We start from the raw sequence: 288,358 nt of genomic DNA on the forward strand, positions 1-288,358 counted from the left end.
AGGTTCCATCTATTTAGGCCATAATCTTCTCAAGTGATAGTTGGAATTTACCCGATGATGCACGCTTATCGTTAGAACGTTCGAGTTAGTCTTTCGACTTCTTTCCATTTACCGGGGTAACATAAACATTTTCAAGCGGGTGAATAGTGATTTTTTACGGGCAACGTAAAAATAGTAGCAATATGCGCCGAGAAGTGTCAACGTGCAGAATGCGCAATAGGAATAATTGTTTTGAAAACGATTCATAGTTGTGTTATAATCTGTTTCTTGATTGCAATCTGAATTATGCTCCAAGTATAGCTGGAACTGCATACAAAACAAATAATATATGTAGTGGGTTGTTCACGAAGTGGCGTGGCACATTGTGATATAACCGCGAAAAGCAAACACAGCGAAATTCGAGTGAGAAAAACAGCTTTATTTGACCTCAGGTATTGAACTAAATTCGCTACCGTCAAGAATTTTTGTATCTTTTGGGGTGTAGCCCGCAGTGTCGTAAAACTGTTTTGTGCAAATGGAACAAGTAAAATCAAAATTAGCTTACTGAGCAAGAAGAAAGAAGAAATTTCGGAGTTCCCGAGGTATGTGCATCAAGATGGCGCACAACCTGAAATCTCACCTGGAACACATACAATATTCAGGTTGTGCGCCATCTTGGTGCACATACTTCTGGAGGTCCGAAATTTCTATACCCGGTTTGATTGTATAAAATTGCCATATTATTCTAATTAGAATAAAAAAAGGTGACGTGTTGAAAATAAATGATGATGGATGAACCTGACAGTCATTATTAAACTGCCACAAAACACCGTAAATACCAGACTATAAATTCCTGTAAAACCATAATAAAGAAAATTGCACGATTACAATGACTCTTAGCGAAAGTTTACACAGTTATTTAGCAAGACGAAGCGCGTACTTTTTTGACAAAATTTACAAAGATCATGCGAACTTTTGATAAATACCATGTAACTGTATTCCCAAAATATGAGATTACATATACGAATTGTTCATCACATTGAAAAGTAGAGCTACTGATTTGCAATTTTCTTCTGTCTAATATACAGGCTTTTTCATGGGAATGGGACAGCACACATTTGGGTGTTTCTGAAGTATGTGCACCAAGATGTCGCAAAACCTGAACCCTAACCTGGTCCACATACTAAGTTCAGATTGAGCGCCATCTTAGTGCACTCCAGAAGGTCCCACATTTGTATCTTCGACGGGACTATAGCCATGTCATACCAACTTAATTACCGAATTCCCAAACATTAGATTATTGGAAATATGAACCCCGCTTTCCATTGCTAAATTCCATTGTTTTGACAATATCAGTGTCATCGACAGAAGTAGAGCGCATATTTAGTGCGCCAGATAGTCGTTAAGTAAGTTACGAAAGCGGACGGTACCTACTCTTGTTATAAACTCTGTGTACATCAGATTTGCATGTAACATAATAATTGACAAAATTGAAGTTCAGGAATTACCCGAATCAACTGACTTATTAGAAACTGTCCATAAGCGGAAACTGATTATTTGTTAAATGATCAGAGTGGCTCAAAAATAGAATAAGAGCGCCAGAATAATACTGAATTATCATAGTTGACAATACTTCTGAATTTTAAATTTAACAAAGTCAATAAATTTGTCGTTTTGCATGTCGCTTTGTACATGTAGACACTAGACATAAATTCTCATAAATTTAATAATCTTTATTGAATTGTATTCCAATGGAAATGCTATGGGGTGGTATGAGATGGAAAAGAAAGTATTTATCATGGACAGCCTGCTAATAATATATCATCATATTATTCCGTCAGAAGTCCTTCATAAGATGTACTATAACAGTCGAATTTTTAGAAAAGAATGCCTCAATATTATGATTAAGTTTTTGAACTAATTCACAGTAAATTCTAGTTTACATATTATCACGTAATTCCTTCTTCATGGCGGTAAACCAACTGACAAGTGGTAAAAGTTCACGTCTTAATAACAAAAAAGCGAAATAACAGAATATTCAAGCTACAAATACTTTAAAAAATAAAATCATGTTGTTTAAGGTAAACAATAACAAAACGTGGGCGATAACAGATTAAGAAGAACAACAAAATGTGCCTTCAATCAACTGATTAGTGATAATAAGAGAAAGCGAAAATGCAAAAAAGACTACTACTTCTTGCACCTACTCTAATGACGCACGGATTTTTGTGCACACTGGTGATTTCGAGTTCGAGAGACCAAAATATTCTAAAAGATAATTCCGATGTTACGAAGTATAAGATAAGTTGTATTTTGGTACGTTAGACGTAACAGCATACCGCTCATTTTTCATATACAGTGATAGAGATACTAGACAAATTTGAAAAATTGCTTTTTATAATTCCTCGTTTGCGTCTGTGATTGTATGTTGTCAACAGGCTAGAGATGGACAAGAAATATGTCTTACAAAAATAAATAGATTGATTTTAACACCTAATGCGTCAAATCTATGAACACGGAAATGTAAAGTTAATACCTGTGACACGGTAAGCGGATTTAGTATTTTGATAGAAGACGTCAACGTGCAAATGATCTTCTAATAATAACTTATATGCCCTTGAATAATTCATTTGATTATTTACTTTTGCCGTCAAAGTTGTATTTGCAGCTGGTTAAATCATGCACAAACGCTGCTACTAGAAGTGTGATTCATATCTTATTCATATATTTTTTTGTTCAAAACCGTATTTGGTCGACTTAAAATAGAATAGGGTCACTGATCAAGCCTGCATATGGACGTCTTGCTTGGAACTACCAGTATAAGGTATATTTAATCATTCTGTTGAATAGGTCAAAGTTGTAAAGATTCGGCATTGCGAAAATTTGTAGATGTTATCTGGACACTTATAAATGGCACTTTATTAACGAGTTTATGAAAAGCATTCCGTGGTGTTGCATCAAAAATAATAAAGAGCAAATTCATGCGGCAAATAAATTATTTCCAGTAAAATAATATCATGTTTATTTTAAATGAACATTGTCTATGAAGAATATGTACAAGGAACTTGCTTATCTATACGTGTTTCTTGTGGTCATTAAAATTATTCGATAAACAACAAGAAAGAATATTTTATGTTAATTTGACAAGTTACTTCATTTCATCTACAAAATATAAAATCACATCATAAGATATTTTTAAAGATAAGTTCAATTATAAATACCTACATAGCACGAAAAACCGAAATAATATGTTTGACACGCTATATCGAAAAACTAATAAGTAACCACACACTGTTTGAAGATGCATCAAACCTTTCAAAAGTTAGTGTATATAATCTATATACATTATCAACAAGTATTTCACACCCTGGTTGGTTTCGTTCGTAATGCAATCCATCAAGTTTATCCCAAATCGCGCTGTTTATGTTTATCTATTGGGTCCGAAGTTGAACCCTAAAAAGCACGAATTCCTCCCAATCGTTGGTATTGCTCTTTTATCTGGTATATTATGCTTCCGATCCCAAGAAACCATAAAAGTAGGACACAAAATTGGTTGACAAACTCTATACTATTATGCGATGTGTTGTTGTCATCATTCTAACTTTTGTCTTATCGTTTGTTTTGCAGCTAGAGCACATCCAAACTAGCTGCATATATATATGTGAAATGTAAATGTCTCATATTCAGTCACGCTTACATAGACGACGTTGTTTGGATTAAAATAAAGTTTGTTCAATAATAAGTGACAGTGACATTCCGTTGCATAATAAACTACATTTGAACCAGTTTTAAACTTGTATGATATTTTGTGTCACGTGGTTCATATCGGATTAGTCACGCAGACCTATAAGATTTTAATTTTAATCTGTCGATAATAACTTAATCTAGTCTGTGTGTACCCATCCCATTAGGAGGCATTCAGAACTCATCATTTTTCTTGTAATATTTGTCGATAAACAAGCAAGGAAGAAATTGTGTGTAATTTATGGCTGACCACAGTGTTCTTATTTGAGAAAGACTTGAGCCCAATTCGGAAGTTATGTTTTTGTTAAATTACAATGCGACTAAATGGTACGAATTTATTTTTACCATTCATAGTATTATTGAATATATATTTTAAATCTATAAGCAGGTGGTATAAGCCATTGTGTTTTGAAATACTCACAATATGAGATAATAAAAAAAGGTTCAACAGTCTACATATAGAAGTTTTAAGCAATTCTATTGCTTTTGCACCTTGAAGTCGGCAAAAAAATTATCAAAACGTGACGTCGCGTAGAAGAAGGATTTGAACCAATGAAATATTTAAAAAATCAAATAAACTTTTGACAGATTTTGAATATCGATAAACTAATCTTTAAACGTACCTAATAACATTTATTAGTCCTTGTGGTGCTACGAGTGGTTTTTAGGACATGGGCAATGTGAACGTAGACACCACATCACAAGACGCAAATTTTTGTTACTCTTACGTTATATACTATATGTAGTATAATTATAATGAAGGGACTATTAAGATAAGAAGTGCCAAGCAACGCTTAAATAATTGCAAAAGTCAAAGTTGACTCATATGTAGAAATCCAACCGCACCTATACGTGACTGACTTAAAAGAAAACACGACACTTAACACGAATGCAAATCTACAAAAATGCCTTTTGAACGAGATGTCGCTATCTTGACCACGGGAAATAAATGTCTGGACAAGAAAATAACTTCAGGACGAATTTCCCAAACTGTTGTCCACTGCTGTTGTAAAACAACCACGTAACGTAAACTACTGAATCAAGAATCAGATGAATTCACATCCTTAAATCCAACATACAGACTGATCGTGATAACATCATTTGTACAGATAGATAACTATCGTGACAGACAGAATAGTTGTATTTCCTCCTGCATACCACATTTCGAGAGTTCGTTTATTGAATCTGTTGTTGGTGATTATGCTTCAGATATTGAAGATATTTCATAACCATATATTTTGCCTATTCTGTTTTTGGACTTTGATAATTGTGGATTTGAGAGTTACATAACAACGAATACAATGAACTCACCATTCCATCGCGTAAAAAGTCTCTAAATGCCCTGCGCATCCAGGAACATTTGTTTCTAGCTTGTTATTGCCCTGAATGCTATTTTCTACAGAAGGAAATGTAAACACGTGTGACCTAAATAATGTGGATTTTTTTAATCCAATTTTTCTTATTTTTTGCAATTTTATGTAATTAACGTCTTAACATCCGGAATTGATAATTCGATTTAAAAAAAACTCGCTTCATAAATCAGAATAAAATATTGGCATAGACATGCAGCTGTGCAACTTCATGACCTAATATTTGTTCTTGCTTGCAAACATTTCACTGAAATAAATTAATAGGCAATTATTATCAATTTATTTAATATGGAATTTATAGGGATTAAAGGTGTGTTGTATGTAAGTAATATGTTGGATCAAAAAGCGTTTTTTTTTTATCTTCACTGCTTTTAGTGCACCTTTTCCCGACAATTCTCATCTATTTTTAATATTTGACCGCTTTGGTGGTGTCGATTTCACATCCATCTGTAAGCGAACAAGGAGAATTGTAAAAGAACAATTTCGTTCCACATTAACGCGTGATCTTTATGTAGGATTATAGATAATTTTCCCAATTTGCGTGAGATGTGACAGAAATAAATAATATTTATGAGTTATGGCAATACCTTGAATAATTTTATTTCAATCGAACTTCATTTTTGTTCAAGATATTTATTGGAAATCCCTCCAAGGCGTTTTAAACATAGATTAGTATATACAAATAAAAACAAAAAACATGTGGGTTCCATTAAAATCCAGTTTCAAACTAAATTTGATGTGAATCGAACTAGACTTGAAAGTTTGAAATAAAAAAAAAACTATTCAAAAGTGATTGGACCTCTGTAGATCAGAACAGACGATAAGTGCAGTTTATTATATTGTGTTACTTAAACGTAAGAGCGTATATTCTGGTGTTTGAGTAATATACTTGGTTGAGCCTCGAGGATACAGCATTGCCAACATGATTCAGCTATCTATAGCTGCAAGTCCATCATATTAACTAAAACTGACATTTATCGACAATGTGTTATAAATTATTGATTCGATCTGTTATTTATTTACATCTAGTCATCGACAAAATTGGCGGTTGATGCTCGATTAATTTTTTTCCAAACCGAATTGGTGTTCACAAATACGCTTTTGTATATCTAAAGCTATAACTATTTAACTGTCAGATGTCTACCTAAATATTTTTACGTCTGATGATGTTTTTTGTCGCAATGTGCACAGCTGCTTTCTGGGTTAAATTTTGCTACACTAATAAATTTGCTTAGTAGTTTAATCCTCGAACATCGACTTCCTTTTCTGGGTCAAGGGTCGGGGAAACATACACACAGTCGTTTCAAGTCATAAACTGGTGTTTCCGCTTGAGCTGCAACACCTGAGGACGTGCCTCAACAACTAGCGACGCCGGCCAACTGCGGTTTTAGGTTGGGTCATTGTCATTGTGAAAGAACGTTAGCCAGGTAGGCAAAATAGAGATTATTTTCTAAAATAGTCTAATAACATGTCACCTTTGGAATTCATCGTAGTAAGGTTAATGTAACGTTATAAAAGACTTTTCTCATTCATTAGAATATGAAACTGTGATGTATTTCACCAAATAGTCACGTTACAGATTCTAAACTAGTATTTTCAGGTAGTCTCCATAGAAATCTCCCAATAAAGCTGTAGTTTGCTCACAGTTCGAAGAAAACCAAAGTGAATGTTTCAATACAATGTTATATAGATCATAAAATCTGAAAGCAGACCAATGTTTATTGTGGAAGCCAACTTGAGCTGAGGTGAGCTACAGCTCCACTAAACTTCAGATCGCATTTTCAATAATAACAAATTACGCGACATACTAAAGGACTGCCAATCACTAAATATACATTATACTTAGTAATTATAGAATAAACTATCTCATATGCTTGAATCGTTGGATACAATCAATTCCAAATTATGATTGGTGCGAATTTTACATGTATCAAAAGTAGTCTACTATTTTGAATTTGCAAAATAAAACATTTGGCAAAATGTGTAACAAAAGTTTCCATCATCTTTTCTTTTGTATTATTTCGCTTTTGGAGTTGTGTACGTGAACACTTTTATGCTATCAAAGGAAAATACCAACCCATGGGCAATATCTTTTTAATTTTATTTTAGATGACTCAAAAAGTTGTTACCAATTTCTCGTTTGAGTTCTTTTTTCTTCTATTTTAATACATTTTTATGAAGCAAGGTCATAATTTACCTTTACTGTGAAGTGGCAAAATACCTATTCATATACATTGTTTGAAATAGCCGAAAATGAACGTACTTAATTTCATTGTTTTGAGGCTTTCCAGCGTGAACCGCATCCATTTTTGGCAACACAAAGGGGAAAATGTACTAACATTCAAGAAACAACCGTATGACCAGGACTATTGGCTTCGATTGAAAATAAATGATGTTCACGATCAATGTGATGAAATCAAAAATATTGAAAATTTAGCAAGCAATCATTTGAGTCTGTGGTTCAAAGAGAGAAAAAAAAAGATTCAATGTCATCTTGCGATGGTAATAACGACATTTTACTGAAGTTCATGTTAGGGCATTGACAAAGTTTAAATTGAAATAGCTAACAACTGCTTAGGTAATAAAAGTACAACAAATTGAGAAGAATACCTAGTATGAAAAACTATTTTCACTTTTTTCAACTCATGGTATAATATGCCCTAAGCAACACATAGTCAGTAAAACCACCGAATCAAATGACTGCAAACAAACATTCTGCTGATTTATTTTAATTAAACGGGTTTCCAATTGCATCCTGCATATCTGAATTATATTATTATGTTTTTTTTTTTAAATAATATATATATAATGAAACATTAAACCGGCAGGTTTTGCCAGAATGATTCATATATATCAATGCCTCATCCGCCATAAAACATGAATTTAGAACAAAATAAATACAGCTTGTTTTCTTAATGTTTAGACGAGTATTCAATGAAGCGTGCCCATGAGTGCATTTTTTCTATATGGCCCAAGATCGGCATAAGCAACACCTAATTCGTAGTCCTAAACATTAAAACCATGCCAATCATGTCACTTTTCAAACCACAAGGTTTACTTAAAATATGAAAATGAGTTTCTGATTTAGAGCAAAAGTGTAACTAAATTAACATATGATTCAAATTATAAGAATGTTACTTAGTTCAATCTCATATCCGACGAAAAAGACTTTTCTCATCGAAGTTCCGTCATTGTTAATTCATAAAACGTGGGCGTAACATTTTGCGGTGTAGGAATTTTTGCGTCATCACCTGGAATGCAATCCTAATAAATCTGATTAGCTGGTATGTTAAAATCATCTTTACCAATATACGAAGAATTCGATAAGTCCTCAGAGTCAAATAAGATAAAGGTCTGTCTCAGCTATATCACGCCAAATAGTGTATAGCGCATAGAACGAAGTTCCATAATTTTTAATCTTCAGATACCTTTCTATGGTCGGAGTACATATTATTCACGAGGTTTTGCATTGTGCATTCTTGCCGTTGAAATAAAACTTGACGGACTGCATGTTCCAAATATCTTATCCAATCAACGATGTGATTCGTTTTTGAACTAACAGGTCAAGCCTTTCAGCATAGGCTTTTGACCTGACGAGCATCCATTGATGATATATCATCGCAGGCAAATTCTCCCTTTCGTTCATTCGAATATTTATGTAAATAATTTAACAAACGTCGGAAACGTTAATCAACCTCTCAGTGGGATCATCAATGATCAATGGGAACAGACAATGGGACTTGAGGCCTTACCGTGTTCATTTTTGATGAAGAAAAAAACTTTAACATAGCAAAAAAATTTCATTGGTACATCTTTTTGATAAAATAAAGTTGCAGGTCTTCTACTTCTATTTTTCAGAATAATTCTTAATCTTCGCAAATTGGATCATATAAACGATAAATGCAGGTATGTTTTTAACATGCCTTTTCTAGCACACCGCGGCAAGTGTATTTGATGCCTAATAACGGAAAGTTCAAGATGATCATCTCATCATTGAAAGCATCTCTAGACACACGAATATCTGCGATAAGCGTGTCATACTTCGAATTTTCGGTTGACGCTTTTAGATATATTTTTAAGCTGACACATGAGTCATTTGAAATTTCATTTGCGCAAAAATATCGGTTCTTCAAAATCCATTTTATTATATATACAATATATGTATGAAATCAAATATTTCACAATTGTCTTCGTTTCAGTTTATCAAGGAAATAGAGAAAGGATAATTGGAACAAACATTAACAAATTTCCTTTATCATTGTCCTCTTTCAATCAGTTATCGCATGCAATGTGGTAGACTTATTGTTTCGTTCAGTTTTGACACGAGGCCAACATTGGAGTTGAAAGCGGATATAATTGCCCTGAAAAAGAACTGACCTATGACACCATATTATTACATCGGCCATTCGCATAAATGATTTAAGCTGTGATGAAATGACTCAAATAGACTTCCGATTTAAAACTGAAGACAATTTAAACATCAGAAATTCCCACCCTAGAAGTAAATTTTACGTGTTTTATTTTGATTCGTGAGAACTTTAGGCATTCTGTGAACTCGCGGAATATCTATATATATATTATGATAAATTTACAATATATTTATATTTCAGAAGATCTAAAATATTCAAAAATATGTATGGCAAATTTGAACTTCAGTACCCTTTTTATCATTTGAATCAACATCTGAGAAATGATTTTTTTCTTCTTGGTATATTCATATATATATAAATAACGTGTAGGCCTACATCATTTACATATATATTTTTTTTTATAAATTTTGTAACACTTTTTTTATTAATTTTTTTATTGAAACTGAGTTGCTCGAAAATCGAACCGAATAAACGAAAAAGATATTATTGTAGGGTTGAAGTATAAACAATACGATAGGATATGTGATCATAGATTCCAATCAACTCAATGAGACATATACACGATTTTACCTCAGGAAATAACCCCAGTACTCCTTACCCCACTAATTTATGCCAGGCAACCCTAATTTTGTGGTTAACCTGCTGTACACTGTTTAGAAGCAACCGCAATGCCAATACGATGTGTGTAAAGACCTTATGCAATTTTCGCATCCATGGCACACAGTTGATCAGCACAATTGTAGAGAAATCTATGGTTTCAAGGTAGTCTTTTTTAATTATGAGGAAACCACAATAGATGTGAAGCCGGTTTATTGCGCTAATGCAAATCCTATTAGGGATTATCGTTATCATTAGTTTTCACCCCGAGTTTTTGTTGCAAAATATTTTTTGTTGTTGGCATCTACATTATGCTTTAGCACTCTAATATTTAATGCATTCTATGCTCGCATATATACACAGTATGTAATCCCACAAACATATCTTACGCTGCTTAATTACTAAAAAGATCTGCCTGGTACAGAAACTCAACAAGCAATCTTTTAATATCCCAACATTCCTGTTTGATAGAGTATAACTATTGTAACCAAAGCTGCTTTCGAGAGTAATTTGTGCAAAATAATGTTTCGGATTTATTTTGAAACTAAAACTATAAGAAGACAGTTGACAGACATGTTCAATGTTTAAGAACAACAAATTGGGGATGCGGATGCTTTGCTTGGAATCTTTTGAAAATTGTATCTCTAAGAATTTTATGCTTGATTTATTGCATAGTTTAATGTACCGTGTTCGCCATAGATTTTTAGAATAGGTAACCTATTCGTTATAAAGAATGAATACATAGACATGTATTGAATCATTTAAATTGTAAATCATAAGCATTCTCACAGCTATGTATGAAATTTTTAATTCATATTTTCAATCATGTCATAAAGATATGTATTGTTTTCGTTATCATATGCATTATTTGTCTATTTTTTGCATTTTCAATTATAAAAATAAAATATTCATGGCGAGATTGGAAGATATTATAAAAACCACACTGTCTCTTGAAATTCGCATTTTTTTTGCAAAGAACGGATATATGCACTTGAAGTCGAGCTAGGTTTTGAGTCATCTTTCAAAATCGAGATAAAAACAAATGAAAATAAATAAAATAATTTCAACTCGCTCAATCCCGTGTCCAACTCGAAGTAATTAATTTGAGACTGTCGGATGCAACGATTTGATATCACGCATATTCAACTGAGTACATATGAAATTATACATAGAAAATGATTTTCTTATAACTAGACTTACTGTATTACAGTTTTCAATATTTAAAAGATAGAATTACGTTAAAGTTTTATATTATTTTATGATGCTATAGCGTCCCGGTTACAACAAGAAACGAAAACATACGTACAATTTTTTTTTTATTGTGGGAGTAGTTTATATCCAATACTAGTTACGTTATCCTGAAATTTCAGCAATTGCATGTACAGGGAAAGAGTAATATTTAAAAAAAGTATAACCATTGGTCAATTTTAAATTCCAGAAATTCTAAACGTTCCGTATGATTATTTCAGGTATTAGAACGCACCACTTAACATTCATTGTTACTAACGCAGCAGGTAACAAAATACGTTACGTCTTTTTGAAATGCGGCGGGATAGAGAAAGTTCTTTTAACTACTGAGGTAAAAGGCAATGACATTTAAATGACCCGCTAACCATCTGGATTAAGAAGGACAATTGAACTACACATTGTTGGATTACAAATTCGATAAATAAGTAAAAGCTCTTTAATATTAAATTTGACGTAATGACGTACTGCTGGAAAAACTAAATGAAAAAAAAATTACTTTCGAGAAAAACAAAGTTATTCTTAAAACTGTGTTTTGTGCGCAATTTAACGCAATGGTAATGGGCTGATCCGTTGGTCATAGATATAATGGCCAGTGACGAAACGCAAAATTTCAAGATTACCGGCTTTATCTTTACACGCCAAAAAGCGTGCCGTGATGTACATGATTGGCAGTAGCTCATCACTCGGATTTGTGGGTCAATCCAGTATACTAGGCACTGGGAACCCTTAAATGCCATAATTGAGATTTTCTTTGTTTCGAAGGTAGAGGTTTGCATGCCAAGGATAATAAGGTTATTTTTTGGAAGCCGACAGATATTTTAATGCTAGATAAAATCGTGTAAGGTTCTTGTCGGAAATTGTCATATTTCAAAATAATAACAAAATGATATTGATGCATAATATAACTTCGTTGCAATGAAATTACGCTAATAAGTTGAATGAAATATTCATAATAATAAATTTGTGCCTGAAACTTAGACAGAATATTTGCTTTGGTAATTCATCCATCCAGGATTAAAGAACTGCCCTGGCCTCAAATGCGTTTACATTCTGTACAAAGAGTTTTTTCAATGGTTTCCATTGCCTATTGAAAATAAAATGTGAAAATCTTCAATCATATCAATTTATCTCCATAAACGTTATTGCCAGTACCTTTAAAATGTCACGAATAAAGAAATGGAGGTCGGAGCTCGGAGGTATTAAAGTAACCGATCGTTTATATCAAAGATATCAATTTTAACAACAGGCACTTCATAAAATGTGGGTTTTATGAAGTTTTCGGTAGGGTTTCAACAAAGGTTCGAATTATAATAAATGCAATAGCGGACTTCGGAGATACTGCAACGAGATTAGCGAAAAAATTGCGGCCAAGCAAATATTCCAATAATGAAAATGTAGATTGACGGATCATAGGTTCATGAGTTTGTTGCACGTTTAAGGGTTATCAGATGTAAGATGAAGTATGGTGGCTCCAAAGTGGCATTTCGACACAAATTTGCACTCAATTGGACATGAATACATCACATCACACTTGTTCCATGAGTTTTATTATACACTAGTTTGTCATTCTAGTTTTTGATAAAACATATGTCAAAAACATTCAAATTAAAAATTGTATGTAAATTTGTGGCATATAAAACCTGTCGCTCAGAAATTTGTGGTTTTTTTATCATTACAAATTTATGACGTAGGTACAAAGTCACTATGATATGCTAACAACATAGTTATTTATCCAGTTCATCAACAAAAATTGTCATGACTACATTTTCAGTTTACGTCGGTAGATTTTGGTTTTGGGGGTCACATCTTAGTTAACGCGGTACGACAAATATGTCTACGCCTCATACCAGTGCATGACTTGTACACTTTCAGAGGAATTAAGCTACAACCTAAGGTGAAACAAGTAACTTCACCTTTGGTATGTAGCGGATATAATCGGTTAAGCCAACCATGCGCAAACAAGGGCGTTAATACGCCCCCTAATAGACGAGTTTATCCGGATTTCATAATCCTTTTGTGGTTTGTTAATTTATTGCCCATTTTTGTTCTTCTAAAGTCAACTAATAGGCCTGAATGCAGTTTAACACTCGCGATTGGCGCCTATATACATTGAGACATCTGTATGATAATAAAAAAAATTTGGAACTAATTTTTGTAGATTCTTCAAAGCAGAACTGATATTACCGATCCTATTGTGGTATTTGTATATTGCATGTCACATTTATGCTATTCGAAGATACCTGAAAGTAAGAAAGTCATAAAAAATTTCAACGTTTTTTTTTTCATTTATCTGTATTACATCAAGTTGCTGTCATTTATTTTGTTGAAAAGGGGATAGTTGCTTCTTCCAGTCACGTTTCCCCAGCGGCATAAACTACCTCAGATATCCATCCAGTCTGAAACCACATCTCTTAATAAGCTATGCACCATTGTTCCTTACGTAGTTATATCACCGAAAGCCAAGGTCACTGGCACATGTCTGAACCCGTCGCACAAGTTCACTTTAAGTCACGGAAACTCTGAACCACATTAATCAACACGAAACAAGCAAGAATACATCACATGCCTGATCTGGCCATAACTTGTAGTTTCTTATATTACAAACAGTGTTGTATTTTTTTAAAGATTTATTTCGCAAATTAACAGTACATCGCAATTACAAGCAACAAGCAAGGTGTTTCTAACGAAGTAAAAAAACGAGTGATATCTGAATTAATTTTATAGATCATTGTTTATACGTGGCTCATATTTGAATCACTTATTTAAGTTTATTGAAGGGGAGCCAACGCAACTAAATATTAAAACCAATTACTCTTTCGTTTATGAGGACTAATTTCCAATGTTCCCTAATTGTATGTTTCTTCAAAAATGTACATTGCCCGATATTCGTCGTCGGTTAACAGCATTGGATTGGCGTAGAATACCAGTCAATTGTATACAGTTATATAAAATAAATCCTGAAGCATGAGCAATATGAATGAAGCCAACAATAAATGAAATGCAATAATATATATATAATTCTACTACACAGCAAAATAGTAAATTGATGAATGATGGATGCATAGGCGCATATACAACAGAGTCGAAGTTGAAATATACAATAATATATTGTCAATAATAACATATTTTCGTTTCTGAAGTATTAGTCTTCGTATATATTTGAATAATACCTATATCTCAGTAACAAAGGTGCAATTTATGATAAGATTGACCATATTGTTCGTTTTTCTTCGTGATATCAATTCAGTACATCTAGTAGTCTTTGCACACACCACACGAACATCGCTCAGCAGACTGGATGGTTTCTATTCGAGGAACTCCGCCGCAGTTGATCTTGAAATGCACCTAAACATAATGAAAAAGAAAATTAGAATGTTCAATTCACCATAAGAACTTCTATTCAAAATTCAAATGTACGAGGCGTCGTTCCTAATAATTGCCCATATTAGGCAAAATTTTCGGAAAGAAATTAAGCAGGTTTGTCTCATCCTCGAGAAACAACAGTATGAGAAGGTAATGTTGTGAACTTTGGCCTACAGACTCGTTTTGGCACCCCCTTTACAATTTGTAAAGGTATGTAAGTGTTTTACAACGTCTTGTATGACTTTTTTCATTGGTATTTGACTGTTTTATTTTTGCTCCGCATTATTAAGCAGTCCATGTATCACGGACTTCTCCGTTTCGCGAGATAAATACAATTTCGCTTTCTATCCCATGAAATATTTCTAAATACTTCAATCAACTGCGGTATATCAATGGGAAATTTGAAAAATGTGATCAGACAAGTAATCCAGGTACCGGAAACATTATCATCAAACGGCACACGAATCGCCACATAATGGCGCCGTTTCTGTATGGGAAACATCATTATCTGTATGTCATCAATTAATTTCTGATTTTCTGGTGTATTATGTGCTTCTATTTGATACATTTTTGAGATAAATTAAAGTTTATACACATATGTATATATTGTAACAAGGTGATTAAAGCATATTGCACTCTATAAATCATTGGTGTATTTATCTTCATCTTGCAGTAATGAATATTAATTTTAGTTCACATTGTTCATTGAGTTGTAACAATATAAACTTTTGAAAGACACAGAAAGATAATGAAGGAACAATGCCGATATAAATCGTTAAATGTCCAAAATGCGTGTGTTGTACCGGCGTTGAAAGTTTACAAACGATGTCAATGGGCTTAAAAGGTCATTCATTAAAACTAATGATCTCAATGCGAATCTTAGATAAAATCATTTAGATCTTATCATGTCATAACAATCAACAAATTATGCAGTCACGTGGTATATTGACGTCAAAAGTTGTGGAGAAATTATTACTTTCATCAGCTAAAAAATTAATATCAGTAAACAAAAATGTTGGAACAAAGTTCCCAAATAGCAAAATTGAAGACAACGTATGAGTATGTTGAAACTATTTCATTTTGCAAGTTTCACGAGAACCAGCTATTATAGAGAACGAATCCTTCCGGACATGCATGTATTGCTCTTTTCTTAAATCTTAGGACCGCATTTGTGAGAACATATCATTTTGATGTCAACAAGGTACATAACATATTGCAAAAAGATATTATTGTAAAAATCAGTAGATAACGTCACGCCAGAGCAATAGGTCGATATATATATAGCAAATTGACGAAAACGACACTTTTAACGCGAACCGTATCAATTTCCAATAATGCGATTTTCACGCTATGGGTAAAGGAATAAGTATAACTACATAGTATTTTGATGTCTAATCTGTCAAAATTATGTCAATTGTACAATATCGCTGTTGGAGTCATATTACATATTATAATAAAATAGATATTACCCATTTGCGCACATAATCATTCAAACATCAAATTCTGAATGGTATAAACATCACGATATTAAGAATTTGACATTCATTTTTTCTGAAATTGAGAAGTAAATTTCAACGATTATTTTTATGTATTCGCAACAATGAAACTGCTATCACGATCATTCAACAGACGACTCCTATTCGAAAATTGTCAATATTAAAGTAAAATACAACCTATTGTTTAACCTTATTTCCACTTTTATCATCACAACAATTCAATAATAATTTCATTTGGTCATATAGGGGCAAGTTGCAGTCAAAAAGAGCATGTAATGGCAAAAATGTCAATGTTTGCTTTTACGACGCGTTAAGTTTATTTCCTAAACACAATGGCTTTCATTTGTTTTAGTCAATAACAGCCTCCAATCTCCACTTGAGCGAGGTAGTGCCAGCACCTGGTAAAGTTGAATCTTGAATGAAAAGATTAATATTAGTCATCGAACTGCGTTTGAATTTGTAGTTATTTACTATGACTTGTTGCCTTGCTCGAACTGATTACCTTGGTGGCAAATGTATACAAATACAGCCAATGGACAACAATAACAAGGTAAATTCTTGAAATACTTTCTATTAGGTTTTCAGAAATTAAATTGTAAATAATTATTCAGCAAATATGTCTGTAAACAAGAAAAAATGAGTTATGTGTTTCGTATCATCTAGGCCAGGGAAACAAATAGCTTGATCTTTCTCTGTTGAGTTTAAATTTTGCAAACGTTTACCAGATGCAAACTTGTAAAAAAAACCTATGGAGATAAACATAACCGTTTAATAGGTTGAATAAGAGTTGTATTCAAGTTCACAATATGCAACAAAATCTATCATCAATCTTTCCTTATTTATACACAATACTAGAACTCATGCTCAACCGGAAGCGATTGTGTACATAAATTAACGGGCGCTGCTTGCAATTGATCTATAATATGTTGAAAAATTTGTCCAATTATCTGGAATTACACTCAAGTTAAACCAATAGAAATGCATTCACCCATGATTATCTGAGACCATCAGACAAAAGTCAATCAGTAGGGTGGGATTTAGATCAAAATATTTGGAGGGTTCCCTTCGAGCTTTCGAAAGTTTATATGGTGACAGTTTCTGTCTGCCGAAACTCAACGTGGTATTGAAACGTGATTTTTAGGAAAGATTGTTCCAATAGACCAGGGTCGTCCAAACCGTGGCCCGCCGGTCATATGTGGGCCCGCGCTGTATTTTTCGGAATTGAATAAAAAATAATTGAGTATTGATGTCCGGAAATAAAAGAGGCGTTTGCAAATACAAGCCTGTCAAGACAGACGATTCTCGTCGTGTTGAAGAGTTTGGGAATTCTATAGCAGGAGCTTCAATTGCAAAAGCGGGAAAGTTTTCATCGTATTCCTTGGTGCTTCACGAAAATACTGGCAATAAGTCTACTGCTCCTCATGCGTGGAGTTAATGATGATTTTGAAATTACCGAAGAGCTCACAGCCATTGTCCCAATTATAGGCACGACTATGGCCATTGATTTGTTAGGAGCTGTGAGGGAAATGATCAAGCGTCTTGGCTTGTTTTTCGCGAAACTTTTGGGAATAACCACTGATGGCGCCTCATCAATGGTTGGGAAACAACAGTTTTATTGTTCTAATAATTGTGAAAGTTTGGCGTGAGGGTATTGTTTTTTTTTTCATTAACCTGCAGTCGGTGAGCAAAACTAGAACATAACTACAATGTTAAGTGGCCCGCGCACTTATTAGTAAATTACATGTGGCCCTTCGGCCAAAAAGGTTGGACAACCTCGCAATAGACAGAGGACATGCAAAGATTCTGATACGAAGTTCACCTGAAATAATCTCAAAGATTTGTTTTATTTTAACACAGCAATAAACACGTGTTTCACATCTGGAACATCGTGGTCCCACGAGTTACTACTGGTCATTCATGAAACTTAATTGTGAGTCACTGAGTTCTGTCATTTAAAAGTATGTTGGCCTTTTGCACTAATGCCAAATCATGTTTTTACCACAATGTTTACAGTATGTGCTTTCAAGTGACAGGATACATCGGTAGCCACTAAATTTTAATCAGTCGATCATTTGTTTGACAGCAAAATTGATGTTGTTTTCATATCTGACTGGTTGCTATGTCAAACTGTTATCACGTTTCAGAGATTTAACCTGATTTTAGACATATGTGGTAGTATCAATAATACTGATAGTGCCAGATGTGCCTTTCACAAACCCTATATGGAGGGATAGTTTGAAGACAACTGAAAAACGACTGAGGTTTTATACACGATGTATATTTTTACGGCGTAATACACTTTGCTACATTTGGCATTTTTTTGACAATTTTATCAGCGTATTGTCAGTGAGTTCGTTTACGCTTTACATAAGCATGTCAGTGGCTGTCGTCCACATTGTCGGTAATCTAATAGATGAAAGGCGCGGACAATTTCGTGATTTTGCCAGTCTCAGGTATTCGTGATGTTTTTCTGAGATTGTTATCTTTTATTGATTGTGATCTCTGATGGCATTGATATGACGGAATTGCCAGTTGTGATTGATGGAAATGCAGTGTCAGGAAGATTTCGTGATGCATGGCACGGAATATATTGGAACGAATTATAATTCGTCACGACAAAGAATTTCAATATGGTCATGATGAAATGTTTTCGGAATTCATGCTCTATTGTTTTGTTTTACCTCAACTATGAAGTAAAAAATAATCATTAAACTTTAGCATTTATATCAAACATCGCCAGAAAAAAGATCACTTATAGTTGGAGTCATATTTACGTAGAACGAAATAATTATTTAAAGGCTAATAAAACTCAATATTAAAAAAAAATGGGAACTGTTGTTTTTGTTTTGCACAAAGACAAATTTAGATTGGAAAAATAAAAAAAGAGGGAGCTGACTTTCATTTTTAAAAACTCTTTTACGTAAATTAGGATCTAAATGACGCTCGATCGAAGGTCAAGACCTTTGTTCGATTCCCACAGATAATTCTGATAACTTAATAAAGGAGCAATTATTCTAAGATTGGTGAGACAGAAGAAGACGATGACATGCGATCCATACTAAAATAGTTCTTTTCAATAAGGCGTCGCCAGTAAACAAGAGTCCTGCCACCACAAATTGCAACTGATGGGTCCGATACTGGGCTCATAGACAGGTGAGAAAAACAAAAAAATATATAATTAGATATTTTCTAAGGGCTCAATAAGGGTTATTTATCCTTTGAAATTCGTCAATTTGACATTTTGATTTGATATGTTTGATTTAAACTTTTATAATGAGTAAAAGATTTTATCTGAGATGCATTCATCCAAATTACGAAAAACATGAGACAATTTCCGAGAGTTCTCAGTGTGTTACAAAATTGTGTGTTCTGATTTTTTTTTTCAAAGGCTCCTGCCAATATCAAACGCATCGAACCCTTGCAATAGTATACGCAATTCTTGTTGCAATAAAGACGACATTTTGTTTTTACTGCCAGTATTCTGAATAATGTTATTGTGTAATTCAAATGTGATATTTTCATATTAATATTATCTCCATTTATGCGAAATTTATGTTTTTATACTGTTATATTTTTCCATGATTAATAATGTGGCCATGAGTAAATAGTCACTAAGAATCGTCACAAAAACTAGAAAAGGTTTTTTAAATATTTTTATATATATAATTTTTAATCTTTAAAAATATATTGTGAAAAATAATGATCGGACGTCTATCAAGTAGGAAGTATGACACAACTATACCTATTTCTCCTGATTTACGATTACAAATAGGTGTAATAAGACATAAGTTTGACGAAAGATCTTAGGAGAAAAAAAACGAAAGATAATGGGGGGAATTTTAAAACATCATAACACGGTCTCTTGTGTGCGCTAGATTAATCATTCTAAAAGACGGAAACATTTATGAAGAAGATTTTCGAATTTCATTTCACCCTACCGTTTTTGTTATTTTTGGCATGCTAATACGTAAACATTAATATGACGTCGGTAAGCGCGAAATCAGACAAATAATTTATTAATTTTTGTTTATTAAATTCTAAATGATCCATGAAATACTAATTTCGTAAACGAATCACTTCTGACGCAAAAATATTTCTATTCTTAACATTTCTGCCTGAAAAAATATTTTTGCTTTGTTTTTTGTATTTTTAAAGTAACAAAAATTGCTTCCGACATTCAAAGACTAATAAAGTGGGATGCTCCGACCCGATCAAATAATTTTCAAGATAAACAAGTGTCAGCTCATCTTTTGCCAATAACAAAAACAAGAAGGACCCCCCAAACATCTTATTTTGCTGTCCATTCGAAACGCAAACGTCAAATCCTTTCATAGAATAAATTTTTCTGATCCTTTATCGCATTATTCTGAAACTTTGATAAGTTTGATGAAGAACTATACAGAGCGAAGTGAAAAATAATAAATAGACACATTTCCAAAATTTAGGGTTTCAGTGGACCGGGATTCGATAAATTGAAAAAGAAATCAGTATACTTTATTTTAAATAGATTCGAACAGTGAGTAAATTGGTTGAATTATGTCCCGCATGCGAGGCTATACTTCGAAGATTCATCGAGTTTTACAACTACCCCTAGTTTTTTAGGGGCTTGACAAATGACAAGATTTGCATCAAACAGGGCGTTGCTATGATGGTACAACAACAACAAAATTTTGGTGGCTTTATCCGTAAATTGTCGAAATTACGTTTGCAGTTGTTGCATATTTTAGTTATGCAGGTTGAGGAAACACAGACCTTGGTCAACACTTATTACTCAGTACTCAAACTAGTTTCAAGGATTATACCCATTGAATGCTTTTTGACTTAGTTTCAAAGAAATTTAAAACTTCACACAAAAAGTTTTCTTTCTTTAAAAACTGTTTTAACGAATACAAGATCAAGTAGAGTAAATTGATCATTTAGCGTTGGAAATTGTGAAATGACAATATGGAATTTGGAATAGACATCATTTTGAAGAGCATGGTACCGCAACAGTTGACCTAAACAATCATACCGGCATAAAGATGAGATCAGATTATCTGGTATGACAGTAAATTTAAAGATGTATACAATTGCTTTGAACCGTGAATCTGTGTCTGTTATTACGTACATCTTCAGCAAATACTATTTGGAAACAATAACAAGACATTTAGTTAGAAAATATTTGTGTATTGATAATACTGCCATAAGTGTCATGGTGAAATGTTTCTAAAAATATAATGTTGATACAGCATGGTATTTTCATCTGGGCGAGGCATTTACCCACGGTTAGTTCCTTGTAGACGTTGAATTTGTTGACGACTTGTTTTTGATATAATATTATCATATATATGATCCGTTATTTTTAACTTTGTTAATACATTGGAATTTCTATTTCGGGAACCCTATCCAATTGTACGAACATGTATTTTTTAAAAAGGGTATGTCGTAATAACTCGAGTGATCGTTTTCATAACCTAATTGCTGAATATTTAAAGTAGATAATATAATATTCGTATGCTAGCATATTCGATAACCCATTCATATGTTTTGATAAACAGTATTCAAAAGCTCCTAGAATTTCTATAAACGACAATATCATAATGTTTGAAACTGTTAGGTAAAAGGAGAACAGATAGCCCAAGGTCAATTTAAAAGTCGAAGTATCAACATTGCGAAAGTCCCAATTTTGAAACAAAAGTGCAGCGGGATAGAATAATTTTGCGTGGATAGATCTGTTGATTCCATTTCTGTAGCCGCACGGAAAATATTTGAAGTTTATGCATGATTAAAACCATTGCTGCGAGAAAAGAGAAATAAAGCAACGCAACTAGCGATGCACCGTCCAATTAGTATATTTCCAACTACGCAAACCTTTCAAAATCAAGTTCAATCGTATAAAGTTCGCTTTATAGAATGAAAAAATTGTCGCATTTGAGCCATTCGACCCAGTTCAAAATAATAATACAAGCAATAACTCAGTTGTTGTCTATTCACTATTGCATGATTGTTGAACAAATACATTACGGGTTTTGATTCTCTACTGGCAATTTAGAGCTAATTCTTTTCATTTTAAAACCGGACATTTATCCACAATCACGTTAAATTCTATCGGTATAAATACATACTATTGCAGACGAAAAATACCACATATTATGCTGTTTTAATATAGTTACGCATCGATGATAGAGCGTATCAGAATGTTAATTCACAAAAAATAGCGGTCATTCTGCTGATTCGTATTTGCAATTGTTCAGATAAGTTCACACAAAACATCACCAAAACCGCGACACCTCAACGAATCGCTTGTATTAAAAAAAATGTATTCTAACGCTAGATGTGAGAATTAATATAAAAGATCAAGCTCGTACCTTTTGGTGCAGGGTAACGGGAACTCATGAAGTTAAACCGTGAATAGTTTTAATTACTATGGCTTATAAGCAAGTTAAGACAATTTCATGCCACTCCCAAAATATTCAATGCCATTTATAGATTACGCAACCTAATTAACCGTGTTGCTTCATTTCAATAATAGGTTCTTGGCATTTTTCAATTTCACATCAGTTCAAGGTCAAAAGTTTAACTGATAAATTGGATGAAAAGCCATTGTGTCTAACTTTACATTATTAAGTGGTTTTCACAATTGCCGTAGTCAAAATGGCGGATTTCGGAAACTTCTAGACTCGCCCAAGCAGTTAACCAAATAAATTTTGTAGTACTATATTTTCTTACAGCAATTCCATTCAACCTAGTATTGAGCGGCAACATTACAATTTTGCGTTGAGTTGGTTTCTTCGGGGTGTTTACAGTAATTTACGCCTTTCAGAGAGGATTAAAAATCAAACTGGGCGCTTTGTTTTTCAAGCACCAAAAAATGTATAAACTAGTTTGAAGCAGATTTCTTAAGAGTAAATAATATATGTTTACAGTCCTCAAACGTCAAGCGAAAGACTAAATAATATTACCCAACGTTGTTTTGAATTTCAATAATTAGGCGTTTACTGTTGCACTCATGCGCTTATGATTCAGTTCAATGAGATAATACTTCACGGAATGAGTTAACGCTGCAACTGCTGCAAAAAGTGGTTCCCTGGATTATTACTTGGGTCCAAACTTCAAACAATGGGACCATATTGCATATAAACAAAAAAAAGCGTCAATTGTATTCTGTTGAACTGTACCAGTAATCCTAATCATAATACAAATGTTTGTCAAAAACTTTTGAACTTTGCGTAATACAAGAAAGCAAAATATAACAAAAATATACGCAATTCTTATTATATTTTCCTCTTTTTTTCTTGCGGCAAAGGCAAGGTCACGAGTTACTTTTATCGGGCATTAATTTGTAATCGAATCTGCGAGTTGTTCTGATAATCTAGTTCGTCTCAATAAACTTGATGGTGTGTGTCTTTATGTGACCAATAAAATATCAGTGATCACAACAGTCAAGACAGAACGAAACTGGTACACAATATACCTAACCGATTAAATTGAACATAGTAGAGGGAGATGATATCAATTTTCATAAAACAATAAAATATTTCAAAATTTTATTACATGTCCGTTAACATCGATCTTTTAACCTCAATTTTTCACTAATTCAATTTGCGTCAGTACGTGATTAAAAAGCCTCGGAGTTCGAATAGTTAAGTTTCAAGAATGTTTGCACTAAACACCACGACTAGGATGACACATGCTAATCCATTAAAGTAAAATAGGTAACATTCTCCAGAAAACAGCTTGCGATTATACTATTTAATAATTTTTCCTTTATGGCCTATGGGATATAGGAGGCCATGCCTGGAAATGGAAGTATTAAGTCATATTTTCTATAATCAAGAACTTGAATTTCTTGCAAATCTAAGCAAGTTTACGAACTTGCTAATGATGTATAACATGTAAATCCGTTGTCATGTTGCTTGAATTCCGGTTTAACACTAACGTGAAAAATAAATATTAAATATATATACGATGTTAATACCAACTTGAGCTTAACTGTGTATATTCGAAAGAGAAAATTACACCACGGATGAACTACGTTTATTAACATACACCACATATAAAACCTGAACTTCCCATATGGCCCAACCCTTCCGTTGCTATATTCAATTTAGCACTGTAGACAATATTTACCAATTCATCAACACCACATTTCACCAGTGTTCCGGTAACATCATGCGTTGCGAGTTAAGCTTCGAATGAGTCACGAATTACCTTGTGATCATTTTGAGCGTAATTAGTCAAACATAACACATTTAAAAAAAATTGTCATCACAATTTTTTCAGCCTAGAAATAATTTATCAGTGCAAATCAAATGACAGTACGTGCGAGTTCTGAAAGAAAAAGCGGGAACAAACAACCGGTATCAGATATTGTATAATCGCATTTTCAGCGTTATGTTTTAATTAACGGGTATAAGTTTGTTTTCTATTTATTGTTAAAAAGCTAAAATACAAAACAATTTGGGAAGGATAAAAAGATTCCATGTTATTTGACTAATCCAATGCTTGTTTGGCAGTGTAATGAAATTTGGGGAAACGTTGGACATGCTTCATATTTTATCTTTTAACCTTGAAGTCAGAAAATGATAAATAACCAGTATAATGGAAAACAAATGCCAAAGCAGTGAAACATTCTCCATCGAACTAAGTCGTTCCTCAAACAATAGATGAGTTCACAGGATCAAGTTGTGCAAATGTTGACTCTGCCGGATCATTATTAGCTGCCTATTATCTCGCCAGACAAGTTTGCAGTACAAGTTCGGTAGCTGGGCAATTAATCATGACTAGACAAGGGGGATTATTCATACATGCGGTGCATAGTTCATAAGGCTTTGTGGTTTTTTGTCGTGGTAAGAATTTTCATATTGAACATACTGAATCGAGATTAAAGTATTACATATTTTTTTCAAATGTCAATTTCACGTGGATAGACGGGGTTCTGTGCATATATTGAGGAATTAGTTCGTGTGACCTGAGCATGCATACTTGCTTGTTTGGTTATTTAAATATAAATTTTCCTTATAAAAATTTCATTTAATTTCTCTTTTCCATTTCGTTTTCGAAAAAATGATAGACAGCTCGATAAAAGCTGGAGATTATAGACTGAACATGAAACTAACCGAGGATGATAATAATTAACAAATAGAACAAGAAATGTCAATCAACAGAGTTGAAGAGAGTTTTACACAATTACTCAAGAGATCTCAAACACATTAAAAACATGCCCATTCATTTAGACCTATTTGAGCTGCACATGAGGCTAGGGGCACCATTAACCGCCATGGTAAAATATTCACTACGTACGGGTCGATTAGAAACGGCGGTTAGTTGCTAACTCAATTATATACAGAACGGAAAGGTAGCAAACAACTGCGGGTACAGCTCGTGCTGATCATTTATGACCCTCAAGTTAACCCGAATTTCATGCGTATAGTATATTGCCCAATGGGTAAGCTGTTCCGAAATTAATTACTCAACCGTTATCAGTGAATAGCAGATGCCTAGCGCCATTTTATTTAAAACTAAGAAACACCTTAAAATATGATTATCAAATTCACAGGCATCGCGCGTTGCCCGAAAAAAAAAACGAATCGAAAAAATAGTTGTGCTTTGTTTATGTGTATATAATTCTTCATATCTTGCTTTCATAAAGGTTTCGTAGCTGATTATCAACCAGCATACCAATATGAGTGATGTTACGAAGTTTAAAAAACAAAATTGATTGTGGTTGTCGCACAAGAATTTCATGATGATGCTTGTACTTGTATATACAAACCAACTTAACTTGGCAACAACCGCCGCACGGAATGTAAATTTAGTAAACTTCAGATGCAAAGCAGTGATATCGTTCATGGAAAGAGTATTTGAATATAAACAAAGAAATGCGTTGAATAAAAGGGAAAAATTTTCTACATTTTTTTGTAAATCTGAGTTAACAACTTAGCGTGATTCATCTAATCTTATAAAACTTGATGATGAAATTTATAGAAATCAATCACCTAAACCGCAATATTGCCATCAGAAGTTTCGTAAGCTCAAGTTTGGGTCGGCATGCTAGGGGGCGTTTGTGGAGCTGATTACTAATGACCTGACGACTTCTGTCAATTGGTGATTGTTTGACATGATAGAAATAGATTAATTAACGTTCTGGAAATTTTTCAATCGGGGTATATTGCTTACCATAATAACAATCTATTGGCGTATGTTTTTATACTATTAGAACCTGGCAAAACAGAAGCATTGTTTTTTCGGGATCGAATAGTTGTGTCGCATTTCGAATTTCACATTATTTTCAGTTTTTATAAAAATTGAATCGCGGATTCTTAGTAATCAATGATACACAATATAAATCATTTGGCATTGTTGCACTGAATGAAAACTCGAAAAATTTGAAATAATTCTTGTGGATGATTATGCGATGACAGGTGAAAACGTCTACGCTATGAAGTTTATAATCCTGGTCGCAGCAAAGCCGTAAAGTTCAATTGCAAACATTTCGTACGAAACCTGATCGGATCATCTAAGAATAGCACCGTAATCGCAGACTGTTTATTGCAACTGAGTTTACTAATCTGAAGTTTATTTACTGGGATAATAATCCTAATTGAGTAATGTAACTCAGTGTCGGTTCTTTTGTCGCGCGGGCTAATTTTTCGAAGCTAAAGAATTGTTTATATATTTACATTTTGAGACTCCCCATTTAAACCATGTTTTGATGTATCATGACAATTTTGTTTTCATTGATTCTGTATGTGCTGCACGAGCAACATAGGAACTAGTGTATGTAATGAAGTGGTGATTATAATAATGCCTCTACGATAAGCATCTTATAGTCTATAACATTTCCGAAATTCAAAAGAACTATGCAAATATATCCATTAAAAACTAATAGAACATTGAGGTATGATTAAATTTGCGTTAACGCTAGAGATTAAAAGTTGATACAGGTAAAATACGTGCACGACATGGAAATGCCAAGTCCGTTGAAACGAATCTGAAATCCCAACTATAAAGCGTAATCGCGATTGCTTTATATTCATAGTTTTTAAAAGTAGCCATAGGTTATGAGCACGGCTAAAATTTGTTACAGAATCGCCATTAACGTGTAATGCAGCTACATTACGCTCCGCGGTGGCGCAATACATGCGAAAAACGTGCAGACCCATATGATGGAATAAAACTTTTAAAATGAAAGAAAATGAAAAAGCCAAACGTCATTATTCTTTACCTACTATGTTTTGGAGTTCCTACGTAACATATCAGAGTATATTAGAGTAAAATGGCGAAGAACAAGAACGTTGTTTTCACTAAGTATAATGATAACGGGAGTGAGTGATTAAGGAAGAGAGGCACTCAGTTGACATAGAAAATTCACGGTCTTATGGATGATATGCACTTACCACTTGAGCTTTGGCAATGGAGCAACATGATGCACGAGAAGTGAAATTGTGTCTTCCATGTGACAGCATGACGGTTTCATAAGAAGATGGATAGGAAAGGGATGCACAGCAGCCTCTGCAAGCGTTGATATGTACAACGGTTTTCTGACAATTTTCTTTCTTGACCACCAGGCTGAAACCTAAATAATTTTTTTGTTTGTAACGCCTTCACGTGCGAGATTATTTTTAACATATCGACGGCGCTACATGAGATAAAAATACCCTAATTCCTTTCGACTGATTGGTAGGGAGTTTAAATTATCTGTACACTACAGTCACGATCTTGTAATATCTGTTGCAATAAATAGTAATTGGAAATCTTATATAGTTACTGCCCTTCTCCGAATTGGTGGGCAGTAACCTCGCTCGTTAAAATGAAATCATACAATTGGTTAAAACAAGTGCCAATTACTGGTAAACAGAATTACGTTGGGGAATTTAAATTTTGTTTTTCTTCCAGAAAATTACGAGACTGTAAACATCTAGTTCTGACTAACTGGGCATATTTCTCCCATGATAGCTGGGTGTGTACATAGAATAATTTTACCCACCAGTAAGATGACATCCCGGTTTTTCCCATGGATTCCCAAGCAATGAAATCGGCAGAACAACGAACAATAGTAAGCTGGTAAAGAAACTGAGTGATGCCATTTGACAAGATTTGTCTTGAAATAGTTAAAATTTTATACCCAATATAGAATCTGCGAAACTAAATTACAAAACAAGGGGATTTCATTTAAAAATTGATTATGTAACTATCAAAAATCTTAAAATATGTGAACTTTGCGTAACGAATATGCTCGAGGCAGGGAATCGTAATTATTCTCCTAAAACGAATGAAATTCTAAAATGCAACTTTGGAAAATTTGGTAAACATTCTATTTGAACTTATTTTTTGTTTTTAACTTTTTTATTTTTTATTTGCTATCATCTTGAGTTAAACCTTGAACAAATAAACAGTCGGTTGAAGATCGTTGCAATCTAATAACTCACTTTAAATTTCATCTGAATTACTAATAGCATCGATAATTTGATCAAAGTGTTGATAAAGCCATCTATATCAACTCAAGCTAACTAATTTCCGGCAAAACTTACAACAACAAAACCACAACTGAGACCGTAATTATACAAGGTTGTCTGTCGTTATGGCAAAAAAGGAGGATGTCGAGTGATGGGATATTTGTTGATGTGGGTTAGTTACACAACTTGTAATCAATAATACATCAACTAAGTCAAATGAGAAGTATACTTGTGTGGGGTTCAATATTGTTTTGATCTGCCATAAACACCATCGTCAAAATAAATGACTCCTAGTACATGTTCAATCAACCATAACGCCTTTTTCTCGAAATTGTTTTTTCTCACAATCACTAGCAACGAGAGTCCGAGAGATCTCGTTTTCGTTTTGTTCTGAAACTTAGCTGACGATTACTTCGAATACCATTCTAATTCTCGATCAACTAGACTAAAAAAATTAGCTCACTTGCGCTACGACTTCTTTCTGACTCGGTATTGCTCTTTTATATGACGACTATCGCGATAAAGGTCAAATTTATTGGTTATTTACGTCTCATTCAGCATTCCGTAGAATATGACTAAGTAAGGCATCGTGTCGACGCCACCGCCGGCAAATAAGATGTGCTGATAAAAAGAAGTGATAGCGAAGGGCTCAACTGCCTTAAATGCGTTTCGGCGAGAAAAAATACCGCTCCCGAAATGTCGGAGATGGAAATTGAGATCTGACGAGCCGAGTTGATTATAACAAATACTGAAATACCAGCATTAGGAAAAGAATTTTTTAATAATTCACGAAAGTCTAATATGTTTAATTGAACTGAATTAGATCGTGTTTATTGTACACCTATTTTCCTAATTCCAAATAATATAAAAAAAAATGATCTATAAAAATAATCAGAGAGGCTAATATTCAAGTAGAAGTCCTTTGAATCATAGCTATCGACATTATTATTTTATGGTGGCAACAAAAAGTCAAATGAGTCACATGCACTTTCATTATAGGTATTTCCTATGCCCAAGTTTCGAAAGATGCATATTTGAACAGAGTAATTCAATTTTGCGCATTACATATTAACATGAATTCTAATGCATGTAACGTTTCTTGAAAAAATAAATAAATTGACGGACAATGACCAACTTGTAAAAGGATATCTTATGTACCGAAACCCGTTATCGTTTCATCGCGAACCAAGTATTTATTGTTTTTGGAGAAGTAAATGAAAATGTCCTCGACACAAGGGGTTAAAAATGATCAATCTTCACTTGATCTTTTTGCAACATGCCCGCGTTGTCTTGTGCATAAGCGATAAGGCAGGAAATGCGACCGATATCTGTGAATTTCAACGTAAATATTCAATATTGTTTACGCTAGAATGGCACATTGCAAAAAAAAGCAATTGATTAGAAATTTTGCTTTCGCGATTTAATGTTTTCAAATTCAAGATTCAAGACCGAAGAGGAAATTATTTGAATTTGCGAAATCACTCTAGATGCAACATATTTTGAGTAGAATCATTTGGGTAGTTGAATCGAATGACAAATTGTTTAAATTGGAAATAAATTATGTGGACCATTTCTTTGGAAAAATAGGGAATAGACTTTTCATTCAATCGTCAACGCATTTCATAGCTACAAACCAGAAGAAGTTTATTCCATATAATTCAGCATGCTTTTTTCTGAAATATAATTTCGTGGCATATGGTATACCTGTCCAGATTTGTTCCAAAACCAACAAAGTCCATTGTAAAATAAAACGGTTTATCCTTAAAGTCAATACAGTGGTGTTTACATCGGCGTAACACGAGGATGCATTAGTTGCAGATTGAAAGTAGGTAGAACTCTTCGATCCAGCTACGATCTTCAAAGTTTGTCTGTTTAAAGCATTTTTGATATTCAACTAAAAAAGAAAAAAATACCACAGTGAGATAATGTTTTGTGCGGGTCGTCGGATTTGAATATGTATCCCGCGTTTTGAAATAATACGTTATTGATATTTTAAATACATAGAATCTTAGAATTACGAACATATGAGCCAAGTGATAAATAGCACATATATTTTAAATTCCGGTCATTTTTAGAGCAGTCGTAATGACCTAATATAATATTATTCAATTTCACTGCTACTAATATGCATTTCTTGAATGTTTTGGCTTGTGTTTCTATACTTAACATGTTCTTCTAATGAGAATAGGTATCGCATAACATGAATATTTACAGGGTTTTTCATTTTTCCTGTGATTCATTTATGTCTGGTGACTCTTTACCGTCCGATAGTTAATGGTGTTTATTTTAAGTAATGTGACTTCTTACTTTCGTACTGAGCTCTGCTCCCCAAAACCAGATCCTTAAATCAGAAACAAATTTGAAAACGAAACTTATATCTCTTGATCATTTTTCTCCTTATTCATTTTACGGAAAACGTCGACATAAATATTACGTACCCAATGACTCGGAATCTATTGCCTAATTTTGAGACCCGTAGTCGCTGATTAAAACATCGAAACGGCTAGAGGGAAAATCTTTTTTTAAGCAATTTCGTGTCGTTATATTCAAAGGCAATATAGTTGTCAAGATTACATAGCGAAAAATATATTATAAACGAAAACGGTGTTTGGAGGAAATATGTTTGAAACGGAAAAAATAATTTTAGAAAATGACTTCATCAAAACATAGAATTCGTAATTGATTAAGATTTTGAAAAAAAACTCGGTTTATGGAACCTTACACAAAGTTACTCATTGCAATTAGGAAATGGGAGCGCTGCACACCTTAGCTGTGATCTTTGTTAGGCGAAATATTTTTATTTCGATGTACAGTACGGTTAACTTTACTTCTATGAACAGTCTGATACCATTAAAGTGGAACAACTTTTAAAAAGAATTCGGAATTGTTAATCACTTTAAATCAATTGTTTAATAACAATAATGATTTATTGCATTTTTTCATTATAGGTAAATTCAAACAAAAACTGCTTGGACGTTATTTAATTCCTAGTTCGAATATATATGTATACCTCATCCCAGAGTCCTTATGTTTTATTCAATTCAATAGTTTGAAGTTGTTTCTTGCGGATATAATTCATGCGCCCTAGACTAGACGAAAGATATTGATAGCTATCAAAAGTAGCTCCGGTACGCCACACAGCGATCAGCTATAGAAATGAAAAAATGGAGATTCAAAGTCAATCACATCAATTAAGTACAGTAATCAATCCCAAACGGTAAGTTTCAATTCCAATGTTAACCATTCAACGTCAGCACTCCAACATATGATATTGTGATTCAGAAGTACGAATGAAGATATAACGCTCTTGAACCGTAATAACACAATAATGAAAGTACTCTGACCTCAAAAGTCAAGAAAAAAACACATAGCTATAATGTAACAAATCAACTATGATTTTCGGACAATGTAATTAAACTTTTCTATGTTTTGGCAATTTAGAACTATCTCATATATCCACAAATGCTTGATTTGTTTATCCTCAACGCATACTGAAAAAACATGCAATGGCAATCTTACACGCAATAATATATATATAACATAAAAATAGTAACTTCGAAATCGAAACTGTACAATTTATTTTTATTGTTCGTAAACTACTTAATAAAGTATACAACTGATTATGTAAAGGTAGGGTGATTCCGTTAAATCAGAAACGACATCTACCAATGGTTGAAATTTGTAGTTTATTGTATCCTCCATATAGCGATATTTACACAATGACAAACCTGCTATTTACTCGAATTTTAAAAATAAAAAAATTAGTACATTTATCAAAAATTATTTACAGTTGCAGATAGCTTCAAACTCAGATCAAATATGCATAATGTCATAATTCGTTTTATGTAATGACGTCACGTCAAGACCTAAAATTGATAAATCGTCAAATTCCGATTCGATATTTTAGGAATATGCAGCTTACTGAATTGTGATGAAACACTGTCGAAACACATGGAGTACTCTGTCGAGTTTTCACTTTCTGACCAAACGGACAGTATTCAATATAATATAGTGGCTATATACTTACATGTGGCTGGATAAGGTGTTAACGAGCGTTTTCAGCCACGATTTGCAATATACGTACACACAAAGTTTGGATTCGATCATTCATTTTTTTTACTTGTTGACCAATGTGCACAGGCTAAAATTCTAACAATATATCCTGATTTGAATCAAGATAAAAGTAGAAAAAAACATGCGGTTTGATCAATATCTGTTTAAAGCTTTGAAGGTCAAAATATTATTAATGGATTTTTCACGCATTAAACGTTAATGGCGTTATGTTAGCATTAGGATGTATCGACTATGCCCATAAAATACCAAAAAGTTTGAAAATTATTAGTTCCAAAGTACATAATGCGATTTCAACTCAACTAACCTATTGCCATACTACTTTTGCGATATATGCCACATTTGAAACAAAATTTAACACCCATGACACCTATGTTCTGTTTACCACTATAATAAATGAGGAAATAGAAATAAAAAAAAACGCGACAAAAAATAGAATAAATATAGAGGGCTGTTACCAATACCATGATAATAATTCCAGCTATTTATTTTCGGCATTAAGTAGCACGTCTGATATATTTCGTAATCAGCAATCTTAGAAGTGTTTTAATGAGTTAAATCCCGCAAATGGATCTTGCGTGAGATTTTGTGAGATTCCAGATGAGAGACGGAGAGAAGTGATCAAATTCTAAGAAATGTAACATTATAGATGTGCGGAGATCACTCTAGATCAAACCAAACCAATCGGTACACGTTTTCTTAATGTTCTGGAATGATTCATTAACCTATCACGGTTTACCGCAAGTTCAAGAAAACTGATCCGAAGTTAGATTTTATTAACCGCTTGAACCCGGCAAGCCGGTTTACCGGCTTGTTTGAGTACGCTCTGTGCCCCGGCAAGCCGGTTTACCGGCTTGTTTTTCGTGTCGGAGGGAATCAACTTTATGATCTCGTATCTCAAGAACCACAATGAGTATTTAAATAAATTTTATATTGCATGAAAGTTTGTTATTGGGACTAATTATATTGTGATGATCGGTGCTCTAATATACGATGTTTCAGTAAAATTGGCAATTTGAAAGTGCGTATGAAATTATTGTATGATAACAAATATTTAATATAAAGAATTTCGACTTCTTGCCTAAATAGCCACATATTCAATCGGCAATATATGTGGAGAATTTGAATAGCTTTTTATATACGTATCCAAAACGATTTTACGATGAGCCATTCAAATTTTATGACCAAATATATTAGATTATCTGTAGATTTAACATCGACGCTGCGTCAAATTGATGTTCTCATTGAAGAGAGGCAACGTCTCGTCACGCACAACTTTACGCATATTACGCAAATGCAACTAAACGTGACGATATCCGCAATAACGTTACGTCGAGATGTTATTATTTAAATGTCCGCAGGAAGTAATTAATTAACCCGATACTACGCATTCAAAATTCGCACTACGATTTGACTTTGACTGCCCGCTCGAGCCCCATTAAGTTGTGGTTACGTATACGCAATATGAACAAGATTGTGATTTTATTAGCGGATAACGGAACAATAAAGACCATGAAAAATGTATGTACATAAAAGACTGCTTGCTAAAAATTTTAAATTGAATATTGCACTTTGTTGTGCCCGGAACAATGAAGAACATGAAAATATTAGGCAGACTAAATCCAATATTGCACTTTGTTGTGCCAGTTATACCAATGGTTGTTGGTTACGTTACCTATACATAGGTATTACAGTATTTGTACTTATATACTGTCTCGCATCGTTTCAGCAACGCTTTGTCTTTAGCAGCTGGATTGGTTTTTTGGCAATAATGTAAATTTTGCTGCATACGACGCATCTATTTTTAGAACTGGCGTTTTGCGGTAGGGTATCTAGTTCTGGCGACGCATATGATCTTGTTGGAATAAGAGTTGCTCTTTCTGCAATATTAGTTCTCTCAGATATTATTCCATCCACTTGCTTCGCCTAACATTCGTAAAATCAGATATTTTGATCTGCAGAGCAGGCAAGTACTTATTTTGGTTGATATTTGAACAAATACTCATGGGCGAATAAAACATTTTCCACGTGAAATTTTATATGACGATATTAACTTCACTTCGCTATTACTGCACGCATTACTCGACGTCGGTACTTCAATCCATACAGGGTTATTATCATATCGAAACTCGGCGACCGATGTCCCGCTGAGAACGTCGTCGTGAAAGTTATCTTGCGCATTTTGCCACGCAATACGTTTCGAACGTACTTATCAACATCTTCATGACGGTAGTCACGTGATCGGCTTTTGCGTAGCTGCGTAATCAGTGCGTCATGGCCGCTTATCGATGTTGTTCACCCGACACAATGTTACACAATTAAATATTTAAATATAAAATTGGTTATATGGCAGCCACAATAGTAATTCGAATATCAACAAAAAGCTTATAAAAAACTCTTTATGAACATCAAATATTGGCAGTATATTTTGTACCAAACTAACAAAATTTCAAGCCAAAACTTACATACATGCAGAAAAATGACTGTTAGATTAGGGTCAATTTTATTAATTTTGACAAAATGTATTTCAAAATGGAAAATACATTCTGAATGCACGATAAAATTTCCTTTCGATTGAAATGTCTCACAACGTGCTACCTATAATTGGTAAAAAGTTACAAGCGTGCCACATAGCCAGTATTTAGACTTATTTTATTGTTCTACCAATACGGCGCCGCGAACCTTCAGGGTGAGCGGGTAACTTCGCTCAGAGTCGTCAGAGTTCAAAGAGTTAAGTATATAAATATACATAAATCGAGTCTATCAATCAATCAACAACTCTTCGGCTTTTATTCAAGATTGCTCAATAGATTAACGTGTGATACAAGAAAGAACGCACGATTACTTTTGAATATATTGTTTACATTCAAACGGGGTTACGTCACGAACGTACGTACCTTGGGATCTCCTGTCACGCTGAATAGGAACTTTATTTTTACCCCACATTGACTACGATGTTGGGAGAAACTCTTCACGACATTGAAAATGGAAATTAGTGACTGAAATATTCAAGATGTTACGCACGGGCGTGGAAAATAAACGTGACTACTCGTAGGGTGGAGTTTACAGATGTTTTCGGATTCCCCTAGTTTTGAGACTAACAGTCATGTGCGATGCCAAGTTGTGAGGAAGTCACGCATTTTCAGGGGTTTGGATCATGGAAGTTAATTACATCATAATTTCCTCTGTTGTCATATTCGTACAAATGATTGTTATGACGTTCTTCTGCGGTAGTCCAAAAGTGCTTGTCAAATAATTTAAACTCTGATCATTGGCGGGATCCGACGAGTTTACCCTAAAAGAGTTGAGATTGTCTGTGCGTATGTTGGGTTGCCAGTGTCAAAGTTAATTAACGCCAAATCGAATTATTCAAAAGGATCGTCGTCATTAACCATCACATTGCTGAAGTCCATCAATGAATAAAAATTGTACCAGATAAATACTATTTTATTTTCATTTTCAGCGGCGGCGGTGTTTTTGGCGGTGGCTTTCTAAAGAAGATCCTGAGATCAATAGTGATAAAATAGTAGGGCACGAGGTAAAACGTGGCAATTGTTTTATAGAGGCACATATTTGTAACCACATATTTGCGAAACCGAAGATGTTCAAATGTTTATCATTAAATTACCAGCTAATTTGCCTTAGATTATTGATTTTCTTCTGTAACATCAGGCCTGCAGTTCTAAAAAAATTTCAACATTGATTTGGTTGTTCTCGGCTGTTGTTGGGTATTGATCAAATTAGCCTTAATATATAAGTATATCTTATCTTTGATGCAATAGCTATTTCAACGACCCTGTAATCTGCTGTACTAATTGTAGTACATACAAATAATACTTTCAGGTATTGACAAATCAAACGTACTATAATTATGTTGTTATGAGCTATAATATAACAAAGCTATGGCGAAAATTTTCGATGTACATAAACGATTGTTTCCTCATTACATATCATTGTTATTATCGAAAAGTCCTCTGAAACATCAGCGAAGAGTCGTGTTGGAGAAAAATGAATTGGACTGATTCAACTTCCTATGGCGAAACGTATTATATGATTTTAAACGGAAAGGGCCTGAAAGTTTGGGCAATCACGCTCATACTCCCTGCTATATTTTTTATAGCAACGACATATATCATGGTTATGTTAATTATTGAAATGTGCTCTACTGGGATTGGATTGCGTGAAGCTAAAAGTGTAGGAGAACGATTTGGTGCCTGGATGAAAATAATGAGACTCTTGCTAGCTACCGTCTCAAACATTTCGTACCTAGATTGCTGGCTGATCCGACTTTTGGTCGATCTTTACTATCCTGAGTATTGTCAAGTTTATAAACTATACCGCATTGGATCATTCAGCATCACTATTGTTCTAAGTTACTTAGCGATGTGGTTGAGACATCGCGTAATCTACAGTAATCCTTCAATGTCTCATTTAACAAACCCCATTACACGCACCATAAGTGTGATTGTAGTTGTCTTGAGCGTGTTGTTACCAACTTCCAACGCCGTTCTTTCTATAGCTACATTTCATAGTGAAGTGACTGAAGGTGGTTGTATGGTAGTATCTTCCACAATACCAACCAAAACTCCCTGGATTATCATTAGCATGTCTTCAACAATATTACAGTTAATGATTTTAGGTCTGTTCATACACCCATTGAGACAACATCAAATTGTTATCGGACGCGCTGCTGACAACTTGACACCGGTGTTGAAAAAAGCATTCTATACATCTTTGGTTTGCTGCTTGAGTGATACTGCTGCTTCTGTCGTAGCAGCAACGATTGGAGGGACGTTTCTGCCTTTGGCTGTGACAATGAGTTCATTTGCGAACCTTACGATGATAGTAGTGAGTTTTGCCGAATGGCAAAAAACTATTTTTCCGTGTATACGATCTGGCAACATTTCTTGAACATAACAGCATCATGCTACTATGGAATGGAAGTTGGTGACTAAAATATTCAAGGCGTTACGCACGGGTGTGGACAATCAACGTTACTACTCACTGAGTGAGGTTCACGGATGGTTTTAAAAAATGCCCTATAATTTCAAGGGAAACAGTCACACCTTCTCATTCGTGTTGAATAATTCAGTTTGCTAGTGTTGGCGGTGAACTACTAACTTGTATATATGCACAGTATATAAAGACCGTTTGCATATTCAATACATACTTATTTTGATATCAAGCATTTCTATTCAACAAATATCATTTCTTGCTTCCATTTTAATCAGCTATTTCTGGATGTGCCGGCCATGTGTAAGAGTTTGTAGAATAATCGACAAAGTGATGTATTGATGTGTGGACGCGCCCTTTTCAAAAATACTAGTGCGTCTCAATTGTTTTTCTCTATTTAGTTTTTTATTTTCATAAATATATATATATATATTGGCTAACTAATTTCAAACCCGACATGGATTGGCAACAGGATAAAAGACCGTGGAGACCTAATGTTGATCACATGTAATTTGTATTGCAGCAAGTTGCTGAAACTTGCTAATGTTTATTTAGATACTTGAACCTTGGGTGTCGCTGCTTGATAACCAGCTTTGGTTCCCCGCGGCTTCCCCTCCCCATTGAAATGTGTATTCAATATTAGGTGCTCCCGAAGTATGCGAACCAAGATGGCGGACATCGGAACGTAACATGGGTAACAGGTTAGGGTTAGGCGATAATTTCTTTCCAATTTTCCTTATTTTAGTCCTATTATCAGTTCGAAGACTAGCCAAGAGCCTCCCGTAGTATTTATACCTAAACTTATGGTCTAACCCTAACCTAGTACACATATTACATTCCGATGTCCGCCATCTTGGTTCGCATACTTCGGGAGCCCCCAATATTATTTATTCCTCTTAATTTTGCATGTTAACTTTTTTTTACTGGATGGAAAAAATAAACTTGACTATGACTATGGTTGTCCAAATTATTAACCCGACTTAGGCATAGCAAGTATTTGTGTCAAGATAATCAATTTCGCAAATCAAGCATTAAAATAATTTGTAAATTATATTTGTTGCTTTCAATACGAGACTTTTTTTGCCGCCTTGACTGTTTGCTTTGCTCATTTTAATTCGCCGCAGAGAACTGCGATTTTTCCTCTCCATTCGGCCTTTTGTTAACTATACCTAGGTTGATAAACCGCTGTAACACATTTTTGATGCGTCAGACTTTCCGCCTATAGCGAATAATTGATCACAAGAGATGTAATGTTTAATGAATGATGTCGCTTATTAGAGATTACATTAAAGCGTGATAAAATTCGTGTGAGAATAAATATATAATAGATATTCATTCGGGTAAAATCTCGGATAACATAACCAAAGCAAAACTGGAAAAGCAGGATGACATGTATTCAAACATTATGAATTTTATGCCAAAACTGTTTGGAATGTGATTTTTGATTTTTCCTAGTCCTAAATTCCAAGTGGAACACGATGCGAACAGAATCACCGCAAGGGTAGTGGGGTGATAACTCGATTGTTAACGTTTTGGGGAAAATCGGGATCCAATCGACGAGGCGATGATTTAGGGATTTATAAGAATAGCATAAGAATAAGAGATGGAAAAGGAGTCATTCTGAACGAATAATTAGAAAAGGTAGTGATGTGATAACTCGTTTATTAACGTTCCCTTAAGCTTTTTTGAAAAATCGGGATCAATCGATGAGGCAACGGTTTAGGGTTACAAGAATGGCGAATTGGAGAAGTAGGCATTTTAAACTAAAATTTTGAAAAAAAGTTCCGAATGTGTTTCCCAGTCGCACATATTTCAGTTGAATCTAGCAGTTTTATAATTAACTTTTTCTTGGACTTTTTTTGGGCCTGCCCTCATTGTCAATTCCGTTTATTGAATTAACTACCGGCGCTCCCTGCCGCTGACCTTGCGGTTTTCTCTTTACACTCACTCCATTTTTATGCTGTTAACTTTGACAAAAGGATAAACGAAAGAGGTTAGAAACAACCACGCCATCAAAATGAGACAACCGAAGCCAGTTTAATTGCATATTTCCTTATCATTATTAATTCGTTAATATGATTAATGAAAAGTGTAGGCGAACTCAGAAGTTCCAACGGAAACAAAACAACAATTTTAAGGTAATCTCCACTTTCTTTAATCACAATTACGAAATACTTTACTTTCAATGAAGAAATATTCAATCGTGGCGATGGTGCCCAGCGCATTGCTGATAAACGTTTCTCCGCATATGAGCCTGCGTGGGTCCAAGCGTCTGTAAGCTCTTCCAGATTTCTCGATAGGTGGTCCAATCAATCCACCATGAAGATGGTGGAAACCAAATTCAGGGTGTGAACAGATCAGTAATCGGTAAGTTTATTTTCCAATCATACTAAAAGCACACCTAATGTACAAATTGCAATAAATAACAGAATCCTCTTCAAAGTTTTGTAGACTGCGTCGGATAGGTTTTTGAACCTTCAAGTATTAAGCGCCAGTATAAATTTACACATTTCAATCCAGAAATACATTTATTACCTAATTACAAAGTGAGACGCCGAGTAATACCCCCACCGTCAGTAACAATGCATGTTAGTTCAGGTTTGTCGATTGATCCGTTCTTTCCTTTCGGTTGGCGAATGCTTTTATAAACTAGTTTAAGTTTTGTTCACTTCCCAGATTGTTTGACTTATTCTTGTTGCGATTTTTTTTTTATACATCCACAAAAAGTCGATCTATCTATGCTTAAAAATTGTAAAAAAAACCTTCCTGACTGGGCAGAATAGTAGTAGTATTTGGAAGAGGCGAATCACCTGGCAAAAGTGAATATCACAACAACAACTACTCTTTTCCCAAAAGGAGTTATCACTACTAACTGCATTGACGGACTTCAGAATATAACCAAGACATTTTATTTGAATGGAGAGGTTTAGACACCATTGAACAGAGCATTGGCAAAAAATAAATCTGAAAACTCAACATCACTATAGGACATTGAGTTCACTTGTCACTCCGCGTGGACTGAAATGCCGTACATATTAACCATTGTAAGTGATTGACATATATTGATGATCACTACAATTTATTTAAGAAAATCATTTCTTCGAAATTTTCTTGACTTCTTCAATTGCGCTGGTCGTTTTTTTGACTGGTAAACTCAATTGCCCTGTTTTTGTCAAGTATTTCCCTGGAAAAAGATTGTATATCTAAAAATCGGCTATATTATGCGACTGATAATATCGAATTTCAGAATTAAAACTAGTCAAAGCAAATATATGTTTGGTACAGAGTTCAGTTTTAGTACGTTAGCTGATAAGGGTTTGTGTGACCCTGTTTCCATGCACTCATAGTGTATAGAAAAAAAATTCAACTGTTGGATCGGGAATACAGAAAGTTGAACCAAATTTGTGTAAGTGGCCAATCGAATTTTAATACAATCCGCAAATCTGTTATTCATGGTTATTCAATTTCAGAACAGACCATATCAAGCTGCAACTTACCTGAAAATTGCTTTGGGAATATTGGTTTTTTTAGTAACGACTGCAGTTGCTTTTGTTTCTGTTTCAATATCACACTTGATTCATCATCATCATCTTCCATCAACATATCATCATCTAATTCAATATCCATTTCTGCTGCTGCTTTTGTAAACCAATCATTATTGAGTCGAATCTGAGAAAAAAAACTTTTCACTTAAATCATGTAATATTGATACACCATATGATACAGTAAGCTATCTTTATTATCTCACAGGTGGGAAAGCAGAAGAGTCGATTTTATCATCTACCTCGTCTAAAATGTATGAATCAGCATAGCCGCAAAAATTATCAAGAACCAACCAGCGGCTAGAGTAGCTAGAAGTTTGTTGGCAAACTATGAGTCCTCAGGTGTAGCAAATGTATAAGTGTGTATGTAGGTCATGAACCACCTTGATCCTAAACTCCCCAAAATTTTACAAGATGGGTGGAGTTGTCCATATGCAAATACTTTGGTATATTAGAAATATACCCCGAATAAAAACTTGCAATTCCTTTTTACTCGGAATATTCTGAATTTATTTATTTTGTGGCGGCAAAATCATGATATACTCACCGAATTTTTACTTCGAAAAGCTAACATGAATCATAATTTTTAGTCTGAAAATAGTGAATCGAAATATCTACTCTTCAAGTAGCATTAAATTTGAATTTAAAATTTCTACAAAAAATTTAAAAATAAATTTCTGTCTGATATAGTATGACAATTACATGCTCATTGCTTATGACTGTTTCTTTATAGCTAATGAAGAATGAAATTACCTTTTTCTTACTGTGACCAAGAGCATCTATTTCTTTAGCCAGTTTTACAATTTTCTTAGAAGATGCTAAAGATGCCTGATCATAAGGGAATTGAGGAATGCCATTCTCTAATTGCATAGAATTACAAAGTCTCTTGTAAAATGACAATTCTTCGGGACTTACAATCAAAAGACTCAGCCCCTCATTACCTAAAACAATAAATATATGGAAATTGTCCAATAGTTTACAGATGATACAATATTGTAGATTTCATTGCAGAAACAAACCCTGGCACACATATAGAACAGACTTTTTCACTAGCATTATGAGCATATCTTAACAGAATTCCAATAGGATTGAGTCCTCAAATCATATGATAGGGTTTCCATAAACGTTGATAATAAGATTTAAACATACAAGAAATCACCAAGGTCAGGCAAGGGAATAGAAACCAATTTATTTGTTGTCGAAGGACTTTATCGCCCGGGGAAACTGTAACCCTGTAATGGCGAGAAGCACAGGAATCCGTTTTCCGCGATGCAATATTAAAACATATTCCTAATGCTCATCAAAGTGCGCCAACCAATTTGATGGATGGTTATGGATTCTACTTTCATTTGAGCTATTTACTATTCATTACTCAAATCAAATAAGTCAAGTCAAAAACTAATGCCAGATCAGAAGTCATATACAAAATGATTCTCTCTAAGACAAGCGAGAAAACATGCAAAAAGACCTTCAATTTACATCAAATTTCAACAATGACTCCTGTTGAGCCATGACTAAAAAGTCTGCCGCCACCCATACTTGGTAAGACTACAGATATTTCATGTACAATGCGTGTGACCTATTTAATTAAAGAATAAAATGGTATACCTGTTCTAGCGCATCTTCCACTCCTGTGAATGTAGGTCTCACATGTTCTTGGAACTTGATAGTGAATAACATGTTGTACGTCAGGAATATCAAGACCTATGTGAAAATGGTATAGTATTTTTTTCGAGTCACAGCATGATAAATTTAAAGTGATTCAAGAGTCTTGCTGCACACTAACACAAATATATTTCTGTAACGTTTCGTCTGACCAAGGTCAGACTTCTTCAGACATACATAGTTCAACTCAATATATTTGTGTTAGTGTGCAGCAAGACTCTTGAATCACTTAGGATTGTTATCTCTACTCTTGCTACAGCATCCGTGCAATATATGCATACGGATCCACCGGCACAAAAGCATAGAAGAAGGATAAGTAGTAGTCTCGCAGAAACCAAATAATCAGCACATGATAAATTTAGTTGGAAACAGGGCTGTGTTATAGGAGTCAAAGTTAGCATATACTGCTAGTCAGAGCAGTCACTGTCATATTTTTTCAGTTGAGAGCTGAGTCAGAATCCAAATTCTGGTTGAGCCAAAGTTGTTTTTTGAATGGCTTGAAGCCGACTTCACAGACCTAGTCAAATTCTTCAAGTGTTTATAAAATACACTACCTCTTGCAGCAACATCACTGGCAATTAAAATTGAATCAGGATTTGCTCGAAACCTCTCGAGATGTTTCAAACGATGCCTTTGCTGCATTTTAGCATGTAGATGGAAAGGAGTGATAGATAATGCTTGCAATACTCCAGTTATATGAAATATACAATCAATGCTGTTTGTGAACACCTGCATATAAAGTAAGTTTTTTTTAACAACGCAACTGTTACAAATCATCAATCATATCAAATATATGTTAAAATTGTCTGCCTGAAACACTTTTTCTAAAGATAAAGACTTCATGTCAGACTGTCAGGAACTCAATAAAAATGAATATCAACTTTTCTAATGAAGTCAAAACAAAAGTTGAAAGTATAATTGAGTAAAGTCACTAATTAAAGCATACCAATGTTCTTCCAGGGTGAGATCTGATAAAATAATACATGAAAAGATCTTTTTCATCCGTACTACATATTATTTTAGCTTCATACAGCTTTTCAGCAGTTCCCTTTTTCTGCAAAATATATTTAACAATATTTGGTTACTTCAAACATGATGCCACAACTGTTAATCATAATTATATTGAATTTTGGGACAAAACCAAAATTGACGGTTAGTGCGAAAAAGTCCAAATGGCATACATTATTTACCGTATTTTCTCGAAATTACGCCTACCTAGCAAATAGGCTGACTCCCTAAAACGGCCTTAAAACGGCGATTTTATAAAAAATCGCACATAAGCCAGTCCTACGAATCGTTGCACGCCGGACGCCTCAAGAAAAACGTAGAAAGAGAACAAAATTACTGTAACGCAAACATTTCTCATGTTTATCATTTCTGTTTGTTAGCGACGGTCGTAGATTCTTACTCGTAACTCTTGCTTGTATATTCATGTTAATAAAGTCTATATTGCTTTTCATGCGTCGTGATTTGTATTAATGGAAGGGATTGTTGTTGGGAGTTTAAGAGAGTCCCTGAGTCAGCATAAAACAATTTCCTTTGATCGTCCACAACACGGTTAATTTCGATAAGAGTTCTTATCACCGTCCCTTAACGGATAACATATCGTCAAGGTGATTAAAAGTCACGCGCCGTTAATTGCCTCTACGGAGATAGCGCACCGATTAATAACGTTTTCACCACGAAACAACTGGCCGTAAATCGACACTGTTGCACAAGCGAGCGAAAACAAACCAATCACAGACTGTACAAGCGTCACATGTTAAACAACCAATCACAGACTGTACAAGCCATCAGCTGTATGATAAGACAATCCACCTTCACAAGCTATTGTGTGCTTTTTATCGTGAGAACTTGGTATGGTTTGAAGCTTTTGGAATTACCGGCAAGTCAGCATAATATAATCTCGTTGCATGATCGAATTCTGATGCGAGTGAGCCGATTTTTTGGTGCAATCTGAGTTATGCTCGAATAAGAGGGTTCCTTAGTTTGGCAACTTTTTTTTTGAGTTTTAAACTCGGCCTATTCGCGAGAATATACGGTACATCTTATGTACTACAACATAACATAGTTTCACCTTGACGTCTTTAAAAAAACCGCCTGAAAATAACCATTATAATCCATTACTTATCAAATAAAAAAAGATTGTTGATTTTACCGTTGTTATATCAACGACATGTTTTTTCTCTTTTATTCCAATTTTTTTCATTAGTGTTTCAAGTTTAATATTTTTTGTTAAAACTTTTCCTTTCGTCTTCAATCTGTTTGGAACATGATGAACTGTTGTGAGAGTTGCAGAAAACATGTATGTTTGGCGCTTCTCCTGCAATATCAATATATAAATGAGCAACATGAGTTATAAATTGAATTTCATACTTCAGATTCTGTCAGCAAAGAATAAAAAACTTACTCAAGCAACCAACCGAATAAATAGAAAACTCTTTCATCCACTGAACGGAATAATACATCCATATGATGACAATATCTGACTAAAGGATGCATCTTAACCACTATCATACTAAACTCGGATTGGTGTAGGTGTAAGCCCGTTTGTTGCGATACTATTTAAATACATCCCATCAGCTTTTTTTTCATTAGGGATAAATCGGTTATTGATTCTATGTTATTGGTTGTTGGAGTTTGTAAAAGTTTAGTGACTTGTTGTAATTGTAAAACTATAGAAAGTGTGAACAGAACTAAATTCGAGCACTAAAACTGAAATCGTAATTACATTTTTATAATTCTTTTTATTAATAGCATCGAGGATTTTTACAAGTTCTTCGAAATGACCTCGTTCCAACATTCTGTCTGCTTCATCAATAATGAGATATCGAATACGGTGTAAATTCAGTAAATATTGATGACCTGGAAAATATAACAAAGCAAAATTTCCAACTATTGAGTCGATTAAATCTATTCCCACTCATAAATTAATGCGAGGCAATACTTGCAATAATTATTAGACAATTACGATACTTACTAGAACTCACAAGTCTATTATAATTAGTGAAAAAAATTAGCAGTTATTCAAAGTTATACATTCAATACAAATATCTGGAAAGCCGCTGTTTTAAATTTGTTTTTCCTGGAAGGGATGTTTGAACAATTTAGAATTATCAATTTAAAGTGTACAGATAATCAAAATTAATATTCCTAAATATTCAATTCGATAATTATTATTATTCGAATTCGCAATTATTGAAGATAAACAATGAACAAAGTAACTTTGGTACATATCATGATTATGTTGATGATCAAGTTAGATCTTTTTAAATAAAAACAACTTGCTATAGATAGTTCTATAATACCAAATACTCAATAAAGCATTGTTTGCTATGGAAGACGAAACAAATTTCACCTCGCTCGATGAACTCCCACAAACGTCCTGGTGTCGCTATAATAATATCTGGTTCATTTCCTAGCAATCGTTCTTGTTTCTGTGAAGACATGCCTCCAACAATAACAGTCATCTTGAAACCTGTATACTTCCCAACTTTAGATAGATGATCTTTTACCTGTAATATACAAGTACAAATTTGCAATTATCAAAATCATTATGAAACCAAAAATAGTAACTTGTGCTTTGATTATGATTCATGAAATGCAAGAAATAGTAAATATAAAGAAGACCCTCACACCTATTACTCACACTCATAATTGTATCTAAAATATTTATTTCATTCAAAGATATTATTCTTATTAACAATTGGACATAACTTGACAAAATATATTCTTTACAAAATTATACAGTGAACCAAATAAATATTCCAACCAACAGTCTTCCTGGAGAAAAATTGAAGTAAGTCTCACAAAGATTTTGAAAAGCATGAAGTTAAAAAAGGTAATAGTTTTAATGGATTACCTGTATTGCCAGCTCTCTCGTTGGAGCTAATATTAAAGCAGGAAGATTCTTTTTGAATTTGTCATTTTGAAGGCTGTTTCCAATATTAATGTCATCAACCAAGTCAGAAGGATCACATTCCTATCAGAGAAAAATATTATGACATAATATTTGCTGTTTGGGCTGAAGAGTAATGTTTTTAGAATGTAGTCTACTATGTGAAAAAAAAGGAAAATAATACAGCAAATGAATTTCATTAACATTGATCTGTGTAAATAGGTGCATGCTTCCCCTGTGCAAAAATGTCTGTTTTCGTTAAGAATATACTAAAATCTACAATAGAGAAGCAATAAATTCTTGTTACCGAAAATAGATTTTTTCAACATAACAAATTAGTCATGATAATATATAATATGAAAGACTTTGACGAATAACTTTAAAATCAAGTAAATAAAAACCTCATCTTCCTGCAAAACTATCTCCTCTCCTTCATCTTGAACACATCCATCAAATCCTCTTGCCTTATCTTCCAACATATGATACAAGAGAGGGATCCCAAATGCTAGTGTCTTACCACTCCCGGTTTCTGCAGCAGCGACAATATCCACCCTCTCTTGAATAGCAATCTTAATCACCTGAAACGATTTAATGTTAATAATACAAACTTCCTGAGGGAGCCATACTCCACCATTGGATAGGATTTACATATTTATCCCGGGAAAACCGATAATACGGCTTAATCATATGGCAAAACGCGCCCTCTCGTCCGGTTACCAGTCCATGTCGGGTGGGAGATTAGTCAGCCAGTTATTTGTTTTCGGAGACATGGACTTAATGGTGGAGAAAGCCATAACCGACCACCGGTTACTTGAACCACCCTACGGCGGCAGGGATTCCAGCAATCCGCTCGCACATAACAATCTTCGCATGAGATTCGAACCTGCGAACCCAAGCAGTGTAATCAGAGTTGCGATGGCGAGCGTATTCCTAACGCTTAGCACGATGCGCCACACTGCTATGGGTTTGATTTAAATAGTTACCAAAAACCTTTATACAGCATATGAGCTTGCTTTGTGTGGCCTTCAGAATGGCTTATTCACACCTAACATTATTAAACCACATTTTCCACACATCGACTTTTGTATTTTGATCAGTATAATATTGCTATTTCATCTATGAATGAATGCAATAGTAAAAAACAGATAATAGAAACGTATGTTAAAATGTAACAAAAATTTTTGCCACTTGGAAATTTGATTTACTCTATTGCCTTCAAAGAATAAACCAGAATATTGAATCGGTAATCATGTTGATCATGCTCTGGTAATAAGCTTAATCCTTGTACAATACTATGATTATTTTAATTAGGTACTTACTTCTTGTTGAATTTTAGTTGGTTTTGAAAATGACATTTCCTTTAACGCTTCCTTAATTTCATTGGGAACAAGAAGTTTATCCCATTCAGTCATATCAATATCACAATCATTTTCCACAACTCCAGAAACTTTATCCTCAGTTTGTAATGCATTTTCATGATTTGTATTTTTTCCTTTTTGTTTATTTCTTTTATTCTTTTTTCTCGTAGTTGAAGTTTTTTTAGAATTCTTATTGTTGGTTTTTGTCAAGTTATTTACTCCATTATAACAAGTATTGTTTGTGTTTCTTTCATTGCCATCTGTGAGTCGACGCTTTTTAGCTGCAATGTCATTCAATCGTTTCTGTTTTCTTTTCTGCTTCTTGCTCAATGGTTTGCTTACAACCGGAACTGGGGTCTGTATCTGCAAATGAGATGTATACTGATAAATGTTGAATAATCTCACTGCAAATTTGATCTTTATTAAATTTAGGTTTTATTCCATGTTGACTAGGAGATGGGGAAAATGTTCCAAGAAAAGAATTAATGTGCACAACATGGGCGCTCCTAAAATGTGTGTACCAATCTGTAGGTAACTAATTTTGTTCGTCTACTTTACATAGAGTTGTGTAAAGGGACTGAAACCTATAGGCGGAGGGTATATTCACTTGGCTAACACAGACAGTCTCCAAACTCGTAATAGAACTAAAATAAGGAAACCCAACATAAATGTCAGACTCGCTCTTGCAGTCACAAAATAACTCATCGCTATTCAGAACTGATTACGTTTCAATTTTCTATCAGTTTATTAACCTTTCAGTGGCTGTTTGTAATTGATCTTTGAGTACATTTGGTACTTAATTGATGTAGTCAAAGACTGATTTTGAGGTTCTGCAAAAAACTGAATTTCAAATAAGATGTCATATCCAATCATGCATGATTTTACATAAAATGCTTTATGTTCATAACTAGAATCCTGATTTAAACTTACATCCTCAGTTACATTGTATTCTGTTAACTCTTCAAAGCAAATTAGGTCTCGAGCTCCAGAAATGTTTATTGGAATTGATTTCCATGATGATCTTTCTTTGATACTCATAATTATATTGGAAAAGATTATAACTACTGTAATCAAAAAATCATCACTAGATAAGAATTAATTGTAAACTAAAAGCATGATAAAAAAACTATAGGACAATCAAAAATAATTAGTTTTGGCCAGACAAATAGAATTTCCTATGATTGAAAATGGAATTATAATGGGGCAAAACTTGAGTCTATTATATGTCACGATGGTTTGAAATCAGTTAAAACCAAATATTATTTCTATTCAAATATCCTTCTTGAACCAAAATAAATCACTTATTGTAATTAACATAATTCTCAATGATTATCTCCTAAATAGAATTGATAAAATAGATAACAAAAATAAAAATGAATTTTTGATAATCAATCAGCAATAAAAATCTATTTCAAGTTTTAATTGACAAATGAAACTAACGAATTCATTAACCTGATTCAGACGCCCAATCGTGCCCAATTTTGAATAGATTTTTATTAATGTCATACGACCCCCAAAACTTACCCAATATACAATAATTATATACCATTGGAAAGGTATTTTAGAGTACTATACGCTAGATGTCACTGGAGGACCGTAAACTAAAACACCTCTTTCAAGAGGTCTCTCGTAACGTCAAAAAATAACAAAAATATTTACACTCTCTCATTCTATCAGCTGTTGGACGTCTATACCTATTGTAAAGCTGAAATGTAACTATACAGTTGACTGCACATTGGTTTTCTCTTTCATATGATACTAAAAGCTTTTCCATAGCGCGCATTGTTCAAGCGTTTTGGAAATTTTCCGTTTGAGAAGTCACCACATCGAATCAGGCCAGGCTAAGCTTGATAGATCGATCGGTTGTTTGTTTGTGCTTTATCGCGTTGAAAGCTTTTGTGAGTCATAATAAAACATTTATTATGAATCATAAAAGCTTATAATCGTCAGACAAGGTGAATTTGAGAGATAAAACGCCTAACTTTTTTTCGGTGAGGCAGCTGCGATCAAACGACTCGATATTTTTATAACTTCCTGACGTTGTGAGATGTCCACTCTCCTATGTTATGTAGCATATAAAATGACCTTCAAAATAAGACCTTATCATACTAGCTTTTGTTATTGGTTAGCGCGCAACGCCAAGGTTTATGGAATCATTTTCTTGTTGTGCGACGTTTTTATATCGCAGCGGGAAGTACACGCGTGATATGTAAGCGAAATTTTATCACTTCTAAATGTCATATAAGGTTCATTCTCATATCGTTGTTTGGGGAATAAGATTTCCTTTCAAGCAAGACCATAACAAACATTCCAGACCTCATGGTATACACACAGCATTGCAAAACGTCTGAAACGTCGCGCATGCGTCAAACCGGGAGGATTAGGTTAAACTAAAAAGAATAAGATTGGCTATAATTTATTTAATTCTTGTTCTAGCTGAATTATTAATCAATTCTGTATGTAAGTTTTAATCCTAATTAATTCTGCCATTCTACGGCCATAAAAGTCTTTATAATCTGCGGGTAGCCCATCGATTAATTTTATCGCATGTTTGATTGAGTCCAGCGCTCGTGCAGCTGGAATTAGATCTTTGTTACCATACGGATCTTTCTTGTCATAAAGTGTATGGGGTGAAAGATTTTTCCAAAATACATTTACAGCGATTCCAAATTCCAGTGCCACAACGTTATGAAACCACAAGGCAGGAATGAATAATAAATCACCCGGTTCTAAAAATGCTTCATAACGTTTTACTTTTGCAAAAAGTGGATATTTCGACAAATCTGGCGTGAAAATGTCCATTATTTCGGACTTGTCACCTTGAAGATATAGATTTTCAACATCCGTTGGTGGAAATAGAACAACCCTTTTTCGCCCTTTAACTTGAATTAATAAATTGTCCATCATATCATAATGAGTCCATAGTTGAAGTTTTTCAGATGCAATACGGAAAACACTGGAAAAAAATGAGTCTTCTGGGAAAAAATTCGGAATTAATATATCATCCGCAAGTTGAGGGAATTGTTTTTTTACATCTGCCACGTCTTTCCTCACATCAGTACCAAGCGATCTGAGATAGTAATATTCATTATCTGAGATGAAATATTCCTCATGTTTATTTTCAGCAGCCCGTCTAACGAGTTCTTTGAAAGGCAAGGTTTTATATGCATAATTTTTAGTTATGAAATTCATCTGAGATGTCTTACTGACATGAATTTTCACAGGTATATCACCACCATTTTGACAAAGATAGTCGACAGTCCATTTTGTTTTGCATAAACCTATATCAATATCTCTCAAAATACATGGTTTTCTGTTGGGTTGAATTTCATCATTGAATCTTTTCTTCGAGCAATTTTCTATAATGTCTACACTGATTGCAGAATTACTGGTTATTGCATCTGAGTCTTCCATTACCGGTATATAAAATTTAAGTGACAAACCTGAAAAAAAGAAAATTAAATAATCAATATACGATAATTTATATAGGAACATAATTTCATGCCATTGTGCAGAAACAAGATAATAGTGGCAATAAAGGCATGTGAAAAAATTTGTTCATGCTAGACAAAATATCTCTGTGATATAGAGAAATTTTGCACACACATTCCACAGCTATAATCGATGTTGAAAAGTTTGACAATATTTCATTGGTATCATGTTATTCCCATTCTATTAATTGGATAGGACATACAAGTGGACTTAGTCTATTGAGCATGGTAAAAATCGAATGAATATCTCAATGATTCAATTTGAAAATATGGAATAAAAGGAAAGATGAATAAACTGAGAATAATGGAATAATTATTACAAAATCACTGTGAACAGGTTAAGATGCTTATATACTGATTGAACAGCTTTGCGAAATCAATCTTTTTGATAAATATTTTCGATTTTGTTTGCTCAGGTTAACGAAATCAATACCTTATTTGGCAATCATGATAAAATGATTAATATATGGTGTGGCAAATATTTCAAATCTTTTTGTTTGTTTATTTTCTGTTTATGAGTTATCTTAAGTTTATCGCGTTTTTTTTACTTCATATTATCTCTATGATTGTGTGTGTGATCTAATTAATAATCTTGGTTGAGTGAGCATGTACATGTATTCTGCACAGTTTAAACCTTACTTAAGATTTTATTCGACTCAGTTTTTGTTTTTATCAATCACTTTATCGCCTGTCATGATGATTATGAACTGGAAATAAACTTATAACAATATTTTATTAAACTTGGTCGTTTCACGCTGTAAATTTTGGGGGCAGTGAATCCATAAAATCAAAATCCTAAACCCAAACGTGTCATTCATTGTGACATGTGTGTCTCCTGTACAACTTTCTTTTTTAAATAATATATGCTAAGAACAAAAAAACAAACATGTAAACAATCATGAAGTTTTAGTTACTCATTTTTTCATACGTACATTCAGTCAACATTGAGGTATTAATATCACATCCGCGTAAATTTTCAATATAGTTCATCATAATATGCAAAATAAAAGAAAAAATTCAACAACTTAAGTATAAGCGCACAGATTTTGGGTAAGAAGGTTTTGATAAAAGAAGTAGTACCTGTTCGCTGAACCCAAAAGTATAAAAACTAATTAGGTAAGGCACGCACACACACACATACAATCATCGAGACATGATAAGCTCGGGAGTGAAAAGGGGGGGGGGGGGGGTCTGGTATAGTTTGGTACCACATCCATTTCAATTGACCTGGTTCAACAATTTTTGCATATGTCTGTATGTCAATCCTAACCCCCACCTGACTACGTCACCGAAAAATTACGTCATTCCGACGTCACAGTGGCGTAATAAGGCCCGCCGAAGTATGCGGATGGTCGTCCAAAACGCGCAGACGAAAACCCGAAATCGAGCAAGCTATTTCTCTCGTTTTCTCGTCGCAGCGATCACGATAGGAGAGAGATCGCTGGCTTTAGCAAGTTCATATCGGCGCGCAGATGCCATTTCGGGCGATCGTAATTATACTTTGGCAATCCCTATGACGTGATGGTGACGTCGTAGTGACGTAATTTTTGGATGGCGTAGTCAGGTGAGGGTTAGGAATAACATATGCAAAAATCGTTATGCTACGCCCACTGGAAGTACTTGTGGTACTAAACTATACCAGACCCAAAAGGGGCACATAAAGATCAATTACTCAGAAAAAAGTAAAATATACAAACAAAAAAAAAAAAAATGAATAAATTCTTTTGCCACACCAAATTAATAATTTTATGAGGATTGCCAAATTGGATACAGGATACCGGTAAGTCAACAAGAGTTATATACTGTGGATAGAACTTTATTTTCTGTATATTGCATTCATGCTGTAAACTTTGACTAAGTTCTGCGTCGTGGATCCCGCACCATTGCTACGTTCTCCGGTTATTCCAAAGTGACTATAACACTTGTTTAACACTTGTTTGGGTTATTCCCCTACCATCACGTGTTAAATGTTTATAGCTCCGCCTAGTGTACAATACTTGTCAGCTTGGGTTCAGGAGAGAGAGAGAGATTATTTTATTTGACAAACCAACCAACGACTAACATATCGGTCAAACCGTAGTAGTATATATTTACAGTCAAACCAAGAAAACACAAATATGCATACATACCTATATAATTATAAATTAAAATGCTTTCGGTATATGGCTGGGAGACAACAATAAGACCTTTGGGGGTTATCATAGTCAGTTGCCACCAACGACTAACATACGGTTGCCATCCACAATTTCATAAGTATTAAGAATTACAGGTTCAGTGTCAATTTCATCAATAAAATCTAATGCTGATATATTTGGCCATAAAACTCTTAAATAAAAGTCTGTCTCGCGTGGGCACTATACCCTATTCAGCTATTTGGCATGGTAGACGTCTTTTGGTCATAATGGTGATAGCATAAAAGTCATATTAGGGGTGTCAAAATAGGGATGGCGAAATATGGTCGATGCGCGTCAGTTTAGGGATGGCGAAAGAGAACTGCGTGGCAATGTCAGTGTGAAACCGCCGTTGATAAATTTGGAAATACACACAAGTTCAGCATGCAGTTTGAACTTATAGGGACAGCGCAACGCTATTACCAGACTAATGCATGCTACACTAATCCACCGTATTTTGACATCTCCAATATGACTTTTATGCTACCAACCACGGGGTTAAAATAGGATAGCGCAATGCGGTCGAAACACGCATGGCAAAATTACGGTCGATGAGTGTAAAAATAGGGATGTCAAAATACCGTTGATGCGTGTCAAATTTGGGATGCCGAAATATGGCCGATGCGTGTCAAAATAGCTATGGCGAAATACCGTCAACAAAATATTCCATTTCTGAAGGAATATAACATTAGGCTCCAGTATGAGACAAAGCATTCTTCGTCTTTAGTGTCTATTTTCTAAGCGCCCTGAACCCCAGCCGTGCCGTTGCGCGCTTTTTGCCACATCTCTTCTCTGGCCCGCGAATATCCACCTGCTTCAAATTTGGCCCGCGCTTAATCAACTTTGGGAACCCCTGCTCTAAACTAATTTGGAACTTATTTAGATTGTGACTGATTATGTGGTATCTGTGACGGTATATTGATACTCATGCTGTCGAAGTCCTAAAAGAATGTCGGTTATTGTAAGCTATTGCATTGTTTTGTTAATTTAGCTTTGGTAGTTGAGTTTATATTAGTTTTCAGTTTATTCCGCTTTCGCGAGAAGACAAGAAGGGACATTGAGATCATCGAATCATCTGCCACCTTTACCACCTGTCTGCGGTAGATAGACGTAATTCCTCCATCCTCATGTGTTAGATGAAGATTGTTACCGTTTCTGTGTGAAATTTTAATCAGCGTTTACGACGGTGTTAAGGAGGCGGCATTTTGTGCAAAAATTCAGGGGCGGCACATTGCGTCGCTACGCCACTGCTACAGAAAGTCCTGGTGAGTTGTTTTCAAAAGGGGTAATGTTCCTGATTATGAAAACTATAGGCCTATCAGTCTTCTTCCACCGTTTTCCAAAATCTTTGAAAAAATAATGTATAGTAGGATGTCAAATTATTTTGAAATCACTAATATTCTATATTCTCATCATTTTGGATTCCGCAAGCAACACTCCACTGCTATGGCTGCTAATGTCTTGGTACATAAATCAACAAGGGCGTTTGAAAGATAGCAACATGTTATTGGAATATTTCTTGATATTTCTAAAGCTTTTGCCCACATTGACTATTCTATCCTTCTAAGTAAGCTCTATCACAATGGAATAAAAGGGATCCCACTCAATTGGATCCGGAGCTACCTGCATGACAGAAAGCAAGTCGTACAATACGACAATTCATTCTCTACTAATATTTGTGTCATGAAGCACGGAGTTACCCAAGGATCTTTACTTGGCCCATTATTCTTCCTAGCTTATATAAACGACATGCCTAGTTGTCTGGACTCATCCAAGTCAATCATGTTTGCTGATGACACAGACTTGATTCTCTGTGGGAAAAATCTGGAAATCTATTCACAGTGGCGAACCGAGAACTAGCAAACATTCACAGTTGGATGCTGGTTAATAAACTATCTCTTAAATGTCAACAAGACTAAATTTGTACTATTCCATCCTAATAAGCATAAGAATTTAAATTGTTCAAAATCTTTATCACTCAATGGCAAAGAAATTGAAAGAGTGAGTGAAATAAAGTTCTTGGGAGTTATCTTTGATGAAAATCTATCTTGGAAATCACAAATTACACACGTTATTGGTAAAACAAAAATAAATTTGGCAATTGCTGCCAAGGTTTCCCAGTATGTCAATCAATCGGCTTTACTAGAAAATTTTCAATTATTATTACTCAGCCACATCAGATACTGTTGCTCAGTTTGGCGCCATGGAAACAAAACACTAGTCTCAAAATTGCAAAGTACTTGTAATAATTTTTTAAGAATTGTCTTCCAGAAAAAAAGATATGAGTGGTGTAAGACTGTAGACTATTACTTCAAATCACTAAATATACTTAAGGTTGAAAATATGATGAAATTTGAAGTATTGTCATTAGCATATGACTTTCATAATAACGCACTACCAAACTGCTTCGACGACATACTTATCAAAAATACCTCCAACCGAAGAAGTAGCTCCGATTTGTTCCTACCCTTCATGAGTAAATCTGTGAGCCAGCATTCCCTGTGTTTTAATGGACCCAAACTCTTTCCTCAAATTTGAAAACTAAAACTGAAACTGAAAAAATTTGAAGTCTAAAAAATCTTTTCAAAAACAAGTCAAGTCTTATCTAGTCTCCAAATATTAAAAATTACTGTTTCAAAAACTCACTGATACGTGTTAATAGTTTTGAAGCAATCAAACCTCGAAGAAAATGAATATCTTTTTGACTTTGACGATCCATGACAAAAACCCGAACACTCCTCACTTGCACTTTGTTTTATTGTCAGGCATGAACAGCTATAGAAATCCTGTTATAGTTCCTGCAGCTACTAACTACTGTGACTAGGTGTGCTGTGTAGCTTTTTATACCTGCTTCAAATTGTGATTAGTCTTGTTTCAATCGCAATCTGGTGAAGGCATTCTTATCACTATATATATATATATATATATGTTCTTTGCTTTGGCCGATGGTAACTGACATACTTGGATGGTATTTTTTTATGAATAGCTGTTCACTTTCTGACAATTTCATGGTCATGCTTCTTTTCTTGCTGTGGGATCATTCATATTACACGTGTATGGCTTTTGTTTTCTGCATGAGTAGTGATATATCCTGATGAGAGTTGTAGACAGCATGCTATATATAGTTGTTGCAAGATACCAAGTATTGTAACTGGGCGAGCAGTCGAGCTATATTGGATTCTCCCTTCTCCCCTTTAATAATAAATTTTTAATTTCGTGTTGGTGATTTTAATTCCATGTGGTTTTCTACCTTTTAATGTAAGCATGCACTTTATGTTTAGGTAAGCTATTGGTGTGGAGTTAACTTGTTGACCAAAGATTATGAGGTCGAAATAAATTTATCTTATCTATCTTGTCCATCTTTTCGCATTTTCAAAGAATATACTGTTTTAAGAATATACTGCTATGGACTTTCCCCGACCTTTGACACCCACGAAATTCTTTCCATACTTACCATTGCAAAATGTACGGTGCTTATTTTAGGAGTGGTTTTGTGAGGCGCCTCTGTTAGGGGTAATGGGGTACTTGTTCAAATCATCATTCTGATTCATAGCATTCAACAATATGTTTTTTAAAAGTACCGGTAAGGAATCTTAGCTTTGTCTATCACAGCTATTTCTACACTAATTTTTGAATATTGCAATTAAACTGACACTCCTGAGAAGACAATGTGATCATTGAATTATTTGATATATATTTAAATATCCGAAACACAACTGAAAACTAACGAATAGTATTCAAAAACGCTTAAACGAGGTAACGTTTACGACCCCGCCTGAAAATCTGTCTGAGTGGATGTGAAATACGTCATTTTTGCATCTTGCTGATTGGCCAATGTCACGAAGTAAACAAGGAAGTCGATGCTCGGGAAAAGGTCCTTCGATCTTTTTAGGGCTCCAATGTTGAGAAAAATACATTAATATTTTCTAGGAGGTACCATATTTTATGCGTATACCTACGGGACCTTTTTTTGCCCATGTTACAGATACAGTAGCCTATACAGACGAAACGGGGCTAGTTTGTAGAAAATAAAATGGTAAATAAATGCGATGTCACCGTATATTGCTAATTTCGTGAGCTCGCGTCATAATAGTCCGGTAATTATAAAGTATTTAAATGAGCCGTACCTGTCAGACCGGGGATTTAATTTGTGGGAAATGAAATTCACTTAGATAATGACTGGGTGGAACATGTTATGTTCTCAAAAGTGAATTAAATTTGCTTTGATAATTTTCGCATGTAATCGGGTACATTTGGGGGTAATTGCTATATAAACTCCACGGACCAGAACTAGGAAAGTTAAAAGATTTGACACATTCTAATAAACCGGAAATATATAAAAACAATATACATATATAACGATACAAATAATGATATAAGACAAAAAAATATTTACATATATATATAGAATCTACAATGAGACAAGACATGGAAATAAAGAGGAGGTTATAGAAAGGTAAAAGTTGTGTAAAGTAGAATTCAAAGAGAATGGTGTATTTTTACTTTGGATTTTTTGTTTTGGACGGTTAAAACATATTCTCAATTAAATGTACTTTGCTACGCTAAAAATACTTACACTCGCATTGTTACCATTTTGTGAAATAGTTGGTCTATCCATGTCGGGAAGAAAAAAAAAATTTTAAAGTTTATACCACCTGGGCTTTTTGAAAAAATACCGCTTTTGACACAATTTTTGACGAGCTTATTATTTCACTGTCCTATATGGCGGCATTGTAAATAATTAAAAGTATGACTCGCTCGAATCTACTTTTAGAAAGCATTTTAATACTAACGAAATCTATTTAATGGGAAGAGGAATGCTAACCACAAATTTTTAATAATATAAATCTTTTGAGGGGAATTTGAAATTCGAATATTCAAAGTATGTTACTCTCAATTAATTCTTAAGAATTGAAAGCCGAATTGAAACACCATATATATTTAGAAGAAGAAGAAGGACTTTACCTTAGTAACAGTTCATTGTTTTCATCAGTTCGTTTTTTGATCAGGTTTTCCACCTCGAATATATATATATATCATGTTCTATGAGAGTTCATTTCGATTGTTCGACAACACAGTCCATATTCATAATTTTAACGTTTCCATATTTTATTCGATTTAATTCATTGTTTCGTCATGATGTTTTGATTGTTCCGGCTTGTCAGCAATTTGATCCTTGAACGCTTTTGATGTGTATATATATGGTTTCTCATCAATCGTTGAGAGCTGCGGAAAGAAAACAGAGATATTAGATCAGCATGGGCCCCAATTTACGACTAATATGGTAGATGATGGAAAGGAAACTTATCTTTCGCTTGGTCAGCTTTTTGGTTGATTTCGTCAAATTGTTGCCTGTCCTGGTGTTGTCCGTACTTGTGGTTGAAACCGGTGATCCGGTCTGTTTCAGAAGGTTAATTCCAGTCGGTTTTGTCACCATTTATAGTGATTTGTTACCACTACACATAAATTGTTTGTTGACTGATCATCTTTGCGGATCATGACCCCAGTATTGACTGACAATAATTTTGTCTTGCGTTCGTTAACTCGAACTGTACATCTTTCGATAGCCTTCGGCCGTGGTAAATTGACGTTTGAAACACCCTATGAGTTTTATTCGTATATAGCAGTAATCTATGGATGATAGAAATAAATTCTGAGATACATATTGTTAAACTACTTCCGTAACAGACAATAAAATAGATGAATATGTAATCCCATATTTGATGTTAGTACGATGTTAGTTGGCATATATAGGTGGGTCAACAGCTACTAGACTACAGTCACTCTTAAGTAAGTTAGGCATTTTTGATACCAATTTTTCACAAAGTATGCAAACACCACATCATTTGATGGGATGCATGTCGCGCATATTTGTCTTAGGCCAGTAAGGTATTGAACATGTATCCCGTCTTAATTATTTTGTAGATACTGTTACAAATAAACACACATACATTTTACCTTGAATTCATGCTAAGAACAGGCCGAACTACTGTTAACGAGCAAAAAATTCCCCTCGTTTGTTTGCAAGCACTTCGGCGCGTTAAAGAACTTTAGTAAATACCAACGACTGGTGAATACCGATTCTCGGTAAAATGATAGAAGAAGGCACTTTACGAGACGTCTGTTTTGGCGCGCAAAAAAATCTCTCGAATATTAACGATACTTCGAGAATACCACTTTTGCCTTTTACGAGAAAGTGGGTGCTCTACTAACACGTTACGGTTAAACGATAAAGAAGTTGGGCGAATGGGGCCCCAGGTCGAGTATGGGATTAGTTAGCCAGTTTTTTTGTTTTCGGAAGCATGGACTTGATGGTGGAGGAAGCCGTAACGGACCATCGGTTACGTGAACCACCCTACGGCGGTGAGGAGTCCAGCAATCTTCTCGCACATTGTCATCCTGCATGGGATTCGAACCTGCGAACCCACGAATGGTAGTCAGGTGGGAGTTAGGAATACCATATGCAAATATGTTTGTGCCACATCAACTAAAAGGAGGACGGACTAAAAGTAGGCACTTGCAAATTAGGCACTTTTTTAGGCACTTATTAGACACTTTGGAAAAAAAATAAAAAGGGCGTAATACCTTTTAAAAACATAATTAATTAGTTAAAAATGGTCAAATGAAATGTTGAAAACGCAAATTGCAACGGGCAAACTCAATAACAATATTTAAAACGTAGTATTAAAGGCAGTCGCACGCGCTTGGTCACTACATATGCTAGGCACATATTTAGGCACTTCGAAAAATAAAGAAAATGGCAATTATCTCTAATAAAAGACAGAGACATAAACATATTACCCACACTGATTAGCCTGGGTAAATATCCAATAGATGCACTTGAGTCTAGTACTGGAATTTAGAAATAATAAATTGTTACCGGTAGGCACTTATTTAGGCACTTCGGAAAAAAGGTGAAATGGACGTAGTAGCTCCTAAAAAGGTAATGAATTAGTTCAAAATATTTAAATTAAATGTTGAACGCGAAAACTGCAACAGTTAAATCCAATAACGATTTTTAAAACGTAGTATTAAAGGGAGACGCACGCGCTCTGTCTCCACGTATGCTAGGCACATATTTGGGCACTTCGAAAAATAAAGAAAATGGCAATTATCATTAATAAAAGACAGAGAAATAAAAATATTACCCACACTGATTAGCCTGGGTAAATATCCAATAGATGCACTTGAGTCTTGTACCGGAATTTAGAAATAATAAATTGTTGCCGGTAGGCACTTTTTTAGGCACTTATTTAGGCACATCGAAAAAAAGGTGAAATGAGCGTAATAACTTTTAAAATGATAATTAATTAGTTGAAAATTGTCAAATTAAATATTGAACACGCAAATTGCAATGGGTGAACCGAATAACAATATTTAAAACGTAGTATTAAAAGGAGTCACACGCGCTCGGTCACCACATATGCTAGGCACATATTTAGGCACTTCGAAAAAAGAAGAAAATCGGAATTATCACCAATAGAAGATAGAGAATTCATTATTCTAGGAGTTACTACGGCCATTTCACCTTTTTTTCGAAGTGCCTAAATAAGTGCCTAAAAAGTGCCTACCGGTAACAATTTATTATTTCTAAATTCCAGTACTAGACTCAAGTGCATCTATTGGATATTTGCCCAGGCTAATCAGTGTGGGTAAAATTTTTATTACTCTGTCTTTTATTGGTGATAATTCTGATTTTCTTCTTTTTTCAAAGTGCCTAAATATGTGCCTAGCATATGTGATGACCGAGCGCGTGTGACTCCTTTTAATACTACGTTTTAAATATTGTTATTCGATTCGCCTATTGCAATTTGCGTGCTATACATTTAATTTGACAATTTATAACTAATTAATTATTATTTTAAAAGTTATTACGCCCATTTCACCTTTTTTTTCAATGTGCCTAAATAAGTGCCTAAAAAGTGCCTACCGGTAACAATTTATTATTTCTAAATTCCAGTACTAGACTCAAGTGCATCTATTGGATATTTACCCAGGCTAATCAGTGTGGGTAATATTTTTATTTTCCTGTCTTTTATTAGTGATAATTGCCATTTTCTTTATTCTTCGAAGTGCCTAAATATGTGCCTAGCATATGTGGTGACAGAGCGCGTGCGTCTCCCTTTAGTAATACGTTTTAAAAATCATTACAGTATTGGGTTTAACTGTTGCAATTTTCGCGTTCAACAATTAATTTAAATATTTTGAACTAATTCATTATCTTTCTAGGAGTTACTACGTCCATTTCACCTTTTTTTTCGATGTGCCTAAATAAGTGCCTAAAAAAGTGCCTACCGGTAACAATTTATTATTTCTAAATTCCAGTACTAGACTCAAGTGCATCTCTTAGATATTTACTCAGGCTAATCAGTGTGGGTAATATGTTTATTCACTGTCTTTTATTAGTGAATATGCCATTTTATTTATTTTTCGAACTGCATAAATATGTGCCTAGCATATGTGGTGACCAAGCGCGTGCGACTGCCTTTAATACTGCGTTTTAAATATTGCTATTGAGTTTGCCCGTTGCAATTTGCGTTTTCAACATTTAATTTGACCATTTTTAACTAATTAATTATGTTTTTAAAAGGTATTACGCCCTTTTTACTTTTTTTCCAAGGTGCCTAAATAAGTGCCTAATTTGCAAGTGCCTACTTTTAGTCCGTCCCAACTAAAAGTACGGTACTTACCGCTTTTAGTGAACCTGCGACGACTAAACTGGGGGCGGGTCTCATGTAGTTTCGTACCTAACGTACTTCTAGTAGGCGTAGCATAACAATTTCTTCACATCTCAATCCTAACCCCCACCTGACCCCACCATCCCAAAATTACGTCACTACGACGTCACAGTGACGTAATAGAGCCCTTCAAACTATGCGAACTGTCATCCAAGACGCGCAGACGAGAACCCGAAATCGAACAGCCATTTCTCTCGTTTTCTCCTCGCAACGATCCCGATAGGAGAGAGATCGCTGACGTTAGTCATTTCTTTATCGTCGGCGCCGATGCTATTTCGGGCGATCGTATGAGTATTTGGCAAGCTCTATGACGTGATTGTGACGTCGTAGTGACGTAATTATCGGATGGCGTAGTCAGGTGAGGGTTAGGATTGGCATGTCAAAAAATTGTTATGCTACACCTACTAGAAGTACGTTAGGTACGAAACTACACGAGACCCCTGGGGTCTGGTGTACGGTACGGTAACATTAGCGAAGTCAGACTGTACGGTGTAGGTCTCTGTGCGTTTATACTTTTGGACGGACAACTCACCAGCGACACCAGGCTTCTGCCTCTCACTCTCAGCCTTTCTGTAATCGAGTTGTCGTCTCTGGTGTTGCTTGTTTACTCAGTTGTCCGTCAGCCTCATACCGTAGATCAGTAGATTGAAAAATTGTTTCATTTTTTGAAAATATTGATGTACTGTATTTTATGATAACAACACAGACATAGTTATTCAATATCTGTATATGCATTTTTACGTTTTGGATTTTTTTCTTTTTCCTATAGCCTAATGCTTTACCGGTATATGATTATAATATTTGAATATACTTTAATTGATTGATTGAACTTGGGAATGTTATTTTTTCATTTACATGATCATTTGATGGATACATTGATTTTGTAGGCCCTATAGCCTAGTTCTCTTCCAGTGTTCAGAAACCGAAAGTCATGACATCTTACGTTGGTTCCAATGTTACAATAAACTGTGGGGATGTAATAGGTCATTGTCAGGGAATCGTGAAAGAAGTAGACCAAAAATCACAAACAATTACAATTTCCAATCCATATCGAAATGGTTTTAAATGCCCACATAATGAGATGACAATTCCGTCGTCTGATATCGTAGAAATCACCATCATTGATGGCCTTCTTTCAACATTGGAAACTAAGGATAAGAAATCCCCAAAAATTGGGTTATCAAGTGTAAAAAAAGAAAAAAGGCCTAAAAACAATGAAAGCCGACAAGTTGGTATTACAGATAGAATACCAATGCATTCTAGTTCACCACAACCTGGCTCGGAGTATAAAGGTGGGAAAAAGTATTCAAAAGTACGGAAGGGTTTATATAATCGGGATGACGATACGTTTGATAACAACCCGCAAGATATGACTGAAGATTTCGATTTTGTCAAGAATCTTGCTCTTTTTGATAAACTTGCTGTATACAATGAGATAAACTCTGGAAGTGATGGAGAAAGTATGAGAACTCCATCAAAACAGAGACATAGAAAGGTTGAAGAGAAATACAAGCATGACGAGTTCGTTCTACAAAAAGGGCCTGTAATATACCGACAAATAATAACAAATGAGGTGACCAAATACGAAGTTTCAGAATATTACACAGATGCAGGACTTGTAGTTCCCACTATTTCAAATGATACCTACATACAAATATTGCATGCTGCTGAACTTATGGGTTTCGGAATGGATAGACAAACTGAAATATTTGGAGCTAATGCAAGTCTCATGGCTCTATCTGTATTGGGTGGCTGTAATAGGCTTCATCCAAGAAATTCACATCAGCCCCCATCTGCAGTTGTAATGTGTGGGCCTCATAGAACAGGTGCTCAAGGTGTTGCAACAGCGAGGCATCTTTCAAATCATAATGTAAAAGTGAATGTGTTCATGCCCAATTTTGTTAAAATACATGCTTGCCTACAAGAAGAATTAAGACTATTGTCTCTAACAGATGCTGTTGTTATTAGCGAATATTCTGAATTACCTACAAATCCTGTTGATTTAATCATTTCTGCGATGGATGAAGAAGATTGTGAATTTTTATATCAGCAATCTTGGTATCAACATTCCGTTCGTTGGTGTAATGAAAATCGAGCTCCTTTAATGTGTCTCTCTCCACCAGCTGCATTACCTCCAGATTTGCATATAAAATGGTCTGTGTGTGCAGTACTGCCTTTTTCACTTTCAGCAAAATATGGTGCTTTATACATGATTGATGTAGGAATACCAGTGAGAGCATTTGAAAAACTAGGAATTCAGTATCAGTCGCCTTTCTGTGGTAAATCTTTCCTTCATTTACACAAAAGTAAATGAGAAATGTACAGTACTTGCTTTTTTAATCTTTTAAATGCATTTTGTACCGGTATAAATGTGAGTGTGACCTTGGTCATTCGTATATTAAAGGTTTACCATCTCTTGGAAAATGTGCTGGTTAAATAAACATATTTGTTTTTTTTTTGCTCCTTCATTCCATTTCTCAATTTTTATCTTCCTTTTATTAATCTCAATATTGGAGAAAAGGGTTGACAGATGATAATATGGCACCTTGTAAAGGTTTTTATGAATGTTTGATAACCAAGCAAGACTCCACCCAACTATATGTGTGTGGATGGAGAGTCCAAAAGATCACCACTAGTCCACACTGCAGCTAAATATAAATACGATGCCATCAGCATATTAAAAATATCCATCTCAAGAAATGACATTGCAATGTTTGGTACTTGACTACAGTGTATAAATAAACAGTTTGCTGAAGGGAATTTACTTATTTCTCCTTGAAATATACTTACAGAATACAGAAAAAATCTCATCTAGTAATTTTGTTATAAACTTGGTCATTGTTAACGCCTATATTGGGGATCATTTTTTTGCTTTAACAAACCATTTTTGCCATTTAATTTATTCATTCCACCCTTTTCTGTAGATTGATTGTATTTATAAAATGCTGTAGTAAATGAATGAAGAATTTCTACTACCGGTACTTGTTTTTTTGAACTGGTCAGTTTTAGCCAGTATTGGGTACTTACAATGTATCACCTAGTTCAATACTGATTTCTTTGACAAAATTCCATTTTCTACAGTTGTTTTTGTATGACAATGTTCATCTAATGCTATTTTCATTTTTCTGTAGATTTATTATGGGTTTTTTAAAGCTAATTTATAATGCTGAACTAGTTAGTACCTTGTAAATAGTCGATGTTCCATCACAATGAGGATTCACTTTAGACGTCCAGATTTTTCCGGAATAAAATTGAGATGGAGATATCTGAAACTATGTTACCTATCATTGACTTATAACACCTATTCATCTGCAACAGAAGTCCTTTTTGAGCCCATCATAACTCTAGTGGATTTTGTTTCAAGATGGTTTGGTTTCGCCTTTGTTACATTGGTGACAATACTGGTTGCATATGTTGTTGTGGTTTATTACTCAATTGCAGTACCATATCTCATCTTAGCATTTTCATCAATACGAGCTGGAATAACTATTTTCTACGGACATTATCTTCTAATCATGATTAGTTTTCATTATTTTAAAGCAGTCCGTACCAATCCAGGAAGACCACCCAAAGATGCTTCAGAGAGAGCAGTAACATCTGTATGCAAAAAATGCATTCTGCCAAAACCACCAAGAGCACATCACTGCAGTGTTTGCAAAAATTGTGTTTTAAAAATGGATCATCACTGTCCATGGATCAATAATTGTGTGGGTCATTATAACCATCGATATTTTATATCATTTTGTATATTCATGTTACTTGGTACCATATTTGTGGTAACAACAACATGGCCAATTTTCACAGAATGTTTTAGTTTTCATAACAGAATGCAATTCGCCATGGATTATTTAAAAGATTTTTTTATTGAGGATATTTCTGATGATGAGAATGAAAATTTAGATTATATGAATGAAAATCAATCAAGTTTAAACAAAAAAGATATTAGTAATGCTTTACACCCGAAAATAGAAATTTTTTCTCATGTAGTTCCAGTTGCTCGACATGGAAAATCTGCAGAAGACACTGGTGAAATATTCCAATACCTTTATAGTGTTTGTTACACTGCCAATTCAGGAGCAAAAGGCAATTTGATATTTCTTTGGTTTTTGTGTGCTGGGGTAACGGTCGCCCTTGGTGCTTTAACTGCAATTCAGTTTCGATTGGTTAGTCTTGGAGAAACAAGTATCGAAAAACTCATCAATGATAAAGAATTTCGCAAAGCAAAAAAACTTGGATTGAAATTCAACAATCCCTACCATTTAGGATTTCGCAACAACTGGAAAATGATTTTAATGTTTCACGACTTAAGATCATTCTTTTTGAATGTGATTCTTCCACGTAATATGTCACCTATTGGAGATGGATTAGTGTGGGATAAGCATATTGATAAAAATTACTCAGATTCATTATATGCAAATGGACATAAATAATGATGATATGTATTTCATTTTAGCAATGGATAATATGGAATGTTTTATGATGAAGAATATGCGTTTCTCTAATATTGCATTAATTTATGTAATAAGTTACTCCTTAATTTTGTATTTTTCAAAAGTATGGTATATTGTTTTTTGTTGGATGTCTAGTTGTAATTTTTGTATTTTTCAATTCATTGTTTTGTGTCTTCATGGTGTCTTTATGGTGTTAATTATGAACAATTGAAATACCTTGTAGACAAGTAAAGAATAGCAAAAGTTGTTTAATGTTAATTAAGTCTTGTCCAAAATGTCAACGTCTATGAATATCTTCGTAATTATATGTGTTTGTGTATACCGTATATGCTCGTTTTACTCGCCGATCTTGATTAAGGGCCCGTTTGAATAGCCGCCTGTGTGAACAGAACATGAAAATAAATAAGGGCCGGTGCTCGAATACCCGCCCGATGTAAAAGCTGATTTTTCAGTGGTGGAAAACAATAGGAAATAAGAAGTGCTTTTGTCACAACGCTGTTGAATTTTTGAGCGCTGGTAGATAACACTCACGCCTTAGGCGTCTAAAAGTTAAAATTTTCGTTATTCTCGTTTAAATCATACTTGAGAACTGGAAATGACAATATATTTTGTTTATAATTTTACTTTAAAAATAAAAAGCGCCCGTGCTTCAATGGTGGGTCGGCTACAAAATGAGCAAATACGGTATATATTCATGATTGCCATTGCCGGGTAATGAAATATTTTGAATATATTTGAATTATATGAATTTATTTTGTAACAGAGCAAACAAGAATTTAATCCATGTTGCAATATTTATAGCTAATTAATCATTTTTGTCCAATTTATTTATGATCGGGCGAAAAATCGGACACAGTTGGTCTGAAGTCACAATATACAATTTCATCAGTATTATATTTCCATGATTTTACTTGCATTTCCCAAAAGCATGATATTTTTTGACTAATTTGCAGTAGCATATGTACCTAAGTGTTTTAAATTTACCGTCAACTTATTTCCTGCATCACAAAATCATGATATATCTTCATTTTACTCAGCTTAAAGTCATTTTACTCTACTTTTGTAATGACTTACCGGTAAGTCATTTTCAGCTTCTTGCTTTTGTCTCCATCAAATGCAAAATATATTGTTAAATGCTACAAACAACACTCTGTTTATATATTTCGCAATAATCGAGTTTCCTGTTTTCTACCATTCAGTTTGAATCATTGTTTTTTTTAAACATTAAAACCTTGTGGAATTTTCTTTCAAGTATAAATACGGCTCAGAGATTAAATTTTCTGTAATGTAATTGCTATGGAAGAATATAGTCGGGAGGCCTTCTGTCATAAAGTTTCAGATGAACTTGTACGCTACATTGCTAATGAATTTGAGAAAACCATAGTGTTAAATGTGAGTCTTGTACAACGAACAAAGCATGCATCAAAAAAGAGACAAAGTGGATTCATTTTGTCAAGCAAAATTGTCGACTTGTTGCATGGTTTCACCTCATTTTCAGAAAGGTTCCATACTGTTTTGGAAGACGGTTTGAAGTTTATTAAAAACGAAAGTGAAAAATGGAGTATTTCAATATCTTCATGGTGGAAAGAGGGAGATAGCTATAGAATTCAATTGGATAAAGTGAAAGCATTCACTTGCATTCTTCCGAAAATAGTAGATTTTGAAATGTTACCTATCAGGCATGAGTTTGGACTGGAAAGTAATAGCACTTTATTATTTTGTCATGTCGAGCAGAAACTAACTATAAACGACATTAGATCCCTATTATATTGTTCGTTTGTGAGAAAGGCATTGAAGTGTGATCAATCATTGATCCATTTTTCATGTGATGATGAAACATGTTGTGATGTTATTAAGAATCTGGACCTCGGCCTTATGTGCAATAATTCATATAAAGACTATGCAGACATCACGAAAAATACTTCTGTATCAGATGTTCCACAACGTTTTTTAGATTGCATTCTGAGTGAAGAAAAAGATTCGTTTCCTTGTTTATCTAGTTTACGAAATCGAGAAAATAAAACTGCTTTCGAATCCAGAATTGCCAACACACATAAAAATGCGATATTTAATTCTGTCCGACAAAACGCAAAGACTTGCTTTCATGTTTGTAATCAAAAAAATGAAATGTCAGCTCGTCAAGCAGAACTTCATCATGCATGGTCCAGCGATGTGTCAAAGAAATCTGCTCAAACAATCTGTAGCGATTCAGATAAATATTTTGTTCATGCTGGTGTGAATGAAACTCGAATAGCAATTGATTTTATCAGAATGAGAAAAAAACAGATAATAGATGCTTTTGAGACTAAACTTCAAATAAGTGTAAAAGGTGAGTGCAATTTGAATGACGTGGAGTCCCTCCATGAATTATTGTGTCCAGATTTCTGTTTAATGATATTTTATCTCAAAGTGGTCACTCAGGTTGAGGTTAGCAAACTATCAGTGTTTGGAAGACGAGGGTATCATCTTCAAACTTGTACATTGTGTTAAAATCATCTTACGTTTTTTTATTTCGTTTATCGAACAGTTTTTCATGAAGATAAAATTGGTGTGTTCAAATGCTGGTTCCCAATTGAGTACTGTTCTTATTTTAGGTAAAGACTGGGAAAATAGAGTTGATAAAATGACGGCTGCTACAATAAGACTAGAATTTTTAAAGAGTTCACCAACAAATCGATTAAAAATATCCACAGAAAGGGCTACATTACCAACAGATGTCATGTTCATGTTGTATAACTTCTCAAGATTGAATATGTTACTGAATACATTCACGACTAAAGTAAAAGAAGGTAATTTATCCTTTTTATTTAACGTCATATACCTATTTTTTTATGTCTAACTGAGTTGAATAAGCAAGTTCGTGTTTATTATTATGTCACCTGTGGGATAATGATATTATAATAATAATTATATTATCTGTAGGCCTAGCATACGTAAGTGTGTTTGGTAATATTATAGGTAAATTAAACTTTGGTAAACCCACATGTGTGGTAGGTATTTCATAATACCACCTCCAATTCAGACTTCCTTATGTCAACACAGGAAAGAACGGTCTCTGTGCCAACTTTTGGAAGACCATTCAATATCATCATATACATGTATTCGAACATTGCTCTCTTGTTTTATCAGGGTATTACCCACCTCTGCCATCCTTTAGTGAACTCCAACTTGCAAGTCTAGCAGAGGATGCAGAATGGGAATTATTTATTGATCATCTTTGGATGTTTTCTGATGTTATAAGCAAACCTGTTATAACAGTGGGCCGCAATGTTATTAAAATATCATGTCATAATGTAAGTATTCGTGCACTATTTATCGTTTTTTCAGCATTTCTGTAGTAGTCTGCGTACTTTTGGGGCTCAATTTGTCAGCTATTGAGACTCTGAGCATTAGGTGGTGTTACTTGCATAACTTCGCCAGTTCAACATATCAACCATTTCTTTAATGGTAATCATCTTAGTTATGCTATACATCCTAATTCCTAGCATTTCTAAGGCAGATTTTTAACTTTCAATCTATGGTAGCTTCATATGTTTAGATTACATCTCGTTTAATTAAATCCTTTTTGCAACCTTACCTTTTATTTTCTCTGTCCAGGTCATCGACTATCTGCAGCAGCTTTGCAGATCTGTAAGTACGTTCTATTCTCGTCATCATATCTTGGGTCAAAATCTACCTCATCTTTTACCTGCGTTACATGCAAGAATTTATTTGATAAAGGCCACCAGAAATGCAATGTTACAGATATTGAATCTTTTGGGAATCGAACCTCCTCAACAAATGTGACCTGGTGTATACTTGCTTCTGGGTAAATACACTGCGTTTCGGGTGGATTACACTGCGTTTCGGGGGGATTCTATAACAGAGTCATCATAAAATACAATACTAAGTAGAATTAGGATTTCGCGACTAAAGTTGAAATAAAATTTGTGAAAATACACACACAAGCTGAGAAGCACACTCGTTTATATCATGTAATATTGACTCCTAAACAGGAAAATATCAAAGCTGTTATCATTCAGTTGACTTCTGATTGTGTTTGCGAAGTAGTCAAGGAGCTGAAAAAGCATGTTCAGCCTCAACTCGTCTAAGCTTAATAGTTACATACAACGTTCTTAGCTTCTCGGGTTTCGAAGAGCTGCGTTTCATGTTCTTTCCAGCTGGAACTTTTTCCGGACTCCACAGTGCCCTTTCGGCCCTCCGCCTTCATGATAAATCAAGAATGTATACTAGATGGTATTTTTTGTAATTTACTCTGTTTATTTGTTTGTTAACAGTCCCGTAGTAACAAATTATATTATAACTTACATTTGATTAGTTATTATACATATATTAAATAATCGAAGGAGATTCAACAACGCGCTTTTTAACGAGATGCTTCAACTTATATCTACGAACAAGTCGCATTGACACGCTTTTCGGCCCTTTGATATTAAAAACAGCGGCCACGGCGTTTTTAGCTTCTTCAAGGCCCTCTATAGTAAAGCCTTCATTTCTGCTTCTAATTATGTTTGGCCTCGAATTCGTTTTCCCATCAACATCGACAAATTGTCTTCTGTCATTGATGTTTCTCTCACCAGTCAATTCAACTTTTTCTTGATCGCCGACTCCTTTTCCCATTGTTTTTAATACCTCATTGATTGAACGAGACCTGTTTACTCGCCTACCCCTGATGTCGTATATAGCTCGTGTCAATGGATTTTTACAGCAGTTTTTTCGTCTAACGAAGTTCCTGAATCGTCTACTATTTTCTAGTATTCGCCAAGGGTTGGGAAACAGATTCATAGGAGGAGGTCGAACAACTTCCCTGCGAATAAAGCGTATCCACATGGATGTTCTATGAAATTTCCAGGCTGTTTCTTCATTCTCTCTTGTATCATCGTACGAATTGCTCATCATAGCAATTAACATGTTCAACATCACAATAATTGCAACGACGTGATAGGTTGCTACCAAAGTTTTCCCTGAAACATGACACTAAGTTAGCGATCAGAAGAGAAAAACTCCTAAGGACTGGAGATTGCCATTAGACACACGTCTTTTATCGTAATAAAAATAATTTTTAAGAAACTAATTACGAAATATTGCAGTCTCATTTTACGACAGTTAAAAGCACGTGACATATGACAAATTGACTCGTTTTACCAATTTTTTAACCCAAACAGCTTTAATCCTGTGATAACGATCTTAGATCGACCCTAATCGTACCCAATATGATGGATTAGGTTATGTTAAACAAAAATCTTTATATTGCCGATTCAAATCCCTACTGATTTAAATACATTCCTTCGAAGTGGATAACACTTTATGGCTCACCTACAAATTCCGTATATGTGTGCTTTCCGTCCAGTGACATGCTGTTAAGTTCAAATAAACCAAAGAGTGCCCAAAACAATTGAGTAATTGCACCAGGCATGGTGGTAAAAGGTGGGATATTTGTAATGCATGTTCCGTTCCGAACTGTAATATATATATAATATGTTGAATTTGCCATTACAGACGATGAAAATAATTGATAAAAACAAGCAAAAAACGATTATTGAATCAGGAAAGCTAACAAAACCTTGAGGTTTCTCCCGCCGTTCTGCCAGGTCTCGGTGCCTTTATTACTGGAAGCCTAAGTGATAACAGCATTCTTTTGCCTTTCCCGTGGCGCTCTGGTTGTCGCTAATTTTTTAATCAATTCAATGAAGTTGGTTATATGGCCCAACGACAAATAATGTTGCACAGTGCACACCCTTGGTTTAGTCCATATTATGATGCCCTCATCGCCTTCATGTTTTTATTTTTTCCTGGGGAAACGCCTCGATACCAACTCTGGTCTAGTGCAACATTTTAGTGATATTGGTGATGCAGTTCAAATTATTAGGTATACCGGATTAAAATCGCTCTTCATCTCACAATTATGAACGCTCACCTGCCGTATTCACTCCTTTTGCGCAAAACATTTTCGAACCTTCTTTCGTTCCGTAATACCAGTACAGATCACTTAATCCGAAGGCAAATGCAAATATAACCAGGGTAAATATGCAGAGAAATCGTATGATATCGTTCAGCATTTTTGCAAGAGATATTTGCAGTGGTCCTGTTAACAATGTTTTTTTTTAATGAATTCTTGTACTGTATTTGAGATCGTGCAAACCATAAAACGCAATAATATATCTTACCTAGTGTTCGATCTACTCTCATAAGCCCAAGTAATCTGATAAAGAAAAACACATATGCCCACGCATTCAATCCACCTGCTATAAGTCTAGGCTCAAAATGGTTCCATTCTGATCGTTCAATTGATGTAGATGCGTCCTTATTGTAAACCATGTCAAATATCCTGTCCAATATAAATATTTTGAATAAGAAAAATTGATGCAAATATTCGTTTTGTGATTGATTACAACTTGTAGCAAGGGGTGATCGAATACCTCCAATATTTTTTGTTTAAGGACTTTGTGACAAAGTTGTAGACGTGTTTTCACAGAAACTTTGGTTTATTTTCGTTGAAAACTAACAATGAATCGCTCGTTGCAGGTTGAAATTGCCGCTTTTGACATTCAACGTTAAATTTGTCCTGTTCTGACGAAGTTTGTGGGCCGACGTCTCGGTAATCGGGATATAGATATAGCTTATTTCTTGCAGGTATTATTGAGAATCAATGACGCCATTTTACATGCCGAAAATAAGGTAAATCTTATGAAATATAATTGTGTATGATTAGACACGATAGTCTTTTATCTTTTCCATGAAGTCTTATGAAAATTGCTGAAAATTTTTTTCAACTGCAGCTATTTCATACCGAATCCCAATAGTTGTTGAGAATAAAAGAAGCATCAGAAGGTCACTGTAGTTCCATTTATCACGTAGATATTCCTTTAGGCCTCTGTTTATACACTCTTGCATTTCTTGAACCCACTTTCCGAGAATCCAAATAAATATTAGGAGTTCTACAGTGGTGGGGCCAGCACCTGATAAAATAATAAATATGAAAACCAATCTCAAACTCAAAAAACCAAACTAAAAGAAAAGAATATTCGAAGTTCAATACACAGCAATGGATGTCACATTTACCCAAGCGATCTTGATCAACATCCTTCAGAGCAATATTTAGGAGAAGTAAAATTGCAAAAACAACATCCGAAATCATATGACAATTGAATGATATCGTTGGAAGTGTGATGATGCCTGTAAATATAGTTAGTGGATTCATTGTTTATTTTTTTGTTTATTTCGCTATGGTCTACCTACATCATAATCCCAGAATGAACAAACCGATATTCAATGGATATGATATTGCATCTTTCTATTCCTTTTTATCGTCAATGAAAAAAAGCCCCTGTTAAGGTAACCTTGTCCAATAGGTCCCCAGGCTGCTTCTCCCATTTACATAAAATAAGCCAACACTTTTGCTAGAATGGTTTGTTGCCGAGCTGTATTGATTAAGTGCTCACCCCGTATATTATTAGCAAAAAGATGCAATAACAAATATATTCAACACTACAGGCATGTATTCGGTGATTATACTGTAACACATCAAATTGATATCATGTCTTCAACAAACTTGCATGAAAATACGTACTTCCGAGAACGGTGTTTGGTGCGAAGACGTAGAGCAGTGATAGAACAGGAAAGAGCAATCCAATGGGTATTGAGATAAAGTTATTTTGCAAAAATGGCAACGATCGAAAACGTAGATAAGTCAGTGCGAGCTGAAAACATACATAAGGTAATTTTTCTTATCGATAGGGTTACCATATTTTTGTGACTTCAAAGCGGGATGCCTGCAAAGACAACCCCAAAGTTGTGATTTTGTAACTTTACATTTTCCGATTTTACTACAAAGGCCTACAGCCCTACATTTAAAGCAATCCCGGCTGTCTTCATTGACCTTATTGTCATCGAGAGTTTATGTGCATATTTTCTGTCTAAATATTGGGTTCAGTTCGAAAAATATAAAGGAATTGACGTTAACGATACAAAATAATTCGAATTTAGATTTTTTATCTACAACAAAAGGAAGAAAATATAATAAAATAGTCTGAGGCTTCCAAGCACTGAGAATTTACTTATTCGCCTAATCATACTCTTCTGTAGATAACACCGTCTTCAAAAAGACGTTGTTCAATATTACTTTCACGTAAAAGTCAGAGCTGGACCAATTAGTATTGATTTTACATGTGATAGGTTCGCTAACAATGAAACAAACAAAATAACGCATTCACCTTCAGTAAGTAGGCAAGCGCTGCGCTAGAAAGCAACAGCAGTAACGAGAACATGTTAATTGGCAATGTACGTGTATTATGCTGGATGGCTGAACGCCAAAGCGGGACTTTTGGCTGAATTGGCGGGACAAGACGCTAAAAACGGGACGTATGGTAAGCCTAAGTATAGATTATGTAGAGAGAGTTCGAATTTGTGGATATAATATTCAAAACACCAAACGGTAGACAACTTATTGATTTCTTGAAATTTAAATTAAGATGTCTTGCCTTACTTCTGTTCTGCGTTAAAAAAGTAAGCGCTTATATGCAGGAACTGATGGACGATACTACAGAGTTGGCGGTGATGATATGGTATAAAAGTATTTCTACCAAAATAACCATTTGTTCGTGAGACGAGGACATTAATCTTTCAGCTTCGTAACTTACATGAAGTAACTACATGGGTTATATTAAAATGCTACTTATCAATTCAATCCCGATTAGTAATCTTTTACAAGTTCAGTAAGTCCATTTTATACAGAATAAAAAAAATATGTAGTTACCACACGTGCGATACGAGACTTAATCCATGTGTTATTCATGCAAACCTGTATCTATTTAAATTATAAAATAAATGTGTTTTATCGAGGGACATAGAGAAAGACAACAAACAGAATAAGGAAATCACTCCAAAATCTCTCTCTATATATATGTATTTATTTATTTTACCTGAGATTGCTGGTGTGTTACAAAACGAATTAATTCCTCTTTACTTGCACGTTCCAATAATTTAAACCGGTTTTCAAGTTCATATCTTTTTGTTCTTGTACTTTCAATAAAACGTTTCAACTTATCTTGCGGTTTGAGAGAGGGTGATAAGTATTCGAATTGAAACAAATTTGCTAGTTCCTCAGAAGAACAAATCTTAAAACAGAAAACTTTGGTTTAATACAGATGTTTATCAACGGTATAATGATTCCCAGTTCGTATAAACATACTCCACCCACTATAAATGGTTTATAGCAGTTATAACAGTTTTTATTCGACAAATAACTCCGCTTGGTCACATAATCAAAATAATTTAAAGTATCAAAACTCAAATCAGACACAAATGCAGCGTGGTTAATGAGAAATATCAACACCATGAGATGCGTTAACCTTCATTCGACTAATGCAATTACAAGCTAATGTAAGTTTGCCAATGTCTTTTCGAGCTTATGACTCGCTAAAATGAAATCTCAAAAAACTTTTAATGTTGTATCCGTCATCGCTTGAATTCTTAGCATCGAAAAAATAGTGCTGAATGAGATGATTTCCATCTAAATTAGTAACAAATTCTATGTAAAAACTACGAGGTAGGCATACAAAACAAAGAAGTAACTTACAAAATCGAGTAATGAGCACATATAATCTTCAATTTTGGAAATGATTCCTTTATAAAAATTACTGAACTCTTGTTCCTGTTTTGCATAAACTCGTACTTTTCTAATTTCCTGCATGCAGTACTTCATTGGATTCATCCTGTTTAACTAAAATATAGGCAATTGATAGACAATAAATTACATATTACAACCAAAATGACCAACTACGAGAGACCATCATGAATGACGGAAGCAAGGCATGAGGTGCATAAACTGCTGAAGATTGGAAAATTTATTTACGGAAATAACAGCCAGTATATTGGAATAATAGAGAACGTATTTTGTAATATTGGATATGAATGTATATATATTATGACAATAGTGATGAGATAATACGGAAGTTTTTTGAAACTCATTTACTTCCGTAGTTAATGTGATGAATGCGGGCTGTGCTCTTGCTTCACAAATCATTCTTCTTTCATTAGCTGATTCCCATGCTTCTTGGATGCCTTCACTCCAGTCTTTGAGTTGCTGAAATAATATTGGATATTTTTGACTCAGAGATTTTTTCAATCGAAGTCCAGGCTTCGAACTCCACCTTGTCACAAAGCGTACATCCCCGTATGAGTATCATACAGTCACTATAAAAATCCGTTCCCGAATTTATGTTGGTATAAATCCCCAGCACTGGCGGGTTTACCTAATACGTACACAAACAAAACAACGTCGACGTCACATACCGGTAACTGATGGCCGTATTCATGCAGCAATGATAACATCCTGTAGTTGTTATTATGAGCCGCCAACAACATCGGAGTCATCCCAATTTGAAAATAAGGATTTTCTTCAGCAATTTTAGCCTGCGTGCAAGGATCATACAACATCAATATCTTCATTCCTTCAATAAAATCTGCTTCGACGGCGTGAAAAATGTTCAAGTCCAGTTTTACCTTAAAAAAAATTTATTTAGCAATATTTAGTTTCTGTTAAGTAGAAAATTATAATGATCATAGGCTGAAATGCAGAAATAAAATGGTTCTGTTTACATTTAGAGAGAATAGGTTGGATCACTTCGAACACAAATAGTATCTAATTAGTCAGTAGAATATTTTGGACAGTTGCTAGTTTTCTTGATCAAGACTTCATGAAATCATTACCCCGTGTTCTAACAATCGTGTCATCATCGTTTCATTTTTGTTGTCTATGGCAATTGTTAATGCCGATTTTTCGTCTGCATCTTTGAAATTTTTATTGAGTGGTTTAGCTGCACGCGCCACTTTCGCGAGGGAAAATAGAGCGTCGACCTCCTTCAGCATTCCCTTTCTCACAAGTGTAAGATACAGCGTGTTCACAGTCTCTCCCCTGTGAGAATTGAATTTAAATAATGTGTTAAATGTAAATCAACAGTGATCGTTTTTTCAACTTCAACGTGAAAATTACATATAGTCTCAGTATTATCTACGGTAGCCTACTGTCGACTATTTGCATGCATTTTATATGCGATATCGAACAAATTAAACACCTCCAGATGATGGGTTTTAAAGTAAGTTCAATTATACAGCAAAATAACTAGTATTTTGCAGTTATTAGTGGCTGGTCTAATATGAAAAAAATTTGGTACGTACTCAGGTAAATTGTGCAAACACTGCCTGACTTTCCATCCAGCTTTCAGCTTCGATGCCTGTGCTTTGTTCAACAAAAGTTTTGCATCGCGTTTGTTTTTCTTCAATTCCCAAATTGTCGCTGGACTTTGCTCTTTCACATAACCACCCCCTTGTTACGATTGAATCGTGTATGAAAAAATTTATACTGATAAAAAATCAGCGTTATTAAATTCTCTCTCACAATTTGTAGCAAAGCTACGCCAAAAATCCTGGCTTGTTTATTTTAAAATATTTATTTTTATTATCCTCAAGTATACTATTGGGCAAAATTGTATATAAATATATATGTATATCGAGCTAATAGTAGTATATAATAGTAAAGTATATAAATAAACTTACCCGAAATTGTCTTTTTCACTTTCTTCAAACGCGATTTCACGTCAATGAGCGCATTAGGGTCTATGCCTTTCGATGGTACATGCATGGGTATACGTTCTTGTCTTGATGTTCCCAATGGATCAGACGGTATATCAGCAGTGTACCTCTGTAAATTCTCCTCTAACGCTGTTAGATCTTCCTCTGAGTTAATCTTTTTGTTAAAGGAATCGAGTCGAAGAAAACAAGATTCCATGTTTACGTATTGACCGAATATTATTATGTAGGCCTACATATTTAGTAAATATATATATATCTACTATAGATTGTCCTCTAGGCCCTAACAAATCCAATTTTTCTCAAATTCTGCCGCGGCTTTGGTTTTACCTCACCTATTCAGTAAGTACACAGAGTCGACCGCTTGGAAAAACTGTACTCATATGCATCAGTTATCTGGCTAAAACGTTCTCGTCATTAGTCTTTGGAATTTGGTCATAGGTTCGAATATAAAAAATATTATTGTTTGTATACAAGCATAATTATATTGTGGGGCCGAATATTTACAAAATTGCTAACACTCTTTCATGATTTGACATCACGACAATAAATAAAATGGCTGAAAAAGAAATGATTGTTACAGGGTATTCTTTATATTTTTTTCCATAATCTTCAAATTTTATCACTAGTTTTTTATGTGCCTAAAGGTGGTTTCGTTTAATTCATAAATATACGAAAATCGATGCACTAATTCATTGCGTTTTAGCAGGTTTGTAGAAAAATAATACCTGGCCGTCTTGGGTATATGTATAGAGTTCATCATCAGATGAAGAAGATGTATCTGCATTCTCTAGCACTGGAAAAAGAAATAACGACTTTTAAATTACACAGAGAGGCAGAAAAATTGTAATTTTATTTCATTTTCCAAATATTTCTGAATGAACGACTTGTCAATCTAAGAGGCAAATATAACTGAATTATATGACATGAGCATATCGCATATGTAAACTTTCCATTGAAACGTTTTATTCCTGGATCCCCAATGTTAGATGACTGATAAAATGTTTAGATGAGTACACACACTTGTAAGAATTAAATAAATAAATTCTAGGAGCATCCAATACATATAATTTTCTTTTGTTTGTGTTCAGTATGGTAGCCCTTTCAAAATCATTTATGCGTACCGAAAGTATTTTACCGCTTATATATAGGGCGGCCCAATATTTTATTATTCCGACTGAAAATTTCGGTACAAGATATTTTATGATGCTCCAGAAGTATACACACCAAGATGTCGCACAACCTGAATCCTAACCGTCACACACATAATATGTTCAGGTTGTGCGCCATCTTGGTGCGCATACTTTGGAGGTCCTATTTTATTTCCGTGCACGACTCATGGAATATTCTGTGTAACGTTGGATCGTCAATGGCTAAAGTTTAAAGCGTCGATCGCAGCCTTATATTGTGACGAACCTGGAATAGTTCTTTTCAACGCGTCCAAAACGTGAATTCGTTTGAGAATTTTTCGTTCGAAAGGGCTATTTTGAGCAACAAATTGCATTCAGGAAGTACAATGTAGAAACCATTGGTATAACTTTTTTTATGTATGATTAGTCGAGATACGGAATTAAATTTTTATAGTTCTTTGTGCTACTTTTGTACACGTCTAGTGTGAGGATTACAGTTTCCCTTGTCAAAGTTTATTCTCACAGAATATTTATTTAGTAAACCAAAATTGTACTTACTTCTTGACAATCTGGCTTGCATTTTGAAAGAGGTCTTGCTTGCCCTAGCATCACCTGTAGGATCAGCAGAATTCCTTTTCACGACAATCGGATTATTCACACTTTTCTTTTCTGTCTGATATTCATCATCAGAATGCATTGTGGTATCTTTCATTTCGTCAAATTCTGTGTAACTATATCCTGGTGGAGTTTCTTTCCCATTCATGGCAATTGCTTCTTTAATTTTCTCCACTTGAATTTTTTCATCCTCGCTGCCTTGAATGATATACTCTCCAAAACCTTGTGAACAATTACTTGAGTTGTCATCGTCGGATGTCGTGTCCACCTTGTTGTCATAAATCGAGAGTGTTGAACTTTTGTTGCTCATATTTTGAACAAGATATGATACTCCTATCCAACTTATTGGTGCGTGTATGTCATATTTAATTTAGGCCAACAAAATACAATATCATATGTCTTGTATTGACTAAACGATTCGGTAAATTATTACACTGAGCCAGATGATTCAAAATTAGAAAAGAAACTCAAATCATGAAGTATTCCATTCATTTTATGTTTTTTTGAATACGCGAATCAAGGGTATTCGAAAACGAGTGTAGCCTTTCTTGGAAGTTTCGTATGAATATGGTCTGGCAGATATTCGATATTTTGAGTAGAAATGCTTTTAATTTTCTATGGCTGTAAAAATACCTTTTGTCTGTAGACTACGAATGAAATTTTATTTATTCTACAATTCAATTTTTCCAAATTTGTAGAGAAAATTCGGGTATTCGACTTGCTTCTGGATTCCGGACTCGGACATACTATAGAGTTTGGCCCCGCACCCTCTCAGTCTTATTAAACTTGATCACGCATTTTCAAAAAGGGCGATATATATATATATATATATACCGGTATATATAATTTTGAATAAGTAGTGAGCAAGTATAGTTATTCTAAACATGTTCCTCTTTTTTATATTTTTCTCCAATCTTATAGTTGGCTGTTACTATAATACTCTGTGCCTGTAAAAAATTTCCTGCTGTTAGTATATGCACAACTTCTATGAGAGCTTATATCACCCAGGCATCAACTCACGTAGCCTACTATTTATCTACGATAAATTATAATATAACTTGTAAGTTAAACGTTTTGTTGGTTTCTTGTCGCATATAATCCATCTCCGCTTGCGTTATGCGACTCACCTCACGGAATAAGGAAATAACTTCCGTTATCATATAGTACATCATTTCAAGATATCTAAGGGCTGTTTTGATCACGCGAGACCGAGTCGTATAATCCAAGCTGTGCACTAAAAACCCTGAACTACTTGTAGTTGGTAATTTAAGAACAATTTCTAAGACAATTTTCACATATGACTGGTTTTGAAAATAACTTCATTCACGCTCGGATTGATGTCGGGTATGGTTTGATAATAGTTGTATTGAAACTAAATATCGCCCAAACTAAATAAACCCCAAGTTAGATGAAACACGGCACATACAAAAATCGACTATCAATATATTTTTTTAATCGCTTAGAACTAGTGAGCATGTATTCTCTTAATTGTGTTCATACTGGTACTAAGGCTCACCACAGGATGCCACACCACCCACAACCCGGGCGCATAATTGGAATCAGAATGAATTTTCGTGAGATGGTCGATCGTTCGTCATGTCACGCGGTAATAATTCTTTCTGGATTCAATGGTTACAAATTGATTACTTTATATACTGTTGTTCGAGCCAAACTGATATGTGTAGCATTTCTATCGTCTTGAAGAACGCGAACATTTGTAAGATTTAATTAACGCAAAATATCTCAAAACTGAACTAAGAAAAAAAAAATAAACTGCAAATGTTTTCACAATGACCGACAAATCTGCAATTTTATTTTTAAAAGATATTCAAATTTATTATGTCATGTGTGCCAAATTAAATTGATTTTAGAACCGCTGTCACCTGGCTTCACTCAAGGGCTCAAGCTACTAATTTTCTCCAGTTAGCAGACAAACGATAATACGATCACTCTCATTTCAATAATCACAACTTAAATCACTTCGGCAGTAACCAAATAATAATACTTTAAAAACTAGGCCTACAGTGATCGAAATGTTTATATTTGTTTAGTTCATCAAAAACACAGAACAGAATGTTTCCGGCACCGCATATTGATGGTGATCGTACAAACCTTAGGCAATCTACGCCTGTTGCCGATTAGACAAAAGTGTCGTGTCATATTTATTGCGGGTTTGAATAACGTTGAACACAAACCTAAAACGACCTTAGGAAGGAGGCCGGCCTAGTCTACTCATGTTCTAGCAATTTTCGAAATCATATTGGTATCTGCATTGTGTCAAAAACAGTAAAGAGTTCTGGATTTCAATCAGGGGGTGGAGGATAACCATAATGAACAAAGAAAATTAAGCGCAATATTATCTGAAACATGATCTCATCAAACTACATTAGGCTCCATGGTCGTGAAAGTAAAATAAGAAAAAATGAGAGAGTCCGCCGAAACAAGCATTTCGACTTCAAAATACCACGGGGATGTATATTGCCATGTCCCTTTCATATAGCCTAATGTGTTGCGTGGTGTCCCATGAGGTAATTAGAATCACGAATCTAACCAAAGTGAATGTATGCATATCTCTCTTCCTCGTTCTGAGCTACTTGCCCAGTTTAGCTGTTCTACGTGGGTGTCGGCGTACGTTATAGCGTAATTAAACAACATAGCGTAAGATCTCTTCATAAATAACAATTTTTCATGACACACTCTGCTTACACGCAAACGTTACTGTGGCCCGGATAGATAACAGACAGAAGGGCCAAGTTTACCTGCAGGTAGGTAGACTAGGGCCCCTTATCAAAAATCGTCTTTATGCTGTGCAATCGTGGGTATTTCAATAAAAACATAGTAAAAAGATATCAGATCACTTTTTTACTGAACAATCAAAACAATTACAGAGAATTTATATATTACTCACGCAAACACTCCAAGTCAAAAAAATGTCGCCTCTTGTTAGCTAAGTTGCATTACAGCGGAAAAGTGTGTGCTGTAAAATCTTTTGTGGTGTTTTGAAAAAGAAGAATTTGTTTTCATTAGCCTTATGTGTCAAAATTTTTTTGAAAGTGCAACTAGAACGTTTTGTGCCTCACGAGGAACATAGCTGCTACAAGGCGGCCCGCTGTCTGGGAGACGCGGCGCTACATCTTTACAACCAACCAATTGTGCTACTCAGTAGCCTAATGCAATTTAGTCTATCGTGGAATTACTGCATGGGGTGCACTAGAAATACTTATTAGATCTTAAACTACCGATGTTGAAGATTCAAACTTTATAAAGTCATTACAAATTTATAAAATCACAAATTGAGCAAAAAGAGCCCTATTTGTAGACGAACATTTTCCTATATTTCAGTCGTTAGATCGATATATAACTTTTCCCTTCGATTTGCGCGATTTTATGGGATTGAAAAAAATTGGTGTGCCCACGTTTCAGTATACCTGAATTTCAATAACTTGTTCTATTCCCCCTCATCCAGCATACAAATTGAACACTGCTGATCAAATGAATGAATAATGGTTTATATATATATGCTACTATTGAATTTATTTCGATTTTAGATCTCAAATTTAATATTATTGTAGTTGATATTTCCTTATTCCGGGTGTGATAAAAGTCGAACAGAAGAAATCTAAAAATAAAGTTTGAGAATAACTATTGTTTTAGTAATATGTGTGCAAGAATTGAAATGACGGGTCAATAGTTATGCACTGTTGTGAGTCTGACATGGTTTGCAAATGGATTGCTAGCATCAATTTTTGTGAATTTCCTTGTGAATATCGTTGCCATTTTGGGGAATGACTATTGTGTTTTTATGCTTCCATAAATCACGTCAAATATACAAACTTAACTCATTTGGATCTGTCTGCATTATTTATACGATTTAGATAATAATTGATGTGGTCTTATCGGTAAGGTTACGTACTTTCCAGGGGGTTTGAAGAAATGCCCAAAGCAATAAAGAAAACAGTCGTTTCCACACTAACACGGTGCATTTCAATAAATGTTTAAACTTATAAACGGGAGTGAATCGTAGATAATTAGATTACCCTTTTAGGTATGCATTTATTCATCGTATTCCGGATCCTCCTCCGAGTAATCATCTCCGTCCATCTCATCACCCTCATCATCATCGTTCATATACTCTGCAAGAAGCATCAACATGTCATTGGCAACTTCTGGTTCGTCCTCCATGAACGATTTCAACTCGCCAATCGCGTCTGCTCTGGTCTTTGCTTGTTGTTGTTGGATTGTTACAAGGGCAGCTGGAAGAAAATTTTGCAAAATGTTAACTACAGTTCCATGATTGCATAAAATAGAGCAGTTAATATGATACATTATACGTTCTTCCAGTGGCGGCGCGTCAATAGGGCCAACCGGGGCAATGCCCCGGTTGTTTTTTCGGTATAATAAAAAATATTCGAAAAATACCTCAATATCGGTTGCACAGACTGTCTACACTAGCCATATTCTCCCGACATGGTTCATTTTTCGCTCGCAAAGCCTTCGCCGAACGTCGACGCGGCGACGCCGATTTTGCCCCGGTTGCTCATTGTATATAGTATTCTCTCTTTTATCTTCCACTCGCCGCGTTTGTCTCGTTTGTTTTCTGTTTCTTTTACTAAATCATCGGGGCCGATCGGGGCTAGCCCCGAACTTATGAAGACACAATGCCGACGTTTCTTACAACAACGTGTTGACATATTCACGCATTCCTTCTCGTTCGTTGGTTGCTTGAAGAGTTGATAGTTTCCTCGCCTTCGTTTTTGTCGCTTGTTTCGCTATTTGAATCAGTTAGAGACCTTTAGTCCATTTGCTTTCGATTTTCCACATTCCTTTTGAGCTCCTCACTTCTTTCCGGCTTCGCATTTCTTAGCCTTAGACCTCATAATGAATAAGGTTGATGCACTACTTCGCACTCCGTTTTCACAGCTGCTGCTGGAACAAAAATTAGAGGTACAACGTCTTGGGCCTTATCAACCAAAAATTGTTCACTGGAACAATCCCATGACGGAGGAAAGCGTCGGCGTACATTCTGCGCAGAAACTTGGTATAACAAAACACGAATGGTTGTGTTACAGCGAGGACAAAAATGCACTTTTTTGTTTTTATTGCCTACTTTTTGCTACCGCCCGTGACTCACGTTGGTGTAAATTTGGTTTTAGAGATCTTAAACATCTTTCCGAGCGTGCCAGGGATCATCAATCTTCTATGGAGCATCTGGACAATGCAGTAAAATACCGAACATTCGGAAATGTTAATATTGCAGCACAGTTGGATGAAGGACGCGCGGTTTCTATTCGTCGGCACAACCAAAACGCCGAGAAAAACCGCCATGTTCTCGGTCGATTGAGAGATGTTTTGAAGTTCATTGGTTGTCACGAGCTGTCCCTCCGTGGGCATCATGAACGGGCTGGCTCTACTAATAGAGGGGTATTTTTGGATATGATGGAATACACCGCATCCCTAGATACAGTATTGAGAGATCATCTTGATGCCGCAATTGTTTCGAAAGGGACATCTAAGGATATCCAAAATGATTTGCTCGACTCAATGTATAACATTTATTTACAACATTTGGCTCTGGAAATTGAGAATTGCCAGTTCCTTTAGATTCAGTCTGACGAGACACCTGAAATCACGTGCGTTTCCCAACTGGCTGTGATTTTTCGGTTTGTGAAAGATGGTAAACCTACCGAGAGATTTCACAGCTTTGTACCAATCGTTGATCGCACGGCTTGCGGGATATCGGCTGTACTGAAAGAAGTGTTACAGCCTTACAACGCGAAGTCAAAATTGATTGCTCAAACTTATGACGGCGTGGCAGTCATGAGTGGGTTGAAACATGGTGTTCAAGTTTATATAAAAGAAGATTTTCCTCATGCGCATTTTTTACATTGTTATGCACACCAATTTAACCTCGTTATTAAAAATATGTTTCTTGATACCCCTCTCGTCCGTATATTTTTTGCAAATGTTTCGGGGTTTTCTTCATTTTTTTCCGTTTCGCCGAAGCGCTCTGACCTCCTTTGCCAGATATGTAGCCGCCGTCTCCCAGCCTGTGCACCAACACGTTGGAACTTTCAATCACGCGTGGTGCAGGGCGTGTCCGAAATTAGGTCTGAGCTCATTGAGTGTTTCAATGGCAGAGCTCACCGGTTTGGGACGAACGCTCCGTGAGGGAGGCGGCAGGTCTAAAGCGTCTGCTAGAAGATGGTGAGTTTTCATTTTTTCTCGCCTTTTTCTCCACAATATTCTATCACGTGGATGTTTTATACGGCGCATTGCAGTCAAGGCTAATGGATGGAGCGTCTGTGCAGTCGTGTATTTCAGACTTTTTCAAAATTTGCACGTCAATTTCCCATCCATTTGTTGGCTACTGTCTCCAAATTTTACCCCATGATAAACGTGGGTAAATTGGAAAATGAATTGCGATGTATATACACCAATCAAACTTTTTTGAACATCACATCAACTTGCGCGCTCTATGGGTTCCTCATAGATAACACTCTAGTAACTACCTTTGCGGCGTCTGCAAAATTTCTGGACATCATTTTGACGACGCCTATTTCTTCCGCCGACGCAGAGCGAACATTCAGCACGCTGAAGCGTATTAAAACGTATCTCAGAAACACCATGAAGCAAGATAGATTAAATTCCTTGGCTGTTTTATCCATTCACAGAGACGTTATTTCTGGGATGCATGACTTTAATCAGCGCGTTATTGAGCATTTTGCTTCCAAGAAACCGCGGCGTGTTGCATATATGTTCAAGCAGTAGAAGTCTAGCAGCATATATATCTATGAGTGAGCGACGCATGTCCTTATCTTTGCATTACCTTTCCTTTCTTCATAGTAACGTTTTAAACCTTATTTTTAGGTTTTGTCTGCTTTCCCGAAGTTTCTGTTAATATGTCATTGTATTTATCTGGGTAAACATTGCCTTACCTTTTGAAAGAGGTTTCAAAATAAACTATGTCTATATTTATTAATCCCTTGACTTGGACCGGTTTTAAAGACACTTTCTTATCGTTAAAAATTGTCGCTTTTGCCGATTGGTTGTTACCGATGGAATGGTTTTTATACTCCTAAAATGATGGGAGAACTTACAGCGCTCATCCTGTCCCCGTAGATGGGGGTGACTTGGTCCCGCAGTAGCTTGCCCCGGTTGTCAAAATGACCACGCGCCGCTACTGCGTTCTTCAAATATAGAGTTTGTGTCATGCGAAACGGAAATTTGCTCGAAGAAGTCTCCTAGTCAGACAATATGAGCGGTGTACTTATTATAGCTTAAATGGCCGATATTTGTTTATTTCAAGATTTAGCACACACATATTATTGCATATTGGGGGAGGTGGTAGACATGGGAAAATTTCGAGAATCAGATCTCGGAATAATGGGTTGTTCTGCACGAAATGCATTCAATGCAAAAAAAACCAAGACATCTAGAAACCCACATCTGGCGATAAGAAGTCAAATTCATAAATATCCCTTCGAAGTGAAATTTATGCATATGGTTACTTTTTAGGGCTGTGTTCAAAAGAAGGATGCAGTGAAGTAAAATTTCATCGATATATTTACCATCTTCGTCGTGTCGTCTTCTTCTCTTGGATCGATAACGCCAGCGACTAAGTCTTTCTCTCCAACGTCGAATCCTTCTGCGCCATCCACTCCGACGACCACGTTTTTTGAATCTGTACGACCTATCAATAAAATGTTACAGTGTGGAAACATCATTTAAACTTATTGTAGATGGAAGCAAAAATAGGTTTATAGAAACTGTGATTTACACTTTGGACTGCCAAATAGAAAATAAAACCTACTGACTCTCGGCCAAGAGCATCGCCAATACAAGGACGACGAACAGAAATTTCCAATTCATCTGTAAAATATCAGAAAAGTTATTAGCTTCATGCAAATACATACAAGTTTAGACAAATTGTCTTACCTTGAAAATGGCGTTGTTCTTTTCAAATAAAGAATAAAATAATGGGTTGTCTTATGCTCATTCTGCTTTTATAGATGCCTTTACGGAGTATAAATGTTCGGCCAACGAAGTCTGATCCTGCCAATTAAACTCTTCAGATACCATATGGTACATTTGCCTTTGAATGACAACATGGTCACGTTGTGGATTGCAAAACATTTTGAACCAATCATATGAAAGATTCCGCGTTATATAATCTAATCAATGTCATAAAAATAGAATGTTGCTATGATGCATCTCACATTTATTTCCAAATCAGTCCCAATTGTTAAAAATATTTATTTTCCAAGTTGTCAAGTCAGTTGCGTGCATGACTATAGCTTTTTTTGCATAATTGTGACGCCGGGTTCTTGTTACATAATGTGGACGACAGACATATGTATATATAGAAACCAACCTGCTTCCAAACATCTGTCCAAATGCAACACAAATATTGTGCTACCTATTACACCCCTTTATTTCACCACAGCATTAAAAATGCTACAATAAAAATTTAACTTCGTCAATATATTCTCAATATATATAGGAAAATAAGTTCAATATATCCCGCTTGAGATATAACCTCAATTTAGCTATACGAATTATAGGCATTTGGTTAGCATGGAATTGTTCAGTCGATTGGCAGGTGTATCATAACACAGCAGTGCTGGTAACATAACACTGCTGGTACTCATCAACTAGTCTATGCCATAGAGTAGACTCTATGTGAAAAGTGCACAGCGGCATGCAACAATAAAATTCCGACACAAGCTCTGTGATTTAGCAAATACGTGGAACGTTTCTGGGTTCGTGGGTTTCTGTTTGGCAGACAGATGAAGAAGGGGCAAGCTGTGTTTCGTGTTACTATTCCTAACTCATTGGAAACGAAGTGGATCTATAGATCGTTTTATTGTTATTTGTATTTTTCTTTTTCTAGTTGTTGTTGTAAAAAAATCGCTTTTCTTAAGGAATACTGGATCAATTGCTTTAAATATTTATGTGGTTAACGATTGTTTGGGTCTCTAGGTCATTACTTTTCTTCAATTAAAAAATATCTGCGTGCTCCATGAGTCCATGGGATTCATTTTTCACTGTGAATTTTTGTGCGATGACGTCGGCGAAAGTAGAAAATTGCGTACCTTATGCTGTTCCGCACCCTCAATGGTTGCGCTTTCGTGGTCAGTCGAAGACGGGAAATATATGGTACCGGTACTGTAAATAATTTATACCAGTACTAATTCGTTTTGGCTTTCGTGTCCATATATTTGAGCATCGCTCATTTGCTTGAATATAAATTGATTGAATCTTGAAATTGATAACCCAAACATCTTTAATCCTGTGATAACGATCTGAGATCGACCCTACTCGTACCCATTATGGTGAATTAGGTTATGTTAAACAAAAATATTTGTATTCTCGATTCAAATCCCTACTGAGTTAAGTAGGCTACATTCCTTTGAAGTATATATCACTTTATGGCTCACCTACAAATTTCGTATATGTGTGCTTTCCGTCCGGTGACATGCTGTTAAGTTCAAATAAACCAAAGAGTGCCCAAAACAGTTGAGTAATTGCACCCGACATGGTGGGGAAAGGTTGGATATTGGTAATGCACGTTCCGTTCCGAACTGTAATATATGTTGAATTCGCCATAACAGACGATGAAAATAATTGATAAAAACGGACAAAAACCGATTATTGTATCAGGAGAGCAAACGAAACCTTATTTCATACCTGATCTCATACCTGACTCACCTCACGGAATAAGCGAATAACTTCCGTTCACATAGTACATAATTTCAACATATCTAAGGGCTGTTTTGATTACGCGAGACCAAGTCGTATAATCCAAGCTGTGCACTAAAAACCCTGAACTATTTGTAGTTGGTAATTTAGAAACTATTTCTAAGACAATTTTCACATATGACTGGTTTTGAAAATATCTTCATTCACGCTCGGATTGATGTCGGGTATGGTTTGATAATAGTTGTATATATTGAAACGAAATATCGCGCAACCCAAGTTAGATGAAACACGGCACATACAAAAATCGACTATCAATATATATTTTTTTATCGCTTAGAACTAGTGAGCATGTATTCTTTCATTTGTGTTCATACTGGTACTAAGGCTCACCACAGGATGCCACACCACCCACAACCCGGGCGCATAATTGGAATCAGAATGAATTTTCGTGTGATGGCCGATCGTTCGTCATGTCACGCGGTAATAAGCACGGCATATGGATGGTGACCGTACAAACTTTAGGCAATCTACGCCTGTTGCCGATTAAGCAAAAGTGTCGTGCCATATTCATTGCGGGTTTGAATTACGTAAAACACAAACCTAAAAAGACCTTAGGAAAGAGGCCGGCCTAGTCTACTCATGTTCTAGCAATTTTCGAAATCATATTCGTATCTGCATTGTGTCAAAAACAGTGAAGAGTTCTGAATATCAATCAATCAGGGGGTGGACGATAATCATAATGAACAAAGAAAATTAAGCGCAATATTATCTGAAACATGATCTCATCATGCTACATTAGGCTCCAGGGTCGTGAAAGTAAAATAAGAAAAAAGATTAGAGAATCCGCCGAAAGAAGCATTTCGACTTCAAAATACCACGGGGATGTATATTGCCATGCCTCTTTCACATAATGTGTTGCGTTGTGTCCCATGAGGTAATTAGAATCACAAAGCCAACCTAAGTCGTGTAAGTGAATGTATGCATATCTCTCTTCCTCGTCCTGAGCTACTTGCCCAGTTTAGCTGTTCTACGTGGATGTCGGTGTACGTTATAGCGTAATTAAACAACATAGCGTTAGATCTCTTCATAAATAACAATTTGTCATGACACTCTGCGTATCCATTGTAATTTAAAACTTTTTTTGCTATTGCTTGCACGCAAACGTTATTGCTACCCGGGTAAATAGAAGGGCGTAATTTACCTGCTGGTATGTAGGTTAGGGCCCCTTATCACAAAAATCGTCTTCATGCAGTGCAATCGTGGGTATTTCAATAAAAACACAGTAAAAAGATAACAGAACACCTTTTTTAACACTTTTCGCACAAGCAAAACAATTACAGAGAATTTATATATTACGCACGCGAACACTCCGAGTCAAAAAAAAAAATGCCGCCTCGTGTTAATTAGCTAAGTTGCATTACAGCGGAAAAGTCTGTGCTGTAAACTCTTTTGTGGTGTTTCGAAAAAAGGAATTTGTCTTCATTAGCGTTACGTGTCAAATTTTTTTTTGAAAGTGCAACTAGAACGTTTTGTGCCTCACATAGAGGAACATAGTTGCTAAAAGTCAGCCCGCTGTCTGGGTGACGCGGCGCTACATCTTTACAACCAACCAATGGTGCTCCACAGTAGTCTATTGTAATTTAGTCTATCGTGGAATTACCGCATGTGGTGCACTAGAATTACTTATTAGACCTTAACCTACCGATGTTGAAGATTCAAACTTTATAAAGTCATTACAAATTTATAAAATCATAAATTGAGCAAAAAGAATCCCTATTTGTAGACGAAAGTTTTCATATATTTCAGTCGTTAGATCGATATATAACTTTTCCCTTCGATTTGCGCGATTTTATGGGATTGAAAAAAATTGGTGTGCGTACTTTTCAGTATATATAGACTACCTGAATTTCAATAACTTGTTCTATTCCCCTCACCCAGCGTACAAATTGAACACTGCTGATCAAAAGAATAAATAATGGTATATATATATGCTACTATTGAATTTATTTCGATTTTAGATCTCAAATTTAAAATTATTGTAGTTGATATTTCCTTATTCCGGGTGTGATAAAAGTCGAACAGAAGAAATCTAAAAATAAAGTTTGAAAATACCTATTGCTTTAGTAATATCTGTGCAGGAACTGAAATGACGGGTCAATAGTTATGCACTGTTTTGAGTTTGACATGGTTTGCAAATGGATTGCTGGCATCGATTTTTGTGAATTTCCTTGTGAATATCGTTGCCATTTTGGGGAATGACCATTGTGTTTTGACTATCACGTCAAATATACAAACTTTACTCATTTGGATCTGTCTACATTATTTATACGATTTAGATAATAATTGATGTGGTCTTATCGTTAAGGATACGTACTTTCCAGGGGGTTTGAAGAAATGCCCAAAGCAATAAAGAAAACAGTCGTTTCCACACTAACACGGTACATTTCAATAAATTGTTAAATTTATAAACGGGAGTGAATCGTATATAATTAGATTACCATTTTAGGCATGCATTTATTCATCGTATTCCGGATCCTCCTCCGAGTAATCATCTCCGTCCATCTCATCACCCTCATCATCATCGTTCATATACTCTGCAAGAAGCATCAACATGTCATTGGCAACTTCTGGTTCGTCCTCCATGAACGATTTCAACTCGTCAATCGCGTCTTCTCTGGTCTTTGCTTGTTGTTGTTGGGTTGTTACAAGGGCAGCTGAAAGAAAATTTCGCAAAATTGTAACTACAATTTTATGAGCGCATATAATACATTATACGTTCTTCAAATATAGCATTTGTGTCATGCGAAACGGAAATTTGCTCGAAGAAGTCTTCTAGTCAGACAATATGAGTGGTGTACTTATTATAGCTTAAAATGACCGGTATTTGTTTATTTCAAGATATAGCGTACACATATATATTATTGCATATTGGGGGAGGTGGTAGACATGGAAAAATTTTGAAAATCAGATATCGAAATAATGGGTTGTTCTGCACGAAATGCATTCAATGCGAAAAAACCAAGACATCTAGAAAACCACATCTGGCGATCAGAAGTCAAATTCATAAATATCCCTTCGAAGTGAAATTTCTGCCTATGGTTACTTTTTGGGACTGTGTTTAAAAGAAGGATTCAGTGAAGTAAAATTTCATCGATATATTTACCATCTTCATCGTGTCGTCTCCTGAATCGGAAACGCCGGCGCCAGCGACCAAATCTTCTTCTCCAACGTCGAATCCTTCTGCGCCATCCACCCCGACGACCACGTTTTTTGAATCTGTACGACCTATCAATAAAAAGTTACAATGTGGATACATCATTTAAACGTATTGCAAATGGAAGCAAAAATATGTTTATAGAAACTGTGATTTACACTTTGGATTGGACTGCCAAATAGAAAAAAAAACTTACTGGCTCTCGGCCAAGAGCATCGCCAATACAAGGACGACGAACAGAAATTTCCAATTCATCTGTAAAATATCAGAAAAGTTATTAGCTTCATGCAAATACATACAAGTTTAGACAAATTGTCTTACCTTGAAAAGAGTGTTGTTCTCTTCAAATGACGAATAAAATGATGGGTTGTCTTATGCTCATTCTGCTTTTATAGATGCCTTTACGGAGTATAAATGCTTGGCCAACGAATTCCGATCCTGCCAATTAAACTCTTCAGATACCATATGGTGCATTTGCCTTTAATTTTTTTTTATGACAACCTTAAATTATGACAACATGGTCACGTTGTGAATTGCAAAACATTTTGAACCAATCATATGAAAGATTCGGCGTTATATAATCTAACCAATGTCATAAAAATAGAATGTTGCTGTGATGCATCTCACATTTATTTCCAAACCAGTCCCAATTGTTAAAAATGTCTATTTTCCAAGTTGTCAAGTCAGTTGCGTGCATGACTATGGCCTTTTTTGCATAATCGTGACGCCGTGTTCTTGTTTCATAATGTGGACGATATACATATGTTATGTACATATAGAAACCAACCTGCATCCAAACATATGCCCAAATGCAACACAAATATTGTGCTACCTATTACACCCCTTTATTTTACCACAGCATTAAAATGCTACAAACAAAAACACGACCATATCGCTTCATTTATTAAGGTATAGCGAGCGAGGGCGATCTCTAAAGACAAGGAACGATAGCGCACCAGCGTTATGGACGTTTTCCCGACCATTGACCCCGGAAAAAATTACTCTTATACTTTACTATTGCAAACTTTATGCTTATTCTGAGTGTTTTGGTGGGTTTGCGCATATAATTGGTTTGCGTGTTTAAAACCCTAATTTTTACCAAAATTAATCAACCATGTGCCGTTTGCAGGTAGGGGAAAGGTTGGGACACTTTTTTTCTTTTTCATATTTTGAGCCCTTTATTCTGCACATTCATATGACTTTGCGGGATTAATGCAGAGAGGGGTAAATGTAGTTTTTATTCAGCGACTAATAAATTTCTTTGCGACACACATCTTACCACAAAAATGCTTTGAAAAGCGTTTGTCAAGTGTCCCACTGTACCCCACTTGTGGGGCACATTCGGACAGACCCTGGAGCACACATTCTGTTAAAATTCAACGAAGTATGCCCTAAAATAAGCAATCAACCAGCATACTCGTCTAAAGAACAGGGAGACCTCAAATTTGAAAATTTAAGATTTTTAAAATCAATGTTCAACCGAAATATTTCAGATGTTTCACCAAACCCCGGTCCCACTGAACCCCGGTCCATTGTTCCCCATAATCAACAAATATCTTCAGATCATCCCACGGCGAAATTCGGAAGGCCCATCCACACGCTAACGTTATATATATTTCACAGTGGACTATAGCTGAAAGATATCAGACGGTGATTTGTCACGTTGAAAAGGCTGGATTGAAACATCAAACCGCGGACCGGATTCTGAATATAGTATTTGTGTGAGAGCTGATTTTCCACTGTGCCCCATTTCCCAACGTGCCCCACCTTCCCCTACTGATATAGCTAAGTTTGGCCTTGTCTATCGCAGCATTTGCGAGATTCAATTTCGATCACTGCAACTATGGTAAAGCTTCGCAGAAGACATAATGACAATTAGGTCAATCAATTCACTATTATTTTCTTGAATCACAACTGAAATCTGACAAAACTCGAAACTACAAAAACGAGGCAATGTTTGCAACCATGCTTGAATATCTGCTTGAGCGACAGAAGTGTCTGAGCGGCTGAGTGAAGAAATTGCAATTGTTACGTGTTGCGTCATTGTTGACTTATTGCTGATTGGTTATAGTTACGGATATATACAAGGAAACTAATGCTTGGGGACTTCCATAAACGCTGTTCAGCGAATTCATACAGTAAGGAAGACAAAGCGTTGCCGGTATATTTTAGCCAACTAAAAGGTTAATTGTTGCAATATTTCAAATCTGCTGGCGTACCACTTGAAAAGCTCCCGCGTAACACTAGTGGTACGCGTACGACAGGTTGAGAACCACAGCTCTATGCGAATAAATACAATACAAGTGCACAGCGGCATGCAACAATAAAATTCCGCCACAAGCTCTGTGATTTAGCAAATACGTGGAACGTCACGTATTTCTCAATTGTTGTGGGTTTCTGTTTGGCAGCCAGATGAAGTAGGGGCAAGCTGTATATCGTGTTACTATTCCTAACTTATTGGACCTATATATCGTATTATTATTATGTTGTTGTTTGGGGGCTCCCGAAGCGAACCAAGATGGCGGACATCGGAATGTAATATGTGTACTAAGTTAGGGTTAGGCCATAATTTTAGGTATAAATACCACGGGAGGCTCTTGGCTAGTCTTCGAACTGATAATAGGACTAAAATAAGGGAAATTGGAAAAAAATTATCGCCTAACCCTAACCTGTTACACACAGTGGCGGCGCGTCAATAGTGCCAACCGGGGCAATGCCCCGATTGTTTTTTCGGTATAATAAAAAATATTCGAAAAATACCTCAATATCGGTTGCACAGACTGTCTACACTAGCCATGTTCTCCCGACATGGTTCATTTTTCGCTCGCAAAGCCTTCGCCGAACGTCGACGGGGCGACGCCGATTTTGCCCCGGTTGCTCATTGTATATCGTATTCTCTCTTTTATCTTCCACTCGCCGCGTTTGTCTCGTTTGTTTTCTGTTTCTTTTACTAAATCATCGGGGCTAGCCCCGAAATTATGACGACACAATGCCGACGTTTCTTACAACAACGTGTTGACATATTCACGCATTCCTTCTCGTTCGTTGGTTGCTTGAAGAGTTGATAGTTTCCTCGCCTTCGTTTTTGTCGCTTGTTTCGCTATTTGAATCAGTTAGAGACCTTTAGTCCATTTGCTTTCGATTTTCCACATTCCTTTTGAGCTCCTCACTTCTTTCTCAACTTATCATTTTCATCTAAGCATGCTAAATATATCACTATATTAATTGATTTTGTGAGCACTAAATCAACAGTATACAATCTATTCTAACCTAGTTAGTTACAAAGTTTTATTTCGCTACCGGCAGTCTCATTTTATTCTAAACAGCCGTTGGATGCGAGAGAGAGAGCTAACTCGCCATGCCTATTTTCTTTATATTTGTTGATCGACATCGCGACTACGGGAGAGAGAGAGGGCTAACTCGCCAGGTCTATTTTCTTTTTATTTGTTGATCGACTTCGAGAGAGAGAGCGCTAACTCGCCATGTCTTTTTTCTTCAATGTTTCAGCCTTTTTACCCAAATTTTGTTCATTTATTTTTCAATGTTAGTAGTAAGCTTTTTCTTATTTTAATATCTCTTATCTTGCGTTCGTACCAATAAGATAAATCGCAGATAATATAGGCGTGAGTTCGGAGATAAAGGATAAAAGATAACAGCGGCCCAGTTTCATCCACTTATCTAAGAACTAGTTATCTTCGACCTATCTACGATTTTACGCCAGCCAGTATTACGACTTCTATTTACTACGATCTTCAACCTCAGAGCAACGATGAATTATATACCTATATAGGTATGTACGCATGAATTGTGCTTCTTCTGGTTTGACAAATGAAATAAACTCTCCCTCTCCTTCTACAGTTCTATCTGTCTATAGCTCTATTAGTGTAACTGTGCAGTGATTTCTGTCTACAAATATAAAATCAAATCACCTTCGAAAACGACGAAAAGCATGTATACATATGAACCTTTGAGAAAAGGTCCTGGATTAGACTTTCGTTCAACATTCACTTTTTCAAACACTGGGAAATCTGCTTCATCTGGGACTAAATATAGTGCTGTGTCTATTGATATGGAACCAGAATTTCAGTATATGAATCCCTCTCATCCATGGTGGGTTACCATATGCACTGGTGCAGTCCAGTTTTTTGCATATTTTCTTTTTATAATAACTTTGCCATTTTCAGCAATCGTTTGCTTTAAGATGGTACACCAATATGAAAGAATAGTCGTTTACAGGATTGGACATCTATTGCCACTCAAAGGGCCTGGCATTGTTCTTATTCTTCCTTGCATTGATCGGTGGAACAAAGTAGATTTACGTACCAAGGCTTTCAATGTTCCACCAACCAGAGTTTGTACTTCTGATGGCGGATTAATTTTAATTGGTAGTGTTGTTCATTTTCGTGTGCAAAATCCTTTGCGTGCAAACAATAGTTTAAAAGATATGAATCACTCCATCAGAACAATGGCACAATCAGCTATGTCAAAAATCCTGAGCAAAAAGCTTTTTTCAGAGGTGATGTCAAGTGGATCTCGTTACAATTATGACATTCAAACTGAGATTAATGAAGTTGCTCGTGATTGGGGGCTCGAAATCGGAAGAGTAGAATTGTCTCAACCAGTTGCAGAAGTCTCCCCGCCTGTGCAACAAACTGGATTTCTCGATAAATTAAAATCTGGATTCGGGGGAGGCGGTGATGTAATGGGCATGACGCAGCAGCTTTTAGGTTTTGCTGGAGCTGGTGGTTTAAACCAACAATATGCCAGTATGAATAAAGTCAGTGAGACATCTACAAATATACCAGTGGTTGATATAGAAAAAGAGGCAGGTGATCTAATCAATGCTGCTGGGAGTGTTATTGATGAAGATATGCTTTATAATGTTGATGCTGCATTTGAGATTAAACTTACTGATAATGGAAATTATTATTTTATCGACTTGAAGATTGGAGGAGGAAGTTGTGGCAAAGGTAGACTTCCTGTTGGTACACCTGACGCAACTTTGATTCTCAGCTTCAGTACGTTACATAAACTTTTGTCTGGAAAAATAGGAGCATTTTCTGCCTATAATAGTGGGAATTTAAAGTTAGAAGGTGATATCAAAACTGCAATGAGACTGGAAGAACTTGTGAATCATCTCAAAATATAAATAGCCGTTTGTTGATAATACAAAATTATCAAAAAATGTTAAATTACTTTCATTTGTGATGGCTGTATTTTGCCTAATTAAAGAGTGGAAATACGGTAGAACATACAACCAAGTCACAACTCCTGTAGCTTGTCTGTAAAAAAAAAAACGAGTATCAGATAGGGTTTAGATTAGGTTTCTGCATGTAGTTTTTCTTCGATATTAGAAATGTTGCAATTTCAAATACATTTTTGGTAGTTCGAATATCAAATTAACCGATTTGTATTATTCTTTAAATCAGAATTTTGCACTTGTTAATGAACTGTCAGTTTTTCATATTAATTTTACTTTTTTCTAAACTATTTCTTGCAAGTTCTTATATTGTTTCAATTTATTATATTAATGAAATACAATAAGGAGTGTATGATAATATGGATTATGGATAATCTAATATAGCTAACTGTTGCTGTCTGATATTTCATCAATCTCAGTCAATATTATTTCCAAAAGATCTTGTTTTATATCTATCAAGCATTTTATGCTTTCATTAATCTTCAAAAATTACATTAATTAATGATAATAATAACTCTGAGATCCAATATTTCCATTGTTTTGTATGACTATTTTTCGAAAATTTGTTCAATGATTAATATGGTAATAAATATCTATTGATCTTTATTAATTTGTCACTTGACACTTGGTTTCACATTATCTCAACCCTAATTTTTCAAGTAGTTATGCATTTGTTGTTGGGCAATCGTTTCTCCATAAGCAAACAAAATTTCAGATTTTTTTGAAAAGTATTTTCATGTATATACTGTGCTATCCTAAATGTCATTGAAACTTCATTTTGTTGTTATTGATTTATTGACTGCATTTCTAGTACAAGGTATGTTTGTACTTTAGTAACCTACTTTTTTAATACATTTTTAGGTTTTTGATTGTGAACATCTAATTAACCCTTGTTACTATTTGCACATTATTCGAAATGGCTGACAAAGAGGAAGACAATGCGGAGTTGGATTGTACAGGAGCAAAGCATTCTGTATGGTTGGTCAAAGTTCCAAAGTATTTAGCTACTATATGGAAAGAAGCACCTGGAGGTCAACCAGTTGGAAAATTACGCATCGGAAAAACAATGGGAAGAACTCAAGTTTCATTCAATCTTGATGAATCATTGGCAAAAGAACATCCTACAAGTAAAGATTCTGTTCCTACAGAACACAAGTTCTCTTTGCAAGGCATGGGGAACCAGAGCTTAGCTGTGTTCTCACAAATACCTGGTGTAGGCCCAGGAGGGAGCGAAAAACGAGCTATTGAGGGACGAATAGTTCAAAAAGCTGATTGTATGCCACAAGGTGGTCAAAAGTATATGAAACTCAAAATGACTCAATTTGAAGTTGCTACAAAACCAACCAGAACTGTAAAACAGCTTGACACTGCAGTAAGAAGTGTCTATAAGCCGGTATCAAGAATACAAGAAGAAATAGCTAACGATAAACGGCAAAAAGCAGAAGGAAAGCGTATCAGAGGTTCAAAAGAACAAGTCATGGCAAAGCTTTTCGAAGCATTTGAAAAACATCAATTCTACAGTATTCAAGATTTAGGAAAAATAACAAAACAACCGATAACTTTCCTTAAAGAGATATTGCGAGAGATTGGACATTATAATTTAAAAAATCCACATAAAAATATGTGGGAATTAAAACCTGAATATAGACATCATGAAACCCCGAAAATGGATGTAGATTCTGATTAACGAACATCAAAGTATGAAACATTCAAAATACTTCTGTTTAACTGTTGTCATAAGATACCTTCAGCATATGTATTGCTGTAGTATAACCGAATTAGCTATGTCACAAGCTTCTGAGAAAATCGCATTTTTGTAATTTTCAGATCTGTACAGCCTAACCTAAAATGCACTACCTGGAATGAGAGCTGAAACAGGTATAGCTTTGAAATCCAGACCAAGCGATTTCCCCTGGTCCATAATGACATAAGATTATAAATTGTCAATCACTGAAATATAGGTTACTTTGTGTTTACTGTGGCGATATTATAGTTTTCCTGGTTTAAAATCTTTTTAATAAAACTAGAATAGGTTTTTGCTGAATTTATGTAACACTGTATTAGGAGAAAAGAACGAGAATTTTTTTGTTCAAGTATCTCCAGTGTGCACAATCATCCATTCTTGTTTATATACTTTACTTACCATATTTTATTTGCTGAGTCAGAAATGTCGGTGATTCGCGAAGATTTGAGGTTTTTCAATTACTTCTACGGAAATGGAATGAATTATTCAATTTTGTCTACCCTCAAACTGTTTTTGCATGAATGTATTAATGTAGCATTGCATTTATGTTTTAGGAAACTAGGACATTTTGCTCAAAGGTTTTGTCCTCTCTAGAATATGTACCCAATGACCTCCTCGCTGTTGGAGACAGACTTGTATACATTGCGGGAAATTGTAACTCACTCACTTGCTGAAGCATTTTCAAATAAGTAATTAGGGAATTTATGGTTTCATTTTTTTTTTCGGTGACCCTTACCCTTAAAATTGTTTTTGTTTGTTGTCGAAACCGGCTTACGTATTTCAAAACCATCATTTTAGTGCGAAGTATTCATCCACCTGCCATTTAAATTTACCACCAGCTAATTTTAGCCAGTCCATCGTAGCTGAGTTACATTTAAAGTTTGCCATGAATACGAGATAATGTTTACAAGTTTACAACCGTTCCTAAAAGTTTCTGAGTAAAAATTTGATTTTGTTTTCCATATGTTTCCTTTACATATGTAGCCCGGTTGCACTGTGTTTGAAGCATTCGACTTATCCCACCCAGAGTGTAATATATTTGGTTGGCAATGCCGAGCTGGAGGGATTTCAGCCCTTTCTAGTCGTGGCAAGGTATCTCTTGTCATAACTTCATAAGTACATCAATCCTAGCGTGTGTCTGATAATTATTTAATATTTATGTTCTATTTCTAGTATCAAGTTTAATAGTTCATTTCTAATAGAAATGTAATATACCTGAATTAAATTCCAACAATCAACATCATTCTTATTGTAATGGCTTCTATATTCAATCAATATGAGGCAACTATTTCACATAATGAATCGACGAACCCATTTGAGGCTTCAAACAGGAGCAGAAGGCCTGAACCGGTTGCTAGTGGATATGTCAATGCAAGAGTTGCAGATGAGACACCAATATTCACAAAGAGCAAGGTTTGTAGGATAAGTTTAACTTGAAAAATTGGTGTTTTGCTAAGAATAGTTGGTAATTCTATCATTTCAGTGTTCAAACTTTGTGCTTACTTTTAAATGGATTCAGTATAGATAATATTCATGTGTTTTCAGATAAATTTCAAACCCCAAGGACCTATCACGCATCTTGAAATCAGCAACAACAGATTATGTATGATCATGTCAGGAAGAATTTTACTTCGGATCAATCTTGAGAAACCTGAAGATCAGGAAGAAGTAAGATTTTCTGATGTGTAACTTTTATTGCGAAGTGCAACTCTGATATACCTAATGACTTCTAGTCCGCTATATCCAAAATCTGGCTTTCTACGAAAACAAGACTATGGAAAAGAGGAATTCAAATATTGGCCATCGGGTCAGAAATACTTTTATCCAACTTAAAGAACCAGCTCCAGCTAGTTGTTGACTCTGTGACAAAAATGTTGCTATTAGCTCTGCAGTGGCAATCTGAATTTCCATTTTCATTCTCGACTTTGGGCAATACAAAATTTTTTACTCACTGTAATCACTGTATGGCCATGTTGGTCCACGTTAACCCAAGCCGGAATGGAATATGTGAATGTAATTTGCATTTTTGATATTCAAATATACCTAATTACAACCATAAAATCCGTGTATCATGTAATTTTGACTTCATAAATTTTTATATTATTAGGTTGAAATCACCAGAGGAGATGACAAAGTATACAAGCTATTTCTGGATCAAACAGGATCACATTTGTTGATTGAAATGGCATCACAGGATACAGTTTTCTTTTCCAAGACATCGAAAAAACCTAAATCTTTGTCAAAATTCAAAGGTGTAAAATCTTTGTGTATATGTGTTTCATAATATCCTTACTTGCCCATGTTGATAGGTTCCCACCAACTTTTGTGTGAATAGTTCTTATATACTAGTACCATTAATTATATATAGGCCTACCAATATTTATGATTAAAATGTAGAAATTTCTCTACTAGACAAGATCTAATTTGCAGAATTTCATAAAGTTTTCAATTAATTTGGGTTAATAAGCTACTAGATGATAAATTTAATCTTAGAGAATTCAATGACCTTGACAACTTTAACATATCTCTGAATTTATGGTTCGGGTATCGATGGGACGAACTACTTATCCTTTTTTCTGTGCGTTTGCATCGATGGATCTTCTTGCATGCAATCGAGCTGTTCTAAGTGATTCAAAACTATTGAATCACTTAGAATAAGTTATTTACCAAGACAGAACTAATTGTATAATACCAAGTTTTTCTTCATTTAGGTCACAGAATTGAAAGTATAGGTTGGAATAGACAGCATATTATGGAGGCTAGCAATACTGGAACTACTGGTCCTGTACTGGTGGGCACCAGTAGGGGATCAATAATGGAATGTTGTATAGAGTCTGGGGAAGATACAAAGTTTTTTGGAGGAAGTGTGGATCAATATTTGAAACAGTTATTTTGTTTGGGAAAAGGAGATTCCAGAGGTAACTTTACCTATAGTATTTGTCCACAAATCAAGGCTCTGGAGTTGTCGACCTCGGGTTAAAAAAAATGTTGGCTTTGTCCGGACTCATGTTAATGATAATTCGACTCGAATGGGGCCTTCTGGAAGGCTCTTTTGGGGTCATTTCTATAATAAATTCCCATATAGTAAAAAATTTTTTTTTTAGCTTTGAATGGTTCATTATTAAATGTTATTTACATACTTCATTTCTACAACACATAAATAGGCTACTTTTTCCAATCTGCTCAAATATTGAAAATAAATCTTTTTGTCAACTACAAATTTTTTATGTATTTTTCCACAATGACAAGTATAGGAAATACAGATATAAAGGCCCTTCGGAAAGCCCTATGCCGGAATATCATTATGAAAAATTTAGTCTCTGACTCCAACTCCCAACTATGGAAAAATCCCATTGTGAAAACTAAACATGGGCGTATGCAAGCCTTATTTACGGTTCCTGATTATATCAATAATTCAATGTGTGCCTAAAAGTGTATTCTAGTAATAGGCCTACTAAATAAGTAAAGAATATTGTAATCTTAAATGCACATTTTCCTTTCCTAAGACAGTGAAATTATTTCCAGGGGAGGATTTCTATCTACACTGGAAAACACTATGTTATTTGTGATATTTATCATTTTTAGATTGTTCAATCACTGGACTCGAATTCAATCCATTTCCCGCCAGAGGTGGGGATCGTCCGACCAAATATCATATTCTTGCTACAACTCGTACAAGACTTTATCAATTTGTTGGAAGAATTAATCCAAACAGTGGAGAAATTCCTGTATTTCAAGTAAGATTCCTTAAAACAAATGTTATTGATATTTAATTAGATTTCTTTATACCAATATCCAGCTACATAATATTTTTCTATATACCTATTTACGTAACATAATCATAATAATTCTGAAATATAGATAAGGCAACCTCTTTGATTTTCACTCAATTACAAGTTGATTTGATCAACTTTTTTTTAGAATATATTCACACCGTATGACAATGGACCACCAAGATTCACTGATCTCCCTGGTGGTGGTGGATGGAGTCAACTCGCATTATTTTATAAAACAAAATCTAGAACATGTAAGTAATTTTTCATATTCGAGTTAGGAATTCCATACTCATCCCAAGGAGAGAAAAGCCAATAAGATGGTTAATCATATTTCGCACCACAGCCTCTTGTCGGTTACCAGTCCATGTCAGGTATGGGGTTATTCAGACAGGTATTTGTTTCATATGCATGGACTTGATGGTGAAGGAAGCTGTACCTGTACATCGGTTATGTGACAGGCTGACAGCGAGGTGAGGAGGATTCATTCCAGCAGGATTCAAACCTGTGAACCCACACAGGTTAATTTTTGATTAGTAATATTTAATGAATCTACTTATTTTTGCATTGTTGCTATATGTTTTATATTGTTTTGTTTCTTTAGCTATTCCTACTCAGTTTGCATGGATGGCATCACCTGGTGTATATTTTGGTGACATAACTGTTCCTGCTGTTGAAGATTCTACATCACTTCATCATTTATCCATTGTCGCAAATGCAAGATTGATTTCTTACCCTGATAAAGGTAATGTATGCAGATATAATAAAATGTTCTTTGTAAAATTTTTCACAAATGTGGTTCGGTATGAACACCATCACACCCGGTTATCTTGCAGGTATTAGCATTTGAATTGCTGGACTCCTTGCCATCGTAGGCAAGGAGGAAGTAACTACTAGTCGCTTTGGGCTTCCTTTGTCATCAGTAATCACCATGCATCCGAAACAAATAACTGGTTAATTGTTTCTTTATCTGACATGCACTGGTGAGCGGACGAGATGTCGTGGGTCACCATATATATGATCAAGCCATTTTCTCGAATTTTCTCTCTTTTGAGATAAAATAGGAAAATTCTAGCTTATCCTTTTATATAACAGACACAAATAGTAATTTTGTCAAGTTATACAGATTGGGTAAAAGTGTAATTATGCATCCAAATTCTTTTAAAAACCTTTGTGACCCTACCATATACTATTTTATATATTTTTAGAGATTGAAAAATGAACTTGTTCGGATTTGAGTACCAGATGTCAAATTCTTTGTCCATCTGTGTTTAAAATAAATTATACAATATTTCACCCTCACAAGTCACCATTCTAATTTAGGATCAATATTGTTTAAGCATGAAGTGTACATATGAATAGTCTTGCTGGATTGTTGATAGGAACTAAATTTTCTCTGCAACTGATCGACCATTTAATTTTCATTTTTCATAAGATGGAAGTCTCTGGGACAGATTTTTTTCTGAGTCCTGAAGTTTTGTCAAAAATCTTCAAATAAATGAAACTCCTTTTATTCCATATTTCATGACTACCATCATTTTGCTTGTCTGCCGAGTGCCAATATTTGTAGAGAAGCAGATTCTTCCAGGCCTCACCATCCTGATATTGATAGTTGAATCCATATATTTTAGCTTTGCTCTTTTGTTTGACGATGTCTTTATTTTTAGAATCTGACAGCAGCAATCCATTTGCACCTCACACTGACCCAGCCGAAGAAGTATTAGGAATAGCATTGACTGAGTTTCATCTTCTCGTCCTATATTCTGATCGTGTTAAGGCAATATGTACGTTGAATGAACAAGTTGTTTATGAAGATATCTATTCTTCAAGGTAAGATCATACAAAAAACAAGTATAGGAAATCTACAAATGATAAAAACTACCTCCGAATACATGTGTATGAAATGAAAAAAAATACATGGTGACTCAAAAAAAGAACACACAAATTTCCCAATTAGTTCTACGAAAAGGGAGTGAATTTTTTGGTTTTTTTCTATGTTGAACTTCTTTTTGTGTATGATTATAGCCAAAAGTTTCAGAAATCTGGAACATTTTGCACAAAAGTTAAGTTTTTTTTAGCAAGTGCAAACAAAATTGAATATTTTTTTTTCATTTTCCTGGAAGAAATTAGGAAATTTATGGATCAACCCGAAGATAAAATTTTATTTCAAAATTAAGAATAACAAATACTATTGGAATTAATAAATAGAAGCTTTTCTGGTTAGATTATTTATTTCATATTTCTTTCAATCCCCCCTATTTCTAACCTTATGCAATACAGTTTTATTGTTCATTTGTTGAAGGTTTGGATCGATACTAGGTTTGATCAAGGATGAAAAAAAGGGATCGATATGGACTTTTACAGATCGTGCAGTTTATAAGTATAAGGTAATTCAGCTATATTTCATCATGATATGTTTACAATATTCATGTAATACTATAGTCAAATCATCTAAATTCAGTATTGATACACCGTGATCTGCATCTCTGTTTCCTGAATTTGCCTTGCTCAAAATAAAATCATAGTATAAGCCTAAATTTTATCAATACTAAATGAATACACTCAGATTATTCAGGTTTGAAGCTGAAAAAAGGGTTGAATAAATTGAAAAAGTACCTAATCTAAGCACTTTTTTATCCTATTTTCGGATCATAACTAGAGATGTACCGATACCACTTTTGTCGCCGATACCGATCCGATACCAGCTAAAAATGCCGATATTACCGATACGCCATGACTACAAAAATGCCGATATTACCGATATTCCGATACCGATACTATGTAATTAATATTTAATTAGGGGTGCTGTGTAGGGCAGACGGGTTAAAACAATGGTCTCTGAGCGTTTTTCTTAGTACACATTATTTCAGATCGAAAAAAAAGATATATCACATAATATGAAATTAATGTTTGGTGTTTGCTTCAACTGATTAAGATACATTGTACAGTAACGCTATTAATCTCGGTGTTCAATTAGAAAACTCATAAGCCGGGACGTCCAATTTGAATTTAATGTTAATATCGCGACTTTCGAATATCGTTTTTCGTGTTTAAAAGAATATCGAATATCACCTACACATTCTAGCGCCGCCGTCCTACGTTCAAATTAATAGCATTTTACAAATATTTTATTTCGTGGCTAATCGTAATCGTCGACGCAATAAGTCAAAGCCAACATAAAAGAATATCAATTAGCACCGACAAAAAGAAGGCCTACCTATAACCGTCGAGGATGTTTTTTTACTTTACTAGTTTTGTAGTTTATAATATTTTACAATTGCTATCATATATTTTGAGACAGTCTAGGGCTAGGCGGTCATGTCAATATATCTATAAAGTAATTGTGTAGTTAAACAAAATTAAAATTAATACCTGCGTAGAGGAATAATTGTGTCGGAATATAGTTTATCGATGTCGACGGACTAAATGACACTCGTACTTGACGACAAACAGTCAGAATTTATACCCGTGCCAAAAGTCTATGTGCCTTTAATAAGGACCCCAATTCCACTGTATGATTTAAAACTGGGCGCCTAGTTGCTTTTTGTTATGTGCTGTGTTGATATATTTCTTCATTATTACTATGTAATATTAAAAATGTCAATATAAAAATTTGACAACGAAAATAGCCAAATTAGTTGAGCTAGTTTGGCTGATAAATAGTTAAAAACACGTGAATCCGATTCTCTCGCGGGGGTGGGACATGTATGGCTCATAGCTCACGATCTCTCCTGACAAAAAATAAATTGAAAAGTAGTATTCCAACTAATCTTTTAAAACATTCTGAGCCATATCAAAAAAGGTAAATATATCGGGAATATCGGCCCTAATCTAACCGATACCGATACATGGCCGTTACTGAAAAAATGGCCGATATTGCCGATACCGATACCCGATACCGATACATCGGTACATCTCTAATCATAACCATTAATTGTCAGATTTAAAAAAATATTGTTTTATCAAATTTTTCATATTATCATATATTTGAACTATGTTCTCATACTATCAAGTCTATGCATATGAAACAATTGACTGCTTGGCTGTTCTCATACCCTACATCAGGGGTCGACAACCTACGGCCCGCGGGCCGGATCCGGCTGGCGGAGCAATATAATCCGGCCCGCGACGCTCCACTGAATTATAGTAACCAATTATAGCTGTTTTGTCGATTATATTCTTTACGCAAGAGAATTTACATGTAGACTAAATTATATTATAACGTAACAAGTATATAATTCACGATTACTCGTTTAATGAGCCTATAATTTAATTATAATTTAGACAAATGACAACTAAACGCAGAAAAGTTTATGCTAAGTGCAAATGGTTTAATGGCGCAAAAAATATTCAAATGGTCAGTCTTCGTGCGCTGCTTAAAATTTAACTTCTGATCTGTGTGATAGAATGTGATTCATCGGTAATCCATTCGATTTTTAACATTCTAAAAATATGTGCGGCCCGCCAATGACTTGCAACCTTTTTGGCCCGCAAGCGACAAAAGGTTGCCGACTCCTGCCCTACATGAACTGGTAACCTGACACAAGGACATGCTTTATCATGATTAAGTTGTCTTTTTAACCTTCCTCTCCCCCACGATAAACATGAAAATCCTATCTCAATTTCCCAATAGTATATTTGATAACCAATTTTTTGCTTGTCTATATAAAAATTTTATCTATTTTTATAGGTTTTCAATGAATCTAGGAATGTTTGGCAAATGTTTCTTGATGATAAGAAGTTTGATATGGCTCGAGATTATTGTAAAGATAACCCTGCTAATCTTGATAAGGTAAGATTGTATTTGGACGATTTCAAAAGTTTCAAAATACTTGTTTTGCTCTGGAATCATCATATTTGTCATTTATCACCTTATTATATTATTGTATATTTGGGTACAAATTGTACTTACATATGTTTCGTTATGCTAATTTTTGTTGTTGTTGCGATTTCAAGTTTTCAGTACCTAAAGATAAAAGAAGACTGTCTATTACATTATTTTTTTTTCTAAATTTATTTTGAGTTAGATGGTACTGTTTTAATTTACTTGAACGAGAACAATCTTATTCTGTATTATTCAATCAACTTCATATTACTTATCTGCCAATCTATTCAGAAAACTTGATTCTCTAGGCTAATGTTCTTCAAACTTTTTTAGTCACGACCCACTTGGCACGGCCTAATTTTTATGCAACCCTCAGAAACTGAAATAAAAATAAAGTAAATTTTGATAATACAAAAAAATAAAAAAAAAACTGTACTCGCATATTTTCACACAAAAGATCGAACCTTGGCCCTATTTTGGTGATGGTGGTTCTCAGTACTGGTTACAATTTTTCCGATAACGAAAAAGATTTCACCGCGACCCTCACTGAGTGATTGGGGGTTGGGACCCCCAGTTTGAAAAGCCTTTCTCCAGGCCTTATCGTGCCAGTGCCGATGACTATTGTATCAATATATTTGAGCTCTCTTATATTTCATGTTATGATTGTTTTTCCCAACTGCGTATATTTAAAAATTTCAGGTTTTCACCAGACAAGCAGAACATTATTTCGAAGAAGGAAAATACAATGAAAGTGCATTATATTATGCCATGACCAGAAACTCATTTGAAGAAATCTCATTGAAATTTGTTCGAGCTGATCAACAGGAAGCACTGAGAGCATTTCTGCTCAAAAAATTGAGCAGCTTGAAGGTATATTTATCCATATATTTAGTAAATTCATATCAAATTCATTGCCCCCAGGGGTGGCACATGATGAGAAGAAAATTGAATGCATTTGAAATATTTTTGATTTTATGAATCGTTTAAAATACCTTTCTATAAACACTTGTCATTTTGAGTAACAAACCTCCATTGGTTAAGCTGACAAAGTCACAGATGTCATTCAATTTCATGAAAAAATACTTTTTTATTCTGTAATCTTTTCTTCATAAATACCTATATATATCGCAATGGTTTCTCCCTATTTGATATGTCCCCTTTACTGTTAATTTCAAACTTCTTGTTCTTTATAATACTGTAATTTAAGTTACTTTAAATATTTTTATGACACCAGATTGTTAGAGTGTCATATTTGATTTATATCAAAATTTCATTTTGTAAGTACCAAATTTTTATTATTTTACATACATTTATAGAAGAAAACTGTTTCGTCATCTAGCATTGAATCCGTTTACCAAGTCTTAATTTTTATAATATTAATCTCAGCCTGCTGAGAAGACTCAAACTGCTATGCTTGTGACATGGCTTGTTGAATTATACTTGAATCAACTTGGAAAATTGAAGGAAGAAAACAGTGAAGATTACACACATTGTGAAGATGTATTTAAAAAATTTCTTGCTCAGGTGTGTATTACTTCGTGATTGTGGGTGCAAAAGTGTTGTCAATTGCGTTCAAGTTGGACCCATCATTTTGTAGGCCTATTTGTTCTTTAGTATATTTTTTAATTTGAGTATCTTATACCACAGTGTTCTTTAAACTTTTTCATCACAACCCACTTAGCACGGCCCCAGTTTGGAAAGTCATGTTATAACATATATTAGTGAACAATATTAGATATGCATATAATTTTACAACATATTTATGCCAGTTGCCATGATTGTATCGTTACCAGTTATCGCCCAGACAAAAATTGCCAAAAATATCATTTTTCTTATATTTATGTGTTCTCAGTACATTGGCTTTACTGAATAATCTTATCTTACTTTAGAGGTCCTATTTAAATATATCTGACACTTTAGTTTTAAAGTGGATAAAATGCTCAAAAAAAATTTTTTTTTTTTGAATATTATGATGATAATTTTATTGTTTCACTTCTTATATTTAGGAAAATCTCAAAGATATTTTCCTGGAAAATAAGAAGACTGTTTATGATCTTTTAATTGGTCATGGGAATATTGAAGATTATGTCTTTTTCGCTGTTCTCATGCAGGTGATGTCTAATGACTATAATTATGTTGATATAATATATTACTACCGAAATCTTATCATAGAATCTGAACCAAAGCGTTTATGCTTATTGATAATATGTACAACATTCTTTAAAATCAACGAAGAGGAAGTTAACAATTCAACATAAAGTGGACCTATGGATCATTCTTGTTGTTGTTGTTAGTCATCATGTTAGTATTCCTTTGTTCTTATTGTGAAAAAATCGCTTTTCTCATTAACTCCTGCACCAATTGACATTCCGCTTTCGCGTAAGTTCAAATCTGCTTCTCAGCTGCGATACGGTACTGGTAGAGTGGTAGGCTATCGTGACAGATTGAATACCTGTATCACTTTGTGTCCATATCTTTGAGCATCGCTCTCTGGTTGTCTGAATCAAGCTTGATCAACCTCGATTTCTAGTTTGAACTAGTCATGGTTAGAAATGTATTGCAGAGATGCGGATAATTTGAATAGAACAATACAGCATTGTAGGCTGCATTTAGCTGCTCGTCCATAGCCTTGTAGGGAGGGGATGTGTGAAACACCTCAGTGTAATTAAATAAAAGGAATCTGATTTCCTTGGAACAATTTGTCGAAATTTCAAAATTCAAACTAGGACCTGGTAGGCCTATATTTCAAAATTAATTAGATTAAATGTAGAATTGAACCAGGGTGTGCAACAATTTTGTCGGTGGGCCATATAACCAACTTCAGCTGGACCACACAAGAATTTTCGTTTCCCCCTTGTACACAACAACATACATACATGTTATACATACATATACATACATATACATACATGTTGGATGTAGAAAAATCTGAGTGTTGCCAAGGGCAACACTAAATGGCTAGGAGGGCTGGGTTGTGAACAGATGGGTCACCTGTTTCACACCCCTGTTCTAAACTGTGCTAAGGAGTTGGTGTGGTTATAAATTAATGATCCTGATATTGTATTTCCCAGGATTATGAAAGAGTAATCACGCATCATATACAAAATGAAGATTATTCAGCTGCCATTGAAGCTTTGAGAAAACAAAATAACATCAATCTTTACTACAAATTCTCTCCCATATTAATGCAGGTAAGTTGTTGTTATTATGTTGTTCTTGATATTTTTCTTTTTCTTGATTTGAGAAAATCACTTTTCTCATTAACTACTGGACCAATTGCTTTCAATTTTCAGTTGTGAAAGATTGTTGTTGTCACTAGAAGGCTATTATATTTATTTATTCTTAAATTTCCTATGAAGCCTATGACATCTGATATTTCACCCAAAATTTCGCTGTTTTATTTTTATGCTCTGATAATGGAATGATTACTGCTCTAATAATGTAAAGGAGTTTTTATGCATATTGGCAGAGAAATATAGAGTTTCAAAATAGGCAATCTGATCAATTTTTGAAAAAGCTTGGGAAGCAATGAAATAGACTTTTAATTTTTTTATATATTCCAGTATATTCCTGAAGTAACCGTGAATGCATGGATTTCAATGGGAAAAAATCTTTCTCCTAAGAAGCTTATACCTTCACTTATCAACTGTACACAGGTACATTGGGATTTTACCTTTGAAATAAATATATTGTATATATACAATTTTTTAGTGATAAATCAAATGTTTGATAAATTTTATCAATGTGGTCTGATGTCCAGGCTATCACTCGGGACTATGAAAATTATGAATGAATAAAAACCTCATTTCCATAATTTATTTAAACATTTAGAGTTAGTTATGCAAACTGAGTGTTGATTTAAATTTTTCATCTGAATGGAATGTCTTTATGTTGTTATTTTAAAAACACAATAACCTCCAAAACATTGAAGATAAGTGAGGCAATTTACCATCATTGTTTTATGTATCAAATAGGGCTGTTTTTTCCCTGACCTTATATAGTGTTGTCACATCAGGTTAAAAAAAAAATTCCAATCAGCGACTCATAAATAGGATCTAAACAAAATATGGGTAATGTCTAATATATGTATGCCAAATTCTCCAGGCATCTCTCCACATCCAGCATTGTGAACTTGTACAAATACTAGATATGTAATCAAAGTGATTATCATTATAGGGTGCTCTGATTGACCGACCTCAAGAAGCAATCCGGTACCTTGAACATTGTACTGGAACATTACATTGTAAGGAGCCGGCAATTCACAACTATTTATTATCATTATATGTGAAGCATAAACCAGAAGCTGTGGCTGAGTAAGTTTGCTAGAATTATTACGATGATTTTTATTTTAAATGTGACTTTTCAATGACAAAGTTGCAATGATTTCCTGCTAGCAGTTTTAGGCGTTTAAATGGATGTCATTATGTACAATAGTCGATTAAAGACAGGTCAATACACATCATTTGCAAGTTGATGAACTTGAACAACATGATCAATATGAATCAAATTCAGAAAATATTTGAGAAGTAAATTGTTCACTCGTCACAATGTATTGCAATTTAGGAATATGCAGTCGAAAAATTAGGTTAATATTTTGAGCTCGGAATATTACCATTTCAGTTATATCAAAGATCAAGGAGATGATTTAGAAGATGTATGTTATGATGTGAAGTATGCATTACGTCTATGTCTTGAAGGAGGTGTTAAACTACAGAAAGCTTGTGTTGAAATATATAATGTTATGACATTGTATGAAGAAGCAGTTTCATTGGCCCTGAAGGTAAACTTATTTTGATTATCTTCATAATCATTTGCACCCACAAAAATTTGACTGAATGTCGTTATTTTGTGATTTCGAGCGCAGCGCTATCTAATATCAATTTATGATTAATAAATCTGCAACCATAACGAAAGTTTTTTCTGAGAACTGAGCACCCAACTCGAAACATCTTCATCTTGGCCATAATCATTTAGCTGTAACTGATCACATCACTGATCATGCCCAGCCATTTGGGAAAACACTAGTTGTCAGAAATACAGTTAACACCCAGTACTATTTAATTTTAGACTAAAGATCTGTATGACATCATTGTTTGATTATTTTTTACAATTTTCTGTTTTATTCTCTTTAGGTTGATGTTGATCTTGCAAAATCGATCGCAAATCGACCAGAGTTAGAGGAAGAAGATGAAGAATTGCGAAAAAAGTTATGGATGTTGATCGCGAGACATGTCGTACAAGAGAAAAAAGATATCAAACGTGCAATGCAGTTTTTACAGGTTTTCATCATATGCTTTTTTTCTTTTTAAATGAATGTCGATTTTGAAAACAGTGCTTTTTTATTAATATATGGTATATATTTCATTTGCTTCCTTAGGAAATTTTTTTGAAATTGTTCTCGATACCTTATGTTCTTTTAATGCTCTTTTCAATTTCAGGAGTCCGGTGATTTATTAAAAATTGAGGATATTTTGCCATTCTTCCCTGATTTTGTAACAATCGACCATTTCAAAGATGCATTGTGTGAATCACTGGATGAATATAACAAACATATTAAACAATTGAAGGTAAAAAAAAAAATTTTCAAATTAAATTGACATTTTATAATCAATATTATTAGAAGTTAAGAAGTTAAAAAACTAAAAGGGGTGGAATTTTTTTATTTTATGAAGTATTAAAAAGTCATGAATTTGAAAATTAATTAGATAGTTTAGAGCGAAGGCTGCTAAAATTTCTGGTAGCCCCATCTTTTACGCTGAGTATTGCTCCAGCAAAATGTCATGGCTCCGGCTCCCTATCCCGGTTAAGACGTGGTCGACTTGGATTGTTTTAAAGAAGTTCCCAGTTTCAATAATATGATGTTTGTTCATCATTCCATTATTTTGTATTGATTGTTTCAGGATGAAATGAATGAGTCAACAGACAGTGCTCATGCAATCAGAGCTGACATTCAAGAAACAAGGTGAGAACTAAGAAACTAAACATAATGCAAGTCACTAGTCTTCTGGTAGTCGTTGCCATGAAATATCTCCATATAATATATTCATAGGCAACGCCGCCTAGATGTTGAAAATTTAAACCTAACTATAACTGTGTTGCAGGATTCAAATCCCTTGTCAACGGTGTACTAAATTGGGTAAACAATGCCGAACCGGAAAGATTCCATTCTGTCTAAAAATTTCAGACATCAGTGACTATGACCCTTTCGGAGCATAAGACCACATGTGCATCATATAAAAACGTCATCGAATCTACGGTATATCAAATGTGGGCTGTTTACTTTTTATTTGGTGCATCCCTGGGTATGTTATTTACTCAACCATAGATAACATAGCACTCAATTGAAACTTCTCATGTTTACAGAAATCATCATTTAGTTGTTGGAGGTTCAGATAAATGTGCTTTGTGCAATGGAATATTGTTATCGAGAGGTTTTTATGGATTTCCATGTTCACATTCATTCCACAGTGACTGCTTATGGAAAACGGTTACTCCTTATTTAACTCCTGATAAACAAGTTCGTGCTGATGAAATGCAAAGGGTATGTATGAAGTCTGAAAAATTTATTTCTAATTTTATATTAGAAAAATAACACAAATTTCTGTTCTTGTTCTTTTATTCTCAACATTGAACATCTAACTTTGACCTTATGAGACTCATTGACGCTACTTGAATTGTGTATCACTGTATTTACAGGTTTACTAATAAAGATTAGATGAATTTTTTTTTCATTTCACATATTGTTTGGTCGTTTATATCTGATTCATTCATGTGTTTAACCAAGCACAGGATTCAGGAATATGAAAAGCATTATAAATTGGCCAATATGTTTAAAAATAATGGGGTTTCAAGTCTCAAACAATGACATTATTTTCCTAAATAGTGGATTATTTGTGAATCGTCAACATTTTCGTGTTTCAAAGAAGTGTAGACATCTTCAAATTAGGGATGTGAAAATTTTCAAACGGTGGCAATTATTTTTCCCAAATGTACCTAGATTCAAATATCCATATCAATATCATGTTGTATTAGAAGTACAGTTTGAGAATTTTCATCGGCACGTATGCGAATAGTCATGATGATGACGCTTCCGCGGATTGTTCCCCTTCTTTCCTATTGCAAAATTATTGATTCCTATCGTAAGACTGTTTTTTGCGGGTTGACGCTCACAAACTGGATTACATGTGTATATGCCAGTGGTTGGCAACCTATGGCCCGTTTCCTGAATTATAGTAACAAAACAGCTGTTTTGACTATTATATTCTTTACGAAACAGAATTTATTGTGAGGCATGTGTAGACTAAATCATATTATAACCTAACAAGTATATATTTCACAATTACTCGTTTAAAGTTAATGCTAAGTGCAAAGGGTTCAGTGGCGCCAAAAATATTCAAATGGAATTTTTTAAGATGCAATGAGGAAATAAACCTATATTCTATTCAGAGATGTATCACTGCTTAATTTTTATTTTAAAAAGATTTGTCCGTTTGGTTTTCAACTTTCTAAAAAATATGTGCTGCCCGCCAATGACTTGCAACCCTTAATTGTGGCCCGCTAGCGACAAAAGGTTGCCAATCCCTGGTGTAAGCAATCTAAAGTTCAAAACCATGTATGCTAAAATTTTGATTGTTACATTACCTTTGTGATAGGCAGTCAGTGCTTTGGATAACATCATTAATTACAGTCAAGTATGAGATATGGACAAATTTTGCATTCAAGTGGAAAGAATCTTTAAATTTTATTGAGTTGCTCAAGCTGAAATACATAACCAATAAGACCTCTTTTTAGGAATTGAATGCTTTAAACCAATCCAGTTCCATTCAAGATCAAAGTGGAGCTAAAGACAGTAAAAGACGAAGACAAGAAATTGTTTTTGAGCTGGATGAATTGATCGCAACAGAGTGTGCTTACTGTGGTGAAATCGCAATCAATTCTATTGATGAGCTATTTATTGATCCTCAAAAGTATGATGATGTTGTTTCAAGTTGGTCGTGATTAGTTGGTTATTCATTTTCGTGACTATGTAGCAATCTTGTGACGGCGTTATGATTTTTTCTTTTGAATGTGCAATTTGTATGATTTTCATTGATATATTTCAGCGAATCGATATAATAAAAGTATAACTAAATAGTTTTGTGTGATACAAAAATATACTGCAAGTCTCTTGGAGTATGTATAAAACAATGATGGCTAACTATTGTAACTAATAAATCCTTCAACCAGAATATACGGTAGGTACACTTTGCAAGATGTAGGGAGCAGCCGAAGTAGATTAAATTAAAAATAGCTACAAGCTATATGGTGACTAGGAGATTTGTAATCTTTTGAAGCCGGAGATACCACCCCATTAGCCAATAAGGTTGCACAATAAAAAATAGTTGCCCAATTTGACAATAAGCACACTGTATTCTCTCTGCTACTCTGGAGGAAACAGTTGCTGTACGCAAATTGTAATGGAAGATTGTTCCATGTCATGAATGAAATTAACCTCTTGATGACTGCAGTTTTTTTATTTGACACCGTTGCTTCACACAGATTCTGCAGCATCCAAAATCACAAATACTTAATTGTATGTTACATAGTGTGATACCTATCATGGTTTACTTATTGTACAGCCGAAAAAACAGGAAAGTTTCATCATTACAATAGTCCTAAATCAGGCAGTGGAGTTAGCTTTGAGATTTTATGCGGTTATAGAAGTCTAATTTTCAAACTCTTCACATAAAAATACGAACCAAAGTATATTTACTCTTAGACTAAAGCCAAACTTTTTTGAAACCGGGAGTTTGGGTCACCCCAAACGATAGGTATCCAACTTGAATTGTCCAGGTTTTTCACTAGAGAGCCAATCAGCAAATTTGATTAAATTATCAGAATTTTTGCCAACAGGTCTGCACAAAAACACCCTTCCAATAGTGAGGTATACCAACCGACCATTTCATTAAAGCAACAAGTGCGTGCACGCTCCGATAAATTCATTCGTATCAAACAGTTATCACCGCCTGTCATAAAGGCTATGTTATCTGGACAGCAACCAGAATACTATTCATAAAACCTTGCACTAAAAATCAGCCTTAATATTAAAGCCAGATAGAAATAACCAATAATGATCTTTGAAGGATATTCAAAATTTATTCATTTATAAAACAAATTATGTTAAAGAGATGGCCAAATAATACAAAGCTACCAAGTTCCTACACTTTTGTTAGTTCCTGTAAAAGGATCGTGGTATTCAGAAATCATATCAGATGATATTTCTGTAGAGTCTCTTTTCATTGCAATATAATCGATTTCCAACTGAAAAGGACCTTGAATATCATCCAGGAGTAAAAATCTGAAACTTGATACCTGAAAAAGATGAGAGATTTTTTGAATAATAGCATAAAATAATAAAGCATGATCAAATATTCAGGCATCGAAGACAAAAAATTTTCCCACAAATTTCCCAAAACCATGTCCTGAAAAAAGCTGGAACGCCTACTGGACCTGTGTGTAGTTTAGTACCATAAGTACTTCTAGTCTAGTATATTGTCATGTCACAGTGATATAATTTTTGGATGACGTAGTCAGGAACGACATGCAAAAGTACACTACACTAGACTCCCGGTTGTCTACCGTACCCTTCTCAAAAACCTTCTTATATTCACATTGAGTTCGTAGTAAAATTAAAAACTGCTATAACGATCTATAGGTCCACTTTGTGTCCAACAATTCAAATGTGTAAATATAACAGCATTGTACGAAGATATCCATTATAGAAACGAATAATCAACTTGTTTTTTCTGCTTCGCAGAATAGAATCCATAGTATGTCAATGACATTTAAGTTTTTGTTGATCACAATATAATTAATCACTTCTGTTCATCTCAACTTTCCATTTTTTCACTGCATTTCTGAATTCACATTCATTGAACATACATGTTTTCTGATAATCGTCAACCAATTAGAAAAATATTCAATATATCACATTTTCTGTTACAGAGTTGCTTGCTTGAGAAGTATTACTACATGATCTAAAAGTAATTAGCTATATATGGTCATATACTCACATTATTTTGTGACAAAGGACTCTGTTGCATAAGATACATACTGCTCTTTGATGCAATAAATTTTCCATAGGGTAACTGAAACAATAATATTATTCTTTTATTATATTGTATATCATGGCTGTAGATTCGGGAAATTTGAAATCAACCCCAGACTCCAAAACAATTTTTTAATCCTTCTCCAAGTCCAAACTCTAAGAAAATCAAATTTTGATACAAAAAACTAACTTAAATAGATGACAGAACAATATATCATCTTTGAGTTTCTGTAGAAAATTTTGACTTTTTATTGTCGTCATTGAATGTCTGAAACTCCAAAGAGTTCTAAAATATGACTTGGACTCTAATAAAAGCATGCCAAACTTCGCAGCCATTCTTTATATCCTATTTGACAACCTACTTAGTTTCACAGAAAATCGCATGATCACAACATGCATTAGAAAATCAGACACATCATGCTTGGATTTCCTTAAATTTACCCACAGTACAAAGATAGGATTGGGAAATAGAAAAACACACCTTAATTGTCTGCCACTCAGGCCCTCCTCTTGTATGTATAGGTGTTAGATAAATAACATCAAAACCCATATATGGACCTTCACAGTTTATTTCAAACAAATATCTTCTTCCATCGCCACGAAGTCGAATTTCAAAACAATTAAAAGTTGAAATATTCAGAAAATCAGGCAATCCCGAAACGTTCTGAAGCAAGAAACAGAATAAAGCTACATTATTAGCTAGCCATATTTGTGATAAGTAGGTATATCATGTTGCTTATATATTTTGCTATGAGTGAGGCTCTGCATAGGTATCGACTGTTAAGAAAGGGCGAAAATCATTCTGGTTTGGCACTACCAACCCAATATATTACACCCTGGATGAGGTGGGTGGCTTGTGATTTAAAACTGAGGTTTTAACCTGCGGTGTCATCATGGTTGAGTCTATCGCACCCATCTACACATTCTGATCGAATGTTAGAAATAACGTCCAAGTGCCAACAAATCAGGTGAAATTGGAGAAAAGAAAGAATTTATATAAATTGGCTCATAAACTAATAAGGCTTTTATATATTTTTGCGCATAAACCACTAAGGCATTTGGTAAAGTAAACAGCCCGGAATGGCTGCTCGTGCAAAACCTTTTTCAGGGTGAGCGTGTGCAGATCCTTGTTTGGAGCCAGACGGTGCATAAATATGCTGTATAAAAAGACTTTATTACTGCATTGTCCTATAACAGTTTCATATGAGGCATTTTGGTATATTGCTCCAATAGCCCTGATATAAGCTTATCAAACGATTGAGTTTTAAGGTTAAGTTTATTTACTGCTAAGTGAAAGTAGACTTAACTCAATTCCATACATACCACAAAAGGTTTTGTCTCCAGTAGTGCAAATCCTCTGTAGTTTTGTTTCATTTCAAGTTTATCATGGGCAGAGGGCATCATAACTTTAGGTAATTTTTGACTGATATATCCCCGAAAAGCTGCGGTCATTCCGTTGTCACCTTGGACGAATTCTGCCCAACTTTTACCCCCGAGTTCTTTGTCAGTTACTGTATACCAGTGTTCTAAGTCATCTCTTTCTCGAAAATAATATAAAATTTCATCGTCTCTAAAATATTTTGACCTGCCTCTACTTTCTCTGTTAGATTTTACGCCTTCTTCCATTACTTGTCTTATTTCAGCTAATTTGACAGCGACGTTATCCCATTGTAATCCAGGGTGTGTGTATGATCGATGTTTCTTTTCTTTTTCTATAACGATATCCTTTGATGATGAATCATTTGTCTTCATTCGAACATGAATTTGAGAAGATATTGAAGTTGTAATACATCCTTTTGAAAGTGAAGATTTTTGAAACATTTGATAGCATTGTTGAAATAATCCTCTACTTTTGGACATTATTGTTTATCTAGTTTTATTATTAAATATAAATCTAAAAATGAAATTATATCAGTAATATTTCACCAATTGCACATACCACAAAATTTATCGGCCTCCATGGTCATATAAACCACCCGTATTCAAGTATGTATACATTCGAAACGATTTCACTAATACCTGTCCACATGATAATATGTGATTAGAATTTGAAACAGATGCATAGACAAATTATTGTTAAAATGGCTGACCATATAGACTGTCATTTCCAAATGGATGAATAGGTACAGGTAAATATGAAACACACACTGGCTCATGTTTGCAAGAAATATTATTTCAACCAATAAAATGTCTGGCCTAAAAAAACAAATAAAATATTCTTAAATTCATTTTTTTCAAATCATTTTTATATTGAAGCAGCAGCTTAATCATATAGCAGACCACATCCTCTTACAGATACCAGTTCAAGCCGGGTATAGGTAGTGCTAACCATGAGATGGCAGTTGAAGTGTTGGACTTGGCAACGCAGCCCTTCACGGGTTACACAGGTACAAATCTCATGTTCATCACTTCACTGGGCAAATCAGGTATGCTATGTCAAACCGAAAATGTGCTCCTCTTCTCTTTCCGTTGACTATCAGTGGCTGTCTATTCGGAATTGAGGCATGATAAGCGCGAAAAATTTTATACATTTCATTAAAAATATTCTCATAAAAATATCATTTTTCTAATGTTTTTACAATTTGCACCATATCTTCAAATCCCGGTTGCATGGTCTCTGTTCCCGGACAACAGATCTTATATATTGAAATAACTTTCTTAGCATTCGTAACAGCATGATTTAAATTTCCCATATTAAAATACAAGGATGCCAGCTTTTGTAATTCATGTGCCATTTCAATGCTTCGTGTGCCATGAAGCATTCCAATAATGGCCATGCTCTTACTTAAATGTGGCAATGCAGATGTATAGTTTCCTTCCATTCTGAAATATATAAAAAAGAGAGTTCCAAATTTGACACATACCATGATTAAAAATATATACTTAAGGTAAATTCATCATTCTATACTAAAGACAATGCATTAGAACAAGGGTTCTCTCTAAGCTGGGGGTAAATCTACCCTTGTGAATAAGTTTGACCTGGCTTGAGGATAAAATTAGCATTGCTGCATGCTTATATTTAAACATGTGTGTTCAAACACAATTATTACATGTTTAGCTACATCAGATACATTAACTTGTGCGGCAATCCGCAGAAGCAAGAAGATACAAAATCACTGAAGCGTGAAACAATAACACTAAAACAGGACCCAGTTGATGGAAAACACATTTCAGGCAAAACATAACTGCAAACAACCATGCACAAATAACTGTGCGACAGGACCTAAATTACTGGAACTTTTGTGTACAATCAATCATGCACACACATAGGTTCAAGCTTCAAATCGAGTTTCTTTATTTTGTAGAAGTAATCAAGAAATACATGGGTTCTGTTTTTGGGTCTCCCTGTACATCCGCAATTCTACATTGAAAGTCGTTCCTCCAAGTCATTACAGAGAAGAGATAAAAATGAAATTACTTTTAAAATTAGCGAAGGGGTAAATAAGAAAATGAAGATTGAGAAATCCTGCATTAAAATAATTGGTTTAGGAACTTATAAGCATACTATCACTTACACAAAACATTGAGCAATTTTATCATGAAGTTTTCCAATATCAATATGATTGTGATAAAGTAACTTATTCGCTTGTTTCAAACATTCCAATAATTTAGGTTTCGCATTTCTGCAATTTCCATTATTCAATGCACTGCATGTCTCCTCTATCTTTGACTATGAGAAAAAATATATCAAATAATGCAATCGATATAAACAGTAATTTTAATAGGAGGGACTCGTATGGTACTGAGTCATTCAATTATGGGACAAATAATTTTGCAACATGGTACTTGAACCTATTATTACTTATTGATTTTAATCGGTAAGTATGTTGATTTGTCTTTCTGTCTGTGTGTATGTCTGTTAGATGCACGCGATATCTCACGAAAGCGAGATTGAATCTGCCCCAGATTTCGCATGTGCATTCTTCATATTTCGGACCAAAAACCTATTGATTTTGAGCGAATTATGTCGTATAATTAGCGAGTTATTAATTAATTAGTGATTGGACACAAGGTGTCACTATGGAGTAAGAGCGCTGTTTTGGGGATCCCCTAACTTTCGATCGATAAGTCTTCGGTCTCTGACCGATATTCTCGTTATTGCATTTTATTAAGAAAATTTAAATGTTACATCATACTAAATGTTCTGTAATAAGGCTTCCTCCGCCCTAGTTTATCCCTATTGTGATTATTGATACCTATCCCCTGAATGTATACTGTATCAGTGGGAATCGTAGGTCTATCTTTGAAAGAATACTGTTTCCATTTGTATAAGTATTGAACCTACTCAGCTGAATTAAGAAGAATATCACATAATTGGTGTGGAAGCTGATTTACTCCTAAGTTAGACTAGTGATCTTGACTGAACAGCAAATATCTGTAAAAAATGCAACATCACCTGGCATTTCTTATATGACAATATAGACTGTCTTAGATCTTGCACTTTATTGCAATTGCTGTTTATGCATGTACCACTACCGTCTTTTCCTGAAAATAGATTGTTTTAGTATGGTAATAATATTAATACTTTTACCCATTCAAGGTAATTTACCAGAGGTTGCCAAATAAATAATGGTATATGAATTTTAAAATAATGTCCGAAAATTATCATATTATCCTGGATGTATCTAACAAACCTGGCTTTACAGGATCTCCACAATACTTGCATTTAAAAGCATGAAACTGCACCTTGAAACTTGATTGTTCACTGTCATCTGTAATGCATGATAAAATTATTGGATGAGGTGTGTTAATCAGAAAATTACCCTTTGCAAATTTTCCAAATATAATATCTGTTATCTCCACTGTATCTGAGCCAAACTGGTTACTTTTTTTATTTATATAAATTAAATTTATATGAATATCATACACGGGGTGTATCACTAAATTTAAAAAAATGGTGATGTAATTATGATATATATATTATTAGTCAATTTGAAACTTTTAAATTATTGAAAATACCTTGCTGAACTATATCATTCAACCTAAATCCGATAATAATACAGTACCTTTTAAATCCGATGCACAGCCTTCACAAGAACAAGTAAAAAAATACTGCTCTTTCAAAAGTCTTTGTCGCTCTTTCACATCATGTCTACTACAATGTGGTCCATAACAATGACAAATTTCTTCACCTTTTTTGATGATTTTAGAGGCAGATACCTTAATGTTACAGAAGGTACAGACGAATCATATTGTATTTATTGCAGTTTGCCAGGATAAGAGATTGGAGAATAAGTGAAAAATAACGTCTTTGCATGGCCTTAAAACGTGGTCCGTTAATTTCATCATGGTAATTCCAACACATGGGAATATATTGCCGGCAATCTCATTGTATGAGAATTTCATGGCATTTTGACTACAGAGCAATTAATCTATACATATGAAAGTGCTGTAAATTCCTTCCTTGAAAAAGCCTCACCATAAACTATGATAAGAAAATTTGAAAGTAAGAGGCAAGAATATTATAAAAACTATTACTGGGTTCGGGTTAGTAAGTTGATTTCATCTCATTCATTATTTAATTACTGGAATCATAATGATAAAATCATTGACAAATAATCACCATACGATATGAACTGCCCACAATGAATTTACCGCAATGAAATTACAGTGAAACCCTTAAAATATCACTAACCCACCCTTTATTTACAAGTAGAATTAGAAGTCAGGAGATTTTCCCTCTGTTTTATTAAGCAAAATATATGACTGGTTTTATAGCTCTAAAAACATTTGATGCATAAGAATAAAGTGATAGATGTGAAAAATGATATACCGTGATTGTTAGGCCATCAAAAGAAATTGTAGTGTTAGGTGAGCAACTATGATTCATCAGACTTGTCTTGCAAAATAAAGCAGATGCAATTCGCTTTTGCTCTATATTTTGGACTCCTTGCACCCCTTAAAATTATATTCAAAATATTAACAAAAAATAAACAATCAAAAAACAACCAATATGTGCACGAATCCCACTATATGACTATCTATCAAAATGGATAAGGTAATCAGCGCAATATTCCTGATGTATAGTTTGCAGGAGAAATATGTTATCAATTCAGGTATGAAATAAATTCTGTAATTCTCTTTCGCACAATATATTATTATGTACCAAAGAGTTTTGAATTGAGTCAGTACACCTTTGAAAACCTGACAAAAAGAAAACCCCACGTCCATAATGAGAAGTGAATCAAAAAAGTCCATTTCTGAAAATGTGACATAAGCTACTTTGGATTTACTGCGGCGATATTTACACTAAGAAATGTTTTACTCTACAATTTATATTACAACAATCAATATATCAATATGAAAATTGTACATAGGTCAACCAATTAACAATTCTAATACTCAGAAGATAGGTTGCTGTTACTATGTGACTAAGCCTCTTCATTATTTTCCCTTTGAGATAAATTATGACAATCATAGCTGATTATTTATTCATGAATATGATCTACCAACCCTTTTCTTCACAAATCTTGAATATTGCCTGCGTATTTGTTCTTAATTGTAATAAATGGTGAACGAGCAATCTTTCCAGTAAATCTTGTTCGGTTAATGGTTTTCCAGAAAATATATCCTCAATTGATCGGTTTGGAAAGTAACCTGTGAATAAATAAAAGCAATAAAAATAGACGATATTCAAATTAACCTTCTGAAAAACGTCCACTAACCTTTTTTTGAGCCAGCAGTATCACATGAGCTCATTATGTGAGATTTCCATAATCGAATATCGAAGTTAGGGTTCTCATAATATGAAGAGAAATTTAATTTTTTGAATAATGAATACAGAAAGGTATTTCCAATATTGTGTTCAATATTCTTCCCAGGAAAAGTGAAATCGCCAAGGTGATTGTATAATGAAATGATACTTAGAAGAACTTTCGTTAACATTCTTATATCATTTTTCATTGATAAATATTGTTCCTTTATAGCTTTCTCATTTTCATGTCTTTGTAACGAATAAATGCTCCAGTAATTTTCATCACATGACTTTAACAAGGTAGCTTGTTTTTGTTTTTTAGACGTTGAACCAGTCTGAAACATGTCTTTACAAACATTATGAATAGATTCGCAATTTTCCTCACGAAACATTGAGTGGGCTGCAACCAAAATTATTCTGAAGGCAAGCTTCAGCTCGACGGTCATCTGTAATAAGGTAATGGAAAAAGTAATAAAAAACAGGTGGTAATATAGAGTGAGGTCTACCCAATTGCGGTCTCAGATTCCTCATCAGGAATTTAAATATTTTACAGTTTTCAGGATATTGCAGAAGATTCTGTTACAGAGGGCTTTTGAATGTTCAAACCTGATCAGGCTTTGAAAGTCGAAATTGATGAGATTTTTATTGTTTTGTCAACCATAATAAAGTCTTTATAACAATGAAAATAGACAATATCATTCGGTATAGACTGAAGAGGGAAATACAACCATATGGTCATCAAATATTGGAATGACATAGTAAGCTAGACTAGTAGAAGACTGTTTTATTTTATACATTGCATGAATAAAAATCTAATTCAAAATATTTTCAACTTGAGCCACTGATTTTGCTCAATGAAATCTTGCCCCCAAAATTATATAAACATCCAAAATAAAGTCAACCAACCTTTCCTAAGAGACTGCTCATGAAACATTCCATCCAATGATGTGATTTCCATGATGAAAGCTTACAAGCAATTGAACAATAAAGTTCATCATCGCATCCGAAACATTGTACAGGTGTAGTGAAAATCTCCTATGAAAAGAACAGTATCAATTAGAAGGCTGAAATAAATATTATTGCCAATAAAATAATATTTTTAGGAAGAATTAGTAGATCAAGTTGGAGAGATTTTATTTCACAAACAACAATAACACTAACAAGTAAATGTATACATTATCGGATATGAAAGCCATTGTTTGGATAATGTTGTGGAATGACCTTTCACTGTTATAGAGCGTTTAAGTCACAGACTTACAGTAATTGTTGAAAATAAGATTGAGAAATAAAAAGATAAAAACGGTGTCAACAATAACATAAAGTCTTCAATTGCAAAGGGAATTTATTGACACCATATATAGTTTGTTGGCTTCTTCATGTATGAATTGAAAAAAAAAATACTTAACCAAACACTGATTAATATATAAAAAACCCGGATAAGATATATTGAAAACTAACTTCATATTAAAATAAAAACTGTAACAGGACTTCATAACACCCTGTATGTATATCCAAACTATAGTCATCAATTGAATTAACAAATCAAAAGAACAATACCTTGAAACAATGACAGCAAATAAATCGATCACTTGTCTTTTTCGATATTATGATGGCAGAAAAGGAATGTTCGTGAATAATCACTGTTCCAGCTTGTATTTCTTCACTTGCTGTCAAATATCTACCTGCAAATATAATTTGCATCAAGGAATATTAACTTTACATTTGACAATTACATTACAGCATTAGATTTTGATAAAAAATTTCCAACTGTTTTCATAGCACTATGGTCAATGACATCATAACCATAAAATGAACATTTGATTTCACATAAAACGCTATATGTGTCAAACACTATCGAAAAAAAAAGTTTAAACTATACTTTAAAATATATGGTAATAAACAACGCTTTTACGATGGCAGTATTGGGTGGTATTTCAGTGTTTAAATAAACGTCAGGAAGTTGTGCATTGCTATATTTCGTAAATGTGGTCCTATTACAGACAATATTACAGACTGTGGACCTAAAGCGTTTCATTGTGTACATTGATGGTGCTTACCAAAAAAACGCTAATTTCTATTAAAAACCTTACCTCGGTAGCTATCATACTCAACCTCGAACATGTTCATAATCCTCTAAATATAAAAATCCGATTTTCACATTCAAATCACAAGGGGAAAACCCTTCTGCAATTATTACTACATTATTGTTGCCAGATTTATATTTGAAAAAATTCTTTTATTGTGAGTTTTAAAATTATTTCATTTCGTGTTTATTTTCAACATTTGATTAAATTAAAATATTTTTTTATGTCACTCGATTATTTGGAATTTGATTGAATTTGTATTTTATTGCAAAAACCATGCAGACATACCGTGTTTTCCCGAAAATAAGACCTACCCCGAAAATAAGACGTAGCCAGAATTTTAAGAATGATCGTAATTTAAGCTATCCTTTAAAAATAAGACCTAATCAATAGCGCAATTTTTTTTCGACCTGCCCGATAGCAAAAATCTCTCCTATACATTTCAAATAATTAATCTAAACGTGTGAGGGAGGACGTGTCATTTAATTAAGTAAGTGGATATCGGTTTTCATATTTTGTATATTTGAAAATTTCGTAATTCTCTACTTTGTAATTTTGTTTTTCATAAATAAAAATATACGACATCCCCCAAAAATAAGCCCTAGTGTTATTTTTCGAAAGAAAATTGAAATAAGATGAAATTATTTACGGGAAAAACACGGGCAGTTAAATGAATACGGTAGCCTATAATATGACGTAGAAATTTATTCCACAATGACAGCGATCCCACAGTGTGCGGTATCTGGCTATTTAGTTTTCCAGTGAAGAATTAGCCACAATGTCTTTATTTATATGTAATTTATTTATTATTTAGGCTACTTATTGAACAATTCACATTGTGGATCCATTTAAAAAAAAGGAACTGGCCTATATAATTTTTGGTTTCGCTGGCCTAGTCACTTTGGTTTGGGAGAACGGAGGGGACAGGTTAGTGTAGTCAGGTTGCAGAGACTGAGATTGATTATGAATATTTTAAATAAATAAACGATGCAAGATTTTGTTCGAGTAATGGAGTTCTCTTTGTTTTTCCTGTTTTCCTCCAAGCTATTTCAGTATTTTACACTGTTTTCAATTTAGAGCTTTCCCCCACGTTTTTCAGTATTCTCCAAATGCTAAGAGAAGTATTTGAAATCCATTTGCCAATACACAGATACACTTCACTGCCACCTAGGATCTGACCTTAAAAATCAGAAAATGATGAAATGCGTTAACTTCCAGACATCATTCAATTCGCTGTCACGATCTATTTCGAGTAATTAGAGCAACGAGGACTGAGTGCCATGTTAAATCATTTTGATCAGAATTTTTTTTATCATTTGAGAAACCTGTCATATGTCTTTTATATACTTGAATCTCTACTATCACTGTATCAAGTTAAGTCTCTCTGAGTGTTTGTAGAGACTTATATTTTGACTCAAGTCCTTTTCTAAAACTACAGGCAGCCTTGAATTTAATAAAAAATGTAAAGTGTGGTCAAGCTGTCAAGTCAATGGCTCAAGTTTACCAAAACACCTATTCTAGTATATTTTGTACTTATTGTCTAGTGCTGTAGTGGCTGTGTTATAATTTCATCAATACTGCAATAAATCACATTGTGCAATTACAAAGCTTTCTTTAATTCTAATATTCATTATTAAATGTAAGTTTGTATAATATTGAATGAGAAGAATTCAATGAAGACTAAATTGCTTGCTGTGTTTGCGGGGTGCCTGGGTGCGGCAGCATCTGTCACAGGAAAACTGGGAATGAATGGAGACCATATAAACAAATTATGTCTGGCTATTACCTTGATGTTCCAGAGTATTGCGCATGATGACCCTCCACCATTAACAGATGAAGAAGTATATATGACATTTATAGCGTCAGTTGTTACAAGAGGAATATTTTTGATATTAACATTTATATTGAATGCCACTATGTGGTCTTTATTTGTGGAATCAATGCAAGGACTCAATTCTGGTGAAGCTGTGGTATTAAATACTGGTGCAAATATTTTATTTTCTGCATTATTAGGAAGGCTTGTATTTAATGAAATGTTTGGAATGTTGTGGGGAGTTGGGGCATCACTTATATTATGTGGGATGTCCTTTTTGCATTCAACAACTCCACAAGAAGGTCTCAAAAATGGTTGACGATACATCGGTATCTGTCACATGCTATTTATATTTAAGTATTGCTAAATAATAAGTGGGTGAACTCACTTGAACATTACTTTGTTTTATAATATATTTTTGGCCTGAGGGATTATTCTGTCATAAAATATTCTGCTCATTCTGTTTGATGGTCCAAACTCAAATTCATGATAATGCAACAAATCTTTTGAGTCTGAATTTGGCATTTTTTTCACTGGAATCTCATTTTCGAACTATCCAAGTTGGAGTCAGAATTTCAATGATGATGAGAGAACTCAATTTTTTTACGAAAACTCGAAAAGCATAAAGTTTACTACTGTAAGTGTTTTTAATAACATTCTAATAAAGATTGCTTGCATATGTTGAAGTTTTTGTTCTAAAAATGTGATTTCCTTGAAATTCAAAGCTATAGTTGAAGTCAAATTTTCTTATACCTTGGGCTTAGAGTCGGCTTCACAGCCTTGGTTTCCAACAATGCTCATATAAATATGCCATAAAAAGTGAAATATAAGTGTTTCAAAAATTACCGTAGTTGTAGTATCCTGTTTGTTTTTTTAAACAAGATCTATGCGACTTTCTTATATTGTGGTTGTAACTTGGCCAAACTAAAATGAATATTGTGATCAATATCTTTTAAAATTAGGTTCTGAGTACGCCTGTAATGTGAAGTATAGTTATTACCTATCGATTTTAATCGGTATGTTGATAGGTATTTGTCTGTCTGTTTGTTAGATGCACGCGATATCTCACGAAAACGAGATTGAATCTGCTCCAGATTTTGCATGTGCATTCATCATATGTCGTACCAGAAGCCTGTTGATTTTCATAATATTCTATTACCAGTATTCGAATGTATTCTGTCCTTTAGTATTTCTCACATGTGTAGCGAAAATAATAATTTCCTATTTTTCATACTTTTATAGTTGTATTGTTTAATTATATGGCCAACATGAATGATATAAATGATACAACTCTGGAGTTTGGAGAGGAAGATAAACCCCAGAAAAAGAAGAGAATTGCTCACCCGGTTGCTTGCTTTTTCCATCTCTTCTTCAGAGTTTCTGCAATTATCAACACGGGATATTTATAAAAAATTAGTTGCTAACTATTTATTATGCTTATTTTACCAAGCAATTAATGCTTTTGCTTTGTAAATGGTAATTTTAGTTTTATTTGATAAATATCTTTCCCTTTTTGTCATGTTAATTTTACCTGTCTACATTTTTTCAGTTGTAAATAATGACACGCCTACAATTCTGCCAAGAATTTTAACCTTCGCCTCGCCGCACACAAAGGTCAAATTCTACTAGCTTCACAGCGGTGGGAAAACACGGGCAGTTAAATGAATACGGTAGCCTATATGACGTAGAAATTTACGCTACAATGACAGCGATCCCCCAGTGTGCGGTATCTGGCTATTTAGTAGGCCTATTCCAGTTAAGAATTAGCCTATTGGTACACAATGTCTTTATTTATATTTAATTTTTCTATCATTTACTTTTTGAACAATTCACATTGTGGATCCATTTAAAAAAAGGAATTGGCCTATATAATTTTTGGTTTCGCTGGCCTAGTCACTTTGGTTTGGGAGAACGGAGGGGACAGGTTAGTGTAGTCAGGTTGCAGAGACTGAGATTGATTATGAATATTTCAAATAAATAAACGATGCAAGATTTTGTTCGAGTAATGGAGTTCTCTCTGTTTTTCCCGTTTTCCAAGCTATTTCAGTATTTCACACTGTTTTCAATTTAGAGCTTTCCCCCACGTTTTTCAGTATTCTCCAAATGCTAAGAGAAGTATTTGAAATCCATTTGCCAATACACAGATACACTTCACTGCCACCTAGGATCTGACCTTAAAAATCAGAAAATGATGAAATGCGTTAACATCATTCAATTCGCTGTCACAATGATCTATTTCGACTTTTCGAGTAATTGGAGTAACGAGGACTGAGTGTCATGTTAAATCATTTTTATCAGAATTTTTTTTATCATTTGAGAAACCTGTCATATGTCTTTTTAATATAATTGAATCTCTACTATCACTGTATCGAGTTAAGTCTCTCTAAGTGTTTGTCAAGACTTATATTTTGACTCAAGTCCTTTTCTAAAACTGCAGACAGCCTTGAATTTTATAAAAAACGTAAAGTGTGGTCAAGCTGTCAAGTCAATGGCTCAAGTTTACCAAAACACCTATTCTAGTATATTTTGTACTTTTTGTCTAGTGCAGTACGGCACACTATACAAATCGGGTGACATTGTCCCGTTTCAACGAAACCCATTTTACAGATGATCAGACACCCCTCCTTCGGGAGATGTCTGGACATTGTTGTCCCTCAATATCGGTAATAATACAGTATAATGAAGTTGCGCAAAATACTCGAAAAACGGCAATCTAGTAACGTCATCATTGAATTCCTTGGGAAAAAATAATCCGATTTACAGAAGGGAAAAAAATTTTACCATAGCATTCGAGAGTTTTTAGCAAAAAACGGCAATTTTGGTCATGTGACGGCCGCGATTAATTTAGATTATTATTGAGACAAGCATGGCGTGATATGAAGCATTTGTCGTGGTCCCAGACGCCCCTCGTTTGTGAGACACATGGAGTGTTTGTTTTATTGAGCCAAATGGAGGGAAATTCTTGGAATTTGGATAGTGTGCTGTACTGTAGTGGCTGTGTTATAATTTCATCAATACTGCAATAAATCACATTGTGCAATTACAAAGCTTTCTTTAATCCTAATATTCATTATTAAATGTAAGTTTGTATAATATTGAATGAGAAGAATTCAATGAAGAATAGATTGCTTGCTGTGTTTGCGGGGTGCCTGGGTGCAGCAGCATCTGTCACAGGAAAACTGGGAATGAATGGAGACCATATAAACAAATTGTGTCTGGCTATTACCTTGATGTTCCAGAGTATTGCGCATGATGACCCTCCACCATTAACAGATGAAGAAGTATATATGACATTTATAGCGTCAGTTGTTACAAGAGGAATATTTTTGATATTAACATTTATATTGAATGCCACTATGTGCTCTTTATTTGTGGAATCAATGCAAGGACTCAATTCCGGTGAAGCTGTGGTATTAAATACTGGTGCAAATATTTTATTTTCTGCATTATTAGGAAGGCTTGTATTTAATGAAATGTTTGGAATGTTGTGGGGAGTTGGGGCATCACTTATATTATGTGGGATGTCTTTTTTGCATTCAACAACTCCACAAGAAGGTCTCAAAAATGGTTGACGATACACCGGTATCTGTCACATACTATTTATATTCAAGTATTGCTAAATAATAAGTGGGTGAACTCGCTTGAACATTACTTTGTTTTATAATATATTTTTGGCCTAAGGGATTATTCTGTTCATTCTGTTTGATGGTCCAGACTCAAATTTATGATAATGCAACAAATCTTTAGAGTCTGAATTTGGCATTTTTTTCACTGGAATCTCATTTTCGAACTATCCAAGTTGGAGTCAGAATTTCAGACTTTCAATGATGATGAAAGAACTCAATTTTTTTATGAAAACTTGAAAAGCAATAAGTTTACTACTGTAAGTGTTTTTAATAACATTCTAATAAAAATTGCTTGCATATGTTGAAGTTTTTGTTATAAAAATGTGATTTCCTTGAAATTCAAAGCTATAGTTGAAGTCAAATTTTCTTATACCTTGGGCTTAGAGTCGACTTCACAGCCTTGGTTTCCAATAATGCTCATATAAATATGCCATAAAAAGTAAAATATAAGTGTTTCAAAAATTACCGTAGTTGTAGTATCCTGTTTTTTTTTTTTAAGCAAGATCTATGCGACTTTCTTATATTGTGGTTGTAAAGTATAATATACGACATATATTCTATTACCAGTATTCGAATGTATTCTGTCCTTTAGTATTTCTCACATGTGTAGCGAAAATAATAATTTCTTATTTTTCATACTTTTATAGTTGTATTGTTTAATTATATGGCCAACATGAACGATATAAATGATACAACTCTGGAGTTTGGAGAGGAAGATAAACCCCAGAAAAAGAAGAGAATTGCTCACCCGGTTGCTTGCTTTTTCCATCTCTTCTTCAGAGTTTCTGCAATTATCATTTATTTGTTTTGTGGACTCACAAATTCCGGATTTGTAGCCAGTTTTATATCAATACTATTAATGCTCTGTGCTGATTTTTGGACTGTTAAAAACATAAGCGGCAGGTTACTTGTTGGATTAAGGTGGTGGAACAAAATAGAAGAGGATGGTAAAAGTCAATGGATTTATGAATCAAGAAGAGGGGCTGCTCTCAAGAAACATCCAGTTCTGGCTGCGGAATCAAGAATATTCTGGTTTGGACTGATATTATGTCCGATATTTTGGTTTTTCATGCTTTTCAGTACTGTTTTTGGAATGAAACCTCAATGGCTTGCTGTGGTCATTATTGCTTTGGGATTGAATGGTGCAAATTTGTTTGGGTATATCCGATGTAAAGTTGGAAGTCGTAAGCAGCTTGGAAGTATGGCTACAACTTATATTGGGAAACAAATATTTCAGCAGGCTACACAAAGCTCTGAAGATACAAACCAGAGTTCAACAAACTGATTGAACAACTTTGGTTTCATTACTATTATTGTCTAGATTTTGTTTCTGATTAGAGGATATCAGTGGAATTATGGTCATATCATGTGCTCGATGTACTCTTATTGACATGTGATTGTGCCTTTTGTAAGTTATAGCCAAGCTTAGGCAAAAACTGAAACATTATGATAATGTACTATAGGATATTGAATATATTCAAATAAGAAGGAACAGAGAAATTGACAAAATCATTGTAAATTCAATAATGAAGAACATATGTCCTGTGCCTGTTTCTATGTTTATGTACATATATACGATACTAATATGTTATGAATTTCCATGTACGGTAAATAGACTCTACTATGGTATATCGAATAAGACCAAATTTCAAATATATTCATTTAGTGGATATAGTAATGTCCTGGAAAACTTGGCGTGAATTCAGTTAAAAAAAATCCTGTTAGCTACCGATAAGAGATACCGTACTATAAAAGTACCGAATACTAGATTGGGAGAATATATATAGTAGTATAGTACCGTAATTAATTTATTCTTGCTTATTTTTTAATTAGTATTGAGGACTGACTTTCTTTCCATGGACGTTTTCTCTGCCTTTGGTCCTAGGACAATATTTAATGCAATTTTTAACGCTCATTCTTATTTCTGCTAGTTGGTGGTTGAAAATCATCATTTTGTCTTGAAATGTAGAAGCATCCATCTCGTTTTTCATGGCGGTTTTTGATTACTTCAACTAAACTAAAAACTTCTTAGAACATAGTTTATAATAATACAAACAACACTCATAACTACTGAAACGAGTTAATGTTTACAATCATGCATGAAAATATGTTGGGGAAAATTGAAAAATAAGTTTTATTATCGTTTATTCCTGTGCCTGGTAGCTAACACCATTCTGCCACGATACATTTTATATTATGCTTGCTAGATCTATGTATATTTATTTGCCAAGCCTGCAGTTAGTATGTTAGTATTAATATATATACAGTAACATGTGTAATGAATTTCATGACTTTTTATTTGTTAAAAGATAGATGATAATGTCATCATCAAATAATACTAGTGTCATTCTTACTCCTAAGAAAGTTATTCTTCATGTATCTTCTGTAAAGAGGGATGAACTGGAAGTTTTAGCTTGTTATAACTTAGATGCTTGTCATACCACACCTGAGAAAACCATATTCTTCCAGAAGCAAGTGATAAATGCTCCAGATACAAGAGCAAGAAAGGTAGGCTATGGTATAGGCATGGACGTTTGTCCCTGTTGCATGCGGTAATTATATATATTTATCTAAAGTTGTTGAGCTCTGAAAATAAATCATATATCAAAATATTTGAAATTAGTTACATTTTTATTGAGTGATTCAGATTCTGCATTTGATGCAACCCCATTATAAGAATTGCTAAATGACACCACTCTCTTTCTAATTTCAGTTTTATTTTCAGGTTACAAAAAGTCCAAATAATGCTAGATCTCCTAATTCTTCCCCATCAGATACTCCATCCAAAATTAGTACACCCAAAAGTGCGAGGAATTCACAAAAAAGTCTAAAACGAAAAGCAGATAAGAGTGGATTAAATGAAAGGGATGAAACTGTCACTTGTACTCCTAAAAAACGTTCTACTCTCCGTGGCAATGTAAAAAAAAATACAAAGATTAGCCAGGAAGATTCTGATCCTCAAAAACTTTCTACTGTACGTGACAATGCGAATGAAAATTATAAGACCAAACGCAGAGATTCTGATCTCCAATCAAAGCAAAAAGTTTTTAATTATATAATGGATGGAAATTGTAAACACCACATTGAAGGAATACTGAAATGTAGGACATCTTCATCAAGGTGAAAAACATTGATAAATTTTAGTTAGAATAGTCCAATTAACTTTTTTTCAATGTTGCTAAAATCAATGTTGATAAAGGATGAAGAAATTTCAAGCAGGCAGAGGAAATGTTCGGGAATACAGAAATTGGTTACTTCTTCATTTTTTCCCATATTTCAAAAGTAAAGAAAAACAAGATGATGTAACACGTTATCTAAGAGGTGTTTTATATGAATTTCAGAGAAGGTAGTTTATATTACACTTATCTTTATGTATGCATCGTTTTCTGTTTTTCATTACAATTCTCTTGTGGTTATTCAGAAACGATTTCAAATTACCAATATCGAGAATGACTCGACTTGTACAAGATGTGTTATATTCAGAGGCAATAATTCATTCAATATCAAAGGTTGAAAAAGTTTCCACTAAGGATGCAGAAACTGTAAGTTTTAATTTCGATATATATTTTATGATTGTGATTACTGTATAATCCGTTTGCTTAATAAAAAGGTTCATATTACTACTTCATAGCTGTTATTCTAATCGTACTGACATGAATAGCGTTAAGTGTCATGTCAATCGATATTTACTAAAGTCAGCGGGCCGGTCAAAATCTCATCGCGGGCCGGGTGACATTGGAAGTTTCATGTCACATTTCAATTTTGTTTATCTGTTATTACTCAAGCACCCGACTTGTGACTCTGCAGTGACTCGAACTTTGCGGGAACTCTGACTTGAGACTCTGATGACCTATGACTGTACTCAAAAATCGACGTTCAGAGACTCTATCATTGTTGACCACTTAATTTACTGCATTTATTAATGGCTGGGCGGTGTGGTGCATCATGCCGATCGTTAGTAATACAGTCGTCACTGCACCTCACAGGTTCAAATCCTGCGGGGGATAATTTTGTGCAGAGGATTGCTAGATTTGTCACTGTAGGGTGGTCGGCTACGGCTTCCTCCACTATACGGTCCATACATCTGAAACAATTAACTGGCTAACTAATCCCATACTTGACATGGCTTGGTAACCGGACGAGAGCTCTGTTTCGCCATATTATTAAGTCATCTCATTGACTTTTTTCTCCCCAAGGATAAATATGCAAATACTGATAACATCTGTTGTGTTGTTTCAGATTTACAAAAAATATTCCTGATCCTTGGATTTATGATTAGTGTTGAGACACCATTGATCAACTCAACTGTACTGAACTTTATATGGATCTGATCGTGATATAATTGTATATTATGTTGATTTATATTTCGATAATGTATGGTTTTGTAACTTATGTATCGTGATTAGAAATTAATACCATGGGATTTTTGCACCATCTGGACTTATCACTGTAAATCGGTAAGGAATACAGTAATGCAATCAGTATGTTGAGCCATGCCAGGTCGGTTGGAATACTTTTTATCGTGATTCCATTCCGACCGCCATCAGGTGGGGACACGGCTAATTCGAGCCAAAGATTTTTGTTCAGAAGTAAATAAAAGACTCAGTGACATCAAGAAAACAAACAACGGATTACAGAAATAGCAAATTGTTGACTGTGGGACTAAGAACGTACAACAAAGAGGTTCAGGAAGGGAGATTTTCAACTTCTGCATGCAAGTCTGAAGATTAGTTCAAACAAGATCAGGCTTGGTATGTTCTCGTATATTGGGGCTGTATATATAGAATTTTAATGCCTGATCAGTGATCATACTATTTGTGAACTCTTGATCGATTTTTACAATTTTGTGTAACCTTTTCGGTCAATAGTAGATTGGGGTTGGATATATAGAATTTTAATGCCTGATCTTACTATTTGTAAACTCTCTATCAATTTTGTGTAAACTTTTTGGTCGAAATTATGTTAGACACTAGATATGTTTTGATTTTTAAGCAAGAAACGGCGACATCGCAATTTTGTCTAGAAATAATTCTTTCGATTGTCTGTTTGCATACAATTCGCAGAGCCGCTCTTCAGTTCAATGTTTTGTTCTTGAGTAAATTGCGCGCGACCTGATTACAAAATCAGACGCCTGAGTAATGGCCCGCCTACTCGTTTTTATTTTTTTGGTGGGCGAACGCGTTCAACACGTTTTGAACTTATTATTAGGTTTTTTTCACTTCCCGGATTCTTAATCTCTTTGTGTTTTGTTTTTGCAGCTGAATCGAGGTCGAAAATATCTATCTATGATAATGAATGTAATTGTTATTGTGGGCATTAAGAATCATTAACTAATTCGGAAAAAAATAATGAGAATTCCATTTACCGCTAGGATTTCTTGAACAAAAGTAAAAACAGACGGTATTGTTTCTATTTATGATGCCATGGATGGGAATGCAGTGATGCAGACAACATGCTTTTCTTCATTTACATCAATTATTTTATCGTCTATTATGTGGATTATGGAATCTAAATAAACTTGTATTGTGGTAGTTATTAAGTTCATTGTACTATCAAGCATGTTATTAACTTTATGTTCGACCATTGATGGCGAACCATTTAAACCGTGTAATGATTTGCAGTAGGATTACAAACGTTTCGCGATAGTTGATATGTATGCGAATCCAATATGGAACGGGTGATTCACCCGAAGACATCCAACATCGTTCAAACCCTGTCGAATCCAGCACAACAATGTTGTTCGGGTGTCTGATCTCGCCTTCCGCTCACAGTATGGCATGGCGAAGTTTACCATTTTTTTAATACAAGGAAATGATGTGGGAAGTTAATGTTGCGCAGGGAGGGACTGCAATAATTGTTCTTGAGGTACATTTGTTATTAACATTCTGGAATGCGTAAGAGCGTACTTAAATGATAACCATTGTCTTTTATGGTAAAAAAAGTTTTGGTAGTCGAACGCCAATCCAAAACGAAATATGTTCGACTACCGAGGGATCTGGTTGTTGTCAGAGAAGACATTGCGAGCAATCGACAGAATCAATGGCCAGCTGTATTACGTGTTGACGAAATTTTCGAACGACGTAGTCAGATCGATATCGGGGGTGGCATGTGCAAAAATTGTTACGCCAAACCTACTAGAAGTACTTATGGTACTAAACTGCACTTGACCCTGGTAAGGTAACCGTGCCAACTTCGTCCAGATGACTTGAGGAAATTGCAGGTATAATCTTTCATTTTAGCTTTCTTGACTAAAATATTTGAGCATTGCTCTCTTGGGATGTTCCTTCGGCCCCCTGGCTACGCCTATGCGATGTCGTCGAAGTCGGCTTATTTATAGGTGGACCACGAGGTAAATGATTGGCGGTTGCTATTGTCATATCATATATCGAGAATAAGATAAAGTTAAATTCAGGGATAGCCTATTATGGACCTACGAGTTAAGTCAAAGTTGCGATGCTGATTGTTACCTTCTTCCCGTGACCTCTTGCAAGTACAAGAAACTTTCATCGTATAAAACAGTCTCTAGTAAAATACACAACTCTAAAAACTCAGTAAAATACACAAGACAAAGAGGTACGGCACGACGGCGATATGTACAATAGTCAGTTTATGGCACGTCCATATCCCAGGTTCCGGTGTGAAAAGATGGAGATAGGGTATGGGTCGCTGAATTGATATGTTTTTACACTAAGTCTCACGAAACACGTAAATATTTGTTCGGGATATAAACTTGCCAGAAACCAACGTTGGATGGGGCCACGACACGAGAAAAAATTTGTAAAAGATAAATGTAGAAAACCTTCGCTGAACTTGAGTTGTTAATCATAGTTTGCACTGGACCAAAGATATGGGAGCAATATAGAGTCTGGCATAAAATGCGGCCACTTTCATAAGCGCTATTGTGTGAAATTTATTGCCGCCATGTCTCAGCATGATAATTATAAATTTTTAAGGAATGATCTAGTTTGCATAATTGACGATCCAGCGAAGGAAGTAAGTAAACAATAAAACTATACAGGAAAAAGAGACAATAGATCCGTGGGGGTCTCGAAACTTGTTTTCCGATCAATGGAGATTTGTTTCATGATGACATTGTTAATCGATTGGGGGTATTTTTCATTTCTGTAGTTTTTTTCTCATCTCATATTTACCCTTTGTATCTGAAAAGTAATGTCGGAAAAGTAGGATGTCCCTTAACTCACTAAATCTAATAGAATTCCAATAAATGTCTCTTAAGCTTGGATCTAAATTCGGACATCGTTGTCGAGCTTTTAATACTATTAGGCAATGGGTTCCATACTTTAGGTCTAAAGAATGTAATCGATTCTTGTGCTATTGATGTTCTAACATACGGAACAAAAAATCTGTCGTGACTTCTGCTATTTTGGGTATTATTATTCGCGAATACGCGATTAAAGCAACTAGGGAGTTGACCAGTAGAAGATAAAAACATCAATGTGCAAATCTCTAATGTTAGTAAATCTTCAACACGTAGTAGTTTTTCACTTTTGAACAAATCCGCAACACTATCTCTCCGACCCCTATCAAAAGTCATTCTCAAGAACTGATTACAGGCACTTTGAATTTTAATTGTAATACCTTTTTGACGATGCATCCAAGTGTTTATACAATATCGTATATATTAAGGTTTTTATTGGTTTTTGAAATAGCTTCGAGGGCTGCCCTTGTTTTGGATAGTACCAATTGTGACTGATATTTCCATGACAATTTGTCATCGAGTGAAACACCCAGGAAACGAATTTGGTTTACTCTTTGAATGCACTTGGACTGTAGAATTAGCTCATCGTTTAAAATGAGTAGTTTTTGTCCAGATGCACTGAAAATCATGTACTTGGTCTTTTCCGCATTTTCTGTTAGTAGTTAGCCATGGTTGAATATTAGTTAGGTCAGCATTAGCTTTTTCAAAAAAGTTTTGGTAAATTTTTCCCCTGTAAAAAAGTGGTGGTGTCATCAGCAAATAGAATAGCATCAGAGTTCTTGAGTGATTCAGGGAAGTCATTAATCATAATTAAGAAAAATATAAGCCCCATAAGCGAACCTTGAGGGGCCCCAATTGTTAAGTTGCAGTATTTACTTGAAGAGTGCCCGTCATAAACTAACACTTGTATGCGATCAGACAGGTAATTGCGGAACCATGAAAGGCAGTGGCCTCTAACAGCTATGTGGTAGAGTTTTGAAAGCAAGATATGATGGTCAATGCAATCAAAAGCTTTTGATAAGTCAAGAAATAGTCCGAGAGTATAGTGGCCTTTTTCAAATCCATCCAGTATTTTACTTGTAAGCAGAGACGTGGCCGGCGAAGTGGTATGTCCCTTGCGAAAACCAAATTGTTGATGGTAGAAAAAACTCTTTTGTTCTAAAAAGTTAACTAGTCTATTGTACATGACTTTTTCTAAAATCGTTGAAAAAGACGGCAGTAAGCTAATCGGTCTATAGTTTTTGACATTTTTTAATGTCTCCGCCTTTATGAAGCGGTACTACTTTAGCGATTCTAAATTCATCAATAAATTGTTAAATTAAATATTAAGAAGATGAACCAGAGAGAGCATACAGTTCCACGGCATTGCTCTAACCTTAATGGGGATTCCATCAAGCCCACAGCTGGTTTTAGGTCTAAAAGCTCGAATAATAGCTTGTATTTCTGTGGCTGTTACCGGTGATAGAAACATTGAAGAGTTACTTGATTTGCCCATGTATTTTATGAAGTTACCGTCATAATCATTAGTGAATTTATCAGACATTCGCTGTCTTATCGTAGAAAAATGTTCATTGAAATGATCAGCTATCAATACAGGATCACACGTTTCTCTATTTCCCACAACAAATACTTTTGACAGTTTAGATTTGCATCGACCTAGCAGGGTATTCATTGTTTGCCACGATTTTTTAAGATCGTTTTTAGTTTTAGTTTTACTCAAGAGCGATCTGTAGTAAGAATGCTTTTTGGCCGATAACATTTTTTTATAAGTTTTCTTGATTTCCAAGTATTCATTCCTAGAATATTGCAATTTATTGATGAGAGTTGAATTTTACAGTTTCTGTTTTTTCTTATGAAGTTTTATTAATTCGTTAATCAAATTGTTAGTTTTCTTGATCAAAATCTGAGGAAAACAGCGATTAAAAACTGGCATAACATGGCAAGAATATTTTCTAAGGGCATCGTTCGGGTCTGATTCTTCATACACTACAGAGAAATCGATGCATTCTATTGACGTCCTAAATTTAGTCATATTGGTCGGATTAAATGATCGAGAAAGACTGTTTTTATTTATTTTAATAACAATTTTTTGTTACTATGTTATTTTTGCAATGGAATTGAACCACAGCATCACCATTTTACGTCAACCAGTGTTTTTTATTCCATATGTTTGTAGGAAAAGCACTGTTGTGATACACATACCATAGCCATGCATTCCATCCTATCAAAGTGTATTTATTAATTGGGACCCACCGAGTGTTTATGTTACACAAGTTTGATGCCCGAACGATGCCCGTTCGTGGCTTTTATTTTGAATATAATATGTTTGTGTGTTGAATGTGGGTAAACTGGCGCATGTATATTTACATGTATTAAACCATTATAAAGGTTTTGCCAGTTTCCTCGATTTTCCCAATCTTCTGTGTGTTCATTGTTACTTATCGATTTTAATCTGTAAGTATGTTGATAGGTATTTGTCTGTCTGTCTGTTGGATGTACGCGATATCTCACGCAAGCGAGATCAAATCTGCTCCAGATTTTGCATGTGCATTCATCATATCTCATTCATCATATCTCGTAGCCTATTGATTTTGGGTGAATTATGTCGTATAATTAGCGAGTTATTAATTAATTCGTGATTGGACACAAGGTGTCACTATGGAATAAGAGCGCTGTTTTGAGGGATCCCCTAACTTTCGATCGATAAGTCTTCGGTCTCTGACCAATATTCTCGTTTGTGTTTTGTGTATGAATTCTTTTTTGCGGGAAAATCAAAATATACTTATTATGCTGTAAAGACCCTACAAAAATTCTTCCTGTACTTTACTATGGAAAAATTTTGTATGCTTATTCTGAGAGTAATTCGTGGCGTTGGCGCTTATAAACTGGTGTACATTTTTAAAATCATTATTTTTATTGAAATTGTTTTAACCGCATGCCGCTACTGACAGATAACTTCAAGCCTAGTCTATCACAGTATTTGCGGGCATATTTGAATATTGCGACTAAACTGAAAGCCAACCGGGGAACATAATGGCGATTGAGTTATTTGATTCGCAATTTCTTTACGAAAACACAACTGAAAACTGGAAAATAACACCCAAAACAACGAAAACGAGGCAATATTTACAACCATGCTTGAATATCTGTCTGAGCATAAATGTTGCATAACAACATTTGTTATGCATTCTCTCTGGTCTGAGCGAAGCAAGTGTCTAAGCCAGTGGTTCTTAAACTTTTTCAAGCGCGACCCAAATCTGAGTTTTATGAATACTCGCGACCCAATCCTAAAAAACGCAAAATGTGTTTTTAATGTTAGTACAGTTTGACTCAAATACAGACAACTATTTATTAGAAACAGTCCATTGACTCAGTGAGATTGATGAAACTGAAATTTCCTTTTTCATTATATCTTCAATACATAGCTCTATTTTACTTAACCCAATACGCAAGTTGTCACGGGTATCGAAGCGATTGCGAGCTTAGTTTTGATAACCGTCAGTGCCAAATATCCTCGCTCGCACAAGTGCCTTGTCGCGAATTGTAGCAGAAAAGGCGTCCGCTGTCCGTCGCAAACACGACATCCTAGCTGGCCTTCGGTATCTCTCGCAATATACAATTTTTACTCGTCACATGTGCACGCACTGCCAACAGGGGTGATAACTTTTTTGTGGCTTTAGAGCCAGGCCACACAAAAGGGGCCAGGCCACGGAGAAAATGGGGCCAGGCCACAGAGAAAATGGGGCCAGGCCACGGAGAAAATGGGGCCAGGCCTCAGAATATTTGGGGCCAGGCCAGCGCAATGGTAATGTTAAGACATCCGTATTTGTTTAGTTATATTTAATGTGGAAACTGGTAATGTTAAGACATGTACGGTACTTGTACAATTGAACCGTATCGTATGTTACAACCAGGGAAAATGCTGTATTCGAACACTTACTCATTACAAATGTAGAGCTATAAGTTTATTTCGACTCCATAATCAGCAATAGACGATAAAATAATAGATAAAAACAAATGATAAAGTAACTGATTATAGAATCGGGAAAGCAAACAAAACCTCAAGTAAAGTTTGAAGCCTACATATTTCAGATGGAAAGGTATTGATAAAAGAAGTAGTACGTGTTTGCTCACCCAATGTATTACTTATGTGAGGGGGTATATTGCGAGCGATACATTATTGTAGTGTTTCTACTGGTCACCGTATCTATACATTTATATTCCTCACCGCATTCATTGTCTTTTTACTGTAGCGTGAACTGGTGCCTATATGTTAAAAAAAACTCAGTGAAATAAGTTTTGTTGCATACCTTTTTGTGATTGTTAATTTTTTTTAGCGAATATGTGTTGTTATTTAATTATTTTCATACAATACATGGTTAATAGATCAGTGAATAATTCCACCAGTGACTCAAATGCTATTATTAAATGAAGTCCGTACTGATAAATTGTGTAGTTCTACCTGTATTGCATAGGCAATTGACAGGGGTTTACACGCAAGATGTTTTAGATTTGTAATACAAATTGCAGGCACAACATATCGGTAGCTGGTATACGCTATCACAACCACTAGTATCCCAATACTCAACATGCAAAAAAGACTACTCTTCTCCGTTATACATTATCCCTAACAGAAAACAAGATCCATGCATACCAGTTGATTAACTGTTTCATTTATTGAAAAAATTGCAAACACCAGATTGGCAGGATTCCAACATACTCTTTTTTAAAATAAGATTCATCTCCGAGGGAGTCCTTTTTGTTAGCATCTTAAGACTTTCCTATTACCGATAATTACTTCAATTATATTCAGCGTAATGAATATCAGGGATAAATGTTCAATCATAAGACTGTTTTTTCAATATAAGTCATCATAGATATATCGGAAAAGTAACAGTAGTACAAACGCATATTAGATAATCATAAGCAAGGAAATTGTAAAACTCTTTTGACTGGAACTGGTTTAGAGATTCAAGGGAAAATTCGCAAAATTCAATTTGGTATTTTTTCAAATTTGTTTTTAGCAACCACACTGGTAAGGTTGAGTATCTCCTACACAATATAAAACCAAAATTATATAGAGTCCGTATTGTTGTCATCATAGCAGACACCATGATATAATTTCTTCTCTCCAAGCTATAAAACAAAAAAATTATGTTAAAATTCTTGATGACTTGAGTGGTTTATTATTTTACAGTACTGGGAATCAAAATACCTATTTCACCAATAAATACTTTTTAATCCTGCACACCATTTTGAGAATACAGGTAAAACGTAAAATTAAATGGTAGTGATATTAGGGAGTGGGGTTTTATGGCACGGTTGTTAGCAACAATATGGGATGAAATTTATCTAACAGAAGGAAGTATGTAGGTTTCATATAGAATTATTACATCATTTTTATCATTGTCAACTATTCAATCCAAATCTAACGAAGATTCAATAAAACATGGTGTTTATTCGACTAGACCAGGGGTTCTCAACCTTTTTTCTGCAAAATACCCCCCCCCCCCCCGAGGCACGAAACAATGAACGTGAACCCCCTACACCGAACAAAGTTGTGATATATCGATTAACAATTTGTTGAAACAACAATTTATTGACCAGATAAAACTAAATTTAATTTCCCTGTTACTAATATTGCCCTAACTAATAAATTCTTGAAATCCCTTTCAAGTTTCAATAAGGATATCACTTTCTCCAGTGCTCGCAGCACGCTGTATTTTCTGTGAATTTCACATTGTTTACGTCACAATCACAACAACGCAAGATCAGGGAAAATCTATGTTTCAATTGGCATCCAGTTTCAATCGGCACGCATTTTCCTCTGGTAGTAATAAAGGATATTAAAAACAGCAACACGCAAAAACTCGACTGCCATCAAGTACCAAGTACCCCCTGAAATCTTTTCGCGAACCCCAGGTTGAGAACCCCTGGACTAAAGACTGCTTGGTCCATCCCTGCTTCATTATCAAAAACTCATTAAGTTAGGAAACAAATGGAATGGGCCAATTTTTATATTCTATTCTGTTTTTACTTATTGTTGCCTATGTCCTGCTATAAAGCTCAGTACAAACAATACGTCAAACTCACATTGAGGTACGTAGAATCTGAATAAATCTTCGAGCAATCATAATACCACACTTGCCAATTCCACGTCATTCTATTGTTTTATGTACGCGATGTTTTGGAGAAGCAAAATCAATAACATGGAAACTGCGACAACTGTTTGCATGTCGTTACGACGTGAGCACCTGAGATTATGTTATTTGTTAAAGCCATACTGAACAATTTTTTATCATGTGATACAATTAATACATATTAGGCATTACATGTATTTCTTTACAATGCTTAGTGATTGAGGCAATATTTAAAAATGAAACCAATAGTGGCAAAAAATTCACATCTTACACTTTTATAAAAAAAAGAGTGCTTAATAGGGAACACCATTCGCAAAAAACATCTTGCGAGAACATCTCTTGACAATGAAATTTTTCCAAATACAGCATAAAAATAGCAATAGTCAAGAAAAATTGTGAAAGAACTTGCAAATGTTATTTTAGGAAAACAAATGTACAAAATTCAGACTTGACTATTAGACACAATCTTGACTTGAACAAAAAAATTTAACCATGGAGATTGTATTCAGGTCTCATCTGTACAGTTATTGTTACAATGATGTGATCAAGGCAAATAATACCAAATCTTACCATTATACTATTCCATCTATTTTAGTATTTAATCTTTGTAGTGGAATCTCGTTCGGAATATAGTTCTTCTCGGAAAAACTTTTTCGCTTGATTCCTGTTTTCATTATCAATTTAAACAATCCCTGAAAGCAGATCCAATTATGTATGTAGTAGTAATCATCACAAGAATACAATACAAATATGTTATGCATGCTTCAGGTGGATATAAAAATATAAGGAATATTAATAAGTATTTCTAGCTTTGTCACAACTGTAAAACATTGCAGAACAATCTCAAAAAGAAATATATACTTAAATCTCCACTCAAACCATTTGAATGACTAACGAATATAAAAGTGTGAATCAAAGCTTCCCCCAAAACCAGTCTCAAATGAAAAATCCAGTGCGCCAGCTAATGTTATCTAATAAATAATATACATTGTAATATTAGGCTAAAATGTATAGTCTGATATGAGTATTACTTATAAATAGTTTGAGTAAGATAAGCTTGAAATATTTTTCCCAACCTGGTAAATGTAAACTACAAATTACCTTTCATATTCATAATCTATGATCAAATTGATATGATACCAGCTTCTTACAGCCTAATTATTGTATACATTCCTCAGTTATCGTATAGTATCTGTTTCACTGCGATCATTACTCATATCAGCATATATACTGAACAAAAAACATTAATTCCCCAAAAAGTGAAACAAATCTTATGGTACTATTGTTGTAAAGTAACTTAACCATCATTACAAACCTGTTATATGAAATAAAAACTATGACTATTCCACTTCCGACAACATTCAGACATTGCGTCCCCGAATCACCTCGCTGTATGAATCCACTTTTTAAACTGCACTTCCCGGCAACAAATTTCAAAGTATTTACTTTTCAGACAGTCAAACATGATTTCATACTATTATGGTTACCTGTAACTTGAAGATCTTTACTAACCTGTTGAAAACCATGGAAAAAAAAAAATACAAAATCATCTCCATAACAGAAATCAAGTATGGCTCCATATACAGATATACCATCTACCATGTTTCCCCAAAAATAAGACTGGGTCTCATTTCAATTTTCTTCCGAAAAATAACACTAGGGCTTATTTTCGGGGGATATCTTATATTTTTATTTATTAAAAACAAACTTAAAAAGTAGAGAATTACGAGATTTTCAAATATACAAACTATGAACCTATATATATTATAACCCATATATGAACCTCGGTTAAATGTGATTCAAGCGAATTCTTTTCACTAATAAGGTTTGCCTGTACCTTCAAGATCATCACTAACCTGTTAAACACACAAAAAATAAGACTAATCCACACCTCATAACAGAATTTGAGTGTGGCTCCATATTACTGAACTGCTCAAGTCTGTGGCTCCATTTTCTATCCTGTATTTCCAGGCAATAAATTCTCGGTAAAATGCGATTCAAGCATATTCTTTTCACTAATAAGGTTTGTCTGTACCTTCAAGATCATCACTAACCTGTTAAGCACACAAAAAATGAGACTAATCCACTTCTCAAAACGAATTTGACATTACTGAACTGCTCGGGTCTGTGGCTCCATTTTCTATCCTGTATTTCCAGGCAATAAATTCTCGGTTAAATGTGATTCAAGCGTATTCTTTTCACTAATTAGGTTTGCCTGTACCTTCAAGATCATCACTAACCTGTTAAACACACAAAAAATAAGACTAATCCACTTCTAAAAACGAATTTGAGTGTGGCTGAATATTACTGAACTGCTCTAATCTGTGGCTCCATTTTCTATCCTGTATTTCCAGGCAATAAATTCTCGGTTAAATGTGATTCAAGCGTATTCTTTTCACTAATAAGGTTTGCCTGTACCTTCAAGATCATTACTAACCTGTTAAACACACAAAAAATAAGACTAATCCACTTCTCAAAACGAATTTGAGTGTGGCTCTATATTACTCAACTGCTCTAGTCTGTGGCTCCATTTTCTATCCTGTATTTCCAGGCAATAAATTCTCGGTAAAATGCGATTCAAGCATATTCTTTTCACTAATAAGGTTTGTCTGTACCTTCAAGATCATCACTAACCTGTTAAACACACAAAAAATAAGACTAATCCACTTCTCAAAACGAATTTGAGTGTGGCTCCATATTACTGAACTGCTCTAGTCTGTGGCTCCATTTTCTATCCTGTATTTCCAGGCAATAAATTCTCGGTTAAATGCGATTCAAGCGTATTCTTTTCACTAATTAGGTTTGCCTGTACCTTCAAGATCATCACTAACCTGTTAAACACACAAAAAATAAGACTAATCCACTTCTCAAAACGAATTTGAGTGTGGCTCCATATTACTGAACAGCTCTAGTCTGTGGCTCCATTTTCTATCCTGTATTTCCAGGCAATAAATTCTCGGTTAAATGTGATTCAAGCGTATTCTTTTCACTAATTAGGTTTGCCTGTACCTTCAAGATCATCACTAACCTGTTAAACACACAAAAAATAAGACTAATCCACATCTCAAAACGAATTTGAGTGTGGCTCTATATTACTGAACTGCTCTAGTCTGTGGCTCCATTTTCTATCCTGTATTTCCAGGCAGTAAATTCTCGGTTAAATGTGATTCAAGCGTATTCTTTTCACTAATTAGGTTTGCCTGTACCTTCAAGATCATCACTAACCTGTTAAACACACAAAGAATAAGACTAATCCACTTCTCAAAACGAATTTGAGTGTGGCTCCATAATACTGAACTGCTCAAGTCTGTGGCTCCATTTTCTATCCAGTATTTCCAGGCAATAAATTCTCGGTTAAATGTGATTCAAGCGTATTATTTTCACTAATAAGGTTCGTCTGTACCTTCAAGATCATTACTAACCCGTTGAACACACAAAAAATAGGACTAATCCACTTTTCATACCAGAATTTGAGTGTGGCTCCGTATTACTGCATACGGGTAGCACCATGGCCTGGCCCCGATTTCTCCGTGGCCCGGCCTCAATTTCTCTGTGGCCCGGCCCCAATTTCTCCGTGGCCTGGCCCCAATTTCTCCGTGGCCTGGCCCCATTTCAGTGGCCTGGCCCCAAAGCCACAAAAAAGTGATCACTCCCTCTCCGCACTGCTTCGTTCGCGGTAAATGGTGCCTCGAGATGAAGACACATTTTCTCTAGATATTGAATAATCTAATGTCGAGAAGCGAGCTTTTTCATTGCGTCGTCTATTACAATTTTCATTACCAAAAAGACACCCATTTTTGGTTATTTTAATCCACTAAGACGACATTCCATGCGGTCAACACAACGACAAGCGACGTGCATGGTTACCGATACCATAAAAATAATACATGTGACTGGCATATCAGAATTGTGATGTAACAATGAGCTCAAGACAGTTCTTTCCGTGAATGAAATTTTTTATTTTATTATTTTTAAATACCAGAGTTTAGAAGCTAAATTGAAACATTGGGAAAGCTGAAAATTCGTCCTTCTCCTCTTAGATTGCCCTTGCATTGACGACCTTGTCGCGATCCATTTTTAAACCTTCCGCGACCCATGTTTGGGTCGCGACCCATACTTTAAGAACCACTGGTCTAAGCGGCCGCATAAAATCTAATTGTTACGTCAATATTTACTTGTTACTGATTGGTCATTGTTACCCTAATAATTAATGAAATAGGTGTTCGGGATAACACCCATAGATTTAATCCTTCCGATGAAGAATGAGAGAGTTTATAGTATACTAATTATATTGAAACCAAATATATAGTGCATTATAGATGGAAGGAAACAAAATTTTGGAATAAGTTGTAATCAAGCCTTTTCATTGATATTCATTCATCTTTGCGATCGAAAAGAGCGACATTTTATCCTTTCAAGTCAAAAGATGAAGCTATAAAGTACTTTATGAAATGAAGGAAACAAATTTGTTGAATAAGGTCGAACCTTAAATATGAATCGTGCCTCAAATATTCGCTAATGCTAATATTTCAAAAATAGTTTCTGGTGTCTGGCTGAAGTCAAACTATCTATTCGGGCGTGACGAGGAGGGGTGGGTTCTGCGTTTTCAATTTATTCCCTGCTCGCTCTAAATCTAATCTCAGAAGCTGCAGTGCATTACTGTTCGACTGTACCGGTACCGTAGTCTACCGGTAGGAATTGTACCGTCTGACCGTAGTTAGTTTACACTCTACAGTATCGTTATTGTTTATTGATATACCATACAATGCGGAGTCAGAGACCAGACTTACCGGTACCCTCGGTACCGTACCGGTACCGGTACCCGTTTCTTAATTCATCACAGACAAGAGATGTGCTTTCAACCGGCAGACCGGGCGATCTGATCAAATTCTCATTATGCGTTACCGGTATTACAGTCCGCACCTACTTTTTGGCACTTGTGTTCCGCAATATTTATTAATAAGAAAAACACTATGCAATCTGTAACCATACTTATACCGGTACCGGTACATATGGCTGTATGGGGCCTGAAATGATTTTTTTGTCGAATTTGGTAAGACTGTAAGAGTAAGTACGGTACGGAAAATTCAAAATAAACTGAAGCATGCTTACTGTAATGCAGGGGTGGACAAATCGGAAATTACGGCCCACGGGCCGGATCCACCCCCCTGATTGTTTCATCCGGCCCACTTGTGTCTGCTGAAATTACAACTGACTATAGTTTTTACTTTTTATGAATATAAATTTTTGTTGAAAATAACGTCATAATGTCCTTGATTGTTATATTGCGCTGCTTATTATTATATAAAAGTTACCGGTATCCTAGTTGGTGTAAATAAACTGTTCTTTATTCATAGTTTTTCATATTGAGTTTTGAACCTCCGGCCCAGTCACCAAATCTATTATCTGTACCTGGCCCATTCAGAAAAGTTGCCCACCCCTGCTGTAGTGTAATGTGACATTTATGTCAGTATGTTTCATAAACAAACTGGATCAGATTGTTAAAAATGGTTCTCAATTTGTTTTGGATATAATTCTATTCATTGGAACGGTAATAACTTAACAGAACCCTGGAGCATAAGTTTTAAAATTCTTGATCATAAAAACTGACAGATTTTGTTTGTTGAAGGTGATCTGATGCACACCTCTTACAGTCTTAGCACAGTCAGAAATTTCATATTTTCTGGTTAAACTATTTTATTTTCATTTCGCATAATAAACTAAAATAGCATTTGTTGTTACCGCACGACTTACTGCAGTAGGCCTATTGAGCTCATGTATTTGTTCTTACCATATTCTGATATTGTAGTATTGAACCCATATTGTTGCAGTGTTATAACGTGCAGCGCCTCTGAATATTGCATACTTTAATCGGTATCTAAAAGTTAAATATTCGAAAGTTTATAAATTGCTTTGGTTATGTACTTGTTATCTATTCGGTGCCCAATAGCTCGGAGGGCTAGGAGAGGGGAAAGGTCACTGTTTAAATAGTTTTGTGGATCATAAATCCGTTTCTTGTTGTAACTATTTGCATTACCGGTATATTGAAATTGTAAACAGAAAAAAAGAAAATGTTGTTCAGAGCTGACGAAGCACCAGTTTTTATTTCAATAAATTAATAGTAAAGGCACTATTGGTTGATTTTGCAGGGGACATTGAATAGGCCCTAATCAATTCTAGTCAAAATTAATTTTAATCATTACCTATGTAAAATTAGTAATTTTTGATAACCATTCCTACTTGTGAATATGTGTTTTGAATATTTTACAATTTCAAGTTAATTCTATTTAGTTATTGAGGAAACAATTCTATCTTCATTTTAGATCTTTAGGCTTGTACTTTGTGGCTCATTATGAGAAATTTTGTGGGTGTTTCAGTTCGGATAGTTATCCTGGCACTGATGATACTTTATAGTAAGTAACTTTGCTTTTAATTGCTTTAATAAATCAAATTTTACATTTTTAAGTAAAGTGTGATTTCTGCTTGTATTACATTGCTGTGAAGCAGTGAATTTGAGTCTTCATTTTTTACGATTTTACAGTGATCCATTGATTAACTATTCTTATATTTTAGCTTCAAAATCCCATGCAGAAGAATTGACTGCGAATAGAGGGGAAGTTTTTACCATGCCTTGTTTTACAAAACCTGCCACCAATTTTTATGTTGATCTTGAATTCAAGCCTTCAACGTCGACAACTAGTACTTCCCCGGTCATTGCAAAGTTTAATGTATGTATTAATGTAGACAATATCTTCTTGAATCCGTTCTGAAGATTTATTTACTTTTGACAACGTATTATCATTTCCTGCCTACTATGGATGTCCAAAATGAATTGAATGTTTGAATCAATTTGAAATATATTTTAAAATTGATTCAGTTAGAATAGTCTTAACAGAAAAGTTATCATTTATGAAATTGAGCAATATGACCAGAGAGGTCTGTAAAAAATTGAAAGCCTTCCTGTATTTCCAGATTCAAAAATATTTAATATGCTTTAATTAACATCTGTATTAGTCATTGAACGTGAGCCAACTTTAATATTGCTCAGTCATTTATTTCACATTGTTTGTAATATTTCAGCCAGACTCAGGAAGTGTGAATGTGTTGGATTCTAAATTCAATGGTCGAATCACCTTTAGTTTGAAAACAAATGTTGGTGATGCAAATACGGTTTCTATTTCAAGTATTAGAATTGATGATGAAGGAACATATACCTGTATTGTAAGATCTTTCGATATAATTAATAATCTTGAAGAATCAAGCAGCCTCGTAGTTTATGGTAAGTTACATGTGTACATTACATACACGAGTATGTATCTAAATATAAATTTCTGTATTTTATTAGGTCAATCAAATCATTGTTCATCATAAATTTTCTACGTTTTCTGATTCAAAGTCATTGAATATAAATTGGATCAAATGACTTAATTTAGAATGTATTCGAGATCTCATCATCCTAAGTTTTTTGTCTCTTTAATAACAAATTGAATTTTTCTTTGTTCATTCTTGTTTATTAAGATCTATTTCTTGAATCCTGTGTGATTGTTTTAGGAGATGGTCAATGGATAACTTTGCCTAATTGTTGTTTTGATAAAATAACTTTACTTTGCCATTAATGCACCAATCGATTTCGAATTTTCTGTACCTAATAAGATTTGTCTACTATTGTGATGACATTGTGGTCGCCATATTAGTCATTTCACTTTTAAGTTCATATATATTTGATCATGATTTTTCTGCAATCATAAGATCCTCTAACACACAGATGATATGGCGAAAATAATTACTGTGTCATGTGTATTGTTGATAAAGTGTTTATATTTTAGTTCCACCAATCATTGAAGGACCTAAGCTGATCATCAACCCGCTTATTGCTGATGAACAAATGATGAATGTAGCATCCTGCACTGCAAAGAATGGTAACTATCTGAGTATACACTTTATAGAAGTCTATGGCATGGTTTTTATACTGCGGTAAACAGATGGCAGCTTACAACTGACTTAGGTTTTTGTTCTATTTGCGCTCTTCGAAGATAAAATTTAGATAAAGCCTGTTGTGAATCTTTTATCTATGTTGATATAATTTGCAGATAGTTTGTTTATGTTTTGTCCCTGATGAATGGTTGGAAGCTGGTATTTAGGGTTTTTCCTCTAATGGAAATTCTGATTAAAATTCCTAAAGTGATCCATCGAATTGCCGATCCTATCGTCATTTGAACCATCTTTTTTGTGGAGGGCATTATTCTTGCACCACTCCATCATTTGTATTCATGGATTGCATATCTTGTTTTGTCTGGAGAAGATCGACTATGCTCTTGTAATAAAAGATATAATATTTGTGTTTGTGGAATCTGCTGTTTTGTTCAATTCTGTTCCACTTGTGGTTACTTCCACATAAGGATCAATATCGTTAATAAGTGTTCCTAGAAGACAAGCTTACAGTTCATTATGTTCAATATTTTAGAATTCCCGAACTTTACCAAATTGTTCATTTATCACATTGATTTTATGTGTTGGGAAATTATTGATTTTAATTTTCAGACTTTATGTTATTGATCTTACTAAATTGGACTAAACGTGTTTGTCATTATTACTTTTACCATAAGGCCATCGTTCATGTCATTTGTTGAATTGTAGCGAAGTGAAAAAGTACAAATGTTCTCACAATTTTAATCAGGGTTTGACAAGTCAGGGAAATTATACACGCAGGGATGAAAATAATATCAACTTAGACTTTGAGTTAAGAAAACTTTTGACTCTGGATTGTAAAAAGAAATTCAAAATGGTGATAACAATAACTTTGGGTGAATGCAAGCCATCTTCAATAGACTTTTAAGAAATTTAGTAAATTTATTGCATTTGGTGTTTGTGTAGAAAATTTTGACTTATACCATTAAATAATTGAAATCTCAACTTTGACTCCTGTGAAAACTTGTCAATTTTCATCCGCCTTTACAGCCCTGGTTTCAACATCTTTTCTAATTCTCCATTTTTTTTACTAACTTTTCGCTTTTGAGGTTTCATGTTAATTTATCATGAATCCATCTCATAGCTTGAGTTAATTTTGTTTCGTTTCCGTACATTTATAGGAAGTAGAGTACTAAATATTACTATTTTGCCAGGAAAACCTGATGCCACAGTAGAATGGTTCAACGAGAGGCTGCTTTTCAATGATACATCGTAAGTATATGATGTTTCAGTATTATTTATATTTAGCTTCAGTTGTGAAGTCACCTGACTTATTGCTCATTGCCAGGTGGTTTCCCACTTTTTGCAGATTGAATGATGTCACCTTGGTCACACCTGCTTCGAACACATCAATATTAATGCCATAATTGAAAATTGTAACATAATTAATACTGGGAGTAGTTAATCATTCAGAATACAGTGTCCATGATTAGAACTGTCCGAGCGAACCAAATGTTCAAAATCGAATTGAAAATTATTGATTATTTTGTGGCTAAATTGTGAATAATTCAATCGTGTGGTACAATAAAGTACATCGGGAAATCGGGCAGTGAGTCCTGTACATTTTTTGCCCAGTTTATGAAGATCTCCTATTATACCTCTGGAAACATAGCAAAATTTCAGCGATATTTTTGGTGTAATGGCAAATATGTTATCACAGAATTGAAGTGGGAGTTTTATTATACAATAAAGACAGATTTAGGGTTGCGCAATCATATTGAGTTCAATTCGAGAATAATATTTGATTCCAATTAGCTAGTCCCTCACATGGTTTGATCAAAATTGCATGACAGTAATTTTAAGAACGGCCATTGAATTTGTATTCATGTTATCGAAAGATTATCAGCAAATAAATATTTTCGGTAATTAGTGGTGATCGCTTCAAATTTAGAATGTTCAAATATTTAAATATAGTTCAAATACTTCAAATATTCAAAATAGTTTGCATCTCTTTTGTAAATAAGTGACTAAGAAGAGTGAGAATATTTTGACGACGGCAAGTTTATATCAAAATGCCTAAATTATATCATAATATGTTCCCATAAGCGGATAATTTTGCTTGGATAAAGTATTTTTACTGAAATTCTCAGTCCTATGCATTTAAAAGGGTTAAATCGAGCAATGTGTTCAATGATGTGTTATTGATTGATTATTCCCATGTTAAAATCTTTCAACCTTTTAATAACTCTCACAATCTGCTGTTGTCTCTTCTCAAATCAGGCATTAATTATTCAGCAATCTTCTTGTTAATGTATTCACTTGATTGAAATTTGAGACTTCCAAGTTTTCTGTATCTAAAAATCAATGAATGCAACACAATAATGGTGAATGACAGACAATGAGAAAGTGTCTTCATTGTTTTTGTCAAATAATAGAAAATTGGTGCTACCATATCGAGAGTTCCACTGACCACTGCCATATTAGCCTAAAAGCAGTGATTTTGCTTATTTATGGAATGGTTTATCATTGAAATGTGACAGCAAACAAAATAGTTGCAAAAAACTGTTTGAGATATGCTTGGTTCTCGCACTCAAAACATAGTTTGCTTCAGCTTTATCAGGAGCATGAGATCTATCTCAAGATAGTATTATAACGTGAGGTTTTCTGTTGAATTTAGGCATTAGGCCTCACTCCATAGAGTAGCCCCGATTATGTTATTATTGATATTAAACCTGTGTTGTCTAAATTGCTTTTTTGCGAACATCATTTTTGTACTGTTAAATCAATCTATTGGTAAATACAACTTGTATTTCAGGGCAACTCAACCTGGTTCAGATTCTGGCACAAATACTGTAACTTCTACATTGAAGTTAGCTCCAACTAAATTTTACAATAACCAAGCATTTTTGTGTAAAATTAGTCATCCCGCTCTGAAGCAAGACAATGTGACAATGATCAAGCTCAATGTACATTGTAAGTTTTTTTTTAGTATTCAATTGTTTTCATTTGAAAACGAGATGACGATGTCTTCAACTTTATAAAAATCGATATGATTTTTTTTTTAAATTAGGGATTAATTGGTAAAGTTCAAAATATTTCATTATTCCTACATTTTGTATCCAGAAACAAAAGATGCAAATTTTTAAATTATTCGGGTATGAATCAACATATTTTTAAAATCAAATAATGATAAATTGTTCATTTTCTAATGTTGTTCTATTTTGACTTTCTTGAAAAAATTTATTCAATTTATATCTAACAAACAATGAAGTTTTGATGTATGACTATATCTATTGACTATTTACTATAGTTAGAAAATAGACAGATATTTTACACTAAATTGAAAAAAGCTATTTTTTATTGTAATAAAGTTTAATATTTTATTGTCTATATTGGCACTCCACCCTGACTGTATAAATGTATAAATGGCGTACATATCTCATTTCCAAAATGCGAGTCAAGTACCTTTGTGTACATAATGAGCATCATTCAAAACTTTTAACCATACATTATCAAGTAGTCTAGGATTTACGTCACACTAGAATTCTTATGAATGTTGTTGGTTTTCGTCAATGGAATTTAAATTCATAAACTTGTGGCAAGCTGTTTCCTTTGGCTCTCAATTTTTCATAATGACAGACAAATATTAAACATGAATGTTAAAGATAAATTCTATATGTTTCATATGTTTCATATACCTTCATTTATGTGGAATTCGCTACTCTATAGCTGTTTACCTGACCCTATTAACTTGTACTAATTTTAGTATCATGTCAATGGATACATACTGAAATGGGTACTCCCGTAGTGTGTGTATCAGGTTAGGGTTGGGCCATAATTTTATTCCCATTTTCCTTATTTTAGTTCTATTACAAGTTCGGGGACTGTCTGTATTAGCCAAGTGAATATACCCCCTGCCCATAGGCTTCCGTCCCTTTGCACAAATTGATGTAAAGTAGGCAAACAAAGTTAGTTACCTACATATTGGTACACACACGTCTGGAGCCTCCTAAAATGCATAATTCTATATAGTTTCAGTGCTCACATGTACCTTCACTCAGAGACCAATCTCCCTTACTTTTGAGTGAGTGTACATGATCTTGCTTGAAAATTTTCCTAAAAAGTAAGACGGTCATTCGTATCTACAGTATATTCTGCTTTTTGAGCTCATTTGTCTCCCAACTATTTTTTTTGTTTAAACATGAATCCTAAACTTTGGGCAATGTCATTGCTTGCAAATGATCACTCGATATATGTATAATCTTTTAATTTTAAAGATCCACCCAGTGTGCCACTAATTGAACCTATCAATGACAAAACACAACTAAAGTGCACGGCGGATTCAAATCCACCTCCAACTATAAAATGGACTATGCCCGATGGAGTTACTACTCAAGATTCGGATATTGCACCAATTATTTCTCCAAGCGATCCAGCAAGACAAAATGATACTTACATTTGCACAGCTTCAAACGGAATCGGTTCTGCAACGAGCAGCAGTATCACTACGGCAGATGCAGTTTCATATGTAGAAAGTGAGTAGTAGTTTTAATTTTATTTCTAATAAATTTTCAGCTGAATTATCAGGATCTATTCACAGTTAAGTTCTTTCAGCTTGGTTCAGTTTTTAATAACATGATTTCATAAGAAAGTAAAATTTGGTCCGATGAATAAAATGGTAAATCGACTTCAATTGGAAAAATATTCTATTGGATACAAAGTTGATACTGGACAAATTGCTTTGAAATTTTCAGTGGTTACATATTATTGAAGTCGCTAGAAGGCTATTACTTTTATTTATTTGAAAATTTCCGGGGCCGTTATGGAATTTGTCTATCACTTTGAAATTTTAGGGGATGACGCCATCAAAATTAAAATCTTGCACCATGTTGCGGTTACGCGGTCTGATGGTTAGTGAAAGTCTTGAGTTTTTTGATAAGGAAGGCTACTTCGTTTTCGCCTTCTTTGACCATTGCTCTTTTGTTTTACAATACAAAAATTTCAGTACCCTGTTTTAATTAGAGTTGACTAAATCATACATAACACATTAGTGAAAGGATGAAATGTAAGATTAAAATATGGTGTCTAAAATTATATGGTAAATTTCTAGATGTATATTAGTCGTAGTCAACTATTACCGAAGCTGTATTTTTTTGTTTATATTGATATCATCGATAGCCAAGTTACTATGACCTCGGAAAAATCAGGGTTTTTCGAACTGGGTGCTAGGACCCCCTTGGAGGCTATGAAGCAGTTGTATTGTGTGGGCTACAGGCAAAAGCCTCATTGGGTCTTATTTCCGATGATTATATTAAATTTTTAAAATAAATTAACGGATTTGTTTAATCCCTTGATTGAAATGCATTTATTCCTTTGCTTTCGTTCATTACCGAGTTTTTTATCATTAAATGTGGCACATAAATAACTGATGTTACTTATGTTGGAAGCAAATCCAGGTATTTTACGGGGCAACCGATCATGAAAGTCTGAGATCTATCGAGATAAACTAATAATTTTTGATAAGTTCAAAATATGAGAAATAGTTATGGCAAAGCATTTTTGTGGTATGAAATATTGCAAGCTATAAACCACAAATATTTTTAATATGGTACTTCAACATAATCTTGAGACTTGAATAGCAAATATTACATATTCGATTGTAGACCTGTAACCTGTAAGTGAAATTTAATTCGCTTCCTAAATAATGGTAGTTCCTTTTATTACTATACTCACAATGGTGGGAAGCGTTACACCTGATTACTCTCAATTGTAAAAGTCTTTGTCTTTGCGTTAAGAGAAATCATTTCTGATCGAGCCTATATCACCCCTGATTGGATTATGATTTCATTCCACTTTACTGTCTATTTTATTTTGATGATTAATTTCCCAATGAAAGGAGAAATGTGATTCCTCTTGGAGAAGGCATTCAGCTGTGTATTGTCAATGTAAATATGAAAACCACTACTGTTTTGCACAGCTGGTAACTCACACAAGTTTTATAAATTTATTTACAAAATTTGATTTTATTCTCCATGATTTGTCTACTATTTTTTATCATTATCAGAATATAGATCTGTTTTACTCTTATTAGAGTTTTCTTATTTTTTAATTTTTATGGACAATTTTAAATTCAAAACATATATAATGAATGAATTATAAATTTTTATAATTATTATGTTTTAGTTACATTTTTAGCAATATTTTCATTTTTTATGAACAAGTTTGAATTTAAAATGAATAATAAACAAAAAAAATGAATTTTTTAAGAATGTATAAAATAGAAATACAAAAATTAAATAAAAATGTGTGCAAATAAGAATTTATGCCTAGTTAAACAAGTTTTATTTAAGTATATTAAAAGTAGAAAATCATATTAATCTGTTATTGTAAGAAATGATTGTGTTTAAATCGGTGGTTCTCAACCTTTTACGGTCCCCTTCCTGGAGGCTTTTTGCACTCCTGGCCCCCCTGTTCACCATTCTAAAAAAATTGACCTGTTATATTGTATTAGTTATTTACGACCTTTTATAGATGCAAAAACACACCATGGGTAAAAAAGTCGACGCTTTTTAGTAAACAATCATTGGAAATCTTGCGCTTGGGACTGTCTGACTAGGTTCCTTATATTAGGCACTGCCTTTGATATAGCCAGGTGATTGTCACTGTCAACATCAGGACGGTTCCTACATTTTGCTTTGTTGGTAACAAGATCAGAAAATATAGATTCGCACAGATAGGTTGTGGCAAATTAAACTAGCAATGAAAAAGCTTTCTTACTAAGTAGTAGGTAAGAATCGCAAAGGAATAACCAAAAACTCGAAAAGTCTTCTTGTTAGCATACATCGGCAGCCATGTCATCAATAAAGCCAAAGCCAACGTAAGTGTCGTTCCATTTTCGTATTTTGGGGATTGGGAATTTACATATAGGCTTCTGCAGCTTTAATATGATATCGACCGTTATCTTGCAGTCTCGCGAAACTGCCCGTCTGCTGTTAGATGGCCTACCAACAAACTATTCGGATTAGTAGATTCAAAATTCCATTATGATCAAACAATTCGCACACACAAAAAAGTGAATACACCTAGTGAGTAGTGACTGAAGTAATAAAACTGAGGTGAACGTGGAATTTTCTTTTAAATGAAAAGTATGCAAACGAAGTCGTTTTATAATAAATTATTAGCCTTGTGTCGTGCCCCCCCCCTCGAACTGCTTCGCGGCCCCCAGTTGAGAACCACTGGTTTTAATCATTATGAATTCACTGTGAATTGAACATTCGCCCATTTCATTTTTGTTAAATAAATATGATTATCCCCCATGAAAATCTTAAATAAATAATCATTTGAGTAATAATTAAGGATACTATGCTGTTTTTATTTCTGTCTAGTACTCCAATAATCTTCTCTGTAATATGCAAGCTACTAATCTGCCATCCTTTTAATGTAACAAAACCGCATGTAGCATTTCTAATCTTCAATATTGATAAATTGATTATCATTTTGTACAAGAGATTAGACTTGATAAATCTTATTAGCGAGGGCATTATTTGTTTATTAATTAAATCTCCTAGGAATATAACATGGGATAAATTAATCTTAGTTAGGTCAAATATTCTTCAAAGAGTTTAATTGTCTTTCTACCTAAAAAACATTCATTGAATGGAATGATGATATAGGGTTTGAGGATTTTGCTATAATTTCGCAAAAGAACGCTGATCTTGAACTGAAAAAAAAAAATTCTGTGGATCAAATTTTTTCTATGATTAGACAAAAAGTTGGGCTATTCAGCCAATTTAGGCGAATGTGAATGTGAAAAAGAATCTATTTCTAAATGAACATTAACAAATTCAGTTAGATTACCTATATTTAGAAGTTATGCCACACACTCATTTAGTATTTGCAGTTCACTATCGTTTATATGTAGTTACTGATGGGGAAGGTAGTTATGGCAAGTTTCCAAAGCCTTCTGGTGGGCACCATTCGCGATGATGGCATATTTAAATATTTTTTATTAACATACCAAATAAAATGAGTGATGGAGACCAGCTGGAAACAAAAATAGTTGTTTTCTTATAGCAAGTGCAGGGGGCAATGGAAAATTTAAATTATTAGTGCCTGCGAAACACTGGTTTAGACACATCAGAAAAACTTCCTTTCTTACTATTCTGTCCTGAGCTATATTTTATATTGCTGTTCTGTATTTTTCGTCATCAAAATGTAATTAAAAAAATTGTTTTTCAGTCGTGAATACATCAAACACTGGAGTAATTGTTGGTGCTGTTGTTGGAAGCCTTGTTATATTATTACTCATCGGTGTTCTTGTCTACTGGTTTTTCATCAGAAAACATAGAGAAAAGGATTCAGGTCCTTATAACCCAAACAAAATGGTTCGACCCACTGAAGATGACGAGGGGTGAGTGTCATCTGCTAATTTTATAAATGAGGCAATGCAATGTAACTCATTCTTCGTTTTGATCATTATTGTTTCTCTTGATCACCAGTTCCTGGGTACATTTCAACAGGCAGATCGACTAAGTGAACCCACAATTTGGAATCTTTACCTGTTAGTTATTATATTTGTAACATCGCTGATTCGAAATTACAGTGGTTCCAGCTTCGGCTCTGGAGCTTCATATTTTGCCGTGGGCGCTGGGCTCTGGCACCATATCTGGAGCCAGTAAAATTTCTGTTAACTCCTGCTCCAACGAAATGTCATGGCTTCATGGATAAGGCTCCCCAACCTTGCTTGCTACATACATAGCTTATACTAGGAAAAATCAATTTAAATAAGTTCGTATTTCTAAAACGATTAGTATTGTACTGATTTTTACTCTCTGTATATTATGTTCTCTCTAGAATATGTTCCAGATAACTTGGGTTATGTTTTTTTTCGGTGAGAGGCTGTGTTTCGACATATGATTAGGCCTTCTAATTGCCTCTTTCTAGGGTTAATAATGAAAAATCCTATCTTTATTAAGTGGCTGGAGTCGTTCTTCTGGTCGACCTATCATTCAGCATGCAAATGAAAGTTTGAATAAAAATGCACCACCAAGTCCATCCCATCCACCTCCCCAAGAAGAAGATGATGCCAGTGACAACAGTCAGTCCGATGTGGAAGAGTTCACAGAAGGTCACGATGTGGACTTGAATAGTCCATTAACTGGTGTTGATGATGAAGATGTTGGAGGAGCTATTGTCAGTAAAAACTCGGTCAATTTCCAGGTAAATTTTTTTTAGTTTGTTTTTTGTAATTGTCTAGGACAGTGATGTCCAAAACTGAGTAATATACTATATTATATTCACATTGTAAATATATTTTTCAATTAGAGCGCACTATGATATTTTGTATTGAACTAATACTACGGTGTATTGTCCTTTCTCCTTCATTTACTGTTTAAGTAATTTATATCTTGTTTTGTCCGGAGAAGTTAGACAATGATTTTACATAAGGTCACAACTCACAAATATGCTTGCTATTGTAAATGTATATGAATATGATACTATAGTAAATAGGGAAGTCAAGATAAACATTGTTCTATTGGTTTTCCCCTTTTCTATTGTTATCACAAGTTGAATGAAGGTATATTTTTATCTATGGTAATTGTCAGCTGCTCAAAATTACTAATTTTAAAATTAAAATATATATTGACTATACGATATTGAATATGTTCGATTTATTTTGGACATACCTTATATGAAAATTGAGCCGATCTAAAATGATCAAATCTTAGTTCTACATCTTATTGAAACATAGTTTCATATCTAGAAAAGATGATTCAGTAGGAAAAACATTTTGACGATATAGCACAGATTTTATCCTCTGTTAAAAGCCTAAAAGGTCTATTATGTTTGATTGAATCAAAATCAAATATTTTTTGTTCAACAAAATATATAACCGAAATGTTTGTGCTGTAATCGTTTGTGTCATATAAATGTCAATAGTATGTGAGAGTTTACTACTAATTACAACTTCTCTCCAGCCTCAGGCAATTTCACAAGATTTACAACCAATAATAAATGTTGTCTATGGGATTTAAAAATCGTAGCTTAATCTTTATAGCAGCCTGTTACCCATTAATTAACTAGTGCTACACTTGACTTTGAATCAAATACGAGGTTATTATTAATAATGGGAGAAAAAAAATCAATTTCTAATGTATTTCCCAAGATTGAATAAAAAATGGATATAAAACATCTATTATAAATATTGCCTTATAGATGTCTCTTATAAATGGGCGCTCCAGAAGTGTGTTTACCAATATGGAGGTAACTAATTTTGTTGGCCTACTTCACATCAAGTTGTGTAAAGGCACAAAAGCCTGTGGGCACTGGGACATATTCACTTGGCTAACACAGACAGTCCCAGAACTCGTAATAGAACTAAAATATGAAACATCGGAATAAAATTATGGCCTAACCCTAACCTGATACACACACTACGGGAGTACCTCTAAATGCGTGCTGAATATTTATTTGCATTCATTTCATCCACACCCTTCTTCACACTATCTATGTGTAAATATAGACATTACACTCACCTCAAAATATCCATAATAAATAAGGCTTCATCAACTCTTCTCTGCAAGCGGGTTTCACATCAAATATTAACCCATGACCTTTTTGTATGAAATAAAACAAACCTAAAACTCTTCAAATTTTTGAGGTTTTAGTTGTATTTGCTTAACATAGGGTGGAAGTAATGTTCTGTATTAAATTAGGTAAAAGAACTTGAATGTGCTTCATGCATTGGTAGGCATATAAAGATGTAATAAATCAGAGTAAAAGAGAAAAAAAACTTCAAATATCATATCAAAATTTTATAACAGGAGTTTATGAACATAGAACACTCTGTATAATGTTGAAAAGGGGTCCTATTATCATAGTCTGTGGTCCACTTGAAGTTTCAGCACCTGGAAAAACGGCCACTTCTGATAATGGTGTAACCATGCCCTTATAAATTTAGATGGTCACACATCAGTAACATGGCATTTAGATAGAAATGATGTGTACTCTGTGTAAACCATACTTTTACGTGGGTGGTTTTTCTTTACGATTGTGTCACTAAGTAAATATAGATAGTGGTTTTGTATGGCTTTATATTTATAAGTGTGTGTTGTTCCCTTTCATAAATATGTATTTGCTTTTTTAACTATGCAGCCATACTGGAGGAACTCTGTAGCGGAAGTATGTATTACATCAGAACCATTTGTGTTGCGTTTTGTTCAGAATATTTATATTTTGAGTTTTTATTTTTACATTTGTGACATCTTACACTTCATTCATATCATATTTTGCTTGTTTTTTTATTTTGATTTCATGGAATATGCATAATATGCTCAAAGTTTTGAAGGAAGCAAAGGTATTTTTTATTTGGCTTCAATCAACAGTCTGCCTGCTTCACTTTAAATTTTGTTTTTTAATCCATGTTTACTCTTTTCATTGAAAATTTTATATCAAGTATTTTGGATTTATTCAACTTTTGTAAAATAATTCTTCATGGTTGCATGCAAAGAAAATTTTCTTCAAATTTTATTTGAAAAGTAGTAAATACCATCATTGTGGAGTCAGAATTTGACATGCTTTTGCTACAGTCTACTCTGAGTCGGAGTCTCATTTTCAAAATTGTCACAAACCCTGGGAGCCCTTTTACAATTCAACAACATTGATTTTGGCTTTTGTTCATATTTATGATTAATCATTCATAGCATCGAAGACAAAGACCCAGTACATCACCTCACAGACACAGTCAGAACAGAGGTTATCGACAACCTGAACCTGCTCCGAGGACTCCACAAACATCAGATCCACATTATGAAGTTCCTCCTAAAGAATATTATGAAGATGTGAGATGAAATTTCATTGCAATTATAAATAGGTTTATGTGCTGCCGAAGGCACGACAACCATGCTCACTATATTTAACCATTGGTATTGGGACTTGAATCTATGAATCCTTTGCTAAACTGTTGTTGTTGTCGCTTTTCTTTTACTAATGACCAATTTTTACTTAATAATGAGAGAAGTCGCTACAAGTGTCGAAGGCCAAATGACTAATATGATTTGCCAAAGGTTAAAAAAATTGTGAGTTGCAGTCTTACCACTTCATGGCAGCTCCTGCCACGAACAAACTGCGGCATCTCTTGCCATGGTTTATGGCGCTATTACTTGTATATTCACAAAGTTATGTGCCAGATTTTTGTTTATCATGCGGAAAGATATCTACTTAAACATGAAACCCAACCCCAAATCCAGTAAAACTGTATCCATGAAAAAACTTATCCAATATTTGTAATCCAATAACTTATCCACCATCAGAGGCATGCCTGTCTTTACGGCCAACCTGCCGTGCTTACGGCGCAAAATTTTACCTGCCATTGGGTTTCAATTTGCTGCGCGGTAGCAGCAGCTCGCCATTGGTTTGTGGCAGCTAAAAAGTCGGTCGCCATGAGTTTGGCCATAGCGGCCATGGTTTGGAAATACCGCCATGGTTTTGCGGCAGCTCCAGACACCACAAAATACCTGAAACTGCACTCGAGAATTGTACCGAGTATCATATGAAAGGTGTATCCATGATTTCGAAAACTCAACAAAATTTGTGGTGAAATATTGGCACCTCCTGTAAGAAAAACAATATTACTATTTTTTTAATAACATTTGACTGTTAGTTAATTGACTTTAGTTTTTATATATTTGATCATTACTGTCTTGTTTCAGTAATTGTAAATCTTTGCACTAATTGTGATTGCTGTTTTATTCTTTATTTTGTTCTCATCAATATTTATCAATTTTGACACAAACATTTTGGTTTTCCACTTTGAATCGCACTCACGATTGTGTTTATGTGTGTACACAGGATGAATATGATCAAGATGATGCACATTTGATGGCAGATCAACGTCATCCACAAGATGACGATAGATTTTATGATTTACCTGAAGACAGATATCCTGGATATCAACCTAGATATGATGTGAGATATATCATTCTTGAAGCAATGTTCAGTTGTAATATTGTTTGTTTTCACTTTTTGTAGTTTCTGGTTTTCTTTATAGTTTTAAAGCATCAATAATGCTACAGGCCTACAGCATCCTTGCATTATACACATACGGATCCACCAGCTCAAAGACATTGCGAAAGAATTGGGAGTTAGTCTCACGTAACCTCTCTGATGGTTACAATGATTTGTTTGCCAATAAAATTCCTGTGAAGGATTTTTGATCACCACTGATTATCTTCAACATCACCTAAACACTTATAAATACCCAGAAAAGATTCTATAATGGACAAAAACCTGTTTCATTCATAGGATTCCTATTTGAAGTTCAGGTATACATTATTAAACATATTCCTCTGTTTATCTATAGGAACCACCACATCATGAAGGACATCTTCCACCATACACAGACAACACTGTTCAATATGCAAGTATTGATCATGAATATAATGGTGAGAAAACTTGTGTATTGTTTTATTTTTGCTCGATTTGGGCCACACGATCTTATGTTTTTTGAGCATTCATGCTTTCTCTGCTTTTGATTGAGAAATTGTCTTGTTCAGCCCCAATAAATTTCGCTGATATGAATGTTTGTGAAGAAGTAGTACTCTTTCGTCATTCAATCATTCTTAATATATTAAAATAATGGGGATTATTCAGTACGTTCTTGATTGGTATTAGTATGATATATCAAGATTAATTAAGCTCCCAAGCTTGTTGGCAATTATCTCATAGTGTTTTTTTTACCCTATATTCGTATATTATCACAATGCTTACACAAAACCCCATCATAACCGTATCTGATTGCTTTTTTTCAATTTTATTCTTTGTCACAAACTGAGATTATCCGAGGTGCTTTGTTGTACAATATACTTTATATCCCATGTATTAATTTGAAGTTTCGGAAAAATTTCTGAATTTCCATCCTGTTTCAGATATCTATCTAATCTTACCAGTCTGCAATGTCAATAAGATATTAATATTTCAAGTTGTGTAACGTTCCACTTTCCTCTGCGAACAGGACCTGTATTTTAGTATAAACACTTAAAATGTGTACTGCCAATTCTGTAATACAACTTGGATATAAGAGATGAATTAGATTATTCTGTACTATTATCTGCCTGTTGTATTAACTTGGAAGGGGAAGCAACATCGCAATTGACATTTTGAATCAAGCCATATTATTCGTTTGGAGTTTGAATGGCAGTGTTAATTGATAATAGCAAATTTACCTTTTTTACAATATAGCAATCTCATGGCCCTAATGACCAATCTGATAGAATTTGAGGAGTTTATTGGCATTTGGGAGACAATGAATAAGGTGTTAGTGCATTTAAGGCTTGATTGTTTGCTTGGTCCTCATAAGCAACAGGTCGAGTAGAGGAGTAAGTAAACTCAAACACGTAAAAACATGTAACTTTACTCGGAGATCGATCTTCATTATTTCTGAGTGAGTGTGCATGACCGTTAGGCAAATTTAATTCCGTTTCTATACCTTCAATATAAAGGAGTGCATTTATAAGATGATAATGCTACCTGCTATATTTTCAATTAATTCTCAATATTTTATAAAAGTTTATAATACTACATTTCTTTTTCCAGCAGGAAAGCCAAGAACAAGACCTCCGTATCATGAACCTGTAGAATATGCTGAAATAAGATCAAAAGGACAAATCGTCTAATAGAATTGGCATACAAAGCTCTATTGTCACCACTTTATGCAAGATCTGCAAGTCACTTTGCCAACAAGGCGATCAGCTTATGACAGACAGACAAACAAACTAATTTGTCGATCGACAAACGAAAGTCAGGAACATGGATGATTTTTCTAAGTTAATATTTAGTATAGAATGATCGCATCAAAACCAGAAAAATATTTGATAATCGTCGACATGGGAATTTTATTTACTGTATGTCTTTTTACTGCACTGCAGTGCAAGAAATTGATAAAAATATATGTTCATAAAAAATAATATTGTGTAGAGAAATCACCTTTGCAAGGGCACATTGTCTTCATCAGGAGAGAACTATTTTGGCAACAAGCATATATAACAATTTCTTCAGTCATTGTAAAAGTTCGCTGCTGTTGGTAATAAGGTAAAATACGAAATTCAGTTTGCAACATTTCGTCTGGTCAGAGTCTGTCTCCCTTGCACAGCTGAGTATGGCCACTTCAAATTTGATACTTCATTAATAGAGTTGGGGAAAGAGTCAACTATTGTGTATTTGGTTTTCACTCGTTTGATCATTGAAAAACGAAAACAACAACTGGGAAATTTAAATATAAATTCAATTTCATCATCTGATCCTCAAAATATTAGGCTAAAAATGTATGAAGAATCACAGATTATGTTTCTAGTGTTTGTTCAGAATTTTTTTTTCATGCTGTATCACCTGGCGATCAAATGGTCATCAATTGACAAATCCCTAATTCAACCTTATTTGATGTTTCTCGAATTTAATTTTTTGAAAATTTCTGTATACAAATATGAGGATACAGAAATATTAGTAATGATTTCAAAATCAATTATTCAGAAATTTCTGGTTACATTTCTATGGGCTCATTAAATCTCACCATCATTTGAACTATGTTTGTGTGGTTGTCCTGTTTTTTTTTTTTTAATTTTGAAAGTTTTCCTTTATCTTCTTAGTATGTAGACTTTGTATGTCATTAGAATTGTCATTGTGATAAATATTAGAGATCATAATATAAACTGATAGCACATACGATACAATTTTATGTCACAATCTAAGGAATATTCATGCTGTATTGTTTTCAGACTTCATATTGATAGCGTTACCACTTCATATCAAATATATTTTCTGTATGATTATTCATCCCAATTGTTTTAACTATTGGGGGAAGTTGTTAACGGAGTATCCCCAACTTTAATTTCATAGCCTACATTAGCAAAGAATTATAACTAGTACTCAGCATTTCTGATTTTGTTATGATGGTTTTTTCTACTTTGTGGTATTTTATATGGTTCTATCAGTCCTGCCATATGTTGAAACCTTTTTTCCGATGATTTCACTAAGAAGTTTCCAGTATCTTGTTTTATATAGTGTGTTGTGAGCAATCTGTTTTCCAATCGAAGCCATCTGTTGATATTAAATTATGTCTGGATTTGTGATCATGTTAAAGGTCTTCCAACCAGTATACTGAAAACATTGTAATGTATCATTTGCACAAGTTTCTTTTACAATTTTTCATACCGTGCGCAAAACTCTTTATCCCACTTCAAGATTTCATATATCTCATGCCTTGTTGATCTCACAATTCGATAGCTTTTTTGCTGCATCATTATTTATATTCTTATTTGCTTCATCATGGTGGTGCTCTTGCTTTCTCGTTTGAAATAGTGATGTGACAGATTACCAGTACTTTATCTTGGTTGTACAAATTTGTACAAAACAATGTCCTTGTAATATGAAAAGTACCTTTATGGATCATTTGTGCTTGACAACCTTTTTTAATTGTGGTGCTAATTTTTATTATGCTTTATACTGCACAGTAGATTGTAAACTCCTCTGTATCTTGAAACCAATGAATGCTGTTAGTAAACATAACATGTAAACTATGTAGAGTTGTATATATTTGAATAAAACTTTTTGATAATCACAATTTTGTTGGTATGTTAAACATGTTGTATAAACGAAGGCAACTGGGAGATGAGAGGTTACAATATTTTGCACCCATGGTCGTTCGTTATCACTCAAGAATATTTTATACAGAAGTTGTTTCGAGTGTGCTGATCATAATCGAGTGCATAAATAAAATATATTTTAAGCAGTGCAGAGGTTTGTGGTTGCACGTATCCATGAGTGAAAACATGTGCATCATGGGTGTTCGAGCAATCACAAATGTAATGTGATACTCATCCAATAACGGCAAGTGGGAAGGAATTTCACCAAAGCAAGCAAGTAAAGTGTTGGTCAATTTTTTCAGAAACTGTTTGAATATGACATTTAATAACGGCATTAATTCCAATCGCATGATTACAATAAAATTACTAGAGGATTTTGACTGAATTTTTTTTATTTTGTGAAGGTTTGCTATCAGAAACATTGAAAAAAAACATAAATTCTGAATATTACTGTCAAGAGTTTTGGGTCAGTGAAAAAAATCCTGTGATGGGTGAGTCAGTTTGTCTGGTCTTTGATGACAATGCAAGCACTTTAAATCTTTCTCCCATCTCTTTCTCATCCATCATTATTTTATAGCTATCAGTGAGTTTTTTCTTCTCAGCAGAATCTTTGCAATGTTGGAGCAAGATCTAAAAAATGGAGAACACATTAAATCAGCCACACTGATTTTTAGGTGACACTATAGCATGATTTCGACCACTTTATGGTGGTTACCCAGGTGCAGTCTTGAGATCTATGGTTTCCCCCCAACTTAAAAGGATAAGTTTCTCTTAGAGATAGAAATGCGGTGACAGACCTCATACTAGCTTGATGTAGATCTCACAGTCGCACTATAAAGTGATAGACCTTGTGTCATAGACCGAGTTGTTGCAGATCCGATGACGGAGCAATCTGACCTTCACAACTCCTGTCATTTCCATATTACTCAAGAACTTTCTGATTCAAGTGACAAATAGAATAACTCTGATAGTAGCAGTGGTTATATTACATACCAGATTAATCCTTTCAAACATTCTTTGAGTAAAAAAAGAATTCAATATACGACTTGGCCTATTTTCTTACCATTAATCTCAGTTCTATACCCATATTTGTCAGAAATTCCTTCTGTGTTATGGGTCCACTTTTTTGTATATCAATAGATTCAATGTTGTCCAGGAGGAACCTAAAATCTACATCTGCTGTCAGATCTGCATCTCCAATATTATCAAAGATATCATTAAGCTTGTGATCCTTGAAACTCTGGAAATATTAGACACAAGATATTTTTAAGATGAACAAAATAATCATATACCAAGTTGCTAATAACTACTGTAGAAATAGATATCTCAGTTACTTCTACCGTTTAGAAAGAAAATAACTGACCCTCAGTGTATCTTCTTTCTCTCCAGTGTGACCATAGTCAATGATTAGACCAGCTCCTCCATTCTTTTCTATTTGTTTTGCAATAGATGAAATTATGGTACGTCCCTCTGGACATACTTCAACGTGACTTCGTGTTTCATGATTCTGCAAAATTTAAGTCTTTTTTTTTACATTCCTACTGGTAATAAATATGTAGTAAACGAAGTACAAACCCTGATTAGCGTCTTTGATGCGACTGTTTCTTCTTGCAACTGTACCAATGACAACTCGTCATTTGATTCTGGTGTGACATCAACATAAAGTTCACGCCATCCCTTACTTGATTTGACAAACTTGTGGACGGGTAAAGCATCGAAAAATTCATGTGCCAAGTAAAAAGTGAATTTGTCTCTTGGAACATTTTCAATATGTCTATGCCAATGCAATGGAACATTGTTTCTTTTTGCAGAACCTTGTAAATAATATTCTAAATTGTCCTCATCTAAATAGTCCATCAAATTTTCATCGCAAAGAGTTTCATATTGGATATTTGACAACCTTCTGCTTATTTCAACAAAATGGAAAGACATGTCAACATCTTTAAATATTTTTTCAAAATGCTTAAATTGCTTCAAAATGTCATCTGCTAAACTTCCTCGTCCGGGGCCAAGTTCAACAAACCGGAAACTTTTTGGTGATCCCAAAGCACTCCACTCATTAATAAACCAAATTGCAATCAGCTGAAACAAGGAGATGTAATTAATTAGAGATGATTTTACAATTGATATGTTGTATTTACATGCATCTTCCTCTGAACAAGGCTCTGTACTAGCAGCCTGAGATTTTAAACTGTGATGCCATTATAGTCGAAAGTCTACTGCTTCAACTATGAGACCATTACGTCTTGACACTACATACAATCAAATGATTCAAACTTGAGCCTTAATTGGCTGCTATATAGATTTGTAAGATAAAAGTTGATTGAAGAGACCATGAATCTTCTGGGTATTGAAAGTTAACTGAAAAAGTCATCATTTGCAAAATAAAAAGTGTATCATTTATCTAATTTTAATATGCTTACTTCTCCAAACATTTGATTTAATTCTGGCGAAGTAATAAAATCTCCTTGTCTCCCCAGCATATCTTTATGAACATAATATCCCTGGTGTAAACGAAGATAGGATAAGATCTACGATATCATGGAAATAGCATTCCCATATTATCTTCAGTAATTATGCAGTCCATCATAAACAATATGGATGGATAAAAAGATATAGTGAAAGCTTGATATTAAAATTACTTCAGATGAACAAAATCAGATGCCTCAAAACAAAACATACACCAAACTTTGAGTTCCAACCAGATCAAAGTGCTTACTGCATGAGGGGTTGTTAAAACTTCTTTCATGTATTGTGCAACAGAAATCGGTCCAGAGTACTTGATTTGTTTGCAGATTGAAGTTGCAAGATTGCTTGAGAACGACCGAAAACCACTACAATATAATCTCATTCGAGGTAGATGCGGTAATAAGCTGAGTGCACGCTTCATTACGTTTGCTTTAAGCAAAACTCCCTCGCAACTGAAACGAATGCAAGAAATGTGCGCACAACTCCAACTCATTTACAAAATCTTGGGAACTCAGGGAATTCCCCTTACCAAAATACAACTTGTGCCAGATTTAAAAAAAAAACTCATGTCTCATACCCCAGGTTGAAAAAAATATCTACATCGAATTCATCTTCAAAAATAACATTTTATTACACAAACTTTGGTTTATACAAGCTTTTATAATATGCTATTAAGAACGATTAGTGAACTTATTTTAGGTTTTTGTTGAAAACTATTATCCCCATTGAAAGTGTAAAATTATCCAGAGAATATAGATTCCGTCTCCAAAGAGGTTGAAAATATGACCCCAATTACAATTGAAACACCCCAAATTCAGGCTCCACGCCCTATCTTCTTTCGAAATTAAGGTTCATTTAGATTTTAGACAAAGTGCATCTGATGTCGTCTTCAGATCGTCGAGTAAACCCCTAATCACCAGGTAATTCTTTTATGTGAATAGCCTACTTGTTAATTGTACACTAACAAATGTCTATTGTCACAAAACGAGCGGAAGCATTGATCAACTAAAATGGTAACAGCAATGTAATTGCTTCACGTTATAATAATTATTATTAGGTACTCTTTTGAGTCCGAGGGATTTCATTGAAATCAAATTCGGGGGGGTCGTTAAGGGTTGAGTATAAAGGACAACAAACCCGCTAACCCAGGGGTGCACAACACGAGGCACGCGTGCCAAATTTGGCACGCCATACGCTCAAACGTGGCACGCGAACGGTTTCGTAAAAAATCACATTTATATCAAAATCAGCAGTTTTTCAGGTTATTAAATTGTTTCAATAAACAGATATTCGTATTATGTATTATTATTGAAATTTGTTTGATGTGTGTTTTACGGGAGTTCATGTACAGAGGTTGTTTCCCCGACATCGACTTGTTTATTTCGTGACATTGGCCAATCAGCAAGGTGCAAAAAGTGACGCTCAGACAGATTTTAAGGCCTGTTCGTAAACATTACTTCGTTTTTGAATTCTATTCGTTAGTTTTCAGTTGTATTTCAGATATGTAAATATATATAAAATAATTCAATGATAACTTTGTCTTCTTAGGAGTTTCAGTTTAATTGCAGTAATCAAAAGTTAGTGTATATATATATAGCTGTGATAGAATAGGCTAAAAAATTTTATCGATATTTAAAAAAACAGATTGTTGAATGCAATGAATCAGAATGATGGCTTGAAATAAGTGTCCCAATTTACAGGCGCCAACCACTCTTAAGATAAGCAACGAAAATTTTGAAATGGTAAAGTATGGGAAGAATTTTACGGAGGTCAGAGGTCGTGGAATGTCCATACCAACGATTGTGCATGGCACGCGACAAGATTATTTTGAAAAATTTGACACGTGTTCTCATTTGAGTTGTGTACCCCTGCGCTAACCCATCAGTAGACAACAACAACGAAAAAAAAAACAAAAAACACGTGCGTTTACTGTCCGACAAGACCAGGGAATGCATCTGTGCATACAAATGCAGGTATTGCGTATGGCAGTATGGTGTTACAGAAACGTTGTTAACTTTGTTAAGTATGATAGATTTACAAAGAATCAAAGTATTTTAGGAATTCGAGTGGAAAGACAATATGATAGCACATTTGAACTGTATCAGTGTATGCCACAATAAGAAACGATGATTCATTTTTACTTTATTGTGTGCTTGTTTCTTCGCGTTCATTTGTCAGTTCGTCTACTGTTACTACAGGGGTGGTGACTCCACTACGGCCCATGGGCCGGGGCCACGGCCCATCTAATTGGGCCACATGGGCCGTGGCCCATCAAGCTATGGGCCGCGGCCCCGTCAGAAAAAATTCAATTATCTTACCAAAATTTTCAATTTCTACAAAATTGTCATTATTCGAACCAAAAAATAAACTCCTGTAGTATGTGTACCAGGTTAGGGACTTAGGGTTAGGGCAAAATTTTGTTCAGATTTTTTACATTATAGTTCTATTATGAGTTTGGGGACTGTCTGTGTTAGCCAAGTGAATAGTTCCTTTACACAACTTGATGGGCCGTGGCCCATAGCCTGATGGGCCTAGGCCCAATTTGATGGGCCGTGGCCCCGGCCCATGGGCCGAAGAGGAGTCACCACTTCCACTCTACTGTTATACTCGCAAGATGTTTGCTAGCAAGTACATAGCCTACACGTTAGATAGATTACTGTCAGATAGCCTTTGATTGTTATGTGACTAATATGTGAAATTGTTTTTCTTTAAAAAAATAGGAAAAAAATATATGCAATTTATTTCGTTATTTTGAAAACACAACACTTGTACAGTTGTATCGTACATACAACTTCTCCAATCAACCATGTAGGATGAAACAAACAGCAAAATTCAATCAGTGGTGTCTTAAAACAGCAAATTTGATTTGTATTACGGTATATCAAAACTAATGTCTGAATGTTATGTAACAAAATCAAATTTTGTTCAGTCTTATTATCTGTGTCATGTGAGAAAGTAAACAATCATGCTACTATCCATTATATTTTGTAGGTATCGATGATGCTACAGTTGAAAATGTTATGCAAGTTACACTATTTCAACATATTCAGATATTGGACACCAAAACATAGAGTAGACCAAGGCTTCCCAAACTTTTGAGCTCGTGGCCCTTTTTGATATATTAAAGTTTTTCGCGGCCCTTGTTCTCGCTAATAATGCTAAAAAGTTCTAAATATGCATTTTTGATAATTCATTGACACAGCTAATTCTTAACTTTTAATAGGGCTACTCAATAACAAAAACATCTTTACTCAGATTATTCAATGTAATGGATGCGAATCTTTCTTTCTTAATTCTGCCTAGTTTTTCTTTAAAATGCTCGAAACTCACTCATGTTCCATAAACTCGGTTCAGCAAATGAATAAATTGCGGCCAACGAAATTGCAGCATTAGGGTTTACCTGTTACGTAACAGAAAGTAAATAATTTAGAACGATAAAATGAATTATACACATCATTTGCTCTAATGAGAAACAATAAAACATTTAAAATAAATAAAATATGTGATATGTTTCGAGGCGCACTGAGCAAATCGCCTTCCGGAACCGCTAGCATGGCGATTAAAGCCGGCATTGTTATGCAAGCACGCAAATCGGGTCTTAGGATCAGAATATACATTGTAATGCAAGCGCGATGATTCTACCGTTTAATTCTGATAATTCGGTTTTCTGTAGATAAAGATTATTTATTTCTACTATGTTCAAAAAGCGTTGCGCACCACATCTCCTTTGCGATTTCGTATTTATATTAAGCAGGTTTTTCTACCATGGCCCATTAAATTTGATTTCACTGACTGTTGTTAGATTTTGTTTGTTCGTTTATATTTATATAAAACTCATTGCAAAACTTGAGCATATTTCTGGAGGTCGTCACAATACAATTAAGTTCGAAAACTACTGAGTCCTATAGTTGAAAGAAATCTACTTTTTAAATTGTTAATAACCTATATGTAGCCGCTATTTTAAATGGAAACGTGCTATTAAATTGGTATCATATTTGGGTATTCATATTTCGTATATTAATCTTGTATTCTCTACACTCTCCTAAAATGAGCTCCAGTGTTCAAAAGAAAATTGATGACAATGTCTTATTTTCGGGAAAACACGGTGTGATGATGTATATTCACTCGGAATCGTGAAATTATCGTTTTACACTATTTTTAATGATTGTATTTTAAATTAAGAGTCTGAAAAAGTGCAATAGATATAGTACTTTGTGTAAAATTGGTGTTCTCTTCGCACCCCCTAGAATTCGTTTTGCGGCCCCTCCCAGGGCCGCGGCCCCTAGTTTGGGAAGCCCTGAAGTAGACAACAACAACAGGCATAGAGAACAAAATAATTTTTTTACATACTACATAGTCTTAACATTGTAGTTTCATAGTTGCTTAATGCTGTATTGATACATCTTTTTTTATTATATCCAATTCTAGTTAATTTGGCATTCGAATACTGGTTGAATAGAAATATTCACACTCAAACTGCAAAACTTAACTCCATATTTCATATCTGGTTTTCTGAGCACCTGTGACCGACATTCAGAATTCGTTATGGATCTTTCTATCCATGTTCGGAGAATGAAATTTATGCAAAGGGGTCAATCTGAGGAAACAAATAAATCACTGCAAGAGACAAGTGGAAAAATAATAAATGATGAACAATGGGAAATTGAGTTGCCAACATTATCTGAGAAATGCAGTAAATATGACACAGTAGATATAACAGAACTATGTGATCTCAGATATGGACGAATGTCATTCCAAGGTTTTAATAAACTAACAGAAAAAATGACAAAATATTGGAATAATGAAGCAGTTGAAGATGAAGAAAGAAAATCTGATGAAGATAGTATTGGTTCAATATCAGATGAAGAAATGGCCGACAGATTTACTACTCTAGTTGGAACAGTTGCAAAAAAATATCTTAATAAGAAAAAAGTACCGAAACGTTCGAAAGGCAAAAGAAAATTGATTGACACAGAAAAAGGAACTTTTGATGCAAAGCAAAGAAAACAAGATTCGTCATCATTTTTTATTAAACCTGCAGATGACTAAATTGATACTTATGCGGCCCCTTGTCCTTGTCATGTAGTTTAGATCCAGAAATGAATGACATTGTGTCATTGCAAAATATGATATTCATTGCAATATAATATACAGTACTTCCACCTTGTATGCAATGAAGTGTAACTATCCCTTTATGCTGAATGTGATTCGATGGATAATGAGACATATAGCAATTAGGATTAACACAAAAGTTTTTTGAAGATACCAACTGCTAATTAAACCGCTGTAACTTATCACAAAAAACAGTCTTTAACTATTGCGGTCATACCATATCTGTTTCATAAGTATAAAGTTATGAATACAATTAGTTATATTTTTCACACCATCAATTCTGTAGACTACAATAAATTAGCATTGATGGTATGCTTGAAATTGTTTGTTCATTAAAATATCATGATTTTTACTTCATTGTTATAAGATTATATCCTAATGAATATAACTTCATCGGAAAATTCTACATTAATAAAACAATAGTAACATTTTTCTGTTACTGTATTGCCTAATTAACAAATTGAATATTTTAGCACATTGGTAATATCGTATTCTGAAATGGAATTCTATGGTTTCTTTGATTTATATTTAAACGGCCCCTCGCAGGGCAAACTATTTTCACGGAAATTGCGATTGAGGTGTCACAATCAGTAGAAGAGATCAATATAAAAAATTGGGTAAGTTAATTTTTTCTTATAGATATATAATTAATATAATGTATGATAAAGTTGTTGAATGTTTAATTGTTATTGAAAAGATCTAGTTGTTGAATGCTTATGCAACAATTCGGATGGCAGAGTTTACCAGGACAATATTTAAAAAGTCATAAAAATATGAAATTCTGTATCTAATTCCAGGTACAGTACAAGGACGAACTTTGATGTCATGACATCAGCAAATCTGTCAATTCTTTTATTTTGTTCTTGCAGAAAAAATATTCCACGTTACCAATAGATAATACACACTTTATTAATCGCTAAAAATGCTGATTCTATCATATTGTGGCAGTGTGGAAAATTATAATTTTCAAATATGATAGTATTTAGTAGTATTTCAAATAGTATTTTTACTGTTCAGCTGAAATCAAATGCTCATGTAAGAATTGTTCGTTTTCTTCCAACTCACACATGGCAATACGGAGGAAAGGAAAGAAAGAAAAAGAAATGGTGGAAAATATCCAGAAGGTATGTGATTTTTTCGAGAAATATTACGATACTTTGTCAGTGTTAGGTTATTAACTGGATAACCTAAAAAAATAGCAATTACCTATAAGCCTACTGAGTTTACATTCAAACTTGACTGTTAGGTTTTAAGACCAGGTAAATTTGCTGAGGTAAAAAACTATTTGCTATTTTGTTTGTGTGATTAAATCATTAATTGAATGAAAGTAAAAGTTCTGAATAGAATTGAAAGTTGTGCAATTTTGAAAAAAGATTTTAACAAATAAATCTTTCGATTGATTCAAATGATTCTTTGTTTTGTTAAATGTGCTAACGTATTAGATATGTTTATTATTCACTATTCAAAGGTTGCATAATTTTTTATTTGAATGAATTCCCTAATCATGCACACTAGTGCTAATATAACAATGATAATATTTCAAAATATTGTATGATATAAAACGTGTGTCAAACATTTTTCATATTATTTTACTTTTCATATTTGCAGATAATGATTGATGAAATACAAGTTATTGTCGATTTATACTAGAACAATCATAGGAGATACAGGCCTTCATTATTATCATGGATTGGTATGAAATATTTGAGTAAAAACAATTTCTAATCGAATGCCAATCGAACAGCATCACCATTTAGTGTTTTGAAGGACTGAAAATAATAAGGCAGTACTGGAACTCAATTTGATATAGTAGTGATTGCAGTAATAGAAAAAAATGGGACCTCCTGAAGTATGCGCACCAAGATGGCGCACAACCTGAACTAGGGTTGTGTACCAGGTTATGGTTCAGGTTGTGCGACATCTTGGTGCGCATACCTCAGGAGTATCAAAAAATTTCGACACAGGTTTTCAATGTCATAAAGGGCAAATAAAAACAATTTCCTCTCAGGTCTCTGACATGAGGAAATAGTTGAACTCGTTCAAGAGCCATCCAATGAAGTTGTGTCAATCACGTCATGCACTGGCTTGGGTTACTTATAAATGAGGGATTGACGACTAGCGAATGGTCTGTTCGTACATATCTACTCAAGTTTGCTCTTGCAAAGGTACCCACATCACCACAATCATGGATTGAAGTATCGGGTTCTTCTGTCATTTTCGATTAGTTCAATTTAAAATCCGTTCCAATGCTTCAACATTAATATCGAATTTCCACGAACGACCACCATTCCAACAGGTGCAGTGGTCCCGTCTTTTCTTTGCTCTGTTCCATCATCCACAACGAGATTCATAAAAGAATAAAATCTCTCGCTATGATCCAGGAGTTCTGTGGAACAGAATTATTCTTTTCCAATATTTAAAGGAAACAGATATCTATATGATAGTTGTTTGATGAAATTTAATACAATGGACATGGCAATAACAATTGTTTCAGTTGTATGAATTGTTGAAAAGAAGGTCAAAAGAATCGTGCTTTTTCAATTCAATAAATGTCCGAAGATCAATAAAATGCACTTTGTGTGTGTTGTTTAGTGCGATATAGTTATTACAATCTGGGAATTCCGAAGTAATGTGAATGGCTCTTTGGGTAGCACCATATGGGTGAAGAATAGTATAAATTTATTAGAATATTATATTGTGAGATTTTGCTGTCATTCATTTATTATCTTTATATTTTTTGCAACTTAAATTGCTCTTAACCGTTTTAAATTTAGTTTTTATGAAAATTGATTTCATGCCTTTCCGCATTTTTTTATTACCATTACCGAGCCATAATTATATTTTTCTAATTCACATTTTTATTTTGGGCTTCTTGCTTAATAATTGCTTCTTGGCAAATCTTTCAACAATACTTCCCAGTTTTTCATTATTACTCTTCGTTACTTTTCATGTAATAAACCGTTGATGGTGTTACTCCGTGAATCCTCATGTTCACGTTGGAACATTCTTTTATGTAAAATTGTAAATCAGATATCGCCAGCAGTTGCATAGAAACTTGTACACCTAATCCTACCATTATACGGCGGCAGTTAGTTAAAATACCAGAGGTCTGCCGGGATGAGTTTGGCCCTGGAAATGTTCTTGCTGCCGCATTGCCAAGCATGGGTACGAATTCAGTTAGATCCAAAATATTCCAGTTGGATTCTCACACTGAATTATATGAAAATATTTGACGTACGCTGCTTCGTTTGTGTTGAGCAGTAGGCGTTTGGGAATTCAAAAGTATGAGTCGTGTGCATGATTACATATACTTGAAATGCAGTGTTACCCCGATTATGGAACAAATATTGCTATAATCAAGCATGAAAAGCCCACACAACAAGAATGAAAACAATTAATAATTCAGATAGGCTACGTGGGTTTTACTCTAGAACCGATATATACCTAGAATGCACAAAGTTTTACTTCAAATTCTCAAGTTCATATATAAACCAGAAAGAGAAAATTTATTTTCCCTGCAAATTAAAAAACACATAATATATATGGAAATAGTAATAGAATCAAAACTTTTCAGTAAAAGACGTTAACGGTACGGCCATGAGCAGCCATCTAAGTCTGTTACTACAAACAGATAAATAAATTGGCATAGTAAGTTTATAAAAAACTATGTACAAAACGTAATCTGATTATGAAAAAGATAAATTTTAAATTAGTCTATTCAGGATGAGAAATAATTTTTAAATAAATTTATATTTCCTATTAAAAATATATATATTTCAAAAATTAAGAATTCATTATCAAATATATTATTTTTCTACACTTAAACTTCTATCTGTGTATAATTGTACATAAAAGTTTCTGAAATCTAGGACGTTTTGCGCAGATTTCTGAAACTTGGGTATAATCATACTCAAACAAACGTTCAAACGCAAACAAAATTATTTTTTTTTTCATTTTTGTAGAAGTAATTAAAAAATTTAGGGGTTTTGCTTTATCTTGGATGTCACCCTGTAGAGTGTAGATAAATATATGCAGTGGTGGGATTCAGCCGGTTCGCACCGGTTCTATAAAACCGTCTCACAAAATTTTATAAAATCAGCGAACCGGTTAGCATGACTGAAAAAACATTACTTTTTGTTACAGAACCGACTGAAAAAAATATGACTTTTGTGATGGAACCGGCTGACGAAAAAATTGAATCACACCACTGTGTGCGACATGGTTGACGGATTTCTCGCCGCCGCATATATGGGCAACGGTTTTCGCGGTGTCAGAAATTTCGGATGCCACGTTAAGCGGACAGGCAATTATCTTAAAATATCGAACGTGCAATTTCTGATTATTTCGTCACCGTTTACGCATTGTGCGGTCGATTAGTTAAAAATTAATAGGACTTCGTGGCGATGACGAGTAGTGGCATTTCCACAGACCGTTACAGATGAGTAATTTGTCGCCAACCAACTTGGAGGCAAACTCAGCATTTGACGACACACCACGATGGCAAAGAGCAGATCAGGAAACGTACACCGACGCGGTCCATCGAAGAGTGGGTCATCGGCTCAAAAAATAACAGAGGAAAGCGAGTCTCCATCGAGGAGTAAGTCATCGCCTCAGAAAATCAAGAAGGAAAGCGAGTCTCACAAGGTTTCGACTCTATGTCAGAAATTGGCTTTTGCGTTAGCTTTATTGGTCGTTACTTTTGCGATTTGCCTGACCTTCGCACATGTCAACTCTCCGATCGCAGCTGTTTCAGTAAATGATATTCATGACGTTCGTCAATTGAAATGGACCAATGTGGAGAACAATAACCTTGCACATGGAAGAAAGTTGTTGAATGAACTGCCGGGACCCGAATCCATTGTAGTGGACGAAGAAGGGAACTGGTACACTGGACTAATAGATGGTAGAGTTGTTAAAATTATCAAGGCCGGGAAAGAGGAACAAGTAGTGGTTGACATAACAGCATCTTATGATTTTGCAATAGGGAGTAAACGAAAAGGCAAACGACCGCTCGGTATTCGTTTAAGCAAATCAACGCTTTATTTTGTGGATGGTTATCAGGGATTATTTTCAATTGATATAAAGACAAACCAATGGAAAAAAATTGTTGGCTACGATGAAGTGGAACCACATATGATGTTTCCTGACGATTTGACAATTTCTTCAAATGGAAAAACAATATATTTCACCGATGTAAGTGAAAAATGGGACTATGACAATGTGACGTTTAGTATTATAGAAGGAGAATGTTCAGGTCGCATTTTTAAATGTGACGTTCAAAGCAAACGCATCGATTTGATTTATAGTGGCCTATGCTTCCCTAATGGAATCGAACTGGATCGTAGTGAAAACAATCTTCTGGTATCGGAAAATGCTCGCAGGAGAGTTATTGTGATTGATTTGGAATCCCGAAACATCGTGAAAACCATCAAATTACCGGGAGGCCCTGATAATATTAGGAGAGCAAGAAATAACGGTTATTGGGTGGCTATACCCACTCCACACCATCCTACCACAGACTTTATATGGGCGTATCCTGCACTCCGCAATATTATTGCTAGCATATTGGGGAGAGAAGGTTTATTTCAACTCGTTGATCTTAACCAAGGAATAATCGTGAAACTCACTGAAACTTTTGAGCCTGAAAGCATCCATTATGATGTGGACGGTAAGGTTTCGAAAGCAATAACGGAGGCCTCCGAATTGGACAATGGAGAAATTTTGCTTGGTAGCTTCATTCAAAGTGGAATCGTTCTATTGGATGGAAAATCACTGTAGTTCAGCTAGTGTATGTTTTTCAAGTCGTAATCAAACATACGCTGACGCGCCCGGCGTCTGATCAATTATTTGCTTATTGTGTTTGCAATAAATTCCATTACTCACTATCAGGTTAACAAACGATCAGTATTGGTAGGAATTTATTGTGTTTGCAATAAATTCCATTACTCACTATCAGGTTAACAAACGATCAGTATTGGATTTATTGAAAATTATGAAAAGGTCGATAAAACGACCCACGTCGTTGCTTGTTCCGATTTCATATATCATATATATATGTATAAAATATATATATATATATATGTATGTATAAAAAAAAAACGATAGACTTACCAAAAACTACTGACGTCTCTTACATTTCTTTGTTCATTAAAATTTGATTCAATATCATTACCGAAAATTTCATTCATCTCCAAGATTTTTACTGAATAGGGCTATCGGTACGAATAGGATGTGTATTCCATATCTATCGTCCCATATGTATGATCTAAATTGACTAATTAATTCCTTCGCCTTGGTCGGTGCTATGTATTAAATTAAACTCAGTTACTGACTTAGACCTCTTTGTGAGCTTGCACTGCACTGTTTCGAATCGCGTGGGAACAAATATGTTCCAGAGGAATGCTATACTCCTCGCCTCAGTAGTTTGGTTCACGTTACTTCTTGTCGGTTACGGCTCCTCTGTCTACCATGTATCTGAAACAAATAACTGACTAATAATCCTATACCCGACATGGACTGGTAATCGAACAAGGGGCCGCGGTTCGTCATATGATTAAACCGTCTCCTTTCCCCGGGGTGAATATGTAAATCCTAATGAATGACAAATATACGAGGACAGATGCTGGACTAAGTTAAGGCGAAAGATTATAAATGCATACAGCGTTGTGAATCGTATCTAATTGATGGTATTAATATATATATATATCGCACACGATTCAGCTCGACAGGGAAAATAATGAGTGACTACTGACCGACGAATCATGAAAAGGAATTCTCAAACAATTTCAAGCCTTATTTTACCTGATTTCTACCAGCTAACTTACTGCAATACTAAGTTCCTTCCCAAACTAATAATAATTTCCTCTCAACGAATGAATTTAAAATTCGACCTTCTCATGCATTGCTGAACATTTTGACGATCTACAATTTTTTTTTTATTAAATTATCTTTGACTGTAACAAAATCAAAATTTGCACGATAGAGTTACCATTACGAATCAAATTCTTGTGTCCTGAGCAAGTGTTTGGTGATTTTCGTTGTCTTGTACATCTAAAATCATCAGACACAAAAGACAAATAATGTTTTTCTCCAAACCAGACATTGATGCCGATATTCGATTACTTCATGAAATTCTACTTCCGACATTTTGGGGAATTTTGACAAATCGACAGCATCTGGCACAACCGGTGAATCCTGGTCGATGGGGAACTGCACCTATATAAGCCTTAAAAGCGAGAATAGTTGATGTACGGAAAACTCGAAAATACAGATTGTGAGGACAATTATTTCTACTGCACCTCTCCTAATATGGGTCCAACGGATCAAATAAAACATACCGTGCTTATGCCATTTATATATTTTATATGGATAAATAGGATAGCAACAAAATGAATAAAATTTGGTCTGAGTATATATATACAAACATTCACTATTTTGAGAAAAATGTCAAATAAAAGTCACCAAAAGCACACTTTTGAAGTTTTCAAGATGTTACTATATTTGCTAGCATTTCCTGCAACAAGATTAAATTATTGTAGTTGATTTTCACGTGATAATTTGAATTTAATTAGACTTAGGTATTTTTAATATACCTGCGACGTGAAGCTGCTGTTAGCAATTAACCACGTTTTTCGCCCGACAGAAGATGAAGCATATTGTCATCGTCATGAAAAAGATAATTAACGCCACCGGAGCTTATCAATAAATTAATATATATATTGTATCTCAAATACAAATTTACATTGAATTGAATTTCCTGGGATGCCGGTATCATCTTTTCTGAAAAGTAGGAGTTTTCTTGCATCGTTTAATTTCTATATATACAGCTGTTTGTATTTTTTGCACTGCTATTTTTTCCATCTTCCCTGACTAAATGGGTAACACATGAAAAGGACAAGAAATAATGTATTCAAAAGATGATGGAATTATTCGAATGATTTTTGTCAACATTTATTTCAACAGCATATTTTTTCCACCAGTCGTTTAGTCTGCACGAGACTTGTTATCGGGGATTTACCGGAATCATTGACGCAGTCGCGCCAGTTAAGGGTAAGAGCAAGTCCATAAACAGTTATATATATACATGTATAATATACTTCGTGTAAACGTCGATAGAAAGCAAAAGGTTTCTATCAATCTTTGTTTGAGTAATAATGTCATTTATTTGGAATAGTGAAATATAATAATTAATTATAAATAAATAAATTCGTTGAAATTATATGAAACTGACGATAACTCCGAAACCAATTATCAGAACAAAAATAGCGTGATAAAGTAACCTATGTACTTACAGTTGCTGTTATTTCTTCGCAGTTTATAGGAATTGGGAAAGGTAGATTTTTTAAAATTGTGTGATTACTTGGTATCATATCGTCTCAGCATAGATCTTCTACTTCCGTTTCAAACCGATCGAGAAAATCGCTAAAACGATATAGATCAAAATAAGAACTTGCTACAATATTTTCTACAATCGCCGCCATTTCGCCTTTTTCTTGTTTTTGTTTTGTTTTTATAATGCATTTTTATAAGATTCTCGCATTGAATTATTGCTGAAAACTGTTTCTTAGTGTGCGCGACAAACTCAGCGAGGGATGGATTTTATGTTTTCAGTATTTTTTGTGTTTGGGGGACCTCTTTACAATAAAAAGTCTCATACAATTACATATGTATCTTTCAAATATTTAAGATACGATTCGGGAAAATATTTTCGATTCTGAAATCACCAGGTATTTGTAAATACACAGCCCTCGGGTACTAGAAAAGATCATTTCATCACTCGAATAAAAAAGAATGGAGAGAATAAAGTCTGAAGCTTGTTTGTTTAATAAATGAATTGCAAGTTGCTCTGTTCCAGGAGTCCAAGTTTTTATAGAAGACCTGATAACCAAGTGAACATTTTGTCATGAAGCTTCGAGGAACAAATTCGAACCCTCCTCTTTTCCATTCCTTACGGTGATCGACTTCACCTCGAACTTACCCAAAATTCTCTCTAATAAATGTCACATTTCCAAGCTAGAAGCAAAAATTCGAAAATAGTCAAAAATCCATGCAATTGGTGGGTATTCTTGTAAAGTATTGCACTTGTATATTTAAACCTAGTTGCTGCTTGATTAATCATTATATTTCCATAAACGCGTTCACTGCATAAACTTTTTGGCGATCGTGAATAGTAACTTTGATAATAATTAGAACCTAAAAATTTATTTATTCCAATTTTTGTATACATGTCACATTGCTATCTATCACTCTGTTTTTTCTGAATCTGTCGAAATATTACCGGTTTTCCAGGAAGGACGTATCGTAATAAAACGAGTAACCAGATATCAATGCTTGGCATTCTTCTATATGTGTCCTCGAATAATTGGGCCCTGCTGACCGATTTGCTGCAGATGACCTGCTACGAAAATAAAATCTTTATTCATTCAGTTTATTGCTAATATGTAAGTAATCTGAATTATCTATTTATCAAAGACTTTCATGACTCAACAAATAAGGGGTATGTATATTCGCCAGGTAGTGGTTTTGTCAACCATGACGATGCGTAAAATTAAGCGTATGATCTCCCGGGTAAGTCATGAGGCGATGTGGTAAGAGCAAATTCTCTTTTTAGATTTAGCTGTGATCCATAAGTTATGTATAACAGAATTATCCTTTTCCATTATTCCGAGAAAACAGATATCTATATGAATGTTGTTCGATAAAATTTAATACAAATAAGACATGATAATAACTAATAACAATTGTTTCAGTTGTATGGTTTGATGTGTGTATGTTATTTCAGTACGATATAGTTGTTACAATTTGGGAAATCTGAAGTAATGTTAATGACTCTTTGGGTAGCACCATATGGGTGAAGAATAGAATAAATTTATTAAAATATTATATTGTGAAATTATACAGATTTTATAAATTTTACTGTCAATCATTCATTTATTATATTTTTATTTATTTTATATATATATATACTCTGCAACTTAAATTGCTCTTAACTTTTAAAGAGTCGTTTTAAATTTAGTTTTTATGAAGATTGATTTTACGCATTTATGCATTTTTTATTACCATGCCATAATTATTTTTTTTATAATTCATATTTTTATTTCGGGCTTCTTGTTTAATAATTGCTTTTTAACAAATCTTTTAACAATTCTTCCCAGTTTTTCATTATTGCTCTTTGTTACTTTTCATGTAATTAACCGTTGGTGGTGTGACTCCGTGAATCCTCGTATGTAAGATTGCAAATCAAATATCGCCAGCAGTTACATAGAAACTTGTACACCTAATCCTACCATTATACGGCGGCAGTTAGTTAAAATACCAGAGGTCTGCCGAGATGAGTTTGGCCCTGGGAATGTTCTTGCCTTCGCATTGCCAAGCATGGGTACGAATTTCATTAGTGATTGTTTTTCTTTCGATCTCGTCGTCTGCACATGAGAAGAAAAAATCCCACAAATTCAATTGGATCCAAAACATCCCAGTTTGATTCTCACACTGAATTATAGCACAATAAATTGTAATAGACATAGAACTTGAAAATATTTCACGTCCTCTGTTTCGTTTGTGTTGGGCACTAAGCGTCTGGGAATTCAAAAGTATGAATCGTGTACATAATTACATATAATTGAAATGCAGTGTTACCTCATTTTTGGAACTAAAATTTTTTCGGCTTTTATGACGTCCTAGCCGCGTATTAAACCCACGTAACCGCTGGTCGGTTACGGCTTCCTCCACCATCAAGTCCATGCATCCGATGACTAAGTAGTCCCATACTTGACATGGTATGGTAACCGGACGGAAGGCCGTAGTTCGTCATATGGTTAGGTCGTCTTATCAACTCTCCTCGCCCCCGGAATAAATAGGTAAATCCTATTAACGGTGCGACCATTGACGGTCTCTGAGTCTGTTACCACTTATTACAAACACGTGGCAATGTAAACTGCCACAGTTTCCGATTTATTGCACTCTCCGTTTATAAAAAAGCTATGTACAAAACGTAATCTGATTATGAGGGAGATGAATTTTGGATTAGTCTAATCAGGATAGAAAATTATTCAAGAAATTTATGGGTCCTGTTTTTTTGGGTGTCACCCAGGGCTGATGCTAGGAACTGCGGGGCCCAATTAAAAATCTGATGGCGGGGCCTCTACTCTTTATAGTAAAATTTATGTATGTTCATATTTCATAAAAAAAAAACATATATAAATACAAACAAACAAAAAAGACATTTAATAGGTTTCACTTTAAACAGCACAAAAGGCAAAATAGGTAATTATATTATTATGCTCATTCAGAAAAAGACTTTTGTAGCCTTTTTATTAGCAAAATTATTCAAAATATTTTCAACGTCAATAGCTTTAGTAATTTCGCTTTCTATAGACAGCAATTCTTTCACATTTCTTGGTAAGCTGTTCCCAGGAATATTAGAGGGACCTTTCATTGCTAAATAATCTCTAACATTGTTATTCATAGCTGTTGGCCAATTTTCTAGATTATCGTTCATGATATTTACAGCTGTATTTATGGATGATACATCATTGTATGATGTCTGAGCTTGCGTCTTTCCCGTTGTGATTATACTTTCTGTATCGGGACCGTCCTGTGATGAATTGAGATTGTCCTTAATTTTATTCACAGCTGTGTCATTCTTTTCTAATATGGTATACTATATATATCATAATTGTATTGGTAAACTGCTATTGGATTCATGGTTATATTATTTTCTGAATTGTTGTTATATTCTTCATTCTCAATCCTTGGGCGCGACAATGATTTTATCAATAGCTCTCTTTGTTTTTCATTTTCAGCTTCCGTTCTGTTATAGCGTGTCTAGATTGACAAACGATCCTACAATAACTTCCGCAGTATGCGAAAGTTATTGTCTCACTACAAGAGTAGTGTGATAAATTTTATTCGCAACGGTAGCAGTGGCATCAAAATGCCGAATTTGTTCTAGTTCTAAGCAAGTGAGGAAATAGACTTTAGTCACATTCAAAACCCATCCTACGCGCGAAAAAAGGGGCATAAACAAAACGAGTTTAATTAACATTAGCTCTTATCGGGAATGTGTTTACTAGAGCAGATTTTTGCATTTTTTGTAATTTTCTAGTTATCTTTCATTGTAGACGTGTGCGTTTTTAAAAATAGAATATTTTTTATATATTTGTTGATATTTTTATCATGATAAACGTGGTCAAGATTTTTGATAATAGTTCATTGAAATTTTAATGGGCGTGGTATTTCCGCTGGCGTCTCTCTCACTATACCATGACATTGCAACTGCTCTTGCTTTTTATTCTGTGATAACGGAATACCGGGATCAAAACACACCGGTAGCGTATTTGGCATTTAGTTAAAGACCTATTTTAGTTCAAACGGCGCTTAGCTGAAATGTTAGTCTATTCAGTCAGATTCACTTTTCCTTACTGGCTTTGCGCATATCCTACCTTTCTTTGAAGCCATGCTGACATGTTTTCCAACTCCTACCTATTGGCTAACATTTCTGTTACGATATAGTTTCCACCGGTACCGGTAATTTAAATACCACGCCAGCATGCCTTCAGTAAATGGTTGCTAGCTGTACAGGTATAAATGCGTAAAACCTGTAAACAAACGCGAGTGAAATGGTATAGAATCTATAGATTATAGACTGTCAATGTTGATGAACGCCTCCAGCACCGAACCAAAGGCGACATTAGCTCCGCAGTTGACGCGCATATTTCACTATAACGGGTTGGCAGAATGTCATGGCAAAACGCCAGTTGAAACACCACGCCCAATAAAATTTTAATGTACGAATATAAAAAATACTTGACCATGTTTATCGTCACAAAAATATCTCAAAATCACCTTTTTTAAAAAAAAATTGCCCGCGTTTACAACAAAAGATAACTAGAAAATCACAAAAATATAAACATTTCTGCCCTGGTGATCACATTCCCCATACGAGCTAATGTTAAAATTGTTTTGTTTATGTCACTTTCATTTTTGCGCGTAGGATGGGTTTTGAATGACTAAGGCTATTGTAAAATAGATACTGAACTTTGAGCAGTCATGTAACATTCATTCAATATTAATTTTTCGCTGTTTGGATAATACTTGGCAAAGTTTTTCGAAGAATTTTCAACACTTGCGAATAAAAATTAGGCACGCCCATTATCTGAATTGTATGATGTGAATAAATAATGAAACATTTACTCCGGGTACAATTAAATATTCAAATCAACAACTTAAATGAAAAAATACCAATTCTGTGTCGATTTTAATAATAATGTGTCCACAAAGCTTTCTTATTAGCAGCGGTGGAATTTTTTGTATGCGTGTGAAGTTATCTGCACATTCAGTGTCCATTCGTTTTTGTGTGGGACCTTATTACCAATCAGTTGATCGCGTTCGAAAGCAGGTTGGTCCCCTATATTCTTAGGTTTCATTCGGTTTTCGCGAGGTCAAAAATGTCTGATGCCATGTTAAGCGGGCAGGCAATTATCTTAAAATACCAAACATGCAATTTTTGATTATATCGTTGCCATTTACGCATTGTGCAGTTAAAACGTTAAAAAAAATAGGACTTCTTCGTGTCGGTGACGAGAAGTGGCATTTCCACAGACCGTTACAGATGAGTAACGACCACTCGGTATTCGTTTGAGTAAATCGACGCTTTATTTTGTGGATGGTTATCAGGGATTATTTGCAATTGATATAAAGACAAACCAATGGGAAAAAATTGTTGGCTACGATGAAGTGGAACCACATATGATGTTCCCTAACGATTTGACAATTACTTCAAATGGAAAAACAATATATTTCACCGATATAAGTGAGAAATGGGACCATGACAATGTGGCGTTTAGTACAATAGAAGGAGAATGTTCAGGTCGCATTTTTAAATGTGACGTTAAAAGCAAACGCATTGATTTGATTTATAGTGGCCTATGCTTCCCTAATGGAATTGAACTGGATCGCAGTGAAAACAATCTTCTGGTATTGGAAAATGCTCGCAGGAGAGTTATTGTGATTGATTTGGAATCCCGAAACATCGTGAAAACCATCAAATTACCGGGAGGCCCTGATAATATTAGAAAAACAAGAAATAACGGTTATTGGGTGGCTATACCCGTTCTACATCATTCTACCACGGACTTTATATGGGAGTATCCTGCACTTCGCAATATTATTGCTAGCATATTGGGGAGAAAAGGTTTACTTAAACTCGTTGATCTTAATCAAGAAATAATCGTGAAACTCACTGAAACTTTTGAGCCTGAAAGCATTTATTATGATTTGGACGGCAAAGTTTCGAAAGCAATAACGGAGGCTTCCGAATCAGACAATGGAGAAATTTTGCTTGGCAGCTCCATTCAAAGCAGAATCGTTGTACTGGATGGAAAAGCATTGTAGTTCAGCTAGTCTATGTTTTTCGAGCCGTAACCGGTGTCTGATCAATTATTTGCTCATTGTATTTGCAATAAATTCCGTTACTCACTATCAGGTTGACAAATGATCAGTATTGGTACAAATTAGTATACGAGTATTGACATTGTTTAAAAATTATGAAAGAAAGTCGATAAAACGACCAAATCACGCATCAAACCGTGGTCGCTCGTTTCGATTTCATATTTTTATACTTAATGATGTATGATAAAAACGATATGTTGGAATCTCATTGTGTGTGTTCAATATGAGCCAGTAACCGTTGCATATCGGAGCGGGAGCCCTGCGGGGAGGGGTAAATCCGAGAGGGAACATTTTCCCCAATCGCTGAGATGAAGAACATGTGGATACAGAAAGAAAACTATGTTATGTTTTTGCTGGCTACATTTGAAAGCAACCTACACTCGAGAGATTGCGACTCTGATTGAATTTTTTGTGTTATAGTGTGTGTTCCTTTTCATTGGTGCCAACTTTGACGGAGGTGTTTTCAGTTCTTTATTGATGTAATCTGCTATGATGTTTTAAGTTTGATATTGGAGTTGCCGTACAAAAAACAACCAATTCGGAACCGTTGGGTCTTCTGTTTCATTTGCAACCACGGTAGCAACATCTTTCGTCCGTGACAGTATACCAACAACTAGTGACGTATTTTATATTTCTTTGTTTGTTGAAATATAATTCAATGTCATTACCGAAAATTTCATTTATCTTCAAGTACGAAAAATCTTGAAGAAGACAATGATTTTTACTGGATGAGGCTATCGGTACGGATCGGATGTGTATTTCATATCTATCGTCCCATATGTATGGTCTAAATCAGGGTCGTCCAACCCGTGGCCAGCCGAAGGTTTCCGAGTGGCCCAATGTCTTTTACAAATCTGAGCCATTATTGAAACCTTTAATAAAAAATAATTTATCGTCGTTCAAACGCGCGAAAAGCACCACCCAGCTATCGGAAGCCTTTTTATGTCCTTTCGTGGGCGTTATTGCTGGAAAGAGATGTTCGAATTTATATTTATCGTCTGCAATGTATTTCAAACTGTTTTCGTGTTTTTTTTCTGTGAAGCTGGAAAAGGCGGTTTTTATATGTGACAGCACTTTCTTGTACGAGCAAATATTTCACGGATGAACCATGTCGAATCCTCCGTGAGGTCACTAATTTCTGACAGTCATATGGACAATTCGCTCTGCATTGCTACATAGTCCATCACCCCGAATAGTGACAAAATTATTGAATAAAAGCGGTATCATACTTGACATTGAAATATCTATGTGTGGTAAAAACATTCGACTTTACTGTATCTTCGTATTTTCATTGTTCTTATAATTTTGGTGTAAGGGTTTTGTTTGTTTTTTCATCAACTTTTAGTCAGTTTAGGGAAAACTAGAACACAACTGCCATGTCAAGTTGCCCGCGCAATCATTCGTAAACTAAATGTGGCCCTTCGTCAAAAAAGGTTGGACAACCCTGGTCTTAATTGACTAAATAATACCTTCGCTCTGGTAGGTGCTATACATTAAGCTCAGAGATTGACTTAGACCTCGTTTGCCACCGCACCTCTAATACCTGCGTGGGTTCGCACTTCACCGTTTCGAATCGCGTGGGGACAATTATGTGCTAGCTAGAGAATTGCTAGACTCCTCGCCTCCGTAGGGTGGTTCACGTTACCTCTGGTCGGTTACGGCTCCCTCGACCATCTGAAACAAATGAATGACTAATTTAACCTATACCCGGAATGAACTGGTAAACGAACGTGAGGGCGTCATACAAATATCCGTCAAACCGTCTTATCGGCTTTATTCTCCCTCGGGATAAATGTGTAAAACCCAACGAATAACAAATATATATACGAGGACTGATATTGGACTTAGTTGGGGCAAAAGATTATGAATGCATACAGTGTTCTGAATCGTATTCAATTAATTAACCGACCGACGAATGATTAGAGGCAATTTTCAAACAATTTCAAGCCTTATTTTACCTGCTTTCTGTCGTTTGTACATTAACTTACTACAATAAATAAGTTTCTTCCCAAACTAGCAATTATTTCCATTTTAACGAATTAATTTAAAATTTGGCATACTCATGCATTCCTAAACATATATACTGCCACAGAATATTTCACGATCTACAAGTTTCTTTATTAAAATAATCTTTGACTGAAACAAAATCAAAATATAGACCATAGATTTCCTTTTACTAAACGAATTCTTGCGTTCTGAGCAAGTGTTTAGGTGACTTTCGTTGTCTGGTACACCTCAAATCATCAGGCACGAAAGAAAGATAATGTTTTCCTCCGAACCAGACATTGATGGCGATATTTGGAGAAGCATAAGACCGCACCTGCAAAATGAAGGTCTTTGTTAGAAGTGTTTGTATTGTATACCATATACGGCTGAATTCTATGTTAACACTCTAATATACTCACATAGTGTGGCCAGTTTCGTGGAACGTATAACAAATCTCCAGCTTTTAATTTTACTTCATGAAATTCTACTTCCGACATTTTGGGAAATTTTGACAAATCGACAGCATCTGGCACAACCGGGGAGAATCCTGGTCGATGAGGGACCGCACCTACATAAGCCTTAATAAAAGCAAGTAGTTGATATACGAAAAACACGAAGTAACAGATTCTGTGTGAGGGCAATTAATTCTATTGCACCTCTCCTGATATAGCAGTTTCTAGCGGGCAAAATAAAAGAGACTGATACTATATACCGGTATATATATATATTCATATATAATGGTCAATCAGAAAAGTTTATTTTATGTAAATAAATAGGATAGTAACACAATGAATTTGGTTAAGTAAATATGTACAAACTTTTACTATTTTGAAGTAAATGGCAAATAAATTTCACCCAAGATTTTACTATATTTACTAACATTTTCTGCAATGAGATTAAATAATTATTGAAGGTGATTTTCAAGTGACAATTTGGATTTAATTGGATTAAAGTGTTTCCAATATACCTGCGACTTGAAGCTGCTGTTAGCAATTAACCACGTTTTTTCTCCCGACAGAAGATAAAACATGTTATCAGCGTCATCGTCATGTAAAAGATAACTGACGCCTCCGGAGCTCATCATTAAATTGATATATTGTATCTGAAAAACAAATTTACAGTGGAATTGAATTTCCAGAACGTGACTACTTCATATCGGATTGCAGGAATTTTCTTTACTGATTTTTTCAACATTTTTTTCAATAGCACATTTTCCCGCCAATTCGTTTAGTCTACACGAGACTTGATAACGGGGATCGCGTGAAAGGCAAATACTTACCGAAATTATTGACGCAGCCGCACCAATGCAGGCAGTTAAGGGCAAGAGCAAGTCCCTAAACAGTCATATGTTATATGTATAATATACTTCGAATAAACGTCGATATAAAGAAGCAAGTTTCTAACAATCTAAGTTCAGTCTGAGTTATAAAGCAACCTCCAATATCATTTATTAGGAAAATTGTAATAGTAAGAGATAATACATAGTTATAAATAAATACATTCGTTGAAATTATGTGAAACTGACGATATCTCCGAAACCAATTAACAGAACAAAAATGTGATTCAGTAGTCCTGTACTTACAGTTGCTGTTATTTCTTCACAATTTATAGGAAGTGGGAAAGGTATATTTTTCAAAATTGTGTGATTCATGGGTATCATCTCATCCCAGTATAGATCTTCCGTTTCAAACCGATCAAGAAAATTGCTAAAAACGACATGGATCGAAATAAGAACTTAGTCGGTATATCAGACAGGTGAAAGCCAGATCACGACTCCATAGTGTTCCACTCTGACGAGGGTACGATTGGTCTGGGCATTCCGATTTGAATAGTAACTTATTCGAATCGGCTCAGAAGAAAATTTTGAAACGTCGCCATCTTGTTTTTTTTTTGTCCGCCGAAAGTCGAGATGAATCACTCAATTTTTTTTTATTTAAGCCATATTTTTATGATGCATTTTTAAAAGAATGCATTGAATTATTGATGTGTGACAACTCAGCGAGTGATGGATTTCATGTTTTCATAAAATTTGCGTCGGACTTTTGCATCCAGAGGACTCATTACAAAAAAAAGTCACACACAATTACATTCATATCGGGAAAATATTTTCGAATCATCAGGCATTCGAAAATACCCAGCCATCGGGTACGAGAAAGAATAATTCCATCATCCGAAAGAAAAAGAATGAAGGGACAAAAGCCTGAAGCTTGTTTGTCTAAAAATGGATTAATCTGTTATAAGAGTAAATATTTTTAGAGAAGACCTGGTAACCAAGTGTACACTTTATTGTAGTGTTCCCACTCGGATTTTGTTAAAAATATTAGGATTACAATATTTTGCTTTCACCTGAACGTCATGACGCTTCGAGGAACAAATTCGAACCCCCCTCTTTTCCATTCCTTGCGGTGATCGACTTCACCTCGAACAGACCCAAAATTCTTTCTCATGAAGGTCACATTTCCAAGCTGAAAAAAATTGCGTTTGGAAAATAACCCAAAATTCATTTATTCGGTGAGTATTCTTGTGAAGTATTTCACATGGATTTAATTCCTAGTTGCTTCCTGCAGCTCGGTTAGCCTATATTTCCATAATCGCATTCACTATATATATAAACTTCTTGGCAATCGTGAATAGTAAATTTGATAATAGTTAGAACTTAAGATAATATTTATTCTAATTTTTGTATACTTGTCACATTGCTTACCATACTGGTTTTCTGAACCTGTCGAAATATAACCGGTTTTCCACGAATGACGAAATCGTAATAAAACGAGTAACCAGATATCAATGCTTGGAATTCTTCTATTTGTCCTCGAATAATTGGACCTTGCTGACCAATTTGCTGCAGATGACCAGCTACGAAAATAAAAACTGAATCAGTTTATTGCTAATATGTAAGTAATCTAAATTCTATATTTATCAAGACCTTCATGACTCAACAAATCAGGGGTCCATTCGCCAGACAGTGGTTTTGTTCAACGATAACCATGCGTAAAATTTCGAGAAAATGTATCTGACCGTGTTTCAGGTGTTTATTAGATCTTTAGATGTCGCTATACAATCACACGCTAGTAAACCTTGCAAAAGTTGAGCTCATGCCCCCTCCCCCCAGGTAAGTCATAAAACGATGTGGTAAGAGCAGATTCGCTCTTAATTTTTTTACCAAATAGTGTTGGAAACTCTGAATCCGATCGTCAAGTTCAGAGGTATTCAAGTCAATCACGCGGACACAAATAACAAGAAAATGATAATTACACTGTTTTAATGGGGAAGGAAAGTCGCGGGAAAGCAAGGCTCGTTATAGAGCAGCGACACCCAAGGTTCTGAAAATTTTTGAAACTATACTGATATTGACTCGTGTTATACTTTTTGCTACTTTTGCTGCCTATATATATATATATATATATATCTATTCAGGACTCACCACCAAATGCCGTCGTCTTTGCCGCGAGCGTCAACACCGCCACAGCCATGGCAGCAGGCAGTAGTTTGAACACCGTACTATTATGTAACGTCATATCTATTGCAGATTTTTCTCTCACGGTCGTGCCTGACTATGATTGTGTGATATATTCTCAAAAATATTGCAATACAACCAGCCCGACTACTTATACATAAGATATGAGACGAGGCGGGAAATGGATCGTTGGAAATATTCAATCGTGGCGTTTCCGCTGCACACAAGTGCGTGATACGTATGCATGTTGGATGTATTGATTGGCACATTGTTTGTGGCTCTGTAGGAAATCCCTATGTTATATTCCGGCACTGATATATTTTCAGCTATATACAGGCTTGTCTTGCGGTCTAATAAATATGAAAAAAAGAACACTTATCAATCACCAATCTTTCGATGTGCGTCACATCAATGGAATATTGAGACTATTTCAGGATTTTATTCTGGCAACGGTCATTGACACCGCCGAAAGATCGTCGCAAATAAACGCTGGAGTTGTGCATGATAGTTTGGCAGTGGGTAATTGTGGGTTATAATTAACGATGTTCTGATTGTACAAACTTCATAAAAATTGGTAAGTATCAAGTTAGGCAAGAAAAACACACGTCCATATAAATTTTATTGGTGTCCATGGACAATATCATTATTTTGCACTACGTATAACTGGAGCGTAATTTTTAAAAGCTCCGAATGTTGGAAAATTTATGGGCTAATGGATAAATTCAAATACCAGATAATAGTTATTTATTTTATCTAAATTATGTCAATTTCATGGAATTCCAAGATACAGCAGACAACCCGTAGTCTATTTTATGAGCGGTTTTCCAACACGACCTAACGGTATTTTGTAACATTTCTAATTCATGACAGCAACGTTTTAATAACAGCTAAACTCAGGACAGTTTTCTAGATATAGAAATCTTGTATATTTGTTTTCCTGGGATGTTCTCGATCTTTCTTCTGCGATATAGATAGAATTTAATATTCAAGTCTTCAGAAATGTAGAATATATATTGTTGAATGAATTGAATGGCTTTCCCAACTTTTGTGAATTTATTGTATTGCATTGACAAAAATATTCATCCGGCCCGTTTCAACACAGTTTGAGTCATACCCGGCCCGCGGTCAAAAAAGTTTAGTGACCCCTGCTCTATAATATTGTGTTTTTTGTTTCACTCGATATATGACTTGTGATCTGACCGTAATATTACTGCATTAAGAATTAAGTGTGTACAATTTTATCTGTATTTGGAATTTGGTTCGTGCATCTTTTCAATAATATACAACAATTCGACAATCATCATCGTGTGCTTATTATCGTCTGAGGGAATCCAGATTGGAGTCACATTCCATAACACGTGAAATTAATAACGTGGGAATCGAACTTTGAATATTAGGGTGAACAGTCTTTATCCCTATAACCGCATCTCAGCTCCCTATATATATACCGTATTTTCCGGCGAATAAGTTTACCTGGCGAATAAGACGAGGCCCGCTTTTAAGCCTGAAAAAATGGATTTTTGCATATAACCGGCCAATAAGTCGGGGTAGTAAAATCGCATCAACATCGGAATCTTAAATAATCATGCAATGCCCTCTGAGCGGTCGCCGCGTTTTCGCATTGGTTAAAATAGCCTATAATGACTTTTTTGTAGCGTAATATTCAATCCTTAACAACTACGGGAATTCAAACTGTCTTTCAATTTCAGTCTAATTGTGTTCAAATCGCGATTGCGTCCGTCATACAAGAACATTACTGATCTAAAATAAGACGGCAATTTGCGGACACAATAATGTGAGATAAACTACCTGATTATATTTAGTTTTTATGAATAAATATACATATAAAGTGTTTATATGAAACATGCATATCGTCACGCTAATAACCGAATTGCGCAAGTCATTTTTAGCAGTTTTGAGAAAAACCTAAAAACTTTCTAATGATATTGCTATGCCATTGAGAGTCAATAATTTGCCATAGTTCAATTTTTTGATCGTAGCCGGTTTTAAGTTAATTTGTATGACGCAGTCATGTGACGTTATAATGGCGCACTGTGACTTAGGCAGAAATGTGTCTATGACTAGGGGACATACGCAATTTTGCAACTTGACTCTTGTACCAGTCCTGAAAACCAAACAATCCAAAAACGAATGTAATTCTTAGTATTTACGATGTCTGATCCCCAAAATAGTTAATCTGTTTCAATTACATTATTTTTTATGTTTAAAAATATATACTTCATAACTGGACACGATATATATAACACGCTCTGCACATCCACCGAAATAAGACTAAAGTTAAATATAAAGAATAAAACAACAATGTACCCTTATATAAAAACCAACCAAGATGAATTGGACTCAAAAAGTGAATATCACAAGTGCACGCCTTCCTATACTGTAGTATAAATTGAAATTTAAAAGCGCTAGGCTAGAATCTGAGATGCAAAAACTCGAAAATCCTTCGAGGAGGTTATTTTGCCGTTGTGACGTCACAATACTCCTGCGTTAACAATGATAATTCATTATGACGAAACAATTGAACAAATTTGCATATTATACAAAATCTCTATTTTCATGGGCTTCGGAATTCTTAGAATAAAATTTGGGTTAACAGACAGATGCGCAGCATTACATAAATACCTATTTTATGGAAAACTCAAAACCGCCAAAAATGACTTACGCAATTCGGTTATTAGCATGACGATATTCATCACCTCGAAATGTCCACAAAACGAAATGTGTTGTTTCATTGATTTAATTGGGATTATATGTTGTTTTTGTGGGTTTTACGGTAGGAACAAAACCTTAGGTCAGCGATAATATCCCACCGAGTTATATTTATGTCAAAAAAATGAATTAAATATATATTCTTTACATTACCGTAATTATGGTATTATACACATAGCAGCGTCTGGCCCTGTCGGTGATTGTGGAACAAAATTTTTTTTCGTGATTAGCAATGCCTAAAAATCATCTTTAATCTGTCACATGATGTTTCTGTTTTATTTTTAGTATTATATAATGCCGCTTTTAAATCAAGAAAATTTGGGTCATGTAAACACTTATTTATCTTAGCCTGTTGTCACACATGATTATGTGATAACTCGTATCTCACAACACAAGTGCCATGGTTGCTTGGGAGCAATAAAGTAATTATCGTTGTCCTCGCTGCAAATTTCTGACTTAGAGAGAATAAATGCTGAAATGAAAAAGGTTTACGGCTCAAATAAGACATCACGATGACAAAAACAATTGACAATTTTCACAAATTGCAATCCCACGTATATCGGTAATAGCCACGCAAATGAGGCAACTTTAAATATGATAATCACAGCATTGAAATTTCAGATTCACAGCAGGAGATTGTCGATTTATTTAAACTAACCTGACGAGGTTATTTATTGTCCAGATTTAATAATGAGGCGACATCAAAAAACTGAAAATGATCTTTTTCGCCTAATAAGACGAAAATCCCCCCCCCAAAAAAAAAAATCAGGCCAAAAATTTGGGTCTAGAAAAGCGACTTATTCGCCGGGAAATACGGTATATGTTTTAATCGTGTTATTGTCTTATATGTCTGCCAGTATGAATGTTTCACCCCCAAATAAATTAATATTCCAGTGTGGGATATTGCTTGACATTATTTTATCAAATTAAGGTAATTGGAATGGCTACCTAGAATAATAGTATTTCTATAAAAACACTTTCGCTGATTCTAAACTGACCCAAAACCCACTATCAGGGTCATACCTCTGCTCAATTTCAATTTTACCTCTTTTCTTCTCATAGTTATGCAAAATATTGTAATTTTGTTCGTGTTCGAATACTTTCAAATTATTGAAATTGAACTATCATCTTTTCAACCCTTGCGCAAAATGATAACCGCACGACATGCTCCGTAGCAAAATGTCCACCACCACCTAAAATTGACTTGGCATTTTGTGTAGTTTCACAAATATCGTCTGGTGCTTTAGTATTTTTGTAATGCGTATTTATGAATATAATTCATAAATATAATTGATCGCGTCTGATGTTGTGTGAATTTAACATAGCCTTAGTTTTGAAACAGGGCGAATACAGTAATGTACATGCGCAAAGTACGATATTCACATACATTCAGTTAAGTATTCAAGTCTGGGCAAGCTCGATAGATAACATTATTAAACGTAACAAATGGAAGTTTCGCCGCTGCCAAGGTTTAGAAATGAACTTGACGAATGGCGTGTGTCTTGTCTAAGAAATTGTATTTGCAACGGTTGCAGTGGTATCAGAATGCCCAATTTTTTTCTAATTTAGGCAAGCGAAGAATCGGACTTAGAGGAAATTGTAAATTAGATACTGAAGTTTGAGCAGTCATGTAACATTTATTGTTTGAGAATATTTATTTAGTGCTGTTCCGATAATATGGATACTTGTTACTTGGCAATGTTGTTTTAAGTAATTTTCAACACTTGGAACATAGAAAATACAAATATTTGTGACGATTTCATTAAAAATACGCCCACAGTGCCGAGCTTATTGGCAGCGGTATATTTTTTGTATGCGTGTGTGCAGTTATCTGCTTATTCATTACTGATTCGTTTATGTGGAATGAGTATTTTAGTCGATCGCGCTCAAAATAAGATTGGCCACCCCTGGGATATATTAGAAACTATTCAAACCGTTCGAAAGCGGTTGTGCATATCACTAGCTAAGAATTTATTAAAGATTGAACAAACAACGAAAAAATAGTTTTTATGCGTAGCGACGGAGGAATAAAGAGATCGAAAATAGGCAAAGGAAGGCATTCATCAAAATAGTTTGGAACCTCTGTTTTAGTTAAATCAAGGCACGGCATGGAAAAACTGATTTAAGCCATTTTGCAAGCGACTACCCGTGAAAACATAAGCACAGATATATTTGCATAGGTAAAGCTTAAGTAGAATATTGCATAGTTTAATCCAGGGGTGTGCAACAGGCGGCCCGATGGCCACAGCCCGACTCGCTAAGCTATTATTTAGTGTGCACTCTGCACTATTCACTCTGAGCAAGGCTTTTTAGACAAATAGAAAAGGACATACAGTATTCATTTCACCTTCACGCAATGGGTGTATTTGGGTATCACACACGTAGAGACTTGTCATTTTATGTCCAGCGATGAGTCATGTATTGTGTCACACTTATTCATAAGTCGTTATACATTTTCACTCCCAATAGGCTTTAGGCGAGCAGAAACGGACATAACGGACAAAAACAACAAGTCTTTATGTGTGTGGTACCCAGCTACGTCCATTGGGTGACCGTAAATTAATATGTCCATATCTGCTTGTCTGAAGCCTTGCTTGGAGTGAAAACGTATAACGAACGCATTATCACGAAGTTGCTCAGATGATTTAATCGTGAATGTTCGTTGGGGAAAATTGGTGTCTCGCTTGAGTTCCGTATTTATTTGAGCTCCGCGAAGCAATTCGCAGGCGCCATTGCGGGTGATCGTCGGATTCGTCGCTGTACTTCGGAAAACACTATTTCAGTATTTCGTGATTGCGACGTCGCAGTGACTTAATTTTTGGATGCATAGTCAGGGGTGAGTCAGGAATGATATATGTCAAAATTGCTACGCGCAATAGAAGTGGTACTGTACCAAAAAGACTCTACCTAAAACCATGCACTCATGATCTCAGGCACTCTTTTCAGCTTCTAGGCATCGTTTCCAGTACTTTCATTTTTGTCGTAGTTCATTCTGTCATTGGGATTTTAGTCGTATTTGATCTTGAGAATTTATGCATTTTTATATTGCATGGAACAAAAATGTACCAGTATGTTTGTATAACTGTATAAGTGAATCATTTTTTTCAACATAATAATGTATAATTACTTAATTAGTTTAATTATTCATTTTTTCCCCTTCCATGCTATTTTCAATAAATTGGTAAGTCTGTAAGTAATATAGTAAGACCAGGATAAGCTATAGACTAGCGTTTTAAAAAAAACTGGACAGCGATTTCGCCCATCATCACATCACTATAGGCTCGGGCATGGCTTCTGCTACGGATTTGCCTCAGGAATTATGTTATGATCCAATGTCTTTTGTTGTTCTTACTGGATTGGATATAAAATACAATGCTATTCACAAGTCTATATGGGATGCTTTCAGCAATAACAGGTAATAGTTATCTCTTTGACATTTGAAGTTTCATACAAAAATTGATATATTACTGTATTATGAAACATGCACTCTTTCTAAAGTTTTTCAGTCCATTAATTTCTTATATATATTGATTATCACAATATAACCTACATTATACTTTACTTATTTTCTTCCTGATGGTCATCATGTTCTTCACATGATTTCGAGGTATGCCTTTCTGTTTACATAAGAAACTGTTCAATTTGAAAATGATTTGATCTAATAAAACTTCAATTTTATAGAATAAATTTTATTACAGACGAGCTGACAGAGTTCCAATATCTTTTGGTTGTCTTCCTGGGGATCATTGTTATCCAAGATCCAAAGATAAAAGAACATCTTATGAGTGGTATATACCTAAGGTATGCAGAATTTGATTCCATATATGCTTTTCTTAACACCATACTTTGTTTTGATCGGATTAAAAGTTTTGGTTGAGTTAACTATTTTGTCTTGTCTGTATACCTATAAATATGCAATTCTGCAGTGCTTTGAATCTTATTGTTGTCCATGAGTTACTTACTCGATTCTTGACTTTCAGAATAGCCCAATCTAAATTGTGCTAACACGCTATTAGGGACGAGGCATTAATATACATGGTCTAAAACATATTCATTTTTGCCTAGATCAGACTTACTTATATTCAATTGCTTTACTGATTTCAGGGAATTTTGAAAACAAAATGGATGGATAAACATTTGCATCAAGTACCTGCTGTTGTTGTTATCTATTATGAATTGGATTGGGATGAACCTGCATGGAGAGAGAAGCAAATGGAATGTGCATCTCGTGTTGAAGTTGTACGAACAAGCTTGCAGGGTTGGTGAATTTTTTTTTTCCTATGCTAAGTATTTGACAGTCTTCTGCTGAAAAAATTAAACATTCTTGGGCGCTACAATATTGTGAGGTCTACACCATATGTCACTTACCTAGATGCGATCTGGGGTTAATCATGTCAGGGTTAGGGGCATATTCATGCCATAAATCACTAAATTAAATGTATAGCAATAAGTTATATTTGTCAGGGATGAAAATTGCAGCAGCAGACCTCTTGGATCTCTCACGCTACAGTGTGGTTTACCTTATGCTTTTGTAGCACCTATTTTTTCAAAGAAATCAAATTTAGGATTTTCAATAGCATAGAAAATACTCATATGTGTAGAATTTTTTGCTGTCTGTTTGAATGTTAGAAATTGAAGCTATACAAGTAATATAAAAAAATGCTGATTACACTCATGTACTGTTATTTTCAGGACGAGGAACAAAGGTTGCTGTTGTACTTATACAGAAGAGCACTCCATTGCCCCCAGGTGAAGATATGGTTGCTGCAGAACGAGCTGCCGCACTTTGCAGTGCTTGTGATCTATCAGCCAAATCATTGTTTGTGCTTCCTCATACTGATCATCTATTAGGATATATTATAAGGTACCTTAAAACATGCTTTGTTTGAATTGTTATTGGTTACTCAGATGTTATAAGAATGTCATAAGATCTCTGGTACAGTCATGATCCGTGGTCTCCTTTCAAAGACTCTTTATTGTATTTCATGTGAATTAATGTAACCTTATGTAAGTAAATAAACGTTTTTCTGAAATCTTTGTTGCAATTGCCGGATTATTTTTGTCGAACTTGATTAAATCCAATAATAATGAATATTATTATACGAACCTTATTACTATATATTTATGAATGTTTTTAGACTTGAAAATGCTTTCTATGAGTTGGCAAACAGTTACTATCACACTGAAGCTAGAAGAGTGAAAGCTCACAAGGAATTCCTGAACAAAACAACTCATCAACTTTTATTTGTGAGGCATCAGTTTAAAATTGGATTCTTCAACGAATTAATGCAAGATCCAGCAAATGCCCTTAAACATTATAGGTAAGATTTCAAAAAAAATTTAGATGAATACCTCCACTCTTCCAGCTAATTTGTGAACAAGTGTAAAAAACTTGATAGATCTGAATCGATATCAATATTTGTGGAATTTGTTTATCTTGGTGGCGCTTTCCTAAAGTCAAACGCTGTGGATTTTTTTATTTTATGCGACAAATTTATGTATCTTTCTGCTCTGAACATGCCTCTGCACAAGCAGCCATGCTCCATGAGGAGCTACTATAGTTTAGAAAGAACGGAATCTTTCTGGTTGACATTGCCTACCCTATATATTACACCCTGGTTCAGGTGGTGGTCCTGGGATTTGAACCAAACCACTTGACCAACAGCTCATGTATCATGGTTTACTTTTGTTAGTGCTGTAGAACAGCACTATTTAAGCTTGTTAAGACAGTATGTTCAGCTTGTTTTATCGGTTCGACTATAATTATGCTGTATTAGCGCTACAGGAAGCTTTTTAACAGTAATGAAGTTACGGCGAAATGATATTTATTAAATGTTCAACGACTGACGTTTTCCCACCACTTTTAGAAACTCTTGTCTTGTATTCCAGGAGGTTTGATAATATTTTTTTATCACTTATTTTATTAGACAAGCTTATACCCACATTCATGAGTTGCGATCACATGATACAAATAATCTTGAAGTCAAAGTCATGGGAGGATTTGTCAACTACAAGATATGTCGATTGTGCTTCCTGAGACTCAATATGCCGCTTGAAGCTATATCTCAATTTCGTCGACACGTTGATTCCTTCAAACCAAAGGCTGGCAATGAAGAGCTCATGTTTGAGCACAGCGCATGGATGAGTAAACAGTTTACTGTATTTGGAGATTTATTTGATGAAGCAATCAAAGCTGGTTTAGCCGCTATACAAACGCAACATCCAGGTTTTTATTACCAGCAAGCTGCATACTATGCTCAGGAAAGACGCACTCATGCAAAAGGCTTGTGCTCTGTAGCCACAGAACAAGAATATCCATCAAATGATCCACTGGATACTAGTGGCCAACCTCTGGATTTTTATGGACAACGACCTTGGAGACAAGGCCATCAAAGCATTGATCCCCCAGATGCAAATAAAGAAAAAGATGGAATTTTGGCACTCAAGCATCAAGAAGCCACCATTGATCATTCATGGGTGATTATTCCTCTTTTAAGCAGTGCTGTAGCACAGTTTAAGAAATATAAGTGTCCACGTATGAAGAGATTTCTTACTGTGCAAATGGGGGAGGAATATTATCATGCACAAGATTATGCCAAGGCATCCACACTGTTTGGATTTACTGTGTGGGATTACAGAGGCAACAAATGGTGGGATGTCTTCAACCGTATACTAATCCTGACTTTGAGGTGAGATATTGTAATCAAATGTCTTTTCTGAACTTGTACTTATTAAATTTGTTCGCAGTAATTTGGAACCATGGATCATGCATTTGACCAATAAGATTTTCCAAAATGTACAGAGAAATATTTGTGGAGGATTGAAATAAGCAAATAACGATCAAACTAAAATTGTACAAAGCGAGGTTAGGCGAATTATCTCAGAAATTGCCAAGATTGATTTCTGAGAGAAGTTACGGGTAATCACTAAAACGCAGCACGCTACTGAAACCACGAGGAGTTATAATGTGGGATTGCGCATTAGTGAATACCAATTGACCCAAGACTTGAAGCAGCATGCCAATTTGATCAAGTATTTGAATATACATACATATTGGTAAATTTTGGTTGGTAAAAAATTGGTAAAGCTTGAGCCATTTTTTTTTGAAAGCTCAAGAAAATTTGAATAAACTTCTTATAATAGAAAATGTGAAGAATGTTTTCAAATAATAATAGTAAAATATAATGGTGGTTATAAATAGGAGATATTTATCTTTGAGTTTTGAAACCAAGAAATATGCATGCTATTTCTAGTTGTTGTTCTATATTGCTGTTTTGTTTTCAGATGTACTTACTTGATTGCAAATGTTCAACAATACATAACAACATGTGTTGAGTTGCTGGGTCCAGATTCAAGAGTAGAAGAAAAGGAAAAAACAAGAATACAAATGAATTTGATTCGTGTCATATCAGGCAAAGTGCCTGATCCTGAACCACTAACTCCACTGGATAAATACGAAGAAGTAGGAGCAGAGAGTGATCATGTGGAGGCATTGGAAGCAGCAAAACATCTGTGGGCCAAAGCAATGTCTGATCCTAAAGTGTATAATATAGAACTGAACAACCTTGCACCATTTGTAGAATGCAAAACAAGTTTCAGTTCAGCCAACTGCAACGCAAATGAGGCAGTAGTTCTTCATATTTACTTACGAACAAGCTGTCCGTTTCCTATACGATTTTCACAGCTTTCAGTGTCACTAGGAAAACAAGTTTATGATGAATACTGTGTGATAGTCGATTCGACTTTGAAGCAAAATGCAGAAGGGCAGTCCGAACTTGGAGATCTGTATTTCGAACCAAACAATTTCAAACATCTTTCATTTTCACTTCCACCAGATCAAACAGATGTTGGTAAATCTGTCCAAGTGAAATCGATCATTTTAAAGCTTGGTGGAGATGGAGGCGCCAATGTAGCTATCCTCAGTTGGAACATAGTGGAACAGCTTGCGGTTCAAGATTTTTCAATGCCTATTATGAGCACTAAGAAATTGTTACAAAAAAATGCAGAAGCAATTGTGGAAAGATGGTCGGATATAGTCCAAATTCAATCGTGCAATATACTACATCGTCCACCTCTCATTGAAGTTGATATCAGTCACAATGCACCTGCTTTGATCAATGAAGTTTACAGAATCAGAATAACTGTGAAGTCAAATGAAAAAGAATTAGTAGAAAATGTTCGGGCTATTGTGCGACTGGAGGCTGGCCAATCTGATGAAATAATTCATTCTACATTTCTTGCGCTCGATTCATCTTCTGTGCTTTCATGTCCATCTACAAAAGCTCTCGAAATTGAGTTCAGTAATTTATCCTCAGATGAACAAGTCATGAGGGATGTATATGTGCATGCTATTAAATTCGGAACAAGAAGATTCTCTGCTCAAGTCACATATGACGTTTTCGATGAAGTGATTGTACAGAAAACGGAAAAGATCGCTCATAAAACCCGTTGCTCTTGTTTTATTGAAAAGTCTGTGTCTTTTGATGCTGTACCTGCATTCGAGTTGACGTCGATGTTAACAGGACCAGATTTTGATTCGTTTAAGCATGTGCGTCCTGGAGGCACTTTTATGGCAGCGATCAAACTTCAATGTCAATCTCCATGGCCAATTGAGATAGACTCTGGAAGCATTGAGATGAAGAGCCAGGTGATCACTACTGCGAATGGTATAAAATCGAATACTTTGACAGGCATTGTATTGGAAGAAGGTGAATGTGCGAGTGATATTATGTGCCTTTGTTGTAAAGAAGATGTATTGTTCGAAGGTTGGTATTACAGTTTCAGATTCTTTATTTTTGTGTTGAGGCAGCCAGTTCAATTGCACAGAAATCATAGCATAAACCTATGACTTGATCAAACTAAGCAATTTAATGCCCATTTTATTGTCAATGTTTGCTTGAGTCTAAAATTGTGAATAACAAAATTAGGTGCTATTTTAGCTGCTAAATTATTATTCGAAATATGACTAACTTTTAGAGTTATCATATATGAAAATCCATGTTTGACCGCTCAGTATCACTGTTTCAAAATTTAAATGCTGCATGTTCACTTTTTATATGACCTAGTGATGCATGGAATAGCAGTTGGAAAATACTCTGTACAATGGAGAAGGTGCCTCAGTGAGAAAGAGTCGCTGCCTTTTGTTTCGTCATCTGTACAGCTTCCTACTGCAACAATAAAGTGAGTAGTTTAATCTTAATGAATCTGTGGTTCTTTTGTGTTCTCCAGTTTCGCATTGCAAGACTAATTTTCCATATTGAGCACAGAACTTCATGAATAATAAAGGCAAACGATTGCTCAAAAGTCCCATAAAAGAAGGAATATATTATTGCACATGAGATTTCCTAAAATTTGAACTGATTTACATATACTAATCGTAATAATTTGCTAAAATACAAGACTTGAAAACGCAATATATTATCTGAATATTTACTGAAGGGTGGGCCTGTTATCTGTTCTGCAGAATGTTCACATCTTTGTTAAGAGCATGGAGACTGGTGATGTACCAAAATTAGCATCAGCCATGCTGCCTTTGGATTTGTCCCAAAATTCCATTTAAAATTTTTTTATTTAATCAGCACAATTTCCGCCTTTTACAGAAAATTTCCTTTGCGATTGGAAGTAAAGTCGCCTGCTAATGGAAAAGTTCGTGATGCAATGTTGATTTCCTACAAGCTACTCAATTGCTCTGATGAACCGAGAGAGTTAGAAGTTTTATGCGAAGTCGCAGAAAATTTTATGTTTTCTGGGGTCAAGCTGCAACGATGTTGCATTTTGCCAGGATCAGATGTCACCCTAACATACGGACTGTACCCACTGGCTGCAGGTTTCCAATCACTCCCAATATTTCGTGTACGGGAAATACCTCCGACAGGGCATGAGGTCGGACAGTCAAGTGATGATGACATTTTGTCGTGCTCATATCTGAAAGGTTGTATCCCTACAACAATATTCGTGAAGCCAGCAGACAAAATATAGTTGATTTCTTGTTTATGAAGTACGTGCAATTCTCTGTTGTTTGATTGTGTAGTACTAGTAGACCAGTAAATCTGAACAGGCTGGCTGCAAGCGTAAAATAGATTATTGCAATCGAAAATGTAATAATTCTACAAGATACCCACGAATTGGCATACTGATAATAAAGGCCTCTAGATGTATCATCGACTATTTATAGCCATTTGACTATGGTGATGTTGTTATCCAATAATCTCCCTGCTTAACTAGCAACAGTACTGCATAAATTTTAGTCCATTGTTCATGTTGATTTGTACTGACTAAATTAAGGAAAAATTTATTGCACATGTTATCACAATGATTCGATGAATATATATTTATTAGATTATTTGTTTTCCCAACCATATCAGGCTTTTAGTAATTAAAAATGAAACAATACTGTTAAGCAAGTTCATTGCTTATTATGACTGGTGACCGACAGCTCTATTTGCTCACAATGTGTTCAGGATTTATGAATCAGTCAGCAGAAGTACATAGGTGTATTGTGATATATTATTTGGCAGAATTCAGATTAATCTTGTACAGAAGAGACTGGCGGGGAAGAATCAGTTCATTTATTCACAGCTATAATGGCAGCAGCACTAGAAAACATTACAGCTTCCAACCAATAGCAGCAGCTCGCTTGAACTAATGGTAAACAAAGAAGACAAGAGTGAATGTTGTCAAAATTTATTGAAACAAAAGCAGTCCTGGATGATACATATCGAATAGCAGTAAATGTATTTTATGTGAATGCGGTAATATGATTGGAATAGCAGTATACACACACTTAATTGCAGAAATATGATTATCTTCAATTTTAGGTTGAGTCTTTATTCAAGAATTCATTCAACAATGAATTTGAAACAATGCATTTTAAAGCGATACTGCAATAAAACTTTCAAAATTTGGTTATTCAGGTGGTTGCTATAGCAGCTATCTAAAATGAAACCTAAAAACAAACTAATAAAAAGCAAGTGATGAATTTAATAAACAAAGCATTCAGACCACCCGTTATGTGGAAATATCCACTTGCTTACCTCAGTCGTTCCAAAATTCTGTGGCAATCAACACCATTGTATACCACCAAACAGTTAGGTATCATGTTACCCTATTATATCAATAACTTCTCGACAGATTGTCGCAACTTATTTATTTCAGGCGCCAGTTGCGATCCATCTTTCTGCAGGACAGAACATGCAATTACAGGTCTGGAAACTCCACAAGCTCGACCCAATCCCTGCTTGGATCCAACAAACACATAAGGAACATTTTTGTCTTCACATAACAGAGGAAGATGAAGCAAAATTTCCAATGGTTCAGCATCTCCAGCAAGTATGATTAGCTCGGACAATCCCCTGTTCAATGTTTTTGTTGCTTCGTTCGCACCCTTTCGTAGTTGCTTGTAATTCGACGCTTGTGTCACCAATTCAAAGATGGTCTTGGTCAAACTATCATCTGCCATAGGGTAGGCTTTGGGGTTGATTTCACCAGTCATTTTGAACAATTACAGTATATCCTCTCCGCTCCCCAATATCAGTAAGGATCACGGCTTCACGGAGGCAACGGTTGATCTCAAATCACATGCAAATTCACGGCAAAGGAAAGAGAACACTTTCGGATAATCGAGAGACGAAAACGGTGAAGACAATTAACGCAAAGCAAGTTGACTTCTAGTGCACCACGCTTTTTGATAACCGTTGCCAGATAACTAGCTGCGAAAACTGTTGGAAAGGTTTTAATAAATTTTTATTTTACAGTTGGATCGGGTTTGTTTTGAATCGGTTATCTGATAAATTTTTTCTGAACAAGTTATTTCATTTGGTAAAGCAATAAAATTAATTTGCATAGCAAAGTTAATAATGTTTAAATGTGCTTCTTTATTTCCAACAATACATGAGGTTGGCGCATAATTTATTGGGGCAAAGAAATTGACTTATAAGGTCAGAAAACAAGTAGAATAAAATATTATTTTGAAGAATTTGGTTATTCGTTAGTATAAAAATATTCACCACATCACCATTTTTATCCCCAAGTGTCTGCGCCAGTTTATTGAAGCATGATACAGGGTTCAAACTTTACCATCGATGTATTCGTGATAATACCACTGATCGTCCTTTTACGTTCGGCGCTTTAGTGACGTCTGTCAGGTTAGTTAGATGATGTTTTTAATCTGCTTTAATCGTGACGAATATTGGACATTATTTTCTGATCGATAGTTGAAATTATTCTATTTGTTGTTATTTATCATAATAATGCTATTGAATCAATAATCACATGTGTGAAGATAGTCAAATTTGGTTCTGCAGATCGCATCTTAGACGCAACTGTTTACTTGATATTAAGTCGTACAATGATAACAAAAGCTTCCATTCACCCATTGGTATACCAGTATCATTTGAAGACTTTTGTGTATTGTGTAGTTTGGTTTTCATTTTGACATATCGCATCAACAGGCAGACTGGTCAAATATTTTACTAGAGTCCCTTCCCCGAAATGCGATCATTTTCACCAAAATGCTTCTAATATGCTTTGTAATCACAGCAAACACTTCATTTTGGTGAATTTTGTAGGCAATTAAGCAATAATACAAACATTTTACCTTTGGTCTTGAATGTTCTGATGTTTTAATATTTTGTGGGTCAAAAGCTGAAATGATTGGCTTGAGCATATTGCTGTATTGTGGAACGCGGTTTCAGCAGAATATTTTTATTGAATATCCTAAGCATTTCCATTTTTTTATTAGTATAGGTCAAGTAGCAATTTCTACTGAAAATTTAAATGAATTTGATGTGTTTATTTCAGGATGTTGATGCCCAAGAAAAATCGTGTGCAAATCTTTGAATACCTTTTCAAAGAAGGTGTTCTGGTTGTCAAAAAGGATCCTTATTTGCCTCAACATGCAGAGATTGCCGTTCCAAATCTTCATGTCATGAAAGCATGTCAGGTAACTTGAGAATGCTTGTATATTTTTGTGTTTTTAATACAGAATTCATCATCATTATTAGTCCTTGTTAGTTTCGAATTGCTGATGTGTATTTATTATTGTATCAAGGATATAACTGTTTGGCATTTTAAAAATTATGTCTTAACTTCACTTAAAAAGTGAAAAATTTGATTACGGGGTCTTAAATATTTGGTAAGGTCATGGTGGTGTATTTGCATAGATTTATCTTATTTTGAGACCGATTCTTCAGACTAAATTATTGGACCTCCCGAAGTATGCGCACCAAGATGGCGCACAACCTGAACTCAGGTTGTGTACCAGGTTAGGGTTCAGGTTATGCGACATCTTGGTGCGCATACTTCAGGAGTACCAAATTATTTTATCGAAAATTATACAGAAATGAATAAATCCTATTTACTTAAGATTGAAGTCAGGAATTCAGACATTTGATCTGAAAATCTGATTATGCCCTGTTCTGTAGTTGGATAACAGTGCTAGGATGTGGAATTCCAATAACTTTCATTGTCTAACTATATTTCTAGAATGCATTTATTTTCCTTAACAGTATGTAGTGTAAAGTACAAGCTAATTACAATTACTAAGTTAAGTACAAATTTACTGACTAAAATAAAATAAAAATTCCAGTCACTGAAATCATGCGGGCATGTTCGTGAAAACTACACTTGGCAACATTATTATTATATTCTCACCAATGAGGGAATACAATATTTGAGGGATTATCTTCATCTTCCTCCTGAGATTGTCCCAGCAACATTAAAAAGACAAACAAGACCTGTGGATGTCCGAGCCAGGCCTAAAGGTAATATCATTTTATATTATTTTCCTCATGTTTTATTTTGACCTGTTTGTATTGAAAAAAAAAACACATCACGTAGCATGAACAGCATTACCCAAAATATTTGTTGTCATATCTATATTGATATTAAAAATCGTTGTGAAAAAAATTCTCAATCTATTTAAAGACTTGCTGGTTTTACACAACATGAACAGAATCCTAGACGATTTAATCAAAACTAGAAATTACTAGTGGTTGACTCATAGGCAAATATCATTGAAAATTAAAAATCCATAGCAAAGCTCACCACCGTCACCTAGGATGTAATAATTTAGGTAAGCAATGCTCAACTGGAAATATTTCCGTCCTATCAAAATAAAGTGGTTCCAACTTGATCGTAGAAAATTGTACATGACCTTATTTGGAGCAAAATAACTTCAAAAAAAGTGCTGTCAACCGAAAATAGAAAACTATTGAAAAAAACGTCCTTTCGTAGGCCAACAAATCATTCCCATAGTTACCAAATGTTAAAAAAACATGTCTGCTTCATCAGTTGATGAACCTCGAAGAGCATACAGTGGGGCTGGTGACAGAGAGGCATATAGGAGAGGTGGACAAGGGGATAGAGCACCAGACAAAAAGGCTGATGCTGGTGCCGGAACTGCTACATTTGAATTTGTGAGTAGATATTAATTGATTGATATTTGTTTTCTTGTTGAAACTTTTTAAAAACTTGCAAAAATTATTGTTTTTTAGAGAGGAGGCTATGGCAGAGGTCGGGGAGCTCCATGATTATTTATATACAATTGTGCTTCTTCGAGTCGCCATTAATAAGATCATCTAAACATGTTTGTTGTATTTTTTGTTTATTGATATGGGTAGTTGAATTTCCTTCAGAGCAGGTGATTAATAATGTACCCGTACATTTCTGCTTGCTAAATAGGGTTCATTTTTCAGGAAGGCAAAGATTTGTTGGGTCTGGGTTGTGGTTAGGTAACTTTGATGAAGGTGATTTTTTTAAGAAGTGCTCTTCATTGGTGGGTGGACATTATTAACACTGAGCTATGTATATTTCTAAAACCAAGTTCCCGGCAGATGTCAGGATGAAAACAAGTAGTGTCCAAGGAAAAGATTTGTCTTGTCTGGTAGTAGAAAAAAAATTGATCTCAAATTATGATCTCTCTATATATACATATATATGCGCTAAAATAAACTTAAATGTCGTGTTTGCGCTACCTGCCATATTCTATATAGATTTGACTATTCCATAAGCCTGACCTTTTGCAGAAAATTTGAGAAACATCGAAATGGTAGATGAATTTTTTTTTGTAAAATTGGAGGTAAAAACACGGAGGATATCTAATGATAAAAATGGTAGATTAGTTTTTATTGTAAAATTGAAGGTAATAACACAAAGGATATCCAATAATAATAAACAATGCGCAAAAAATTATCATTATCTTCTCTGCTTCGAACTTCTTTTTACCAAAGGTTAGCATTTCTAATCGCTGTTTTTGGAGTGATTTAGCTCGCTTTCGTCTTCTTCGCCGAACGCTGTAAGCGGCGTCAACTTCATGGATATCACTTCCAGATAATTCTTCTATGGTCTCGTAGCTACTGTCTCCCGTGCATTCGTCGCCTCTTTCTAGGTCGCGTGTAATTTCATCCCGAATTTTTCGGGCGTATGCTGGATCAATGCGCCTAAAACCCGTTTTTCGTCCTGGTTCTGCTTTTATATCAAAAGCCCGTTTGACTAAACCCAATCCCTTTCTGAGAAATGCATCAGCGTGTGCTCTTTGTGGTTTGGCAGCTTCGCAATCGGTAGAAAAGCTTGTAGCTGAATCTGATTCCTCCTCCAGATCTTCAGCTGTTTTCACGGGTTCGCTCTCCTTATCTAAGCTTATAGGCCTATCACTTTTTATGTTGATTTCATTTTCGTGGTCAGCAGGCACCATGCAAATATTTTCCTCAAATGCCACATGCGCCTCGTCTGGTGGCAATTTTTCTTTTGATAAACCTTTGAGAATACTTCTGCGTCCTTCACGGAAATCGCCTTCGCCATTTTCTTCCTCATTCGGACCCTGTTGCGATTCTGTCCGGTATCTTTTTCTGAGATGGGTATCACTGTCTCCATTTGCTAAAGATATTCGCGCCGCCTCCATCTTGTCAAACAAAATAAGCGAACGTACAAGGCAAATGTTTTTATTGTTCTACGAGAATTTAAATAGGTATTATGACGTTAAATATGTAAAAATTGTTTATGATGTCATAATAATGGATCAATGATTGTTATTGTATATTTGCTGTGACGAAATTGAATAACTAACCAACTGTTCTCTTTAGTGGTGCTCCAGTTTATCGTCTGTGGCCGAAATAAGTTACAACAACACTAGCCAATTGCGATTTCTCACTTGGTTTATATTGAAAAAAATTGAAATGATTGGGAGTGAGTATCGACTTTCTGGCTAACTACAAACAGGGAAGAAACCATAGTGAAACATTACATATCGGTATATTCGAATTGGCCTTGGTCGTGATCTGGCAACCTTTTTCCATATTAACCTGCAGGCTGAACCAAAGCGCATATATAATACATGGGCATGCTCAAAAAAAATAAATTTAAATTTTGCGTTTCCGGAAACATGATACATATATATATATACGTAATACATATAAACATTGCGGTAAACGTCACCTTGAATGCAAATGAACATGATATATTTATTTGTTTTTTTAAGGTACGAATATCTGCGCAAAATAGCGTTCCCCCTTCCAGTTTATCGAACGTTATGTTCACGGGTATTCAAATTGGATCTGAAAGCTGGGATTCAATATTTGATATTGGATTGGATGAAGACAAAAATGGAAGGCTTGGATACTCGTGATCATTTGTGTTCGGTAATGCTGGATGAGGTTCAGATATCCAGAGGAGTCGACTACGACATTGGCATTAAGGAGTTTGTTGGTTATATTAGCCCTGAAGTTCTTGGTGGAAAACCTCTAGACACGTTTGCCTCACATGCGCTATGTTTCATGGTTAAGGGAATTTCTCTGAAGTGGAAGCAGCTTATAGGTGGGGTGGAATACTCTTTGTTTTGCTCATTATTTTGTTGTTTTCTATCAAACATAGTAGGCTATTCCAATTTGCTGTGACTTCTCAGGTTATTTTTACACCGGAACTTCTGTGAGCGGAAATGACCTATGGTGCTTAACCAAACAAATTATATTAGCTCTATCAGAACGTGGATTCACGGTGGTTTCTATTGTCAGCGACATGGGATCCAGCAATCAAGCAATGTGGAGAAGTGCGGGGATAGTTTCTAACAGGTTTGAATAATTTTAAGGATGTGATATCCGCGTATACATATATCACGCAGAAGCCTATCCATTACAATTTACACCATATTAACTTCTCATTGGTTACTCTATTTTAGATTCGAAGTGAATTGCTCTGTGCCTCACCCTGCTTTCGAACATAGGAAACTTCATTTTATTGCCGACGTACCGCACCTTATAAAAAATTTACGAACAGCTTTTATGAATCATGACATTGAATTGCCAGCATCTGTTGTTACGAAATATAATCTTCCGACAAAAATGGTGAGTATCAAAAATGTGCTTGATAAAAATGCGCAGTAAGTGTATTATACCTATAGGCTAAACCTAAAATTTATCTAACCACAGGTTCGATTCTGTTACGTTGAGAAAGTGGCAGATGAACAGAGAGAAAAAGAGTTGAAACTTGCCCCAAAGCTCACGGAGAAGCATATAAAACCTTCAAAATATCAAAAAATGAGAGTTGGTCTAGCGGCTCAGGTCTACCTGTATTTCAGTATATTTCTACCTATTTAAAAATATTGAAGCAACAGTATAAAAGTCGTAATTTCACATTTTTGCTGAAATAAAATATTGTTAAATCATTTTTTTCTTCATAAACCAATGAGTTAGAATTTTACATCAAACTCCATCTTTTCATAGGTTATCAGTCATAGTACAGCATGCGCAATAAAAACGCTTGTGGAGAGTGGCGTACTGCCAAGAGATGCTTTGTCGACATCATTCTTCTGTTCATTCTTCAACAAATGGTTCGATATTGTGAACGCCAGGTCCATTGATAATGCTCTGTTCCCTAACTCTCGAAAAAAGCTCGATCACCTTATCGAGGTCTGTTGTAAGTGACACATCATATATATTGTAAGTAAAATCGCATACTAAACGGGCACCAAATATTTTAGGTGATCGACGTCGTACAGAATTTAGCATTTCCAGGAAACAAATGGAAGCCAATTCAATCCGGTATTAAGTTATCAACAACTTCGATAATCGAGCTTCATGCTGACATTGTGCTAGGCGGAAAAATGAATTTTTTACTACCTGGAAAACTAACACAAGATGCTGTAGAGAATTTATTCTCTCAGGTTATTTTTTTGTCTTATCTTTCAGTACAGCGATAGAATATATTGAATAAATCGTAATTGCATTTATATAGTCGTATGGTGATCTCTGAATGAAATGTTTTTAACATCACAGGTGCGAAGTAAGGGAAATTCGCATCCGAAGGCATGTCAATTCCGAAATGCAATAAAATTAATATCGGTTGGTCAGTTTCTCCACGTTCCCTCGAGTGGAAATTACGACACGGACGACTCAGAAAACTTGATAACATTTATAAAAGAACATAGCAATGCCTCATATTCTTTGACGAATGATGAGCCACAACCGAACATCGAAATCAATGAAGTGGACGCACTTATTGAATCTGCAGTCGTCTGCATGGACATTTGCGAGTCCAACGGGCTTTATTATATTTTAGGATGGGCTGTTTTTAAAGAACTTAAAAATATAGAAAAATGTGAAACGTGTGAAAAATCATTTTGTAGGCAAGAATATACGATCAATATGAAGGATTGTCCCGAAGCCCTTTTAACACTTTTTAAATCATATAATAAAGACTTAATATCCACCGAAAATTCGATGCACCTGATTCATCCATCACTGTCCCTGCGCAAATATTTTCAACAACTGGAATCTATTTTTCGGCTCAACATAAAAACTTTAAAATTGCAGCCTAATCCAAAAGCATTATTAAAACAAAAAATCGGATGCTTAAGACGACCATTGTTCTCCAGTTGCCATAATTTAATTGAAAAAATTATAGATAGATACATTCTCTTGAGAATGCGAATTTATGCTAGGAGAGCAACCCAAAAAAGTATATGCCACCAATATGCTAGCAGAAGCGCTGCTCGCGCAACAAATATTAGGTAGTCAAAGACCTGTATATATATTTTGATTCCATTTTGAAATTTTTTGATTGTTTTTAATTTATTCGATTTTGTTAGGTACTCTTCGATGTTCGACTTCATCAACGTTACGGTTATCATTAATTATATTACACGAATGCATTTATACTATTAAAATATATTTTCAGCTAAATTCCGTCGGCCACTTACATATTGTTCAAATATACAGTATATTTTTGTCCTAGTGAACTATGCGTGTTCGACTGTTTGTTCCATGCGCAAGAGTTGTTACGCGTGTTCGGATTTATAGCAAAATAATACATAATTTGATAATAATAAATCCCATTTTCACAAGGTATTTGAATTGTGTGGAGTTTTTATTTTAAATAAGGACGTGGATCTAATTACATAAAATCCATTGTTGCGTCAGAATACTTGCATTGTTAAGCGTCAAATCGGTATGTCGCAATAAAGATCTCCGAGGACCGGATCGAAAAATTGTACAACGTTGTCTCTGCGGCCAATTTTTTTGCAATAGATAGTGTTGTACTTCATATTTTATTACATATTTACATAGTTCATAGCTTGGCGTTAAAAATCCACCCTTCGGTTTCAGTCTTGCTCCACCAACAGCTGAGTTATTTGATTCGGTACAACAACACGACGAAAATTTCCCATAAGACTCCATTGTTTCGTGTTTTCCAAATATGGCACAAGATGGCGTCCATGGACCTGTTTAACATTAGGCAAGTTGGTTGCCGGCCCTTGGGCTGAACCCAACGACTAACATACCACAGCTGAACCACAGCGTATATATGGTATATTTATACTGTAGTATAGTATAAACCAGTGACCCCCCCCCCCCCATCAAGGGGGCCACGACACAAGGCTAATAATTTATTATGAAGCGACTTCGTTTGCATACTTTTCATTTGAAAGAAAAATCCTCCCCGTTCACCTCAATCACAAGGTGTACAGTATTCACTTTCTTGTGTGTGCGAATTGTTTGACCATAATGGAATTTTGAGAATATACTAATCAGAATAGTTTGTTAATAGGTCATCTAACCTACAGACGGGCAGCCCAGGGTACCAAACTGAAAAATCTCCACCCCAACTAAGACCATTTAATCCTACCAAATAATTAGTCCAGGTCAAATGAAGGATCAACTGATATTCACCAGGTCAAATAAAGGATCAACTGGTATTATCGGCTTAGGTGGGTTAGGGAAGGGGGATATCCTTCAGTTGGGAAACGGGATCGACTGGAAAATCTTCACCCCAACTAAAAATATCTGGGGTGGGGGGATTTTTCAGTTCATCCGAGGAATCTCCCTCCCCCCAGGCCCCTACCTAGCTTGGGGTGGAGATTCTTCAGTTGAGTAACCTGGGGAGGGGGGATTATTAAGACAGTCTCAAATATTCACATCTGGGGCAACTAATATACAATATAAAGCAAAAGATGATCATCAGAACATATGTTATGTATGATAGATGTGGCCATACAGAAAAACGTTCCCACTGATATTTCAGAAGAATTAATGACCTTTATCTTCACTGTAAATTGCTATGGACCTTTCTCCGACCTTTGACCCCCGAAAAATTCTTCTTATACTTTACCATTGCAAAATTTTCGGGGCTATTTTAAGAGTGCTTTTGCGAGTTTGCGCCTGTAAAATGGGGTATGTGTTGCAAACCATCATTATGATTCATCGCATACAACAATCTGTTTTTTGAAAGTATCTGTAAATAAGGTTATCCTGGTCTATCACAGCTATTTCTACACTAATTTTTTATTACTGCAATTGAATTAAAACTCTTAGGAAGACAGAGTGATCATTGAATTATCTGATTTATATTTAAGTTTCTGAAACACAACTGAAAACTGACGAATAGAGTTCAAAAATGCGAAAACGAGATAATGTTTACGACCACGCTTGAAAATCTGTCTGAGTGAGAAAAGTATCTGAGCGGATGCGGAAAGGGAGCATTGTTACGTCACGTTATGCATCTTGCTGATTGGCAAATGTCACGATGTAAACAAGGAAGTCGATGCTCGGGGAAAGGTCCATTAGACCAGGGCTACTCAACTGGCGGACCGCGGTCCGAATGCGGACCTTTCGAGTATTGGATTTGGACCGCACCTAATTATTTATTTTGGATCATTAGCCCCACTTTTTGAATTTCCTATTATAAAATGATTTTCATAGTTTTGAATATATACGAAAAGAACTATAACACCATAATGAACAATTTTAATTTGCTCCTAATCATTAGTCGGTCGAGGAAGTGCTCGTTTAAGGATGCCGAAATATCATTTTTGGAAAGACCGGACCCAAATAATTTTGAGATTTGGTTGGCGGACCTTCGATAAAAATAGTTGAGTAGCCCAGCATTAGACGAAGACTGAACCATTATAAGACATGAAGGGCACGGGTGTGTCATACACATCTGAAGCAATTCATTGGGATAAATTTGTGATTTTCTGAGGGTGACGTGGCTATACAACTACTTGAGCAAGATGATGATTATTATTATAAGTCAAACCAGTTTGAATTGCAACAGAACCCAGAATAAGTACAAAAATATAATGGTAACGTTTGGGATAAATGTCTGTCAAACAGGATACCATTTATTGATTGTTAATTGCCGACATTTATTGACATTGACTTGTGGCTGACGGGGGGCTTGATTTGGCACATAACTGAGCCGCCTCATCGACTTCTTCTTACCTGAGTTATATATGAAATGTAAACAGTTTACAAGTGAGGTTCGGTCTCCGCTTCAATTCGAACACCAGCGCTAGACTCCGATTAGTTAAATAAGCCAAGATAAATTGAAACTATTATGAAACGTGCTATGCAGAGCAAAGTCAATAACCTCTGTTTGATTTGAAATATTTAACATTGACTGTTTCGATAAAATGCGACGACAGAAGGCCCCGGGAAAAGAATGAAACACGCAATGAAGGTGTGTTCATTTGTACCAACTTGATTGGTTGTCGTGACTTTGTATACGTCGGTGTTTCCCCTCTGTATTGAGCGCCGGTTGAGCTGTTAGCGGTGTTGTATTCTGGCATTGTATCGACCGACTGTAGTCTAACATTTAGTGAGGGTACGTAATTGGTCAATTGGGAATCTTTAAGGTTTCGTACCGGTACTTAACAGCTGCTTTAACCTTTTTGCAGCCTATATCTCAGGATCGGTACCGGTATGTAGGTAGATGATGTGGAACATGTACGGTATTATCTATCATCTGTCTGTCTATTGCTGCATTAGATAAGCAATCTATTGCAGTAAAATAAGAAAAGTTTTAAAATCATATTGAGGGAAGCATTTTACCTACTTTATATTATACAAAAAAGCATAAATATGAAGGAGAATACAGTAATATAGTTGATGAAGTGTCCCTCAGAATGGAAAACATTGATATGAAAAACGGGATTTTACTGTAGTCTATTAAAGAATTTTATAAACAAAAAAATCCAACACTAGATATTATACTGATACATACATATAATTTTTTTATTGTTATATATCATAGGTGGGCAAACCGCGGCTTGGTAGCCGCATGCTGCTCTACGGAGTTTTTATGCAGCTCTTCTCGCTAGCAATATATATTATTCAAATTTAACTACTAGAAACTGTAGCGTGACAATTTTTTTTAATTCGTTAGGCGGTTGAAGAAGTTTCCATCAATGATTAAGACAAATTATGTTTTAGTATGAAAATCGTAGCGTGGAATTTAATTTAAATCAGTCAAACGACAAATCTTACATCCCAATGATCAAATGTTTGTTGCTGCGTCGGCGTTTCAACTACTTCTGATATGGATTCACAATATATACTTTCAATATGCAATATTAGTATTACTGTATTATATGTTGGTGTAAAGTTGTTTTCAGTTCATGGCATTCTAATGTTATTAATTTCTGGTATATATCTTGTGACAGGCACAGAATTCTGGTTTTGATAGATCAGTAAATATTGTAGAAGTAAGATTAATTTATCCTATTTCATGTTTTTATTTAAAATAAACAAAATTCAATTTAATTTAAAGTTTGACTGGAATCTAATTTGGAAAAAGGAGAAGCGTCTGCAGCATTCCTAAGTCTTCTTGAAATTGTTATCCACACACAGTTCAATAGAAATTTAACAGAATAACTATCAAGATGAATGACACTCTAGAACTTGTAGGAGCCGTTGATCAGGGAACAAGCAGCTCAAGATTTTTGGTGAGTAAAGTGCTAAGTCATAGAATCATTGCCAGACCACTTAGCCAAGTCGCATTTTGAGCTCCATGGAGTTGAGAGTCGGAGTTTCAGACTTTCATTTGTGATAAAAAGATAAGTTAAATTTGCTACAGACACTTGAAAACCATCAAGTTTATTAAATGTTTTAACATTCCATTTACCCAACCTGGAATCAGAGCCAAATTTTTTTTAACCTGCAGTTGGGAATTTTCTGCTGTGCTAGGCATGAAAACACATTTGCAACCGATACACACAGTTTCAAATTCAAGTCTGTGAAATTTGGCATTGTTGTTGGCATTGTGGTAGTCGATTAGCCATTGAATTATAATAACAAATTATATCAACATTTGTGGTAATTGCATTTGTATGAGTAATGTAAATTATTCAGTTATTGTAATCCATGAAAAATATTCACCGGACCGAATTTACAAAAAATTTTATGTTTGGGATTATATCCATTTGATTTATGTTAACAGATATTTGATGTGAAAACTGCAAGTGTGATATGTTATCATCAAGTCGAGATTGTGCAGTCTTGTCCTTCTGAAGGGTGAGTTTAATTTTTTAAATTAAAACTGATCATGCTGTTTGTATTTTACTTTTTTATGATATTTACTTGAAGAAAACACTCACTACAAAGTGAAGAAAACTCAATCATGACTCATGAGTGAAATCACAAACGGCCGCTTACATGTGAATAGCTGCAGTGACATAAACAAATATTTAACTAAAAGCAATCATACATTGTTTGATATCATAAAATAAACATTTCAAAAGATTTGAACAATTCAACAATTCAAGCAGTGCAATGGAAGCAAATTCCAACTGAAAGCAGGTTTACACTCATATAATCTGTTGTTTAACTGGGTCATAATATTATTGAAATTTTTCAGAACAAATTTTTTTAGTTTTTCTACTGACTGTTATTATTTGTTTTGTCTATGTGTCAATAAATCTTTGCATTTTCAGATGGGTCGAGCAAGATGCTACTGAAATGATAAATTCAGTCAACACATGCATTGATAAAGCAATTGAAAAACTTGAAAGTAAAGGCATAAGTGCTTCATGTGTTAAAGGTATATACTATCACTATCCTATCCATAAAGAAGTGTATGCCCGATAATTAGGGTTGGGAATAGATAACCGGTTAATCGGTTTATTCATTATAAAAAAATTTTTATTATCAATTATTTTGGAATATTTGACCATGTACAATCAATAATTTTGCTTTATATATACTATATTAAAATGGAGCTGAATGTTATTGTGATATTTACGGATTCAAGCATTATTTTACTATTAACATATTTACATGCCATATTACGAATCATTTTCCTCTTTATTTTGAACAAATTCAAACTCACAATAAGCACCCATTCTTACTCCATTTGTATTCCAAATTTTAATATGGAGCTAAAAGAATATTTAGACTATTTGTTCATAGTTATACACTCCTAATTTCAGCTTCTGTTTTCTATTTTTCATTTTATCCATTTCAGCAATTGGCATTACAAATCAACGAGAGACGACAGTAGTTTGGAACAAATATACTGGGAAACCATTGTGCCCTGCGATTGGTAAAAATCTTTGTTTCCATTATTAATTTGATTATTGTTTAAACATTATTTTGTATTATTTTCATAGTTTGCATGCGTATTCAGAGTAAGAAGTTAAGGTTGGATAATCTACCTAATATCAAACTTTGCAATTCTGTATTGGCATTTGTTGTGTCCAGTAAATATCTCAGTGTTTTTCTGACCAATGATCTCAAAGATGACCTTGACTTGAACCGTCAATATAAATCTATGTATTTTTAGGCTTTAGTCCATGTTAAAAAAAAAAAATTATCACTTGCTCCAATTTTCGAAATAATTTGACAATTGACAATTTAATTCATATCAGATGTTATTTTCTGATATTGCGGTATTTACTGTGATTTTAATTCATATGAGCTGTTATTGCTGTATTTTACTGTGAATTCAATTCATAATACTGTTAGTTTGCTGATATTGCGGTATTTCACTGTGAATTTAATTCATATTAGTTTTTATTATGCTGTTATTTTTGCTGATATTGGGGTATTTCACTGTGAATTTAATTCATATTAGCTTTTATTTTGCTGTTATTTTTGCTGATATTGCGGTATTTCACTGTGATACTTACTATATTGATATATTTATTATTTTGTACCTGTTATTTGATATGAACCATAAAGGTCTGGTGTGATAATAGAATTGAATTGAATAGTGAACCTTACATCGCTGAAATTCAACTCAAGTTTCTATTTAATATTTCAAGTATTAACTAATTCAAATATTTTGCTTTGGCTTGTGGATTATATATACCGGTACATATTTTTTTCTTCAGTTTGGTGTGATATACGAACAACTGACACTGTAGAACAACTGATACAGAAAACATCAACAAAACGACAAGATCATTTTCAGGTAAATTCCTTAATATTTTCTGTTGGTAATTTAAAATCAACGATTTTAAGAAAGAAATTGTCCAAGAATTGCATCATTTTGTCAGTGAAATAGATTTTTTTTTAAATTTGACTGGTTTAAAATATTATAATATTTGTATCATTTTATCTGTTTTTAGAAAATTTGTGGTCTGCCTATCAGTACATATTTTTCTGCGGTCAAGCTGAGATGGATATTGGACAATTTACCTGAAGTAAAAAATTCCATTGAACAAGGAGATGCTCTGTTTGGCACAGTAGATTCATGGCTAATTTGGGTATTTGAGTTATTTTTTATTGCTAGATCTCATTTTTTCAGTTCGGTTTCTCAAATTGTAGAATCTTTTTATGACGATTTTTTTTAAAGTTTTTTAGGAAGAAACTGCCCTATGTATTAAATATAACTTCAAGTTAAAGTTAACATTCACTTCATAATTTGGTTTAAATTTCAAGTATACCGGTCCAGTTACTTGCAATATTTGTTTGACGAAGGTGCTGTGGCTCAAAGTTCACAAAACAAGTTATGACACAGTGCAAGTTATTATGAATAACTGGAATCTAATCTAGTATTTTTTTGAATTTTTTTGTCTTGAAAACAAAACATGATTCTGACTTTGATGGGTTTCTTTTTCAATGTTGCTTCTCCCTTTTTCATGATTCTTATTATTTGATTTAGTAAAAGACCGGTTGCGACTTGCGAGATAAAAATGATTAATAAGTTACTTCATAAAATACAATATATTTCAGACAATAAATTAGAAGAACTCAGACTAAACTTGAACAAAATTTACGAAAAAACCTGAAAACATATCATAGCTTTGAGTACTATAATCAGAACTACTTATCACATCTGTATTCGACACTCTCACTCGCACTATGTCTTTATCACCATTCACTCTGTTATTGTAATCTCAATAGGCATCATGGTAGTGCTGTTATCACGTTACATATAAATTACAGAACCTAACTGGAGGTGTTGATGGAGGTCGTCATGTTACAGATATCACAAATGCTTCAAGAACCATGCTCTTCAATATTCACTCACAGACATGGGATGAAAATCTATGCAAATTTTTCGAAGTTCCTCAATCTATTCTACCAGAAGTTAAAAGCAGTTCAGAAACTTATGGAAAATTGGTAGGAATTTCTGTTTATTCGTACTTTTATATGACATTTAACGGAATAATGATTTTTTGTTGGACAATGGTTGGCTCGATTGTGTTCGACTGTGCAGGTTTGAATCCTGTCGGGGGTAATTATGTTCGAGAGACTTGCTGAACACCTTGCTGCTATAGAGTGGTTCACGTAACTGCTTTTCTTCATTGTTAAGCATCTAAAACAATTAATAATTGGCTAAGTAATACCATATCTGACATGGACTGGTATCCAGACGAGAAGACGTGGTTTGCCATATGATTAGGCCGTCAAGTTCAATTTGAGTCTAACCAATGACTCGAGCCTCCACAACAGTGGTTGATTCTATTACATTTTACTCAATACTGTTCTCCTATTTCAGGTGAAAGGCCCTTTGAAAGATGTTTCTGTGTGTGGTGTAAGTATTTAATTGTTTTTGTATCAGTTATAGAAAGAACAATACAATATTTACTGATCCTATCTTAACTGTTCAATTTCTGACACCCGTGTGCCGTGTTTAATCTTTTTATTTTGTGTCAGTGTTTAGGTGATCAACAAGCAGCATTGGTTGGTCAGCTTTGTTTCAATCCTGGAGATGCAAAGAATACATATGGTGAGCATTCCAATATGCATTGATTTTTTAACAAAACATTCGCAAGCTATAATATATTTTCACATGTAAGGCAGAGAATATCCCATTAAACACTTAATAATTTATTGCATCAAAGCTTCTTGTACAATCACCAGTTTAGGCCTGATATAGCAATTGTGAATTGCCATCAAGTGAGATGTTACAGATTCATTCACACCATAACCAACCAGTTTTAACCTGTATTATCCCTAAGAAGCAGTAAAAAATACAAAAATCCTTACCACCACTTCATATCCGAGATGCATTACTGTTCGTATTCTCAGATCAGTGATGTGGCACATTGAGCAAAGCATTAGGAATACGTTTGCCACCGCTCCTCCCTGCGTGGGTTCGCAGGGGGATAAATATGTGGGAGCAGATTGCTGGACTTCTTGCCATTGGAAAGTGGTTCACAAAACCGGTGGTCAGTTATGTCTTCTTCCACCATCAAGTCCATGCATCTGGAAACAAATGACTGGCTAACCAGCTAACGCTTCGCCTTTGCTCTCCCCCAGGATAGATCTGTAAATCCTATCCTAGCTAACTTAGCGCTCGATTAGCCAAAACTGAGCAGAAAATCGATGCATAACATTCCTATATTCATTCTCCATCTTCCTTTTTTGCAGGTACTGGCTGTTTTCTCCTCCAGAATAGTGGTTTAAAGCCAGTGACATCATCTCATGGTCTGTTGACTACAATTGCTTACAAATTGGGGCCTGATGAACCAACCTATTATGCATTAGAGGTGAGAAATGTATTTAGTTCTGCTAGTCGTAATATGCAAATGTTGCATAGAAATGAGGGTACTCACGTAGTATGTGCCCCAAGAAGGCAGACACCGGAACGTAGTATGTTTACCAGGTTAGGGTTAGGCCATAATTTCAGGTACAAATACTACATGAGTCACTTGGCTAGTCCCCGAACTCGTAACAGAACTAAAATAAGGAAAATTAGAATGAAATTATGGCCTAACCCCAACCTGGTACACATACTACGTTCCGATGTCCGCCATCTTGGTTCACATACTATGAGAGTACCGAAATAAGTAAGGTGTTAAATTAAGCTTTGTAATGGGTTAAGAGTTAATAATTAGTTTAGTATTCCCATGTACAGAAATATATTGTAAGATATGCCAGTGTTTAGGGTATGATCATAATTGTCTTCTGAACATTTTGCAGCCCCTAACCACATTGACTTTCCACTAGCAAGTTTGCTTTGGAATTTACTGAAAGTGAATGTGTTTTTTGTTCTCAGGGTTCCATTGCAGTAGCAGGAGGAATTATACGTTGGCTGAGAGATAATCTTGGAATTATAAAGAAGAGCAGTGAAATTGGTAATAGTTAAAACATGGTTCATCGCAACACGCACAGCAAGAATATAATTAAAATAATGAATAAAATCTCTCAAATATGAGATTTTCAAAATGTCCATTCTCATTAAAGATAAAGATTTCTTTAATTGTAAAATCATTTTAAATTTTTGGTTTCTTTGATGATAAAATTTTCACTCGATAGTTACTCGATTACTCTATCTTCATTATTTTATGAAAACTGTATCCTTATTTTGTATTTATTTACTCTTATTAGAGGCACTCGCGCGAACCGTCGACAATGCTGGCGAGGTATTCTTTGTCCCTGCATTTTCTGGATTATATGCTCCTTATTGGAGACCAGATGCTCGTGGAATAATTTGTGGTCTCACACAATTTACGACCAAAGCTCACCTTGCTTATGCAGCTCATGAAGCCGTTTGTTATCAAACTAGAGAGGTATGGAAGAAGAATTTTTAGTATTTTTCATGCGTTCACACTAAATCGAGTTTTGTCGATTATTGAGAAGCTATTGTGGAAAACTTTATAAACACTTTGGCTTGGCAGTTGTTGCATCGTGCAAAGCAAGAAAAAAAACGCTTGTCATCGCACGGCACAGGTTCAAATTCTATGGCGAAGATGTTTGCTGGACTCCCCATTGCTATAGGGCCGTTCACATAACTGCTAGACTTCATGCATCTGAAACAAAAACTGGTCATACCTGATATTGACTGGTAACCGACTGAGAGCTTTCTGTCTCTGCTTTCTCCTCGGGTTGAAACTGAGGATCCTATCTTAAGATACTCTACCTGGCCATCTACGGTTTGCATCAGTGTGGGAAGTGAATGAAAGAAAAATGAAATATGTTGAGTTTTCAAAATTTAGCTTTACCAGATTATTTGAATATTTATATTTCAATACTGTTTCTCATTTTAGATTGATTGTTACAGATCTTAGAAGCGATGGCAAAAGATGCAGAAACTACAGGAGGTTCAGATTCCAAGACAATTACAAGATTACAAGTCGATGGTGGAATGACTGTCAATAGTCTGTTGATGCAAAGACAAGCTGATATTCTTGGAGTAACTGTTTGTAGGTTTCCAATCTGAAACAATAAGAAATTGAAGACAGATTATGCAGTCATAATAATATCTGTTTATTCCAGAATCAATTTTTAATTATCCAATTTTTACTAAATTGATTCGAATTTTGCAGTCTGATGCACTCCGATCCTACACACATTTTAATTTTCAAGTTACACTAACATTGGTAGAACTACAAACCAATTAAATCTTCTCCGATTTGTTAATTGCCCAAATTGGCAATTATTGAACTAAAAATCATGCGAGGTAAAATTTTATGTTGCATATAACTAATATGGAATCCTATAAAAACTGCAATTGATATTATGCATCCCTTGGTGCATTATTTTTATGATGACGGTAGCTCCCTCACGATTCTATTTTATCTGATTATTACAACCTAACTAGGTAATAATTTTTTTCATATATTATAGTGAGATCGTCTATACCAGAAGTAACCGCGCTCGGAGCGGCTATTGCTGCAGCAAAATCATGTGGAATATGGAGTTACGAAGAAAGCAAAAAAGTTGAATTTACAAAATTTGAGCCAAAAACAAATTCTGAAGGTTTGTTCAGTTTTTTACTCTTTTCCACCAAAGAATTCGTGTTACAATGTATTATATGATAAATCCATTTTCTCGATTCCCTCATCCGGCTGCTTGCTTGGTATTGGTATCTGATTTGTGTCAATGTTTTACTGTATGTAATCAAAGATGATATTTTCATTATAGATGAAAAAGCTAGCTATGAAAAATGGAAGCTTGCTGTTCAAAAATCAATGGGATGGCAGTCTGAGGAAAAGAAAGTTACTGCTTAATTTTCGCTTCTATACTGTTTTATCGGTGCTCGTTTAATATCAGTTAGATTTTGGTTTAACTTTTTTTCTTTTTTAAAAGGAGTGGAATACAATTAACTACGAAAAAAAATTCTACTTCTCATTATTGGAACTAAGATTGCATGGATATAAATATCTTGTAATATATATCCTGATAAGGTGCTCCCGAAGTATGTGCAACAAGATGGTGCACAAGCTGACCATAGTATGTGTACCTGGTTAGGGTTACCAGGTTGGGCGTCATCTTGGTGCACGTACTTCTGGAACGCTCCTCATAATACCAAAAGTGTTGATAAATCCTTAATTTTGATTTTAGCTTTAAAAGTGATTGTGTTTTTTGTTTTTTTGCTTATATATTCTTTTAATTATGTAGTCTTTTGTATATTATCTTTCATGTTCAATGTATAGACTAATTTTCTACTTTTAAAATGTTTGCATAAAAATGCTACTGATGGATGCACTACTTACTTATACATATTATGCCATATATGGAGCTCAACATGTTGATTATCATTGTAAAGTATTCATGAGATAAAACTGTAATTCGGACTGAATTTTACAAATAATTCTTGATTACGGTGCGAAGTATATGTGAAATGGAAATTTGATTTTTGTGTAAATCTTAATATATTTATTCATATATAAACTTTTTAATGTTGATCACAACTTGTTTTATCATCAGTACAACAACTGATTATTCGTTTATATAATGACAAAAATAATCACTAACTTATCTCTTGTTTTTGTCAAGTTCTGGATTCAATGTATCTGAATATTCCCATAATATTTTCAATATTTTTATAACTTACTGGACACGAAGTGGACCTATGGATCGTTTTGCTGTTATGTTGTTGTTGATCATGTTTTTGTATTCCTTTAATTTTTCTTGGGTTCGCTTTTCTCATTATCTACTGGATCAATTGCTTTGAAATTTCCAGTGATTGAAGATTTTTGTTGTCGTTAGAAGGCTATTGCTTTTATTTATTCCTAAATTTTCTATGAAATCTGATATTTCACCCGAAATTCCGCTGAATTAGCTTTCATTCCTGGGAACACGTTTTTTTTTCGTCAAGTGTGACGGCTTTTCCGATTTGACGCGACGCTACGCAAAACTCTGATATTATTTCATACCGGTAACCCTAGATACGTTACGAAAGCTACTTTATTTCAGATTTCGTGTTCATATATTTGAGCATCCCTCTTTTATTTCTGTATCAAATGCCAAAAAATTTTATAATTTAATTCATGCCTTAGAAAAGTGAATTTTCATGAGATGAGGTATTTAATTATTTTTTTTATTGAATTGCCCATATGTATATAGGTGAATAGCGTTTGACTATTCAATAAGATTTTTGACACACCATCTGAATGTATAAAAATTGCAGTGCACAATGACGGGGGAAACCTTGAAACTGTTTCCTGCATCTGTTTTGTTTTTCTGTGTTTAACGATACAATGCAGTTTAGCTTTAGTGTAATGCGGTACTTTATTCTAATAAGAAAGTTTTTATTTTTCATCCTTCATGTATTAAAATATTGTGTTTTATGCCTTTCTGTCATCACAGCTTTTCTCATTAACTACTAGATCAATTGCTTTGAAATTTTAAGTGATTGAAGATTTGTTGTGGTTGGAAGGTATTGCTTTTATTTATTCCTAAATTTTCGATGAAATCTGATATTTTATTCAAAATTCCACTGAACTATTTTTTATTCATTGAAACACCATCTTATTCTGCCAAGCGTGGCGGCTTCTCCGTTTTGAAGGCGTGTGTTGTTTCTCTGTTTAACGGTGCAATGTAATTTAGCTTTGGTGTAATACGGTACATTATTCTGGTAGATCCGTTTTTTTTTTTATTATCCATGTATTAAAATAATGTGTTTGATGTTTTTCTGTCATCACAAAATCAACTCGTTTATACTCAATAGTGTGATTTTAATGACACTTGGAAATACCTCATTTGTCACATTCGCCTTGAATATATTTTATTATTGATTATTCAATAAATTATTATATGCATAAAAATTTAAATTTTCTTGGTGATAAAATCATTACAGTAAGACAAATATGTTCGCTACATTTCCAAAGGGAAAAATGGGTGTAGAGCACGGGTGTACAACATGCGTCATGCGGGTCGCGACCCGGGCAGCCAATTCATTCAGTGTGCCTCACGCCAACAATCAGATTTTCTCCATCAAGCTTAAAATCCTAATCCGACAGTTTGTTTAGAAAGAAGCTCACATGGGTGAAAATACATAAAGATTTTTGATCTAGTCCCTGCGTCTTTCGCGGTTTTGGTGCCTTTATCATTGGGAGGCCAATCGATAGCAGCATTCTCCTATCTTGCCTTTACTTCGGCGCTTTGGTTGTCGCTAATTTTTTGTTTCGTTGTTAAAAAATTATTTTTTAATGGGGCTCAGCAGCATGTCTGAAGTTGGTCGTAAGGCTCACCGACATCAAATGTTGCACATTCCTGGTGTAGTATGCTCGGAAGTTTTGAGCATAATGCATTGTAAGTGCAGGATTTCCATGTCGACTTGAGTGCGGAGGAAGTCAGTAAAACAGCCTACTCGTATATATGTTGAACCAATTGTACAATTTCAAGCCTAAGAATAACGAAACTCTTCATGTAGCTTAACACAAGAGGTTATAAACGAATATTTCCCAGTTTTCACCCAACCCCAGCGAACTGACCTTATAAGGAAAACTGCGTAACGATATCCAATGATTTTCTTGGCGGAACGCTCCACCAAGATTTTCTGTGATAAGTCCGATAACCATGAATGTCCGCACATATATTCAGATGGCTTTCCAGCTAAAATAGAAAAGTTTTTTACAATATACAAATGTATTTCATCCATATCGAACAGTTGGGGATCAAGTTTTTTTTCTCATTTCCGGTTGCGTGCCCATAATTTCATTGAAAATGGTGAAGGAGAAATCCTCATTTCCAGTGCGGTGAGCATAGCCCATTTATATTTATTTGGCATGTTAGAAATGATGATGTGAAACAAACAGTCATGTGTCTTTGAAAATTCAAACGCTTTGAACGCTCCATATTCACTCTGAATAACGTATTTTTATTTCAATATTGTTTATCCAGACAAACTAGATTTCGTGACTTTTTTTGTAAATACAATTGAATAGTACTCCAAGTCTATTTGATAGCTTCATTCGTTTGCCAGGTTGCATGGACGATGAAGTTCATTTGCATATATAGTAGGGCGGAAGATGATGGCCCCCCTGAAAATTATCTATATTTCGAAAAGCTTTCTTCAAATATTCCTAAAACTTTGCAAGTACAAACATAAGGGGCTGAACTCTTTAGCCACTCGGCGGCGTCCGCCGGTCTCCAACCATCGCAACAGCAGAAACGTTTTTAAACGGAAAAAAAATTCGGGGAAGTTGGACATATGGTCGGATAGGACGGACATGTGGTAAAATCGCATCAAAATACTAGTATTGCGTTCTATTTCTTATCAGAATATCAAAATAAGCAATTTGGAAAAATTTTTGAGGCATTCGAAAATTCCCCCTATGTCCATCTTACCCCTTAAATCTTTGAAGTTGTGAACCCATATAATTGTTCACGAAAGTATGATAAAACATCACCTAGTAAAGCAGCCAAATTTTATTTGATCATACTTTCACACAAATCTTAATCATAACACCAAAAGAACATCTGGGATAGCATGAAAGCTATCGTCATGGAATTTTACATTCGAATAAAAATATTTATACAAAAAAGCTTCAAGCAGAGCAGTCATCACATTGGAAGGACACAATGTGTTTTCCATAAATCCCGGCACAAATATCGTGAAGCCACTTTTGGCATTTCTGGCACTGAATCCATCACTCGTCCTCTTCGTCGTCAAAAAAATTGCCGTTGCAGACAGCACAGAGGTTACTGTAACAATATCTTTCTACATTCTTACGTTTATTTTCTTTTTTCTTCCTGGGAGCTGCAACTTTCTTAGACGAGCTAGATGACATCGTTTCTGCGAGTGCTGTAGTTTTCCTGAACGAGCTAGGTGGCGCTGTTTCTCCGAGTGCTGACAGTTCAGCTACATATTTCTCACTTGTTAACACTCTAATTCCTACCTGAATGGCTTTCTTTGCCTCTTGTCTCTCTGAGTGGCTACTGGAAGAGGCAAATATATTCAAATGATAAACTGGTGCTATCAGGTCTCTGCTATTTTCTTGCCTCAAAGAATCACTGACTTTATCAGAAACTAACTGAACTCCTGGTGAAGTTCTACTTGAAAAAATCGTTAGAGAGCACAGAGCAGCATGGTTCACTTGTGACACTTTCTACCTCTGTCGTGGTGTTAACCTCATGAGATGGTACATCGTAGTCTCTATTTGTTATTTGCCTCTGTTTGATATTCTTTGGTATTTTCTCATTTTCTCATTTTTACATGATCACATGCTGAAAGATATAGTTAGCTGCTAGATGGCACAAGTCGCTCAGTTAGTTCTAAATCATTGTCAGTAAGTATAAACTTACCAACAAACGCGCGATTCAGAGTTCCTTCGCTGAAAATGAGCATATAGTGCCTCCAAGAAAAACGTGTCCTTACTAAATGCCCTTTTTTCACCCTTCAAAATTCACAAGCCACGTGGAAAGCTACACCACTGACGAACTACGCCAAGCGCTGAACCGAAATGGCTAGAACGAATTCCCTCCTTAGCAACGATCTCGGCAATGGCATTTGCAGAACCAAGCCCCATAAGATGTCGCCAATAGGTCAATTTGAAAAAAAGCGTCCATCTAACCCCGTGTGTCTATCTTTCCCCGCCCTACTATATGTACAATCTATTCATTTGATAGATTGATTGGTGGCTGGAATTTTCCCAACTTTATTAGTCGCGTCGTAAATGCTTAAAATAAATATGTATAATTTGCGCATCGTAATAATTATTTAGTTGTTCGTAATTCGATCAAAAATGTATGATATATTTTCCATTCTACTTTTTTCTCCAGCCTCGTCACTTGATGTCAATGCAGAGTAACCAACATGACTCAATGATGCTTTATGTGCACATCGCTCAGGCTGTAGATAAAACATGGCCAAGATTTTGAATCGTACTATGATGTGAAAAATTGCTTCAGTCTTTTTTAACCCAATGAGACAACTGTAATTGTAAATTGTTTTTGCCCTAATTCCAGGGACAATTGTATGCGTATTTGCAACGTCATGCTATTCGATCGATAGCTAAATTAGTAAAATGTTTTAAATTAAACGCTTTCACTTTGAGAGATGCGCTAGAATTATACACGCCATGCGCAATGTGATTAATCGCGTTATCGACGTTCTTCTTCCCGGGATAAATAAGATAACTTATTCTTATCTATTCGAGATTTCAACATTCCTGACGCGCGATGATATAACAAAGAGTGCATTTGTTTTATAGTCGGTTTGACTTGACAACTTAACGAATAACTGGGTGGGCCTAATGTGTCGTCGTAGCGATAAAAGGAACTTTCAAAAACTAAAATCTTGTTATCTCATCTTGCGAATAAATTCTTTTAAATTTAAATTCATATAATAATGTATTTACAACAATTGGCTGTTGGTTGACTAATTACTGGTACGAGCATACATTTATCTTTTCGTGACGGTCTTAAATATTAAAATGTTTTAATTAAGATGCAAATATGAACTTGAATGCATTTGTACATTATACTAGGGTCACCATATTTGAAAAAGCAAAATTCCGGACAGTTCATGACTTTTTCATGACCTCGTAGTAAAAAATATGTGCACGGTACGAAATAACAATGTTCTTTATTAGCGGTGTGCACAGTACGATTACAGATGCAGTAAAATTCCGGATTCCGGACATTTAAGCATTTTTCAAATTCTTCCCGGACGCAAAATTTAACCCTGAATTCCGGACATGTCCGGAATTTTCCGGACGGTATGGCAATCCTACATTATACACCATTCAAGTTTACTATTTCTTATGTATTAAATCTGAATACAATTGCCAGGCAAACGACAACCAATATCAAATGCAAAACCGTTTACACGCAAAAACATTTTTGTAATATAATTATATGGACAAGTCTTCAGCTTTTTATTTTCAGATGGTCACTTCTAACTTTTGTTTTGCGGATCCTTTGATACTTACCAAACAAGTTATAATTGAAGCTGCTGATCCACGCTTCTGCTTATACTAAATGGCAATTAATCAGACTTGAAAGCAGAGTTTCTATGATTGTTCAAGAATAATTATATCCTTGAAGCCTGGTACATTAAGGAAGTTGCGGTATTTTCGAAGCCATAATATCGCACAAATCTTCCCTATTCTGGACGATGATTATGCTGAACATTAACAAAAATTGGAACTTTTCCCAATTAAGTACAAGTGTGATTATTAAAATTATCGGTTATGATTGAATTGACGTCGATTGTCAAACTTTGTTCGATTATTATGTCGAGACTTTTAAACAATTACTTTCATAAAACCTACAATCATATTTAACAAGTAATAAATGTATTATTAAAGTTAACACTTTAATAAGCGACAAAAGTAAAAGAGGATTATAAATGAATTATATAACTCGAAATAACTCGTAAATTATTCGAACTATGGTTATATATATACTTGGACACATTTAACAAAAGTAACTATTTCAAATTGTACTATTGATCGGATTTTTGCGGGACAAACTACATATCCTTCCGCTGTGCTTTTGTACTGTTGTAATCGTATCCTCAGTTTTCTTCCATTGTTATTTTTTTGTAAGTTTGTGTGAAAAAAAAAAAAAAATTTCACTTTAAACCTTTTTATGGAGGTACAAAATTTCTTAATATAGTTTTGAAATAATTACATTTTTATCATAAAATTAATGGATAGTTATAATACATTCACTTTCCTTTCGATATTAATTTCTTTAAAAAAAGAAAAAAACTCATTTACGTCAATTTGGACGGCTTCTCACGATTTCAACAGCTGGTTCATGTATTATTTTAAGATTAATAAATTGGGTTATTAAAGATTTTATATGATGGCTAAATTGCTTGATGAAGACAAAAGTTGTCCACCTCCTAAAATGACATCTTTTTACATAAACAATTCATTAGTTCTTCGCTCATACCCATCTGTAGCTAAACCTGACCTCTATGCATGCAAGCACGGTACATGTTCAAAACAATATTTTCATCAAAATTGAAATTAAAAAAAATTGCTATAGAAATGTGGAAAATTTTACCCATCTCAGTTTTCGTGTGTTTTGCAATCGTAATTTTACTCAAAATTAGTTTTTCAAGTTACAAAAAGATTTATTTAACTTCTTTATCTGGATTAAAATATATTCGCTACGTCCGCTGATAATTGTTTAGTTCCGCCGAATTGTCAAAGCTATTTTCTATTCGAAATACTTTCAACTACGAATTCGATGGGTCTCATCAATAACTACATGTTTAAAGTCAAAAACAACATTCCGTAGATTCATTTGGTAGCTAAAAAGTATGGCAAAAAGCAAAATTTCCATATCTGAAGGTTTTTGATTGATTTTACGATATGAAAAGCTACTGTATTATTTTATGATTATTTATACATCCTGTGACATTGCCGGGGTCAATATTCTTTCTTTATTTACTGAATTACATGCGTTTTCACAGTTATATTACGCACAAGGTACAAATGGGCGAAATCTGTAGAAGCTGTCCCTTTCAAAAGAATCTGCGGATTTGGCGTTGTCTTTCCAATTCACTTACACCACGTGCCGGGTGGTGGACACGTTGATTTAACCTGCGCATCAAACATAGTTAAACAGCAAAATGAGTGCAATTGTTATATTTTATTATTTTATCAAGCATTCGATTCGTGCGAATAGGTTAACCTTATAGATATAAGATTTCGACTCGACATGGACAATCGAAGAGATAACTCGGGCCAAAAAGACGGATGATTACAATTTTTAGGTATTTAGGTAAATAAATAAATAAACATACTTGACATACATCGAATAGTAATCAATCCATAAACAAAAAGACATGTTATCCTCGCACAGTTGAATCTCACGGCAGATCATGGTGCATTTAAACAACTAAGCCGATTAAATCTTATACAAAAGTAATGTAAAAATGGATACTTCAACTTTTCACCTTTATTCCAAGAAATAGCATATTCTCTACCACGGGTGTGCCGAGATGATTCGAAGGAAAATGAAATTGATGTCGTATTACAAAGTCAGCGAGTAAAATTGGTTATTATATCTCCGGTTAAAATGAAAATCATATTACCGACAATATCACCATACGAACGTTTAATTACCAACACATTTATTGTTATATCATGTTCCATCAATTGCCATTTTGTCAAACAATTTCACGGCTTTTTGCTTCGGTGTTATTTCACAAACCTATAATTATAATAAGCAACATGAAATTTCCCGAATTACGATGAAAAATGTTTTGCACAGTCAAAGTTAATGTCAACCGTATGCACGATTTGTTAAATGCTAATTACACTGGAAAATAGTTCCGCAAAAACTTGAGGCCAAACGTTCATTTTAAAATAGACGCGGAAAGTACTGATTTAGAAATAATTACGTCTTCGTTGAATTAACGCTGCAAGTTAAGTAAGGCGACGCCCACGTCAATTTCTATGCTCCAAATATTTGATAAAGTAAATATAAATAACTTGTAGTTCGGATGCCTTGCCCGAACTAATATAAACAATGAGTTATCGTTGTCTTATTTTAAGGCGGGGTTATATTTAAATGCGGTGAAATATTTTGACAAATTTTTCATTTCCAGGTATTTCTTACAGGCGATATAAAAAAACTTTACCCGGCTTTCGAATGTGTTTGATGATATTTATAACCAAGGATTCCATCGATCTGGAACCCAAAATAAGGACGACTGAAAAAATTTCTGCATTGTGAGCAGAAATAGCTGGCTTTCCTATGGCCTCCAGGTTAATGTCACAATTACAGACGTCCCAGTGTGCGAAGCACTTACCCTTCAAGCTTCGTTTAACTTTGAATTCTCACTCGTACTCATCACGAAAACGTTCTTACATTTGCTCATTTTTAAATTTAGGCTAAAATAACCACCACCACGACAAAACTTAAGGATCGCCACACTAACAATGCTTCATGCCTAAGTGTGCCTTGCTTCCTTGTGTTGTAAATGAGATTGTGTTGCTTTTATGATGCCACATTGAAGCTTTGGCGATAAGACAAACAACACAAAGCCTTCTTTATGAAGTCCAGATAAGACAAAATAACGACACGCAAGCCAACAATAAGGACGCAAGCCAAAAATAAGGACAAATTTTAGAAATAAGGACGGTGTGGAATCCCTGTTTATAACTGATATGTTTCTATTTCACCTAGCTTTCTATGAAATTGCTACATATTTTTTATTGTCAGTTTTTTTAAAGCTTCTATAATATGACAAGCATACTTTAGATGGAATAACATAACAGTGAAAATCCCGAGTTTTTGTGAAATGAAGTTAGAAAACAGCTGCTTTACGATACAATACTAATGAAGTAGACACGGTTTAATCATTTTAGAGCAAACATAGGCAAATGTCGGCCCGCGGGCCAAATCCGACCCGTTGGTTAATTCAATTTGGCCCGCCTGTTGCTGTCACAACACAAATGAAACCAAATTTTGATGTTTTATCTAAAAATAGCTCAAGGAATGTGTTGGGATTGCGGTTAAATTTGGTTTTCGCGCGAGGCATATTATTTTCCACCTCTGCTTTGTGAAACTGTAAACATTGTTCATAAAATGTAATTTTTTATGTCACACCTACATGGCCCGCCAAACTATAGGTAGGCAACACTTTTGGCCCCTGGTTGAAAACCCTTGCCCACACTGTTCTAAAGGCTTTTTGCAACTTAATTTTAATGCAACTTTTTTGGAGCATATTTATACCGCGGGGTTCTTTTTTGTTCAGTGCTCCAGTTGAATACATAATTAAATAAATTTAAATATTTATTAAAAGAAATAGGTAACAAATATATTAATAATATTTATTTGAAATCTTTAATTGGAATTCTCGTTCAACATTAAATATTCCTCTTAATAAAATACATCATAAGCAATATTTTTAGGTTTTAAAAATTAAATCATTAATAATCACAAATTAAATTTTGAATTTTTATATTATTATTACACGCTAAATTTATATAGTCGTTTTGTCTTTACGTACGTCAAGACGTCAGTCTTTTGTCATTTTGCACGTGTATGACCTTTTTGAATTAATTAGATCATTTGACAACTTTTGTCACAAATTTTTTTTTTTATCCTAATTGCAATAATGAGTTTTAAAGATATTTGTCAAGTCCAACCCATTTATTAACATTTCTATCTTATTAACGAAACTATACTTGACAAAACAATTAGACCTAAAACGACAAAACTACTAACACCAAATTAACCAGGTGCATCTCAAGCGAATATAAAATTGCGGATCGTATTTTGGAAACTCTTTAATACTGTCAACAAAATTCGGTAATTATTATACATATTCACATGTTCACAAACAGTTTTCTAAAATGACCAATGATGATATTAAACTTATAAACGTCTTTGCGTCACAATCTGGAAACTAAGTCAAAATAAAGATAAATTATTACTCAAACAATCACTATTATCATCATTTATTATAATTATTGTCATTATTAAATTGGAACCTGTACTAAAATGTGAAGATTAATTAATTTTCTTACGTATGCATACGTATAGAAATCTGACATCAAGGAACTTTATCCAGATTACGGAGGACGATTAGAGTACCTAATGAGTTGAACAACTTAGAGTAAAATACTAAATGGAAAAACTGTAAACGTATATGGTATAATAAAGTGCTTGTGAATTAATTTTATTTAATGTAACGGAGTATATTTTTACGGAGACTCACTTTTGTGCCCACAAACTAAGCGTGCTTTTCAGCAGATAAGCTTGTAATGCAAATAAAGCTTTGAATTGATCATTGTATTCATTTATTTTTATCACAACTGTTTATGAATTATTACTGTTTGTAGTACAAAGCGTTTAAAGACAAAACAGATTTAGAAGTCGTGAGATCGAAATCGCACGATTGCGACAAACCTAAACTGCTAATATTGTAAACAAAACAGTAGCCCTAAAGAGTCACAGAAAAGGAAAATTTCTAAACAAATTCATTGTAAATTATCCCCAAGTAATTTGTAGTCTATGAAAATTGAAAAAAACGTTGCAAAAGTTGAAGTGGACAAGTACACCCATATCTTATATATGCCCTTATCTTTTAAACAAGAGAGAAACGCTGGAATGTGATGTAGCGCCCAATTCGCAAATCAAAATTCAGGTTAACCGTGATGTTCACGTCTGACAGAATAAAAACAGTGTTCACAGGAAATAAAATAAAACAGCACAATTTATGGCGCTCCAGAAGTGTGTGTACCAATATGGAGGTAACTAATTTTGCCTACTTTAAATCAAGTTGTGTAAAGCGACTGAAGCCTATGGACAGTGGGTATATTCATTTGGCAGTCCCCAAACTCGTAATAGAACTAAAATAGGGAAAAAAGAAAAAAATTATGGCCTAACCCTAACCTGGTACACACGGGGGTACCCATTTTTTGTTGATGTATGAGATCCCATAAAACTCAGGGAAAATTTATAAAACAATGAAGGTAATAACGACACCTTTCAGTTTTAAGTACTGAATATATTGGAAATCGAACGGTCTATTAGCTGAGAAGAAATGCGATATTTCCCCAGTAACAGGACGAACTCCAGTAACAACAAGAATTCTGCAAAACCTGTTCAATAAAGTAGGGTATTTCATTATATCTTTGGTGGATGATTTAATCACAGATATATGTGAAAAAAGAAATGAAATCAGATTATACAAGCGGCGAATATTTGTTGATTGGTCAACTAACACACATCACGGGCCCGCATCAATTTTGAGTGATAAAGTCCCGTTGTATTACCCAGTTTTTTACTTTGCGAGGTAATAAGTTAGCATTTTTTCCCATTGTACGCGTTGTTTTTCGTTCTAGTGCATACAGACATTTTCGACATTTGACTTTGATTAAGTAAGACTGCGCCAGATTAATTATTTAGTTTTGTGAAAAAGACATGCGATAGGAATAGACATAACTTTTCTTATATTCCAATAATGAAATTTATGTCAGAGTGCAACAAAATTCAAATTAGTACATACTCCTGGACAGATATCCTGGAACACGTTGTCGTGACAAATATAAATAAAGACATAAAACGTGATAAACTTATTTGTTTCAAAGCTTATAACAGAAATATCCAATTCTCTGAACAATTCTCTTGAAATTTTAAAATGCAATTAGCGTTCAGATGGAATTGCTATTATTTTTACCATTTCCATATTCTTACTATAGATTGGCAAATCTATGCTTAAATACAAATCGAAGTTTATTTTCCTAAAATTGACATATCTATATTATTAAAATTTGGGTACATTGAATGTGGTTTATTATTAGATGTAAAATTTTGTAGGGTTATCAAAGCAAGATCGAAATAATTGTCGCTTTTATTGCCGATTTGTTTGTATAAATTTAAACGCGTGGAATAACAATAATTATTTGATGATGTGATTCCCTGAAATATATCTGATTGCCAATGTTCGTTTAACCTTTTTTGAGTTATCCTGATCGTGCAATCGTGCAGACTTTGAGAAAATGTCATTTCGTATTGTTTTACTTTTAAATCAAATGCCATACTTATCTTCCGCGAAATGAGAAATGAATCACGTTTGGATGCAAATAGCCAAGTTGCGAAGATACGTAGATTTACCAACGCGTGCGTAATGCGTCACGTTAAAGCACGTTTTTTGAAACAATAATTTTGTCGGTATTTATTTTTAAAATATTCGCAATTAATTTTCTATTAATTGCTTATTGCTTGATAATGTGACAAAAACAGATTTCATAAATAGAGAAACGGTCCATGGCAAAGTTTTCCCAAGAACTCCATTTTGATGCGTTTTTAACGTATATAACATTAAAAGAGAATAATAAACCCTACGATTAATGATAGTTGATTTAAAATTTCATGGTATAATTTCATATCATAACTTGCTTTAAATTAAAATAATTTTCAAACGGCTGGCAATTGTTTGTATGGTGATATGCCCATGACCAGAATTGAAACGAAAGCTGTGATTAAATAATCCTCCTTCATCAAAAAGTCATTAACTTTAATTAATTGATCAAATTATTCCAAGAGCCCATTTCGAAACATTAAATAAACAAAATCAGCTTGAGCTCTGGCGCGCGAATACTATATCACGAACACTATTATTGCCTCTTAAATGGGGATGAAAATATTACAAAATTTCATACTGAACGTTTACAAAGATACTTTTTACTATTATAATGCATTTTTAGTTACCATTTGCTGTAGGATACCTTATGTCTACTATGCATGATACTGTAGAATCTACAGAAATCATTCAAAAAATTGCATTGGGTCCGTCATGTTTTTTTTTAAGTTGGGGAATCACTGCTCATAAAGTTTTGAAATGACAAATGACAATTAACCAATGATGAATTACGGTATTATCATACGCAAATCGTTTTACAAAATCCTTGAAATCGGCCATACAAAAATCGAAGTCAATTTCGGTTCATTTATGCAAAATATATATTGTATACATATATATTGGTTAAAATCAACGAATTACATAGCGTTTACATTATTTATAAATGTTTTATGATGTAGGGAGGTCATGCTATTTTAGTCACGCCTTGTTAAGTAATGCAAGAATCAAACAATAAATCAAAGTAACAAATTTCTTACTATATATGAGCCGAGTTATTTACGACGACTCTTACAGATAGTAAAACTTGTCGATTGGAAATTTCAAAGCAATGAAAATAACTCAGGATTAAATGGAGAGACTTTATACTGAACGAGTGGAGATTTTTCACACACGAGAAATAATTGAAAATGTCGTCCGTAATACAGTACTCAAACGTATAAGATACGGCCAAGTATGTTTACGTGTAAATTGGCTCGTCATGTAATTATAACCTGAAGTAAGGATTAGCGCGCATCTTGGTGAAGATGACTTTCCAGTAACTGATGTCAAATTTCAACACCGAAACTTTGACGTAGTGTAAACTCACCGGTCACTGGATTAGGATTTTCGATGAAGCTTTTAGAATTCGTTGGGTCAATCACAGATAAGTTTTAACACGAAGAAATACACAGTCGCCAGAAAAGATTTCTTATTATAGGTTTTCTTCCCGTTATTCTAAAAGAAATTTCTATGGTAATAAATATTATAATAAACTCATGTTTTTGGAATAATATATTGAGACTAAACATATGTTATAAGATTGTAGCATCGATCAAAATAGCATGCAAAATTTCGAAACTTTTGTTGCAACAAGTATATATATATAGGTATTATACAATGCCACGCTTCTTACATATAGAAAAAAATATATTTTTGAGGTTTCGAGTGGTTTAGGTTTCACCGTACATAACCACCCATTTTAGTATCATTACTCTGTATGATTTTGTCACAAAAGAAGTAAAAGTAAATGATATTATGTCGGCGAAAATTGAGCAATAATGAAGTCGTTACCGACAATACAATATAGTCTCTGAAATATGATTTTGTTTCAAAAACATTACGACTCAATATGAGTTATCATATCAAAATATTGCCAGTACTAGTACAGAGTTAAATCTGACATCATAATTGGATTTAAACTTGATAAAAACAATTTCAAAGAAGATGGTACACCGTGTCTCGGGGTCGAGTTTCTTGCCATCTAACCCTAATTGGCGTTTTCTTCACCCGGGGGCTACGACATACGTTGAGCTAAAGCGAGGAACAAAAGTTTAATATTGTTTAGGGAGATAGCCGTTTTCAGCCGAAAATTGTTGTTCTCAAAGCCACAACTTGACTGTAATTCGTTGTTCTTTTAGTAAATTCCTATTTTTTCTATGCTTTTAAACCACTGATAACGTATACATATAGAACGTTATGACCGTTGAATTACGACTCAATCATGCTTAGCATAAAAATAAATTTGCAAACCTTCCCTTTATCGAGAGTAATATATTTTTGAATTGCATAGTCAATCCATTTGTTTACGTTATATCGTCATGTCAGCCCATATCGCTCCTAACACCATTCACTCTCGTGGTAAAAATATAATTTTACGTATCGTAACAAACGGAAGTTTTGCCACAAATAAATAAGCACAGTTACTTGTGGCAATTAAAATGGTGCTAAAAGCATCTGCGCGAACGGAATGAATGATATAAATCTGAAGAATGCCCACGGTTGACGGTTCACAACAGCAAGAGGTGCCACATTTTTTTTATAGTTTACAGCTAAAAAAGTTTTTCACACAGTCATAAGTAAGAATCAATGTCTTACGATGCGATGCCCACAGTGATACTTCTTGAACGTTACATAGAACGAACATTCGGGTATAATGAGTGAGGTGGAATCGCCAAAACTTGACTTACTCTATTAGATTTTCGGTAGATGTTTTTTCGCCCAGGGTTTATCACACAATAATGAACGGCGATTATTAAACTAAATGTGTTCGGAAGAAAATCTGATATTGACATGTTCTTGAGCATGGTGTAATTATTGATCGCTATCATTTTTAGTGATAGATAACTCAAAACACAAAGATGACATCATTAAATGAAACTGATGCATGCAAATCAGTCAGACACAACTCAGTCGGACTACGACGTAATAGGAGCATTCTAATTACAGTGATAATTTATATTGGTAAAAATTAAACAAGTTAATATGATAGTTCAGAAATATCGATATTATGTTTTCAGACACCAATTGAATGTTGTCTAATACTGCTTAAACACTTGCATTACCACAACAACCACAGATCGTGAGTCCTTATTGAGATATAGGTTGTTAGTAATATACGAGAATTTTAATTTGATCACAACTAAATTAAGAATGTTTATTAATATTATAATCGAAGATGCTGTATGAATTATGAATAAGTTTTGATTAAAATATCAGAAAACATCAATTTCGGCTACATTGAAGTCCAAGAAAGGTATTAGTTTAGATTTAGTTCCAGTAGTTTGTTCACTATCTTGGAGTGCACAAACGTGATAAAATGTAGAGAGCCAAATTAGGGTAATGATTCCTTTAACTCGTGTGCCGTAAGCGTTTTAAGTTACGGGAGAAGAAGGCATCGGCACCTGTGGCGTTATATAAACAATGGCGTTTGGGAGACGAACTGCATTATAGAGCTCACGAACTTGAAGACGTTAGCTAAGAAAGAATGAGTATATTAGTATACTTGCTTTATTATGAAATAGGACAATTTGGTTTAGGCGTTCAGCTATTTCAAAATTAGGAAAATATGTGCAGTGAGGAAGAATATAAAATAAATGTGGATCTTAAATCGTGAACAAAATCAATTCTGAGGTCGTATTCAATTAGTTTAATCAGAACCGCCGTCCGGTCATAATTTTTCCACGATTTCGCCATTTTTTTTCAGAAATTCGCCTCATCTATACTCAGATCAGACAGACCGCTCTACAGCGTGAATCGTCTGAATTCAAAAAAATAAAATAAACGAAGAATACATATGAAAAATATTTCTGAGTAACTAAGTTGACTAAGGTTAAAATGATGACCAAACGATTTACTATTGAATATTATTAAATTAGCTGTTTTATTTAAATACTAAGGTGTATATGTGGAAATGGAGACTCTGGTCTCACAATAGAAAAATCATGTCACGAATTTTTGTCTGGCGTCTCGTAGACATTATTTTCATCATTTCGCCGTGACGTTTAATTTTAGTCGATGATGACGTCACGGTTAGTTATGCATATATAACCTCAAACTATTGTTGTATCTTTGCAGTTTTAACGCGACTCCGTAGGTTAATGAAACTGGAAAATTAAAAGAAAAGAGTCGATACAAATAAGCTTCAAAGCCTCCAATTCGGAAGAGATATTAAAGGTATGTAACAATAGTTTATCATTCAAGATTTATTATGACAATAAATATGATTACTATTTAAAATATAATACTTAGCGAAGTATAAGCTCATCGAACGAATACAAACAAAATAAAGAGTTAAAGTTTCGTAAAGAAAATTCAGAAAAATTTCGTACCTTTCAATTTTTTGGTCACGGTTCAAGTGGCCAACAAAACAAATAAATTTAGCATAAATCGAAATAAAACAAATCATTTATTTTTGTTAACAGGTTTAAAACAGACGAAAACGAAAAAGTGAACAAAAAAATTAAAATGATTAAATTATTAATCGTTAGCACGTTACTGTGCTTGACAATCTCCATTGTCGAAGGTAAATCACTTTTCATTACTCTCTAACTTTATTTACTGATGGAAATTCTTTTATGTTGCTTTGTTTTTATTGCTCCGGTAATTTTTGTTTGTCAGTATATTTGTTTGCGTAATTAGATGTAGTAATTAAAACGTGTCAATATATGGGCATAATTGTTTACAATCTTTGGGAAGGGAGGAAATATTTTTGAATTGGAAAATATTTATTGATATTACTTTACAAATCTTAACCAAGTAATTTTTACTTTAAAAATTATTTGATCGAGGAAAACAAAACTATTCGGATGAATTGAATTTAGAATGGATAAAATATATATGTCAGATTTTTCGACGTGACGCATAATACAAAACAGAGGCAAATTGTTTAAACTATTACCGAGTAAAATATGGCAACAATCGCGAAAGTTATATATTTCTGCTTTCCCGCAACATATTTTACTTTCATACACAAATTTACAACGAATTTATTATAATTTATTACTTGATTTTCGGTAGTCGTGCCTATATAAAAAATACTAGGTTATTGAAGTTATATATGTAATACTGTACATTCCATATATCAAAGAAGCTTTATCTTTTTCAGGAAATCCTCTTCTTTACATGCTAATGAGTGGAAGGATGAATCAAAACAGAAACACCTATGGTGGCCAGCCGAACTACCAATCTTCCCCATACCAACAACCTCGCCCGTCTTCGCCGTATCCATTTGGTGCACCCTCTCGATCATCCCCATACTCTTATTCGGTGCCATCAATTTCTTCTCCATACGCCCAGCCGATAAATGTTGCACCTACGACGTACAACCGCCCCATTGTCCCACTTGGCTCAAATTACCAAGGTGGACCGACTCCTGCTTTTCCAACCTTCAACAACAACAACCGACAGCCTGTTTACATCGACAACGGTCCAAAACCCGCTTCAAACGGACCGATTCCGGTCATGAACGGTCCCATTGCTGGATCACCCAAACAACCCGCTGTGCAAAGTCCAATACCACAAGGAGAAGGTTGCCTGCAATTCGTGGAAAACAGAGTTTACTGTGGAAGTAACGGAACTGATCAAACACTTTGCGAAACAATGGGTAAGAAAATTTAAAGTGATGAAAATATAGACACGTATAAACAGAATTGTCAATTTTAAAAGTCGTTTTTAACAAAACCAACTTCTTTTGCTCCAGCATATCTCAAATAATTTTTAGTTAGCACGCGAAGTATATGCATAAATGCAATTATATGTTGTTTATAAATGATTTATATATATATATATATATTGAATGTAACTATTCAGGCTTATAAATGCAATTTTTATACACAGGCTGCTGTTGGGATCCATCGGCGATAGGAACTGACAGACTTACATGTTTCTTTCACACCGAAATGAGTAACTTTGTTGCTCCAGAAGTACCCGTAGAAAAACCATCCCATCCAAAAGCTACTTTTGTGCCACCACAGAATTTCGCTCCACCACAACCTAAGAACGCCATTATTTCCTCCAATTCTCGACTCGGTAAGATATTTTTTTATTGATAATATGACTGAAGACAAGCCAACTAATAATCGGACAATATCCGGCCTTTTCGAAACAAAAATGAAGTCTCGGTCGATGAGCAACTCCGAAATAACTTTCTAAACTATTTATTCAGACGAGACCGCTTGTAAAGCAAAGAAGTGTGCAGCTGTGGCAAGATCTGACAGAAGAATCTGCATTCCTAATATTGAAACTTTTCAACAACCTCGTAGTATTTGTGATAGCGTAGGATGCTGTTACGTCGATAACATGTGTCATCACGCAAATCGTAAGTTTTTTTAAATCTTAATATTCAACGTGACACTATTACAACAGAGACAAGCCGACTTAACATATTTACACTGACCTCTAAATGTTCTTCTGCGTCATATAGCTGATATTATTATATTGTGACACAGCAAGGTTATTTTTTGTATGACAGATGAAGTTTCCTGCTCTGCTCCAGCTCCAACTCAACCATCTGCTCCAGCTGTCCCAAACAAGCCTTCAGGTCTTTTGAATAAACTGCAACAAATGGAGTCCGGATTGTCCACCACTCCAATGAGTCTTTTGAACAAACTTAAGCAGATGGAATCAAACATGCAAAACTCCCAAGGCCCTTCTACGCTGCAAAAGCTCCAATCTTTGGAATCTCAGATGCAAAACAAGCAAAGTCAACCACCAACCCAGAAGCCATACAGGTATAATACTAGCATTCTTTTATTTGGTATGCCGTACGCTACCTTACCGTACGTGTATAACCTGTATGTCTGGCGAATATTTTAAAAGTTGTCAACCTGATCTTGAATTATTTTATATAATACTTATACGCAAACAATAATTTTGTCACACAGGCCAGCAATCCAAAGCCACTCATATCAGCCAGTCAATCCTAAAGCTGCTCGTCCAGTCGTTCCAGCAAATCAACAACCGTATCAGCCTATATACCAACCTCAACCACCACCAACGCCGCAATATGTGAGACAATGCAACCTGTTCGGATGTAAGGAGCAGTTTATATTATTTACCTTTAAACATTTTAACTACAGACAATAAAACGATCTCATATTTATGTAGGTCGAATGGTCCCTGTGCCCGGAAATCCACAACAAAATGCTTACCAACCACCAGTCCAAGTTCCAAGAAACAATGACGGAACATGCTTCCCACAAAAATGCGGAGACCCCGCATTCACGCCTGAAAAGATCGACAATGACTTTGACCCAAGAAAAATTGTCGGTGGATCAAGGTTTGTTTGAACATTGTATTTATAATATAGAAACCTTGTTGTCATAAAAAACAACCGTGAGAGCTATCCGCTGGACTTACGAATACAGCAAAAATCTTTGCGTGTTGTTTTCAATTTTACGTTGTTGAAAATGGCCGCAATCCTCGACAGCGAATATCAAGATATTCTGTTATCTGATGGTGACATTCGGGAAATGATACATTATGACCTATTATAGCATAAAATGTATCGAATTTACAGATTATGCTATGATAATAACGTTTGTGAAATCAAATATTAATTCAATAAAAATGTATTTTTGCGCTGCAATATTGCATTTGGTTTTATATGATTCCATTTTGTATATCATAATCTTATTAAAGCATTTCTTCCTCATCATCAGTTATGGCGCAGATGAGAAGTTGATCAAATCAATTTTTTCCAATTTTATCTTAATCATTTAAATACGTTTAATTAAGATATTTACTGGCACACTTATCTAATTTGATAACTGAAATATACAATTATAGTGATTAACTATAGACGCGCGCCCTTTAATTATTAGTAATTGGAGTTCAGAGCTGATTGGGATGTCGCTGCAATCAGAATTTAGCATTTAATTGATCTCGACTAACGTCGTTCATATATGCAAGGAAACTAGGAAGTTTCCTTTTATATATATATTAATTTTAAATATGAATGTATTATAGGATTTCCGTTATATCAGACGAAAATTATGATTTCCTTACAAGCCTATTATAGCGATTAGCGAATTAGCTTATAATAAGAGTTTACATTTTATTTATCCCTACAATTATCATTTAGAGCGTTCCCATTCAGTCATCCATGGACTGTGATGATCCAGAAAAGCGAAGGAAATAGAACCTTCATCTGCGGAGCTACTTTGATCTGCCAACAATGGTTGATGACAGCCGCTCATTGTCTTGATCAACAGTCGGAATACAAGAACACGCCAGAGTAAGTATTTTTATGCTAGATTTGCTTGCGATACCTAGTGGGTGTAGCAATTTAAAATCCAACTAAGCTAAAGAAAAGTTACCGAAACAATGCATTCCTCGCTTTTCCTCGTCAATCACGCAGTAAATTTTGTGGACATGTCTCGTTAGTCAACTTGATAGGCTATTAACACAGCGAACACGTAATAGATATCCTTTGGATTGCCTGTGGGGCATATGTGCTTCAGAAGCAGATAGTCACGACTTCCAATACCACTACACCATGCTTCAAAATACTTTTACTATAAGGAAAAGGTTAAACACTATTCAACTAAAATTAGATTTGCAAATCAACGAATAACAAGAGAAAACGTTGGATATTTACCATTAGGTCATATCATGAACTCTCCCACATAATTGACGAAATTACTGAATTATCAAATCAATAAAATGGTCCCTTGTGAAAATATTATTGTTAGTAATCATATTTAAATTAAATTCATCTAATTGTATTTCGTTATTTTTTAATAGCCTCGACCCGAACATGTATAAAATTTTCATTGGAAGATGGGCCGGATGGCAAGCACCTCACGGCAAACAAGTTCAAATTTTCAAAGGAAATGGTATGTTCTAATAATTTCTCTCTAACTATAATTGCTATATTAATATTATTGCAATCTCACAAAAAATTCAAGATGTTATCTACGCATGATTAAAATTTAATGTCGGTATTTAATCACGGTTACGGACGGATAAAATTTTTTTAATAAACAGTTATGGAATTTATATTTGTTTCTACCACGCGCAATTCTCATAAATATTTAGTACTATAATAGTACCAATTATCTAGAGCCTCAAACGACTGATAATCATCTCTATTCACGAACAAAATGAATAATTGTGATGCTATTAATATACTGGAATTTTGCTATTCATTCAAAATAACTGCATGGCGTGATTTCAAGTACAATAAAAATAAACTTGATCTGACCTTACACCCTCTTTTCGGGATAAATGATATTTTTTAAAATAAAGATGGTAATGTCACGTTGAATGCGATAAATATCATCACCTTATTTCGTGCTATAGTTGATTGGACGCGATCACGTTTGATGACAGTCGATCAATTAAGGCTAATTTTATTATATATAGATATACAATATGAAAGTTCATCCTTCGATCAAAAATTTTAGGCATTTTTCAATTGATTTGAAAGTATACGAAATATTCATTCTCCATATTACGAAGTTATGTTTTGATTTTGCCTTTATAAGTTATATGAAAGGTATTACGTGACAGATGGTTGTTCAAATGTAACCCAGTTAACACATCATTTGTACGTATATAAACAAATTTTGCACCAAAGTTGAAACAACTCATATGTTCAATATCTCACTTTTATAACAAAGTCAACTTATTTTAAAACAGATATTGAAAGAATGTTCCAGCACGAAAAATTTATTCCCGGTAAACACCGAGGTGTCATCACTCACGACATTGCTCTTATCAAACTCAGGAAATTAGTCAAAATGGACGATTTTGCTCAACCAGCTTGCTTGCCTACTGAGCCTCCCAAAGCAAAAAGTGTCATGTTTGCAACTGGATGGGGAATAAACCGAAGTGAGTTTTAGTGACTTTTTCTTTTCGTTCAATACATACAAAAATGATCCGGCCAATATGACTAAAAAGCAAATTATGAAGCTGATTGTTGAAACGATGTGAGATGTAATATTTTTTTTTTTTACATTTTATTCATTTGATATAACTTTTATTTTTAGACAAGGGACCTAAACCAACTACCTTGAAACAAGTCGGAGTCGAAATTAAAGATAAAATATCTTGTACAAACCGAGTACCAGGGTTCAAAAACCCACCAGGTGTTATCTGCGGCGGCGGAGAACCATTCCACGACACGTGCACTGTAAGATTTTTTTTTTGTGGCAAAATAAAAAGATTCACAGATTTAAGCATTAACAATCTGTCATAAAATTTTAAAATAAGATCCAAGGTATGTCTTTTCAGATTAAATTTCCATATTCTTATCAACAAAAATGTTTGCAATTAAAACTACTACTAGTATCCTAACAAAATGAAAGTACTCCATAAAAGATAATTCAAGCAAGCTTTGAAGTTGAGCAATTGAAGCCAGTATATTCGTTATGTGTATTTTTCCTCTTCAGAAATAAAATAACAATGTCATTTGTTACAGGGTGACTCCGGTGGTCCTCTTGTCGGATCCAAATCAAAATCTGTTTACCTGGGTACTCAGATGAAAACTCTCTGGTACGTGTACGGATTGACAAGCATTGGTTCTCCCAGTTGCAACACCAAGTCGTACGACAGACAACCTGCCTTATATACCGACGTATTCTATTTCTTGGATTGGATCAAAGCTCGCACTAACAACTGCTGTGCATAAAAAGCTGATGTTTTGGATCGACTAATAATTTTAACCGATGTGATTGCTCCTAATTCGAATGTACAACGGGCTAGAATTGAACTGGCGAGCCGACATCTGTACAGATACGACGATTTTGATGTTTTTTGACGACAATTTCCACCTATATTTTTTCTAATTTTCTTTATTGTATTTCTCGAATTGCATTCATTTTTGCACTTGTGCCTTCTTTTCATAAATAATATTTTATTTTTTTCATAAGATATCATCAAATCACCTCAAAAATCTATCTATTTTGATTTTACTAAATTTTGGTGTTACGAAAAATTACCATCATTGTATCATAATGAAAGGTACAAACTTTCCATATGTGTTACATCTAATATTAAATTTCACATTTCATGCAAATTTCATGAACGACTTGTTATAGATAAATAGATTATACAAAAAAAACGAAATAAAACCTGCCGTTGGAGTATTGTACCGAGGCATTGAGTTTGACGCGAATTTATTAATGGAGTTTAAACTTTATCTGTTCCTTTTCTTCTTATTTTTGCAACATTACACTTCTAAGACACCGGATTTAATATGTTATAAATTATAATATATTGAATTACAGACAATACAGCCCGATGTAGCATTCCAGATATATCGACAAACTATCGAATCAACTCAAAATCATAACTTTAATATTCATTTCCTCACCATTTAAACCACTAGGCATCGATCATTTTTCTGTTGTGGATTTTGTCTGACTTTTAACTCTACTTTATTGTTATTCTTGTAATTATTGCAATAAATTATTTCAATGAACATCTGTATTTTCTGAAAACATGGAATTGGTGACGAGGAAAACAAATTAGACGAAAAGCAGAATTGTTGTACTGTGAATTATGCCTTGCTATCCGTACTATACTCCCTTTATAGCAGTGCTTCCCAACCTTTTTGACTAGTCGTCCGGTAACATCGAACATAATGACCACGGGAATCGGTGACGAAATATATATTGAAATGGATGACACAAAGCATTAATAAGCAACACATGAACAAAGCCTCATTTTCGTGAGTACCCTTTTGCTTGATTTGCTGTGGTATTGTTTTTGACTGCATGGAACACTTTAAAAAAATAATATGTAGTTCACTGGAAACACAAATTGTTAAGTACACTTTTTGGCTTACGAATGAAAATGTATGACTTGGTATTTTTTTTCGTGAATACAAAGCATCCTCAAAAATGATAGACGTATTTCTGACAGCAACTTAATACGAATTTGTCTTAAGTTTATTGAATCATCCATGAGAGAGAGAGAGAGATTCAATATTTCGTCAGTAACGAGTTTGAAAAATCATATGACCATTAAATATCACCGTATTGAAAGCAAACACATGAGTAGCGTTACGACGTACTCAAAATCAAAATTCAATCAAATCTTCAAAGTTGAACATCTACTTATTTCACGCTTATTCCAACCATGCGAATTGACCGACAAAACTTTTTATGCTTTAAGGAAGGCGCGTTAAATCCTTATTAAAACGATGTACATTTATATAGCATTTCCATTTAATATGGTATGAGGGGGACTATCAGGCGATACTGCTTTAGTTAAAATAGTGTTTTTGTGGTATTTAAATCAAAATTATCTAGTTTACCCGCGAACCCATAATTTAATAATCTTCGTTCGATTCAAATACGAAACTCGATCTGTATTATGAATTTCGGAACAAGTAATAAGTCTTATCTAATCGAAAGTACTTGGCGCACACAACAGAAAAGAATTGGGAACATCCCCAACCCTTCAATTGTGTCCTAAGAACTATTTATTTTGTTGTTTTGTTTGTATATGGACTGAAATACGCGCGTAGACTTGTAGGTTTTTGATACGTGCGAGATTTAATAAAGCTCCTTCGCGACAAATCTTAACCTGAAAAGCGAAAAGTGTGATTGCTCGTCACCAAGACGTCGCCGGTGCAATTAACACCACATTTATCAAATACGCGAAATAACAGCGAAGGGAAAACGCCTAACGAAGCGGCTTCGTCTTTTTTAGTTTTAGTGAAGCGGTTGGGCCGACAGAAAAACAGGCAAAAACGCATCGCGGATCGGAACCGGTCCTTGGACTAGCGTGTGGGAACCAATGCTTTTTAATGCTTCACTGAAATGAGCCTTGGATTCATACTTTAGCACGAATGGGATATATTGTAACCTGGGAATTCGATTACTTAGAAAACAATATTCTTACTGAAATAATTGATGCGAATATGACACACTGGCAGCACACATAGCATATGAAGACTCGAATTCAGTAATCTCTTAAGATACTTTTGATCGCTGTTCAGCAGTGATCAGGTCATCAGGGTTTGTGAAAAAATTAATTCGCCAATATATATATTGTGTAGCTATGGCACTAAGAAAAAAGATAAAATTATGCGATAACACTAAGCAGTTTCGAATTTCATTATCTAGCATGACAGCAAGACGGATGAGACAATATTGGACAGAAAGTGTTTATATGGATTGTTTTGCTAAATATATGTGGTTATGTGATTGTTGATAAAATTACTTTCCTCTGCAATAAATGGACCATTAAAATTTTCAGTGTAATTAAAGATAAAATAATTTTTGCAACCTGGAAAGAAGATTATCTCTTATTTAGTCCTAGTCCTATAAGACCCAATATTTCCCAAATAATTTCATTTTACCTCGTGCTGCCACTTTTTATGGCGTATATGGAGCGAGGTTGCTCCTCTAGCCCTCCGATGCGTGCTGAGACTGAGTTTCTTTTAAAGAACACTGTAAAGTATTGGAAAAAACAAGTAAGTTGCCTGTTTTGTCTATATACTGTAATATAGGTCAACCTCGAACGACACGGGTTGAAGTTAGGTATCGCTGTACGCGTAATGGCACACTCCAGTGTTCAGTTAATGCCTCATAGATACTCACGTGACTTTCGTGTAGAGTCTACTCGACACTGCTCTCTCTTTTCCTTCTTTAACTTCCCAACTTTCTGAAAGGCATTCGTGGGGACTGGGGAAGTGTTGCGTACGAAAATAGAGTCAAGTTATATAAAGATAACATTCAGCTTTCAGACTACACAAATCTACAGTGGAACGCCTCAGTATAGATTTAAAGAACAGTTACGTAAGAATAAAAATTATTAATTTATGTTATGCGTTCCTGATTTTAGTATTTCCGTTTTCATTCCTGTGCTCACAAGTCAAAAGTTTCCGCTGTCGTCAATGACCAAACTATTGTACCTAGTGGAAGAAACATACATCTTGCAGTCATATAATGAAAAAAGAATTAGTCAATAGTTTGGCTATGAAAAGTAACTCGTCAAATATACAAAAATTTTATTGTTTTATCGCCTCGAATACCGAGATTCAAACTCATCAAAAACTTTGTAGTTTTGTTTAACATCAGTCTCCGTAATGTATGTTTCAGTTTTCAAACTGATGGAGCTCAATGGAGATTTTACCATGGGTGTTGTTTGAATTGAAATATTTCTCCAATTGAAATTCCCCATCCAAGAACATGGTGATTAAAATGAACATGCCAAAAACTGCAGAAAGTAGCCGAGGGAGTGAGCGTATGGACTGTATGGAAATGTATTATATATATCTAATAATTACAAAGTTAGTTTGGATAAAAACCAGGTTTTTAATAAAACATTCCAATTTTCTCGTTTTGAATCATTTCTAACTTTATATCACTATCCCATGTTGGCCAATATATATGAATTTTATTGAAGTTGTAACATATTGCTTCCATTCAATTCGCTCTAAGTGTTCGGAGTAGTTCACTTGTTAGCTTATGTGTGGAACCACGTCAAGAGTTCTGTTTGAGTTACGACGGCGCTTTCGTGAGAAACGTAACAAAACAAAATCCAGACCTTAGGCCTACTTACATACTTGAGAACACCACTTATTGCAGCATTGCGCAAAGTATTTTTCGAAGTTGAAAACAAATCGCAATGGTGTCTGAAAAAGGATTGTGTTATTATGACGTGAATTTAAATGTTCGGAGATATAAAATGATTTTAGCAGAAAAGTTTATGCCCTCCCTCCTGACTTGGAATTTATCATATCACCATTTAATTTTGAAAAATCTAACTGAGCAGTTGTAATCGCTGTGGAGTCTGAAGTCAGCATTTGGCATATTTTCACCGGTGTTGAGGTGGTATTTTTAAACACCCCGGGATCGAGAGTCGAAGTAGGAGTCACAATTTTTCTCAGCCCGGCGTCGGTGTTGAGTATTAATTTTTCCCGACTACTCCATAGACTTGGTATAAAGTAAAAATATTTCCTAGGACCAAATATAGTGACGCTATCAGGTCTAAACTCTTATGATAGTCCTGAAAGTTCTTCGAGTTGTGTTTTTATGCTTTGGCGTGAACAGCGTGCCACTGAACGTGCGATCCCATATAGCCGAAGTTATCCGTCAACTTACTCTTGTTGTAGCAAGAGCGCTGCCAAAGGCAGTTATTTCAAAGTGTTTTCATTGATTATAAGATATGGCGCGACTGATATTAGAGCCACTCATACTCACTTTGAGGTGAAAGTCTAAAGTTTAAACGCTATTACGCACCCGGTCTAGCTTTACAAAAAATTTCAAACTATGGCGATTATAACAAACGAAATTACTTAGAATATGGACCAATATGGGGGTCTCATATTGGAACATATTGACGGATATACCCACACTGCAGTGGGAACGGGATCACTCTTCGGAAATATTCCAGGTTGGTCGTTGACGGACTTTCTTGCAATAAATGTTAAATTTGTCCAGAGCGATTTTATTGATTTACGCCCTCGACACTTCCAACATACATCGCAAGAAAAATATTCTCCTGGTTTTTGCTTTTCCATTAAATAGAGTAGATTGTACTATGATCAATATTATTACAACAACGATGCTCATTTATTGAACGGTTGATGTTATTATTTAATTTGCTCCACTTTGGAAAATAGGGACTGGTGCAGCTAAATATGCATTTAAGACTACAAAACGAAAGTATTACAACTCAGAATAGCGCGGAGGAACTTGTGACGTGATACCCTACTCAACATAGACAGGGATTCATATAGACTGAATCAATCAACTAAGGCTAATGCCGCCTATTATAAAATAGTTTGATTGGACTTTTACTGAATAAAATGTTTCGGTATATTATTGAAAATCTCATGTTACTTACCTATGTTCAAATAGATGAATTCAGATTAGAGTTTTGGTGCTCAATGGGGTGATTGCTTAAGTTAGATTATTATTATGAAATCAGATAGGACAATTTGATTAAATTTTCTCATTTTCAGCGTTGTTCAATATTCTTGCAATGTAAGTTGAAAGAATCCAGAACGATATATATTGATTCACGCCCTCGACACTTCCAACATTCCTTGAAAGAATGAGATTTCTAACCTGAAATTGATGAAATCATTTCACAAAAATTATAGCTCTTTCGAAAATCGAAGTGATCAGAATGGAATAAAATAAAAACATGCTTTACCTTAGCTATCTTCTCGAGGCTTTGAGAGACTTCCTGACAATCCAAAATGACCATCCGCCCGCAAGCAAATCGGCTTTACTGAAAACTGCTCGGATGTTGCGATACATATATGATACTAAATGATGACGCGTTCTGTTTTTACAGTTATTGCCTGCAATTCAAATATATCAATTTTGAAAACGTAATGTTCTGATAGAGTTGAAGTATTCTACTGTCAGTCAAATTTGTTTCAATAAATATTTTTGTGTGTGACATTTGGTTGAAATTACTTTTTCACCTTTTTATCAACACTAGAAATCTTCTTTATGCACCAAATATATATACGTTTTGCTTTTATACAAGAAGATCTTTTGTCTTCCGAAATGAAATTTGCCTCCAGATAATGTTAGCATCACATAAAGACGTTATAAAACATTAATCTTCCTGTAGGGCGGTGGTTCTCAAACATTTATGGCTCGTGGCCCTCTTCCGGAGGGTTTTAGCACTCATGGCCCCTGTTTATCATCCAAATAGTATTCAGTGTGTTATTATAATTTTAGATTCCAAATCTCATTCTTTTCAAACTATTCATGTTCATGACTGTGGCCCATTTGGGGGACGCGGGCCTCCCGTTAGGAACCGCTGCTGTAGGGGTTATATATATGCAATCCCTTTGTCCCGTATTTTCATCAATCTTCACTAATATCAAATTTCTATATCGGATATATCGATTCTTTCTGAGTTAGTTGATGGACAGAATGACTGATTTTGTTCATTTATGGCAACCTATTCAGACCATCGTAAACGAGTAAATGCAAACAGAATAAACTTGTGAACACTCGAACACGTTGAAGGACTAGCGTAACTAGCACAGTGCTCATTATATTCAATCATACAAACATGCAATAATTACATCTGAACGTAATATATATACTTAGGCCATAGTTCAAGTATTATTCAATCATTTATTTAAATAAATAGAATGGTTTGAGAACATATTGACAGTGTACACTTTATTCTTTGCCCATCCATCAGCATATCGCGAAGATGATTGATATGTGACATATCTTTTAAAACGCTTGATATTCGCGAAATCAACTAGTTCAAAAAAGCAGAGTAAAATCATCCTTAAAGTAATGATATTGAGATTACCAAACGCAATCCAATTACAGAAGCACAAAAATTTTTGTTCTTCAATTCTTTGTTTCATTCAGCATAGCCGTTTGTAAGAATGACATTACATTCTTGCATGGATTATAACTTCAATACGAAATAATAAAAAAAGCTTCAGTTAAAAACTCATTTATAAGTCCATAATTTTGAACATATCACACACGTTTCATTAGATGATATCTTATTGTCTGAATTCGATTTTCCAGTATTTATATAGTTCTACAGTATTGTTCTATCTGTTTTCTGTTATACCGTAAATGATCAGAGTATATGAAACATTGATTTGAAAAGAGCAAATAAAATGATTACGATGAAGCTTATCTTTTGGGTTCTACATTTGAAAATGTAAGTGGCAATTGTAGCTATCTGTGAAATGTTTCTCATAAGCAAGTCATATTTTGAAAGTGTCACCTTTTCATCACTTTCTATGTACGAAGACTATAATTTTATTCGATTGCACCTTCCACCGTTTTCAATTGAACGTCCAAGTAGAACATCACTTAGGATAAAATCGAAATTTGGAGAAATATTAGCAAGGATAATCGATTCACGTACCATCAATGACAGCATATCGGACAAGTATCATTGAAGAAGAAATCAAAATAAACTTGAGAACACCCATACAAGTCAAATAGAACTAAAGTAATTGTTTTAACATCAGAAATGCTAATTATATCTAATCACATGCAGCAAATACATGTGAACGTAATATATATACTTAAGCCATGGTTCAAGCATCATTCAAACAGCTGTGTTATATTTATAATGGTTTGAGAACGTATTCAAGATTGTACACTTTATACGTTGCCGTCAATCAGCATATCCCGAGAATGATTGATACGTGACATATATTTGTAAGTATCCCGGCGTACATGGCCACTATCATACCGCGCGGCCTCAAAAGCAATATTCTTGTAGGGTTCCACGACGCTGACTGTGGTCAGACTGCTGTTGTGTTACTATACTGTTGCCCATGGTTACCCTGGTTGTGCCTGGAGTCTCTTTTTTTGTTACGGTTTTGGATTTTCTTGGACATTCTTTCCTTCACTGCTTAAATGTGTTCGATTTATTCTATTCTACTTGTATCAAAGTTAGACATTTATCACAGGTGTCGCTGCTAGATAACCAACATTGGTTTTTTCGCGTCACCCTTCACCATGAAATGCCTTTATTTATGTTTTCTCTAATTTTTGTTCGCATTACGTGTATGTTTCATTTTGGTGAAAAATAAACGACTGACTGACTGACTACTTCGAGATCACGATTCAACTGGTGTGTCCGATTCGCGTCCCTATTTTTAGACGTTGCCTTTAAACAAGTCGACTGTGCTGTGCTCAAAGCCAATGATACATTTGAAAATACGGTAAGTTAAAAATTTCCAAGGACATCGTTTAACCATGTACATTCGTAAATTATTATCGATAAATAATTTCCATAATCACGCGCAAATAAAGCATATTATTGTTTGTAATCGACATTAGTATTCTGTTTCAGTTATTACTCCAGTCCATCAATGGCTTCCGTCAATCAAACCATTATAAGGGATTCTCAAGTGATGACTTAGATACACAAGTGTACAGACTGGTATGCACACACTTTTGTGAAATGCCGGAGAATGTATTAATTAAAGTGTTGAAACTATACAATCTGTAACTACATGCACAATATTTGAAAATGCATTTCCACGCGACTTACGACTTACTGAAATGCTATTTGTTGTGATGTGTTCACATTATATCTATCGCGACTTGCTTCTGGTAGTTATGTCGAATGTACATCCAAAAGCAGATTCAACTCGCATTCATCGTAATCGAAGTCGTATTTTCAAACAGCGGGGGGTTAATGAGTTCCCTGAACAATCTCGACCGTCTGTTAAAGAAGGCTTGCATACGCTAAAATTTTTGTTATCAGTTTTTGTTAACTTTAGTTTTCACAGAAGTTAACAATGTGTATACATGAAGGCAGTGGCGGCGCGAGGTCATTTTGACAACCGGGGCAAGCTACTGCGGGACCAAGTCACCCCCATCTACGGGGACAGGATGAGCGCTGTAAGTTCTTCCATCATTTTATGAGTATAAAAACCATTCCATCGGTAACAACCAATCGGCAAAAGCGACAATTTTTAACGATAAGAAAGTGTCTTTAAAACCGGTCCAAGTCAAGGGATTAATAAATATAGACATAGTTTATTTTGAAACCTCTTTCAAAAGGAAAGGCAATATTTACCCAGATAAATACAATGACATATTAACAGAAACTTCGGGAAAGCAGACAAAACCTAAAATAAGGTTTAAAACGTTACTATGAAGAAAGGAAAGGTAATGCAAAGATAAGGACATGCGTCGCTCACTCATAAATATATATGCTGCTAGACTTCTACTGCTTGAACATATATGCAACACGCCGCGGTTTCTTGGAAGCAAAATGCTCAATAACGCGCTGATTAAAGTCATGCATCCCAGAAATAACGTCTATGTGAATGGATAAAACAGCCAAGGAATTTAATCTATCTTGCTTCATTGTGTTTCTGAAATACGTTTTAATACGCTTCAGCGTGCTGAATGTTCGCTCTGCGTCGGCGGAAGAAATAGGCGTCGTCAAAATGATGTCCAGAAATTTTGCAGACGCCGTAAAGGTAGTTACTAGAGTGTTATCTATGAGGAACCCATAGAGCGCGCAAGTTGATGTGATGTTCAAAAAAGTTTGATTGGTGTATATACATCGCAATTCATTTTCCAATTTACCCACGTTTATCATGGGGTAAAATTTGGAGACAAAGCCAACAAATGGATGGGAAATTGACGTGCAACTTTTGAAAAATTTTTGGGGTTCATCAAAGAGAACGCGGCAAGGTGTTCAGTGCGCAGACGATCGCCTATTTGATTCACTAGAATGTCACAGCATTCCTTTGCAAAATCAAACGCTGCGTTGTTTGCCCGCGGCGTAAAGAAGCACTCCATGTGTCGTCGTATTTTATTGTTTCCCGGATACGAGGTACAGCATCGCAGAAGTCTGAAATACACGACTGCACAGACGCTCCATCCATTAGCCTTGACTGCAATGCGCCGTATAATACATCCACGTGATAGAATATTGTGGAGAAAAAAGCGAGAAAAAATAAAAACTCACCATCTTCTAGCAGACGCTTCAGACCTGCCGCCTCCCTCACAGAGCGTTCGTCCCAAACCGAAGAGCTCTGAATGCCATTAAAACACTCAATGAGCTCAGACCTAATTTCGGACACGCCCTGCACCACGCGTGATTGGAAGTTCCAACGTGTTGGTGCACAAGCTTGGAGACGGCGGCTACATATCTGGCGAAGGAGGTCAGAGCGCTTCGGCGAAACGGAAAAAAATGAAGAAAACCCCGAAACATTTGCAAAAAATATACGGACGAGAGGGGTATCAAGACACATATTTTTAATAACGAGGTTAAATTGGTGTGCATAACAATGTAAAAAATGCGCATGAGGAAAATCTTCTTTTATATAAACTTGAACACCATGTTTCGACCCACTTATGACTGCCGCGCCGTCATAAGTTTGAGCTATCAATTTTGACTTCGCGTTGTAAGGCTGTAACACTTCTTTCAGTATAGTCGATATCCCGCCGTGCGATCAACGATTGGTACAAAGCTGTGAAATCTCTCATTAGGTTTACCATCTTTCACAAACCGAAAAATCACAGCCAGTTGGGAAACGCACGTGATGTCAGTTGTCTCGTCAGACTGAATCGAAAGGAACTGGCAATTCTCAATTTCCAGAGCCAAATGCTGTAAATAAATTTTATACATTAAGTCGAGCAAATCATTTTGGATATCCTTAGATGTCCCTTTCGAAACAGTTGCGGCATCAAGATGATCTCTCAATACTGTATCTAGGGATGCGGTGTATTCCACCATATCCAAAAATACCCCTCTATTAGAAGAGCCCGTTCATCGTGCCCACGGAGGGACAGCTCGTGACAACCAATGAACTTCAAAACATCTATCAATCGACCGAGAACATGGCGGTTTTTCTCGACGTTTTGGTTGTGCCGACGAATAGAAACCGCGCGTCGTTCATCCAACTGTGCTGCAATATTAACATTTCCGAATGTTCGGTATTTTACTGCATTGTCCAGATGCTCCATAGAAGATTGATGATCCCTGGCACGCTCGGAAAGATGTTTAAAATCTCTAAAACCAAATTTACACCAACGTGAGTCACGGGCGGTAGCAAAAAGTAGGCAATAAAAACAAAAAAGTGCATTTTTGTCCTCGCAGTAACACAACCATTCGTGTTTTTTATACCAAGTTTCTGCGCAGAATGTACGCCGACGCTTTCCTCCGTCATGGGATTGTTCCAGTGAACAATTTTTTGGTTGATAAGGCCCAAGACGTTGTACCTCTAATTTTTGTTGTTTTGAGAATACGATATACAATGAACAACCGGGGCAAAATCGGCGTCGCCCCGTCGACGTTCGGCGAAGGCTTTGCGAGCGAAAAATGAACCATGTCGGGAGAATATGGCCAGTGTAGACAGTCTGTGCAACCGATATTGAGGTATTTTTCGAATATTTTTTTTTTATACCGAAAAAACAACCGGGGCATTGCCCCGGTTGGCCCTATTGACCCGCCGCCACTGCATGAAGGTATTTTTTAAGGTCTCCAGTTCACAAAGCAAAATGCGGATATTGCAGTTTGCGCTAAGCAAAGGATTATGGTGTAAAGTTCGCTGTTCGCCGAATCACTAGAAGTTCGATAATACTAGTCTAATTCTTGGATCCAAAACTCTCCTATTATTCACAAAGAAATTAAGCAACTAACGTCGCATTAAAAAAAAATTACAAGATTTTCACCGATAAAAATACGCCATTTAGTACGTTACTGGACAACCGATTCTCGTTAGTAATGTTTTACCAACTAGAATATCTAGTTCGATGATTCAATCCATTTTTTCGAGGAAAATATCTCAAATACCCTGCCGTGCCATCTCTCGACATACCTGCGCTGGTTTTTACGATGGGCGTGGCCGAGATTAATGTAGCATAAGTACAAAGCTCATGTTAATTTCATCATACTTTGTTACATCGAGATTTCACAATTCCCAGATTCAATCATATGCATAAATGGAACGTAAGTCGAGCTTTAATTTTCAATTATTCCAAGATATATCTTGGCAATTGTAGAATTCATAATTCCACCTGCTGAAATTCTACTTCAGTGATAGTATAAATACACAATTTGAAGAAAACAAAATCAGTTCAACAAGACTACATTTCAGCTAACTTCTTAGAATATGTGGTAAGTCTCACAGCGCCATGTCTGACAAAATAGTTCACTCAATTAACTCTTCGCTTGTCGGGGTTGCCAGATGATTGGCTAAAATCAATCTTATCTTCTGGTAAAAGAGGGTTGCAAGTCTAATCAATACAGGGCTTACTATTTTTATGCAAAATACGATCTTAGGAGTAAATTTCACTCTGGTTCCCAAAGCGTTCTACACCCGATGATATTTTAGATACCATCTCATATATCCAAAGGAAATAAAAAAATAAAAATTTGTTAGTTGAAAATGGTATACGAAACACCCAATTCTAGTAAGTGGAAGATATCAATTTATTCGAATAAGAACATGCTGTTTCCGAATCTTACTACTGACTCATGGAGTTTCTCAGGGGGCTAGTTTCGACTCTCAATTGTTCTTAATCTTTATTATTATATTTATTGTTATTCATTTATTTATCATTTGTTTATATTTATGTAAATTTATTATTTAATAATCACTGTTCTTATCTTTATTGCATCATTATTTTCAAAATTGTCTACTGATAACATTATTTGTTTTGTTAGAGACAAATTACCCCAGTTCCATGTTCAATATGGTATTGCATGTAACTCAGTCCCTAAGACTCTATTATATCGAATAAAGAGTCATCATTGTTGTACTACTATTGAACATCGCTTGGTCCTATCTAGCTTCAAATTACTGATTACTACTGATATTGATGAAATAAAGGTAATAAAGTTATTGTAACAAAGCTACAACTAAAAAAACTTTCCGTTACATTTACTAGTAACTAGTCGAAAGTACTTTTTGAAACAAAATAGCGTGCATTCATTCCAGAGACACGGTCTTTTGCCCGTAGCTCCTACTATGTTAATCGTTTTTTTTTTCCGTTTTCTTCCGAAATACTCGAAAACAAAAATTTCTCGTGGTATGCTCTAACAAGTGGTGATATTGCTTTTATCTAATGTCGTATATACCCCTCTATATTTTTATCCTGTCCTTATCATGTTATTGATAATACTTTCTGTAATCAATAGAAGTTTCCCCGATCTTTGATCCCAGCAATTTTTCTCTATAATTTGGCATTGCAAAATGCTAATTTTTGATGTTATTTGTAATACTGTTCTTGCCAGTTAGCGCGTACAATTGGATCCACATGTTTCATAACGAAGACTTAATGATTCAAAATATTTAAATATTTTTAGCAATTGAAACCTATTTGTAGATAATTTTATCCTAGTCCATTGTAGTCTCGTGGGATTATTTATTTACTTCTTCTAACCCATCTAAAACTACTTCTAAAACAATATGACCGCTGTGTTATTCGATTAGTATTTAAATTTGGTAAGCTAATCGACTAAACTCGCACTGTGCTTTTGAATAATAAAGTGATTGTCAACATTTCAGTCGTTTACTTCAGATTTTATGTTTATTCTGTTTTCAGTATGATTACACAGACAGAAGCACCCATATACGTCTTTGTCATGCTTCATTGCTTCAATAGCTACTATTTGAATCAGTTGTGTTTGATAACATACTTTGATTTCTTCCATATTGGAAATAAATATCTGAATCTGATCAGAAGAGACGTCACCGCGCCGTTGTTTTCTCAAGGTTAACCATGCAATCATCTTCAATTTCATGTGCTTCAACAACGTTAATAATCAAAAAGCTTCTTTTTTCAGTTACTGGCATGAACTTTTTCGTCTGAATTATAATAAAGTCATGTTTTGAAGCCATTTATGTGCGTTGTGATATCTCACGTATAAAAATCATACAAGAATACACTTCCAACAAGCCCTCAGTAACGTCTTAGGTCATTCAGGTTCGCCGACAAGCGCTAATTTAAAAAGACCATAAAAATGAAGCTCATAGGAGTGAATTATGGAGAGCTAAATATCATTTAAATCGTTAAATTTTGGTTTTTAAATGTAGTCACAGTCAGACATTGTGATTTTCTGGTTTTAGCGAAACTAACCGCGTTCACGAAAAATATGAAGTACAAACCCTCGACTCAGCAAAAGGTCGTAGCGTATAGTTTCATTTGTATTTAGGATCTCAGTGAAAGGGCATTGAAGTAGCAAAGTGACATCATGATTCAAAAATGTGTCTAGCCGAGATGCTATTATCTTTGAAGTCAGGCGATGTAACTAGCTTAGTGACTTTAACGCACAAAATACGCATGTAAATTAATGAGAAAATTACTAAGCTCTCGAAAAGGAACACCTCTGCCGCCATATTTATTTTGTTAGACCCCAGAACACCGCCATTTTGTTCACTCAGCATCATATCTGTGCCATTTTGAGCATTTATGGTATGGGATTGAATGCCTGCCTATTACATATTTTTCAATAAACTCAATTTTTTAGATGTTATATAAAACGCAAACGTTATAATATTTGAATAGCATCAAGGTACTCAATCACTACTGCTGACAGTTGTAGTTTTCAATGCATGTATATTCGATAAAAGCGTTATTGAATATGAATCTCCAAAAAAAAACATATTTATTCTTATGAAACTAATCTTTCGTACAAATAATATTACTTTTCAAATCGATGAAAATATATATAAATAGTCTCTTGATTTATTTGTATTTTTTACTACGGAAAGTTATGCATACGTTTACTGATAATATTCATGATGTAAATTCGATTATCAAAATATATTGGGCATTTTTCAACTTTAAGGTAACCACCGGTAAGGTAAAACCATTACAAAATCCTAATGTTCAGTTGTTAGCCATATCTCTATACACAGACTTGCCCCCGCGCAATCCTTCTCGCATACAGCGCGCAATATTTATGACGGCGACACAAAGAAATTAATTGCAATTAATCAATAACCCATTAATGGTGGTGTAGGTAATTAAAATCAATCCCCCCTCATACGCTTTTAATTGTAAAAAGTGGGATTTCAAAAAGAATAGATGAATGAAAAATCCTCAAATTATATACTCTATGTACTGTTTGAAAAGCTGGTGTCACTGTTGATATGACGCGGGATAAGTGATCGTCACAAAAGCTTAGCTACAAACTTGTTTTGGGGTGTGACATGCCAAAGCAATTTCCTTTGTTCAGGCACTCGAATACTTCCTGAAATTTAATACTTATTTCTTTGAGCAGACTTTACTGTCGATTAGGTTCAGTGAACCCATTAACTAAATAAAATTCCTAGAATGAATTTATAGAATATTTGTGTACAATGCGGTTTTCGTATATCTGCATTTGTAGAAAAATATTCACCATCATAATTGCCCTCCTAACAACATTTTTATTTGCTCAACTTATAGCAGGATTCAAATGATCATAAAGGCGTTTAGATCAAAAGTAAATAATGTTGTATTTCTATTTGCGTGAACCATTTCACTACACGATTGTTATTTCTCAAGTTTTTAAATTTATGAAGAATGTAACAAATTGGATAGCGCCCCTGCGTCCGGATGTGGTTGCTCGTCAATGAATTTATTTGAACTATGATATAGATTATAGACATTCTACATTCTAATTTATGCTATTTTGAATATTCTGTATTAAGTGAATTTACAGGTGTGTCCATGGGAAAGGTCCCGTGGAATTGGGTGGGACAACACACACATTTGTATTTCCCATGGGACACGCGGAACACGAAAATTTTGAGACTCCCTTTCTTTATAAGATTACGTTTTGCGCGTCAACAAATTATCATTATGTCTTAACGGTGCGGTTTTAACATGGTGATGAGGTAATGCGGTATTATGATAGTGCGCTTGAGCTGGCCAAAAAAAATGTAGACGAGCCATTATACGTGACCAGGGGCGCAATCAGCGTAGGTACATGGGTCGTACCCATTGCATAAAGCATGCCAACGCCATTTTTGTAAAATTAGAAACGTCGAACCAGATAAGTAAGACAGGTAAATAATGTCTTTTATTGAAATTTTTCGAGATATTGGAAAAAATAATATTTTGAACACGTAGAAATGCCATTATTGCCGACTTATTCACGTGTTTAGTATCAGTGTTTTAACCCAAAGCTGAGATACGTGAATACCCAATTTGCGTTTTTTTAATTATTATTTAATACGAAAGTAACACGGACAAGATAAAAATCAGAATAAAATTAATTTGTGTTGTGAATGCACTCTTTAATTGTTGTCTTTAACATCTTCGCCGATGTAAACTCACAATTCTGTTCGAAATATAAAAAACCAAACTACGATATCCGCCGTTGCGTGAGAATTGATATTTGCTAGTGAATAAAAAAGTGCTCTAATATAGTTTAACAACATTAATCGGAATGCCGGCCGCCGAAACGACCGCGGTAACAAAAATTTACCGCAGCTTCCGATTATGATAAAATTATGAAATATAAAACGCCGCATTGTTACGGAGTTTTCAGTCTTCTAGTAAAATCCGAAAGAAAAAAAAATCAGTGTTTGTTGAAAATATTCGAATAACTCGATTAAAAAATACGATTTTACCCGCCATGCAAATAATCTTTAAATGACAATAAAAAATCAACTTCATTAACAATAAATTCCAAGTAATAGTTTGACATTTCATGCATTTGATCGGCGCTACATGCGAGCGTGTTTTTGTACATATAAACCATTATGACGATACTGACATCTGCGTGGTATAGTTTTCACTAAAATTAATTTTCGCGATTTTTAATGTTTCATTTCTAAATGCGGGTACCCGCTGACTGCGGATTAATGGTCGATGTTTGAAATTGGACTTGCAAAATATTCACCAAACACCGCCAGGCAAAGATAGGCGGGCTACACGTAACTATGTAATTTTGCTGTGAACGATTATACATTTTAGTTTTCTCGTTCATTAAACGCATTACGTCGTCGTGAATTGCACTTTTGGTGCAATGTTTTAATTTCACCGTAACCCCAATTCCCGTTTTGCATGTCTCTTTGTACACGTAGTCCTATTTAGTAGACGATAAACCTAAATTCAACAATTTTTATTGAATATGGGATGGGACATGCATCGATTGCTGTATGTCCCATGGACAAACCTGTGAACCTCACTCTTGTACTAATATCGACGGGAGGATTGCATCCTTGTACACTGTGAAACCTGTGAAATATTTGATAATGGAGTTCTTCTAGTGGTCTACCATAAACCTGTTATAACATGTTAATTAGAAACGTACGTGCTAATTCAAATGGGATCAATGGATATATACACTAAATACATCTACGTGAATGCCTATTTGTTATTTTGAAATCCGATTATAGATTAAGAAAATACTACGATTGCCAAGAATTGTCAGACAAAACTGCTATTTGGTAATTGACCACACCGGAATTATCTACCATCCATTTATCACCACAACATTATGTTGTTTTGTAGTTAGTAATTAACGGTTAGACTCTTCGTAAATAATTACTATTTCACGCGAATTTTTGGTTAAGGGTGGTAAAACGATATGTGTTGAGTTCAGCGAACGTTCTGATGACTCGTGAAATATTGAATGTAGGAGAAATATTTTAGACCACCCAAGTTGAAAACATCGTTGGAGGTCTTTCATGTCAAATTGCCTATGGTATATGGTAATGTATCAAATTAAAATAAGGGTCAATGCAAATATCTTTTATTGAATTTCATGTGAAACCGTTTCATTGAGCTACGTGATTACTTCTTCATTTTGGAGCCATATTTTCATGGCTCTTGTATAGATTAGGCGTGATAAATAAAGAATAATAATATTATTTTCCGTAGCATAATTGCATAACCAAGTATATATGACAAAATTTTTCAAGATACGTTGAAGCAACAAAACTACAATAGATTAGATATCTGAGCCAAAAGTTCGAAGTGATAAAACTTCCGATCGCGCTTTGCGAATAATATGTAATTGAGATACAGTATACAGATGCGAAATATGTAATGATAAATTAATAAAACAGCGATACTGTGTCCCGCTTTAAATTTACCTAGACATTGATAGGTATTGCATTGATGGCCCACAAGTTTATAGACTAAAAAGCACTTTTCAAGTTCTGATCTGTTGCGTATGCGTTTTGTTGCAATCACAGGTGTTTAAAATCTATTCACACGTGTTTACTTACATCCCCATCGCCCCACCTGAAAGTGAACAATGTTACATTGTTATCATCGTATTTAGACAACAAAATAAACAGTTCCGAAACCAAAAAGTCATGAGACACTAAAGAATGCTAGGCCAATTGGTTGGGAAATACCGGGAAATGTGACATTATATTTGATGGAGCGGTGAATTCGTTTCAGAATGGTCGATTTATTGGTAAAATCACGTAAGACCCCGAAACTATCCTTAGGGACAAATTCATATTGAAAAATACAATTGAGCTCATCATTTATGAGCTTATTTAATGACATGAGACCTCATATATCTTTTTCTTTCATGATTTGTTCTGCTTTCTAAGTGGAGAAATTTGTACTGAAGGACTAAAATTTATAAAAACACTGTTGAAATATGCAGAACAGATTCGAAATTATTTGAATTCATTTATATTCAGAAGCATTCTTACTATTTCACAAAGTATTTTACGCTTCTTCATAATCTACCATGTTTTATTGAGGTTCTGTTCACGTTAGTCCGAAGAGCTGTTTTTCGGTGCTTGGCCAAAGCCGCAGATGTCATTATATTGACGCTAATACAGACCATAAAATTGTATATGGTGGTACTATTCTCATTCTTTGTAAATTACAAGAAGCATAGAAATTTATTTCAAGAATTATCATTATTGGATTGTTATTAAAAATAGCCTACCTATTTGTATCATGCTTGGCCTATGAACATTCAAGTTATTTTCTACATCCTCTACCAGATGGTAACCAAATCAGTGCTCGAAATCATATTGAATGTTTTTTTTAACCCTGCGAGTAATTGGTTCTCTCTTGCGAAATGCCATCTCCGTATGCGTTCAAATATTTTGAAAATTGCTCTAACTAACCGTCAGTGTTAAAGTAAAAGTGTATATATATCTGAGTCTTATTGTCCGAATTTGGTGTTTTGTGATTTTTGTTCTAGTCCGTGTCGAAATATTGAAGTATGTTATTCTAACACAGGTTATTTATTACTTTCTGTTTCATTTTTGGACACGTTTAGTGGCCATAACGATCGTTTCAAAATTTTGTTGTTATTGTTATTTTATTTCGTCATTATCATTAAAAAATCGCTTTTCTCTTCGAATACTGGACCAATTGCTTTGGAATTTTCAGTGGTTCAAGATTGCTTTTTTTGCCAGAAGGCTATTACTTTCATTTATTTCTGAATTTTCTATGAATCTTATGAGATCTAATATTTCATCCAAAATTGCGCTGTATTAATTTTTAATTATGGGAACACGGTTTTTAATCCGCCAAGCGTGACGGCTGACTGTGAAAATTCTTGCGACTGAAAACCCGGACCTTTTTGAGGGTACGGTACCGGTAACGTCAAAGATAAACCCTGCTTCGCTCTAGTCCACGTGTCCATATATTTGAGCGTTGCTCTCTTGTTGTCAATATTTTGTCCGCGGTTTGTCGGTCGTTTTATTTTATGTTACTGGTGCACCTGAATATGATGAAAACGCTGGTTAATCGGATATCTATCCCGGGCGAAGGGTAATTATTACGTGACTCATGCTTCATCAAACACATTCATGATCGGAATGCAATGTATTATGTCAGTACAAAAATCATCGCAGTATTTTCGAGTTTTGCTGATGTGTCGAGGTGTTTAATCTTTGATCCTCTTAACATAGATAAATTAGAGGAATGTATGTTCAAAAAATTCAGTATTGTTTTGCAAACGAACACTTGGGATTTGTAAAAAGTGCCTCGGTACTTACCACCCCACATCAGACAGAGAATTGACATTCACCGACGCTTGATTTTGGCATGGGTCACGTGTCTCCTTACTGCGTAATATTTAGAAAGGTCAAAGCCATTCTGTTTTATTTGAAAAATAAGTACCGGTATGTGTTGGGTGAAATTGTACATATGCCTAACCGACCATGAAATACCTAAGAAGATATTTGAATTGGAAAGATGCACGTAAACAAAATTTTCCACGAGACAGAAACGATGGAATTGAAAATTTACTGAGAATTTCTGATACGACGATTATTCTCGCCTTCGCTTAGAACAAGGCATCGTACAATGATCTACTGATATCTATGTAAGAAAGCTAATATTATTTAGAATTGCCGGAATCCTTCCGGTTCGGCTTTGCCTACTCAATTTATCACACCCTGGGTGACAGGGGAATGAAAAGACTAAAGTTTACCGAGACATTGATCGCCGTTTTAGCTGTCAAAATTTGTTTGCATTTAACATTTCAAAAATTGTGGGTATGAGCAATCCACAAATCATTGTTATGAAACGACTATGCAATCTACTGGGACGTTTCTTGTCTGTAACTACAATTTCGTATTTCGCGCAATTTCAAATTCTGTTCATGACGTCATAATATAATCAAGATTTTTAGCATGAGATGCCAACAGAGCTCAGTACAGCGCTTCAATTGCGTAGGCCATGGTGTCCAAGGTTGTAGGCGTCGAGGGTCACATTAGTCCCAAGACATTCGATTATTATTTATCATTAATCAATGTTTTTATATCATCAATTATGTTGTTCGTTGAAAGTCTCTTAACTGGCATCCAATGTTTCGTCTCCAAACCTGTTCCTTGTATTAGATTTCAGAATCTTTACAACGGAGAAAGTGCTTTTATAAATGATGCGCTTCCGAACATCGATAACATGCCATTTTAGATTATATTCTTCCAGCACCGACACAACTTGCAGACATATCAAGTATTGAGGCTTTGTTTTCCTCGAGCAAATACATTTTCTCCCGTATCGAGTTAAAATTCTGTTTGAATTGGTCAGCTTTCCTTTCGAACTCACGACAAATCAATGCAGATTGATCGATTATTAAATTCCGTCAATTATGAAGTAGGCTACAACCGGGCAATATTGTGATATTAATTGATATTTACTAAATTTTCCGTCATATATAGACACCAATTTTAGTGTTACTGTTAACGTTTTTTTTTTTTTTTTTTTTTTTAAATTCATTTATACGGATCAGAGTTTTTCCAGTCTCGGATCAGTGTCATAATGACACGTCATATCCGAGTCATATCGGTATTACGATTCATAAGCATGCCACTGCGTAAGCAGCGGTCATACAGATAAGGCGGCTTCCGTATTCACTATGCATTGCAAGGCAAAGACTTCGGCCCCGGGCATCAGTACATGCTATGTGCCAAATAGCAGTTACGCTGATTATAAAAACACAATGCGGTAAGGAGTATAATGCTAGGCTGATATTTAGTTTTTCTATGTAACCTATTGATATATTGTTAACGAATATTCCCGAAGGAGGAGAACAATTTGTGGAAGTATTTAGTCATCCAAGGGTGCCACATGTGGCCCGCGGGCCTGGGACCACCCTATGCTAGGCCATCGCGCTCACATTGCATGCAGGAAGATCTTTTTTGGCATCATACTGCTTTTAAATGGCGTAGTCGAACATCGAACCTATATGATCAATTGGATACCGAAATACAAGACGGAAATATAATTTAGCGAAAATATAGACTGATGTAAGGAGTTGGGCGGTTGAAAGAATAAATAATCTTCTACTTAAGATAATATTGACAATAAAACAATGAATTTGTTTGTTCAACCAGATAGAAAAAGAAAAAGTACATTTTTATACCACTTGAAAGGGATAATTATTTGGTCAATCATTAAGTTTTTGGTCCCACATTTTTGAATAAATGTGAGACATTAATCGGAGTACGCCGTGATCATCTATTCTATATATTTTATATGCTATATACGGTCACCGTGGAGATATGATTACAAATAATTTCTTTATCACAAATGTCTCGACAGGATGTTTATTAATCGTCTTGTTCATGATGTCATGTTCTAAGTATAGACTATGATTTCATCGAAGTCGAAAATTATCCCGCTAACCGAAATTTTGGAGGCAGGGCATTGTTGACCGTTAACAACCGAGTTACAATTCATTCCCTCTATTGTATACTATACAGTATATAGGTCGAGATTTGTCTATATATAAGTGGAAGGTGTTCTGTCAAGAATGCACATCAAAAAAGAATTAAAATTGCATTGTGATGTGTTCAATATTAAAATCGTTTGTTCTGTGAGATAACCAAAAACCTATTAGTAACAGCCACAGAACCACAACATATTATTGTTATCAATTTGCGGATAATTGCAACAAGTAGTTATTCAATAAACTTGTAAAATTCACTTTTATTTTACTGTGTGTATCCGGTCATTAGTATGGAGAATCGTGTACGACTCCATTTTGTTTGACGAACTGGAATCTTCAAACCAAGTCGCTAGACATTACGTCACTCAAGGCGGGATCCATATAAAACATTCCGACATTGTCTGAACGGGCATATTCTCCAGTGTTAACCTGTATAAAAATCAGGGGTAGTTAAAACTAGGCTAAAAATTTATGTCCAAGCTGTATTTTTTATTATTATAATTTTGTGAGCTACTTTCAACCTTTGAAAGTCAAAATGAACAGCCTGCATCAGCAAGTACTTTCACGTAATTTATTTAAAATGGTGGAGATTGAGAACTCAGATTGGCTTGTCAAAATACATGAACAGTAGTATGTTAAAATGGATTCGGGGTAAGTACTATTCTAAATGCGTGAAGGGTTTCCTAGTAACAAATCGGGTATTTATTTGGTACTCCCTTAGTATGTGTACCAGGGTAGGGTTAGGCCATAATTTTATTCCGATTTTTCTTATTTTAGTTCTATTACGAGTTCGGAGACTGTCTGTGTTAGCCAAGTGAATGGCCCATGCTCAGTCCATTTACACAATATTAATGTAAAATAGGCGAACAAAATTATACACCTCCATATTGGTACACATACTTATGGAGCGCCTTTTATTGGGTATTTACTGGCGTTTATACCAGGCTGCCAGGGTCACAAAAGTAATATGCTTGGTTGATAATCTTAAAAACGACTGGTAACATTGAATCGAGTATTCTGATCGAATACATAAATATTAAAATCATCGCCATGAAGGCTGAATAAATTAGCAATAGGTTTTCCAATACATGATTAGGATAGATAGAAAATCTAATGTTAATCGTAGAAACATAGCCTATTTAAGGTAACAGAATGTATTTCCAATATAGTACTTGATTACTTTGTTTACAAATGACGGATATGATTTCAAATATTTTCTTGAATTCGTGCATGGATTTTTATGATATGGTATGTGGTAATTCGTATTGACAAAATTATAGGTAGAATCAAACTGAAAGCAGGATATTTATATGCGACTTGAGGGTTTGTGCGAAATCGGAGATGGATAAGTTTTGATATTGTGTTCATCAAAAATATTCTTGACCAGCGGATTATGGCGATTATGGCGTATACGTATCTATGCGTCGTATAATTATTTGTCAACAAGAATAATTATTATAAAATAATTTATTTATGATCGCCACGTTCCTTCAAGGTCTCGGCCTGCAACATGACTTGAGGTTCAATGAAATAATAGTATATAACTAAATCACACAAATATAAATTTATCGTGTAGCAAGAATTCGAAAATAAAATTTAAAAAATATCCGATTCTATTTTGAAATCACTTGATATTAGCTAATTCCACATGACAATCAACTTCCATGACTAATTATTTTAAAATGTAATTTTATAGATTTTGCTGTAGTTAACCATATATTACATCGTGTAAACAATTCAGTACTTATACTGTATTTCCAGTCTTGCCAGTGTTTCGAAAGATGCAAAGTATATATATTTTCATTACGATACGTCCATTTCTTATTCTCAAGTACGAAGTGATTACGACATATTTCAGGAATGTAATTTTTCTATAACTAAAGCCGCAAGTTGACTATCATGTGATCACGAAATCCAACACCATCCCAGCGATTATATTGTATTTCGGGACAAAATAAAATATGTTTAATTCATGTCAATATATATATATTTTTTATTTTAAAACGAATTTTCAAAATGCGTACGTTATAAATATATTGTCTAGAAATTTTCAAAAAATTGGGTTTTTGAACTAATCCTATTTTGACATCACAAAATATAATATCAAACCTTACCATGTGAACATCGTGTTTGAAATTTATGTTATAAACACAGTTATCAATATACCGTTGTTTTAATTAGAAAAGCCGATTTCGATTAGTTTTATGATAATTAATTATAACAAATGCCCGGTAAAAATTTTATTATGAAACTATATTTATTTAATTAGAATTGAAAAATTAATGTCAGATTTATGCCTGGAAAATTCCTAAGTGACTCGCTTTCGGCATCATTTAACTGAATTATCATAATCATTTGGGATTAAATTATAACAATAAAAATAAATATATGCGTCTATTAGAAAGTAGTATATATGGTGCCTATTCTTATGGCACGCTGTGGGCTTCTTTTTAATACTGAACTTACCTTGCAATCCATCTTTCTAAATATATATTTTAAGTTGCTCATTAGACTCTAATACTTAAATATATAGCTGAGAACCACGCTTTGAAAAGTGCGTTATTTCCATGCGACGCTCATAACACTTTTCGCTCCGAACAAGACGCCGAAGAAGCTACTGAGTGAAGTGTTGAGCGTGAGATTTTGAGCAGATATGTGTAATCTGCGATGATAACACAGTTATTTCAAATGTTTCTGTTTCAGGGGAAACCATCAGAACTGGAAATGTCTTTTTTTAAATCGTTCATACAATAAATGTTGGAGAAGTTGAAATGTAAATGGAAACTCTTAAGAAATTGGATACATTTCAATAATTCAATATATCTTGTATGTGAACTGATAATCAACAACTGAATCAGCACAAATTTAAGCTATTTACATTCAAATAAAAATTCTTTAATCAATAATGATAGTCCTGATACTGATGCTCAATACTGATTTTTATTGCTGATATTAATAGTTGCATTTTAATACTGGGCAAAGGTTCTTTAAACGATTGTTCATACTTGTAATTTTACCTCTTAATGTACAACCACATGAAGTAAGAATTATAATATTTATTTAGAATAATTAATTGAAAAATAATAAATTTATTACATATTAGCGATTTAACGCTTTTATAACCATTTTGTGTAATAATCGCAACACAGGAAAAATACAATTCTGAATTTCGATTAATCATTGCGTATGATGATACGGAGGATATTAGTTTGAACCCTTTTTTGAAGAGGTTAATTTCAAATATAAGTGCGGTAAGAACGAATTCAAATGCGCGCCTATACATAAAAAACAATTGAAAAAATTTAGTAATTCTTTTAAAAATGTCGTTTGTTTATTTATCAGTCTGGTAAAATTATAAATTAAAATTTACTCAACTTGCGACTACAAATTCAGCAAGACAGGTATCGGCTCAAAAATGCCAAATTTTTAAATAAAAGTCTAAATAAAATTAAGATACAAGTACCTTTAGTTAAGATAGCCATTGGCATTGTTAGGGGTCCTTGCAAATATAGTGGGTTAAAACTCTAAAGCTAATATGACAGTGACACTCGGGTACTGGTACAGGCTTTGCAATGCAAAGAGATTGAAATTGCTCGCACGTACCAGATTAAGCTTTACTAAAAAACGTTCCGCGGGCACAGCATTCAAAATTGGCACTTCTCCGCGGGCCGCACAATTTTTCTTTGCGGGCCACATTTGGCCCGAGGGCCGCAGTTTGCACACTCCTGGTCTAAATAATGTATAGTTTTCTCAAGTATATATGTTTAAAATATCAAATTTTATTAAATATCGATGAGGCACATGAAATTTTTCAATTTGCTTATGATTTCCATATTATTCCTGAAGGAAATATATGTTTCATGAAATTGTCATCAAACTAAATACTTGAGCAGTGGACCAAGGTAACAGACAACCATGCCGCCATTTTGATGACTCGCCACCTTAACGGATGCCAGCACTAGTCAACGAACTAGAATAGGTGCTGAGATTTTACGTCAGTTTCGTTTAATGGTTTCAGGTGGTGTCCGTTATCGTCTAGGAATAGTTTGTACTTGATGATTAAATACTAGTAACAAAATAGATTTTATTCGTAATTTTTAATTCTTTGTATTTAAAATATTAAATTATTTGAATTAAAAATGTAACAAAACTATGTTGTAGAAAAATTTTCTATAATTTATTTCGTTCTTGATTCGTTCTTGCTCAAGAAAATATTTTAGAAATTCGTACTGCACAGATATAAATGAAGTTTCCCAATTATTTATCTAATTCAAGGCGATGAAAATATAAATTCCTCGTTAAAACTTGCCAAATTGACAAAATATATGACACCACGGAATAAACAGTAAAATACTTTTCTTTTCAAAATAACTTTAAAATTCAATAAATACGTATACTAAATTTGAATCACCAATAACCGTTTATTTTTCCTCAAAGTAAACCGTTTTATTGTGCAAAAATGAAAAAAAACTAATTTTTGCGACGATATGGCGGTTAATTTTTGGGTGGAACTTTTCATCATAAAAAGCAAGTGGCATATTAATTCGTAATAATATTTAGTCGAGTTATTTACGTCTCATACATCTCGCAAAAAAAAAATCGATCAAATTGGAAGTATGGATAACTTCGGCATGAATAATAAATATTCAAGGTAATATGAAAATCTTAGTGCAATAACTTCATGCTTATGAAAAGGTATTGATTGACTTTTAAGTGAGATCAATTAAACTGATAACAGAAATATCGTAGAAATCTGATCCGTTCAATTGATTCCATTTATTTGTAAAATTTCAACGATATTGTGTAATTTATTTTTCATTTCAAATATATTCGGATGAAGCCTCAGCTTACTTGGTATGTTGCTATAGAGCAGCGATTCTCGAACTTTTTGAGCCGCGCTCCCTTTTAGGAATTTATCAAGTCTCGGGCCTCACTTCAAAAATACCTTGCTAACAATAAGCTACAAATAACAGATAGTGAGGCGAAAGTTTTATTTAAAAAACACGTTGAAAATACGTGGATGGAACGTAAATATCCAAATTAAGCAGAGCAAGATCAAATCTAACAAATATTTTCATTTTAAAATAGCTTCCCATCGTTTGAGAGTGAGAGTGAGTAAACAGTACCGTATTTAGGATCCCGATCTATATAATTGAAAAATTATAATAATACAAAGCGAGGTATATTTACATTTGATTGTAATACAAAATTAAAATTATAAATAAAACCGATGTATAAATCGAGCTTGATTTATTGAAAAGATGCAATACATTTTACCGCGAACGATTTGCGTCGAATATTTTCTTGGGGATACTTTGTCGAGCATTTCGACAGCGAATTTGCCATATGAAAAATTAAATCCCAATTGAATATTTATTATGCACAAAAAATGATGAATGCTCTAGGAACGTTAAATATCTTGAAGCTATTTTTGTGTGTTGTCAAATGCACGTTCTGTGTCAAAACATAAAACCGTGCTATTATCGAAGTGCGCTATTAACAAAGTCTGAACTTGCAAAAAAAGCCGAATTATTTGACCAGTTAACGTAGATCGTTTTTTGGTACTTTTGTAGTACGTGTACCAGGTTAGAGTTAGGCCATAATTTTATTCCGATTTTCCTAGTTTCAGTTCTATTACGGGTTCAGGGACTGTTTGTGTTAGCCAAGTAAATATGCCCCCTGCCCATGGGCTTCCGTCCCTGATGTAAAATGGGCGAACAAAATTAGTTACCTCCATACACATACTTCTGGATTGCCCGTTTTTTCGACTGGGAGAAATGTTTGGTTAATACTGCTCATGCGCCTCATCGGGAACTTCTGCGTCGGGCAGCATAAATTGTAATAAATTAAATTCAAAAACAAACTAATAAAGTCAAGACTGTGCTGTAATGTTATAGTACTATAAGAAGTGGCGTCATGGTATTTTTTCATTGACTCAGAGTGGCACCTCTTTGTTTCGATAAATACAGTCTGTATATTTCGTGAGGTACTCTTGGGAATTTTTCTCTTTGTTCAGCTAAATTTCCATGCATAATTCGGTGTCATCGTAGGTAAATTGAACTTCAAACACCTTTGAAGTCACCATTTCACTTTAGCAAAGTTGGACGTCCAAACGCTAACTTTAACTTTTAAATGCGAAAAAAAACGACTATCGTAATTGAACCGTTTATCGACGCATTGATAAATCAAATATCATGATTGCTTCTATTGTAAATCCATACATTTGAAAATTGACAGGTAAAAAAATTATCGTTACAGACATAACAACTTATTGCTACTATTCAGGTGATCTATAGGTATCATCTTCAGGTATCTCTAGGTTATCATCAACCATAGTATTTCAGTGATTCAATATTTTAATATTTGTTTTTCCCACGATTTTAAGATACAAAGGGTATTTTTATAAAATATTCCATTCATTTATGACGCTCTATTCACTAGAAAACGCTATTTGGTTAGATGTTGAGAGATGCTGTGTTCTTGATTTAATGAAAACTTTCATTCACTTGAATTTAACCGTGACTTTATATCAGAAATGTGTCAAAATATAACACACAAAAAGATGCGAAATATATTTTACACATAGCACATATTATTACAAATTATTCTGAGTTGTCCGTCTCGGTTTTTTAGTTTTGAATCCAACACCTATTTTGAATTACCTATTGACACAAAAATGAAATGTTTAATCAAATTTTAGTTGTCGATTTACAGAACCCAATGCTTATAGAATTCAAAGCGATTCATTTTGATGGCACTATTAATTACCAATTGTATGAATGCATATATAAAATATTTTCCTACATGATTTTTTTTTGTTCATAGTTATTAGAAGCATTTTCAAATTTATCGCAAATATATATTCATACATCAGCGATGATAACATCACACAGTCACGATTACCTTCAATATAACGCGAGACTAAAACAAAATGGCGCTCATCTACCGGCTAAATCCTCAACGGTCGCGCCAGTAATTCCCGCGTTTTTTGGTCTCGCGGAAAGTTTGGCTACGACTCATACCTGGGTTGCGCTTAATCAGGGCATATTTGGAACCATGGTATGTTAGTTGAGCCAAATAGAATAGGAAGTAAAAGTCATTGAGGATGCCACGCATCCGCTGTAGCACAGTCATGTTTTTGTGGTGGAAAACATTCGAGGAAGCCCAGCAAGAAATTTAGGAAAATTAATCAACATAAACTAGTAATCGTTTCGAACTTACTGTATACGTTTTCATAGCAGCGCCGGTTCTCACTAGTAGTCACGAGCAGTTTTTGACATCTTCATTTGCGTAAATCTATAAACTTCACATTTCGAAGTTGGATACGACGCTTTAAAATCAAAATTTTTAGAGCAAGGATAAATCACATTATTCAAAACTGTATGCTGAATCTCGAAAACTTTTTGTCTAGAATCGCTGCTTCGTGGAATTCAATCCATCTGTTACCTCGGCAGTGAGAGCTTGAATTGTTCCCATATCCACCTAACTACATCCGTTGTCGGCATAAACCACTTTTCGAGAGAAATCGATACTTCAGTTATGGCGAATTTGACATGAATTAGCATATTTTGGTATATTTGAATCCTGTAGAACAGGCTATCGAACAAGCTTACATCGGAATGGCGCATCGTCGTCCGATGCCTTTGTAGTCTAATCTCCTTTCAAACCAAAAAGATATTTTTTTAAATCGCAATGCATTTATTCAACAATTTTAAACATTTAATTAAATATATTATGACATGAGCTGATTGAATATTTTCAGAAAAAATGAATATCAAACGCGATGAATGTGTCCTGAATAGAAGAAAATCAAACAAATACAGAATTGACAATTTCAACGAGAAATCATAAAAGAACTTTTTGTTAAGTCATGGATCATGAAAACAAAATAGGAGATTCATTCAGCGTTCGACCACAGTATATTATTAAGTTAAGCCCTGATAATTAACGGAAACAATTTTTGGTACGGATTTATTATGAAAAAAATATAAAGTAAAAAATCATTTAAAGATTCGATCTTTTTTTTATTTATCTAAGTTGCCATTATTTATCTAAGTTGCCACTATAGTGATGGATAGGAATTCATTATTGTTTGCTTTCAACAGAACAGCATTTATAGGATGAAATTTCTGTTAGTGCACGTTGTTTGAAAAATTCACAATCAGATGATCAATGGGGCAAAATTGAACGTGTGCTACGTGGTAAGAAATTAAGAAAACTAGACGGCAAGATCATTTCGCCGACTAATTTACAAATGAACTGACTAAAAAAACACAACTTTACCACTAATTTAAAAATGAATTATGTTAATCAGGACCGGGAGCGTGTTTAAAAATCAAATCGTTTATAAATATTCGGAGTATCATTCGTCATACAGCTCTAGTACAGTTAGAATGTTCTTCGATACAGTACATATTTGATAAAAAAGGAGGAACGACATACCAGAACTGAAGAAGGTAATTTGAGAACACCAAAGATCTATAATTATAAATTGATTAAGAAAAATGAAATTGATTTTGAAAAACTGAATTTCGAAAACTAAATGACACGATGCATAAAATCGAAATATAGTCATGGGCATGGAATATATATTGACAAAAAAACAACAACATTGAAAAATTAGATGGTATGTTTTCCAATTGTGGAAATCAGAAAGGACCCACGAAAGTGGTTCGCTATAGTCGCATTTAGTATCGAAAAATATCACAGTCCATGAAAAAAATAAAAAGGTTGAGTTACAATGTTCCAAATCATTGCCACTAATGGGAAACACCATTCAAAATTCGTCACAATTGGCGATGAATACCATTTTGTATTGTCTAAAACAGTGGTTCTTAAACTTTTTCGAGCGCGACCCAAATCTGAGTTTAATGAATACTCGCGACCCAATCCTAAATAACGCAAAATGTGTTTTTAATGTTAGTACAGTTTGACTCAAATACAGACAACTATTTATTAGAAACAGTCCATTGACTCAGTGAGATTGATGAAACTGAAATTTCATTTTCATTATATCTTCAATACACAGCTCTATTTTGCTTAACGCAATACGCAAGTTGTCACGGGTATCGAGGCGATTGCGAGCTTAGTTTTGATAAACGTCAGTGCCAAATATCCTCGCTCGCACAAGTGCCTTGTCGCGAATTGTAGCAGAAAAGGCGTCCGCTGTCGTCGCAAACACGACATCCTAGCTGGCCTTCGGTATCTCTCGCAATATACAACTTTTTACTCATCAAATGTGCACACACTGCTTCGTTCGCGGTAAATGGTGCCTCGAGATGAAGTCACATTTTCTCTAGATATTGAATAATCTAATGTCGAGAAGCGAGCTTTTTCATTTCGTCGTCTATTACAATTTACATTACCAAAAAGACACCCTTTTTTGATTATTTTAATCCACTAAGACGACATTCCACGCGGTCAACACAACGACAAGCGACGTGCATGGTTACCGATACCATAAAAATAATACACATGACTGGCATATCAGAATTGTGAATGAAATGAAATTTTATATTCCATTATTTTTAAATACCAGAGTTTAGAAGCTAAATTGAAACATTGGGAAAGCTGAAAATTCATCCTTCTCCTCTTAGATTGCCCTTGCATTGACGACCTTGTCGCGACCCATTTTTAAACCTTCCATACTTTAAGAACCACTGGTCTAAAATGACAAAGGTTTGAAATTTTGAAATATTAAAAGAAAATTCAAATAAACTATTTTGACAAGAAGGGCGTTCCGGTATTCGGGAGTTAAACATTATTCATAATCATTCATACAGTCAAAATAAAAACAGTGCGAACAATAGTGAAATTAAAAAATAATAATTTCATTTCAGCTTATGTACTGAAGTTAAATCGTTAATGTGTATGGTGTTATACTACTGATGCACAAAACGGCTTTGAACGATATAGTAAATTTTCTTCTTGATCTCTTTGAACAGACAATATAACATAAGCAATATATGGAATATTTTGAAATGACAATATGTAGAACACAGACACGGTGATGATAAATAGAATATGTCACAGTAGAAAATATTATTCAGACATACACAGGAAAAGTTAATAATATTTTTAACCAATAAGAAAGTGATAATCAAGTCAGGAACGAAATTAGTAATATGCAAAACGTAGCAACAAAGAGCAAAAATGTATTGCAAAATTTTTTTTTACATCTCATTAAAAAATATTATCGTAAGATTTCATGAAATCACAGAAAGAATATGTACTAAGAATGCCGATTGCCGACGAAAATCGAATTAATAAGTTAGCAACTGGACACACAACATTTTTCAATGTTATTTTGGTTGTTTACAATCTACATGTTATGTATGGTATGCTATTGAATTGCAATATTACAATTGAAAAATTTATCATCAAATTCATACTAAATAAAACACTCTAAAGTAATTATACAAGGTTAGAGGTAATTCTGATCGGTATTTCACAACTACATATACTTATATGGAAGATTGCATCTGTATAGTAAATATTATAGCGTTGTCTCCCTATGAGACCCGTGTTTGGAAAAATTGATTATTATAATTGATTATGTTGGTAAAACGGCTAAATTTCTGAATGAGGTATTCCAGAAATGTAGAAATATTAGTAGTATTAACGATGGATTGGAACATAACAGTCCCCAAATAAACAAAATCGAGATTCAGACAGACGACTATGCAACACAAGTCCTACATGGGTTATGTCAATATTGAGAAAACAACTTTGACCTTGACATAACTTACCACGTACGTTGATTTATACATACAACTGTCATGCTCAAAGATTTGGTTTATAGAAAAGTTATATTAATACCATTAGATAATACTGTTTTTATAAATTAGTGAATTCGAACTTAGAAAATTTTATAATGAAATCATAGTGACAAATGCTTAAGTAGCTATCATTTTAGTGCTCACTCAATCAATTAAGAACAGTGGTTCCCAAAATTGATTGACCGCGGGACAAAATTAGAAGTTGAAGGATATTCGCGGGGCGGGAGAGGGGAGCGCACGCAAGGGGTCGATAACGGTACCGGTACATAAATAATTAAGATACCGAAACTGAATTGTTACGAATCTACACGTGCTTAAACTGTGATAATGACGTAACAATTGGCGGTATTCACGGTAAAATACAAAAAAAAAACATAAAGTGTGAAACTATGTTACTCAAGTTCGGCGGGTCATATTAAATCGTTAGGCGGGCT

The 288,358-nt window shown here is 34.6% G+C and overlaps 29 protein-coding genes and 3 long non-coding RNA genes across 44 annotated transcripts in view; 17 read left to right on the forward strand and 15 right to left on the reverse strand.

Moving 5' to 3' along the window:
* Positions 1 to 13,929: 13,929 nt before the first annotated feature.
* Positions 13,930 to 28,293, reverse strand: LOC120326474 (thyrostimulin alpha-2 subunit-like). The gene is made up of 3 exons (XM_039392776.2): positions 28,136 to 28,293; positions 27,546 to 27,724; positions 13,930 to 14,653 (listed from the first exon to the last, which is right to left on the reverse strand). Exons 1-3 carry the CDS (start codon positions 28,233 to 28,235, stop codon positions 14,561 to 14,563), a joined length of 372 nt encoding a protein of 123 aa, XP_039248710.1. The 5' UTR covers positions 28,236 to 28,293; the 3' UTR covers positions 13,930 to 14,560.
* A 12,228-nt stretch (positions 28,294 to 40,521) lies between these two features.
* On the reverse strand, positions 40,522 to 49,156 carry LOC120326453 (ATP-dependent RNA helicase DDX24-like). Its single transcript, XM_039392748.2, has 13 exons — positions 49,022 to 49,156; positions 48,053 to 48,454; positions 47,135 to 47,311; positions 46,698 to 46,817; positions 46,194 to 46,350; positions 45,567 to 45,700; positions 44,994 to 45,158; positions 43,782 to 43,889; positions 43,390 to 43,564; positions 42,779 to 42,874; positions 41,924 to 42,111; positions 41,126 to 41,297; positions 40,522 to 40,812 (listed from the first exon to the last, which is right to left on the reverse strand). The coding sequence occupies exons 1-13, from the start codon at positions 49,127 to 49,129 to the stop codon at positions 40,721 to 40,723; spliced, it is 2,094 nt and encodes a 697-aa protein (XP_039248682.2). The 5' UTR covers positions 49,130 to 49,156; the 3' UTR covers positions 40,522 to 40,720.
* LOC120326454 (tRNA wybutosine-synthesizing protein 5-like) lies at positions 49,153 to 51,534 on the reverse strand. The gene has a single exon (XM_039392749.2). It carries the CDS (start codon positions 51,503 to 51,505, stop codon positions 50,540 to 50,542), a length of 966 nt encoding a protein of 321 aa, XP_039248683.2. The 5' UTR covers positions 51,506 to 51,534; the 3' UTR covers positions 49,153 to 50,539.
* Positions 51,535 to 62,982: 11,448 nt separating this feature from the next.
* Positions 62,983 to 65,623, forward strand: LOC120326041 (enhancer of mRNA-decapping protein 3-like). The gene has a single exon (XM_039392250.2). It carries the CDS (start codon positions 63,423 to 63,425, stop codon positions 64,803 to 64,805), a length of 1,383 nt encoding a protein of 460 aa, XP_039248184.2. The 5' UTR covers positions 62,983 to 63,422; the 3' UTR covers positions 64,806 to 65,623.
* A 57-nt stretch (positions 65,624 to 65,680) lies between these two features.
* LOC120326042 (palmitoyltransferase ZDHHC16-like) lies at positions 65,681 to 68,141 on the forward strand. Its single transcript, XM_039392251.2, has one exon. The coding sequence runs from the start codon at positions 65,701 to 65,703 to the stop codon at positions 66,919 to 66,921; it is 1,221 nt and encodes a 406-aa protein (XP_039248185.2). The 5' UTR covers positions 65,681 to 65,700; the 3' UTR covers positions 66,922 to 68,141.
* An 86-nt stretch (positions 68,142 to 68,227) lies between these two features.
* Positions 68,228 to 74,439, forward strand: LOC120326110 (uncharacterized). Of its 2 annotated transcripts, XM_078112220.1 has the most exons (5): positions 68,228 to 69,271; positions 69,537 to 69,731; positions 70,072 to 70,235; positions 70,540 to 70,732; positions 73,468 to 74,439. In XM_078112220.1, exons 1-4 carry the CDS (start codon positions 68,239 to 68,241, stop codon positions 70,726 to 70,728), a joined length of 1,581 nt encoding a protein of 526 aa, XP_077968346.1. In that variant the 5' UTR covers positions 68,228 to 68,238; the 3' UTR covers positions 70,729 to 70,732; positions 73,468 to 74,439. The 2 variants fall into 2 exon arrangements, with proteins under 2 accessions (XP_077968346.1, XP_039248276.2); XM_039392342.2 differs by lacking the exon at positions 73,468 to 74,439 and having other exon boundaries at positions 70,540 to 70,900.
* On the reverse strand, positions 71,208 to 80,736 carry LOC120326109 (short transient receptor potential channel 4-like). Its single transcript, XM_039392340.2, has 16 exons — positions 80,220 to 80,736; positions 79,260 to 79,327; positions 78,499 to 78,688; positions 78,121 to 78,268; positions 77,653 to 77,857; positions 77,236 to 77,445; positions 76,916 to 77,026; positions 76,520 to 76,663; positions 75,864 to 76,058; positions 74,513 to 74,642; positions 74,005 to 74,118; positions 73,733 to 73,901; positions 73,110 to 73,270; positions 72,860 to 73,027; positions 72,259 to 72,402; positions 71,208 to 71,906 (listed from the first exon to the last, which is right to left on the reverse strand). The coding sequence occupies exons 1-16, from the start codon at positions 80,584 to 80,586 to the stop codon at positions 71,275 to 71,277; spliced, it is 3,156 nt and encodes a 1,051-aa protein (XP_039248274.2). The 5' UTR covers positions 80,587 to 80,736; the 3' UTR covers positions 71,208 to 71,274.
* Positions 80,737 to 83,560: 2,824 nt separating this feature from the next.
* LOC144422150 (uncharacterized) lies at positions 83,561 to 89,737 on the reverse strand. 2 transcript variants are annotated; one of them, XM_078111996.1, is made up of 5 exons: positions 88,212 to 89,737; positions 88,087 to 88,145; positions 87,845 to 87,966; positions 84,314 to 84,529; positions 83,561 to 83,895 (listed from the first exon to the last, which is right to left on the reverse strand). In XM_078111996.1, the coding sequence occupies exons 2-4, from the start codon at positions 88,143 to 88,145 to the stop codon at positions 84,330 to 84,332; spliced, it is 381 nt and encodes a 126-aa protein (XP_077968122.1). In that variant the 5' UTR covers positions 88,212 to 89,737; the 3' UTR covers positions 83,561 to 83,895; positions 84,314 to 84,329. The 2 variants fall into 2 exon arrangements, with proteins under 2 accessions (XP_077968122.1, XP_077968121.1); XM_078111995.1 differs by having other exon boundaries at positions 88,087 to 88,223.
* Positions 89,738 to 91,960: 2,223 nt separating this feature from the next.
* Positions 91,961 to 94,656, reverse strand: LOC120326849 (uncharacterized). Its single transcript, XM_039393203.2, has 5 exons — positions 93,511 to 94,656; positions 93,386 to 93,444; positions 93,139 to 93,260; positions 92,474 to 92,689; positions 91,961 to 92,064 (listed from the first exon to the last, which is right to left on the reverse strand). The coding sequence occupies exons 2-4, from the start codon at positions 93,442 to 93,444 to the stop codon at positions 92,490 to 92,492; spliced, it is 381 nt and encodes a 126-aa protein (XP_039249137.1). The 5' UTR covers positions 93,511 to 94,656; the 3' UTR covers positions 91,961 to 92,064; positions 92,474 to 92,489.
* A 2,305-nt stretch (positions 94,657 to 96,961) lies between these two features.
* On the forward strand, positions 96,962 to 99,250 carry LOC120325734 (stomatin-like protein 1). Its single transcript, XM_078111513.1, has 2 exons — positions 96,962 to 96,979; positions 97,048 to 99,250. Exon 2 carries the CDS (start codon positions 97,139 to 97,141, stop codon positions 98,336 to 98,338), a length of 1,200 nt encoding a protein of 399 aa, XP_077967639.1. The 5' UTR covers positions 96,962 to 96,979; positions 97,048 to 97,138; the 3' UTR covers positions 98,339 to 99,250.
* Positions 99,251 to 99,305: 55 nt separating this feature from the next.
* On the forward strand, positions 99,306 to 101,306 carry LOC120325735 (general transcription factor IIF subunit 2-like). Its single transcript, XM_039391867.2, has one exon. The coding sequence runs from the start codon at positions 99,306 to 99,308 to the stop codon at positions 100,074 to 100,076; it is 771 nt and encodes a 256-aa protein (XP_039247801.2). The 3' UTR covers positions 100,077 to 101,306.
* LOC120325733 (vacuolar protein sorting-associated protein 18 homolog) lies at positions 101,261 to 116,864 on the forward strand. Its single transcript, XM_078111512.1, has 22 exons — positions 101,261 to 101,546; positions 101,679 to 101,801; positions 102,241 to 102,385; positions 102,845 to 103,051; positions 103,719 to 103,870; positions 104,055 to 104,160; positions 104,511 to 104,651; positions 105,574 to 105,736; positions 106,209 to 106,293; positions 108,597 to 108,698; positions 109,431 to 109,601; positions 110,118 to 110,255; positions 110,738 to 110,842; positions 111,803 to 111,922; positions 112,295 to 112,387; positions 112,908 to 113,044; positions 113,352 to 113,511; positions 113,864 to 114,010; positions 114,170 to 114,298; positions 114,632 to 114,693; positions 115,095 to 115,272; positions 116,523 to 116,864. The coding sequence occupies exons 1-22, from the start codon at positions 101,388 to 101,390 to the stop codon at positions 116,727 to 116,729; spliced, it is 3,030 nt and encodes a 1,009-aa protein (XP_077967638.1). The 5' UTR covers positions 101,261 to 101,387; the 3' UTR covers positions 116,730 to 116,864.
* Positions 116,865 to 117,846: 982 nt separating this feature from the next.
* LOC120326738 (complex I intermediate-associated protein 30, mitochondrial-like) lies at positions 117,847 to 120,774 on the reverse strand. Its single transcript, XM_039393077.2, has 4 exons — positions 120,142 to 120,774; positions 119,300 to 119,482; positions 118,784 to 118,858; positions 117,847 to 118,082 (listed from the first exon to the last, which is right to left on the reverse strand). Exons 1-4 carry the CDS (start codon positions 120,676 to 120,678, stop codon positions 117,918 to 117,920), a joined length of 960 nt encoding a protein of 319 aa, XP_039249011.1. The 5' UTR covers positions 120,679 to 120,774; the 3' UTR covers positions 117,847 to 117,917.
* Positions 120,775 to 120,970: 196 nt separating this feature from the next.
* On the reverse strand, positions 120,971 to 127,757 carry LOC120326737 (protein-lysine N-methyltransferase SMYD4-like). 2 transcript variants are annotated; one of them, XM_039393075.2, is made up of 11 exons: positions 127,603 to 127,757; positions 127,070 to 127,194; positions 126,419 to 126,547; positions 125,484 to 125,958; positions 125,272 to 125,415; positions 124,592 to 124,716; positions 123,825 to 123,978; positions 123,453 to 123,530; positions 123,215 to 123,303; positions 122,334 to 122,488; positions 120,971 to 121,641 (listed from the first exon to the last, which is right to left on the reverse strand). In XM_039393075.2, exons 1-11 carry the CDS (start codon positions 127,637 to 127,639, stop codon positions 121,377 to 121,379), a joined length of 1,776 nt encoding a protein of 591 aa, XP_039249009.2. In that variant the 5' UTR covers positions 127,640 to 127,757; the 3' UTR covers positions 120,971 to 121,376. The 2 variants fall into 2 exon arrangements, with proteins under 2 accessions (XP_039249009.2, XP_039249010.2); XM_039393076.2 differs by lacking the exon at positions 122,334 to 122,488 and having other exon boundaries at positions 121,463 to 121,641.
* Positions 127,758 to 129,724: 1,967 nt separating this feature from the next.
* Positions 129,725 to 132,457, forward strand: LOC144421925 (uncharacterized). The gene is made up of 2 exons (XR_013475049.1): positions 129,725 to 130,046; positions 130,652 to 132,457. It is a non-coding gene; the product is annotated as an uncharacterized LOC144421925 (long non-coding RNA).
* Positions 132,458 to 133,083: 626 nt separating this feature from the next.
* LOC120325986 (Golgi apparatus membrane protein TVP23 homolog B-like) lies at positions 133,084 to 135,349 on the forward strand. Its single transcript, XM_078111516.1, has one exon. The coding sequence runs from the start codon at positions 133,700 to 133,702 to the stop codon at positions 134,318 to 134,320; it is 621 nt and encodes a 206-aa protein (XP_077967642.1). The 5' UTR covers positions 133,084 to 133,699; the 3' UTR covers positions 134,321 to 135,349.
* Positions 135,349 to 138,566, forward strand: LOC120325987 (uncharacterized). 3 transcript variants are annotated; one of them, XR_013475048.1, is made up of 6 exons: positions 135,349 to 135,543; positions 135,761 to 136,155; positions 136,235 to 136,381; positions 136,457 to 136,577; positions 137,275 to 137,786; positions 138,294 to 138,566. XR_013475048.1 is itself a non-coding variant. In XM_078111514.1 (5 exons), exons 1-5 carry the CDS (start codon positions 135,349 to 135,351, stop codon positions 137,293 to 137,295), a joined length of 879 nt encoding a protein of 292 aa, XP_077967640.1. In that variant the 3' UTR covers positions 137,296 to 138,566. The 3 variants fall into 3 exon arrangements, 2 of the variants coding, with proteins under 2 accessions (XP_077967640.1, XP_077967641.1); XM_078111514.1 differs by having other exon boundaries at positions 137,275 to 138,566; XM_078111515.1 differs by lacking the exon at positions 136,235 to 136,381 and having other exon boundaries at positions 137,275 to 138,566.
* A 6,345-nt stretch (positions 138,567 to 144,911) lies between these two features.
* LOC120342107 (uncharacterized) lies at positions 144,912 to 148,440 on the reverse strand. The gene is made up of 5 exons (XR_005569470.2): positions 148,286 to 148,440; positions 147,710 to 147,906; positions 146,965 to 147,086; positions 146,348 to 146,508; positions 144,912 to 145,390 (listed from the first exon to the last, which is right to left on the reverse strand). It is a non-coding gene; the product is annotated as an uncharacterized LOC120342107 (long non-coding RNA).
* A 4,210-nt stretch (positions 148,441 to 152,650) lies between these two features.
* LOC120325713 (nectin-1-like) lies at positions 152,651 to 170,917 on the forward strand. Of its 5 annotated transcripts, none has more exons than XM_039391824.2 (14): positions 152,651 to 152,807; positions 152,968 to 153,122; positions 153,475 to 153,673; positions 154,221 to 154,313; positions 155,517 to 155,574; positions 157,118 to 157,275; positions 158,580 to 158,837; positions 162,541 to 162,712; positions 163,278 to 163,521; positions 165,457 to 165,483; positions 166,005 to 166,142; positions 167,152 to 167,268; positions 167,663 to 167,744; positions 168,895 to 170,917. In XM_039391824.2, the coding sequence occupies exons 1-14, from the start codon at positions 152,747 to 152,749 to the stop codon at positions 168,972 to 168,974; spliced, it is 1,842 nt and encodes a 613-aa protein (XP_039247758.2). In that variant the 5' UTR covers positions 152,651 to 152,746; the 3' UTR covers positions 168,975 to 170,917. The 5 variants fall into 5 exon arrangements, with proteins under 5 accessions (XP_039247758.2, XP_039247759.2, XP_039247761.2 ...); XM_039391825.2 differs by having other exon boundaries at positions 168,898 to 170,917; XM_039391827.2 differs by lacking the exon at positions 167,152 to 167,268.
* A 38-nt stretch (positions 170,918 to 170,955) lies between these two features.
* Positions 170,956 to 174,482, reverse strand: LOC120325714 (protein arginine methyltransferase NDUFAF7, mitochondrial-like). 2 transcript variants are annotated; one of them, XM_078111440.1, is made up of 6 exons: positions 173,622 to 174,482; positions 173,363 to 173,443; positions 172,515 to 173,021; positions 172,303 to 172,446; positions 172,003 to 172,179; positions 170,956 to 171,569 (listed from the first exon to the last, which is right to left on the reverse strand). In XM_078111440.1, exons 2-6 carry the CDS (start codon positions 173,420 to 173,422, stop codon positions 171,393 to 171,395), a joined length of 1,065 nt encoding a protein of 354 aa, XP_077967566.1. In that variant the 5' UTR covers positions 173,423 to 173,443; positions 173,622 to 174,482; the 3' UTR covers positions 170,956 to 171,392. The 2 variants fall into 2 exon arrangements, with proteins under 2 accessions (XP_077967566.1, XP_039247764.2); XM_039391830.2 differs by having other exon boundaries at positions 170,957 to 171,569; positions 173,659 to 174,475.
* A 3,334-nt stretch (positions 174,483 to 177,816) lies between these two features.
* On the forward strand, positions 177,817 to 181,539 carry LOC120326678 (M-phase phosphoprotein 6-like). The gene is made up of 4 exons (XM_078112052.1): positions 177,817 to 179,137; positions 179,538 to 179,644; positions 180,129 to 180,213; positions 180,529 to 181,539. Exon 1 carries the CDS (start codon positions 177,954 to 177,956, stop codon positions 178,455 to 178,457), a length of 504 nt encoding a protein of 167 aa, XP_077968178.1. The 5' UTR covers positions 177,817 to 177,953; the 3' UTR covers positions 178,458 to 179,137; positions 179,538 to 179,644; positions 180,129 to 180,213; positions 180,529 to 181,539.
* Positions 181,540 to 182,737: 1,198 nt separating this feature from the next.
* LOC120326125 (adipocyte plasma membrane-associated protein-like) lies at positions 182,738 to 184,433 on the forward strand. Its single transcript, XM_039392357.2, has one exon. It carries the CDS (start codon positions 183,018 to 183,020, stop codon positions 184,296 to 184,298), a length of 1,281 nt encoding a protein of 426 aa, XP_039248291.2. The 5' UTR covers positions 182,738 to 183,017; the 3' UTR covers positions 184,299 to 184,433.
* A 7,836-nt stretch (positions 184,434 to 192,269) lies between these two features.
* On the forward strand, positions 192,270 to 192,911 carry LOC120325910 (adipocyte plasma membrane-associated protein-like). Its single transcript, XM_039392086.2, has one exon. It carries the CDS (start codon positions 192,270 to 192,272, stop codon positions 192,909 to 192,911), a length of 642 nt encoding a protein of 213 aa, XP_039248020.2.
* Positions 192,912 to 195,070: 2,159 nt separating this feature from the next.
* On the reverse strand, positions 195,071 to 198,574 carry LOC120326842 (uncharacterized). 2 transcript variants are annotated; one of them, XM_039393195.2, is made up of 7 exons: positions 198,379 to 198,574; positions 197,659 to 197,810; positions 197,301 to 197,419; positions 196,537 to 196,660; positions 195,922 to 196,056; positions 195,374 to 195,532; positions 195,071 to 195,288 (listed from the first exon to the last, which is right to left on the reverse strand). In XM_039393195.2, the coding sequence occupies exons 1-7, from the start codon at positions 198,470 to 198,472 to the stop codon at positions 195,145 to 195,147; spliced, it is 927 nt and encodes a 308-aa protein (XP_039249129.2). In that variant the 5' UTR covers positions 198,473 to 198,574; the 3' UTR covers positions 195,071 to 195,144. The 2 variants fall into 2 exon arrangements, with proteins under 2 accessions (XP_039249129.2, XP_039249127.2); XM_039393193.2 differs by having other exon boundaries at positions 197,659 to 197,825.
* A 5,729-nt stretch (positions 198,575 to 204,303) lies between these two features.
* Positions 204,304 to 211,540, forward strand: LOC120325760 (trafficking protein particle complex subunit 11-like). Its single transcript, XM_039391921.2, has 9 exons — positions 204,304 to 204,556; positions 204,840 to 204,942; positions 205,246 to 205,399; positions 205,834 to 206,005; positions 206,280 to 206,462; positions 207,069 to 207,830; positions 208,426 to 209,906; positions 210,207 to 210,321; positions 210,741 to 211,540. The coding sequence occupies exons 1-9, from the start codon at positions 204,429 to 204,431 to the stop codon at positions 211,117 to 211,119; spliced, it is 3,477 nt and encodes a 1,158-aa protein (XP_039247855.2). The 5' UTR covers positions 204,304 to 204,428; the 3' UTR covers positions 211,120 to 211,540.
* A 268-nt stretch (positions 211,541 to 211,808) lies between these two features.
* LOC120325762 (NHP2-like protein 1) lies at positions 211,809 to 212,803 on the reverse strand. Its single transcript, XM_039391923.2, has one exon. The coding sequence runs from the start codon at positions 212,630 to 212,632 to the stop codon at positions 212,249 to 212,251; it is 384 nt and encodes a 127-aa protein (XP_039247857.1). The 5' UTR covers positions 212,633 to 212,803; the 3' UTR covers positions 211,809 to 212,248.
* A 325-nt stretch (positions 212,804 to 213,128) lies between these two features.
* On the forward strand, positions 213,129 to 215,726 carry LOC120325761 (small ribosomal subunit protein eS10-like). The gene is made up of 5 exons (XM_039391922.2): positions 213,129 to 213,284; positions 213,940 to 214,081; positions 214,727 to 214,901; positions 215,431 to 215,555; positions 215,634 to 215,726. The coding sequence occupies exons 2-5, from the start codon at positions 213,941 to 213,943 to the stop codon at positions 215,667 to 215,669; spliced, it is 477 nt and encodes a 158-aa protein (XP_039247856.1). The 5' UTR covers positions 213,129 to 213,284; position 213,940; the 3' UTR covers positions 215,670 to 215,726.
* Positions 215,727 to 215,845: 119 nt separating this feature from the next.
* Positions 215,846 to 217,095, reverse strand: LOC144421902 (uncharacterized). The gene has a single exon (XM_078111439.1). The coding sequence runs from the start codon at positions 217,037 to 217,039 to the stop codon at positions 216,257 to 216,259; it is 783 nt and encodes a 260-aa protein (XP_077967565.1). The 5' UTR covers positions 217,040 to 217,095; the 3' UTR covers positions 215,846 to 216,256.
* A 5,975-nt stretch (positions 217,096 to 223,070) lies between these two features.
* On the forward strand, positions 223,071 to 233,084 carry LOC120325956 (glycerol kinase-like). Of its 2 annotated transcripts, none has more exons than XM_078111664.1 (16): positions 223,071 to 223,089; positions 224,179 to 224,353; positions 224,848 to 224,921; positions 225,341 to 225,447; positions 225,871 to 225,948; positions 226,739 to 226,818; positions 226,976 to 227,113; positions 227,796 to 227,972; positions 228,352 to 228,387; positions 228,510 to 228,582; positions 229,227 to 229,345; positions 229,855 to 229,933; positions 230,187 to 230,368; positions 230,860 to 231,001; positions 231,426 to 231,557; positions 231,723 to 233,084. In XM_078111664.1, exons 2-16 carry the CDS (start codon positions 224,291 to 224,293, stop codon positions 231,806 to 231,808), a joined length of 1,566 nt encoding a protein of 521 aa, XP_077967790.1. In that variant the 5' UTR covers positions 223,071 to 223,089; positions 224,179 to 224,290; the 3' UTR covers positions 231,809 to 233,084. The 2 variants fall into 2 exon arrangements, with proteins under 2 accessions (XP_077967790.1, XP_077967789.1); XM_078111663.1 differs by lacking the exon at positions 223,071 to 223,089 and adding an exon at positions 223,103 to 223,233.
* Positions 233,085 to 248,638: 15,554 nt separating this feature from the next.
* LOC120326755 (uncharacterized) lies at positions 248,639 to 255,893 on the forward strand. The gene is made up of 13 exons (XM_039393098.2): positions 248,639 to 248,793; positions 249,042 to 249,142; positions 249,725 to 250,222; positions 250,456 to 250,647; positions 250,784 to 250,936; positions 251,090 to 251,348; positions 251,502 to 251,650; positions 251,725 to 251,896; positions 252,701 to 252,853; positions 253,363 to 253,454; positions 254,260 to 254,451; positions 254,610 to 254,752; positions 255,041 to 255,893. Exons 2-13 carry the CDS (start codon positions 249,085 to 249,087, stop codon positions 255,248 to 255,250), a joined length of 2,271 nt encoding a protein of 756 aa, XP_039249032.2. The 5' UTR covers positions 248,639 to 248,793; positions 249,042 to 249,084; the 3' UTR covers positions 255,251 to 255,893.
* LOC144422041 (uncharacterized) lies at positions 255,838 to 260,767 on the reverse strand. The gene is made up of 2 exons (XR_013475121.1): positions 260,734 to 260,767; positions 255,838 to 259,207 (listed from the first exon to the last, which is right to left on the reverse strand). It is a non-coding gene; the product is annotated as an uncharacterized LOC144422041 (long non-coding RNA).
* Positions 260,768 to 285,193: 24,426 nt separating this feature from the next.
* LOC120326031 (ribonuclease Oy-like) overlaps positions 285,194 to 288,358 on the reverse strand; it is an 11,675-nt gene continuing 8,510 nt past the window's right edge. Inside the window, exon 10 of the mRNA XM_039392238.2 lies at positions 285,194 to 288,358. This exon is cut by the window's right edge and continues 906 nt beyond it. The gene's annotated coding sequence lies outside the window, so the exon portion shown is untranslated.

Source organism: Styela clava, chromosome 4, assembly GCF_964204865.1.
Source record: "Styela clava chromosome 4, kaStyClav1.hap1.2, whole genome shotgun sequence".
NCBI classification, from domain to species: Eukaryota; Metazoa; Chordata; class Ascidiacea; order Stolidobranchia; family Styelidae; genus Styela; species Styela clava.

Excerpts from the sequence above, each read along its gene's own strand:
- LOC120326755 (XM_039393098.2), top strand. The coding sequence starts at position 249,085 with ATGATTAAATTATTAATCGTTAGCACGTTACTGTGCTTGACAATCTCC. Across the intron at positions 251,349-251,501 it reads CCAACCCAGAAGCCATACAG|GCCAGCAATCCAAAGCCACT; the intron begins GTATAATACTAG and ends TTTGTCACACAG. Across the intron at positions 252,854-253,362 it reads GAATACAAGAACACGCCAGA|CCTCGACCCGAACATGTATA; the intron begins GTAAGTATTTTT and ends ATTTTTTAATAG.
- LOC120325735 (XM_039391867.2), top strand. The coding sequence starts at position 99,306 with ATGGCTGACAAAGAGGAAGACAATGCGGAGTTGGATTGTACAGGAGCA.
- LOC120325762 (XM_039391923.2), bottom strand. The coding sequence starts at position 212,632 with ATGACTGGTGAAATCAACCCCAAAGCCTACCCTATGGCAGATGATAGT.
- LOC120325734 (XM_078111513.1), top strand. The coding sequence starts at position 97,139 with ATGTATACATATGAACCTTTGAGAAAAGGTCCTGGATTAGACTTTCGT.
- LOC144421902 (XM_078111439.1), bottom strand. The coding sequence starts at position 217,039 with ATGGAGGCGGCGCGAATATCTTTAGCAAATGGAGACAGTGATACCCAT.
- LOC120325910 (XM_039392086.2), top strand. The coding sequence starts at position 192,270 with ATGTTCCCTAACGATTTGACAATTACTTCAAATGGAAAAACAATATAT.
- LOC120326041 (XM_039392250.2), top strand. The coding sequence starts at position 63,423 with ATGACATCTTACGTTGGTTCCAATGTTACAATAAACTGTGGGGATGTA.
- LOC120326849 (XM_039393203.2), bottom strand. The coding sequence starts at position 93,444 with ATGAATTGGAAATTTCTGTTCGTCGTCCTTGTATTGGCGATGCTCTTG. Across the intron at positions 93,261-93,385 it reads ATGCTCTTGGCCGAGAGCCA|GTCGTACAGATTCAAAAAAC; the intron begins GTAAGTTTTTTT and ends TTTTATTGATAG. Across the intron at positions 92,690-93,138 it reads GAGACGACACGATGAAGATG|CTGCCCTTGTAACAACCCAA; the intron begins GTAAATATATCG and ends ATTTTCTTTCAG.
- LOC120325713 (XM_039391824.2), top strand. The coding sequence starts at position 152,747 with ATGAGAAATTTTGTGGGTGTTTCAGTTCGGATAGTTATCCTGGCACTG. Across the intron at positions 152,808-152,967 it reads GGCACTGATGATACTTTATA|CTTCAAAATCCCATGCAGAA; the intron begins GTAAGTAACTTT and ends CTTATATTTTAG. Across the intron at positions 158,838-162,540 it reads TGCAGTTTCATATGTAGAAA|TCGTGAATACATCAAACACT; the intron begins GTGAGTAGTAGT and ends ATTGTTTTTCAG.
- LOC120326678 (XM_078112052.1), top strand. The coding sequence starts at position 177,954 with ATGGATCTTTCTATCCATGTTCGGAGAATGAAATTTATGCAAAGGGGT.
- LOC120325760 (XM_039391921.2), top strand. The coding sequence starts at position 204,429 with ATGGCTTCTGCTACGGATTTGCCTCAGGAATTATGTTATGATCCAATG. Across the intron at positions 206,006-206,279 it reads CTATTAGGATATATTATAAG|ACTTGAAAATGCTTTCTATG; the intron begins GTACCTTAAAAC and ends GAATGTTTTTAG. Across the intron at positions 206,463-207,068 it reads AATGCCCTTAAACATTATAG|ACAAGCTTATACCCACATTC; the intron begins GTAAGATTTCAA and ends TTATTTTATTAG.
- LOC120326454 (XM_039392749.2), bottom strand. The coding sequence starts at position 51,505 with ATGGAAGACTCAGATGCAATAACCAGTAATTCTGCAATCAGTGTAGAC.
- LOC120325733 (XM_078111512.1), top strand. The coding sequence starts at position 101,388 with ATGGCTTCTATATTCAATCAATATGAGGCAACTATTTCACATAATGAA. Across the intron at positions 108,699-109,430 it reads ACCCTGCTAATCTTGATAAG|GTTTTCACCAGACAAGCAGA; the intron begins GTAAGATTGTAT and ends TAAAAATTTCAG. Across the intron at positions 109,602-110,117 it reads AAAAATTGAGCAGCTTGAAG|CCTGCTGAGAAGACTCAAAC; the intron begins GTATATTTATCC and ends TATTAATCTCAG.
- LOC120325956 (XM_078111664.1), top strand. The coding sequence starts at position 224,291 with ATGAATGACACTCTAGAACTTGTAGGAGCCGTTGATCAGGGAACAAGC. Across the intron at positions 224,354-224,847 it reads CAAGCAGCTCAAGATTTTTG|ATATTTGATGTGAAAACTGC; the intron begins GTGAGTAAAGTG and ends TTATGTTAACAG. Across the intron at positions 227,114-227,795 it reads TAGATTCATGGCTAATTTGG|AACCTAACTGGAGGTGTTGA; the intron begins GTATTTGAGTTA and ends TATAAATTACAG.
- LOC120326842 (XM_039393193.2), bottom strand. The coding sequence starts at position 198,472 with ATGACGTTACATAATAGTACGGTGTTCAAACTACTGCCTGCTGCCATG. Across the intron at positions 195,533-195,921 it reads ACAGCAGCTTCAAGTCGCAG|GCTTATGTAGGTGCGGTCCC; the intron begins GTATATTGGAAA and ends GCTTTTATTAAG. Across the intron at positions 195,289-195,373 it reads CACGAAACTGGCCACACTAT|GTGCGGTCTTATGCTTCTCC; the intron begins GTGAGTATATTA and ends TTCATTTTGCAG.
- LOC120326110 (XM_078112220.1), top strand. The coding sequence starts at position 68,239 with ATGGAAGAATATAGTCGGGAGGCCTTCTGTCATAAAGTTTCAGATGAA. Across the intron at positions 69,272-69,536 it reads ACTTCAAATAAGTGTAAAAG|GTAAAGACTGGGAAAATAGA; the intron begins GTGAGTGCAATT and ends TTCTTATTTTAG. Across the intron at positions 70,236-70,539 it reads TTAAAATATCATGTCATAAT|GTCATCGACTATCTGCAGCA; the intron begins GTAAGTATTCGT and ends TTCTCTGTCCAG.
- LOC144422150 (XM_078111995.1), bottom strand. The coding sequence starts at position 88,187 with ATGTATTTGCATGAAGCTAATAACTTTTCTGATATTTTACAGATGAAT. Across the intron at positions 87,967-88,086 it reads ATGCTCTTGGCCGAGAGTCA|GTCGTACAGATTCAAAAAAC; the intron begins GTAGGTTTTATT and ends TTTTATTGATAG. Across the intron at positions 84,530-87,844 it reads AAGACGACACGACGAAGATG|CTGCCCTTGTAACAATCCAA; the intron begins GTAAATATATCG and ends ATTTTCTTCCAG.
- LOC120325714 (XM_039391830.2), bottom strand. The coding sequence starts at position 173,901 with ATGAGTTGGAGTTGTGCGCACATTTCTTGCATTCGTTTCAGTTGCGAG. Across the intron at positions 172,447-172,514 it reads CATCAAAGACGCTAATCAGG|AATCATGAAACACGAAGTCA; the intron begins GTTTGTACTTCG and ends TAAATTTTGCAG. Across the intron at positions 172,180-172,302 it reads AGAAAGAAGATACACTGAGG|AGTTTCAAGGATCACAAGCT; the intron begins GTCAGTTATTTT and ends TAATATTTCCAG.
- LOC120326474 (XM_039392776.2), bottom strand. The coding sequence starts at position 28,235 with ATGGCATCACTCAGTTTCTTTACCAGCTTACTATTGTTCGTTGTTCTG. Across the intron at positions 27,725-28,135 it reads ACCGGGATGTCATCTTACTG|GTTTCAGCCTGGTGGTCAAG; the intron begins GTGGGTAAAATT and ends AAAATTATTTAG. Across the intron at positions 14,654-27,545 it reads CCATTGCCAAAGCTCAAGTG|GTGCATTTCAAGATCAACTG; the intron begins GTAAGTGCATAT and ends CATTATGTTTAG.
- LOC120325987 (XM_078111514.1), top strand. The coding sequence starts at position 135,349 with ATGATAATGTCATCATCAAATAATACTAGTGTCATTCTTACTCCTAAG. Across the intron at positions 136,382-136,456 it reads TTATATGAATTTCAGAGAAG|AAACGATTTCAAATTACCAA; the intron begins GTAGTTTATATT and ends GTGGTTATTCAG. Across the intron at positions 136,578-137,274 it reads CCACTAAGGATGCAGAAACT|ATTTACAAAAAATATTCCTG; the intron begins GTAAGTTTTAAT and ends GTGTTGTTTCAG.
- LOC120325986 (XM_078111516.1), top strand. The coding sequence starts at position 133,700 with ATGGCCAACATGAACGATATAAATGATACAACTCTGGAGTTTGGAGAG.
- LOC120326737 (XM_039393075.2), bottom strand. The coding sequence starts at position 127,639 with ATGAACATGTTCGAGGTTGAGTATGATAGCTACCGAG. Across the intron at positions 125,959-126,418 it reads TGAGCAGTCTCTTAGGAAAG|ATGACCGTCGAGCTGAAGCT; the intron begins GTTGGTTGACTT and ends ACCTTATTACAG. Across the intron at positions 124,717-125,271 it reads CAAGATTTGTGAAGAAAAGG|GGGTGCAAGGAGTCCAAAAT; the intron begins GTTGGTAGATCA and ends TATAATTTTAAG.
- LOC120326042 (XM_039392251.2), top strand. The coding sequence starts at position 65,701 with ATGAGGATTCACTTTAGACGTCCAGATTTTTCCGGAATAAAATTGAGA.
- LOC120325761 (XM_039391922.2), top strand. The coding sequence starts at position 213,941 with ATGTTGATGCCCAAGAAAAATCGTGTGCAAATCTTTGAATACCTTTTC. Across the intron at positions 214,082-214,726 it reads ATGTCATGAAAGCATGTCAG|TCACTGAAATCATGCGGGCA; the intron begins GTAACTTGAGAA and ends TAAAAATTCCAG. Across the intron at positions 215,556-215,633 it reads GAACTGCTACATTTGAATTT|AGAGGAGGCTATGGCAGAGG; the intron begins GTGAGTAGATAT and ends ATTGTTTTTTAG.
- LOC120326109 (XM_039392340.2), bottom strand. The coding sequence starts at position 80,586 with ATGAGCAACAAAAGTTCAACACTCTCGATTTATGACAACAAGGTGGAC. Across the intron at positions 77,446-77,652 it reads CACGATTGTTAGAACACGGG|GTAAAACTGGACTTGAACAT; the intron begins GTAATGATTTCA and ends ATTTTTTTTAAG. Across the intron at positions 73,271-73,732 it reads TCAACAACTATTGGGATTCG|GATATTTGACATGGTTTACA; the intron begins GTATGAAATAGC and ends TATATTGGACAG.
- LOC120326125 (XM_039392357.2), top strand. The coding sequence starts at position 183,018 with ATGGCAAAGAGCAGATCAGGAAACGTACACCGACGCGGTCCATCGAAG.
- LOC120326453 (XM_039392748.2), bottom strand. The coding sequence starts at position 49,129 with ATGAGTATCAAAGAAAGATCATCATGGAAATCAATTCCAATAAACATT. Across the intron at positions 43,890-44,993 it reads ATGTCGTTGATATAACAACG|AAAAAGGGAACTGCTGAAAA; the intron begins GTAAAATCAACA and ends TATATTTTGCAG. Across the intron at positions 43,565-43,781 it reads CTCACCCTGGAAGAACATTG|GTGTTCACAAACAGCATTGA; the intron begins GTATGCTTTAAT and ends CTTTATATGCAG.
- LOC120326738 (XM_039393077.2), bottom strand. The coding sequence starts at position 120,678 with ATGTCCAAAAGTAGAGGATTATTTCAACAATGCTATCAAATGTTTCAA. Across the intron at positions 119,483-120,141 it reads TGGAGACAAAACCTTTTGTG|AACGTTTCGGGATTGCCTGA; the intron begins GTATGTATGGAA and ends TTCTTGCTTCAG. Across the intron at positions 118,859-119,299 it reads CTGAGTGGCAGACAATTAAG|TTACCCTATGGAAAATTTAT; the intron begins GTGTGTTTTTCT and ends TTATTGTTTCAG.